At 44.5% G+C, this 221649-nt stretch overlaps 1 protein-coding gene and 1 non-coding gene across 2 annotated transcripts; both read right to left on the reverse strand.

Moving 5' to 3' along the window:
- Positions 1 to 11294: 11294 nt before the first annotated feature.
- On the reverse strand, positions 11295 to 11423 carry LOC132654428 (small nucleolar RNA SNORA17). Its single transcript, XR_009592079.1, has one exon. It is a non-coding gene; the product is annotated as a small nucleolar RNA SNORA17 (small nucleolar RNA).
- Positions 11424 to 86492: 75069 nt separating this feature from the next.
- On the reverse strand, positions 86493 to 189854 carry Shq1 (SHQ1, H/ACA ribonucleoprotein assembly factor). The gene is made up of 11 exons (XM_021639494.2): positions 189618 to 189854; positions 187904 to 187968; positions 183352 to 183474; positions 182505 to 182665; positions 173052 to 173164; positions 163265 to 163392; positions 152264 to 152418; positions 149979 to 150032; positions 148563 to 148686; positions 127460 to 127580; positions 86493 to 88225 (listed from the first exon to the last, which is right to left on the reverse strand). The coding sequence occupies exons 1-11, from the start codon at positions 189758 to 189760 to the stop codon at positions 87385 to 87387; spliced, it is 2028 nt and encodes a 675-aa protein (XP_021495169.1). The 5' UTR covers positions 189761 to 189854; the 3' UTR covers positions 86493 to 87384.
- Between the last annotated feature and the right edge of the window lie 31795 nt (positions 189855 to 221649).

A 221649-nucleotide genomic window follows, 5' to 3' on the forward strand; every position in this document is an offset into this window, starting at 1 on the left:
ACACCTCACAAGGGCAAGTGCTGCTATGCTTGCCCTACAAGCAAGTAAACCGAGGCACACAAGGATTCTGCAACTTAAATACAGGCTACCCAGCTAGTAGCTGACAGATCTGGGATTTGGACCAAGAATTTTACCATCGCCAGATGTAACCCCATCCATGACAGCCTCAAAGACGTCATGTGCTTTGGCTTTGGTGAGGAGTGATGTCCTTCTGGCCTGATGCAGCTGTTGCTCTCTTGAACTGACATTGGCTGTGATCACCCAAGGAGACCTGCATAACACTGGGCCCATTAGCCTTCCATTATGGAGGTGAAGAGGTACTTATGGGGTCCCGAACCTTCACGAGGATTCACAGATAGACAACAGGAACTTGGCCCCCCTTCTAGATATGTTGACAGAATATGGTTGGTTGCTGGGAAAGGGGCTCCCGAGAGAGAGAGAGAGAGAGAGAGAGAGAGAGAGAGAGAGAGAGAGAGGGGAGAAAGGAGAGATTGTGTTTTCAGTGATGTAGTTGATTTTAAGTTGTCTATACTGCTATATGTAACTAAACTGGCCCCTGAGACAGCCCCTTCTGAAGCTTGCTGACCTCCAACAAGTACCAGTGATTACTCCCTTGGGGAGTCAGTCCCTAGAGTGCTCAGAGTGACCAGGCTACTTGGCTGACCATTCTCTACTCAAGGCAGTAAGCAGCAGGGAAGAGTCTAACACCACTGTTACAGAATCAACTCAACTCAGCAGCTGCTACTTCTGCAGCCTCCTCCTCCTCCTCCTCCTCCTCCTCCTCCTCCTCCTCCTCCTCCTCCTCCTCCTCCTCTCTTTTTCCCTTTTCCGTAGCCCAGGCTGACCTTAAACTCACAAAGACCCACCTGCCTCTGCCTTCCAACTGCTGGAATTAAATGAATGTCCTAGCATACATTTATGCTTCTCAAGGCAGCCTCTAACATCCCAACTTAAAAAAGAAAACAAAAACTAAAACGAAAACAAAACAGCAGTAAAAGAGTTATAATAAAGGCCTGTCAGTAATATCATCAGTGCCGTTGCAGTACTAAAGAGTGCTTAAAAGCATTCTACAATGTTTGATGATGTTCAACCCCTCCTCCAATGTCCCAGGCAGAGCTGAACAACTCTTGTCTGCTTCACTCCTACCACCCGACAAAAATCTTCCCCACTCTCCAAACTAAGTTCCATGGGTCCATAAGGTCCATGATTGATTGGTTGGGTCTGCTGCTAGACTGGAACTCAGGGCCTTGCACACAATAAGCAAGTGCTCTCCCATGCTGTTGCATCTCTAAGCCTTCATGAAGGCTTTTTAGAAACTCCCAGGTCAGCTAGGCAGAATACTCTGCTTCTCTCCAGAGGCTATTCAGCTACTTTCCGTTATAAAAGTGACTTCTTCTGTTACCGGGAACCCACCAAAGATGACCACTCACACACAATTTATAGCCAACTGAAAGTCTTTATTCCAGCTCACTGGGACTACACTCAGGTATTTGGGACCCAAGTCTAGTGCTATTGGCAGCTGCAGGTTTTGAGCAAGCAATCAGTCTAACAGAAGCTAAGATAAACCAGCAGGGACTTATTGACCTTAGGTCCCTAGAACAGAGATGGGTAATTTTCCATGGGATCCTCCATGAAGGAGATCAAATTCTAGTTAAACCTGAAATGGCCTCAGCAAGAATACAAGATGGAGAAACCTCTGCACTGTCTTGTCCTGCCACACTTTGATTGGGGCCCAGATAAATGAAACACACCTCAGTTTCATTGCCTGCTGGGACGCTATCCTTTCACAAACCACAGAGTCCTAATCTGCAGAAATGGGGAGGATAAGACAATCCCATGCAAGTAGACATGTGGGTTTGTGTTAGCTTCTGTGATCTGGTTCTGGGGCACCTGCTGGAGTGCCTTTACCTGATTCTCCCAGGAAATGCAAGAGTCACTGATTGGATTAGGCCTTTTGCTGAGTGTATGGAAGAGAGAGTTGGGGATGCAAGGCTCAGAGGGAAGAAGAGCAAGCTATGGTGACTGAGAGCTTGCTATGTGGAGGACAGGAACTCATACTATCCTCTGTCACTGGAGGAAAAAACTGAGGCCCAGGAAGGATGAAGGGCTCAGTCAAAGCCCTTCCCTAGAAGACTTTGCACTAAATCGCAATCTAGTGGACTAGATTGTGCTCTGCTTTATTCGGAGGCAGGAGCTTGCTATTTAGCCCAAGCTGGCCCATGAGCCTCTTGCTTCAGTTCCTGAGTTCTGAGGTCACTAATATACTACCACATTTTACTTGATTGTACTGTATTGGTCTGAGTTCTCCAAGGAGCCGATTCCAAGAAAACACACATGAGAGAAGCACTGAAAACAATGCCTGGGAGGGAGAGGGGAGGTGGACAGGACAGGTGGGTCCTGTCAAATTACGAACTATGAAGTGGCTCTGCTGCTGTGGAAGACATGAAGTGGAAGACAGACATGCCAGAGTCCATGGTACAGCCACAAGAAAGGTCTGCCAGCCCAGTGAGACATCCCTAGTCCAGTTGCCCAAACAGGAGGCCCACATGTCCCCAGAATAGTCCGGCACTGTGCTTTGCTGCAGGTGATAACAACCCAGAAAATCTTCCCAGGTGTCACCTCAGTTTGGCACACCTTGAGGCTCCTTAGAAAACATGAAAAATGAAAAAAACAAAAACAAATGCTGCATAGGTGTGGACCCCATTGCTGGGCACATGGCATGACAGAAGCACCAACTGCAGCCCAAGGCAAGGAGGTCCATTCAGAAGCCAGCACAGCCATACAATACAGTGAGGGTACAGGAACGCTTCTGCGGAAGATCAGGTCCAAGAGGCATTCCCTAAGCCACTCTTAGAGAGCGAAACAAAGGTGCCTGCCACCAAGCCTAATGACCTGTGTTTGATGCCCAGTATCCACACAGTTAAAGGAGAATCAATTCTTATATGACCTTTGTACTACTGCTGTAATACACACACACACACACACACACACACACACACACACACACACACACACTGGGGGGCCAGAGAGAAGGGGAGAGAAAGAGAATAAAGAAATGCTAAAAAGATGTTTTAAAAGAGTAAAACTAGGCGCTAGAGAGATGACTCAGTGGTGGAAAGTACTCACTGCTCTTCTGAAAGTCCTAAGTCCAATTCCCAGTACCCACATGGGAGCTCACAACTGCCTGACGCCCTCTTCTGGAGTGCATGCATACATGCAGATAAAGTACATACACAAAAAATACATAAATGAATAAGTCTTTTAAAAAAGAGTAAAATGAAATAAGTTGGCATGCATCCACTAAGATCTTCAGTTCCCATCACTATATAAACCAGGAGCAATGGGAGCTGGAATGATGGGGCTGCAGAGATGGCTCAGTAGGCGAAGTACTTGGTGTGTAAGCATGAGAACCTGAGCTCGGATCTCCCAGCATATATGTAAAAGCTGGATTCTGTGGCTATATTTGTAACCCCAGCACTAGGGGAGAGAGAAAATTGAGTTTGGGAAGTTAACTGGACAGCCAGTCTAGCTTGGGCAGTATACTCCGAGTATAATGAGAGGTCTTGCCTGAAAAACCAAGGTGGATAATGATAGAGAAAGACATCTGACAGCAGCTTCTAACCTCCACACAGGCATGCACAGACAAGTACACCCTCACATACATGTAGACACAGGACCACACACATGCACGCATAAATCATACATATGCACAAAACATACAAACCAAGCATGGTGATGCATGCCTATAGTCCCAGCACTCAGGAGGCAAAAGCAGTAGAAGTAGAAGTTCAAGGTCAACCTTGGCCACATAAGGAACTCAAAGCCAGCCAGCCTGGACTGCAGAAAACACAAAGCTGACTTCAGAGAAATAGTGTCTAGAGATATGAAAGCCAGTCCAGAGTGGGTAGGACTGCTAACAGAGAGCAATGGTTTTGAAGAGAATTACAAGTGACTCCTGCATGCTGACCCTCAGCAGCCCTGGTGTCCTGGGAATTGCATCTTTCCTGGAGCCCGGAGGCTGCTCTTTGCCCAGCTGGCAGTTCATTTGCTGTGTCTGACATCAGGAATGATATTTTTCAAAAGGAGAAAAGGAATGTCACACTTTTGTGAGGCAGGTGATAAATGCTGTGTCTCGGAGGACCAGGTACCAATTAGGGCCAATTAAAACCAAATTCACCCATCATTTGGCAGCAGTAGATAATGGAACTTCCGTGTCCCATGAAACTGAGCATGTCACTCATGAGTTCATCTGCTTAGATAATGAACTCCATAAGAAAATACTTGTATTGGTCACTCCTGAAGTTTAAAAAGGAGGAGGAGGAGGAGGAAAGAAAGAAAAGCTAAGGTGCCAAGATGGCTCAGTAGATAAAGTTAGTAGGTGCCAATCCTAATGATCTGAATGTAATACTCAGGCCCTACTACGGGGAAGGAGAGAGCCAAATCCTGCAAGCTGTCCTCACACTTCCACACACGAGAGAGACAGAGACAGAGAGACACGAGACAGAGAGAGAGATTTCATAATAAAACTTTTCCAAACGAGTCTTACATTTTCCAGCACTTTCTATTATCAGCACATAATTAACTTCCAGCCATTTCATTCTGAGCTTAGAATGCTGTGTTTCTGGATCACGACTTATAAATGTGGGCATTGAAAAGCAGCCTGTCCTCAAGACCCAAGAAGGAAGAATTCTAGAGACTGTCACACTTGGCTAATTTTCCGGACGGCTTTTCCCCACCTTTGAATTGTCCTATCTCCTCAGCCTGTGGTAAAAGGGGGTAAGGAGGCACCTGATAATTTGCAGCAGCATAATTGAGTCACTCAAGTCAAGAGCTTCAGGAAATTCTCTCAGGTGTCTTAGCATTCTCTGGCCTGAGCCCTGCCTAAGCCCCCAGATCAATTTGAATCAAGCTGACAAGTTCATGTTACAGGGAACGATTAGTTTCAAATCAGTTAAGCCCCTTATGACGTTGTGACTAAGAACCCAAGGTTATAAAATGTTAATATCAAAATCACAAGTCATATCTGAAAAGTAAAATCCCCACCCAAGGTTTAGTAAGATCACCAGAATCATTACTTAAGCGCATCATTGAACTTGAAAACACGAGCTAGGAATGATTTGGAGGTAAACTGAGCAAGGTGGCTTCAGCAGGCTCAACAGAGATGTACCAAGCAGACATCTACTTTTTGGCTTAAATGAAGTCTCACTATGTAGTCTCGGTTGGCCTAAAAGTCACTATGTCACCCTGGCTGGCTTTCAACTCATAGCCATTCTCCTGTCTCAGCCTCTCAGGGACAAACTCTTCATTAAAGAGTCTCTGGCAATATGGGAGCCTGAAGTAATATCAGCAGCAATATATTGTGAAAAATGCGTTGGGGTCTAGATCTTGACTTATCTTCCCTCCACCACCCCTGGAATAAAATAAGGATGTGAAACCTTTGTAAGCATGGCAGGGAAATTCAAGTGCAACCTTCTGATGTAATTTCCTCTCTTGGTTTTAAAAGTAGGGGGGAGAAAAGGCAAGAGTGAATCAGAGTTTGCATTAAAATAGTGTAATTAATGAAAATAACGAGGGCTTACTCATCGCCCTTTGATAAGTTAGATCCTAATCACTATCACTGGTCTTTACAACTCCCCCATTAGGCGCTCTTGAGTCTCATTGAAGTACAGATGATTAAAGAGACTTCGGATGGATCACAGAGTGAGTAAGGAACAGAAGCAGACTGGAGTGATGGTTTACCTCGTAGGTGGAGTGGCCCAGTGAGAAACCCATCTGAAGCATGAGCCTCACTCAGCACCATGCTGTGTGGATTTATTTGCCAGTCCTTTTTATCGGAGTGAAAGTCTGGGCAGGAACCTAGCTCGTGTTTGTTTTGTTACCTTGTTTCCTTAGATCCTAGATCTCGGGGGACACAGAAGGCGGTGGCCCCCAGCACATGTCCTGCAAAGAAACATTTGAAGGTGAGAGTAACTAGGTGCCTCTCCATTGGCCGATTACCTCTGAAGAAATGGCACGTGAGCTGAGGTCTGAAAGACAAGGTGTCAGAAACACTGAGACCAGCAAGGAGGATAGTCAGTGCAGAGGAGTAGCAGGTACAGAGGCCCCGTGAAAGGAAATGAGCCTCTGTGTATGAAGAAGAAAAAGACAAGTGTCTAGATCAACATGGCCCAAATCCTGCCTGGTGGGTGATGCAGGGGTTAGGGTACTTGACATGTAAGCATGAAGACCTGAGCTAGGTCCTAGGACCCATCCAGAAAGCCAGGCATGGAGGCACATTTTCATCACTGCAAGGGTTGGGTGGAAAAAAGGGGATCCCTGGGGCTTTCTGGCTAGCTAGCATAGCCTAACAGATGAGCCCCAGGTCTCAGCGTTCCACTCCTGAGGAATGACAACCAATGCAGGCCTCTAGCTTCCATGCATACATGCACACAGATGAACATGCAGTCACATACAGGTGCACCTGCAGACACATGAACACACACAAGTTGCCCCATATTCCTTGGATCAGGGTATGGCTTTCGGCTTGCTCTGACCCACAGAATTCAGGTGACATGGCAGTGTTTTGCAAGAGATCTATCACTGGAGTTCTGGGCCAACAGGCACAGGGTTCAGACTGTTCTACTGAAGAGACCAAAGAGCAAGAGATGCCCAGTGACATCTGGGAGAGGACACTCAAGTGCAAGGGAAGTCCCAGCCCAACACAACCACACAGCCAAAGGAACCCCAGCTGGAATCACAGTGCACAATGCCCATTGTTAAGCTGCCTCCTCATCACTGTGAACAAATATCCAACCAGCAGCAACTTAAAAGAGGAAGGGATGCTGTCCCTGAAGGCAGGTGGCTCCATGGTGTCAGGACTGTTACATATCAGTGGGTCAGGGAGCTGAGAAAGGGGAATACTTACCTGGCTCTCTCTTGCTAAGCTACTTTAACCAGTGTGGGGCCCTGGCCAGCGGGATGGTGCTAGCTTCATTCAGGGTAGGCGTTCCCTCATCAGTTAATCCACTCTGTAAATACCTGTACAGATATATCCAAAGGTGCTCCTCCCTAAAGCCCTGGGACAGGCAAGGTATTCCTAAATCAATCGAGTTGCTAACCAGTATGAGCCATCATATGGAGAGGAAGAGAAAGGATTTCCCAGCTAAGCCTCGCCTGTCTACAAAACCATGGGGGGTAGTGGGGAGGATGAAGCTTTAATATGTTTGCAGATATTTTAATCAACCACCGTGGCCAGAGTTCTGCATGACGTGTGGAGCTAGACAGACCGGAAGAGGATTAAGCTGGGAGGCCGGCAAGGACTGGGTCAGTGAGGCCTGTGACACAGGGGAAATGGTGGGTTTCATTCCCAGGCTGTTTAGGAACAGGGATGTAATATTGTCTTAGTTAGGGTTTTATCGCTGTGAAGAGACACCATGACCAAGGCAACTCATATAAAGGAAAACATTTAATTGGGGCTGGCTTACAGTTTCAGAGAATTACCATCATGGTGAGAATTTAGCAGCCTTCAGGTAGACATGGCACTGGAGAAGGAGCTGTGAGTTCTACATCTTGAGCCACAGGCAGTAGAAGGGAACTCTGTACCACACCCGGCATAGCTTGAGCATCTGACACTGTGGAGCCTGACACCACAGTGATACACTGTCTCCAACAAGACCACACCTACTCCAACAAGGCCACACCTCCTAAAACTGGTACTCTCTATGGGCCAAGCATTCAAACACATGGATCTATGGGGGTCATTCCTATTCACACTCACACAGACATGACTAGATGACTTCTACATCTTAAAAGGACCTTTGCTGTCATATGGGGAGTAGATTGTGTGATGTGAAGGGACAGAAAAAGAAATTATGGTGAGTCAGGCCTGGGTGGTAGCAGGAGAGGATCATGGTGCTGACTGATGCTATGTTATGGACATAGAACCCAATGGGCCTTATCCACATCCAGTGGGCCCACGGAGGAGACCATGGAAAGTAGAAAAGAAAGGACCTTCACTCTTACAGGATCTGGGAAAGGACCAGTGATACCCAGAAGGGTGCTGGAAAATGGTGTGAGGAGGTAGTTCAGCCAATAGAGTGCTTGCCAGGGAAGCAGGAGGACGAGAGGAGTAGGATGGGATGACACACATCTGTCCCAGCAACAGTGAGGCAGAGACAGGCAGGACCTTGGAGATTGCTGGCCGGCTAGGAACTTTACTTAGTGGTAAAGTTCCAAGTTGATGAGAGACCCTGTTTTCTGAGAACACCTGAGGTCATCTTCTGACCACCTGGCATGGGCAAACATGCACAGGCATGTTACCCACAACCACATATGTGGTACTCACAGAAACACACACTTTTTTTTCCCCCTGAAAAATAAGGAACACATGGGAATCCCACCGAGCCACTCAGACAAGATAGAAAATGGCAACCCTGCCAATCCAGGACAGCACACTCTCCACATCCGCAGCACGAGTTGGACTGGGTGGGTTATTAAAAAAGAAGGGGGGAGGGGTGTTGAGGTGGGAGTGGACCCGGAAGGGGCCGTGAGGAAGAACTGAGTAAAAATGATCCAAACACATCGTGTAAAATTCTCAAATGACTTACGAAATAATACATCTTAAAGTAAAAAAGTAATAAATAGAAAAACGGGCGACAGAGATCAAAGTTACAGCTTTTGGTAAAGTCACTGGTTAGGTGACAGAGTCTGCCTGAATGGCCACCAATCCTGTGCCAGTGACCTAGGATGATGGTGATTATGAGAGCCAATAAGCCGCTACTGTTTATCCCGCAGGTGAACTGACACTGTTGGATGGGCAGGGCAGACCACTTTACCGTCACCTGTTCCTGGTGCTGCACTGGGCAGTTAGTACAGGCGGCTTCACCTCACCCCTGTGCCATCTGTTAGGCAGGCACTCAACCCTGATTAGAAATGAAGGCACCCACCAGTGCCACATAGGAACAGAATGGCCGAGGTAGAAATCCAGACTTTGCCCAGGACTCAGTTCTTCCGGAAGCCGCAGAAGCCACACCCCCATGCTCCTCCGAAAGCGAACACCTGCACTGTTTATGATGACTAAGACAAGTCCTGGGACCCTGGGATGGCGGGAACAAAATTGCTTTTCTCTAGGTGTTTCCCTGACCATCCTCACAGGCTGGATTAAAATTCTGGGTACCTGAGCCCAGGAGTGAAAGAAATCACAGTCCTCTTGATGCTTGGAGTGTTTGCTGCACTTGAAGTTACTTATATCAAAGAAAGACAAACACCCTTTATCATTTTGGAGTCTCATGTAGCCCAGGCTTGCCTTGAAGTTAGGATGTAGTCACGGATGAATTGGGACTTCTGAACCTCCTGCCTCCACCTTCCCAGTGCTGGGATCACAGGTGTGCACCTCTGTGCCAAGTTTTATTCCACAGATCCTTTCTTACTGGGATTGAGAACATTCAACCTCTCCCACACCTGGATTTTGTTATGCCTTGTTCCTCCACAGAGTACCAGCAACCTGACTGACTAGACAGATCAGGGAGTTCCGGACTGGGGTGTGGTTAAGCTCGCAGAAGTCTACCCTCCACAGACATGGGGGGGGGTTCTTGTTTGAGGCCCTAGTTGCTGAGCTGCAGGAGTGCCCCTCCCATGAATCCCACACCTAAACCTGCATCATCTCTACTTACAGGTCAGAACTTCCTGGCTTCGCTTACCCTAAAGCCACATTCATTCATAGAATCACCATGCCTTTTCTTTAAACTTCTTACTGGTTCTTTGTGAAATTCATATCATGTACCCCAATCCCACTCTTTCCCCCTTTCCTCATACCTATATTCCACTTTTTGCAACCACCTCTCCCAACAGAGAAAAAAAAAATCTTGTAGAAGCTACAGTGTATCACAGTGTGTCCCACAGTATACCTTTTTGTCCACACTTCTTTGCTTGCAAATGTTTGTTGCAAGGACTCACTGGTCTGGTAGGAGGCCTCTGGCTTCTGCCACTCTATTGATACTGCAACCTCACTAGAACTCCTCTCAGATATCCCATTGTTACCCTGTGTCATGGAGCTCTTGTAGTTTTGGGTCTGTAAGACTGGTCCCTTCATGTACTCCAGAAGCTCATCAATGGAGTGGGCCAATTCAAAGCCCTGTATCTGGTCCTGAGTGGTATCTAGGCTGGTCAGCCTGCTAGATCTTCCATTCTCATGCTCTTGGGGCTGGCTCACCAGCAAACCCTGCAACTAGGGCCAGCTCTACTCTGCTGCCCAGGTAAGATGCAGGGCCTGCTCTCCCAAGGGCTGCAGCTGGTGAGGGGCAGGGACAGCTCTCCTGCTCTACGACCTCAGGGCCAGATCTTCTGCCTGCCCATAGGTGTCAAGGAGTGGGTGGGAGCATCTTTCTTTTCCTTCGCCCATGTCACTGTAGGGCAGACAAGCGGTAGGGTCAGCTCTTCCACACACACTCTTGGGGCAGCTCACCCAGGCCGCTGTCACGAGGGTCAGCTCTACTCTGTTGCTCAGGCAAGGTGCAGGGCTGGCTTCCTGAGTGCTGCAGCTGGTAAGGGGTAGGGTCAGCTTTCCTTCTTTCATGGCCCCAGGACCAGGTCTCCTGGCTGCCACAAGCAGTGAAGGGGTAGGGGAAGAAGACTATCTCTTTGTCTTCCATGTACCACATAAGATGAATAGCAGGACCATCTCTCCCACACTCATATTTTTAGGGCTGTTTCACCTGCAGTTCCCACAATATGTGGGGTCCCTGCTCCCCAGAGTACTGAAGCTGGCTAAGGGCAGGGTCAGCTCTCCTGCTTTCATGTTTCCAGGGCCAGCTCTCCCAGAGGCCCAGGTGAGGGGTGGTGCCAGTTCTGCACAGCCCTCAGACATCATCGTGGTCTCTAGGCAGTAACCCAGACATCTGCCTGGTCTCTGGTAGCCACAGACCCAGCTGCTACAGGGCCACAGACCCAGATGTGGCCCCCATTGGCAGCACATCAAGACCCCACCCAGGTGGCATCTCTGGCTGCTCTCATCAGGTTGTACCTCACTCCCCTCCAGTTCTACCTCTCTTCATTGTGTCCACATCCTTCTTTTTCTTTTTCTCTCCTATCTCTCCATCCCTTACTTGTTCCTCTTAGCGGTACCCAGGGCCTCTGAGCATCTGGGGTCGTCTCAGGAGTGGTCTCGGGAGTGCTTTGCCTGGCAGGGGTCATGTCAAGCATGGTGTGCCCCCACCCCCAGACCTGGGTGGCACCTGACTGATGGTCACTTAGGTTAGCTCTCTCTCTGGCTCCCTCGTGCTGGACTGGTGGTCACCTCAGGCTTGCTTTAGTCAGGGAATGTTAGGCGACTCTTTCAGATGTTCATAGGTCGGAAAACTGAGCATAGACATAGCCTCTCTCCTCGATGTCACCTACTGACACCCGTGTGACACAGCAGCCACACCCGCAATGCCTCTTGGGGCAGGACTTTTTTTTTTTTTTTTTTTTAACAACAGTATTTCAGTCTGATGGGAAACTTTTCAAAATTACAAAACCCAACTGAGCAGGACTATGGCTACTCACGTAGCAGCCAGCGGGTGGTCCAGCTTCCTGAGCATCCCTCTCCACGAATTCCTGTGTGCACCTCAGAGAGCATCTGCAGCACTGTTGACAAAACACAAACCTTTATCCTAACTTTCAGCAAACCTGGGTCTTTCCATAAAACCGTCCCTGGCTGAAAGCCACAGCAATTCCCATTTTCCTCAGCATGCATTCTGAAAAGTCAGGGTTGGTGCTCCCCAAACCACTAGGGTGGGATGCCCCTCCCAAATTGTTTTAGGAAACAGCCCCAGGCTCCGGGGAAAGAGTAATTCCTTCCCTCCGGTTTCCTTCACAGTCTGGAATGTAAAAACCAAACCCAACAGCCACGGGTTTGCCAAGAACTCCAAAAAGACGACCACGTGTCCAATTACCATGGAGACGCGGTGACAAAGGGAACTTATTCCTGCTGTTTAGACAGAGCAATCCTGCAGCCGCCGTGAGGAAAGGGAAGCAGGCGGCCTGGGCCGCGCACACCTGACGGCCGCCCACGCAGGGCTCTTGGTTGTCAGCGCCCGGGATTAGCAGGCGGGCTCGTGCCGGGAGCTGGGCTGGCCGCAGCGCCAAGACAAGCCGAGAGCCAGGCTTTCCTTCCTAGTTGTCTGCATTGGCTCAGCAGACAGCTTTAGGATGACTTCAACAGAGAACGCATCTGAAGCGTGCTTTGTTAGCTCTAGCGCTATTTCGCCCGGCTGCAACCCTGGTCGTTTACATGATGAGCCCTGCTATTTGACAAACCCCAGGGCCGATCCTGAGCCTGCTCCCCTGATGTGAACGCAGTATTGAATTTGTGGTCTAAAAAGGTAGGCTCTTCCATTAGACACCCTAAGAAATCAAGGCACCGGAGACTCAAGAATGGAGGGGTCCCACGTTTAAAAAGAACTGGGTCTGAGTCAACAAGATGGCTCAGCACAGATGCTTTCCGGCAGGCCAGACAACCCTGAGTTCGGATCCCCGGGAAGATGACGGCGGGAGGAAGAGAACTCAGTCCTGCAAGTTGCCCTCTGGTGTCCACATGTACATTTGTGCCCAAACAGACTCACTTGCCCAGTCTAAAAATAGCAAAATCGGCCAGGCGTAATGGCACGTGCCTTCAACCCCAGCGCTAAGGAGGTAAAGGCAGATGGATCTCTGTGTTCAAATGCCAGCCTGGTCTACAGAGCGAGTTCCAGGACAGCGGGGGCTACAGACAAAATTAGTGTCTCAAAAATATTTAATAATAATAATAATGGTAAGATAATGAAAAATATATAGAGTTCAGAGGTGCAGGCCTTTGACTCCCAGCTTCATGGAGAGCCGAGACAGGAAGAACACCAGGGGTTGAAGGCCAACCTAGGTTACATTCCAATCCAGCCCAAACCAAAAACAAACAAAATTTTAAAGGCCTGGGATTCAGATGAAGTGCAAGGCTAGCTTAGGTAACAATGAAACCTGTCCTAAAATAAAAAGGAGGGCAGGGATATGGGCCAGTACAACGGCCTGGTCTAGCATAAAATACCAATTTTTATCTAATTCCCAGTGACAACCTTCACCTCAAATAAAACATATGCATGCATTACACACACACACACACACACACACAAATCCTCATAGGAAATGCTGCTGGTGCTCTGACCTATCCACATGACCTTTTTGGTCCTGTGTCCATGCCCATAGCAGCTCTCAACCAGGCAGGGGCCACCTTAGAAAGTGCTCCTTGGCCACAGGCCTGACCTAGGACCTCTGAGTGTGTTACAGTTATGTAGCTTGGTCTTCTTGTGGGGCTCCTAACAGTGGGAGCAGGGGCTGTCTCTGACTCTGTTGCTTGTCTTTGGGACCCTTTTCCTGCTCCTGGGTTGCTTTGTCTAGCCTTAATAGAAGAGATGGTTCCTAGTCTTAACTGCGACTTGATATGCCTTTGGTTGGTTGATATCCATCAAGGCTGGCCCTTTCCTGAAGAGAAACAGAGGAGGAGTGAGTGAGGTCAGGGTGAGAGGAGCAGGGAGGTGGGGGCGAGGAGGGACAGAGAGGAAAAAAGGTAGAAAAAATTGTGGTCTGGGTGTAAATTAAATTAAAAGAGGAGGAAAAAAAAAAGAAAGAAAAGTGCTCCTTGGGTGGGGCATCCTAGAGTGCCCCCTAGAGGTCATAAGTGGGACCGAATTGAAGCAGCAACAGTACCCTCCTTTTTTTCTCCTTTCCTCCCTCTCTCCTCTGTCTCCCCCTCCTTTTTCTCTCCTCTTCTTCTCTCTCTCCCCCCTCTTTCCTTTTCCCAAATCCCTTTTCTCTTTATTTTAATGTGTGACCAGTGTATTCTGGAATACCTCCAGCCACAGGCTGGCTTAAAAAACTCTTGGCCATCTCATCTCCCACCCAAAGCCCAGTGTCACAGCACAGCACGGTTTTCTGGGAAAACCCAGCCAGGGCCAGAACGGTCGCAGAGAAGAGTCTGGACAGACGGTAGGAACTGTTTGGTTAGTAACTGACTGGTTAGGGAATTGAGCCCTCTCCTCTGACTGGGCTCTGTTAGTATTTGAGGTGAGAGGGAGGAGTTTTCCATTAACCTGTATGGAATTAAACAAAAACAAAGAATATATGCCATTCACCTTTTTTTTTTTTTAATACACACAGTAAAACGTGGGCTTAAAAAAAAAACAGAAAGTATTTCTTTCAGAATGTCACATCACCAAGTGTCATTCCAACTAAGACTTGTTTAAAAATGAAAGACACTAGGTTTAAAAGTTTTTAAATGACAGTTTAGGATGGTGTGGTTTTTGGTGTGTCAGCCTCAGATTCCACCTTGCTAGAAGGCCAGGTGACCCAGTTATCTCCAGACAGCTCCGGAAGAGGAGCTGCTGTGAGGGAAGCAGAGCTCGGAGACCTGGCACCCCATCTACCTAGCTTCCTCTCCAGCCTCTTCTTTTATGTCTTTACCACCGAGGACGTTCAGAAGGACCCAGCTCTTTCTAGGCTGCCGGGCAAAGGACTGAGCCCTGCTGTGTTCTGCTGAACTCTATATGTTGTTGATCATGTTAACCCAGCCTTTGGTAAGCTCTTTCCTACAGGTGCCCTTTGACCTTGGAGGTCTTTCTGTGAATAAACAAAGCCATTGGGAATGGGCCATTTGACAGACTCTTCCCCTTTATGCCTGGCAACCTGGAGCAAGGAACTACCCAGACACAGCTGCACTCCAGCTGGGAGGGCCACTGTCACCATGGCTACTGGAGAGAGACACGACCTAGCTTCACAAGACCTCATTCTAGTTCACAGCTTGTACCAGGAAGCCTCCATCCCAGGCAGGCAAGCCCTGGTGAGCATGAGAAGACCCCAGTGACTTCCTCACTACTCCAGAGCCCACCTCTTATGCTCTGGAAGCTTGCAGAAGCTGTCCTCAATCAGGTCCTGAAGAGGAAGCCCGCTCTCCTAATGACTCTGTTTGTGATTATCAGGTGGGAAAATTGTACCCACACCGGCTGTGATTGGTCCTTATAAAACAGGATGTTGTGCTGCAATACGTGAGCATTAACATCATCTTTGTATGCCCCCTTGCCTAAGGCTATTCAGCTATGCTGTTCAATTCGCTCTTGGAGTTACTGGGGAGACACTCACCTATGCTGACCTCTGCGAAGCAACGTTAGGGCCCATAAAAGGCTTTTCTGAGTAGTGGCCTTTTATCTACTTGTCCCTGGTAATCTGAGGAGGCAGCGACTGACGAGATCCAGAAGGCACATAAGGAAGGACTTGGGAAGTGGATAGCAAAGGCTGAGAACTAATGGGGCAGAGACAGGTCATACAGAGCCAAAGGTAAGGAGCCGTATGATACAAGAGTCACTATTAAGGTCAGAGAGCTCCAGAGAGCTGTCACACTGGCCATTACCTGTCGCCACCACTGTGTGAGCTGCTGCTATGAGTCATGAATTTCTAGTTACTGAGTGCAGGGCAAATGCCAGCCAGGGTCCAGAGTAACACAGCTCTCACCTGAAGCTGCCAGTCTCTGGCATGGAGAGTTTGGCGCCATCGCTGGGGCTGTCAGTCCACGAGGCCTGGACACCCAGGGGCCTGGAACTGGGAACACTGAGGAAACCATGCTTTGCATTGAGTGACTTCTATTCAGACAGAACAAAAGAACCCCAGCCAGCTGACTGGTAATAAAACCGTCAGGCATCCCAAGAGAGTATTTCATCCAACACTGTGGAACTCTTCATGTAGAGAAATATTTAATAACATGGAAACATTAACCCTTTCCTTTTCTTTCTTTCTTTGGAGACAGGGTCTGATGCAGCCCAGGCTGGGCCTCAACTTGCTGCAGCGGGCAAGGATGACCTGAACTTTTCTCCCTGCCTCCAATCTCAGATAACTGGATTACAGGCGTGAACTGCCGTGTTCATCTTTTTAAACTTTCTACTCATTATTTTAACTTTAAACTCATTAGGAAATGAAAAGAACAGCTCCCAGAGCCTGGAGCAGGCAGCAGCGACATCTGGTCTACCCGTTCATTTTTCTGAGACTGTGGAGGTACGGGGCTAGAACGTGAAATGACCTCTGCTGGCCCGTGTATGCGAACATTTGGTCCCCGGCTAGTGATGCTGTTTGGGAGGTTGGGGACCCTTTGGATGTGGGGGCCTCACCAATAAAATAGGTCACTAGTGGTGACCCATTAGAGGGCTAGTTGTACTTGCTTCCTGGCTGTCAGGGGATGTGAGGAGCTGGGCCTCACATTCCCAAATGCTGTGAACTCTCCTCTGTCGTCTCCACCATGATGGACTGAAAATTCTGAAGCTGTGAGAGGAAATAAACCTTTATTCCCATAAGCATCTTCTGTCAAGGTATTTTGTCATATCAGTTAGGCAAGCAACTGAAGCTTGGGCATTTCTTGGGGTGAGAGGAGTCAGCCGTGGGAGACTTGGGAACTCAAGGAATGGGCTCTCAGCTCACTGCTCTAGCCCCGGCCTATCATCAGTTCAGTGCTCAGCCAAGTCACTGTTGTTTCTGATCACAAGGTGGGAGACTTGTCTGGAACAGCAGCAAGACATGGGTCACCCTTCCTCCTCACTGTGGTGAAATGGCTCAAGGGTCGAGAAGCCAGTGCCCCCCACATAGGTGGGTGCTGTTGGCTGAGATGCAGAATCGGGGTGAGGGCCAGATGCATCAAGCCTGAGGCTGTACAGAGCCCTACAAGCAGAGGTTCCTTGGCTTGCTGAGAGTCAGACCAAATGGTGAGCTTAGTGAGGATGCGCTCCTGGTACTACCCACTGTCCTACAAGAGGCCTGAGCTGGGAGCTAGGAGGTGTGTTCTTAAACCCTCGAGGGTTCTCATGTATCTCCTTGCAAGCTCACGGTCATGGCTAGGTTGTGCTCTAGGAAACTTACACGGCTTGTTGGCTGCTCCAGCAGAGTCTCTGATGATCTGCATGAAATCCTTGAGGTAACTAGGATGAACTGAAGGTTCAGTCTGGGTGGAGCATTTTGGGTAAGCATCTTCAAGCCTGTTTGCTTGAGTCATAACTTACAGGAAAGTATCCTTAGACCGATTTTGTAAATGATGGAGCTGTCTTAGAGAAGTGAAGAAATTCAATCAAGGTCACTTAGCAGTGAAGAAAAAGGAGCAACATTCAAATCCTGGTCTAAGTTTCTAACTCACTCCAGCTCGTCGTACTCAGCCACGCTACTTCTAGAAAGATCCATGGCTTCGGGTTTCTCTCACTGGGAGAAAATGAAAATGAAATCTAAATTCTCTACCTGGAACCAGGGAGATTGCTCATTGGGTAAGAGTGCTCACTGCAAAAGAATGATGGCTTGAGCTTGATTGTAAGAACGCCATAAGAAGCCAAATACAGTGGCACTCATTTGTAATCCAGGACTCCCGTGGGAGATGGGAGGCGGAGACAGGAAAATTAGCTGGAACCTTGCCCACCAGCAAGCCTGCAGTACACAGCACTGCAAAGAGACCGAAGAGACCCTGCCTCAACCAGGTGGAAGGAGAAAACGTTCTCCTGAAAGTTGTTCTCAGACTTCTATACAAGCACTGTGACGCATGCAAACATGCACACACACACCTGCACACACACATGCATGCATGCACATACACACCTTCTAAATATGCCTTCCGGTGGCTTTTTTACCTAGCAGTGGTAAGAAGCCTGTGAAGGTGAGAGGTTTCCTCTCCTTACCACTTTATTTGATGGCACGGCGCTAAGATGGCCTCTCTCAGAGCAATCTCCAACACAGTGGGATGAGTGTGTGCACAGGCCCATCAACTGGACCGCCACCTCAGCTCACTCACTCTTTTTGAGACAGGGTCTCACATAGACCAAACTGGCCTAGAACTCTCCATGTGGGGGAGGACGTCCCTGACTTCTGATTCTCCAGGAAATCACCACCATGCCAAGTTTCTGAAGGGCTTGGGATCAAACCCACAGCCTCGAGCATGCGAGGCAAATACTCCACAAGGCTGCATCTCCCAGCCCTTCACTCACTTTTCTTCCACATATTTTGACAGCCCCTTCCACTGGAGGTAGATGGGACAACATTGTTCCTATTGAGCTAAGCTGGTGATCAAAGTGAGCTAAGCTAGGTGATCAAATGGGCTTGTGTCTAGACTCAAGACTGGTTGGACTCCCAGGTCTGTGCCTTTGGATGAGAAGTGACTGGCCTGACTTGCTTGCTTGCTTGCAGTGTTCAGACAAGGCAACCTTCGAAACACTTCTAACCAGCTACCTTTCTTAAACGCCATTTTTTTTTCATCAATGAAAAACCATTTTAGAAATCCATTATGCTAATTAACACGCCGGTGGGTGCTGAGCCAAGGCAGATAATTGGAGCACTTAGGCAACTTCCTCTGGAGTGTGGGGCTGCGATCTTTCAAACGTTAACTGCTCCTGCAATGAAGATGAATGTGAGTGTGTTGTGCTCGCACACACGGACACACACACACACACACACACACACACACACACGAAACATATGTTTCCATCTGAGAAGTAAATTACAGACAACATATCTATCATAATAGCCAGCATTTACTGAGATCTCCTGGTGTATCTGATACTGTGCTGAGTGACCAAAATAGCAAAGTTACCTCACTTAATCCTCGGGGAAGAAGCCAAGGCCCTGGAAAAGCCTTTGAGGAAGTTGTGAGTCGGCTCTGAAGTTGCGGTTGCCTGGAGAACTATCCATTTTAACCGCTCCAGCGGCTGGTTGCCTACAAGTCCTTGGAGACCTCCTGGGAATTCCTCAGTCATCAGCATCGACCATTTCTCACTCTTGGCTCAAAACTTTGAACGATAAATAAAATCCTGTTCTTCAGGAAGGATTTCGCAGCATGACTTCTGAGCATAATTGATTCTGAAGCAGCCTTGGGAGCGCCTCTGTGAGACAACTGGGTTCTATCTGGCTCTGAGAGTCTGCCAGGCCCATGAGAGACCCACTGTAAAGTGGCCCTTCCTTTCCTCTGTGGCCTCCCAATGGAAACTCTTCCTCTCGCTTCTGACCTGTATGTGTGTTTAAAGCTAAGTAGGTCAGCAGTGCCTCCCCTTACCCCCAGTGCCCACAGGACTCTCTCCTCATGCCTGGGAGCTACCAGGACTAAAGCATCACTACAGTGGACCACACAGCTGTCAGAGCAAAGAGAAGAAAGGATGGGTCCACCACAGGAGAGGAAGCTGTTAAGGACTCGGCTGTCTAATGAATGTAGAGTTGAAAGAATTTGCTGGTAGATTCAGGAAGTATCTACAAGAAGAGGAGCCTCAAGGCTGACTTTGACATATTTGGCCTGAGGCAAGAAGAACCATTGCTGCCTTGACCCTGCGGAGTAGACTGGGAGGGTCATGTTGGGGAGAAAGTGGACCTGTTACCAGCTATTCAAAGCCTGTTCAGTTTCTGTTCCTGCTGATCACATCACACTTCAGCATAAAGCAGTGTGCTGTTTCACCCCTGCTGGGATCTCAGAAGGCTGAATTCACATTGCTAGCTGGGCTGGAAGTGTGTGTGCGTAGCGTCTGAGACAGACTTTGCTCGGAAGATTGTCCTCCTTGTTGGCACACTTTCATCCTTAGGCCCTCTGGAATCACCTCCCTTGCTTAGGGTCCCCTGTGACAGACAACATCTATGATATCTACAGTCCTGGGAATGGTGTGTGTGTGTGTGTGTGTGTGTGTGTGTGTGTGTGTGTGTGTTGCTGGGGTAGGCAGGAGGGCAGACATCAGGAGGAGTCTCAGAAAATTGCCTGCCACACACAGAGCAACACAGAGGAAACAGTCTCCTTGAGAAACTTCCAGGCTGAAGGATGGGAGGAGGCAGGAGCAGGAGGGCTCCATCTGGATCTTTTTAGCCCTTGGAACCTGAAGCATAAAGAGAGAAGGCCTGGCCCTTTGAAGCTGCTCCCTGAGAGCTGCCACAGGCCCCTCGATGGGCCAGCCCTGCCAGGCCGCCTGCTCAGGCCTGAGGCATCTTGGCAGGGGCTGGGCTAAGTCTGGCAGGTGAGTCAACATTTGGCTTCTGTCCTGGGCTTTCTTAGGAAGGGCCATGTTCCAGATTGGCAACTGTGCTCATGGAGGAGGAGAGAGAAAAGCCAAGTTCCGGGGGGGCCTTCCTGCCAGGTGGGCCACCTGAGCCTTCTCTCCTCCAGGCGCTGAGGGTGGCATGTGGGGGTGGGGGGAAGGGGAGATGCATGGAAGCCAGAGTCCTGGGAAAGCAGAGTGGTCCAAATCTCTTGCTGTCGGGTCAGGTGCATGACCTAGCCTCTCTACTTCCCTATCTGTGAAATGGGGAGAGTCGCATGGAGACTATATCAGTGACAGGGTCACACAGCATGCTTCACATGAAGTACTCAGCATAAAGGCTGGCATCCAGAGGCACCGTGAAGCCCCCACACAGGGATGCTATTAACCCACAGCAAGGTGCTTGGCAGGAAGATGGCCAAGCCAGACAGCATTAAGGAGGAGCAGGGGATTAGGTGAAGAGGTCAGGGAGACAGCCAACCCCTTTTATGAGAACTCTCATGATACTGGAATGCAAGCTGGTTGTTTATATGAACGGCCTTGGAATGAACCAAGCACAATTTATTCCTTAATACCTGGCTATGACACATCTTCATAGGACTCTATAGTAAATCTGGATATGATATATTGCTATCCAAGACTCTCAGGTAGCCAGATAGGGTTTCTCCTTCCTGGTGAAACTTGAGAGGGAAAGGAGGCCCGAGAGGGGAAGCCTATTGGCTTGCTGTACACAGTTTGGTTGCAAAGCAGGAAAACGTGTCCAAGCTCCTGTGGTGAGGTCATGGCAGGCTTTATGCAAGGCTCACTCTGCCCTCCTGCCCTCGCCAAATTTCTCAGTCATATCTTGAGGATCTCTCTCTCAGGCACCCTCACCTCCAAACGTACTCAGTGATAATTTGGCCAGTTGCTCTCCAGGGAAACAAATGTCTGACCTCAAGGGCAGCGCAGGTAGAAAACAAGATGGCATCCCCATCCCCAGGGACCCAGCATCACTCGAACCAGCACCAAAGCAGGTATGTTGCCCAGCAAGGATCACCACTGTTTAGTCTGCTGGAATATGTTCCCATAGATAACACCTTTACCTTGTCCAATGGCCGAGACTAAAAGGGCTCTCTGAGACCACAGTACCCAGTGTGAGCGGCCAACAACCCAGGGCTCAGATCTCATTCCTGTCAGAGGTGGAGAGAGGGGAACAGGCTAGAAGCTGCAGCCGAGGAGATCTCGGGCGTACTCATTCCAAGAACACCCAACACTGGGAAATGAAGGGCACCAGGTCCCACCACTGTCTTCACTGTACGGTCCTTGCCCTGGTCCTTTTGCAAACTGGAAGGTATAGTCTCTGCCTTCTTAAGAATACACACAACACTGAGGTTGGAGCCTGGTGTGACATTTTCTTTCAGTTCCACTGCCAAGCACTAGCCAAGTCTTATTTCTCTTGTTTGAAAGATGGAAGCTCAGCTGGGAAGGTGGCTCCTGCCTGTAAATCTCAGCTACTCTGGAGGCTGAGGCAGGAGGACCAAAAGCCCCAGACAGCCTGGGATACAGAGAATAGATTCAAGGATAGCTTGGACGACTTAGACCTTACCTCAAAATGAAAAAGCTCACTAGCAGAGTGCTTGCCCGGCCTGTGTGAGGCCCTATGTGCAGTCCTCGGCGACGGGAGGAGGCGTCTGTGTAGCTCAGGGACTGGTGAACAGGAATGTGAGGTCAAACAGCCCAAGCACGGCAGCTTACTTAGATTGGCATCTTGCAGCAGTGTCTGTGCTCTGGGATAAGCTGGGATAAGGGTTTGCCCATCTGTTCCAAAACATTCCTAAGTGGACGAGGAGGGAACTTGCACACCCCAGCTTTCTTCTACAATGAAAACTTCACTGTTATTTCGCAACTTACTGCAATTCTGTTTTGCAAAACAAAGTCTCTTGTGGTTAATTAAATAATTATCCCTCATTTGTCTTTTCAACAGGTCCCTGTTTCCATAGAGTGGATTTGTTTAATGTGGGATACACCCAGAAGGGAGAACAGTGTGCCATGGGATGGAACAGTCCAGTTAACCACAGGAGAGCTAATGACCCTGTCCAGGTTAGTAGTGAGCATGTGCCACCGACTGAGTCCCCTCCTCTGGTCTCAGCCGTGACTTTCCATCAGAGCTAAGAGCTCCGATGCCTTAGCCCACCAGACAGGCAAGCGGCGGCAGAGGCTGTGCATGCTGTCAGGGCGTGAAGAATAGCAACAATAAGGCATTCATATTAGGAAAGGAGGTTCATTCATCACGGTTTGTTTACCCTCTCAACAACCCAGTAGATTTGCTGTCGCTGTCCCCAGGGAAGCGGTGGGTGTACAGAAATCAGATTGTGGTGAAAAGAATGTGAGCTTTGCAGTCATGTAGGCCCCCCTTCAAATCCCAGCCCGGCTTCTTGACTTCTCCCATGTGTCGAACCTGTACGGCAGCTCTGATGCATGAGGTCCCAGGCTATCCCCCTAATTAAGAGCCTGGAGCTGCCAGGCATTCACGTGTGGTCTTCAGAGGCTGACAGGCTGAGGCAGGGGGATTACTCAAACCCAGAAGTTCAAAGCTAGTGCGTGCGGGTAACACGTGAGCTCTTCTCTCAAAAAATGGGGATCAGGGTGCGAGGGAGATAAGCTAGTAACTACACCAGCACCAGGGTGTCTCTTCCGTTTGAACCTCAGAAGCTACACAGAAAGCCAGGTGTGCTGGTGCAAACTCGTGATCCCAGTGGTGAGGAGGTAAGACAGGCAGATTACTGGCGCTTTCTGACCAGCCGGGATGAGAAAACCAACATAAAAAAAGGGGGGAGGTTATGAAAAGTACCAAAGACATACCCAAGGTTGTTCTGTGGCCTCCACATGCACAGACTCCTGCACATGAGTCCTGGCACACATGTCCTGCACACACATACATACCAAATCCACTGTCTAGTCTGAACTACTGACCTTCATTTTTTTTTTCCTTCTAAAAACTGGGAATTAGTAAATCCGTCCTCATTATACAACATAGAGAGCGCCCGAGAAGAGATGTGGAAAGTATCTTGCGCCCAGTAGGGGTTCACTGTGTTTATTTCTGTACCCTTGGCACCAGAGCGTCGTGATGAACCAAGTCAACAAAGAGAACCCCCGAGCAAAGCCAAGTTTTCTTCGCTCCAAGAAACAAATCTCTCTCGGGCAGGGTGAGCTGGCCATCATCTTCCTTTTCAGCCCTTCTGCTAGGAAGCTTCTGCTTCTAACAGTGTTGACCCATCCCTTCACTAACGGTGCACAACGACTGCCAGGTGTGAATTTCGGAGAAGGACACGTGAGTCTTTTCCAGCATGTCTTTCAGCTAGGTATGACCCCGTGACTAAGTTCTCACCAAGGGATGTGAACTGAGCTTTTCCCTTGCTGACTAGAATGTAGGCAGTGAACTCAGAAGCCGGTTTTGACCCAGCAGTTGAGACAGCACTGAGCAACAAGGCAGAGGGATGCCAGATCCCTAAAGGACTCTGCATGGAGTTACCCCAGACTTTGCACTCACCACCTTTAGACAACCGCAGGGGAATGAAGCTCTTTCTCTCTGGTTACCAAAACTCTGTTTGGGGCTTTCATGAACTCATCAACACATAAATTCAGCCCACTTCTCACTACTTCATTCACTTTCCCCTTATCAGAATTCCTCTCCGGAGTTTGCCTTTAGCAAGAACCTTCAGGAACCAAGATCAGTCAGCTTTTCAGCATAGATCGGTTTTCAGAACGTGGCCACTCATAAACTAGGTGTAGCTTTGGTCATCTCAGATGGCGATGTGGGGGGGAGGGTTTGTCAACTTAGGAGTTTTTCTAGTTTTCCTTCAGTTGCTGTGGCAAACACTGGGACTCGAAGCAGCTTGTGAAAGGCAAGGGTTTAGCTGGCTTACCTTTCCCACAACCCATCTCTGAGGGATGTCAGGACAGGAACTCAAGAAGGAGCAGAGGCAGAAGCCATGCAGGAGCGCTGTTTATTGGCTTGTTCTCCATGGCTTGCTCAGCCTGCTTTCTTACACAGCCCAGGACCCCTTACCCAGGGGTGGTACCACCCATGGTGGGATGGGCCCTCTCACATCAATCATTAATCAAGAAAATGCCCCCACAGACTTGCCCACAGGCCAATGGAGAGACAGTTCCCCCGGTCGATGTTCATACCTTCCAGATAACTCTAGTTTGTATCAAGTTGACAAAAAAGGAATAAAGAAAAAAAAAAAAACCTAACAATTTTCAAAATTTGCAAACAAAGAAAGTCCACAGCAAAGTGGGAACGCCTAGCTTCTCCTGAGAGGTCCAAAGAGCTGGCCACCGGGCCTACATTCTTGTTTGGCAAAAATCAGCAGTTGCCGCATTGTCCCTTTGGAAGTGGCAAATATGTTTAATATAAATAATACCTTAGCTGAGGTTAAGGCTGGTGTGTTGAAGAGCCTTGGCATTTCAAACCCTAGTAGCTGAACTTCCAAGCCCCCAAGGCATGTAGTCCTGTGTCTGAGGACCCTGGAGACTCCTTGGGTAAAATCATGCCAGTGCTGAGAGCAAAAGAACAAAAATAGCATCACAGCATCTCAAAAACTCCAGCAGTAACCAATGGAAGATGACATTAAGTGTCTCGGGTTTACTATCTTCCCACAAATGGCTGAAGGGCAGTTTGGGCACAGGCTCCCAGAATTTGAGTGCAGTTGTCCCACAGATGGTTTAATCCATCCCTAACATGCCCTTTGTGAACTGGCTACCATCTTCCCAAATTACCTCCCAAATGAACCATTTAGAGGCTGGGGATGTAGCTCAGCTGGTAGAGTTTTGCCTAGTATGTCTAAGGCCCAGGAATGAATAAAAGCCCCAGCACTGAATAAAAGCAGACATAGGAGGACACACCTATAATCCCAGCACTTGGGAGGCAGAGAGAAGCAGGAGGGTGAGTAGTTCAAGGTCTTCATCAGCCACATAGAAAGTTCAAAACCAGCCTAGGATATACAAGAGCCTATCTTAAAACCAATGAAACACTTAGGCTCAGGGGCCAAAGCTCCCAGGCTTATTGGTTCCAGGTGATTCTTAGCAATTATCATCATGCTCAGCTGTGGTTTTTCTCCTTCGAGAGTCAAATTTATCTGTATTTAATATTTATTGGAAGTGAATTTACAAAAAAAAAAAAAAGGAAGACATGCCCAAGGCAATGTGTTTCAGAGCAGGGCACAGCAGAGTCTAAGTCCACCTGGGAGTATGGAATGCTCGTCTAGGGTTGCTGTGCAAATTCTGTTCTGTTGAGTTCCTTGATGTTGTAAGACTCTCAGCTATTTGCATGGCGCCCTAGTTTACTGCACTGAAAGCTCAAGTTAAAATTTAGGAGTCCTTAGCCCTTGACTTTGAATGAGCTTCTAAGATTAGGTAGGTGGCCATCTTGGACTAAACCCAGGGCTTTGCACATGCTCAGCGCGCAGTCAGCCAGATGAACTGTGTCCCCAGCACTTCCTTAGTCTCCTAGTAAACCCCAAAAGCTAACTGACAACTCAGCCCACAGATGCCTGATATATGCTTGTCTGAAATTGAAGTGGGCACCGTACTGTCTGTCAGGATGGCCCTGTAAGAAGGAGGTACTACGGCTTAGTGCTCATATCTCAATGGAGATACTGAAAAGATGCTCCCTTACCCCTTTCTGACAATTTTGAGACAGTCTCCATCTTAGTCAGTGCTCTCTCTATTGCTGTGAAGAGATACCATGACCAAGGCAACTCTTATAAAGGAAAGCATTTAATTGGGGCTGGCTTACAGTGCAGAGGTTTAGTCCATTACTGTCATGGCAGGAAATATGGCAGACTTAGTGCTGGGTAGGTAGCTGAGAATTCTACATCCGAATCCATAGTCAGCAGGAAGAGAGTGAGACACTGGGCCTGGCTTTGGTATTTGAAACCCTGAAACCCATTCCTAGTGGCATACTTCCTCCCACAAAGACACACGCACTCCAACAAGGCCACACCTTCTAATCCCTGTCAAGTATCGCCACTCACTAATGACCAAGCATTCAAATATGTGAGCCCATAGGGGCCATTCCTATTCAAACCACCACATTCTACCTCCTGGCCCCCATAGGCTTGTAGCCGTATCATAATGCAAAACTGCATTCAGTCCAACCTGAAAAGCCCCCATCCCTAATCTATCGAAGTCTCAACACTGTTTAAAAGCCAAAGGTCAAAGCCTCTTTAGAGACTCACTCATGGAAATCTCTTAACGGTAACCCCTACAAAATAAAAATCAAAAGCAGCTCACATACTTCCAACATACAGAGGCACCATTCTCTAATGGAGGAAAGGGAGCAGAGTGAGGACCTAAAACCATCTGGGCAAACTCTAAACTCTGCATCTCCATGTCTGGTCAAAGCGCTCTTCAGATCTCCAACTCCTTTTAGCTTTGTTGACTATGCAGCACACTTCTTCTTGAGATGGCTCCACTTCCTGTTAGCAGCTCTCCTTGGCAGGTATCCCACAGCTCTGGCATCTCCAACACCGTGGGGCCTCCAAGGCATTCAGGCTGCACCTCCACAGCTTCACACAATAGACTCTCTGAGCCTCCATGCGGTAACACCGCACACACACACACACACACACACACACACACACACACACACACACACGCCTGGCCTCAGCAGTTTCTCTGAGTCACAGTGGGGAGTCCTTTCTTGTATCCTTGACTCAAAAGCTAGAACCACGTGGCTGAAGCTGCCAAGTTCTTCTGCTTGCTGGGGCTGGAACACAGCTTTCTGGTTTTGATGGTTTCCTTCACTGCTTGAGTGTTCTGGAACTCTATGGACCAGCTTGGTCTGGAGCTCACAGATCTGCCTGCCTCTACGTCCTGAGTTCTGGGATTAAAGGTGTGCCACTGTACCCAGGCCCTAAACTTTTCTTTAATTCCTTTCTACAAGTTAGAAGTTTAGCTTGCCCTGAGGCTACCACTCTTTTTATTCCACTTAGGATCAGGCCTTTAAAAACAAAAACAAACAAACAAAAAAAAAAAACTTTTTTCTCTCCTCAGTTTAGTTCTATTATACTTCCTGGTGCTCCTTTTCTTATCAAACTGTACATTTTGTGTTTTTCCTTTCTTAGCCTGCTCCTTTTAATTATAGGTCTGTTTGTTTGTTTGTTTTTGGGGGGGTTGTTTTGTTTTGTTTTGTTTCTTTTTGGATTTTTTTTTTTTTGAGACAGGGTTTCTCTGTGTAGCCTTGGCTGTCCTGGACTCACTTTGTAGACCAGGCTGGCCTAGAACTCACAGAGATCCACTTGCCTCTGCCTCCCTGAGTGCTGGGATTAAAGGCATGTGCCACTAGGTCTATATAAACGTGACCACTGGTAACCAAGCAACACAGTCAATACTGAGTGTCTTGAAATCTCCTCTGCTAATGCTACTGATCCAAAATTTTAGCCTCAGGCATATATATATATGACAAGTGCAGAAAGCAGCCACATTCTGTAGCATAATATCATGAGAATGGTCTCCAGGTCACAAACTAACTTTCTTTTCCTCTGAAACTTCTTGAGACAAGCTGTCATAATATACATTGCTCTCAGCGCCACAGTCTTCTCCGCTACTACCAGTATGACCCCTTTAAGCCCTAGGTAAAGAGATCAACTGCTTTCCTAATCCAGAGTCCTAAGGTCCACATTCTTCCAACAAGCAGCATGGGCAGGCCTGTCACAGCAACAACCCACTCCTGGAATCAATTTTCAACTGTGTCTCCCTGGCTGGCCCAGATCATATTATGTAGACCAGGTTAGCTTCAACCTCAGAGAGCTCCAACTGCCTCAGCCTCTACCTCTCTGCCTCTGCCTCCGCCGCCTTCCAAGTGCTGGAATTAAAGGCAGTGCCTGAACAAAAACAACAACAACAACAACAACAAAACCCAACCTGTCAGCTGCAGACTGCCAGGTTGAGGTTGCTCTGGCTAGGTTGACTCTGTTTAGGAGCCACAAGTTGCCAGAAGAATATGGGCTCTAGAGTCAGTTTGCTCCACTTCAACTCTCCCATTTACTAGCTGTGTGACCTGGGACAATTCACTTAACCTTTCTGTGCACCCCTACAGATCAGGAATTTAGTGAGCCAGTGAATGCAAGCTGTTTTGCACTGTATCAACATAAAGAAAATGCCGAAATGCGGTAGATATTTTAGCTTTGGTTGGAAACTATAGGCAAGTAAAAAAGAAATCAAGATGAGAAAATCCAGAAAGATGTACACCAATATATCGACAGCTTGGTACCTCTTTTATCTTTTCAGTTGCTTTGTCATATCTGCTATTTTTAAACAATGAAGTTATGCTACTTTCCGATGCCCTGGCTGTCTTGGAACTCACTCTGTAGATCAGGCTGGCTTCGAACTCAGACCTCCACCTGCCTCAAGTGCTGGGATTGAAGATATGCTCCACCATTGCCCAGCTTGCTACTTCTAACTTTACAGCTAGAAGAAGAAAAAGAAAGCCGGTTGTATCAGACCAAAAAGAATTTGGAGGGGCTGGAAAGATGGCTCAGTGGCTAAGAGCACTGGCTGCTCTTCTGGAAGATCCGGGTCCAGCCTCCCAGCATCTACACAGCAGCTCATACCTGTCTCTACCATCAGTTCCAAGGGAATCTAGTGCTCTCCTCTAACCCTCTTGGATACTGCATGCAGATGAGAAACACCCATACACAACACACAAACAAATGATCATCAACCCAAAAGGGTTGTCAGAGTTCCTTCTGAGAGGATCCCATATATCCCCAAACTCTCAAGCAAACATCTCTATGTTCTTGTCTGTCTATAGGGCTCCAGGTTCCAACCTTGAGGTCTCTAGTCATCCTACCCAAGGTTAGCTGGTCTGCTCTTCCCCACTCTTCCTTGGAGACAGCTCATCGCTACCTGCAGGCCCTGTTGACTGTTTCTAGAAGCTCACAATTTGGAAAGGAAGTTTTACTGCTAACAAGGAAAGATTTGTGAACATTCATTCATTCATTCACTCACTCACTCACTCACTCACTCACTCAACTCACTCACTCACTCAAAACAGGTTGGGGCTGAGGGGCCCATCCCAGGTTCCCTGTCTGCCTCACACTGAACCTGTCCCTAAACCAAGGGTCACTGAGTTTTTCACAGCAGCCTTCTCTACATCTGTCATTCACTCTGCTGCTGTCCTACCTAGCTGGGACAGAAGGCTGCGCTGTCCCTTCTACTCCACGCCCCCACCTGAGCTCCTTCATATAGATGCTGTCAGGGATGTGTGTATCCTGTTGGAGCGTGGCCTGGCAGATTCTGTTAGGTACCTCACGCCACAGATGAGGATGTTCTGGTTCAAATAGGCATGGTGACAAAAGGAGGCTGGGAAGGGGAGCCAGCAAGTGTGGGAACTAGAAAGGCAGTTCGGGTGTGAGAATCAAGTGGCTCAAGCACCCCCCCCCCCCCCCCCCGTGTTCTTGCTCAGGAGCTGCTCTGCTGTGAGAAGCTGGAGGACTTAGCAGGGGGGCTGGAGAGGTGCTAGCCCTCCAGGGACTCGGCTCTTGTAGCTCTTCCCAAACGAGCCAAACCATCTCTGGGCCTGCCCTGATTGCCAGCACAGGGATCTTGTGTCTGCCTGAGTCACCTGATCCTAGGGCACATTACCCAGATCTTCTGGGATCTCAGGTGGCTGGGGGCGAACACACACTCATCTCCCCTGTGTGTTCTGCTCTCCCTGTCCTCTCAAGGTCTGCTTCACCCAGAGCCTACAAAGCATCCAGAAGAGCAGCGATATCCTAAACAGTGGTGAAATCCATACACACAGGTGTAGAGCTGACCTCTCCAGCTTCTGCAAGTCAGGATATTTAGACTGAGGAATTGAGTCAGCAAGGATTGTCCCAGGGGAAAACAGCATTAACTCCCTCTGCTCGTGGCTAAAAGGAAGCTAAAGATGGCATTTCATTTAGTCCTAGCAGTGTGGTCAAAGCTCTGGTGCCAGGAATTAGGCATGAAGCAGGGCTTCTGACTGGGTCTGCCACGTGGCTGCTTGGCATTGGCGAAGCGGGGAAGTCTTCCGTAGCATCCTGGGAAGAGGTTGATGTCTGTGTTTTGACCAGAAAGGAATGTCCGCCGATTTTCTGTTCGACATCACTGGATATTTTTAAAGCATCTTTCCACCATGGTTATAGACCACAGTCACACTACAAGGGTGCAGAGAGATGGCTCATTGGGTAAAAGTGCTTGCCGCCAAACCTGACTACCTGAGTTTGCTCTCTGGGACTCACTCGGTGAAAGGAGCAAACTGACTCTTGCTAGCTGTCCTCTGACTTACACATGTGGCACATAAGCACTCCCCCCCCCCCCCGCCTCCATACACACAATGGAAACATATTTGTAGAAAGGTCCAGGGGCTGGGAAGACAGCTCATTTGGTGAAGTGGTTGCTACACAGCATGAAGACCCAAGTTTGATTCCCAGAGCCCATGTGAGGAAGCCCAATATGGTGTATTATCATAGCACTGGACAGGAGGAGACAGACTCTCTGGTGCTCGCTAGCCACACAGGCTAACCTAATTTGCATTCAGGTCAATGAGAGGCCCTGTCTCAAAAAACACAAAGTGCAGAGAATAACAAGTGGGGTTGGTCTCTTATGGTTGCACACCTAAATCCTTGTGTGCACATACAAAGAAATAACAAGCGGGGCATGGAGCACACACTTTAAATCCCAGCACTTCAGGATGTAGAGACAGGTGGATCTCTATGGGTTCAAGGCCAGCCTGATCTACAGAGTGAGTTCTAGAACAAACAGGACTACAGAGACCCTGCTTAAAAATAAAAAAAAAATAAATAAAAAATAAAACAACAAAGAAGTGTCAGCAGCCACAAAAAATGGTCCAGATGGGCCGGGCTAACCTCACATTCCACTATAGTTTGGATTAGAAATGTTCTCAATGCCCCCTGTTGATTATCTGGCTTCCAGCACTGTCGGGAGACAGCAGAATCGTCAAGACGTAGAGGTTGTAGTGCATCAGACATGTACCCTAGAAGAAGATTGTATGGTCTTGGTGACAGCTCCGTTCATTGTGTCCTCTCTACCATGGTGTCCTCTCTGCCTCCAGCCCCACAATGTGCCCTTCAGAACCGTCTCCGGTATGGCTGGGTGAGAGCAGGCACATGCTACGTAGAGGCGGCCCAAACAGCCAAGGCCGGCAGCAGAGTGAAGAGGGAACTCCTTTCATGCCTCTTCTCAGGGCCCTTGTCCTTGCCCCAGTTCAGGGCTGCTGTCTCTCTAGGGACCGCTGCTGCTCATCTTGTCTCCTGGAAGAAGCTTGTCCCCAGGGTGGAATCTGGAGGGAATGGCGCTGTCTGCTCTATTACATGGGAAGAAAGAAAGGAGGAAGATAAAGAAGAGGTGGCGGAGGAGGAGGAGGAGGAGGAGGGGGAAGAGGACGAGGAAGAAAAACAGGAGAAACAGGAGGAGGAGAAGGGAGGCAGACCCAGCTCCTGCTCAGGTCTTACCACCAGGGCAAGGCTCTGAGATCCATCGAGAATTTTTCAGCAAGGATGAGACACACCCAGTCCCCAAGGATACAACAGAGGAGAGAACAGAAGGTTGCAAAGGTGGTCTACTCCTGCTATCTGCCCTGCCCAGCTTCCTAAACGTACTGTTTATGGGATGCTCATCCTGTAGGAAGTCCCTCTTGGAGAGTCACTGGCAGACTCTGAGATGAGCAGAGGGAGAAGGCGAAATGATGATGGGCTTTCCCTATTCAAAGTGCATAGGTACTTCTAGGACCCACCCAGGATGCTAGGAAGGGCCAACAGGCACAGAGTGACGGAGAAAAGGAAAACAATACAACCCTTGTTTACTTCTTGTCGGTTACCGGTACAAATGGTGTTAGCAATGCCTTTAGGACCCCGTCTGAAAGAGATCACCGGGCAAGAAAACTGTGGGGAAACTCATCCCTTTGCACATGGGGTGCCAGCTCCCTTCCTCTCTCTGAGTTGATTGCCAGAGACAGAAGCCTGGCTGGGCATCTCTTTCTTTCTGGGGGCCTGGCAGACATGGAATGCCTCCCGGCTGGAGGTTACCCCCAAATCCATCATAGCCAGAGGCACTGTGAATACAAAGGGATGGCAGTCTCTACCTGACATAGCCACATCTGTGTGCCAGGCCATTTTGGACATCTGTACACAGCATGTCACCTGTCTGTGGACATCTGACTTCAGTGAATCTGATGGAGAGCTCTGTAGAAGGTTCCAGAGTCCAGAACCAAGCCCTTACAGAGGTTCTCTCCAAAGCCAGCAAAGGCTACTTGGTCATACGGATTCCACCAGAAGTGGTTCAGGGTCTACCAGGAGATGGCATCCCTGGCGGAATGCCCCAGTCCCCATGCCAGGGGCAATGTATAGGCTATATCCTCCATGTGTGGCACCCAGTAGGGAGTGGTACAAAGTCTAGATTCTCTCTTCTCCTTCCCTCCTTGTTACCTCTGCTTCCAGGATTGCTTACCAAATAGATGATTACTCCAAGCCGTGGTCTTGGGGCCAGTTGGGGCAAGAAGTGTGTTAGTACTTGGTCCTCCACGTAGCTGTTATCATGGCCCTGGGATCCCAAGCATCTTCCAAAGGCCTAGTGGCTTTTACAGGGAAGTTGTAGAGAGGAATGAGGAAGAGTGATGGCCCGAGAGGAAGATCACTCAGAAATTATAAAGTGCAGTGGGTTTAAGAAGAACAGAAACCTGGTTGGGAAATATGTGAAGAACACACATTGAAAAATGTGCCCACGACAGCTGAGAATCTGTCAAGTGACAAGAGAGGGCTTTGTGAAGAAAATGAACCAGAACGCAGGGTGTCAGGCGGACAGATTGGCCCAATTAAGGCCAGGGGAGCTGGGGGGAAAGTGAGTTATGGCTTTGTGGCTGGGCCTGTGGGGGGTCTACAGAGTTGTTCTCAGCAGAGAAGAGACACCCAGTCCCAGGAGAAAGAACAAGGCAAAGGCTGTGTATATCTGCTGCCTGCCTGTCTGTACTTGCTGCCTGTCCTGTATATTGCTTTCCTAAATGTGCTATCTGTGGAACAGGATCTCACTGAGCACCGAGTCTTCTAGTCATTTGTACTAGGCACCAGGGTGACTAGCCATGGACAGGACAGAGGACATTCTTACCTTTCAGGAACCCTGAAATCTTAGGCTGGGTGTGGTGGACAGCTGTTATCCTAGCATCTAAGAAGCTGAGTCAGAGCACCTTGGGTTCTACACTAACCTGGGCCACGTGGTAAGACCTCCCTCTTCTAATCCTAAGAAGAGGGAGGGAAGGAAGAAGAACAAGAAGTATGGAGAACAGAGGAAAAGGGGGATGGGAGGGAGAAGAAGACAGAACAGGGAGAAGGGAAGACAAAAGAGGATCAGGGAAGGGAAAGGAAGGGAGAGAAAGGAAGGGAGAAGAAAGGCAGAAAGAGAGGAACAGGGAGAAGGTAGAGGGGAGAGGAAGGAACAGAGAGAGGGAGGGACAGAGGGAGAGGCCAGACACAGAGAGAGGGAGTGAGGGAGGTAGAAGGGAGGGAGGTAGGGAGAAAGAGAGAGAGAGACAGAGACAGAGAGAGAGGAAGGAGAGAAGAAGATACCCTAGCAGTAGACCATTGCCACTGCACAGAGGGCCATAGTCTTCATCCTCACTATGCAGGATGAAGATACAGAGCCAGGGCCCTTGGAGTGCTTATGTGGGCTGAAAGGATACGCTAGCAGTGAGTGAGCCATGGCCCAAACCCAGACAGTTCCACTCTCAAGTGCTTCCTGACCCATTCTTCTACCTTTTCCACTAAAGGATCTGACAAGTGCTGCAGGATGGATGAACTACATGCTTCATGGGATGAATGGGAATGATTGAGAATGTTGGGCCCCAGATGGAGGTGAGGAAGCTGTTAGTACCTCTCCATGGTCACCCATTCATGGCAGACATGGTCCCCAGGGTCCTTGCCAGGGGCAAAAAGCCAATCTGCCCCCTGTGGACACTTTGTCATGGCCAACATCATCCCCACAGCTCTGACTAGGAATGAGGAAACCAGGTGTACCTTCCCAGGGACGACCTACCATGACCGACATCATCTGCAGGGGTTCTAAATTTGTTGTGATCCAGGTCAGAGTTACCTGCCAATCCTTCATGGCCCCATCAACCCTACTTCTGAATAAGCACCACCTTGCCTAATCCTGAGATGCCCTTAAGGGGTATTGGTTGCAGGCCCCTCTTCACCAGAACACGGCTCCAGCAGGAGGCTAAGAATGGCCACACACAGGGCCTTCTGCTGAAGACACACACTAGTTCTGTCCTGGGTTCCATGAGTGACCTATTCCCAGGGTGGGGTTGGCTAACAGGGTCTGTGGGGCCAAGAGGAGGAAATCATGGAGCTGAAAACTTGTTCCAAGGAGACAGTGCATGCAAATTGAGACTCTAAGCCCACAACACAGGCTCCACTGTCCCAGCCAACTTGAGTTGCAAAGCACAGCTTGAAGGTCACACAGGGAATTTCGCTCATAACAGCATGAAAGGCCAAGGGTGAGAATTTAGGGCAGCTGCATTGGTATATGCCTAAGAGGCTGGCTCAGTCTGCAGAGCAGGAAGCAAGAAAAGGCTGACCTGAGGCACACAGCTCTGCATACCACATGCACTGTTGCATGAAACCTGTCATGGAGTAGTTAGACATGTATGCCCCAGAGTCCCATGATCTAGCCTTTAGAAAATGTCACATCATCTCATCCAAACATGGTGATGGCCTTGCCAGTTGGGAAAAATCTGTTTATCATCTTTCAAGCGAGAGAAACTAAGGCCCAGAGAACAAAGAGGTTCCCGAAAAACACTCTAGTGGCTGAAGCAAAGACATAGCAAAACAAGGCTTCCTGTAGGCCATCTTCCCCACCCCTTAGGATGCTGTCACTCTTGCTGTGCTCAGCTCCTAGGAGGGCTGTGATGCTGGCGAGTCGCCAAACTGAAGCCAGTATTTATTAGGAAATCCCTAGGCACGCCAGAAGCTGCAGACCAGCAAATTAGTTTAGTCAGTTCACTAGTTTATTTAAGGAGCTCTCGGTGAGCTTGGAAACAGCCCCTGCGAATGCGCACTGCAGGAAGGGGTGCCTTCCTGATGCCTCGGGGGTGCCAAGCCATCCCGTGTATCCAAAGGCCTCACCCCTACTCTAGGAAGAAAACACTTGCCTACCTAATACTAATAACACCAGCAGTCCCCTTGGGAAGAGGCCACCCTTTGCTGTGTCGCTTGGCTGTGTCTGTTTCCTCAGGGTTGGACATGACCCATGTGTCTTGAATCAGAGCAGATGTAAGCAGCCGAGGAACCCTCACCTCTTAACAGGCTCTAGTGGATGAAGGCAGAGATCAACAGGGCTCAGGAGTCTTCCTAGCATCCTCCCCAAAGCCTCTGCTCTCTGAGGTTCTATCAGAGGTGGGAGGCCAGCAGAAGGTTGGACCCCTGTGAGTAGTGTAGCTGGCCAGAAGTTGTTCAGGGGACTTTCCAGTGGTTTTGTGGTCATAAGTTACTAGGTGACTACTCAAAGACAGTGCAGCTGTCTTTGAGTATTGCTCATGATCCTGCAAGCAACCCCATGAGCTCATTGGTTCACAAAGATGGATTTAATAGAATCCTCTCTGGTCTGTTGGTGCTTTCCCTATCTGTGCAAATAGTCATTTCTTTGTAGACACAAAGAAATATAGTCATTTCCTTGTAGTCTGCCCAGAAGTCATGAAACAACTCTCTATTCTGTGACATAGTGCCACCCCTCCCATTCATAGGGACCATGTGTTACTCAGAAGAACCCTTCAGGAAGGACACAGTGTGACCTTGGAGGCTGACTCATCAAAAGCATGGCCCCAACTACCCTCCCTGCTCTTAAATCACAGAGGCAGTTGCAATGTAAGAATTCTCAGCAGCTCCTGGACAGGTCCCCATGGCCAGGATCCCAAGTCTTCTCCCACCACCTCCATCTTGGCAGTGAGTATCCCAGGCTCTGCCTACAAAGTGACAAATCCTGGTTGATGCCTCTCACCTCGAGAGAAGCCTTGATCCAAAACCACTCAGCAAAGCTGTTTCTGAATCAAAGAAACTTTGCGCCACACACACACACACAAGCTTGGGTACTGAGTCTCAAGCTAGTGTCCATCTCAGATAAACTGCAAGGAATGGTTTAGAGAGCCTGTACAGGAACATCCAGGAAAATGATGGAAAAGACAAGCGAGAAGAGAATTCCAGCAGCAGACACGTGAGATGTCTGGAGAAGCGTCTGACAGGTGATGGAGATTCTGCCCCCTCTCCATCCTCTGCCCTCATGCCTTGATGCTTGGTTATACCTAGGACCACTCACTCAGGGTCAGAACGCCACAGTCCTTCCTCTATTTTAGTTATTCTCTCTCTCTTCCTCTGTGTGCTTGTGTACGTGTGTGCATGTGTGCTTCTGCATGCCACAGCAAGGGTGCAGAGGTCATAAGACAACTTGCAGGAGGTCGATTCTGTTTTCACCATGTGGGTCCTAGAGATTGAGCTCATGTCCTCGGGCTCCATGCAAGTGCCTTTATCTACTGAGCCTTTTTTTTTTTTTAACCAGTCCTCCACAGATATTTCTGACAGACAAAATGAGGAAATATTGGCTTTCGTCCAGGAAGCAAGTGGCTTCAAGGAAAGCTGAGTCCAGTCCCCCAAGGATTGTCCCCAGACTGCTGTAGCTAATCTCTTGGATATGCCTTCCTCTGTGTTGGCAAGATGTCTCCACTCTTGATGGGACAGTTGCGGGACTGGGGAGGTGGTAACCATGGATGCCCTAAAGCATGCTTTTTCCCCCCAACAGTTTCCCACACTCTTAGGACTGAAACTTACTGGCCAGGTTTGGAACATGTGTCAACCCTGAGACCCACCCAGATGTGGGTGCTTGCAGCCAAATGATGACAAATGGTTTGCAAACTGACAAAACAAGAGAGCTGTAACCACTAAAGCTATATTCATAGCCACGGTGTGAGGACACCCCTCCCCCAATCCTTTCAACACAACTATGGTTGCTAAGGAGACACTGAAGTCAGTCCACAAAGCCGGGTGGAAAAGACCCTTCCTGGATTTTCTTCTCTGGGGGTTTTATTGATGTCTAGCATTGCAAGAATTATCATACTCAGGAAGAGGTAGGTCAAGACTTTGCTAGAATGCTATCTGGCCATCTGGCCATCTAGCTATCAATCCACCCATCCACCCAACTGGCCAGACACACACACATACACAATCAGCCATCTGGCTATCTGACTATCTAGCCATCCTTCCATTCACCCATCCATCCATATAGCCATACATACACACATACATACGTACATTTAGTCAGCCATCTTGTTATCTGACCACCTACACATCCTTCCATCTACCCATCCATCCATATAGTCACACATACATGCATATATACATACATACTAGTCAGCCATCTGGCTATCTGACCATCTCCATCCCTCTATCTGACTATACATACATACAGTCAGCCAGCAAACTGGCTATCTGTCCATCCATCTATCCACCATCCATCTATTTATCCATCCATTCATCCATCCATCCATCCATCCATCCATCAACCAACCCACCCCTCCATTGCCCACCTCCTTTTCATTTCTTAGCTCTCTGACGTCTGGCCTCTCCTGTGTGTGCCAGCTCTTGTGGGAGCTGTCAGTGCTTCCACTGTAGCTAGGGGGTCACTCTGCTCCTGTCCTCCTCAGTCTCTCAGACAATGCTCTGAAGGCCTGCTACCTCCATGGCTCTCTCACCATTCTACACAGCTGCATAAAACCCCTCTTTCAGGTTTCAGTCTCTCTAGCTGAATTCTAGTCTACAGATCTAACTACTCACTAGAGTCTCCTAATCAGAGGATTTGGAACACTCGAGTGAGAAAATGACCACATAGTCTCTGCTCCCCCCAGCCTCTCCTCCAGGATTGCTAGCTCAGTGCCTGACCCCTACTTACTGAAGCGGAGACTGAGAGGGGGCTAGCCAGTCCCCCACATACACATAGTCATAAAGCCCATGCCAGCCCCACTGTACACCTTTGTTTCTTGGGCTACATCACCTGTCACCAGGATTTCTACCAACAGTATCCCATGATGCCCCACTGTGTCCTACCATGTCCCACTCTGCAACCCTCAGATCTTTTCCACACTCACACGACCACATCACTTCCTGAGTATCATCCCAGCACACTCAGGGATAGGCTAACCTCTTTAAGGTGACATTCAGACCCAGCTCTCAGTAGGTCCTACTTGACCCTGAAGCTTTGCATTAGCTTGTGGTACTTGTCTCTCAGACATGCACCTGCCATACTGAACTGCAATTTCCTGTCTTTGCACAGGACTGGTTCCTCCACCTGGGAGTTCTGTCCCCAGCCTTCACCTTGCCAGCTTCCCTGAACACCCCATGTCTCCTCTTACACATAAATCCATACAGGATGCCTTCCTTGGCTATCCCACAATTAAGTGAAGTAGCACTCCCACTGGACAGTAAATGAATAAATGAATGAATGAACCAATTAACCTACTCTAGGGAAGCAAATTCTTAGAGAACAGAAAATTCACAAAGGAGAAAGAGATGATTTTTTTTTAAACCAATAAAGACTCTCTTTTTGATACTGACTAGCCAAGTTAAAGTCCCTAATTTCTATCTGATTCAGCCTCAGCAGTTCTGGCCATATAGATGAGATCTGTGCTGAGCCCTTGAGGAAATTATACTAGCAGGCAAGATGGATACCAAATAACCACATCAGCTAAATTTGTCTGGGACCAAACCCTGTCTCTTGGGATAAGCTGCATCCAGTTGGTGATGCTGTCTGGGATGATTATTGAACCTTCAGGAGGTGGGAGCTTGCTGGAGGAAATATGGCCCCTGGAGGCTGGCTTCTCCCCACCCCACCTCCCTTCTGGTACATGTTCTCTATTTGTGTTGTGGTTGAAGATGTAATCGCTCAGCTTTCTGCTGCCATGCTTCCTCCACCCTGCTGGACTCTCCCTATAAAACTATAAGCCCAAATAAACTCTCTTTTCCTCAAGTGGCCTTTGGTCATGGTATTTATCACAGCAACAGAAAGAAACGAATACAGGCAGGGACCAAGGGACTTTGGAGTCCACAGATGTCTCCTTTGATCTTGCTTTCCCTCTCTAGCTCTTGTTTCCTCAGACTCAGTTCTTTGGAAGCCAGCTGCCATGTTGTGAGAGAGCCCCATCCATACAGAGAGGATAAGTACAGATGGTCTAGGTCTCAGGCATGGGAGCGTCCATTCACACGAACAAACAAGTCTTCAGCAGAATTCTGTGGAATTTTGGGGTACACGGGGGCAGAAAGAAGCCACTTCTGGTGCATTATATCAAACTCTCAACGCTAATGATTCAGGAGTGCCAACCTCCAGTGGTTGTTTGACTACACTAGACTTTGGAGCCAGTTGTTGGACTACCTTGCCAAAAAGAACCCTGTACTTGAAATGAAGGGAAGGAAAGGTATTCACAAGTGAGTAAATACATTTACACACACATGTAGCACAGGTTGGCCTGGAACTTGGGATTCCCTTGCTTCAGCCACCAGAAAAGCTTTTGTGCCCAGTTTTCTATTCCCTTCTCAGTCAGGCCTTAATAGTGGCTGGGCCCTTAGCAGTTGTGTGAACTGGGGCATGTTTTTGCTGGTCTCCAGGTTCTTCGTGTGTGTGCATGTTTGTGGAGGCCAGAGGACAACTTTAGGAAGTCAACTGGCGATCGAACTCAAGTCTTTAGGCTTCAGACCAAGTGACTTCATCCACTGAGCCATCTCTCCCCAGCGCTGGCAGGATACTTTCTAAGACCTGGAGAGGCTTGTAGGTTCTGCCAATGTGCTCTATGGAATGAATCGCCCAATTAAGAACGTGTCAATTGAAATGGCAAGAGGTGAAGTTCTTAACTGAAATACTTGATTCACGTCCCCTCCCCACTCCAGTCTTTCTAGGAGGAAAACTAAACACAAACCATTAAGAACACAGAAAGCCTCCCCAGATGCATAATTCATGAGTGGAGACTGGGTTTGACCCAGCAGGTCACAGAGAATAAAAATGCCATAAAAATAAAATATGCCATTCTCTCCCCTCTGCTCCCCCACCCCTGTAGCTAATGGATGGGAAAGAGTGAATTAAACTGGAGTCCAGGTCAAAGGTTAGGTTACTTCATTCCAGAATGGTCATTCCTTCCAGCCACTCCAATGTTGGGACACTGGAGATATAAGGGCACTTGTGTCCCCACCCTGGGACTGCATCCTAAGTGATAAAGGTTCCTGCTTCCCTGGGGAGATGACCTCACCTTTTAATGGCCTGCTCAATTGGAAATCGTAGGAGCCCCGCCAGAAGACACCTGTCCTCCCTCCCAAAGCTTTGGGGACTTCCCCAGGGACTGACCTGTTTTACCCAGGCAAAGGGCTAAGAAGGAGGGGCTGTAATTAGCATAATAACTTGTCAGGGTCCACCTGCCCGTGATCCCCCCCCCAGCTTGCTCACCCATTCACACAACAAATATTTATAGAGCAGCTGTGCTGGGCAGGCCCTGGTGCCACAAAGGTCCCCTAAAGGAGCCATTGATTAAGGAAGCACTCCAGGGGTGGCTGGGGATGGGGGGAGAGAGGGGGTCAAGGGGAGAACTCCAAGTAAGCGTGACCTCGAAGTGCAGGCTTCGCCAGATCCTTTAGGGAGTTGGGCAGAATGAAGCCAAACTCACAGTTTGCCTGAGCTTAAGCCACAGAAACTGGGCTTCCGAGCCTCCCCTGTGAGATGGCAAAGGGTAGGGCTGCTCCCTGGGGAAACTGCATTGTATTTTAGGGCTTCTCACTGTCCTAAAAGTTGCCTTTCTCTTTGAAGCAGTTCTCACTCCTGGAATTTGTCCTGAGGTTGTCAAGGGCCATCAAGCTCCTTCTTCCCAGCTCTTGATAATGGGGTGCTATCTTCCTCATTCCCCATCTGCCTCAACACTCAACTCAGTGTCTTGCCTCCAACCCTGCTGTGGAGATGCGTCCGAAAGCAGAGGAACCCAGGATCAGAAGGGCAAGCCCTTCCCCGCAGAGGAAGCCCTGACACGCCCTTGGCCTTCCAAGAGTTTCCCCAGGCCACCCCCACCCCACAAGCTTCCAAGAGTTCCCCAGGCCACCCCCACCCCATCCTGAACAGGGAGTCTCAAACCAGTCTCTCGTTCCCAATTTCCTAACCTGTGCTGCGAGAAAAGTGAACCCCAAGCCTTTTGCCTCAGCAGATGTGGAACATCTGGGTGCTTTCGCTAGTGAATATGCTGATGGCTCTGCCCCAGCCATCCTGGAGCGCAGGCAGGCAGGCACCCACACTCAACAGGGGTCCCTGGGCCCCATTCTGTGTCCCTGAGCAGAGGGACAAGAACTCTGAATCAGCTTCCTTGCTATTCACATTGCCCTCACTGTGGCCTGGTATCTTTGATGACAGCTCTTTTTTTTTTTTAAACATTTTTTTTAAATATTTATTTATTACACATACAAGTGTTCTGCTGCATGTGTGCCTGAACGCCAGAAGAGAGCACCAGATCTCATTATAGATGGTTGTGAGCCACCATGTGGTTGCTGGGAATTGAACTCAGGACCTCTGGAAGAGCAGCCAGTGCTCTTAACCTGTGAGCCATCTCTCCAGCCCTTGATGACAGCTCTTACAGCAGGAACTAAGACAGATCAGGTAGGATAGTTAAAAAAAAAAAAAAAGGGTCATTGTAGTTTGCCCCTCCTCAAGACTGCCTAATCTGCTCCTGTCCCGGCATGATGGGCACTGAAGCACCAGTCACTGCGCGTTTGGATTCAGGAAGGACCTCACCCTATTTCATCCACGAAGAATGAGTGGAAGGAAAAGTAGGTGAAAGGAAGATGACGGGGTGTGTGTGTGTGTGTGCGTGTGTGTGTGTGTGTGTGTGTGTGTGTGTGAAACTTTCTGTCACAGCCAACTGGTCCAGAGAGACCGGCATCCAGGGTTCTGCTCTATAATCTAAACAGCCACCCTCTAAGCCCTGCCTCCCAACATGGCTGCATTGAGGCAGTGAGCTTCAACCTCAGATATTTCAACCCCAGCAGGGCGCCACTTCAGCTTGGCTCCAGACCTGAGGTGCTCTAGAGGGTCCTCGAGCTCTACTGTTCTAGAAGCTACAATTTGCACTTGTAAGATGGCCTATGAACGCAGCAACTCTGCTCGGCTTTGCAGTCGCCAGGCAAGTCAGAGACCTGGGCTTATGGGGATTTGAGCCCACCACAGCTAACTTCCTACCCAATACAGTGTGAGCTGGGGTTACAGACACCGTAGTATCCCTGGGTGCTGGGGACCAGAACTCAGTCCTCACGCTTGGGCAGCTCCTTCTGAGCATCTTCCAGGTCTCCCTGGGAGCAGAAACAGTGTGGGGTCTGATTAGACACAGCATGGATCGTTACTCTCAATTCGGAAAGAGCAGAGAGACACAAAGGGAAGACGGACGCCTACAGACAACTGCAAACCAGAAGAAACAGCTTATAAACATGCATGCACACATCCTTGCATGTAGGTAAAGAGAAGGTTTTTTTTTTTTTTTTTTTTTTTTCCTGTAATCACCTTGTTCTGTTCAAATATATGACAAGAAGGGGTCAGAGAGATTGCATAGGGATTAAGAGCACTGGCTGCTGTTCCGGGGAACCTGGGTTTAATTCCCAGTATCCATGTGGTGGTTCATAATCCTAAGTGACTCTGGTTCCAGGGAACCTGATGCCCTTTTCTGGTCTCCACAGGCACTGCACACATGTTGAGTATAGATATACAAGCAGACAAAATACCCATACAGATAGATAGATAGATAGATAGATAGATACTCTCTCCTGACAAGATTTGAATCCAGGGCCTTAAGCACTCCAAATAATCACCTATAATCACCTGACTGTACCTACAGCTGGCCCTGCGTTGTTACTATGATGCCCTCATTGTTTCAACGTGTGGACATGATATGACTGATTTGGCTCAGTCGTCATACGACTGAACAAGCATTTTGCTTATCTTCTTTCTTGCTGGGCTGATCAGCAACGGTTCTGGGAAAGCCCTGGAGGCTGGAGCTGTGTTTTTTTTTTTTTTTTTTTTTTAATATTCATCACAGGTTATTTAAGAGCTGCGTGTTTTTTGGTGCCCTGCAAGCTTCTTTCAGTAGCAGTAAAAACAAGTAGTTCTCACTCACTGAAAGTATGTGTATGTGTGTGGGGGGGCCAGGCTGCATAATCTGGCACCGAGCCAGCGTGGAGACAGGGGTTAGGAACCCACAGGAGTCCACACCTAGGGAAAGATCCATCGTCCCCACTGCCAGTTCCCTTGGTCACTTGGATAGCTGCCAGCCTGTCTTAGGAGATATCAGTTTCCTCATTTGTAAAATGTGGGTGGTGAGAGGCATGCCACGAGTCCCCTTAAGCCCTGAGGTGTTAGTACATGACAAGTCAAATATTCAGTGAGCCAAAATGTAAGTGGATTTGCAATTTACTCAAAACTCCTTAAGGTCAATGCAGAAGGCCGGAAAGGGTAGTTGTTCAAGATTGTTAAAAGTCATGAAATTCTTGAGACAGGATCTTGCTGCATAGCTCAGGCTGGCTTTGAACTCACAATCCTCCTGCCTTCACCCATGCGAGTTCTGGGATTGAAGCTACCTTACCTCATGTAGCTTTTGAATGATTTAAATCCTATCAAAGCATTGCCCAGAAACTCCATGCTACCCCCACACTAGGCTGCTAGAGGTGAGGTATAGCTCTGTTGGAACATTGCCTAGCATGCACAAAGACCTGGGTTTGATCCCTAGCACCACATAAACCAGACATGGTAACCCCAGCTCTTGGGAGGTGAAGCTAGAAGGATCAGAAGCTCAAAGTCAGTCTCGGCTGCAGAGTTCTGGATCAGCTCCCCCAAAACAAGTTAAAAAACAAAACAAAACTGCCAGCTTTTCCTTTTCTGGTCTTACTGTCCTGGACTTTGGCTGGGGGAAGGGCCTACAGCCAGCAGAGCCACTGCTTGAGGTCACTAAAGTAAGATGGGCCTGAATTGCTTCCCCCTAGACAGGATGTCATCCCTTGGGGACATCTGTATTGGTACTGGGTCTCCCAGCAATCTGAAACCAGGGTCTCTTGGAGTCCTGTCTTCTTTCCCAGCTGTGCCCAGCTGTGCCCAGCTGCGCCTGGTTCACAGCTGCCAATAGCTCCGTGTGGGGTGACACTCTCGCAGTCTCTGTAATGTAATATCCGGAGCATGAAGATTGCAGCCTTGCTCCAAGCCCACATGCCTGGCCTCTTCCTCCAGGGACTACATTCATAGTCAGACCCCAGCAGGGCATGGCCACAGCTCCAACCCTGTCCTGACTTGAGGCAGACTGTATTGCACATATCAGATTCCCTAAGAACTGGGAAACCCATCTTCAGTCACGTTTCCCGACTGTGGAGAAAGGACATTCTCTCCTCATAGCCTGGGCCTCAGAAAACCATCAGGGGAGGAGAGTGGGAGATCACCGAAGAAAAATGAGCGTTTTCAAAGGTGGCATCCATTTTTCGTTTCCCACACTTGAACCCGCAGAAAGGGGCATTTTGTTTCTCATTTGAAAAGTCATGACATTCCCTCCCAAGTTTTTAGCTAAAAATGAATAGAAACTATCTTTTATTCATTTTTTAAGACAGATTCTTGCTACATAGCCAAGGCTGACCTCGAACTTGTGATCCTCTTGCCCCACCCCTTTAAGTCCTGGCTCTTTTTTTTTCTTTCTTTCTTTTTTATTATTTATTATTTTCTATTTCTTTTTTTTATTAAGCATTACAGAAGTCTAAAAACAGTAATTATAAAATATATATATATATTACCAATAGTAATACCAGACATCATTTATGAAGTTTTTAACCTGGGTTGGGTAGATCACAGCAATGTTTACATCAATTTCATTATAAATTACAACATCTGGAAGGCCAAGAAAATACTATTAATACTTCTTACATTAAAAAATGTATTGACCAAGAGCAGTGATGCACGCCTTTAATCCCAGCACTCAGGAAGCAGAAGCAGGCAGATCTCTGTGAGTTCAAGGCTAGTGTGGTCTACAGAATGAGTTCCAACACAGCCTATGCAGAGAGACCTTATCTCAAAAATGAAAACCAAAAAAACAAAAACAAAAACAAAAAACAACATCAGGCTGGAGAGACGGCTCAGTGGTCAAGAGTACTGGCTGCTCTTCCAGAGGACCCGGGTTTGATCACAGCACCCAGAAGGTGGCTTACAAGCACTTGTAACTCCAGTTCCAGGGGCTCCAATACCCTCTTCTGACCTCTGTGGGCAGCTGTGAGCATGAAGTGTACAGACATACACCCAGGCACACACACATGAAATAAAAAATAATTTAAAATATACAGTCTTACTTGGTGGGACAATTTTATTGGATTTAAATTCTCTTCTCCTAACTCTCCATTAAATAATCCCAGGAAATATGTATATGACACGAAAACTGCTGGGCGTGCGAACACAGCACGTAAGCAGAATCTCCATCAGGAAAGCTCACGGGTGACGCGGAGCTCCGCTTCCCACCTCTCCACGGCCCACTAACTCCCAGTACAATATCTCCCACTCTCCTTATCCACCAACCCATGAGCTCGTATTCTCGTCTCAGTCTGTTTTCTATTACTGTAACGAAATGCCCGACCCTGGTGCTACGTAAGGAAAACGGGCTTTAGCGTACAAGTTTGACGGCAGGGCGAACATTCAGCTGTTAGTGGGAAAAGGAAAGCAGGGTGAGCCGTGAGTTGATCTGGGGGCTGCAGACTGGGGGGGAAGCAGATGAGGGCGCAGAGCGGTTAAGGGGGAATACCCCGGCAGCTCTGCCTGTAGCCAGTGCGTTGGCAGCAAATGTTCCTCTGAGAGCAAGTACAGCCGTCCTGTGGGCTAGGAGGAGGTCTTTAATGCCGGGTGGAGACAAAGGAGAATGATCAGGTGAAGAAGGCAGCCGTAACTACACTGCGGTACATGGGCACTGGCAGCGCCCGGGACAGAGAAAGCCGCTTGGACTGCAAGTCGCGGGCGAGGCCTCCTAAGTCACTTCCCAACTATAGGAGTTCAGCAGGGCGACATTTTCAGAGGAAATCAAATAAATTTAAATCCAATTTTAAATGCGCTCAGAACAGGATTAAGTATGATCAAGATGTTTTCTATTCACTGGGACAAAGATTCCCAGGGCTCAGTGCCCTCCATGGACATGGCCTGACAGCCTTCTTCCTTTTATCCTCCCACAACACCCCCCCCCCCCCCATGTCACTGGAGCTGAGGAAAGTGACTGTGGTTACAGTACTCCCGAGCCCTTATTGTATAGCTGGCCTGCCCCAGGCACTGTTCTGGAATTGCCAGTAACATTCTGAAAGGAAGGCAGGAAGGCGATGTTCTTACCAGCAAGCGAGAGGAGAGAGGCTGTCTCAGAAGGCAGAAGGCAGAGGAAGAGGAAGAGCCTGCATGCTGGTGGCCTCTGAGTTTGTCACACATCACCCCCAAACTTAAAACAGTGTTTCCGTGGGCAGGGGGAAGCTTCATGAAGCACCGACGAGGGTCAGCACATGGAGTTCAGCTGGAAGAGGGATTTCCAAGGTGACCTCTCTCTGGACTGGTCCTCTGGCGGGAAGGGCGGCAGCTTGGCTGGGGCTGTTGCTGGCAGGGTCCTTTTCCAGCTCACCCGTGTGGTACAGGCAGTATTACATTTCCTCAAGGAAGTTCAGAGCCTCAGAGAGGTACCAAGTGAGAGTAAAAGAGGTCAAATGGGGCTGCCCCAGGCCTGGACCCACCTCTGGACCACAGCCTAGCCACACTTCAGAGCTGTGGGAGGAGAGGGGCAGGAGACTGGGTCTGCAAAGAGAGGCCCTGCAGAAAGACAAACACCGTCAGCCTTCTTTGTGATGTGAGTCTTGCTGATCCATGAGACCTTAATCTCACCCAGGAGTTCACACGGCCTCACTGACTGTTATGCTAGGAACCTCAAACATCTACACACCCAATTTCATTCATTCCTAAAGGAAGGGGAGGAAGAAGTGGGAGGGGGCAGGGAATGAATAGAGAAGAGAGGATACCTAAAGAAGTTAGGGAAAGAGAAAAGCTTGTGAGTCATACCTTTCTCCCCATTTTCCAGATGAGAAAATTGAGGCCCGGAGAACTGAAGAGCCTGTCCAAGACCAGCTAACTACTAAGGCTCCAAGTGAGGCCTGGGAACCCTTGGACTTCCTTCCCCTGGACCCCTCACCCTCTCCTCTGGCAAGCCTGTTAGTCTATACTTTTCCCAGGTCCCACAACAGTCGTGGTATAGGAAGAGTGCCCCTAGATCATTGCTTAGAGAAATCCCAGTTTCCAGAAGCACCCTCTTCCCACCAAGGTATTTAAGTTTCCCTTTGCTCAGGGCACCTCTGATTTGTTCAAACGGAAGCTCACGGTCACAGGGATCAGCTCACCACAGCAGAGGAGACCCTCCTCCTCCCGGCCACCCTGAAGGTCCAATTTCCTTCAAAACTGCTCTGCTGACATTAAAACTCAGATGTCCTTCCGAGCAGGGACCTGCATGAATCCCGTCCTTGTCAGTGCTGGGGGTGAGGTGGGGGGACGGCTTCAAAGACCAGCACACAGGCCCCAGGAGTGTCTTCAGTCCAGCACACGGCCTTGGGCAGACCCCCATCCTTCACTGGCTGACACAGTGCAGGAGCACTGCCTTCCCAGGCTGTTTATTGCTATAATGTGTCAGCGGGGGTAACAGAACGCAGGCAAGGAAGGCTTAATTATAAAAAGGAATCTTTTCAAGACGTTTTAATTCCCTCATTTTTCCCCTTCCTGACAAGAACTCACACACATGCACAAAAAACGTGAATTCAGTTTAATTTGGGGCTCTTGAAATCACTGCTAACGTGATTATTTAATCCCCTTTGGTTCAGACTTAGAAGTACAATTTTTTTTTTTTCCGGGGTAAGAATTTCGTTTGTTGGCAGCAGTAGAGCAAGGAGGTTGGAAGTGTGGGTTTGGGTGACAACTTGTCCAGTTTAGAGTTTTCTCCAAACTCTCAGTAGCTGGTGGGGTTTCAACTCAAACATAGCCTGGAGGATCAGTAATGAGAAGGCATTAAAAGGAGTCAAGGCTATTGGAATCTAGTTGAAAGAATGTGGTAATGGATTAATTATGCCTGCCACGGACATAGGCATGGGTGGACAGTTGTATAAACCTTATAGATCTGTCCTTTAGGCCATTTCCAGGTTTGGGCTGCCCTTAGGCTAGCCTCGTCTGGATTTAAGCTGTATTTTCCCCTTCTTCTGCTATCCTTTGCTCCCTTTTCTCCCTCTTCCTCTGCTATTTTCTCTTTCTTTTACTCTTTATGTTCTTACTCTCTCTGGAAATCTTGGGAGGCTTGCTGAGGGGACTCACTCTTACATATGCCCTCACAGCCATGATCTCCCTCTCCATCTTTCTCTGCAACGTCATAGTTCATCAGTTTTATCTCTTCTAAACGCTTTTGGTCAACAGTGTTCCCTGGGGTCCTGGGGACCAGCATTTATGACTGACTGACATCTGAAGGGGTGTGCCCCTCAGGAAGTCCCACTGTTTGACCTGAGGACCTGGCTCCTGGGACCTTCCCAGGAAACAAAACACATCACTTATGCTTCCTTATTCATGTTAAAGCATTCTTCACCTACACTCTGCAAGCTTCTAGAACCTGGTAAAGGTCACTTTTAGATTTTACCCCATCCTACCCCAGGTCTATGAGTTGCCCTGAAAAAGCAAGCCACATGGGATAACAAGCTTTGGGAATGTTATTACAGGACAGATTCTGCTGACTGAAGATTAGCCACTGTCACGGATGATGCCCAAGGTCACCTCGGTGACTGTCCTCCTCCTCATCACCATCACTGTTCCTCGTATGGGTAAACTGAGGCTTGAGGAGTGAAAGCAACTTGCCTAAGATTTCTCCTTGGGGGATGGAAAAGCTTCCCCTGGGTCTATGCTACCCCACCTCATGAATTCATCCACGCCAGAGGCTGCTTCATCTAACCACCCCACCCCCAGCCCCAACTCAGAAACATGGAAAATCGAGTGGTTTTCTAGGACCCAGACCACACTGTGACTAGTGGATCAGAGCAGCAAACGGTAAGAATCTCCGAAGACACGTGCTGGTTCCCAGGCTGGTAGCAACAAAAATGTATTTAAGGGGGGAAAGTTGTGTCCATCTGAAGAAGATTTGGCTCACAAAAAGGCCAACCCACACTACCTAGGCCTGGGAGAGGACTCGGGAGTCTACTCTCCCTGGCTGCTATCTCCCTATGAGATTATTAACTCACTAAATTATTGCTTAGGGCAGCTATTGATTGTCAGCCTCGGTGTGGGGTATTGCCTGGCACCCACAGAGCCAATGCTGGTCAGGAAGGAAGATGGAGGCAGATTTACTGTGCATCAGGGCCTGGACTCTGGCCAAGATCCCTCCGCATGGCACGCTTATGTGCTCACAGGCCTTTGGAAATTTAGCAGTGTAAGGTATTTCACTGGCCATCAGTTAAGTCCCCGTCTCCATTTTTATTTCCTCTCTGTATTTAAAAAAAGATTCAATTTTATGCCTACTTAATTTTGTTCCCTCAGAAGCACCCATAGGACAAGTAGATGGTGTGTTTGGGAGGTTCGGGGATACTGGCGGGTGGGGACGAAAAAGGTGGCAAGGGCAGCCAGCTAGCAAAGGCTCCCACTGTTGGTGGCTGCAGCTTAAACCCACGGACCCATGGGGAGACACAGTGTTCTAAAGTATAGATGTTGATCACTGCTAAGGCAACACATCTGGAGACAACCACTCACTGAAAATCTAACTTGATACAGTTCTCAGGAGGAGCAGGTCATACTATGTCACACACTAGTCGTGTGGGAAAGCAAGGCAGGAACCTAAAACACAAAAGCCCTGACCAAGCCTCCCTGGGTCAGGAGTAGGGTTGGCTACTGGAAATTACCCAGAAGATTCTGTGGTATTAGGCTGTCCCTTTGTGTCTGCTGCATGACTCTAAGGTGATCAAAACAGGTGGAGAGTGACCCAAAGTGTTAGAACCCTGAGAAGGAAGTTCTGAGGGACTCTGGCTTGCCTGGTTCCCATCATACACTACTGAGCAAAGGCTTTGATTTCTTAAGGAATTAGCTGGCCCTACAGGTGCCTGGGAGGAACTGTCCATCCAGGGTCCCCAAGGCCAAGATGTGAAACACACACACACACACACACACACAGATACAGGTAAAATGTTCACCTTGGGGCTGAGGGGTTGCAACCTACAGGCTAGGGGAACTGAGGCCCTTTCTGGTGGTGGGCAAGAAGTTGGAGCAGACTGCAGAGCCTGGCAGCTGAAGTGCTGAACCCATGAATGGTTCAGGGATGGTGCCCACCATGTAGTATTTTCCATTCGCAGGTGTAGATGCTGTTTTGTTTTGTTTTGTTTTTGCTTTTAAGATTTATTTATTATGTATACAGTGTTCTGCCTGTATGCCAGAAGAGGGCACAAGATCTCATTATAGATGGTTGTAAGCCACCGTGTGGTTGTTGGGAATTGAACTCAGGACCATTTGGAAGAATAGTCAGTGCTCTTAACCTCTGAGCCATCTCTCCAGCCCCAACAGGTGCTGTTTTTAAACTCTACTTTATTTAAGGTCCCTTAAGTGTCTTCCCTCCTTCCAGCCCCCCAAAGTAGGTATACTTTTAAAAATGCACTGCTGTGGATCATCTGAATCAGTCCCACATCCCACACCTGGGACCAAAACAAAAGCATGTTAAATATCCACAACATCCCAATCTTTGCTAAGAGAGAAAGAAGGTTAGAAGGGAAAGGGGGCATAGGTTTCTTTAGACTTGGTTTCAGCTGGTTAGGGTTGTTGGGTTATTTTGGGACAATACCAATCTCTTAGTCAGGATATTCAGCAGTCCAGCAACAGCAAATACTGCAAGATGAATAAGAAGCCTCCTTCCTCCTCCTCAAAGCCCGCCTCTCTCCTCTTATACTCTCCCAGAGTCCTCAGATTCTGCTAACTCCAGCTGGCAATGACCATGCCCATCTCCAGCTCACAAGGCTGTTACCAGCTGGCAAAGCCCATGCCCCCCTTTAAGCTGCACGAGGCAATTATCAGCTGTGGACAAACTAAGGCAGTCCCATATCCCATACTTGGGATTAAAACAAAAACTTGCTTACATAATATAACTGAGTTTTAAAAGAAAGCAAAACTTCCACTACACATAGCTGCCTTCCTGTTTTATAAGAGAAAAACCTCTGAAGACCTCTGACCTTATGAAACAGATCCATCCAATGGTTAGGTAGTCACTACCCAACTCCTATGGGCCTGTGTGTCCTCCCCAACCTGCTGAAGCCCTCAATTCTTAGAACGTCGGAATGTGACTGTGGTCAGAGAAGGTCATTAATGTGAGATGAGGTCACTGGGGTGAGTCATCATCCCATGTGAGTGTCTTTGTATGAAAACATCAAGTAATGTCCATGGAGGACCAGCTTCATCCTGACACAGGGGAGAGGACTCCGTCCGTCCACGAGCTGAGGAGAGAAGCTACAGAGACCCTAGCCACACTGGCACACGGAGGCCCGACCTCTGGCCTCCACGCTGTGAGAAGTACAGCTTGACTTATCCCAAAGTCCTAGCTGACTGGTTCACATACTGATGACAATCTGCTGGGTTAGTATTCTTACAGTGGTGTCCACAGACTTCTCTGGGCTGCATTCAATTCCCCTGATGATGTTGGGGTCACCAACATCCCTCAGAGCAGGGTGGCATATGGATGGGCCTGTGGCACCCCAGAGGGCTGTGCTCCTTTAAAGTGAGCTGTTGCCCTTAGCTCTGGTGGCTTTTCCACATCCAATATTTTCAAAAGTTGGTAATGAACTCGAACATTTCAAGAGCCCCACCATTCAGGCCAAGCAAAACATCTCTAGGTGGGATTAGATGATCACCCTGGCATGTGGCTCACTGAGTGATGAAGATCTCACCGGCTGGTAGGTTCTCACACTCAGTCACATGGTGTTGACTTAGAAGCCACATCTATCTAGGACACAGCTCCCGACTTACCCTCCCACCAGACATTGGAGCTTAAGCAGGTCACTTTGCCTCCCCTGCCTCAGTTTCCTCATCTGAAAAGTGGCATTTTCAAAGGCCAGATGAAGGGGCCCATGAGGGGCTGAGTGCGTGGTGGGTGTCAGGCAAGTGATAGCCCTTTATGCTACCTCCTTCCTCCACTCTGTATACTGGCTCAGGGCATCCAGTAACTGTGATGTCAAGTCTGTGTTTCTGGCCTGCAGAACCACAAGGTAAATGTCCCCTTGCCATTTACCTTGACACCTTGCCTCTCTGGTGTCTGCAGGCTGAAAGAAATCACAGTTGGTTAGTCGCTGCTCCATAATGCCCATAGTTCAAATCCACCAGCCTCTAGTTCCCAGCCAGCCTGCCTATCAGGATTACAGCAACGGACCTTGGCTTCCTGAGCCTCAGTCATGAGGGTAAGGGGCTCTGAAGGCGACTCTGGTTCCACCCTCAGACTGCCTGTATTGCACAACCTTGTGAAGCCCTGGAAGACACTGTTAGATATATATCTGTGGAAAAGAGCAAATTCTGGCCACTTGAGCTCCTCCAGGGTGGAGGATCACCTGTCATGTGGAGCTGGGGGTGTGTCCATCCAGTGTCCTAGGTATGACTGTCTTTCCTCTGGAACAGAAATGGTGCAGCAAGGTTTGGGTTTGAATCCTGCCTTGCTCTGTGAGAACTTTAAGCAATCCCTATGTACCTCATGGATCCTTGATTTTTTTTTTCCCCATCTGCAAAACAGGCAAAGAGTAATGGCTACCTCATTCTGAAGCTGGAAGGACTCAAAAACAGGCTGAAAATGCTGGCACAGGTCCTCATTCAGTTATGAAACCACCTTGACCCACACTAAGTTCGTCCCACAGACTGACCAATTTCCTTCTGCCAGCTTCCTTCCACTGCTGTGAAAATGCAGGCCCAGAGAGGCCACCTCGGACATACAGCAAAGCCAGGGGCCACACACTGGGTCCTCAGCACATGGTCATAAAGTGAGGTATTGAGTTTATAAAGTATTAAAGTTGCTAGAGTAAGCATCAAGCACCTTCAACACTCTCGTAGTCTCAGCACTGGGGAGACGGAAGCAGGACAATGAGAAGTTCGAGGTCTTTTTCAGCCACAGAGCTAGTTGGAGATCAGCGCAGGTTACATGGATCCCTGTCTTAAGGAATTATCATAAACTGATTTGCTTAGCAAACATTAAAATAAAAAATCGATTAAAAGTTAGAGGGATATGTTCCGAAAGTCGAGTACCAGCTATTGAGGGCAGGCCTAGGAGGTGGGAAAGAACTCTCTCTCTCTCTCTCTCTCTCTCTCTCTCTCTCTCTCTCTCTCTCTCGGCAAGCAACTGCCAACATAAGATGGGAAGTTCTCAACTTTTCACACTTGTTGAGTGTCCCAGTGTCCCCTAGAAGAAGGTTAAGGCCAGGTTGCGAGGCCCCAGCCACAGGATCTGAGGTTTGATGAAGGGTGGTGGGGGTCTGCCTGCAGCACCGTCCTGGCAGCATCCAGGTGCTGATGTCAGGGGCTGATGCTGAGTTGAGGAACAAGCCCTTGCAGGGGCAAGGGGGAGCGAGGCTCCAGGAGCAATCACAAGCCCGTGGCTACCACCTACAGGCACCCCAGCTCCCAAAGCCAACAACAGCAAACCTGATGAAACAGGCTGAGAGAGATGAACCAGTTCAGCACAGGACTCCAACTGGTAGCAGCAGGAGGTAAAGGCAGACTGGGGCTCACAGGAGCCCCAATCTTAATGGCCAGTAGAGGGACCACCGAGGGCAGATGCCAGAGGCAGCCACCAGGAGCTCTGGGTCCAGCACTCCTATCTCGGTCTCCCCCATTGTCCACAGGTGCTGCTAAGGAGGATTGCAGCACATGGGTACAGTGTCCCTGGACCTCCTAGAGCTACAGGCTACTGTGTGGGATAGGCATGACATGGTTATTGCCATCTAGAACCCTCAACAGCTGTGAGTAATCCCAGGGTACCTACGTAAGAGTGGGTCATTAATCATTAACTTTCCACCATGGAGGGGCGATGAGTAGAAAGCTAGCTAGATAGATGATGGATGAATAAATAGATGGCAGATAGATGAGAAATGATAGATGGATAGATACATAGATACTAGATAGATACTAGATAGATGGTATAGCTAGAAAGGAAAGAAAAGAAAGAAGGAAAGGAAGGAAGGAAGGAAGGAAGGAAGGAAGGAAGGAAGGAAGGAAGGAAGGAAGGAAGGAAGATAGATATGGTGTTTCATGACACCCCACCACTCCCTGAGGATTTACAGGCACCTAATGGTTATGGGGAGAGAGACTTTTTCTTCATTAGTGTAACTGTGTGTAAGTTGACCAGGCTCCTGCATGTAAGCCCATGGAGATATAAGTAACTACAATGAAATGCACCAGCTCACCACACCGGGTGGAAGCGACTCCAATGGGTCACTGGTTCCCTATCTGGAGTAGATACACATCTGTCCTTCTCCACAGGAAAAGGCTCCCACAGCGGAGCTTCTCACATGCTTTGGAAGTCCCTGGGCTGTGGCCCAGGGTGGAGCCCAGCTCACAGGGCCATCGGTGGACAGGACAGCTGGCCCACTGTAGCCCTCCTGTCCTCTGGCTCTCACTCCTATAGAAGCCCAAGGACCAACAGTCCCACTCTGTCCCCCGGAGATAGGGCTACCCCCTGCAGGTGGGGAAGAGAGACATGCCGACTCCAGCTGGCTTCAAGTGGCTTTTCTCCTAGCTGACGAGCCCCCAGGATGGATGCCAAACATCCAGGCTTTTAAAAAGGACTTACTTTCATTGTTTCTAATTATGTATTCAAGTGTGTGTATGTGTGTGTGAGTGTGTTTGTAGTTGCCTGAAGAATCCAGAAGGTTTTGGATCCCTGGAATAACAGGGAGTCATGAGCCACCTGACATGGGTGCTGGGTCCTCTTGAAGGGCAGTAAGTAAGCTGTCTCTTTTCTCTAGACCAGTGGGGTAAGTTTCCACATTTCTGCAGAGCAGGCCAGCACTTGAAGGCAGGGTAAGGTGTGGACAGTCTTGCTCTCTGATCCCGCCTGCATTTGAGTGTAAGTGTCCCTGGAGGAGCCTGGTGTTACTAAAATCATTACAGCAAGCGAAAAAAATAAAAATAAAAATACAGAGGCGAAACTAAACAAGACAAAGTATTTGTAGTGAGATCAGACAGGCATGGGTGGCCGAGGGAGTTCCCCACACTCTGTGTCAATATTTTCAGTCAATAAAATAGTTACTGTTTTGGACTCCTTCCTAGATGCCACGCTCAGGATTTTTCTTTCTTATCTTGATTAATCTCCCCAGCACCCGGTGGTGTGGATGCCTCCATTTTATGTGTGAAGAAAGACAGATGTAGGTCACAGACCTGGCTCCTGGGGGAGGGCCAGGTCGCAGACCTCCAGATCCGGAGTGGCCACCCTTGCTGTAGCTTCCCAAAACTTCAGAGTCTTACCTTTGTATGCACTGCGGTCCTTGCTTCCTCTCTAGAGATAAGCCCTCAGAGCACCAGGATTAAGTAGATGGACAGTCGAGTTAGTAAAGCGCCTGTCACGTAAGCATGGAGACCAGGGTTTCATCTCCAGCACCTCTGTGAAAGGCCAGGCCTGGGAGCCAGTGAGATGGCTCAGTGGGTAGGGGGGCCATGCAAGCCTGCATACCTGACTCTAATCACTGGAGGCCACACAAAGGTGGAAGGAAAGAATGGACTCCACAAAGGTGTTCTCTGACCTCCACATGTACGCTGTGGGGGACACACACACACACACACACACACACACACACACACACAGTGGTTACAATAGAATCAGCCTCGGTTTGAATAGTGCCATTGGATACATGCTTTGTGTGAATCTCGCATTCTTCCTTACACTCCCAGTCAAGGATGAGACCCGGTCTTGGTGGTTCATGTAACTGGATGTCCTTGAACAGAAGCCACAGGACAAAGCAAGCCGAGGGCTCCGATCTGTTTTTTTCCTTCTCTGCTTGATGATTCTAGAATGCCGGATTCCTCCTCGAAGTGTTTTCTCCTTTAGCATTCCCCTCAAAACCTGGGTTTCAGTGGCTCTGATGGGGACACTGTCTAATCCCTGAAGTGGTCCTTAGGGTCGAAGGATCACCGTGAAACTGATTACCTGACCAGGTCTCAAGCTTTATCCCTGAGCTGGAGCTTGAACAAACATTAGCACATTTTCGAAAGCGTGTATGGGGGGGAGGGGTGTAGTTTTTCTGGGCTTGTATTAGTTAGTTTTCTCATCTCTGGGGCAAAAAAGCTGATAAGTGACAGAAAAGAACAAGGTCAGGCATGGCAGGACAGAAAAAACATTTATTCCCAAGGGCACACCCCCAGCAAGCTACTTCTTCCAATGAGGCCCTGCCTCAACTTCCCAAATAGTACCACCAGCTGAGGATTGAGCCCCAAGCCCAAGAGCCCTCGGGGTACAATTCCAGCTGTAACAGGGTAGGTTTGAATGCATTACAGGTACATTTGGCAAACGGTTACTACCTAAGTCCTCGGTTTCTGCTTCTGTGAAATGGGTCTCCATAATGGTTTAGTCCTCTCTGGAGCTGCGACAAAATGCTATGGTCTGAGTTACTCAAACAACAGCTGTCAGTTTCCTTACGGTTCTGGGGGTTGGAAGTCTGGGATCAGGCCCTGGATATGGAGAACTCTCTTCCTCGCTTGCAAGCCTTTGTATCCCCACATGGCCTGCATAAACAGTCTTTTGTACCGGTTTCTCCTCTGTGGGACACTAACCCTATCATAAGGGCCCCCCCTCATGACCTCATGTAATGCTAGTATCTCCCGGAGACCCGTGGCATCCGAGAAAAAAAGGACTACCATGTTTGATTTTACAGGGACGCAATTCCCTCCGTAGCAGATGACGCCTACCTCACTCAGTCAGTGTGAGTGCCGAGAGGTAATGCTGTGTGTGGAGTCTCAGCAGCCTTTGTCCCACGGTGAGCGCCAGCTAACTAACAGTAGCATAGCAACTGCAGGCTCTACTCTTTGCTGTTCTCCTTCATCGATCGAATGGCGACACAGTTGCCTGTTTCTCTGAAGAATGTGACGGCTGTGAGTGTGTAATTGGTGTGTTCTACATTCCACTCAAGATACACAGCATCCTCTTGCCATGGGTTCCTCAGGCATGTCTGCAGAGGAGCCCCTCTCCAGCCCCGGCGGCCCCTTATTCTTTCCCTGCGGTTTTGCCTTCTGTAGAGCGCCTCACAGGTGGAATCCTTTTCCATCTTGTGCTTGAGTTCCTGCGTCTTCATAATGCCTCTACAGCTTGCCTGCTGGTCCTTTACTTTGCTGCACACTATTTCACTGTGTGGACCGGCTCCTCACAGTTGATGGTGCCGGGAGGGGGTCTGACTTGGTGCTGCTGGGGGCAGCCACAGGCATCACCCTGCAGATCCAGGAGCCAAATACAGGGCCTTGTGCAAGGCTATTGTCCTACATTCCTAGCCCTTGCTTTTTAAAGCCAGGGTCTCTTCCTATGGCCCAGGCTGATCTTCAGTCTGTGATCTTTATCTCCCGGCCTCCCAAGCGCTGGGATTTCAGACATTTGCCAGAATGACTGGCCCGGACTCTACTTGTTGTGTTACTGTTGTCCTGTGTATTGACACAGAATCTCACTACCCCTGACTCACCTGTGTAGTCCAGGCTGACTCTGACTTTGCCATGCCCCTCCCATCCCAGCCTCTTGTGTGCTAGAGGGCAGGCACAGGCAGCCACACCCAGCTTAGGCTTCCACCTTTCCTCAATATCTTCTGTTCCTGGTTTACCTTGTGGTTTTAATCAAGTGTTCGAGGAGCCACCTACACACACACACACAACTAAGAACCACTGACAGTGTGATTCCACTTACCCAAAATGGCCAGAGGAGCAGGCTAACCCACACAGGCAGAGCCCAGCTCCGGTGGCTCAGCTGGCAGTGGGGAGGGAAAGGAGAGTGTGCTGTGAGTGGGATTCTGTCCAGGTACCGGAGCATCCAACATCCATGATGACTGGTGAGGGCCCCAGGGCTCCGAGAGTCCACTAAAAACCACTGCGTCGCAGGCTTTGAATGGGTGGGTTTTTATCCAAGAAATGACACGTGAATTATATTTTAATAAAGCTTTAAAATGATTTATTGCAATAATTAATGGTAACATAACTGGGTGATCCTATGAGTGAGCACACATTCCTGTTTAATCATACTGATAACCCTTGGTACTTATTTGTAGCTCAATTTAATTCAACACGTTTGTTGGCTACCTATTTAGTTCTGTGTACTGTGCTCAGGACACAGACAAAAGACAAGACATCCATCCTCTCAGGAATCATTCTTCCAGGAAGGAAGCAGGCTGCAGTTGGAGTTATGATAGCTATCACATGCATCATAATTGCTAGCCACGGTAAGAATCATCTCCATTTTAGTCACAGATGTGCATCTGTGTATACACATGTGCTGATTTTAATGAGACTGTCCCTATGGTCTCTGCTTTTGAACAGTTGGCCCACAGTTAGTAGCACTGTTTGGGGAGATACAGGAGGAAGTGTGTCACTTAGGGAGGGCTTTGAGATGAAAAGCCTCTCCTACTTCCAGTTCAAGCTATGAGTTCTCAGCATCATGGCCCTGCTACCATGCCTGCTACCTGCTGCTTGCTGCCTGCAGCCACGCTCTCTACACCAACCCTCTGGAACTATTAGCCAGAATAAACTCTTCTAACACCACCTTGGTGGTGGTGTTTGTGACAGCAATGGAAAAGTAACTAATACCACGAACGAATAAAAAGGTATTTTGACTTAATCTTCACACCAACCTTTAAGGGAAACACTGACATGATTTTTATTCTTTAGATAGGAACACTAATGCATAGCGAAGGTCAATAACTCACCTGAGGTCACAAAGTGAGTAAGTAAATGGTTTTCTGGGACTTGGGGCTCAAAAAGTCCAGTTCCAGGGCCTCCAGCTTTGTGCTCTACTGATACCTCATGTTCCAGTGGCATGGGGCCCCAGCTACCATCAGGGGCGGGGGGATTGAAGGATGTCCCCACTACAGTTTGAGCCCTCAGCTTCCATTTCCTCCCCTTCTCTCTCACCTCTCTTCATCTGACCAGCCTCTGGCTTTGGCCACATTTCAGATGCCCCAGGAGAGGACTGCAGCTTTGTCTCTAAAAGCCAAGCAGAAATGCCATCACTCATCACGGACTAAAGGGTATCACTTTAAACACATGCCCCAAAGCCCTCTCTGACTGTGCCCAGATTGAGAGCCAGGTCCTACACAGGTGTGATTATGAAGTCGTGAGCGTGGGGGCTTGATTGCGTAGCACACATGTCCTTTTTGAAGGACACGGGGGGGGGGACGACTTGTGCACTGAGAGGCCATCACATGAGGATGCAGTATCAGGAGCCACTGCTGGGGACGCAGCCAAGGAAAGAGTGCTTGCCCAGTAGTGAGGCCTCTGTGCTCTAAGAGATAGCTCAGCAGTAAGGGTTCTTGCTGCATAAGCGTGAGGGCCCAAGTTCGGATCCAGCACCATGTAAAACGCCACACGTGGCCTTGTGTGTGTCTGTCCAGTGCCTGGGGTAGGAGACGGGAGGGTCAGCAGCCCAGCTCCACAGAGACCTTGTCTCAAAGGAAGAAGGTGGAGAGTGACACAGCAGGCCCCCTGACCATCCTCTTCTGGCTGCTGCGTGTGTGCACACACACTCACAGAGAAGTATTTCTAAAGAAGAAAGAAGGAAGGGAGGGAAGGAAAGAGGGAAGTGGACAGTGTCAGGATAGACCACCCCAACTGAGAGATACATTTCTGTTATGTAAGCCAAAGCTGCTGGAACTGTGGGTCATGACCCCACGTGAGGCCATGCAAAAAATGCGGGGATAGGGAAAACATGGCGACAGTAAATGTTCCTGAAAGCTCAATGCAAAGAACCCCAGACTGAGCACACAGTAACTCTGAGTTGTCTGGGCAGTGAGTGCCCACACTGCATCAATTGACCTTTCAGCAGCTGTGGTTCTGGACCCACCCCGCACTGTGCTGCACACTGTCACGTGCCGTCTTGCCAGGTAAGGCCAAAGCTGCCTAGAAACACCTGAGCTTTGATCCTCAACCACTGAAGGCTCTGAGCTGCAGGGCTCTCGCTGCTCCTAGCTGTCTGCTGTTTTAGAGAGATAACAGGTTATTACGACGACAACTTCCTACCACTGTTCTTTGACATTCGAGTACCAACTGGTACAGCTTTGGATTACATTGTCAGACAAACAACCTGTCCCTTTGGCATGCAAATCTGCTTTCTCTTTATTAAACGATGCAATTCTATGCACACTCAAGAACTGTTGCAAAATACATTTCTTCATGATTTGTGATCAGTGCTTGCGTTGGATATCTCTTTCGTAGACCAGTGTATTCCAGTTTGTGTAAAGGTCTCTCGGGCCCAAGGGGAAGCCATGCGGTTTGTAGCAGGCACTATGCTACAAGGGGGCTGGGGACTGAGTAGTTAGGAGCAATTATAGCTCCTACAGAGACACGAGTTCACCGCAACTGCCTCCAACTCCAGCTCCAAGGGGATCCATTGCCCTCTCCTGGACTCCCTGGGCAACTGCATGAAATGTACACACACACACACACACACACACACACACACACACACACACACACACACCACACAAGCAGACACACATACATGTACATACACACACAATGAAATCATATAAATACACATCTTTTTAAAAGTTTTTGAGACGCATTCTCTTGCTGAAACCCACCTCAGTGGGCAGCAGGCAGCATGAAGGTCCTCTCCAGGCCACTGCTGTGCCTGGTACACACCTTCCTGAAGCTGCATGTAATATAGTCAGGAAGCTGGTTATGAAATACAGCTGTTGGCATAAACAAATCAGAAGCATTCCCTAAGCACAGCACACTTGTCTCCCAAGTGTTCCTCTACATCTGCCCATCTTTTGAGGTTCACCGTACCCGCAGAGAATGGTTCACAACTGCCATCTCTCCCCAAATCCTACTCACTGACTCGAAGCGGACAGCCTTCTGCAGGTCATGTAGGGGTGTCTACACCACTGAGATCAGTACACACCACAACTGGAGCTTGATCAGGCTTTAACTGTCCAGTCTTAAGAAAAAAAGAGAAAATGCTACTATCGAGCTTACTGTGTCTGTCTCAGTTACAGGGCACAAGTCACTGGCTACGTGTGAAGCTGTGCCACTATGCCCGCATGGTCTCTCTCGCCTTACCCTCTGGTATAAACTAAGTTAGCCGCCAGCATTCACGGAGGGTTGCCCTCGCGTCAGCTGTAGCTATTGGCTGGGCAGAGCCGATGAAAACATTCTGCAAAAAAACAGTTGGGTCTGTGGCACAGATAATAAGGAGTATCATGTGATTATTTTCAAACAGTTTACATCGCTTATGTCGGCACGATGAATAATAAGTGCATGTGAGAATACACACTTGTGCACATTTAGGAGTGCGTCCTTTAGCGTGGACGCAGTCACTAAATTATCATTCACTGCCCAGCTTGCATTAAACAGGACCGCAGACCTGGCTGTCCCAAGTCACAGGCTAAGGGCTCCAGATGTCCCCAGCCCCTCCAGTCCCAGACACTGCTACTGTCATCTTTTCCCATTTCCCCTGAGGCAGAGGGGCAGCCGGGGAAGACAGGAAGCACCTCTGGGCTTGCATTCCTTGAATTTGTTCCCCAAGTCCTCTAGGCACGATGCAAGTAGCTGAGCCGCAGTCCTGAGAGACGCCCAGTTTCTCACGACGCTGACCCTGGGAGAGCCTGGGACCCAGCGGTTCCACTCTTAGGTATTTACCCAGGACCAGTGGTGACACGGATCCACACAGAACTGCTCAACATTCACAGGAGGGTTTTCCCTAATAGCCCTGGTTCATAACTTTCCCCACGGCGGTGACAAAACTACGGATGGCAGGAAGAGCTTCTTTTAGCTCCTATTTCCAGGGTGGGCCAGCACATTTTCAGGAAGATGTGGTGGCAGGACCATGAGGCAGCCGGCCATACTGAACCCAGGGTAGGGAAGCACAGAGAATGCCAGTGCTTGGCTCCCCCCCCTTCCCCTCCCCTAATGAAAACAATAAAAAAAACAAAAGGAGGGCATGACTGCTCCTGAGTATGGCGGAGGAGAAGGTTTGTTGTAGGGAGGAGGCAGAGGCAGAGGCAGAGACATCCGGAAGGGTCCAGCCTGAGCATGACTGGATGACTGAGCTGGGCCATGTGAAAAGGGGAGAGCAGAGAAGAGAGAACAAGACGGGGGAACCAGGAGCAGCCGCTAAGAGCACAAGAGGCCAAAGGGGTAAAAAGATCAGCTTAGCCAAAATGGCCGGGCTATGTCAGGAAGGGCCACTTGGGAAAAGGTGCCCTGCCCGGGCAGTTAGGGTAGGGGGTAGGGTATGCCAGCCAGGAGGATTCTATACCAGGCAGGGACTGAGGGATTCTGGGAGAACCTGGTGGCCAGCTTGGATATATTAATAGACACTTCAGTGAGCTGTTTGTCCTGGGTTTGAGACCTAACATTTGCCCCCTCCTCCTCTTCTTCTTCCTCCTCCAGTCAGTTTCAGTATGTAACAAGGCAATATCATACACATCATGAGGCTGGAGTAATAACTTTTTTTTTCTTTACTTCCACATTCGTTTATTTTGTGAAGGTGAACGTATGTGCATATATGGAGGTGTTACACATGTGTCACAGTTTACATGTGCATATATGGGGGTGGGTAGAAGAGGCATGTGATTTGGTTCTTTTGCTCTCCTACCATGTGGAGCCCAAGGACTGAAGTCCGGCCATGAGGCTGGGCAAACACCTTAACTTTCTGTACCATCTCAGTAGCTTGAGGGAGGTTGCGGAGTTTTCTAAAGCTTTCTGGAACCACCACTTCTTCCTTTCCAAGTATCCAAAGCTATACCAAAGGCTGAGGGAGAGAAGCCGGGGCCTGTGGTGTCTGGGGGAAATCTCCAAAATCCTATCCTTCTCTACAAGGGCTCAGTTTAAGTCCCTGTTAGGAAAAGACTCCAACGGCTCTGGTCACAGCTTCTCTGATGTCAGCATCCACTGGTGATTACACCCTCACATAGCTGCTTCTTCATCTTCCACAGGGCCAGGAAGCAGGCACCCATCAGTTCAGGACACAGGGACTTGATGGGAATGGTCCCTGTGGGGATGGTACTGGCCCAGTTGCAGGATCACAGTTCTTTGGTTCCTGATGGGAGCCGGTGTGGGTTCATGGCCACTGGCTGCTTGATTCTGCAGAAGCTTCTGGAGTGCAGAAGCCAGCAGGGATCTGTCTCGGTTTCCTCCCACCATCACATGCTGGTGAACTTACAGATGACTGGATCTATAGATGCAGTCTTCTCCATTGCTGGGAGGCACTCAAGAGCTGGCTTTGCTTGGGCTCCCACTGGTGATTTCTTCTCTCTAGCATGTCCTACCACAGGCTTGTGATAATATTCTTTGTTGGGGGAGGGAGGGTGGAAAGTGGGGCGGGGGGGCAGCAGTCATCACTGAATTTAGGAGCACAGCGTCTCCCCTTCACTTGGGTTAGTCCTGGAAGCCTCCAGAAAACGCACTTTACTCCCAGGGCCAACTTTTCCTTTGTATTTACTCCAGTACCTGAACCCATGGGATGGGCCTGGCCACATTTAGAGTAGGTCTTCCTTGTTCAGTTAACCCTTCTGAAAACTCCCTCACAGGCACACCCAAAAGTTGTTTGTTTGTTTGTTTGTTTTCTTCATCATGCTGATTCTAAATCCTGCCAAACTGGCAATGGAGGTTAATTATCAGAAGCCCCAAATTGGAACATCTCTGATATATGTGATATACCAGGAAACAAAAGATGCAGAGACAACAGCTCTTCTAGGTGGCTTCATGCTCCTTGGGCAAGATAAACAACACAGCTAATACAGTAGCTGGTGTAGTATGTTGGACGGTGTGCTGATTAGTTTATGTCAACTTGATACAAGCTAGGGTCATTCGGGAAGAGGGAAGCCTCGACGGAGAAAATGTTCCATCTAGATTTGCCTGTGGGACATGTTCTTATTTAATGATCCAGCTCACTGTGGGTGGTACAAGCCCCGGGCCTCTAAGAAAGCAGGCTGAACGAGTCAGAAGGAGCAAGGCGCTAAGCAGCATTCCTCCACAGCCTCTGCCCCAATTCCTGCCTCCAGGTTCCTGCCTTGAGTTCCTGCCCTGATTTCTCTGATTGACGGACTACAAGCTGTAGGATGAAACAAGCCCTCCCCTCTCCGATGATTTTGCTCTTGGTGCTTTATCTCAGTGATAGAAACCCTAACTAAAGAGAGATGGACAGGGTTTAGAAGCACTCACTATTTTCCTCAGTGCTGTGACTTTCCTGACAAGGAACAACCTAAGGGAAGAAGAGCTTGTTCTGGCTCACAGTTTGAAAGGATACAGTCACCATGGTGAAGAAAGCAAGGCAGCAGGACTGTGTAGCTGGGACACCTTACCTCTTCAGTCTCAGCAGAACAGGGTAGGAAGTAAAGTAGGACACAGTGAGGAAGTAAACAGACTAGAGACCCTCAGGGCCTCCTTCAGTGACTTGTGACTCTACTTCCTCCTGTGAAATTCCACCTCTTAAAGCAGCTACAACTGTCCATGACAGGACCTTCAGGTGGAAATCAACTGTTCAAACACAAGGGCTATCGGGGCATTTTCCATTCAGACCACAATGTGGAGATGAAGAAGAATAAAGCAGGGGAACAGAAAGGGGCTTTGGGCTGTATAAAGTAACAGCATTTTAGCAAGAACCTGAGGAAGTTTACCCAACAAAGGAGAGAGGGAAGGCAGCTGGGGAGACTGGTAACAGAGTTTCTCAGAGGCCAAATAAACCCTGCAAGAAAGGGGGCGGGGAGAATACCCACCCTTTCCACAGCTATTTCGTTAGAGCAGAAACATGGAGAAGACAAGTGAAGAAAGCCTGGAAGGCAAAGGAAGCCATACTGAATCTCCAAATCCCTGCATTCGGAAGTCACCTTGGCCTTATTAGCTGTGTGACCTCAAGGAAATCACTCTACCTCTCAGAGCCTCAGTTCCTTACCCGAGACAAGATGACGATGGCTCCTTTAGAACAGGGCAGAGGCTTAAGGAAAGAGCATGGTAGCATTCTAGCACAATCCCAACTGTCGCCTCTCTAATCCAGGACTCTCTTAAGATTTGTAAGGTGTGTGCACGTGTTAGTTAGCACTCTGTTGCTGTGACAGAACCTGAGACAAACCAACCTGCAGAGAGAAAGGCTTATTTGAGCTGTTGTTTCTAGAGGCTTCCCTCTGTGGTACGTTGGCTCTGTTGGTTTTGGACCTGTGGTGAACAGTGCATGTCAGGATGTCTGTGATAGAGTAAAACCACTCCGTGGCTTGAACTCAAAACACAGAAAGAGGAAGCAGCACACCCCACCAACTAAAAACCTCCTGCTAGGCCCTGCACTTTAAAGGTGTTACCTCTAGCTCCCAGTTGCAGAAATCTGGGGACTCAGCCTTTAACAAACCTGTGGTGTGTGTGTGTATGCGCGCGCGCGTGCGTGCGTGCACGGGAGGGAGCAGCCTTATCCAAACTACAGCAGCATGTCACTGTCATTGTCACGATGGAAAACTAGGGAACAATTAGAGGGCTCCTCTCTGTCACCCTAACCCTGTTTTTTCCCACTCTCCAATTAGCATGTGCCATTTCTACACTTCCCCAAACTGACGATTTTTAAATTGATCGTCACGAATTTATAGGCACAAATGCTGGCTCCCCACCCGCTCTTTAAAGCGCTTTAAAGAGCGTCCCTGACACTTGACACAGTTGAGGGGCCATCCTCCCCCCAACTCCACACACAGAGGCAGAGCCATTCCACTTTTATCAGAGCTGGGCCTCCCGGGGAGACCCGGGAGAAAAAGCAAGCTTTCTAAAACATTTTAATTGTAAGTGGAGTTCATTAGTTTAGATACCATTACAATAAATTGCTGGTCCGTGGCCACACATCTTAGCAAAATGGACAGCGCGGTGACTGGAGTCCCCACATTTAGAGGAGGGCCCTATAATAAAGGCACACTGGATAACAGGGGCAGATTGGTCCTTCACCAAACCAGTTATTTTCCCCAAGAGGTAGAGCCTCAGTCTGGAGGTAAAAATAGGAGCCCGGGTCTCTCGGAAGAATATTAACATTGACATCCACGGGCAAATTCAATTATGGCAGCTGCCTGCTGAAACCCCTCTGCACTTTTTCATCACATTTAGGAGAGAGCTCTGTCAGCTAACACCGAGAAGAGAAAAAAATGACTCCTAAACTAATAGAGGATAAACATGTGTCAAGCGTTTATTTAACTGGCTAATGAGAGAAGCAGCCATGTGCTGGAGACGGTTCACGGAGCCTCTCATGATGGGTTTCTACGCCCCTCAGCAAGAGTTACCGAGGGACTTATGATTTATTTGTTGGTTTTTAAAATTAAAAACAAAAGGGGTTGTAGGATGGCTCAGTTGGCAAGGTGCTTGCCTTGTAAACAAAAGGCTCTGAGTTTGCTCCCCAGACCTCCATAAGAAAAGCTGGTTTGGGGAGCAGTGAGATGGGCCCTCGGGTTAAGTGCTTGCTGTATGCGCCTGGGGACCCAAGTTTGACCCCCCGGAGCCCAAATAAAGGTTGAAGAAGAGAACCAACTGCCCAGAGTCATCCTCTGACCTCCACAAGTGTGTTAGGGTGCACGGACCAACAACCACATTCATTCACATAAAATGTTTTTGCTCTCTTTTTAAAAACTTTTTATTGCTTCTTTGTGAGTCTCACATCCTGCACCCCAATTCCACTCACCTTTGCATTCCTTCCTATCTACCCGCTACCCTTGCAATCTCCCCCCCCAAAAGAAAATAGAAAACAAAATAAATGAATAAAATAAACAAGACGTAGAAAACATCTCATCGTGGAAGCTGTGGTCTGTCACAGTGTGTCCTTCTGTCCACACACCTTAACTTGCAATGAGTCATTGGTCTGTTTCGAGGCCTCTGCAACACCATCAGCACGGGATTCTGACCAGGACTCCTCCTCCTCCTCGTTATCCTGTGTTGCCCTCTGTCATGGAGATCTTGCAGCTTTGGATCTGCAGGACTGGCCCTTTCACACACTCCAGCAGTTCATAAATGAGATTTGGGGGTGAGCCAAGTCAAAGCCCTGGACGCAGGCCTGAGTGGCAGCTGAACTGGTCAGTCTGCTAGCTCTCCTGCGCCCGCACCTGAGCCACCAGGGCAAACTCTGCAGCACTGCCCCGGCTAGCTTACCCAAAGCTTCGGCTGGTGAGAAGCAGGGACAGCCCTCCAACTCTCACACCATGAAGGCTGATTTACCTGTGCCTTTGTCATCAGGGCCAGCTCTATCGGGTGCTGCAGCTAGTAAGAGGCAGGGACAGCTCTTCTGCTTTCCTGATTCCAGGCCCGCTCTCCCGACTGCCATAGGTGGAGAGGGGTGAGGTGGCGGAGGGCATCATGGTGCCTATGCCAGACCCAGACACGGCCCTTAGCGGCAGCATGGGCTGAGACATCCCTGTGGCCTCAGGTGGTGGGTCAGGTTACTCACAACAAGCTCTTGTCTCTGCCCTTTCAGTTCCACCCTTCTTCCTCACGCTCAAACTGTTCCACTTCTCTTCCTCTCCCATTGTCCACCACATGCTCGCATGTTGTGGTGTCACCCACTGCTGGCAGGCATCTCAGCAAGTAGGCCTCGGGGTGTCCTCTGCCCTCCCTTGCTGTATGGCATGACTGTGGGTGGGCCTCTGTGTGTCTATGGGGGCTCACCAGCGCTGTGTGGTGGTGGCCTGGCCTCTGGGTGTCCTCTGCTCACCCATGCTACTGAGCGGCATAAAGGCAGGTGGGTCTCTGGATGTCTTCCTCCTCCTTCACTGGATTGTGTAGCAGCAGGCAGGCTTTTTTTTTTTTTTTTAAGGGGAATAGTGAAATAGCCCTTAATCCCAGGACTGGGGAGGTGGAGTTAGGTGAATTCCTGGGGCTCACTGAAATAAGAGATGTAAAGTGAGGGCCTGACCTGAGAGGCAACACCTGAATCTGCCACTACAGTTACATGTGCATGTGTGTTTACACACACACACACACACACACACACACACACACACACACACAGAGAGAGACAGAGAGAGGGAGACAGAAGAGACAGATGGACAGAGAGAAATAGAGGCATCTATGTTTGCATGCCCAAAATATACATGTGTGCCCACAAAATGAAAGATAAAATTGATTGGTGTCCTTGAATAATAAAGCCGTGAGCTCTGAACATCTCCCCTGATGTCCAGGACCCTGCCACCTCCCCCAGGACGGTGGCCTTGTAGCTTCCATCACACTCCGTAACGGACAGGTCCAGCTAATAAACAGTGACACCAGACAGGGTGCGATTCCACACAGAATGAAGGAATCTGGGGTGCCTGGAAACTGCTGCAACTCAGAGCTAACGAGCCTGGGGCCTGCTTCCAGACTATTTCTAGATTTCAAGCAGTCTTTCTGAACAGTGTGGAATTTTTTGATATGGCTGACAAGCCCAGCCAGGGGCCTTCCTCTGCTCCCAGTGTCATCTTGGTAACTCTGGCGACATTGCAACTAGTGAAAATGTGGCAAATTCCCTCCCAACTCTGGGCCACAGCAGCTTCTCTCTTTTTGGAATCACGGCCCTCGCCAGGCCTGATTGATACCTTAAGTGCTCAGCTGAGGTCATTTTTCAAATCCCCTGAGCCAGGTATATCCTTGGTGGAAACTCCCAGCTGGCAGTGGGAGTTTCCTCAGTGTGCCTAGCTGTTCCAGCCTGCCTGGTATAGACTCTCCCTGGGGAAAATGGCTCGTGTCCTGGGCCAGACACAAAGCATGAAAAACAAAGCCTGGAAGCCAGAAGGAAGGCCATGGTGTTCTTGGCTTTAGTGCTGGACGGCTCTGTGAGACAGGGTCGTGGCACCGTGGGCTCTCTCTGCTCCCAAAGCCAACCTAGCACCTGGTTGAGCCCCTCTGAGTTGTTCAGGAGGCTGTGATGCCAAGCCAGGAGCCACTCACCCAGGGTAGGAAAGGACTATGCTCTCTCTTCTGTGAGTTTTGAGAAAGATTGTGAATAGTCTTAAATTAATGGTCACCACTCAAGGTTTTGTTTGGTTAGTCCTTTGTTTTGAGGCCAGGTCACACTGCGTAGTACAGTTCTGACTCACAGTGATCCACATACCTCTGCTCTCTCCACCCCCCAAGTGTGGGGCTCAGAGGCCTGTACCACCACGCCTGGCAAGCCCTCAGGGTTTACCACCCCAAGACTCCAGTTTCTCATGGATATCCTTTAGGCCAAGAGGCAACACTCAAGGGGTGCTGTACTGAGGGACGCCCTGCTCTCTAGATTTGCATCCTGTCCTTCCCCCCACCCCTGGCGCTCATCACCTTTCTCCTGCAGGTGGGATCAGAAGGAACCAAAGTGGAGCCTGGCTTTGGTTCCCCTGACAGTTGCCATCTCATAGGATAGTTCCCACCTTAGGAAACCTCAGTTCTCCAGAAATCTAAATAACACCGTTGCAGGATGGATTATCTATGGCATCTCCCAGTTCCGGTTCCACAGAGGAGCTCTCCAGAATGTCCTCTTAGCTGTGATCTGTCTCATCTTGCTCTGTTAGCCAATGGCGGCTCTGACAGCCATGTTTCTTTTTGTGTTGTCTACTGGGAAACTGAGCTAAATGCTGAACTCTCATTTCTTTTTTCCTCCCTCCCCTTGAGACTTTTCCGTGTGGGTTCAAGCACCTGTGTGTGCGAAGGCCAGAAGAGGACACTGTGTCCCACTCTGTCACTTTCACTCCTCTGAGAGAAGCTCTCTTTAGGAACCTGGGGTGAGGCTGGCAGCCAGCAAACCCCAGTGACCTTCCTATGTCTGACCCCTGCCTGGTAGGACTGTTTACAGATATGCCATGCTTAACTTTTCACACGTGTGTTGGGATTCAAACTCAGATTCTTACACGTGAATAGGAAGTACTGTTACTCACTAAACCATCCCCTTACACCACTCTTCCCTTCTTATTTCACTGAGACAGAATTTCATTATGTTGCCTAAGCTGACTGGGAACTTGCCATCCTTCTTCCTCAGCTTCATAATTGATGGATCACAGGTGAGTACCACAAGCATAGGTACATTCTTTAGTCCCTGGTTTCCTGGCGACAGGACTCCCACCTCATTGCCTTTATCTCATTGAGAGTTACACCTTCCTTACCCGATAGCAACTGGATGTCTGGTGTGACCCGGCCCCACTCTATATGTAGCTAATTCATCCCAGAATGAGCTCCTGGCTCAAGGCTCCTTAGAGGGATTCATGGAAGACTCAACACCTTAAGATGCTGGACCACAGAAAATGTGAAACTCAGGTGTGGCTGCCATGCTCCTCCTTGAGGCCCAGGATGCAGAGAGCATAGAAATCCTGGCTTCCATCATGGCCCTAAATGAGGCCTCCCAGACACACGCACTGCTGTCTTCTGGCAACATCCTTTAACCCTTGTGTGGGTTTCAGGTTATTCAGTTTCTAATGGAGAGCGGCCATGCTATTTGCCTTCTCAGATTCCCAGGCTCCAGGGCTTCTTCCTGCTCTCCCCTCCCCCCATTTGGTTACATCTAGAGTATCATCTCACCTCTCTTCCAAATCTCCAAGTCCCCGTGTGCCCCAGGGTCTTGGCTCTCACTGCTTCCTCTGCAGCAATTTCTCTTTCCTTTCCTGATCACCCTACAGGAACTCCCCACCCCCCTTCCTCCCTTTCCTGTTGGTTCTCTTCCCCACATTTGTGGCTCTGGAGTTACTTGTGAATATACTCAAATGCAAGTGGTACTAGGTATATTCCTATAAGCACAGGATTGTGCAGCCTGGTATACATAGATAATGGTTGAATGACTAAATGTTCCCTGCAACTCAGAAAGCCCTAACCTTACCTTCAGGGGCAGAAGCCCTTTGTTTTCTTTACCCCCTCTTGAGTTCCTCCTTTGGTTTTATTGGCCTTCGGCTATCCTTGCTGGCAGACACGTACCCCAAGGCCATTCTAGAGTGAGCAGAAAGCAAATGCTATGCCTTGTGTCTGTGACCGGAAAGACAGAGAGTGTGTGTGTCTCAGTTTCATGGGAGCTTTGCAGAATCAGGACAGCACAGACACCCTAGCAAAATGGAGGATGAAGTTGAGTGCTGGAGACCAGGACAGATCATGTGAGACTCTGGGAGGTACAGGGTTTGGCATTCCTCAGCAAACGGGAGTGTGTCTGCAGTGTGTCCATGTCTCATTACGTCCCCTGTGTGAGCTGCAGCTCCAGGGTTCTGCTGTGTCCTCCTTACAGAGATCCTTGTGTTACAGACAGAAAAATGGGAGAGGGAGAGCAAGAGCATTTAATCAGAAGTACCCTAGGAGCAGTAGCAGGACAGCTTCCAGGAAGGAGAAGCTCCAAAAGGAATAACTCAACTTTGTAGGTTATGACTGGAGCCAAAACTACCCTCAGGTTCCAGTGCAGACTTTGGAACTCAGTGAGGAAATTGGTTTCAATCCACAGCAGTGAAGGCAGAGACACAGGTGTTTCCAGGAGGGCAGCAGATGTGGGTTCCATTTTGAGGTTTGCAAGCTGATCCAGAGTTGGCAATTAGGCTTCATTAGGGCAGAAGCGGAGGGTGGATTTCAGTTCCGGTAGTTTCTACTGGCTAGCCCCCTCCCCTGCCATGCTTCCCCCACCCCCGTTTAGTAAGTGTCAAGAAAAGCCTTCAAAACAAGGCTTGCGGCCTAGAGTTCTAGAGCCTGTCCCTCTCAGCTCAGCCACCTCTGCTCTGTCCAACAATGAAGGAAATGGCTCTGAGAGGCCTCTAAGATAAAAACAGGAAGGTAGGGAGCAAGGAAACAGGCTTTCTTTATGGGCTTCCCAAGTTGAAGGAGAGGTGGGGAAAAAGGCAGAAGATAGGCCAGGCCAAAGACTGTGGTCACAGGGAAGGGTGTGTGGGTCACCCTTCCCACAGGGAGACCTGCTGTCCCCGAAAACAGCAGTGGGAGGATGTGATCTCCAAAGTGATCTAGGGCCAGGCATGGGTGGAGGCATTGTCAGGCAGGTGTTCAGCTCTTTTCCCCTCAGCCAGGGCTTGGAAAGGACCACACTGGACTGCCTTGAGCTCATGAGGAGCAGGACAGTGCTGTCATGGTGTCAGGTGGCTCCAAGGACCTCTGCTGAGAGCCCCCGGCATATGCCTTTGAGCCAGGCAGCCCATGGGACAGATATGATCCCATAGGAGGGTATTTTTGTGGCTCCAGGAGCCTGGGAGGCAGCTGTCACCCATGGCTGGAGGGGTGATTAGGGAACTATACCCACTGTTCCCTAGAGGCACTGCCAAGGCGTTGTAAGGGAGCCTGACATCGTCCCTGAGTTTCTCTTGTTTCCTATCCTTCCCGAGAGCTCTTACTCTTGGACCTGCTCCTACCATGATGCAATCGGAGGGCCTTCAGCAGCGCCAAGCAGATTAGCACTGTGCACTCTGAACTTCAAATGTGTCACCACTTCTGGCAAAGTACTCAGCCTCAGATATGGCAGCAGAAAACAGACGGCACAGTCCTATTGGTGGTAGGCCATCTTTCCCTTGTCTGACAGAAGCTAACACCTGGCCACCAGCTGGCTTGTGACACAAGGCTGGACTTAAACCTCCACCCCCACACTTCTTCTTCATAGCATCTATGTCCTAGACAGAGATCCTGGGACAGTCAGACACACACTCACTTCTCCCTTAAGTGGAAGGAAGAGAGACTCTAGAATGAGGAAGGAGTCTATTTTTGAGGCTTGGCAGAAGATGACAGTGACATCCTCTAGAGTCTGACCCTTCCTCGGTGTAGAAGGGCACAGGGCAGGGATTGGGGTGTACCTGCTGAGTTAAAAACCCCTGACTGGTTCTTCATGGACTCTGGGCAGATGGCTTTAGTTTTCTGGAGTGTTGTCAGCTGGGAAGGGGACATGGTGGCTGAAGAGAAGACACAGTGCAGGTGCCTGCTGGGGTCACGGCAGGGTCAGGGCCTCCTGAGGCTGACTCCCTGACGCTGGCAACAGGCACACTGCTGCTGGCTGCTCACTACTGCTGAGAGCCAGTGTATAAAATGATAATGCAAAAGGAAGCCAGCCAGCCACTGTGACAAAGCTCACATCCCATCTGTTCCTCCCTCCCTCTGCTTCAGGCTGGGCACCAGAACCACTCCCTGGCTACTTCTGGCTGAGTAAACTGATGCCTGAATGCACAAACACACCCCCAGAGGCTGCGACGCTGCAGGAAGTAGCCATCCCGGTCTGTTTGCATTGAATTCCAGAGGGGAAGCTGTCCTGCTTGGCACTGACTGGAGCTGACCACACTGGGCTCTCAGCCACATTACATTCTCCTCACCTAAGGAGCTGGTTTACACTTGAGTCACAGGCCTCCTACACACAATCCCTGCCAGGCTCGTGACTTCAACCAGGGGAAAAGTATGACAGAAAGAAATGTGTCTCTCTGTGCTCTGAGCCACTGTTGTGCTGGCTCCAGGCTTCCACTGCCCAGCCTGGGAAAGGTGTTTATCTCTCAGCAGCATGCACACACACCTAAACACACACATACACACATACCATAAACACACACACATATGTATGCACACTCAATAACATTTTCTAGGCTCACTAATGCACTACAGCTCAAGAGAGACATAAAATGCTAAAAGGATGCTAAGATAACCGAAACGAATACTTCACTAGATGTCCACAGGACATGCCATCATTGTTATTATGGCAGGCTTGGGGGAACACACCTGGCACCCCAGCACTCTGGATGCTGAGGCAGGAGAATCTAGAGTTCCAGGCCAGCCTGGGCTAGCTGCATAAATCTATCCAGGCAAACCTCGGCAACATAGTGAGACTCTACCCCCAAGAAGTTACAGCTAAAAATAACCTGTGGGTCGGCTGCTTTATTTGGCAGGAAGTCCTGGATGTGAGTGGAAACTGCTGAGAAAGTGGTGCCCATCCACCACTTGCGTAGGCACATACGTTCAAAAGCAAATTCTTAAAAGTTCTTTAAGAATGCATGTGCACTCACACATATGATGAGGCAGTGTGATGCCCAATACAGATGCCAGAGGAGGCTTCCGGAAGCGGAGGAGAAGGTCCCCCTGCTGTACACCAATGGTCACAATTGCTCTCGGTGCCAGGGAGCTTCATATTGAGGCGCTCGCCTCCACATCAAAGTCCTGATCCTTTCCTCATCGTATAGGCAGTTGCCAATACACAGTATCAGTCAACGGAGGAGAATGGCCACTCTGCTCCTTAGAACGAGACATCCTGTCCTGTCCTGCATCAAAGTCTCCTTTAGCCTCTTTGTCCTACAGATCTGCTGACATACCAGTCTCGTCAGGATTTCAGAAGGCTGGCTTCACAGGCTACCTCTTTTTCTTTTGCATGCATGAACATGTATGTAGGTGTGTGTATGTGTGTGTGTGTGTGTGTGTGTGTGTGTGTGTGTGTGTGTGCATGTGGAGGCCAGAAGTCAACCTTGGATATCCATCAGGTACTATCCACCTTTTTTTTTTTTTTTGAGAGATGACCTCACTGGCTTAGAAATAACTGAGTAGCCTGGACTGATTGGCCAGCATGTCCAAGGGACCCAGCTGTCCCTACCTCCCAGTTCTGGGGTTACAAGTGTGAGCTCCTATACTTGGTTTGCTTCACGTGGGTTCAGTGGATTGAGCACAGAGCCTCATGCTTGCAAGATGAGCCATCTCCCCTGCTCCCTAACCTCCTTTTCAAGCCTCTGGCTTCTTTACAGGAGGATGGAAGCTCAGGGGCCTTCCCCAAATAGCCACCATGTGTGCGTCAGCACAGTGCATTTGTGTCATCACACGCGACGCCGTCTTCCAACCTGCTTCTCAAGCACCACAGGCCAAAGCTTTGAAGGACCTTCCCCAAAGCCACTTCCTGCCTACAGTCCAGCTTGCAGCTTCTTCAGAGTGAGGGGTGGAAGGAGGCCATTCGACCTGCTTAACACACTTCAAGGAGCAAACTGATTCCAATCGTGGTGTTCCAACTCACCATGACCTCTCCAGTTGAGATGAGTGGCCGGAGGCAGCCATGTCTTCACATTGAAGAAGCTAGGCCAGGGCTGAAGGCACCCGGGGCAGCTTCAATGGCTGCGAAGAAGCCAAACAATACCAAAGAGTGGCCGATGGGTTTGGGGGCTGCTAATGGGTGATCTATACCTTAGGCAGCCTTGTGGATCTTTTTGAGATGTGCCACTGTGGGAACTGGGGTGACAGGAGGGAGATAAAGGTGGGCGTCACAGGACACGCACCTGCCATCCCTCGCTAGTCCTTAGTTGCTGTCCCTCACTGGGCCATGATCACCAAGGCAAGCTACATGGTTTGGATCCTGACCTGACGGTGGTGGAGATGAGGGTGGCTGTCTGACCTCTTCTTTGCAAAGATTGGTTTATGGGATCCTTTTTTTAAAAAAAAATTTTGTTTTTTTCAGACAGGGTTTCCTTTGTGTAGCCCTTGGCTATCCTGGACTGGCTTTGTAGACCAGGCTGGCCACAAACTCACAGATGTCCACCTGCCTCTGTCTCCCTGAGTGCTGGGATTACAGGCGTGTGCCACTGTGCCTGACTCCTGGGATTGTTCTTTTTCTCTTAGGAAGCCACTAGAAGTCACATGTCACAGAGTTAACAACTCACAGAAACCCAGGACTCAGGTCTAGAAAGACCTCAGTCTGTGATGTGCCTGGTGGTTCTGGTTCAGGGGAAAACAGCATAAAGCAAATAACTAGACACCTGGTGTGCCAGAGCACATGTTCTGTTGGACTGCGTCCCTAGAAACAAACACAATATGGACAAATGGCAAAGCTTTGGCTTCCAGCATAGGCCAGACTGTGGTGAGACTGCTATATTTTGATTCAGTCCTGTCCCATCCACCTGGAGAGGTGAGACTATTGTCCTATGGTAGATATCTTTAAACTGAAAGCTCAGAGAAGTTTAGTAAGTCCAGGGCTGGCAAGATGGCTCTGAACAAGCATTGAGGACCAAGAGTTTGGCTCTTCAGAACTCCAGTTCAAGCCATCTGGGCAGAGAGTGGCCTGCTGTGATCTCAGCTGGAGGGTGAAGACAGATTCCTTGGAGCAAGCAAACTAGTTAGTGAGGCATTAGCCAGGTTTTAGTGGGAGATTCCACCTCAACAACTAAGGTAAAGAGTGATCAAAGAAGACACACACCCATGCACTCACACACATGCAAACATGTACCCATACATATGAGCAAAAAGATCAGAAAAGAAGTCTGTGGTCCAAGGTCCAAGGACACAGAGCCAGCAGGCAGAAAATTCCAGCCCATTTTCAAGGTGTGTCCTTCATGAAGCCTTCCCATTTCCCCCACATCATTACTTTCTTTCAAAACAGAAATAACTGGACCACCTGTGAAGGCTCCGTGGGTAAGGGTACTTGCTACCAAGCCCGAGGACCTGGGTTTGATCCTTCTGTCCAACATACGGCAAAACGAGAACAGACTCTTGTAAGTTATTCTTTTACTTTCACATGTGTGCATGTGCACGCTTAAACTCGTATGTGTGACTCTAAGTAAATGCAACTAAACAAACAAACAACAACAACAACAAAAAGAATTTAAAATATGGCTGGAGAGATATCTCAGCAGTTAAGGGTACAGTTTGCTCTTCAGGGGGTTTGTTCCCAGCACCCAAATGGCAGCTCACAGTCATCTGTAACTCTAGTCTTAGGGGATCCAATGCCCTATTAATGTATTAAACACCCATACATATATAAGTTTTTTAAATTAACATAGAGACAACCTCATCTGCCCACGCAAACATCTAATACCGTGATGAACTTAGGCAAAGGATTCGGTTTTCTTATACGCAGAAAGGGATCAAGACATCCCACCTCCTCATTTGTAGCAGCGACTGGAGGTCTCTGAGCCCTTAGCACTGGTGTTGTTCACCATGTGATTTGCCGTCAGTGTCAGTGCCTTTAACGATTAACAGAGCAACTACATATAAGGAGAAAACGGTCAGTCACATCTAGTAAATGTTAAGGCCCTGAGATGCCAAGAGTAAGAAACAAAAGAAGGCTTTTTATGTGCATGTATGCCCCCTCTTCACACAAGCACAGGCCAGCATACACACACACACACACACACTGAGAGAGAGAGAGAGAGAGAGAGAGAGAGAGAGAGAGAGAGAGAGAGAGAGAGACAACCTGTGGGAGTCAGTTCTCTACTTCCACCACGTGGGTCCCAGGTTGGGGCTGGAGAGTTGTGACTCGGGCCATGAGGCTTGATGGCAAGCTGTTTCCCCCCAGACAGCAAGATTTGAAAATGCTCGCTAGGCCTTAATAATGAAGTATATCTTAAGCCGTAAGTAACATGTCCACATTACTTTTCCATTTCCATAGAGCCCGAATTGATGGAGCTTCTCTTTCTCTCCCTGTAATTCGATAATGTCTGGCTCCAAACGAATGTGACTTTCTATGGGCTGTCCCCAACCCATTAGCTTTGCTTGCACCCCATTCCACTTTGAGCAATCCGGTTCTCTCTTCGTCACCCACCAGCCCAACAGCCGCCAGCTCCCTCCACGCTTGCCATGCCTTTCCATGTTCACCTTCTCTTTGGGAGGCCATCCACAGCTCCCACCGTGAGCCACACAGTGCCACACACCGACTCTGATCATCGGCAACTCCCTGTGCCCACCCCAGCAGGGCCAAGCTTGCGCATCAGAACTAGGCTTGCCCAGCATCCAGGAGGCCCTGAGCAAAATGCCCAGGATGCTGGGTATCAGTATACTGTAAAGGGCCAGGGTGTAGGAGCTGCAACTGACATTTGACTCCAAGGCGAGCCTGTTTTTGATAGTCTGGATTCCTGTCCAGGGTGGCTGTAATGGAAATAACGTTCCGGAATAGGAGGTGTTGTCAGTAGACCTAGAATCAATCTAGCCCAAAGGACGCTTTAATCTGCCTAAGGAGGAGGTGCGCGGGCCCGGTGATTAGGGAAAGACCTCTTCCTAGTTTCCTAGCAGTCTCCTGCCCGCTGCGTACGCCAGCTCGGCTCAGAGCTTCATGAGTTGCTCCACCCGTCACTCAGGAGTGAAACAGCCCCTGCGGTCGACTGTAATTAAGCATCCACTCAGCCGGGGCGAGCTTGGCACCTGCACCTGCCGCCCGGCTTCCCGCTCCCGAGGCACCTGCGCTCCCCACGGCCGTCCCGCCCGCGCAGCCTGCGCGCACGCGCACTCCCCCGCCCCCTCCAGCGGTGCCTCGGTAACAGATGGAGCAATCATTCTCGTCTTTCCGCCAGAAGGCCCCCGCTGCTCCGGGGACCGCGCGGTGGTTGTAAGACACATAATTAGATACGTCAGCGGACAATGCGGCGGATTAGCCGGGGAGGACTGGCGACCCCAGCTTTCCCCGCTAGCGCGTGAGCGCGCGCGGCGGTCACCAGCAAGGCCTCCCTCTCCCCCCCCCACCCCCCCGAGCTCCGATGATTGACAGAGCCCTTCGCGGCGACAGGTCCCCCGCGGAGATTCCGCGTTCAGTACAGAACCAAAGGCGATGGTCTTAGCCTTGAGACCCCTAGTCCCACATGGAAGTGACCCAGGACACCCACCGGAACGGGGTCTCCCCTGGTCTGTTTGAGTGACTTCGGTCACCTCCCCTGGTGCGGCAGAACGCTCGCGCTGTGGGGAGCTGCACATCCTGGCGGAAAGTGCAGGGTGATCTCGGGCCAGGCCCTAGACTTGCCGGCCCCTCTACTGTGACAAGGATGCTTTCTGCGTGCGTCACAGAGGCGTGAGAGGCCAGCGCTGCAGCCAGCCTAGTCCGAAAAGCCCGCAGCCTCGATTCCGGGTATCTGGGAACCCCGAGCCATTTAGTTTGTCCCTGTGCCGAGCAGGGACCAAGGCGGATTAGAGGTGAGAGGAGAAGCTTGAGCGCCAGGGTGCAGCAGCTAGAAAGGAAGGAGCTAGAAAGGTAAGGGACTCAGATCCGGTCAGGGATAGCCATGCGCTGCTGTGCTGTCTGGGAAGAGCCTGGAGGGTGGGGTTGGCAGGACGGGGCATCCAGAGCCCTCCTGCCTGGCAGAGGCGACACCCGGCTCTAGCGCCGCCCAGTGGCCGCCTCAGAATGCTCAGGAGGAAAGCCATCGAGTGACAGCAGGGTTTTCTCTTTGCTCCCACCCTCCCCCCAGTTCTGGGATGGAAACCTGGGGATTCGAACGTGCCAGAAATGGGCTCTACCACTAAAGGCCACAGGACTATCTACAACAGCGGTTCTCAACATGTGGGTCGAGACCCCTTTGGGGTCAACTGACTTTTTCATAGGGGTTGCATATCAGATATCCTGCACTTCAAAATATTTACTTTCCGATTCAAAACGGAAGTAAAATTACAGTTATGAAGTAGCAACGAAAATAATTTTTTTTGGCGGGCTCGGTGGTGCATGCCTGTGATACTAGCGGAGGCAGAGGTAAGCCTCTGTGAGTTTGAGGCCAGCCTGGTCTACAATGCAAGTCCCAGACAGCCAAGGGTACACAGAGAAATCCTGTCTTGAAAAACCAAAATAAGAAGTTGGGGTCATCACACCTGGGGAACTGTATTAAAGAATCACAGCAACGGGAAGGTTGAGAGTCACTGCTCTACGTGGTGGAACTGAAAGGGATGGGTTTGATATTTATAAGTTACCCCCCCCATACGAAGTTCCTGACTCTGCCCCAATGGCATCTCAATGGCCAACCATGAAGGAACCTGTTCACCTGAGCTGGTTCAGTCGATGTCAGCTGAGGAGTTTGTAGGGCACTGGACAAATCAGCTCTTCTGCCAATCAGGGAGGAGGGAGCTTCCTGGGGGGGCTGCTGATGGCCATGACGGCCAAGGCATCTAAATGGAGTTGTATCTACACTGAGGGTAAGTGGAGAGCACACGACCCAGGAGCTTTGTCACATTAGAGTAGCTTGGGCAGGCTGCTCCTGAGACCCACTCTACTGCTGAACTTCTCAGACTGGTCATCTCTTGAAGTCGCCGTGTTAAGAGTTTCTGTCATAGCATTCTCTTCCCCGCAGACCCATGCCTGAAACCACACACAGGACTGTAAATGTTCTCCCTACCCCCCACACACCTATGATTAAATTATTTTATAAATCAAGCACAGGAAGAGGAACAACAATGACAGAGGCCAGCTGTAACAGTACTCTATTGCAGGTTCTGTGTTTCTCCTGCTCTCTTGTCCTGTCATGCCACAGGTCTCAGAAACTTCACCACTGTTTGCTTTCTTCTGAGTTCTCTTTCTGTAAGGGAAGCGTACTGCAGCTTCTCAGTGGTACGTCTGCAAGGCCAGCATCATTACTCTCATGTTTTGGGGCCATTATTAAATGAAATAAGGGTCACTTGAGACTCATCAAGGCAAGACAATAGCAGATGTGATAGCTGCAGAGTGATGGACAGCAGGTAGCATACACAGCGGGACAAAGCAGACCCAGGGTTAGATTCTATCACAGACACAAGATTCTATCACAGATGCAGCAGCTTGCAACTTAGAACTCAGGGATTCTCTGTTTAATGTCTTCAGACCCTGGTTGGCTACAGGGAAACAAATCCTGGGGCAACTCGGGATAAAGGACTAGTTTACTTACGAGAAAGGCCTTTGATTAGATCACAGATGAAGGAGGCAGACGTCGTGTGAATGCCCAACAGGCTCTGGGTTCACGGTGATGGAGACGCATACTGCTCTTCCTGATTAGAGTGTTGGCAGCAACATACACTAAACACAGAACCAAGACTTCTGGAACGGACATGAACAGATGGCTCTGGCATGTGCAGAAATAACAGCCAGCCAGGGTTTGAGGCTAGAGCTCACAGAAGCCACCCAGGCTTCTAGATTTTTGGTTTCTCTTTCAACAAGTGTCATGAAAATATCCTATGGACAGGCACTGTGGAATTGCAGTGAGGGACCCAGAGTGGAGAGACTCAGAAGTTTCTGTGTTATGGAATGAGCTGCATACAGCTCTCTGCTTTGAGACCCAGCCAAGAGTGCAAGTACAACAGAAACTGTTGTTCAGGGTCAAGGAGGGAAATTACTTCTAGCCTAGAGAAACAAGTAGCTAAGATTCTGTGGGAAGCGGTGTCTGAAGAAGTCTTGAAGCTGGGGTGAAACGGCAATATATAAACGTCCAGGAATTGAGAGGGGAAAGCACTCGGGGAAACGAGAGGTGAGACACAGAGCAGAAACAGAGCAACTGTTTAAGCATGATAAGCCAGTCTCCTAGGAGGCACCAGGCAGCAGGGGACTTGTTTTCAGAGGCCTTCTAAGGCTAGGAGCATCAGTACTTCAGGTCCCTGCCCTGGTTGGGAGGACCATAAGGATTATCATTTAGTGGTTCCTGTGGATACTGCCCCCTTCCCCCACCTCTCCGAAGGAGCACACCAAGAGCAGTGGGGAGTATTCCCCAGGACCTGGCTTCAAAGACACAGTGTGACAGAGATCCTTTCACAGTGTTTCCGGAGACAGCAATTCCCAGTGCCTGGCACAGCATGATTTTCCTAGGGAGGCGAACCCTTTCCCTTTCTTCTGCAGTTTTTGAAGGAAGTTTGTGGGCATCTAATTCCACAGCCTCCTTTCCCTGGCTTATCTTTTTATGACTGGAGAGCAGTCTTCCTTATCTCAGAAACAAATGGTTTCCCCAGGAGCTGAAAGCAGCAATCATTTATCTGTCTGACACGTGTTTCCCTGTTTGTTTTCCAGCCTTGAGACAGGAGTTGTGTCAACGGTAGATGGCTGTGCCCCAGTCACTTGAGAGACATGAATCAATTTCCCAGCTGCATTTATCACTCACTGCTTTAAATCAAGTCTAATCAATGCTTCCTTCACTTGCCATGGGCTGAAGAACTATGGCGCATGCTCAGAAGACAGGCGGGACCGGATAGGATCGCATGCTTTCACCTGGGAGTGAGCTGTTAAATCCTGACCAAACACTCAGAGATGTGTTTGTGAAACTCAACATGAATATACCTACCTGATAGGCAATGACATTACATGACAGGACATGTTATTTAGACAGAGCTCTACATCATAAAGTCTTTTGCAATTAACATTTCTGTGAAAATATGATGTATTTTTAGTTTTACTCCTATTTCTTTTAGTAGTGTCTGTTCTCATCATTATATAAGTTGATTTCCAGCTACTTCTTACACAACTTAACAATATAAAGGGGTCCGTGTTTTAAAACAATTTAATAAATGTTTATAACTAGTAACTCCATCAGGTACGCAGAAACAGAATCTGTTTCCCACAAAGAAAGTGTATTTTCCACTGGCAGGTGTGAAAACCGCCCAGCAGCTGCCAACCAATTCAGCATGTGGTAGGGAGCAGCCCTGTCTTACTGGTAAATTAATCTTGTGCTAGTGAAAGATGATACTATCCTGGTTCCAGCAGCAGCGCCCACCATGCCCACAGGAAGACCATGCATTACTCTTCAAGGATAATGGGACAGGCAGAACATGAGAAAGCCAGTCAGTGATGATGCAAAGCCAGAGGACGAGGTATCACTGTGACGCAGCGATATAATTAATATTCTATGTTACTTGCTGAACTTGCAGACTTTGATCACCAGCCTGTTTCTGAATGATGATCAGAGCTGGGTCATTTCACAGTGCTGACTCCCCTAGCAGCCTGTTGTTAGGTATTGAAATAGAGCCTTGTTTAGCTTGGGGAAGTCAAGCAACAAGGATGAATCCTCATGCTGGTTAAACACTTCAACTTTATCATGTGTTTTGAACATAAAGTCTCACTATATAAAGATAAGCAATACAAATACAGACAAATTCTGTATGTTTTGTCAAAAACACTGTCTTAGGGTTTCCATTGCCGTGAAGAGACCTCATGACCAGAGCAACTCTTATAAAACATTTAACTGGGGTTGGCTCACAGTTTGAGGTTTAGTCCACTATCATCATGGTGGGAAACATGGCAGCCTGCAGGCAGACAAGGGGCTGGAGAAGGAACTGAAAGTTCTAAATCTTGATCCACAGACAGCAGAAGGAGAGACTGTGCCACACTGGACAAGGCTTGAACATAGGAAACTTCAAAGCCCCTCCACGGTGACATACTCCTTCCAACAAGACCACACCTCCTAATAGTGCCACTTTCTATGGATCAAGCACTCAAACACATGAGTCTATGGAGGCCACACCTATTCAAACTACCACACACACACATTGCATTTATGAAGGTGGCAGCCTAAGATTCTATCACCAGGCTGGGCCTGGTGGCACAAGCCTGGAATTCCTGCACTTGGGAGGCTGGCACAGGGAGATGCTAAGTTCCGGGCTAGCCTAGGCTTTACATTGACAGTAAGACGTTGTTGCAAAACCCCAAAACCAAACCCGAAAGAATCTACTTGATGACATCATAGTCACCATAGTTTCGGTAAGAAGACTCCATGATGTCCACACTGAGTGACACAATAATTCAACAGCGTGCTTCTCAAAACACATTCCCCTTGATCCCTATAACTTCAGTCCTATTTCTAGGATGAAAGGAAAAGTTTGGAGTTATGACATCTCTCCCCCAGGGCAGGTCACCCCTGAGCCAAGGCTCTGGAACTCAAGTCCATGTCTTGTCAACTTCAACGAGTCAAGTGTCACTGTAACTAGGCCACCACTGTGGTCTCCTCTCTGTTCTTTCCCTAGTGTGCCTTTTCTCCCATCATCAAGCATTCTTGGGAAACTCCTGTGGTTCTAGGAGACCCCTAAAGTTGTCTGGTGAGATATTCAGCATAAAATCCCCGAAGGCAGTCCTTTGAGGGGAATGCTGGGTCGCAGGTGTGATGGACTAGTGTTCTTAGCCCTCTTAAACAAAGGCCAGGTGTCATGATTCATGAGCCTTAAACCCCGTGGACAAATGGAGGGTAAAGGGAATGGCACAGACTGAATTCCGGGTCTGAAGCTGCGGCACTCACACGTGTCATCTCTAATACTCATGAGGGAGCTCACAGGGCCCCGTGGCTTTAACACTGGCAGAAGGATCATGTTTGCATATCTTTAGGGAAGGCAGTTTCTCCAGGACAATTCTCATGGAAGTAAATCCTGTCCAGACTCCTACGGACAGGAACTGATAAAAGGAAGAAACTGTCCACGGCTTTAAACATTTAGACAAGGGAGGATTTGCGCACTTGCAGTTAAACGGATCCAAAGCCTTTTCAAAGTGGCCTCAGGTAATGTACTGCTGAGGAGAACTGGATTTGCAATGGTCACAGAAATTCTGAAGCTTTCCAGGGAGCCTGAGAAAAGGCTCCAACACATCCAGACCAAGCTGTTAAGAGTGTTTAGGCATTAACACGCATGTCAAATGGCACAGTCACCCCAACTAACATGTTAATACAACTGGAATTTATATTAGCAATACAAATTCTTGCAGTCTTTCTAATCCAAAGAAAAGGGGACCATACAGTCTTGGAATAAAAAGTGCTGAGATGAACACATATCAGGTTTCGTTTCATTTCCACCCAAAGCAAATAGATTTATTTTACTTGTTCATTCACTCGCCATGTGTCTCCGGAGCACTGAGAATACAGCAGTGGTGTTCATGAGTAACAAGACCTGATCCAGACCCACTGCCCTAGCAACTGACCTGCAAGCTGGGAAATGCACATAATACACTAACTATGATACCATTTCCATTCAAGATGGAGGCACAGGGAGGAGCATTAGCAAAGAGAAAAATGGAAACATGTATGAAGCCATAATTTTTCAAGATAATGAACATCAGGTGATGGAAGACAGGAAGCAGAGCAGGTGAGCTCTATGAGTGTCCCACTGTGCAAGACGGAAAACTCAGGGTGAGCCCAGTAAAGTGTGGAGCTCAGGAGACAGGCCAAGGGCTTTCTGACCAAAGCAGCTGCTGTCTCCTATGGTGAGAAAACCAAAGAGCAGGAAAGCATGGTGATTTGAACCAAAGGTTTCTAGTCTCATGCTCTGAACATTTCCTTCCCAGTTTGTGGCAGTGTTTTGACATCTGTGGAGCCTTTGCAGTGGGTCTGGCTGGAGAAAGCATGTCCCTAGGGACAGGTCTTTGCTTTTGGTGCTGATCTGTTTTTTCTGCTTGCCACCACGTGAACAAGCCAATCTTCATAGATGGAACCATTCCTACCCCATGCCTCTCCCACCAGAAAGGACTGAAATCTCTTTGAAATTATGAGTAAAAAAATGAATGGCTCAGCAGTTAAGAGCACACTAGGTGCTCTTCTAGGGAACCTGGGTTCAATTCCAAGCACCCACATGGCAGTTCACAACTGTCTGTAACTTCAGTTAAAGGGGATCCAATACCCTTACACAGACATACACGCAGTCAAAACACCAATACACATAAAATAAAAATAAAAAAATGTTTTAAAAAAAATGGAGCTTTCTTTCCTAACTTGTTTCTGCCAGTTGCAAAGCTGATTACAGCTATGCAAAAAGTAAGGGAGTGGGGTAGAAAGGCAGGGAGACACACATGGACAAGCATATGCAGACGGAGAAACTACATCAGGAATACAAACACTGGGCAATAATGGATCCGAGAATGAACTGCCCTAGATGAACAAACACAGAAGACAGATCCAAACCAGCACAAGCCACTTAGTTGAATCCCTAAAGAAAGATAAAAAATATTTGTAGAAACGCAAACCCAACACCAAGCAAGATAAAATGCAGAGTGTGGCAGATGATCAAAGGGGATAAGGCATGAAACAAGAGCGGGAGAACGTGACGCATAATGAGAACTCGTATCCAAACCTTATAAAGAACTCTCAAGCCAAAAAGCAAGAAAAATAAAGTACCCTTTAAAAATGCCAAAAGATTTGGGCACTTCAGAAAAATGGGAGTAACAAGCATGTGAAAAGAAGCTCAGCAGAATAAATCTTAAGTCTGTGAACATGAATGAGAATCAGGCTTCAACTCCATACCTGTTGAGATGATAAACACTAAGAGGGGTGACAAGATGGCCCAAGCGGTAAGAGTGCTTGACAGTATGTCTGATGATCCAGTTCAGTCTCTGGAATCTACACTCCCTGGAAGGCAAGGACTGACCCCTGAAAGTTGTCCTCTGAACCCCCCCCCCCCATGTGTGCACATACAGTAACTAAATAAGCAAATGTAAAAAAGATGAAAATACCAAGTAGCGTTGAGCAATGAAGAGAATGGGAACACTGACACACTGCTGGTGTAAACTGGTCCTTCTAACCTATGAGGGAAAACAATTGCACAACCTGGTAAAATGTTAAACATCTCCCCAACACACATTCAAGACATGTCACACTGACACCTAGAAAAGAGGAAACCATGCGTGCACGCAGAGACTTGTACCCAAAGGCTCACAATAATTTTATTAACAGTCAAACAATGGCAGCAACTTCAAATGTCCATCACTGGGTGAATGCACAAATCTATTCCAAGAAATGGTCTCCACACTCTGAAGACAACACAAAAGACTCGGCACACATTAGTGTTCCCATCAATCTCACAATAGTTATGTGCAGTGGAATGAGCCTGATCAAAAGGGCACACTTCGTGCTTTAGTTTGTGTGCAATACAAGCCACTGGCTTAAGACATAGAAGATTAGTGGTTGCTTAGGGGACACAGGTGGGTGGCATCTGGCTCAGAGAAAGGGGTGTCAAATGGTCCAAGGACAGCTGGAGATGATAGGGAAATTCATCACCCTGACTGCAGTGAGCATTTCACCTGGTGTCTTCCCTTGTTAGCATTTCTCACAGTGTACACTCCAAATGTACTACCTGTTGGCTGTCCACAGTAGTGGTTTTCAACCTGTGGGTCAGGGCCCCTTTGGGGTTGCACATCAGAGATCTTGCATATCAGATATTTATGATTCATAACAGTAACAAAATTACAGTTGTAACATAGCAACAAAATAATTTTATGGTTGGGGGAGTCACCACAAGGAACTGTATTAAAGGGTGACAGCATTAGGAAGGTTGAGAACCACTGCTCCAGAGCTCTACACAATCCCTAATAGAATTATGGTCTTCATTTTTAAATATTACTTACACCTTGGAAAGAATACTTCAGGACTTTATTTTTTCAAGTTGCAAAATAAAAAATTCAAAAATGTTAGCTCACTGAAAAGCAATATCCTATATCCACACAGAAAAAGTACACAACGAAAAGCAGAAATTCTACTTCTATATGAAAGTCTTCCTGACCTAGTTCCTCATAATGAGCCAACCAATTGAGTCAATCACACGGCACCTGTCCCCTCTCCTCTCCACCCTGCCTACTGCTGTGGCTTCCAGCACTTACACCATGGGGTGTGGAAACCCAAAGCACGGTCTTCAGCTTGTCTCCAACATTGTCTATCAGAGGGGCCTGGGAAGTGGCCATGTGTGTGTGGAGTCCACCATCTCCGATCTCCTCTATCAGAGGAGCCCGGGAAGAGGCCAGTGGCTGCTCTTGACTGTCTTCACACCCCTGGGTGGCCATGTTTGTGCAGAGGCCACCATCTCCAACCTCCTCCAGCAGAGGAGCCTGGGAAGTGGCCATGTTTCTGCAGAGCCCATCATCTCTAATCTCCTCTATCAGAGGAGCCCGGGAAGAGGCCAGTGGCTGCTCTTGACTGTCTTCACACCCCTGGGTGGCCATGTTTGTGCAGAGTCCACCATCTCCAATCTCTATCAGAGGAGCCCGGGAAGAGGCCAGTGGCCGCCCGTGACTGACTTCACACCCCTGGGTGGCCATGTTTCTGCAGAGCCCACTATTCCTGATGAGCAGGGCACTGTCCTCTTCCAAAAGGGGAGCTTGCAGAGAAGTGAGCATTGAGGGCTGAGTCCCAACAAGCTCCTCTTCCTCTGAAGCTGAGTCTTCTGTGCCAGATGATGAGGTACTGTCCGAGTCACTGGGCTCAGGACTAGGACCTGGAGCCTGCTGTGTGAGGCTGCACTGGGGTGCTTCTCCGGCAGTTTCTTCCTCCTGCACCAGGAGTGCGGCGGCTTCCAGTTCCAGTAGTTCTAACCCCAGCTGGTCCTTACTGAGAGAGACTCCTTTCAAGGCTTCTGCCAGGGCAGCCAACTTTTTGGACCTTGAAAATTATATTAAGAAGAAAAATTAGGTCTGCTCATTAATCAGAGTGGTGACAAAAGGGTATAAAACATCACAAACCTGGCACTTCACATGGTGCCGGGGCAAGCCCAAGCAGGTCACAGATGTAAGTGTGAGAACGTGAGAAGGCATGCAGCAGTGGAGGAAGTGTGGGCTCTCTCTATGACTTTAGAATGCGGAAAGCCTTTTTATCACTCACGGGATAGGAGCTATGGGAGGAAAGTTTGATACAACTAAGGGAAACCCCACAACCCTCAAAACCAGATCAAAGCGCTAATGCTAAGTTGAGATTTTTCATCTTACTTCGAAGACTAGAGCCTAATCCAGAGGAAGTTTTGGAAACCAGAATTCTAAGACAGGAGAGTCCAACCAAAAAATGGGCAAATGACAGGGCAGATGGTGGAGCTTTAGTGTTGCTTACTGTTTTAATTTTTAAATCTACTAGGAATGCAATGTCTGCTCCTTAGAAGTGTTCAAATTTTGGGACTGGTGAGATGGCTCCGTGGGTAAAGGCACCTGTTACCGAGAATTGCATTGTCTAGACACACATGGCAGAGAACTGACTCCGGCAAGATGCCCTCTGACCTCTATGTGTGCTCACAATAAGCAAACATGGCTTTGTTTTAAAGGAGCTAGTGTGAACAAGACGGCACTTCCCATTGAGGAACTTGCCTGTGTCTCAGCCCCTTCCTCACAACAGTCAGTGTTCCTATGAGTTTCTACACTGACATGGTGGAGCAGTGTCGAAAGATGAGCAGAGTGAGGAGAAGGGGACAAGGACAGTGGCATGACTGGCTGAAGAAAAGCCCCAGGCTTCAGGGGCACCTCCAGAGAGCTAGCTAAAGGAAAATGTCTGCCAAAGTAAAGATGACTCCAGACAGACCAGGGGAGTGAGCTAAGGACTCAGCAAGGGACAGCCTGCAGTTGGACTTTCACCACTATGAGGCTTCCCACAAAGAGCAGTTGTACATGAGCCATGCAATCCAAATGGCATCTGTGCCTACAACTACCCATGGGAATCTTTATTTTTCCAGAAAAAAAAATTACTTAAAAAATCATATGTTGATTTACTTTTGACCCGTCACTAGGTGGCTTTTTTTTTTTTTTTTAAGGGAGAGAGGGAGAATTTCCTGGAAATTAAACCCATGGCTTTATGCATGCTAGATAAACACTTCACCAATGAGCTACAACTGCTGCCTTTGTTTTTTTGGGACTTGACAAGTGGATCATTAAGTCACACCCCAAACTAGATTTTCTTAGAAGTTGCTACAAATGTAACTCTACCATGTAACTGTACGTTCTTTGTACAGTTGTAAGATGGTAACATCCCATCTGGAGGATTTTTAACAAAATTATAGATTGCTGACAAATTCTAGTAAATTTAACTACAGTGAAAGTGTAAAAGTAACAGCTATAAGTACACACCCCTGACATGGCTAAACTGATATCATTCCTCCAACTACTTCACATTTGATGACCAAGTTTTGGGTTAGGAAGTGTTAAAAAGAACCCACAGCCCATGAAATAGTCAAAGTGCAAAAAGAGCCTCAAATGTATTAGGGGGTGGGACTCAGGCATAAATGAAAACATACATCCTGATTCTTGCTGTAGAACTGTGTCTTAAGTGATCAATCAACTTTTCACCACTTCCTGCCATGGCAGGTCTACTGTAAATCTCATAGTAAACCACTAGCTTTCATTTCCTCTGCACAAACCCAGGCCTGATGGGCAGGATGCTGCTCTGAGACTGCAGCCAGCACCTGTGAATGCAGGCCAGGATTCCAGTGAGGCAATCTGAGCCAGTTCATACTGGGTGACAGAGTCTACTGGCTAACTGTGCCAGGACACCTCACCTTCTATAGGATTCTGCCCCTTAGCCCCACTCAAAGTCTCAGGCTTAGTCTGGAGCCAAGCAACACTTTTACAGGACACTAATGACAGCGCACATTAGAATTCCTTTCTAATAAAAATTAATAAACCGTTCTAAACTTCTGGGCCAGCTGTGCCCCACCCCTTACATACATACACACATTTTATTTTTAAAAATTAGATTTGCTTACTTAGTGTATGTGGTGGAGGTGCCTTGATGTGGGTACGGAGTTTAGAGGACAATTCAAGCTGGCTCTATCATTTCAGAGACAGAAAACAGGTGTCAGTATTGGGGCTAAGTGCCTATGCCTGCTGAGCCATCTCACTGGCCCCTGCCCCAAACCTATTTCTATAGCCTAATCTACCAGGCTATAGGTAGAAGTTACCAGAAAAAGTAGAAATGCCATAAAAGACAAATACCCATTGAGCTATGAACAGCCTTCAGAGTGGAAGCCATTTGCAGGCCCACCACAAATGCTGATGTCTACCCTGTGAATAAAAAGCTGCTTCTTTAACCCAGAGGGGGAATTAAGTACGAGCCGTTTAAGTCATGTCACCTTGAGCAAAGGAGTGACTTCCAGTTCAGTTTCCAACTAGATTTTAAGGCACTCTGACATGACTGTAATTCAAGGGGCTCTCAGGCTCTGTCCACTGCATCTTATAACTAACGCGCCAGGTGGAGGAACATATACCCAACTCTCCCTCGTATCCCCCACTTTACAAGCCTGCCAGCTACTTTTCCGTGTTCCTCTGTAGGGCCTGATGCTGTCATGCCATTTTGTAAGCTGTTTTTTTTAAGGTGTCCCAAAAAGAACTGTAGGGGCTAATGCTGAGAGTCAGAATACTCTCAAAATAATGCTGACTAATGGAAGTCACTCACAAATGGCAGTTTCATTATTCATTACCTCAGTTACAGACAGTGCAAAACCAGGCAAATTCTAGTGAGAAGCAACAATGGAGGTACAAGGCAGGGACTGCTGGGTATTTTTGAGTCATTTCTTAGGATTGGGATAGTGGCTATATGTTTCACCCTGTAAAAAAGCTTTTTCTGTTTACCAAGAGCTTGCACAGACTTCAATAAAAACTAACTTAAGATGCCCCCATGAACATCTTCCTATTGTAAGTCCTGAAAAGGAAGCCTCAGCTTCTGGAGTAAAGGGCTGGAGCCAGAGTCCTAGACACAGCCCACAGGCACAGGCAAATAACAAACAACAGACCTCTATGAACATGTTCCGTATCCCAGGCTTCTCTTGAAAAGACAAGGCATGTGCTCACAAACCCAACATGAACCTTCAAACTCTGCCACCTGTGCAGAGTAGCAGATGGCTCCTTTCTCTGTACAAGTACACGGCTTGTGCATACCCAGCGTATCCCGAGTGTCAGTTACAGCACTGTCATGGGCCACTGTCCTTGTGTCTGAAGGCATCTGCCTCACAACTTCTGACCTATAAAGCCACGTTAATATTTTTTGAACTAAAACGTTTTTTTTTAAACTTTAATACTATTTCAAATTCTCAAACTATCCTCTTAGCCAACAAAAATCAACACTGGGTCATTAGAAATCATTATTTCCCATGTACAAATATTTAACAAAAGTGAACAGTATCATTAGATTTGTGCACGAGAGGAAGAAAGCTTACTTTCCTAACACAGTGGCTGTGGCTGCATATGCACACGTGTGTTCATATTTATGTGCAGAGATCAGAAAACCCTGGTTGGCATTCCTCAGCTGTATGCATCTTGTTTTACTTAAAAAACTTTTAAAGACTGACTTTATGTGCATGAGTGTTTTGTCTGTGCGTATGTCTGTGCACCACATGAACATCGGTGTTCAGAAGTCAGATGAGTGTCAGATCCTCTGGTACTGGAGTTTGAATGGTTGTGCGCCACCATGTGGGTGCTGGGAACTGAATCCAGGTTTTCTACAAGAGCAACAGTCTCTTAGCTGCTGAGCCAGATTTCCAGCTCCTTGTGTTTTCTTTTTTGAGACAGAAGCTTTCATTGGCCTGGAACTTACCAAGTAGTCTAAGCTGGTTAGCTAACAAGCCCCAAGACTCCAGCCGTCTCTGCTGCCTCAGCATGGAATTACAAGCACATGCCACGGCACCCAGCTTTGATTATAAAGGTACCAGGGATCCAACTCAGGTCCTCATGCTTGCAAGGCAAGCATTTTACCTACAGGGCTATCTCCCCAGTTCAGACAGCCCCCCAAGGGTATAAATGTAAGTTATTTCAAAAAGCACCACCCCCCAAAAACAAACAAACAAACAAAGACTACTCTATCAATTCCCCATGTTTTTGTACCACTGTTGTAAGGAGCAGGAGAAGACAAAAATCTATCTGGTCGACCTCAGCTCTGGGCTGCTCTTTTCCATTCAGCACATCTATGATGTTGCCCAGACAAGGGCCTGGTGTACTACACAAGTCTTTGAGAAACAATAATTGCTATAGCCATTCAAGTTATATTTGTTTCCTTTTCAAATAAATTCTGAAATTCAAGGGATTACTTTGTCTAATACTATCTACAAGGGTACCTGCTGATGTACTCCTATCTAGATATACAGACTCAAGCATATTTTTAAAGCATTTATAATGAAGCACTTAATCAGACTGTTTGCTTGTTTTTTAAAAACGATGTTTGATTTTAATTTTATGCTTGTAAGTCTCTTGCCATTTGTAGGCCTGATGCCCACAGAGGCCAGAAGCTCTAACCCCTGAGCCTCCTCGGCAGCCCCTCTCCTCTGCATTCTTCCACTCTCAGCAGTCCCTCTGGAGCTACACCAGAGTATATCACTGATTCTGTTCACACCAGCCAATGAGGCCTGTACCTTCCGAAACATCACCTCCTCAAGATAAAAATCCAACAGTAAGTCCCTAAATTTGACTACAAGTTGTCTACACATTATGCGAAAGCAGACATTGTGAGTTTCCAGATTCCAAGACTAGATAAAACTATTTTAGGGCACTGGAATGTCTCATTCCACAACTAACTTATCTAAGAAATAAATATCTGAGCATAGAAAACACCAAAGGAAGTCTTTATTCTCAGTCACCAAGATTCCTGGAGTCAAGAGTTCAGCATGTGCACAAGCAAAGCACTGGCAGAGGTCTGTGAGGGCCTCCAAGGCCAACTCCTTAAAAACTGATGCTACTGTTAAATGTGCACACACCCAGACCCTGTCAACAGAACATGCAAAAGATCTAGAACAGTTCTGAGATTTGGAGGAATCTCATGCTTTCTTATAATGATCATGTGACTATCTAAGATTAAGACTGCACTAGTTGGCTGAACACTTCATCAGAACCCCATGTTCACTTACTCTTCAAGACTTACAAAGGACTCTTCTATAATTTGAACTGGAGAGTTGTCAACATGTTCTTGTCAGACTCAAATTGGTATCTACAAAAATCACTGACTGCTAAAATAAGAATGAGAGAGTGGCTGATCTTTCACCAAGCCAGGAATTCACAGTACAACATAGTACAGCAGTGAGATGCTTATAGCCAAACCCAGTGGTGGCTTAGTAGTGTATGTTTCTACATACGCTAAAGCTGGTTATGGTTTGACTCAAATGACCGTGTCAAAATGCTTGCAGCTCAGAAGGAGGAGGGTCTGAGTGTTGCTACCTTTTTATATCTTGTCTTAGAGTCCAGGTAGGTTTTCTCTTGGTGCCATCTCACTCCACAGAGAAAGCTAGGCCCACACAGAGCAGTTTACAAAAGAGCAGGGAATGTGGTCGGTTGGCAGGGAGTGCAGAGCTCGGCTTTGATCACAGCTGCAGGGCCCCACCTGCTTCAAAAGGCAGCAACCACATAGCTCTTCCATTCCCTTGCTCAAAACCACAAGAAATCAGCTGCGATAAGCTGACAGGGAAAACATTATACAAACTGCTGACCCTGCTGCAGGCAGAGAAGAGCTGCCTCTACTTGGCTTTGATTTTCCTAAGCCTGAGCCTGAGGGAGAGGCAGTAGGACTTTCTTCTTGCCTAGTGCTCCCAATGGCAAGGTACATTCAGACAGTGCCTGGAGGAATACCAAGTGCAGAAGAAAGGGAAATAAATAAATAAACAAAATAAGAACACAGGCTAAATGCAGAGGCAAGCTGTCATCAGCAGCCAGGAAGAAATCATAGCACTACTCAAAGGCAACTAGGTTTAATGGGCTTTTGCTAAAACACACAGGGCTGGGAGCCCCGACAATGATCTTTGTCATGTTGTTGTCCTGCTGTGTGAGGCAACTATGTATTATAAGCCTTGCTTGTGCCTTGTTGTTATTGTTGTTCTATTGTTTAGTGTGCATTCAGAGAATCATACAGCAACAGAGCCTCTCCATGTTTGGCCTGGAAGCTGGACACTGAGCAATGGCAAACAGCAGTTGTTTTCTATGCACACACACACACACACACACACACACACACACACACACATTCAGGTTGTTCCCTGAGCTGTATGCAGCCTAGCTGAGACTAATGGACAGCCACACTGCACCTTTACAGCACAGCACAAAATGAACCACCAGCCTGGATGGTGTAACCTTGGTTTGGTTCCCCTAAGCCCGCTGTGGCTTCCAGACCCATTCCACTCTAATGTGGTCACTGCTGCCAACCAGGTGCCACATGACTAAGTGCCTGGAATGTGCTAGGCCCTGATAATCCAGAAGTGCCAGAGGCTTGCCCAATCATAGGAAGCTGTGTCCAGTATCAGAGCTCTGACCCACTAGGCCAACGCCACAAACTATGGCTCACAGAAACCAGACAGATGGAGTCTCGTGGGCAGGTGGGGTCTGGACAGCATGGAAAGCACTTGTACCACATAATAAAGACAGCTGGCTCCAGATCCAGCCAACTGCTACCATGTGAAGATGGGCCAGCAGCTGCCAGAACTCCTGACACAAGAGTTATAAATCCAGACTTTTACATAAAATCTTCCAATTTTTAAGTGTTAAAATCAATTTAAAGTTTCTAATAGCATAGGAAGAGCCACCAAATGTGACCCAAGGCAATTAGCTCACAATGTGTACATTTACTTAGCTCCATCTTTTCAATTCCCTGCTGTTTTCTATGTGCCATGGCAGGAAAGGCACTTCAAAAAGGTTTTCACACCTTATAGGACTGTCTTAACTTTCACAACATGCTGCAAGTGCTGGCCCTGCACAGCCCATCTCCCCCTTCCTTGCAGGGCTAGTTCACACCCCATCTATCTTCAGTTCTCTCTTCAAGGCCTTCTTCCACTAAGCCTGGTGGACTAGGCTGAGTGCCTGTGTTCACTATTTCCTATACTGGGCAATGAGCCCAGGTCACCCACAAGCTCTCTAGTTCTGCCCTCTGTTTATCTTGTCCCTCCAACTAGAACGCATGCTCTGTAGCAGACACTGCTTTATATACTCCACCAACAGAATGCAGAATGCACAGCTAGGTAGATAAGACCTCAGGCCCTAACATCAAACAAGCCTGGGTTGCTTGATCTCTCCAAGCCTCAATTTCTATACTTGCAACCTAGGGCTATAATAAAATGGGACATAACCCAAATGCCTATGCATCCCATGAGAGGAAGCAAGAGAATGTATATAAAGCACTGAGCCCAATACTTGGCATGCAGTAGGTACCTGATATATGCTGGTTGTTATCATTATGGACTGATTCCACTGTTAAGCCAGCATGGCATCAGTACAGCATGGTTGTTAGCATGCATTTATTGACCACTTACACTGTATGCCTAACTCCCCTATTTTAGGGAGGGCTGAAGAGCAGAGTGTAAGTGGTTTGTCTATGGAAACCACAGAGGTCTGAGGACTGACAAGCTGGCTCAGAGCTCATCCTCTCATCCATGATGCTCATGGCTTTGCTATCAGTATCCACTGAGGCAGGGGTAACTCTGTGACCTCAGTCTTCCAAAACTGAAAGCAGGACTGGCTGTGTGGACCATGGCTTACATCAAAGGCTGCCGCAGGTTTGACTGTAGCTCAGAAGTCAGGAGGGAGGAGTCTGACTTGGGTTCTTGGTTTCATACCCAGAACAATAAGATTACAGTTATATGGGGGCAAAAGCTGTGATATACATTAACTGACAACAGAGATGTCTTGCAGATTACATGAAACAACTGGAAAGGAATCTGAATGATATGCATCCCCAGTATCCACAAAAAGGACAGCAAAGAGCTGTGCCTTGTTTGGCTTTCAGAGAGGCAAAGAAAAGATGAGACAAGAAACAGTGATCCCCAGGAGCTGCTGAAAGTCACAGAGGAAAGGGCACCTGTTGGGCTAGGGCTAGCCTAAATCCAGGAACTCTGCATAGGACAATCTCCTATGGCCTCTTGATGAGCAAGACTGGAACATGGGGTGTGTAATCATGAAGTTGAGTAGACTCACATTTAACCTGGAGAGATTGAATTTAGTTTGGCAGAAGATAGCCCAGTTCCGATCTCAGTGTTCCTCATTCAACATTCCTTTCACATCTTAGGTAAAACAGAATGCTCATTCTAACTCCTTCAAATAAGAAACTCTTAATTCTTCAGTCTTCCACTGCCTGACCTTACATTTGGCATTCTTTAGTGCTCTACAAATGATTACTGGTAGATTTCTAGAGTCACATTTACAACAGGACTCACTTGGACAACAGAGTCCATTTCCAAAAAGACTAAATGGGTGGATATGCCAACCCAGATCCAACAAGGGAAACTTAACAGGGATGGAGGCAAAGCTCTCCAACAGCCAGGACAGCAGAAGTATTGTGTTTAAGAGCAGTATCTCACTTAGAGGGATATTAGAAGTTTCACGAACAGCAAAGAAAGGACAAACAGAATGTTAGAGTTCCCAATGTAAACAGATGGACTCCTGGACTATACTAATAAAGTGATGTTCACCATAATATTAGAGCTACTGCCTCTCTCTTCTCAGAGAAAGCTAAGACAAAGTGCAACCTTTCTGGAAGAGGAAATAGAAGATGCAAAGGCAACGAATGGCAGAAACTGTGGCCAGTCTGAGGGATGCTGACTACATTTCCATAGCAGGAAAGAGGGTGCCCAGCAGAACTAACGGTTCTGCTTAGAGTCTAAGCTTTGATATTGCAACATGATGCTATCATCTACAAAGTTCATAAAATCAAGTTATATCAACAAACATTTTTTTTAAAAAAGTAGCTTCATGAGTTTTTTGTTGTGCCACGTTCATAGATATCCTTAACCTCATACTGGTACAGGCAGTGGGATCAACACATGTAGCTTAGATAATGGGGTGGTAGACGTGGAAAAGTAACTCACTTAAGTTTTTACCCTATGAACAAGAGAAATTGCAGATACCTAAAAAGAAAGACAGCTATGGTAAAAATGTCATTTCAAATGACCAGGTTGGCATTTCTATGTGAAAGACACAGGGAAAGACACTATGGAAGGGAAAAAAAAAAAAAAAAAAAAAAAACAAAACAGAAAGGACACTATGGCAGAAATGCAGGCCTGGATTAAAGGAGAGGCACTGAGACTTAAAGGAGGGATTTACATGAAAGAGAGGATAGGAAGAATGGTAAGGGCCTAGTGATTGATTTAATATGGAGATGGGAATCAAAGACAGGCACACATGACTGAGAGGAGCCAAACGCTACAACCTATGTACAAGGACCAAAGCCCAGAACACAAAAATATCCCAAGTTATTAATGGATTTCAGCTTTACGTCATATGCTCAAAGCATAATTTTCACATATAGAAAAGATTTTATAATGATATTTGAATTTACTACAAATCAGTTGTCTAAAGTTTACTGAAACAATGTTTATAAAAAGAAAAAGAAAAAAGATCAGACAAATAGTCATTGAAAGAACTGCAATGGGACATGATGTACATGCCTGGAATCCCAGCACCAGAGAGACAAAGGCAGGAGTATCACAAGTTCAAAGCCAGCTTGGGCTACATAGCAAGATTCAGCCTCAAAAATAAGAAGGAAAAAAATTATTGGAGTCAGCCACACTACCAGCAGACAAAACAAACAGTAAGACAAAAGCTGCTAGTGATAGAAAGCTCACCCACCACGTGATGAACTTATGTTCATCAGAGAGATGCAACAATTATAAACTATTATCACCAATAACATGTCTCTCCATAAAGTAAAGTTTGATGAGTAGAATGAAAACACCGACGAGACAGCCAACACAGTAGGGGGGTTTCACATACCTTTTCCAGTTCCAACCTGACAGATAAAACAGCCAAATTGGTGAAGATAAAAGAAATCAAATCCTGCAACTGACAAGCTAGCTCGTTTCTGTGGTAGACACAGAGAGTATGGCAGCTAACAAGCAGAAAATAAACACTGTTTTGAATAAAGCTGAAAACTCACAAACACTGACTATATGCTAGATATAACATTAATCTCAATTTCCAAAGAATAGCCTAATTCTTTGACAGGAACAGAACCATTCAAAGTCAACAGCAAACACAGTATTCTAAAAATCAGTATGTTTGGAAAGGGGAAATCCCACACACTGTGAGTAAAATCAGAAAATATTTAAAATTGAATAATAATGAACATTTAGTGATTTCAAAACCTATGAGGTAACTAGAAAGCAGAGTTGGAAGGTAATATACAGCCTTAAATAAAGCAAGGCTCCCTGGGAAATGGTTAATAAGTGTTAATATTAGAAGCTAAGGAGAAAAAGAGAGCAAACGCTCAGAATGACATGGATAAAAGCTGAAACCAATCACATGAAAGGCAAACAAAAATAGATAGATCAACAGAAAAAGCACTAATAAATAAGGCAAACAACGCCCATCCCTTCTTCTTGAAGCTTATCTTACAAACAAGCAGAACAAAATGTGAGCAAGTACAGGCATCCTGAATGTAAAACCGGGTAATTTCAGACATGGAGAAAAGACATATAATGGGTACAATAATCTTATGCCAGAAAACTTGAAAATCAGGGGAAACAGAGAAATTTCTAGAGAAACAGAATCCATCAAGACTGAATGCATGATTATAAAGGGACTTCTGGTAAGATGGAAGGGCAAAGGCTGCCTCTGTGAGGGCAAGTGGAGAAGTCACAAATGGGAAGAAACTAACCCTATCCCAAAGAAAGAACAAAAGCTCAGAGCACCAAGGAGAGCCAGGCAGAGAACTCGGACGATGCTTCCAGAGGTCAGACATGAAACCCAGGCAGTGTGACCTCAGGACAAGGCCACAGCTTCCCTGAGTGTCCTAGTTAGGGTTTCTATTGCTATGATGAAATACCATGACCAAAATCAAGATGGGAGAAAAGAGTTAATTTGGTTTATATTTCTACATCATAGTCCATCATTGAAGGAAGTCAGGACAGAAACTCAAAGAGGGCAGGAACCTGAAGGCAGAAGCTGAAGCAGAGGCTATGGAGGAGTGCTGCTTACTGCCTTGCCCCTCATGGTTTGCTCAGTCTGCCCTTTTTATAGAAGCCAGAACCACCCAGAGATGGCACCACCCACAAGAACCCTCCCTCATCAATCATTAAGAAAATGCCCTATATCTAGATCTTATGGAGGCTTTTTTTTTTTCAATCGAGGTTCCCTCTTTTCAGATAATTCCAGCTTGTGTCAAGCTGACATAAAACTAGCCAGCACATAAGTTTTGATGATAGCAATTCTTCAGTGGAGCAACAGGGAGAATCCCATTCTTTCATGTTATATGCCTCTAAGGGCAGCAGCCAGGAACCACTATGAAAAAGAATGTGTTGTTAAAACTTGATCAGAGAACATTCACAGTTTCAGTCTGTCCCAGGAAAGCAGCTGTGAAGAACAGGCCAACCAGACTCTTCCAGCTGAAAGATGCAGGCAACATATTCAAGCTGAGGAATCAAAAAGAATGGTAATTCTGCCCCTGGTGGCTGGGAACAGATCTCATCAACTGAAAATTACACTGGAGCCTGGTGGTTCTGAGCCTGAGGCCAGTGGGAGATCACATTTAGGATACTGCACTTCACTGCAATGTGCAAGAACTCTAAAGTTCCAAACCTGATACCCACAGTGTCATTTCGCCACTGCCAGTGACCTCTGCCTTTAGTGATCTCAGTGCCATAGTTGCTTCTCGTGTTTTCAAAGCACTTGGTTTGGGAGACACTCCTTAGCTGAAATATCAGGATATATGACCTGGGGAGTCTTGGAGGATGAGAGAATCTTCCCAGCCCACATAAAGCAAAGCTAAGACCAGCAGAGGCCCCAAAACACAAACAAGGTATATTAGTTACTTTTCTATTGCTGTTTCTATTATTGGTTTTTACACTGTGATCAAGCCGACTTACAAAAGTTTATTTTTGGCTTTTGATCCCAGAGGGATGGGGCCAGCATGGCAAGAGACAGGACAGGTGAAGTTGGGAGCTGAGGCCTCACATCTCCAAATGTAAGCAGAAAGCAGAGGGATTGAACTGGGAATGGAACATGGCTTTAATATCCCAAAGCCCATGCCCAGTGACATACTTTTTCCAGGCTACACCTCCTGTATCTACCTAAACAGCACCACCAAATGGGGACGGAGTGTTCAAAATCCTGAGCACATAAGGGCCATTCTTATTCAAACTGGCGCATAAGGGAAATTTCAAGTGTGAAGACAACTGTGGTAGACAGAAGACACTGGTCCCATACAAACTCGGCAACAGCTAAACCAAAGGAAAGGTGAGACCCCCATAGGTTCAGCTGACCCCACCTACTTTGTGCACACATCCAGTAGGTTCCAAGTTTTTTTTTTTAACACTTTAAAAAAATACATTATAATTTATTACAATTTATTCAATCTGCATCCTGGCTGTTGCCCCCTTCTCCATCTCCTCCCTCTCCACCCTCTCTCCCTCTTCTCCGCCTATGCCCCTCCCCCAGTCCACTGACAGTGGAGGTCCCCCTCCCCTTCCATCTAACCCTAGCCTATCAGGGCTGGCTGCATTGTCTTCCTCTGTGGCCTGGCAAGGCTGCACTCTGCAGGGGGAGGTGATCATACGAAAGAGAGCCCTTGATCCCCTCACTAGGAACCCCACTTGGAGACTGAGTCCATGGGCTACATCCTACCACAGAAGGCCTCTGAAAGACTCTACTAATCAAGGTATTGAAGTAGAGGCTGAGACTCAGAGCCAAACTTTGGGCAGAATGCATGGAATCTTATGAAAGAAGGGGGAGATAGAAAGACCTGGAGGGGATAGGAGCTCTAAAAGGAGACCAACAGAGCCAAAAAAAAAAAAACTGAGCCCTGGAATCCTGAGAGAATGATGCCCCAACCAAGGACAATGCATGGAGAGGACCTAGAACCCCGGTTCAGATGTAGGCTCCAAGTTTTGAGGGGACAGAAAGAAGCTGTACCACAGCACTTCCACTCTGATTTCCTTAATTTCTAATGTTCAGCAGGGTTTTTGCTATACTGTATTCTAAAAGGTCCCGTGTGTTATTCCTCTTCATGCACTCATCTAATCTTTTTTCCATTTAAGCAAATACTTTTCCTTTCTGCAGGTTTCTTTCCTACCCTCTTCCCTTTCTCTTTATACTTAGTAATATCTTCATCTTATCAGCTTTACAAAATTACTTCCTCGAAAAGTCTTTTTATCCCACTTCTTATATTTTCCTAATTTTGTTTCTGAACTTTTTCACTATGAAATCTTTTTTTTTGTTACCACTCCACCCCAATCTTTTCCTCTCTATATCATCCTTCTTTATTCCCCTCTTTTCTTCTTTGACCTAGTTAACTTTAAATCTCCTTTTTCTCTTCCCTTTCCTACTCTTCCTTCCCAAAGACACGGTCTCAATATATAGCCCTGGTGGGCTTGGAACTTGCTATGTAGACCAGGCGGGCATCAAGTTCATAGAGATCTTCTTGTGTCTATTTCCCCAGTGCTGGAATTAAAGGTGTGTGCCACCACACTTAGCCTTCCTGGTCTACTTTCTCTATCTCATTCACTTATTATTTCCATACTTAAGTAGTCCTTTATTTCACAGCACACTCTATAACAGGTTTTGCCATTTTCAGTTTTATGGTCATTGGTGATGTATTTCAGGATTATAATTTATTTGAGCACATTTATCTTAGGTGGTTTTATGTTGCTGCTGCTACAGCAGCTTTTTTTCCTGTGCTGAGTGGTATTGGAGATTGAGCTTTCAAGAGCAGGCTGCTCAATAAGAATATCCTCTCCAAAAGTCTAGAAGAGAGACTGAAACCAAGAGATGTGCCAGTCATACACAACACAGCAATGCAAGAAACAGAAAAGCAAGGCAACATGATTCCTCTCAAAGAGAGCTATGCTCCCACCCCCAACTACCAACATCAAAGACACCAAGCAGACAAAAGACTAGATGAAGATTTCAGAAGCTAAAGAGGATACAAACAACAGATGAATTGATCCAGGTCGCAGAGAGAAAAGCCAGTAACACAGAGGAAAAGTCAGCATAAAAGATTAGAAAATGAGCAATTCAGATAAAAATGTCAGCAACAGGGTAGGAAACAGACTTTTAAAAAAAAAAGTGTTAGGGATGAATTAAATAAAATGAACCAAAAACATACAGTATCTGAAAAGATCATCAACAGACTGGATCAAACAGGAAAAATAATGTTGGGGGTGGAAGACACAGGTGAGGAAATACTGCATTTTAACACTGATAAGAAGTAAGAAACAAGCATAACAATATCCAGGGACTCAGGGATGCAATCAAAGTTGAAACTTAAGACTCTACAGAATAGAAGGAGCTGAGCTAAAGACTAAAAGGCAGAGACTATGGTCAATAATTATAGCAGAAAAATTCCACAAATCTAGAAATAAACATTTGAACAGGAGGCATTAAGAACCACATATGTTTGGCCAGAGAGGACCTCTTCCACAATATAGCCAGTTTGCCAAGAAATAAAAAGCACAAAACAATATTCAAAGCGCTAAGGGGAAAACGCCAACTCACCAACAAAGACAGGAACAGCAGATATCTGGTCAGCAACTCTTGAAGCCAGGACAGCAAGGAATGATATATTTTAAGAACTGAAAGGAAATAACCATTGGCCAAGAGTACTATATCCAGAAAAGCTATTTTTTTTTTTAATTAAAGAAAAAATAAGGGCATTTCAAGGCAAGCACAACCTAAGGCAGTTCATGACTACCAAGTCAGCACTGACAAGAAAAAAAACAAACAAACAAATAAAAAACCTTACAGGAATACTATACACAGAAGAGGAAGAAAAATGGTCTCAATCATAAGACCAAAGGGAATAATAAATTTCCAGAAAGAAATGGCTGAACAAAGGAAAGGTAGGAAGGAATCTATTATATCCAGCATAGCTGGCCAACAAACACCTGGTATTAATAGGGGTGAAAGCACAGAGGAAACAATAATCCAACAAGAAAACCAAGAAATAAAGTTATAGGAATCATTAACATCTTTTAATAATAACCTTAAATGTAGATGACCTCAACTCACCAATAGAAAGAGACTTTCTAAATAGGTAAAAAAACTGGGCACACCCTTCTATTGCCTTCTAGAAACAATCTCACAGGTATAGACATATACAAAGTGAGTGTCAAAGAACAAAAATCAACCTGTCAGGTGAGTGGAAATAATGTAGGAAGTTGGCATGGCTATTCTGATATCAAGCAGAATAGACTTTAGACCAAAATTATTCAGAAGTCCTAATGAAGGCCTCTATACATTAACAAGAGGAGCTATTCATAGAGAAAATATTGTGATATTAATGCATATGCACTGAATTTTGGGGCTCCCAATTTCATAGAACAAACAGTAATGGACACAAAAGGTCAGATAGGTCCTAACAGAATAATAGCGGGTGATTCAATACCCAACTCTAATCTCTGAATAGGTCATTCAATTGAAAAAAATCAATAAAGAAGCCTCAGAGTTCAACTGCAGCATAGGTCAAAGGAGCTTAACAGATATCTACAAAACATTGCAGCCACAGGAAGCAGAAAACCCATTCTTCTCAGAAGCCCATGAGCTTTCTAACAACAGACCACATTCTAGGCAACAAATCAAGTCTTAAGAAATACAAAAGAATCAGGACAACTTCTTTTATCTTATCAGATCACAGTGCAGTAAAACAACAAACCAAATAGCAAAAAAATTCTCAGAAACTACACAAATACATGGAGCCTGAACAATACAGTTCTGAATGACCAGTGGGTCACTGAAGAAATCAGGAAGGACATCAAAAAAGTTCTAGAATCAAATGAATATGAAAACATAGCTTTCCAGAATGTTCAGTACACAAGCAGAATCAACCAACCTTCCTTCCTTCCTTCCTTCTTCTCTTACATTTCTTTTCTCTCTATCTCTCTTTAGTTTTTAGAGACAGGGTTTCGCTGTGAAGACCTAGTGATAGACCTTATTGAAGCAGCGAATAGAAGCTAATGCAAGAAAGTTAAAGTATATACATGCAGTTGTATTGGAAGCAGCTCTTGGCTGCCTTGCAAAGGGAGAGAAACACAGAAAGAAGGAAGCTAGAATGAGGGAGAGAAGAGACAGCTGAAGGGGAATCTAAGTGCCTGGATTATATGGTGAAGGGGAGAGGAAGCCCCTGCCCCTGGGCTGGAAAGTTCAGAGTAGAAGATAGATATGCCCTGCAGCAGGTAGGGACTGAGGGATACTGGGAAAGCCTGGAGGTCAGGTCCACCTGGGTTGGAAAGCACCCCAGCTGCTCATCAGGCTATGAAGCCTGTTGTCTGGCTGTCCTGGAACTCACTCTGCAGACCTTGAACTCAAAAATTGGCCTGCCTCGACCTTCCAAGTGCTGGGATTAAAGGTGTGCCCCACCAGACCTGGCCAGGCAGGACATTTTTAAAAAGAGAGTTTCTAGCTATGAAAGCTTATGTTCAAAAAAACAAAAACAACAAACCCAGAAAGACCTCAAGCAGTCTAATGATTCACCTCACCTCAAGGTCACAGAAAACAAGCTCAATTTAAATCCCAAAGCAGTAAATAGCAAGAAACAACAGAAATGAACAAAATGAAAAGTAAATAGATACACAGAATCATACAAAGAATTGGTTCTTTGGGAAAAACATAAATAAAACAAGTAAGTTTGATAACTCTCTAGCCAAATAATTGCCAAAAAAGAAAAGACTTGATAAAACTAGAAATGAAAAGAGGTGGTTACTACAGAGTCTAGTAAATCATAGAAAATCACTAGAAAGTATTTTGAAAACATATGGCCCCAAAACTGGGAAGTTTAGAAAAAAATAGGTTATTTCCTAGATATATGATCTACTAAAATGAAAAAGATACAAATGAACACATCCATAACACTCAACAAAACTGAAGCAGTAATAAAAAGCAGCTAAGTCCAGGACCGGGGGATTCACTGGTAATGTTCATTCCGAACCTTTAAAAAAGAGCAATATCAAGTTCTCTAAACTGTTTCCTAAAATGGAAAAGGAAAGAATATTATTAAAACCAATCTGCAAAGCCAGGTTAACACCAAAACTAGATGAGGACAAAAATAGAAAACAATAGACCAACTTACCTGATGAACGCAGATGCAAACATTCTCAGTAAAATCCATGCAAATTGAATTCAAGAACACATTAAAAAGATCACACCCCATGACCAGTTAGTTTCATTCCTGGGATGCAAAGCTGACTCAATATACACAGTTCAACAGAAAAACAGATTTAAGGAAAAACAAACAAACAAACCTATATAATCATCTCAGCCAATGTACAAAAGACCTTCAACAAAATTCAACATCCCTTCATGATATAAAATCCCTGAACAAACTAGAAATAGACGAAACATAGTGTAACAAAATAAAGGCTACAGACAACACACCTACAACCAATGTTATGCTAAGTGGGAAAAAAACACCAGAGCATTTTCTCCTAAATCTGGAATAAAATAGGGTGCCTACACTTTCAACTCATACCCAATAGAGTGTTTGGAGTCTTAGCTACCACAGTAAGGTAAGAGAAAGAAAAAAGGGGCATACAAATAAGGAAGGAAGGAGTTTATCTCTAAAGATACATGAGCATATAATTAAAAGAATCTATAGATTTCATAAAAAAACTCTTAAACCTTATAAACACTTTTATCAAAGTAGTAGGACACAAAATTGATAAAGAAATCAGTAGCTTTTCTTTATAGTGACACTGAACTGACCAAGAAATAAATTGGGGAGAGGGAGTAAAATCTCATTCACAATAGTTTGAAAAACAAAACAAAACAAAACCCAAAACACTAAAGGCCTGTAAAAAAGCCACATGGAAATCTACAACTATAGAAGCTTCTTAAAATATGTAATTACACATATGTAAAATGAGTTTAAGTGAAATTACCCTAAAATTGGGGAGTGGAGGAGCACAATACCCCTTTTAGATATCATAGGCTACCAAAAAAACAAAACAAAACAAAACAAAACAGGAATGATATATGCTTGTTGGTTTTTGCCAACTTGAAACAAAACTACACATATTTGGAAGGACTCTCAATTGAGAAAAATGCATCCATTCAAATCACCTGTAGGCAATAGGTCTGTAGGGTATTTTTCTTGACTAATAATTGATGTAGAAGGGTCCATACCATGGGGAGAAGGAGGGGTGCTACCCCTGGACAGGTGGTCCTGACTTACATAAGAAATCAGGCTGAGCAAGCCATGAGAGCAAGCCAGTAAGCAGCATTCCCCAGGAGCCTCTGCTTCAATTCCTGCCTCCTGGTTCCTGCCTGTAGTTTTTGCTTTGACTTCCCTCATTAATGGAGTATAATCTGAGAATCATTAAGATAAAATAAATCCTTCCCTCCCCAAGTTGCTATTGGTCATGGTGTTTTGTCACATCATTATCGCCTCCCAACATTACAAGCTACAATGTTGTCATAACTCTTGGTTACTGTACACAACTTGATGGTAAGATCCTATTGCTGAACATACCACATATCTGAGTCATAGAACATGAAGAAATCAAGTTGGAACCAACCTGGAAGTTTCATCCCTACTGGCTAGCTTCCATAGTGCTGGAAGGTACTTTGTATATTAGCAGGAGAGAGAAACAGCCATCAGCCTTACCAAGCTGTAAACCCTATAAATTTTAGTGACAAATGGTTTGGCAAGATATGTTCACTGGTGCAATAGTGGCAGGAATGCTATGGGAGTAACCAGTCACTCTGGATGGATTTAAAGCTAGTTGCACAAGATGGAACTCATACTCTGCACCTTTACCAGGTCCAAGAACCCATGGCTATGTAGATCATAGCCCCTATGGAAGAACCTACTATTATTGTTCTGTTAAACCAAATTCTAAACACTATCATTATACCCACAAATTAGTGCTTCTCAACCCTCATTAGAGAAGTTTCTTTTTGTAGCAGATGGTAAGTTACATAGACCCACAACTAGTCAACACACACAGAATAAGAGACTGTACAGTGTTCAGCCTTAAACAAGACATCTCTTCTCATAAGCCCCACACCCCAAGGCTTAGGTGTCTTCATGGAAGAGGGGGTAGAAAGACTATAAAATACAGAAGTGGTGGAGGACTCCAGTAAAACAAATATTTTCTGGACACAGCAAGGCAACTGCATATATCAACTCATAGGAGCTGTGACAGTATGCATAAGACCTGTATAATATAAAGCCATATAAAATGCCAGTACAATGGGGAGGGGTGCATGTGGTGGGAATTAGATATGGGACAGGATGTAGTCATGAAGTTGTACCCCTAGCTGAGTAGTTGTTGGCTGCTGGGGAAGGAGAGTTAATTTTGTTTAGGGAGGTGACCCCAAGGGGCTAGCCACGCTCCAGCAGATGGCCCTATGCTCATGGACACTATAGCAGCACTAAGTAGACTAAGTAGCTTAAAAACCATCACACAAGCATACAAACAACACATGAAATTTGAAGGGAATTGGGGAGGAAATAGAAAAAAAAATGAAGAGTGGAATTGATAAAAACACATTATATGCAAGTATGACATTCTCAGATAATACAAGAATAGGAAAAAAAAAAAACTATGATATACCTAGCCACAAAGGTTGGGGAAAACTACACTGAAAATGGAAAACATTGAAAAAGAAACTGAAGGAGACACTAGAGAATGGAAGGCCTTCTCTCATTCATAGATTATGCACATACACAAGTGAAAGAAAGAACCCAGGAAGAAGTCCATAGTTACAGCCACTGAACTTTTGACAAAAGTGTCAGAGACATATACTGAAGAAAAGAGACAGCCTCTTTAGCAAACAGTACTGGAAAAACTGAATTTCTACACAAAGAAAAGCGAAATTGGATCAAACCTCTCACTCTCACCAATCAATTAAAATATAACTGAATATCTGAATGTAAGATCTGGAACCTGAAACTACAAAAGAAAAACAGGAAAGTCACTTCAAGATGGAGGCCTAGGAAAGGTTTTCTAAACAGGACTCAAGTAGCATAGGAAAAATGCTTCAAGAATTGACAAACATGACTTCATGAAATTAACATGGGTCTGCCCCACAATGGGAACAATCACCAGAGTTAAGAGATGGCCTACAGAATGGGAGAAAATGCTTACCATTTTTATACACTAGACAGAGGATTAATATCCAGGATATACAAAGAACTACAAAAGTTAAACAGCAAAAATCCCAAATCCAAAAGCCAAATCATCCAACCAATAAATGGATATGTGAAGTGAATAAACAGTTCCTCAAACGAGAAATATGGCCAATGAATGTTAGAAAATGTGCTCAATATCCTTGGCCATGGGGGAAATTGGAAATTAACACTCTTCTGAGGTTTCATCTCACTCCAACCAGAATTACTATAATCAAAGGAACAAACGGTAACAAATGCTGTGAGAATGTGAGGAAAAGGGAACTCCTATTCAATGCTAGTAGCAATGTTAATTTTTGCAGCCTACGGCAATATACTATACACTATGGCAATTAGTATGGATGCTCCTCAAAAAACTGCGACTAGAACTACCTTCCGGCCTGAACATCTCTCAGGAATATACCAGAAGAACTCTAAGTCAGTACACCACAGACATTTTGCACATTCATGCATATGCTCTACTATGCACTATAGGAAATGTAACCAATCTCATGTTTACAAACACATGAATGGGTATAGAAAATGTGGTAATACATACAGAACGGAATTTTATGCAGCTATAAATAAAACTGACACAGGAACTGGATGGATGCAAATGGAAATCATATTAAGCAAAATAAGGCAGAAGCACATGTATCTATATGAAACTTAAAATTACATGAGTGTATATATGTATACATGTCTGCCATGAAATTAGAAAGAGGAGCAGAAGAGGGAAGGAAGAGATCTTCAAGGTAGTGGGAGACAGGGTAAAAAAGTACATGTAACAGAAAAGCAGGAAGAGAAGGAAGAAGCTGAGGGGAGGAAAGAAACAAAGGGGAGGACAGTGGGATAGGAAATGAGTGAGAACAAGGTATGGCACCTATGCATGATGATGCCAGGATGAAATCTATAACTTTCTATGCTAACCTAAAAGATTTTAATTTAAATAAACTGACTCCAAGAGAAATAAAGAACCGGAATGGTCCACACCACTTAGAAAAATTTAACAGTTAAAAATCTCTCCACAAAGAAAATTCTATTTAAGGTTCAAACAACAGTTAATATCCACCCTGTTAGATATGGTATACCTCAAACTAGAAAAATCAATGCTCCCATTTTTTTTTAAATGTTTTTAACAGGCTGGACTTACCTCAGTGACAGTGCTGAGACTGTGAAAGAAAAAGAAAAGCACAGGCCAGTCCCTCCTCTTCCTCACTCACCCTCGAGTACAAGAGCACACTGACAGCAAGTTAAGTCCACATCACAGTTAATTATAAACCACAGTTAAGACAAGAATGCAAGGCCTAATTTAAGCTAGGAGTTTTACATATGGCCACTCATTACAGTAACATATTAAAGGAGAAAACATTAACATCACTGAAAAAATGAGGAAACTATGTAATAAGATTGAACAACCACTTAGAATCAAAACTCTGCAGAGTAAGAACAGGAGCCCTTCCAGCTGACAAAGGCAGTCTATGAAAGCCTGCTGTGAAAGAGAAATATATTATCACCAAATCTACTTAGGACTATACAAGAAGACTAGAGCAATAAGGTGAGAAGAATTCAAAAGGCAGAAAGAATGAAGGACAGAGAGTGTAGAAAAGAAAGCAGCCAACTGTACTTCAGTGTAGCACCACTGTCTACAAGAAAACTACAGATCAAGTGCATGCTTAAAGCACACTTAGAAGGCAAGGGTTGGACATACGTCCACGTGCTTGAAGTAGGCAGCTTGAAGGTAACTGTTTAAGAAGGATCCTATTTATAACAATAACCTTAAAACGAAGCAATAAACCCAAAGAACATGTGTAAGCCTTTTATTGAAAAAATTATACAATTTTATTGAAGGACAATAAGGAAAACTTAGAGTCATACTGAAGAGCCTAAAGGTTTTAGTCTCCCTAAACTGATTAATAGAACCAAAGTAATCCCATCACAGTGTTTTTCATGGAACTCTGACAAGTTGAGTCTAAGATACAAAGCTACAGTAATTAAGAAAGTATGTAATCAGCACATGATAGACATGTAAATCCGTGGATTTGAACAGACAACCCAGAAGCAGATCCATACATATATGTAAACTTGACTTATGACAGAGGACAACGAAAGGCTAGACTATTTAACAAAGGAAGCTAGGTTAAGGTAATCCATATGGGAAAACAATGAAATGGGATCCCGATTTCACAACATATAAAAATCAACTCCAGATGGACTAAGAACCTACAATGCTAATCACAAAAGAATAAAAAGTTAGATGAGTGTCTTTATGACATTCAAATCATAAAGACTTTGTTAAATAAGAAACAAAAATAAGAGCCAAAATGGAGCATACCAGCAAACTCTATACTAAAATAAAAATCTGTTTATAAATACTCAACAACAAGACTGAAAGATATACAAGCTGGGAGAAACACACAGCATATTTAACTAATAAAGGCAAAGCAACCAGCAGACCGGAGGAATCCGGCAAGTCAAAATGAAAGATGACCTTCTTGGGAAAATGAGGAATTATGAGACATGGGCATTGCACAGAACAAACAACACTAATGATTAGCTAAAGAAGATATAGAAAGGTGCTTCGTTTTATTGATAACTGAGAAAATATAAACAAAAATAACAAAAGAAATAACATCACACTCCTTCAGACTGTCAAATCTTATTTATAGCCAGACCATCCTGAAAGCGCCTGATCTCATTTGTCAGATTCTAAGACCTTAAGTTTAATATAAGTATTAGCATGACATTAGAACCAGGGGAATTCCACACTGTTAGAATGGGATCTAAGTTGCCACAACCAGTTTGCCTAACAATTTGATTTACCCAGGGAAGTCTTTGCAACAATTACTCCTCATATTCCAGCAATACCACTACTAAGGAGAGGGCTTCCCCAGACATGGTGTGCTGGGGATACAGATCAGCGGTGGAGGGCTTGCTAGGTGGGCTGTATACTCAGCACCACTAAACAAAGCACAGGTTCACCAGAAACGTGCAGTGATAATTAAGGCTGCTTTTCCAACAGCTCTCACAGCCCTGGAAATAGTGAGAAATTAAGAGCACTCAGACATGCAGGAAAACAAAGATGTGACCATAGCTCTGTGGGTATCATCTAATACCACTATTTAGGGAAGAAGTGGGGTAAGAGAAGGGTGCATACAAGATGATTCTATGCATGCAAGATTTAAAACAAGTACATCTACACAGTTTTATATGGTAAAACCACAAAGAAAAGTAATGATCAACAAGGGGGTGGAGACCCTATAATTAGATGAGGGCTGGCCTCAATAGACAGCCTCTGAGAAACTGATAACATTCTGTCTCTTAGGGCTGGTGATAGCCACCTATGCTGAGTGGTACCGTTCTTTAGCTGCATGCACACACTATGTAACTGTATTTTCTTATTTTAGTTCCTAAGAAACAACCATACACTACAAATACACCCACAAAAAGGTACACAAATGCCAAATCCTAAATAAATGGTTCTGCATAACGTTATTTAACTTATTTTTTAAGATACCATTTATTTATTTGGTTGGGTAGGGGTGCTGTGCATGAGGTCAGAGGACAACTTTTGAGAGTCGGTTCTTTCTTTCTGGCCATGTAGGTTCAGGGGATGGAACTCAAGTCCTCAGGTTTGGCAGCAAGCACCTTTACCCCCTAAGCCACTGTGCCAGCCTTAATAGTTGTTTTAAATAAGGAAGGAAACAATAACAGAGGCAAAGGAGAAAAGTAGTTACTCTCTAGGATTAGGAATTCTAAGGAGGCTAAGTCCATAATCAGCACAATTTCCCTAATAAAAGGCGATATCCCAAGCCTAGAAATGTCATCACTGGTCCAGCTGCAATAAACCACAAACCTGGGCACCATCTTCTGATCTTCCCAGAATTCATTTTAGTTCCTAAATCTTCCCTTCCTATAAAGGGACACTCATCCCTGAGGATACTGCCAGTTGCCCTCCCACCTAAAAGGCACACAAAGTCCTTCATTACCATCAAATCCTTCACCCTGGAAGGTGCTGCAGTCTGACTCAGCCTGGCTCTCGGCTTCATCATGACCCTTTGCTCACATGCTCCTTTCCTCTACTACCCCTACCTCATGAAGTCTTTCATGTACTTGAGTATTTAAATGACACATTTCCTCTGAGTGCTCTCCTAATACATTTCCTCTTCTTCCAATGCCCTTCAGTAGAGTAAGACTCTGTGTGTGTGTACTTTCTAAAGTTTTCACTTTCTCTGCACAAAGTTTTTACTTTGTGTGACTCCTGATGACTACCTCTCTTGTGATGACACTGTAAGCTCCAGGAGCACAGAGGCCATGATGCATTTTGTTTCCTACCACAGACTCAGGACCTTAGCAGAGAACCTTTCCCATGGTAGCAACTCTTAGCTCTTGGTTGAATGAATAGGTGGATGAATACATACTCACAACAAATACAATAGCAATTTCAAAAGCACGACTACCACTACTTAACATAATAGGACTTCAAAAGATGTGAAACTAAGTATTTGGGAGAACTTACTAGCCATGCTTAAGAGCACTGGCAGAAGTCTTGTGGAAACATGTTACACTGACATGAACACACAACGGGATGCTCTGGGTGTTTTTTCTTAAAAGACTAGAGCAAAGCTCTTCTTGAACCACCTGGAGCAAGGCTGACCTTCCTGACAGAAAACTGAGATGAGTCTAGGTCTTACCAACAGAGTTGACAGAGGCTACGTGGGAAATCTGACTGAAGGGAAGCATCTACAACGTGAGGGCACACAGGTGGTACGCTCAGAAGGCTGCCTTGAAACCTGTGCTCTGGAACGCTGGGTTCCAGGAGTCCAGTGGAGAGGCCCTGCCAGCAGTTTGCTTCACATTACTTTAGCTTACACAGCATAATCGAAGTCCTTTTAAACTGCCATGGCTATCAAGACAAGTAGCAGGACATATGCTGACAACCAGAATTTTACACATCATGTTGAGAGGGAAGTCAATTTCTTCCAGTAAGAACTAAATGCCATTTATCTGAAGCACTGGGATATACTAAGGACAAAAATAAAATCTAAATTGGTTGGCACGCTTCCTTGAGTGGCACACAGGTACAAAAAACTACATTTGAGAAGCTGCTGCAATTCCTCGCTCAGAGGTATGTCTTTGGGTGCTAAAAGAAAGAAAAAGAAATGGTATATGCCCCGGACTTACAGTACAAGATGGAGTTAGAAGGATGAAGACTAGAAGGGGCATCACTTTTCCCGTGCCTCTGTGTCAGGTAAAGCACACTATATATAAAATATATAATATATGTGTGTATATGTGTATGTGTGTAGCCTGTGACAGAGATACCTCATCCATCCAGTTTGTACTCAAAGTAGGCAACACAACAGACATCACAGGGGACATTCTATCACCTGGTAACATTGGCACAAAATTCACAACTGAACATGTCAGATGGTGTGGCCTCCTTCTCTACTATTTAATTTTGTTTAAATCATAAAACTGGTGCATCAAAATAATGAGAGAAACTTCGTGCACTGCCAAAGGACCAGTGGCTTCAGCATTTCCTTTGTAGCCAGGAAAACCCAGACAAGCCCTGAGGAACTGTCTCATCGCTGTATCTAGTGTACTTCCTTTTCATTCTTTTGTTCATTTTGGGCTTATGTACACAGCACCACACTTTCTACCTTTACTTCTGTGCTACTCTGCAGTGTTGTACCACCCATTTAAGTTCTTAAAATGCTTATTTAAGAAAATATAAAGGCACAGCAAGGGAGGATATATATAAAACATACCAAAATCCACGCATGAAATAGTGAATTGTCCCATGAGAATACAAACTAGAGACACTTTTTATTGTTATCAACATGCATCTTTGTAGGATCCTAGTCTATGAATGTTCTCTACTATGGCTCAGTGAATTCGGAATGTACAGCTTTACGTATGCTGCTTTCTCCGTATATTTTCCAGTCATGATTTTCATGACAGTATAATTTCACTGCTTCCTAAACACCAACTTCCCTCTACGTGTCCTGGAGAGTGGGTGTTGTGATGCAGAAACCATGACTCTCATACTCTATCCAGCATGAAGTGTGACTGCAGTAGCAGGTGCTCAGTACCTTTTGGGTTCAATTATAACCCAATTCATTTCAACAAATGAGGCCTAAGAACAGAAACATTCACAGGTTAAATATTTCAGACAAAGTGGGTGAGTTTGATTTAGGAAACTGTCGCTCACAGGACAAAACAATAGGTACACATAATGCCTTTCAGTTACGTGCAAATCACTGTCTTCTATTGAGGCACATCGTTTGGAGAGGATAAAGAAGTAGAGGACATTCTAGAATTGAAGCGGGGAGCACCCCTTTCCTCTGCAAATGTCTTCTATTCTGTCTTTGACAAGGTAAGAACACATGGCTCCAGGCCCTGAGGTGACAAATTACTGAGTTTGATTCCTTTGGGAAGCTGCTTGGCCAGCCTCAATGTAACATGCAGAGCTGATACTGCTGGAAAGAACAGGGAACATGATCCACACAACCCTAGCCCATTTTCACTTTCACACACGCAGGCAGTGCTTCAAATTACTCTTTTTTTATGGGGGGGGGGAGCAATTACCTAAACAAATCACAGCTATTATCTATCTATCTATCTATCTATCTATCTATCTATCTATCTATCTATCTATCTACCTACCTACCTACCTACCTACCTATCCATCCCTACATTTCTCCACAGGCTAAAGTAAACCTTTTCCTGCTTGTCCTAGGCTGATAGTTAGATCCTGAATCACTGTTAACTTGTTTGTAAATCTTTAAGAAAAAGAAAAAGGGGGAGAAAGTAAGCAAAAACCATTCACGCACACATGTCAAGGAAAAAAGTAGATGAAGAGATTTAACTTCAATGAATTCTCCCAAGATTACATATGACGAAGATGTCAATTTTGCTAACGTCTCCTCTGCAGAAACTACAGCAAGTTTAGGCTGCTGGTTCCATAGTATCAGCCCATACTCACACATAGACAAACAATCAGACATATACACCTATACATATTCATGCATACATTCAATGGATGGTATAAAAGGAACTCTTTACATATAGACAGACAACTGACATTCATTCATGTAACATATCAACAGAAAAACAGACAAATGTACATATTTTCATGTAAACACATACCTGTATACATATTTACAGCTCATGGATGAAGCAAATTCTAGCCAGCTTTCATTCAATGAACTTCCACCACTGGGCTTCTGTCACTGGTGTGTGTGTGTTGCCACAGTTTACTGTATAGCCTTTATACCTCTGGGAGAAAGCTCCCAGAAAAGGAATTACCTCATAGTCAAAAACGCAATTAATCACAAAACAGATGAATTCTAAAATATAACAAGTTACATGTTTTAAAACTAAACATTTCTTATCTATGTATCTACTGCATAAGTTCACAGTGAGTTCAGAGTGACAAAGCTTGACAGGGTCTAAAGGTTAACAGGGTCTAAAAGTTACAAGAATATATGTCTTTTCAATCAGGACTGACTTGGCTACACATTTTTCAGCTATCTTTTGGGCGATAATCTTATCTGTCTTTCATTCTAAGAAACAAAGTAAATTTAAAATGACAGTACATAATGCCATAAGGTGACAAGATATAAGGATTTACAACAGAACAGTTTGTACATAATGACATTAAGGTTTGTACTTAATTAGACATTGCTTGGTAGTCCCATTATGGTTTAGGTTCATGGGAAGTTTAAACCAACTTGCTTATATTTATGGTTTATACCAGGATTAACAATGAAGGCTTATCTTGAAGACACAAATCTGTCTCAAGCCTGTCTCCTAGTGAGGCATCTAAAGGCCCACAAAGGTATTTATACAGCCATAAACTTTCTAACATTGTTTTAGAAGTTCTAAAACAATTTAACTTTTAAAATTGTTTGAATCAAATCAGGAATTCATAATCGGGAATTAATTTATCTGAACAGCAGTACATCTTCATTAAGATCCCATAGGAAGTTTGTTTATTCAGAGTGTGTAAATACCCAGAAATATACCAGAGTATAGAGAGACACAGTAGTGTACAAAGAATGAGTGTCAGACACTAGAAGTAATTCTGGCGTGTATCATGGTACATACCTTGCAAAATACTAGATCCCCTTCCAGAAGGGCCACCTGCCTGATGAGAGCTCCTTTAATAGAATGGCTTCTGATATGGCTGTCCTGGACTTGCTTTGGAGACCAGGCTGGCCTCGAACTCACAGAGATCTCGTGCCTCTGCCTCCCAAGTACTGGGATTACAGGCAAGTGCCACCATACCCAGCTGTTTTTTAATACAGCATCTCTCAATGAACCTGGAGTTTGCCTGTCTTAGTTACTTTTCTTTTGCTGTGATAAAATACTTTTTTTTTAATTTAAAAAATTTTTATTATTAATTACACTTTATTCACTTTGTATCCCCCATAAGCTCCTCCCTCCTCCCCTCCCAGTCCCACTCTTCCTCCCCCTTCTTCATGCATGCCCTTCCCCAAGTCCACTGATAGGGGAGGTCCTCCTCTCCTTCCTTCTGATCTTAGTCTATCAGATCTCATCAGGAGTGGCTGCACTGTCATCTTCTGTGGCCTGGTAAGGCTGTTCCCCCCTCAGGGGGAGGTGATCAAAGAGTGGGCCAATCAGATTATGTCAGAGGCAGTCCCTCTTCCCATTACTATGTAACCCACTTGGACACTAAACTGCCCAGGGCTACATCTGTGTAGGGGTTCTAGGTTATCTCCATGCATGGTACTTGGTTGGAGTATGAGTCTCTCGGAAGACCCCTGTGTTCAAATTTTCTGGTTCTGTTGCTCTCCTTGTGGAGTTCCTGTCCTCTCCAGATCTTACTATTTCCTAACTCTTACATAAGATTCCATGCACACTGCCCAACAGTTGGCCATAAGTCTCAGCATCTGCTTTGATAGTCTGCAGGGCTGAGCCTTTCAGAGGCCCTCTGTGGCGATAGAATACTTTCTATAAGCAACTTATAGAAAGAAGGGTTTTAGGAGGGCTTACACTTCCAAAGATGTAGAAGCCCCTTACCATCATGATCAGGAGCATGGCATCCGGCAGGTAGGCATGGAGCTGGAGCAGCCACTAAGAGTTCACATCAGCACTTATAAACAGAAATCAAAGAGCACCCTGAGAAGGGAGGAGGAGGCTTTTGAAACCATAAAGCCTTCCTCCACCCCCACCAGAGATATACCTCCAACAAGGCCACATCTCCTGATCCTTCCCTAATAGCTAGCAACTGGGGACCAAGTATTCAAATACCAGAGATTTATAGGGACCATTTTATTCAAACTGCTACTTTGCTATTTGGGTGGACTGGCTAGCCAGGGAGTCTCAGGGTTACAGACATACAGCACCATGCATGGCTTTTTTTTACACGGGTTCTGATGTCAAACTCAGTATTCTTGAAATAAAAATTATCTCTGCAAAAAGTCTTAAAATGAAAACAGTAAAAGAACAATCAATGATAGAATAATCTAAAATAAACATCACATAAACTTAAAATCTGGACACAGACTTAAAAATCTAGAAGCCGGCCTCAAAACGGTCCTTTCCCAATACCCATGGCCAGCGACATGCTTGGGAGCTCTTGTTCTCATTTTCTCAGCTTCTATTTATTCAAGAAGTAGTCAGAGCAGGAAATGGGACAAGTCAAACGACCACAATCAATCTCATCACCTTCACAACATGCTGTGAATGTAATTAATCCTCTATTTATTTAGGGGACTTCACACCCCTTACAATAAGGCAGCAACTCCCTGCTGGCTTCAGTTAAGATAATTATGTTATAACAAGGATTGGGTTTCAATCATAATAGGCAGAAGAAAAGGAAATTGTACTTGAGGTTGTCAGTTTTTTACAAAGCTTTTTTGTGACTTCATTCAGAGACTGCTCTTGACAAAGCTCTCCTTAAACAGAGCACTTTCTGAGCATGATAACTGCACACATGCCACATTAATCAATGTAAGCTTCTTTCCCTGAGTAAGCTATCAAGACATTCAGGCACAGGGGAAACTCTCCACGAGGTACAGTATGTGGTATACAAAACTCACTTGATCCATCACCACTCTCACTCACCTGACCTAGAGTTTTAAGAAAATATAAAACAACAAGAGGTGAAATGAAGCACCATGTGTTCCCTCTGCAAATCACAGCTCCAGAAGTCTGAGGAGGGCAGAGTCACCCACAAGTGAGGAGCACAAGAAGAATCAGGGGCAAATGGAGCCCAGCTGAAGCTACAAGATGGGCTGGGAGCACACGCTACTCCTTAGATTCAGGCCAGGCACCCACATGCCCGCGCTGCTGAGAGCTGTTGTCGTTCTCCAAGGTTCCTATCCACACCTTCTCCAATAACCTCCAGCATCTGAAGAAAACTGGAGGGCACACAGTCTTACCTAAGTCACTGTCACAGTGCTTTATTTTATCACTGCATCTACACACGGATGCCCACACTCTATGTGTACATGCAGGTGATATGAGAGTTACACTTTGAAGTCTCTGAAAATCCTCAACCACTCCTCTACAAAGCTCGGACCTGTGGTGATTCAGACCTCAGGTAAGTGGTATCACCACAGTATTTCAATACCTTTCAAAGGCATAAGTCACTGGATAATCAAATGCCCAAGGAATTGACTTGGGCTCTACTTCAGACTAAACAGCAACAACAAAAAAGGTAGACATTAAGTTGAAACTTAAAACAAAAAGACAAACAAACAAACAAACAAAAACCACTTCAGTCAATAATATTGTGTCAATGCTGTCTCGTTAACTGACACCACACCACTTAATTCATGATTAAAGAGAAGTGTCGGGGGTATCTGGGAACTTTGTCCTATCTTTGCAAGTCTTCCATAAGTCTAATCTATATTAAAATAGAGCATCCACCTGGGAGCCGAGACAGCCCAGGTGGTAAAGCGCCTGCTGCACAAACATGCAGACCTGAGTTCAGATGGCCAACACCCACTTGAAAGGTCAGGCCCAGCAGGCCCGCATTTGGGACCTGGTGGGAATGTATGGAGACAGTCAGGTCCCCAGCTTGCTCAACTGATGAGCAGCTAATTCCAGCCCAGTTTTCCACCTTACGATGATTTTGAGACAAGTTACCGTCATCTCCCCCGACCCTCGCCCCACATAATCTGCCTACAGCGCCAAGGACTTCTGGTTAAATTAAGGCCTGCAGAGGGACAGGCAGGTCCTCTGGGTGGTTAACTTGATGTGGGAAGTTACTTCCCTGATAAACAGTGAAATGTTGAGTGTTACACTGTCTTCTAATGACACACGTGTAGAAAGTTCAAAAAAAAAAAAAAAGAAAACAACTGTGTATTAATTCAAGCATGTTAAACCTTGAACTGAAATCATTTCTGGTAAGATGCTTATTCTGGCATGCCAGGTTGCACTCTAGTTTTACTGTTTATTTTTAATTAAATCCACAAACTCATCCTGGATGGAAGTGGGATTTACCTCGACAAGAAAAGATTACTACACTGCCAATATCCACTCCCTTGTGTCCATCCAGTGCGAGTCACAGAGAAGGGATCTACTCAACAGGCCTTTCCTTTATCACCAGTAGTTCAGCAGTGAGCACTGGGAACTGCTGCTCTTCCTTAGACCTCTCTTACAAGCAAAGTGCCAATAAATCATAAGATTAGAGATGCTCCTATGATCCAGAACTACTGCAACCCTTTGCAAAGAGACCAGTGCCCCTGGAACTGTGTACCCAGAAAAATTATGCACCAGAATGTTAAGGGTTCAGGAGAGGGCTTCAGTTCTCTCATTCAATGCTTCCCAGCTGCAGCCCTCCACCCCGTTCAGAAAAGAGCACGCCTCCCAGGAGAAAGTTTTTTGTTGTTCTTTTTTCATTTGTACTTTTATCCTATTTCAAATAATCCTGTTTGTGCATGTATGTGTGCATACGTGTTTACCTGCAGGGTTTTTTGCATGTGGGTATATATGCATACGAAGTCCTGAGGTCAGGTCTGGTATATTTGCCACCTTATTTCATTTTATTTATTCTGACATGAGGTCTCTCTGTGTAACCCCGGCTGGCTGGAACCTGCTATGTAGCCTAAGCCTCAAATTCACAGAAACCTGGTTGCCTCTGCCTCCAAAGTACAGCCCTTAATTTAGCCAGAAGCCCTAGGCACTGTAGGCTCACTATAAACATCAGTGCACGGAGACCCCATCTCTCCCCACATACTGCTCTGTCCTCATGAGGCAGTACATGTCTTTGGTACACTCTGGGCCATGGTAGTATAAATCATTCCATGAGTACCTTTTCTTTATTTTATTTTATTAATAATTTATTAATTTGTATCTTACATACATTGGTGTTTTGCATGTATGTCTGTGGGAGGTTATCAGATTCCCTGGACCAGGCATTACAGACAGTTGTGAGCTGCTATGTGGGTACTGGGATTTGAATTCAGGTCTTGTGAAAGGGCAGTCAGCATGCTTAACCACTGAGCCATCTCTCCAGCCCCTTTATTTTATTTTTTAATTTTTAAAAATATATTTATTTTTAATTACAGTTTACTCACTTTGTATCCCAGCTGTAGTCCCCTCCCTCATCCCTTCCCAATCCCACCCTCCCTTTCCTCTTCTCCACCCATGCCCCTCCCCCAGTCCACTGATAGGGGAGGTCTTCCTCTCCTTCCTTCTGATCCTAGTCTATCAGGTCTCATCAAGACTGGCTGAATTGTCTTCCTCTGTGGCCTGGTAAGACCACTCCCCCTCAGAGATTGGTGATCAAAGAGCAGGCCAGTGAGTTCATGTCAGAGATAGTCCCTGTTCCCCTTCCTAGGGTACTGCCATGGGCTATATCTGTGCAGGGGTTCTAGGTTATCTCCATGAATGGTCCTTGGTTGGAGTATCAGTCTCAGAAAAGACCCCCTGGGCCCAGATTTTTTTGTCCTGTTGCTCTCCTTGTGGAGCTCCTGGACCCCATGATCAACCTGCCATGATCAAGGTTTCTAGACAGAAAAGAGCCACTGGGGCCAATCCCATTCTTCATCTCCTGGAATTACAAACCAATGGCTCTACACTATTTCTGCTAAAGGAGAGGGCATGTGAAGTCAGGGTTGTGGAGTTTCTGGTTACTCTGCTTCTGGAACAGCCAGTGTAAATATGGAAAGCAGCAGCCTCGGGGGGCATGCTTACAGCACGCCACTGCCTGACTTCTGCACAGCTCGAGTCCCCCAGGCCCTGCTACTTTTCAGCACGTGGGCTCAAGAGGGCAATCCACCATCTACTAAGAAACTGGTTTTCACTGCCAAAGTCCAAGTGAGTTTTTCCTCTACAATCTGACTCAAGCAAAGAGAACTAGCAACTTCAGGACATACCAGAGGGCTGAGAGTTTCTCATATGATCAAAACTAAAACCAAGGCTGGTGGCTCAAGGACTCTCATACTGCAGTAAAGGTGCAGTACAGGATAAACTGACCCAAAGAGAAGCAGCGTCAGTCCATTCTTGCTCTTCCACTAGCCACAGCTACAAGCAGGCTATGTGCGCACCATGAGGCTCTCGTGTTTTCCTTGTCTCCCTGCATAGTTATTTTTTTCAGCCAGGAACGACTGTTATTACATTCACATGAGTACCACAGTCCCAGGCAAGCAGACAACATTCTTACATTGCTGTTTAATTCATAACCCTTTTCCGTCCAAGTTCTTCTCTAGACATCTTGCCCAGCTGTGGTCCAAATGTTCTTGGCATGTTTTTCTGCATGTTCCTTAGAGGCTGAGGCAGCATCTCCAAGGCTGCCCTCTTTCTCTCTCCCAACCTAATCTCTCCAGTATTATTCAGTCTTGTCAAAGACACCTTCAGTGGTTAGGTTCACTGGCCAAGTCACTACCTGGCTCTCAGCTTCACTCCTCTCCCTCTCGCTGAGCCTGTCCAAGTAGTTACCGCACTTGCCTCAGCACCTCTTGACTGAACATGGGCCTGCCTCCCTTCTCACTGCCACCATTCAAGCTCCAGTCAGTGTTAGTTAGCCTTGATCAAGCTAGCCTTTCAGCTTTGAACAACCCCTCCCTCAGTAAGTTCCTACAATGTGATCTGATGGTGTCACTCATACTGGTACCACTTAGCTTCAGGCTCCTCAGCTGTGCCCCACTTCCAGGATGAAGTGGTCACAGCTTCCATGGGGCCTCCAGCCTCATCTCTCTCCTACCTATGCCCACACTGTGATCTATCCGTAAGTTTGGGAGACCTTAGGTATACTGGGTACTTTTTCCTGTGTCTGATACTTTGCTTTCTTCCTTACCCCGATCTGTTTTTCTGACACAGGGTCTCACCACATAGCATAGGCTGGCCTCAAGCTCTCCACCCTTCTGCCTTGGCCCCCCAAGTGCTAGTATTATAGGCCAATCCACTATTTCTAACTTTGTGTGTGTGTGTGTTGCTATAAATTAAACACACAGGACACAGGAGCTCTACCATTGCATTACATCCCCAGTCCTTTGATTAACTGTCATCAATCCTTAACTAAATTTCTTTGTGTCTTAATCCATTTTCTATTGCTTAATACAGCATACCCCAGACTAAGTTGAGGTTTATTTTGGCTCCCAGTTCAAGAAGTCTAAAAGCACAGCACTACAGCTTCTTACCTTTTAGAGAGAACCACACATTGGCCTGTGAATGATGGCACACCAGAAGAAAATGGGCCTGGGTAGAGGAGTGGGAAGGCCCCCTAACTTCTCAGTACTGCCACACAACATGTCTTATTTGTTCACCAGCACATTTTCAACAGCTCTCTTAGCATCTGTCCTATCAATCCTAAAAATGTTGAAGCCTACACTATTCTTTAAGATATTCTGTACTGATGCTGCACCTCCAGGAGTCAACCTCATACCCTCTTGCTGCAGACATGCCAGGATTAAGAGTGGCAAAACAAAGGAAGCCTCAGCCTCCACAGCAGCAGGGACACACCTCTCCCTGCTAAGCACATAGGCCAAGAAGCAGCAGAGCAGGTATCTTCGGGGGAAAAGTATGCTAAAATGAAGTAGGAATTTAAATGTACCAAGAGTATTATCAGCTCAATGTAAATTGGTCCAGCATCTTAAGCACACATTTTAAAATCTTTTTCTGCACAACTATCTACCTTGAAAACAAAATGTTACACTAGGTGAACTAGAGAGTTAGCTGACAGACAGAAGGCTTGCTTCACACATGAAAGACAAAGGTTTGATTCTCTAGAACACCCTCCCAAAAACAAAACAAAACAAAACAAAAAAACCAACAAAATCCCACCATATGAGAGAGAGGACACAACTCAATCAGTTACATGCTCAGATATTTATACTGAAGACAGTCAGGATTTTATTTAGATTTTAAAATACCAAAAATTTTAGATACTGAAGAACAACATCAATACCTTATCTGTTACCTTGTCATTTTAAAATGAACTATGAACTAAAGCCTCATAGTTTTAAGCCAGGTGTGCGGAGTATGCCTTCAATCTCTGCTCTAGGGAAGTTGAAGAAAAGGATCCTAGGGTTATATAAGATCTAGTTTCAAACCAGCAAAACCCAAGCAAAGCAAACCCCATTCAGTTTACGGTCAATTCTCTTCCTTAGGCACACATACATCCTTTTACAGTGAGAAGTTTCATATACTTAATAGAAACTACATTGTAAAAAAGAAAAGACTTACTGAATACTATTGTGTAAAACAGGTTACAAATGGGTATGTACAATGTATTTTCACTGGTTTAAGAATGAATAGAGAGGGCTGGAGAGATGGCTCAGAGGTCAAGAGCACTTCCAGAGTTCCTGAGTTCACTTCCCAGCAACCACATGGTGGCTCACGACCATCTATAATGAAATCTGTTGCCCCCTTCTGGTGTGCAGGTGTACATGCAAAACACAACATTGTATACATAATAAATAAATAAATCTTAAAAAAAAAAAAGAATGAATAGAGAGACTTAGGAAGCAGAGGCAGGTGGATCTCTGAGTTACAGGCCAGGCTGGTTTAGACTGAGGTATAGGACAGCCAGGGGAAGGCTTAAGATGTGTGTAGTGATCTCTCAACCCAGTGTATGCAAGCATTTACCAACAAAACAAATGGTTCATTAAGTCCCTTTCATCCAGGAAAAGTTCCCAAAGGGAGCAGCACTTTTTCTTTGAGTTCCCTTCTACAGCCCATGAGGGAAGACAACTAGTTGTGGCACGTAACATATCTGGGGAAGTAGCTCAACCCACAGGGCAGGAAACTGTGACAGAGCTGTCGGTAATCATCATCACTGCAAGAAAAACCTCAGCAATCCTCACACCGCCACTCATGGAATGCTTGTTGAAGTAGGCACCATACTGGAAATTCCAGTGCCATATACACTGAAGGAAACAAGAGATGCTTTTTTTGTTTTCCCCAGATAAATTAATTTGCAGACTTGTAACTCATAAGAATCCAAGGCTCCATGTTCTACAAGAAGCTGATAGCACAGAAAAGCAAAGCACTCTCATGAGGCAAATCTTAAAATTGTTGCCACAGCTTCATTGATTCAATATAAGAATGACAACATTTCAATAAATTTTTGCCAAAGTAAATGTCTGACTGGAAAAATGGAATGCTGTTTTTGAGCGGGGCAGAATTTCATACTTGTCTAGTACTTCCAATAAAATGTTATACACCTTCTATTATTACAATAAAAATATCAAGCATAGACTAAAGAAAATATAAACTATTGTGAAGCATTAAACTGTGGTAGTTTAACTATATAAAATAAGACAGCAAAAGATGAAGACAATAGTTAAGAGGCTGCCATATAGTTAATTTAGAAGTGAAAAGGTTCATAGGTAAAACACCAGAAAGCCCATCTAAGCTGTACTTACAAAACCAAGAATGAAATTAGAAAGTTTAATGGAAAATCAGATGCATAAAGAAGTGTGTTATTTCATAGGAGGAGAAAAAAAAATAGCCAGGCTGTCAATAAGTTTATCATAGGAAGATAACATAGGCTATTTAGAGAAAGAAAAGTTATGCTCAAATTGGTGAAGTTGAAGCAAAATAGTTTTCAAAACAGTTGAATCTTTTCAAGCCCACTCTTCTTTCCTACTCTGATAGTTTCAATTTAATTTGACTACAAAAACAAAAGTAACAACAGGAAGTGGCAGCAGGGTATCTGATAAGCTCAATTAACAGAAGGACCCAATAAAGGGATGACCTGCCATTATGATCTTAGGGGTTACGGATTCAGTTTTCCACCTGGCAAAATGGAGATTTCCAACACAGATGCAGATTCCACATGCTGTAAAGTCAGGTGTTATCTAGCAATCCCTAGCACCCTGCAGACAACAGGTAGTCAGGAGGCCTTCACACTGCACTCCAATGTAATTGCTTCCTTGTGAACAAAAATGAGAAATAAACTCCGTGTCATGGCTCATTCAGAGAGGTATTAAAAGGCAATCACAGCAGTAACAGAAGCCTCGTGCTTCTTTCCCTTCTAGATCGGCACTGACACTGCGCCACATCATCCTAAAGCACCAAGGAGTTGTTCCAATCAAGAGCTCTGTAAGTCCCAACAAACGACCCCTTGCTACTGAAGTGGATCACTAGCTGAGCCTGCTGAGAAGCAGATCTACTCAAGTCTTTCCTGACATACAAATGCACTGCCTTTTTAAGTTAACAGTCAACCAACTACGCTTCCTTGATTGAGGCAACGGGAAACGCTTTTACAAATCAAGGAAATTTCACTCAGAAAGTGCTGAAGCCTACTTGTGAGTGTTCAGACTTCTCTACCTATGCTGCAAGACTGTAAAGTTTGCATCTTCTTCTACTTTGAAACATGAACTTAGTAAGTCAGAGGTCAGTCAATAAAGGCATAGCTCTTGTTTGCATTAGATTTAAATCTTGTGACTTTTACACATATAAATATCAGTGCGCATGCATGCGCACACAGCCCCACCATAGGTGCAAGTCTAGCTCTTGAGGTTTCCTATCAGACACTTAGGAGTTTAGCAACTCTGGTTTAGATCCAGAAGGCTCCACAGCCTCATCTGTGAGCCCTTGTCATGATTAAGAGACTACCTGGGAACTGTGGAGCCTTTGCAAATGAGCTTTTAGACACACGCCACTAAGAGCAGTCCTTTGAGGAGTACAGCCTGGCCCCACTTTCTCATGTGATAAGACACGAAGAGGGCACACTGCAGGTTCACACCACACTGGCTCCAGCCACCATGCCTTCCCTGCCACTTACCTTCTAAACCAGTGGCTCTGAACCTTCCTAATGTTGTGACCCTTTAGTACAAGTGATCCCAACAGTAAAATTTTCATTGCTACTTCGTAACTGTAATTTTGCTACTGTTATGTACCGTAATGTAAATATCTGTGTTTTCCGATGGTCTTTGGCAAGCCCTATGAAAGCAAAGAGGTTGTGACTCACAAGTTGAGAACCACTGCTCTCAACTGTGACACAATGAATCACTTCTCCCTTTAGTTGTTTCTGTCAGATATTCTGCTATAGCAACATACACACAAAATCATACTTTATATATATATATCAATTTCTTCTAATCAAAATTTATCACCCACACCTATCTCCCCAAGCAATTCATCAAGCTGCCTGTCTTAATGAAACTTGCCTTCCCCTCTCTCCCTCTCCCCATGTGTATGTGTTCCCCATTCCCTCTCCTTCTTCCCCCCGACCCCAGAGAGTCTTTCTATGAGGATCAGATGAGTATCAAATAATGATGGCCCCTGCTTAGAATCTAGCCATCTCTGAAGGGTTTAATAGCTAGGGGTTTCTCTCACAATAAGACTTACTCTCCAGGCATTTCATTTTCTTCCTACCAGGTGAGTGGTATTCACAAACACAAGCATGTAGAAATTACTTAGGGACATAAAACTTACTTGGCCTTCTGAATCCATACACAGTAGTCTGAGATGTAGAGATCATTCAAAATGTATGCTGGGTCATTTTCCCGAAAGATTTTGTGAACATCCAGGAGACACTTTAAAACTGCACTCTTACCTAAAGAAAAATTTGAAAACATTCAGTTTGATTTCTTAGCTAAGAAATTAAGATCTTGAGAGGTAATACATTTAAAACAGCTCAGAGTTTTAATGGTTTCTTAAGAACATTTTTAATTAATAAACCATCTCTCTAGCCTCTTACTTTTTACTTTTGAAACAGTCTTCCTAAGTTATCCAGGCTGTCTTTCCACTTATGATCCACTGCTCCCTGCTGAGCAGCTGGGACCTGCACAATGATCACTCAGCTTCTTTCCTTGCAACCCCCTACTCCTCTGCCCCAGCCAAATCTCCATTCTTTTCCCTTGAAAATGCATCTTATTCCTACCCTCTCTCCATTGCTGACAAGAGTCCACATCCTTTCACACACCCATAATTTCATGTATAGAGTCAAGAATTCTTTCCCATCTCTGGTTCTAGACTCTCCAATTGATGGTGTGTTGTCTACCTTCCTCCCTGTACAAGACTCTTTATAGAGTTCTCTCCAGGCCTTTGCTCCACAGATTCCTTTTCTCTTTTTTCACTTGATATAGCCTGTTGTCAAAGTCTAGCAAGTCTCACATCTCTTTACTAAACTCTGCAAAGTAAATAGGAAAAACAACAACAACAAAAGGCCAGGTGATCCTCCTATAACTTCCCTTGCTCAATTCACAGGAGAACCCCAGGCTCCAGGATGTAAGATACTGGGCAATAGAGTAGAGGGACTAGGACCTAAGTTCCAACCTCAATGATGCCACAGACCAACCATTGTGCCACTCTTAGGTCATTTAGTCATATCACATTTTATTATTCAAGAGCTAAGTCCCTGAAAACACAGGTCAGGCCTTTTCAAAAAGTGTTCACTATGCAGCTTCCTCATATGCAGACAGAAAGAACAGGAATGAAAGCTCCATCGCATGCCTACTAAGTGAGAGAAATGTATAACACTTGGCAAGATGAGAACTACAAGGTGTAAGTTCATCTAATTAAGTCAAGGGCAGGACTTCGAGTGTATGCAAGTGGCCAGGTTAATTGTGTCAGGTGATTGGGATGAACAGCTCCACTACCTGCCTACTGTAAATTAACAATAGGTAATATGGAAGGCAGAGTTTCAAGAAAAGTGTCACCTCAAAAAAACCAAAGGTGAACTGAATCTGGAAGAACTGTTGGAACAGTTCCAACTGCCAAAAGGACAAAGTATCATACTAGGCACAACTGACTCCTTCTCAATTTCTCTTATTGGCGAAAAGGATGCAGCAGGAAGGTGTTAAGATTTTTGATACTGATTGTACTAGCTTGTTTTTTATTGCTGTGATAAAGACCATGAGGGGCAGGGAGTGGGGAGGATCTCTTTGGCTTACACTTTTACAATATAGACCATCATCAAAGTAAGCCAAGGCAGGGGCTCTAGGCAGGAACCTGGAGGCAGGTACTGAAACAGGCATTTAAGGATTTACTGGCATCTGCTGATTTACTGGCTTGCCAGTCTGCATTCTTATATTTCTTATATAACCCAGGACTAACTGCCCAGTGATGGCAGCACCCACAGTGGACCATGACTTCTCATTCATCATCAATCAAGAAAATATTCCCACAGACTTACCTATAGGCCAATCTAAAAGAGACAATTCCTCAACTGCCCTTCCCATTTCCCAGATTACTCCAGCATGTGTCAAATTGTTTATTTTTTTTTTAAGCCCTAACCAGCACCCTGGCTGACTAACAGACTATGAGTGACTATAAAGAGCTTCAAATAGTAATCACAGGTCTTTGTCAGAAAAACTATTCACTTGTAACTTAACTCTATTTTTCTACAGTGTGACAGCCCCAGAACACGCCCTCTCAAGGTCTTGTACTTCCTAGTATAACCAAATAAACAGAAAATGCAGGACTTGGGGTGGGAGGGAGAGTACTGGCCCATTCACTGAATCAGTAGGGTGAGCCCATTATGTGCTTAGGACTGGTCTACATGGAGCACAGTTATTCATTCTTTACACCTGTTTTTCAAACTGTCCCCCAGAACATGTAATCTGTTTAGCAAAAGCCTAGACACATGCTATTACAGAGCCCTTAAATGCTGACAGAATAATGTTAAAAATTTTGATTCATATGTATTTTGAGCAACTAAGAAGTGATATTCAGATGAGGTTTTTAAATAAGCATGCCTTTCACATGTAAGGCAGAAAAGGGTATTGTAAGCTCTCTTCAAAAAGCTGTGTTTCCACAAGCCTTACCAAAACTATTTTCACGGAATTCTATGTCATAGCATGGTAGAAGATAACCAGATAATATAAAAGAAGCACAGTGAAATCACCCTCCCTCCAACCCTCTATTGTCTTCTGATGCCATGTTTGGTCTCTCAAGCTAGCAGCCAGCTTCCCCATGGTGAGCAGAGCATCACAGCTAGGGCATTTGCATGCAGGTGGATAGTTTTTGTTGTCGTTGTTGTTTCAATTTCTCTTTTGTACCAAATGTCCTTCTGTCCTGTCCTAGGCTACTTATTTAGCAGCTATCCACAAATGAAAAGATGAGACCTCTTCTAGCCTGTCACATGAGCAGTGACCAGAAGCTTACAGGGACTCCAGTCCCTGCCTCCTGTGGGGCTTTGCCCAGTTGTGGTCTTGTTCATCCTATGAACATAAAAAAGCTGTTCAGGCCTAAAGCTAAGACAATTATTTTGCCTCAAAGGCACTGCAGGAAAGTGACCATTTTTCAAGCAGTTCAGTACCCGTTCTGGAGTATAAAAAAACAAAGGTACTTTGCACAGTAACCACGGTAACTATTTGCGCTGCAGGAAGGAGCTAGCAGCTGTCCCCAGGATGCCAAATTGCCCCAACTTCAGAAATTCTCTAGGTCTGACTAGCTAGATAAGCTACCCCTATCCACGAAACAATGTTCTCCCTGAATCTAGGATCTCCTACTCACCCATGAAGGCACTCGAAACTAGTGTCCTGGGATTGTAAATGGCAAGAGCCATGAATGTTTTCCTTCACAGGAATGATTGTCTAATGATGGCAAACAGAAACAGAATGACAACTTAAAAAAAATAATTAGCATGTGGCCAGTAAACATGATTTAACATATTCTCTGGCTTTCTTTCCTATTTGCAGGCCAGGTTGGATAATAATCTCTCACTGACAGACCAGTTTGTTGCTGAAGGCACTTAAGAAATTGTCCCCAACTCTAGAAAGATCAGAGTGGGAGAAGCTTTTGCTGGCTAAATGCCAGAATAGGAAAAATGATGTAAGCTGCTACCTATACCCAAGAAAATCTCAATGTCTTTACAGCAGTAGCTCTCTGAATACCTAGTTCTCATCTCTGCACATGCAGGGAGAGGTCAACCTCAGTTACTGTTCTCTGGAAGCCATCTTCCTTGGTCTTTGAAACAGTATCTCTCTCTGGACTAGAGTTCAATGAGTAGCTAAGGCTGGCCAGGAGTGGAGGGCCAGGACACTGCTCTGACACTTTCTGTTATTCTCTTGAGACAGGCTCTGTCACTGAACCTGGCAGCTAAACCCCTGCTTTTTACATGTGTGCTGAACATTTAAACACAGGACCTCATACTTGGCTCAGCAAGGGCCTTTCCAACTAAGCCACCTTTTTAATGTTTTAAGTTACATAAGACAAGAAGCCAAAAAAAGGAAAAAAGACTTAAAAGTCTTGATGGAAAGGGTGCTTTGTTGTTATTTATAAATTATCAGAATAAAAGTCAATAACTTATCATCTTTAATCATAAGTTAGCAGATACCTAGGTAAATTTCTTAGTGTTTTTGATAAGGCAATATTATCAAACGGGATATCTTAGCAACTTTTTAACATTAATTTTCATAGCTCATTTGAGACTAAAAACGGAGACGACAGGAACACTGTGTCAAGTCAATCATAACTAAGAGAACCAAATAGGGTGATTTGCTTTATTATCAAGCCTGTTTAAGATGCAGAATGAAGTCAAATCCCTAACAAAATGCTTTGTAGTCTGGGTAAGTCTTTCACATCCTTAAATTCTACATAAGGTATTTGTTAAAAAACAAAACAAAAGGTATCCCAGCAGAGGCTCTGTTACACAGAGAAACCTTGCCTCAAAAATACCAAAACAGGGGCTGGAGAGATGGCTCAGTGTTTTAAGAGCACTGTTTGCTCTTCCAAAGGTCATGAGTTCAATTCCCAGCAACCACATGGTGGCTCACAACCATCTATAATGTGAACTGATTCCCTCTTCTGGCAGGTGTAAATGCAGACAGAACACTCATATATATAAAATAAATAAATCTAAAAAAAAATACTGAAACAAACAAACAAAACAAAAACCTCAAAACTATCCTTTACTAATACAGTTATACACTCTGTCTATACATTCACAAACAGAATTAACAGGAGGCAAGAGTACACTTTATAAGTGTTACTGCCTGATAATCGGCATCTAATTTACCATCCACGTATCAATTCAGGCATTCCTTTTTCTGGGAACAGAGTCTTATCTCTCCCCCAGGCCCCTTTCGGGTACCCTCATAATGCCTGGCAAACTCTCTATTATGCAAATTAGAGCCAGCACCCATATCGCATCACTAACCCTGAAAGTTACACACTTCCTTTTTTGTTTCACAAGTAGGAAATGAATGATTTAGGGGCTAGAGATATGGCACAGTGGTTAAGAGCACTGGCTGCTCTTCCAGAGGTCCTAAGTTCAATTCCCAGCAACCATATAGTGGCTCACAACCATCTACAATGGGATCTGATGCCCTCTTCTACCATGTAGGCATACATGCAAATAGAGTGCTCATATACATAAATAAATATAATTTAAAAATAAATGATTTGACCTGGGCTCAGCTAGGATTTGAAAATAAGTACAACTGACTCTTAGCCACTAAATATAACATCTGAATTCATCGCCTTGAGTGGTCAACTTCTAGACAGCAGAGGATGAGTTTTCATCTTTCATTCTCTGGACAGGGGCAATGCCTAGAAAATTCTATGTCCCTGTTCAATAAAGGCTACACTGTGGAGCAGACAGAAGCTAACATTTACGTCCCTGCAGACTACTTGGTTAACATGTTTCTAGTGGCAACACCTCTGGTAGTGTAGACTTAATGCAAGCCTACAGGCATGGTCCTCACAGCTGTAAGTCTACTACAGGAGCCTTACCACCAGTTTAAGTTGAGCCTGTGTAACAGTGAGCCAATCTAGGATACAGAAGGAAATCTTGTCTCAAAACAACAAAAACCAACAAACAACAGCAAACATCTGGTCATGACAATCATGGAACATCCCCTCTAGGAGGGAAGGAGAAGGCCTGTAGGACTCAGAAAGCTCCTGAGTTACAACATTTACAAGTCTTCTAAGGTTGTAAAAGGCAATAAGCAATTGCTAGGGAGAGAGGACTTAAGGACCAGTCAAGCTGCCTGCAAGCTGTTTGGGAAGCTGTAGGATGCAGCTTTGTGAGTCATTACAAGCTTCTTGGAGGTGGAGCTGCCTTTTGAGGGATGGTATTCCTGTCAGTAAAGCCTCACCTGTACTCCTGTAAATAACTCCCATAAACTCACTGGTTTACTAAGCTAGAAATGGAGGAAACTATTCCTTTGGTCTGTCATCAGTGCTCTATCTAGGGTGAAGAGAAGTTGTTCATGTCTTCCTAGGAAGAATCCTAAAATTGCAACTGACAGGCAAACAGGACCAACAGAACTGAAGATGAGTGTGGGAGCAGGGGCTGCTGATTCCCTGCAACAGGTACGGAGATATGCAACTGAGGCTGATTTGTGTGGAGGCGGGGTGCTTCTCTGTCAGCAATCTCCATTGCTACGGGATGATGTGCCTCCTTGCTTTTTGGTGCCTACACGCTACAGAAGACAGATGACAGGACGTGCAACCAGGGTCAAGCCATCAAAAAGAAGCATGCCTGGGGATGAGATCCAGGTGGTCCTCTTCCACTTGAGGTCAGCAGCACGCTTCCTTTACGGATGGGATCTATCCTGGGAAATGGTAATGTCCCAAAACAGATGATAAAAGAACTTGGGAGGAATTCCTACAAGAAAAAGGCATGGAGATGCTACCCACTGAATGAGCCTTTGATTTGGCAGAAAAGTAAAAAAAGGAAAAGGTGAGATGGAGGTGCTGGCTTGCCATTTCTCACAGCTGGAAAGATGTAATGGAAAGAGCATACTTTAGATCTGTGCTGAAAAGCCCTCTCTTGGTTCCAAAAACTTAGAACTCTTGGGAAGAGTCAGTAAGGTAGGATAGATCAAGGTAGAAATGTAGAAGATACTTTTCAAGGCCCACCTTTAATACAAAGGAAGGGAAAATCCATGATTGAGCATGCAGATGAGGACCTAAACAATGGTTCTCAGTACAGGAGCCTGCATTTGAACTGATTAAATTGGGGAAAACTTTTAATTGAAGAATGAAGACCTGACTGATAGCCTGGCTTTGTGAGGCTGTGAACAAAGAGGGCAAGTGGGACCAGTCTGAGTACCATGGAGAGAGAGAAACTAAGAGTGGTGGTTTGAATAAATATGGCTCCCATAAGCCATTTGACTATTTGGTCCTCAGTTGACAGAACTTTTGCAGTGGGTGGTAATATGTAGAGCCTTATAACTGGTGACTCTGCCAAGAATAAGTGACTGTTACTATCGCATAGTGACCCAGTTCTCACCTATTAAAAAAAAAGAAAAACTAAAAAGAAAATAAGTAGACCATCTATGTTACCTCCTCCAGAGAACATAAAGCAAGAAGAAGAAAAAAAAGTAAAAGCTGGAGGAAAAAGTGGAAGATGTATAGCTAATTCCTCTAAAGTTTTCATTGCAACTTGGAAGGAAGATGGAGGCCCACAAGGCCTTTCCCTAGGGTTATAAATAACTGATAGAGAGAAGGGACCCTAGGACCAGCCTAGCTGCTGGAAAGTTATGCAGGGAGCTCCAACAGCTTATGCTGGGTTGGTTCTTGATGAGTGCACTGTCTTTATTCACCCATACTCCTGTAAGTAGCCCCTCCCCAGGGATCCTCTAAGCACCTCCACTAAGTTCATTGCGACACAACTAAAACTGTTTCTTTGGTCTGTTGTCTCCCTGGGAAAAGCCATCCAACAACATACAACTTGTTTTCAGCTTCTTCTCTTCTACTCTCTGGAACTCAGCTGTTCTTTCCTCTCTGCACTATTACAAAACTAAGGCTGCCTTTAGCCTTTTCAGTCTTGCAACTCTTAATCAGAGTCCGTCAATGTGTTTCAATCTCTAGGTACACATCATCAGACGCCATCAAAATTACTTGTTGGTTGTATAACTGATTCTCATTAACTCAGACAGTTAAGAGTGAGACATTCAAATCCCAGGTAGAACTCTTTTTTTGTTAAACCCACTTACATAGAAAGTAAAATATGGACAAGTTAAGAAGCTGAAGACACACAGCTTCTTGAAATAACTGCTATCTAAACCCACATGTAAAACGATATACTAAAAACTTCAAATATATTTTAACACAATTTTGATTCAACAATTTCATTCTAAGAATATGCCACACATTTCCATGTTCAGCTAAAACTTGGCTGTTTGAATTATATTATTAGGCTTCACCTTTCCATCAGATACTGCTTAATAAGTAAAGTTCTGACACCTCTTTAGGAACTGTTTTAGTTTCAAATTGGGAAAGCAACTAGATGAAGCCAGAGAGAAGAAATAGAGTGTACAGGAGAAAAAAGCTACTTCAAGTAGCCCCTAAAACAAAACCAACTGAGCTCTATCACCTATGCATCTTTTGACTTAAAAATATTGTGCCAAAGTGATTTCCTTAAATGTCAACAGTTGATATTATTACTTTCTGCTTCTTTTAGAGTCCTGCAGAGCAGCAAGTTTACATACAACACAGTGACAGCAGGCACAGCAGGCAACAAATGGGCCATGTGTCTGCCCAATTCACCTAGGCCCCATCACTGTTCTCATACACCCTGCCTTATTTGTTCACTGCTTGTGCAACTGGGCATTTCAGTTTGCTTTTGTTAGCATGGGGGCTCTTACACTACTGTGAATCAAATAGGTCAGGTCCATCTTGTTCTACAGGGAGGGAGAGCAAGGAAAGTGATCTACTTCAGCATGTTGCTGTTGGGGATGGGAGGCAGCCCAAGACCTCAGCTCACAGGAGAGGACGGTGTCCAACCCTTCATGATAAACTTGAGGCAAGGGTGGTAAATCTATTTTGTGAAGAGCTAGAAACTTGATATATTAGCTTTGTAGGCTGTATAATCTCCGCTGCAACTATTCAACCATGCTGTTAAATTATAAAAGCAGCCACAGAAAATACGTAAGTGACTAGACATGACGGTATTCTGATAAAATTTTATTTACAGGCACTAAAATATGAAGTGAATATAATTTTCATGTCACACTATTTTGTCTTTCTTTTGCAACAGTCTTCACATGGCCAGTCTTCCTGCATGGTCTCCTACGTGCCAAGATTAAGGGTATGTACCACCATGCTTGAATCAAAGTACTACTTTTCTTTTCTTTCTTTTTTTTTTTTCCTTCACATTTTAGCATTTAAAAGTGTAAAAAGAGAGCCAGCCATAGTGTCATATGACTAAAATCCGGGTACTAAGAAAGCTAGAAGCAGAACAATAAACAGTCTAAGACCAGTGACATCCACATGAAGAGCTTAAGATCAGCCTGGGTTACATGACATAAGACCCTTTCTCAATAGCCCTCCTATATAAATAAATGAGATTAAAAAATTTTTTTTATTAATTACACTTTATTCACTTTGTATCCCCCCATAAGCCCCTCCCTTCTCCCCTCCCAGTCCCACCCTCCCTTCCACTTCTTCACACATACCCCTCCCCAAGTCCAGTGATAAGGGAGGTTCTCCTCTCCTTCCTTCTGATCTTAGTCTATCAGATCTCATCAGGAGTGGCTGCATTGTCATCTTCTGTGGCCTGGTAAGGCTGCTCCCCCCTCTGGGGAAGGTGATCAAAGAGCAGGCCAATCAGATTATGTCAGAGGCAGTCCCTCTTCCCATTACTATGTAACCCACTTGGGCACTGAAGTGCCATGTGCTACTTCTGTGCAGGGTTCTAAGTTATCTTCATGAATAGTCCTTGTTTGGAGTATGAGTCTCTGGGAAGTTCCCTGTATTCAAGTTTTCTGGTTCTGTTGCTCTCCTTGTGGGGTTCCCGTCCTCTTCAGCGCCTACTATTTCCTACATCTTACATAAGATTCCATGCACTCTGCCCAACAGTTGGCCGTAAGTCTCATCTGCTTTGATAGTCTGCATGGCAGAGCCTTTCAGAGGTCCTCTGTGGCCGGTTCCTAGGTTGTTTCCTGTTTTCTTCTTCTTCTGATGTCCATCCTCTTTGCCTTTCAGGATGGGGATTGAGTGTTTTAGTCAGGGTCCTCTCTCTTGATTAGTTTCTTTAGATGTACAGATTTTACTAGGTTTATCCTATGTTATATGTCTATATGAGTGAGTATATACCGTGTGTGTCTTTCTGCTTCTGGGACAGCTCACTCAGGATGATCCTTTCCAGGTCCCACCATTTACCTGCAAATTTCATGATTTCCTTATTTTTCATTGCTGAGTAATACTCCATTGTGTAGATGTACCACAATTTCTGCATCCATTCTTCAGTTGAGGGGGATCTGGGCTGTTTCCAGCTTCTGGCTATTACAGATAAAGCTGCTACAAACATGGTTGAGCAAATCTCCTTATTGTGTACTTGAGCCTCTTTTGGATATATGCCTAGCAGTGGTATGGCTGGATCTTGAGGAAGCGCTATTCCTAGTTGTCTGAGAAAGCGCCAGATTGATTTCCAGAGTAGTTGTACAAGTTTACATTCCCACCAGCAGTGGAGGAGGGTTCCCCTTTCTCCACAACCTCTCCAGCATGTGTTGTCACTTGAGTTTTTCATCTTGGCCATTCTGATGTAAGGTGAAATCTCAGGGTCGTTTTGATTTGCATTTCCCTAATGGCTAATGACGTTGAGCATTTCTTTAAGTGTTTCTCTACCATTCGATATTCCTCTACAGAGAGTTCTCTGTTTAGCTCTGTTCCCCATTTTTTAATTGGATTACTTGGTTTGCTGCGTTTCAGCTTTTTTAGTTCTTTATATATATATACTAGATATTAGCCCTCTGTCAGAAAAAGGGTTGGTGAAGATTCTTTCCCAATCTGTAGGCAGTCGTTTTGTTTTGACGACGGTGTCCTTTGCTTTACAGAAGCTTTTCAGTTTCATGAGGTCCCATTTATTGACTGTTGCTCTTAAAGCCTGTGCTGTTGGTGTTCTATTTAGGAAGTTGTCTCCTGTACTAATGAGTTCTAGGGTATTCCCCACTTTTTCTTCTAACAGATTTAATGTGTCTGGTTTTATGTTGAGGTCTTTGATCCACTTGGACTTTAGTTTTGTGCAGGGTGATAAGTATGGATCTATTTGCATTTTTCTACATGTAAACATCCAGTTAGACCAACACCATTTGTTGAAGATGCTATCTTTTTTCCATTGTATGGTTTTGGCATCTTTGTCAAAGATCAGGTGTCCATAAGTGTGTGGGTTTATTTGTGGGTCTTCTGTTCGGTTCCATTGATCCACCATTCTGTTTCTATGCCAGTACCATGCAGTTGATTAAAATTTTTTTAAGTTAAAATATGAAAGCATTTTTACTTAACTCAAGATCCAAACAGGATACATTAGGTCTATTGGGAACAGTTAAGGTAATTTCTTTAAAAACCTTCTCATTTTTACCTTATACATACTTTTTAATCTAATATAAACATACTTTTTTGGTTCATATGTGTACATGGTATACATGTATGCATATATGTTCCACGTGTGCGTACATACAGAGGACAGAGGTATCTTCCTTGACTGCTCTCCACCTCATACACTGAGACAAGGTCTTTTATTTGAACCCCAGAGCATGCCAAGTCAGCTAGGCTAGCTAGCTAGCTTGCTCTGGGTATCCTATCCCCACTTGTCAAGAGCTGGGATTAAAACCAGGCTGCCACACACACCTGGCATTTATGTGGGTACTAGAGACTCAAACTCAGCCTTTGAACCTGTAGGACAAACACCTTACCAACTGAGCCATTTGTCATCTATCACCAGGCTCCTTTATCTTAAAATATGTATATTTTATGTCGTTTGTTTCTTCATTCCTATCACACAATAAACTCTTCATGGACTAAAAATAAGTAATGTATAACTTTATATTCTTCATTAACTCTGTTGTAACACCCTGCACAGAAAGCAGACTTGATTCAGTCTGTGAACACATGCATGCCTGTCACTTCCTAGTATTCAAAGATCAGCCTTTTATTTAAAGAAAGTTACATAAATAGAATTCTTGCATGTTCTCTAAGGGGGCATATAAAAATGACTCAACTGAATTCATCTAGGTTTCAATATTAATGTGCAACACGACCTCAAATCAAATAAAGCTTTCCTCTATCTCCACCCCAACTTCATTTTAAATTTCCCACCTTTATCTTCTTACAGAACACGAAATAAAAGCTACCCCCATTTTCAAAAAAGGCTTAAAACTGACCAGATACTTAAAGAGAAATAATACTGAAAAATTTTAAATCATACATTCAAAAATATAACTAACTTCACCCATTTTCAGTATTGCTCAGCTAAAAAACTGCAGAAATTAGCCAAATCTAGCTTAACTAAGTAGTACCTGAACTATAACATAGAGAATTCTCTCAAAGTATTGAAGGGGTCAGCTCATTTTGAGCCATCAGCACCAGGAAGCACCACTACGTAACTCAAGCTTCAAGGAACAGATCATTTAAAAACTTTTTAAGTAATTTGTTGGTACCAGGATTAACCTTAATCTATTAATCATTCAGAGTTACTAAAAGGCAATTTATAACACATAAACCATGTAGGAAATGCCGTCCCCTGAATAGTATTTTAAGTGAAGAAAAACTTTCTTAAAATTGTAATAACAAATTACCATGAGAATAATCTATACATTTTTAACAGCTAACAATGCTTAGTGAGTACTAGAAATACCGGAGAGGCTGAGATTCTGTGAAACATGGTTTTCTTACTTTTGAAGGTCATTTGTACATTAACATCCTTTTAGATTGGATTATGTGGAAGCCTACAAATGCTGAGGCTAATGTGCATGGGAAAATAGAATCACTGAACAGATAGGAACATAAACTGGCACTCTAAAAAACAAATAAGAATTCAAGTTTCTATGCTTGAGCGGACAGAAATTAGAGAGTAGTTCAGGCTGGCTCAATCACAGTCCCTACACTTTCCAACATTCTTGGTTTCTACTCCAAACCTTGCTCCTATACAACTTTAATTAGTGCTTAAGTGAACTGTATCTAAAACTAGATGATGGAAAGTCAGTATACCATAACCTTATAGCCCCCATGAGGACTTGTCTGGCTTCAAGTGAATCATCCCTTCTCCCTTTGTTGAACTCAATGTTTCTTTTAAGAAGGTACCTGCTTAAGTGCTGTGTACCTGCTAGTACTGAGTACTTACTTCAGTACTTAGTGGCATAAACAGTAAGGCCTGTGTTCCCTCTTACTTTAGTTTTATTCATAATCATAAATTTAACTCTGCAATCCAGCTAGTCCCAAAGAGGAATAAGGAAAATATATAACCCAAATGTCTTAGTTATGGTTTCTATTGTATAAATCACCATGACCAAAAGCAATTTGGGGGGGTAAAGGGTTCACTTCTAACTTTTACAGCTTATAATCTACCATGCTGGGAAATCAGGGTAGAAACTCAAGGCCAGAGCCTGGAGGCAGGAACTGAAGCAAAGACCAAGAAGAAAAGCTGCTTACTGGCTTGCTTTCCTTGGCTCACTTAATTTACATTCTTCTTGCTTGTTTGTTTTTGAGATAAGGCTTCTCTGTGTATCCCTAGCTGTCCTGAAACTCACTCTGTAGACCAGGTTGTCCTAGAACTCAGAGACTGGCCTGCCTGACTCTCAAGTGCTGGGATTAAAGGCCAATGCTGCCACTACTCTTATGCACCTCAGGACCACCTGTGCAGGAAAGACAGGCCCCCATAGTGGGCTACATTCTTCTACATCAATCGTCAATCAAGACAACACCCTACAGATTTGCCTATAGGAAATTTGACAGAGATGTTTTCTCAACTGAGTTTACCCTTCCCAGAAAACTCTTTAAACAAGGCAAACTGACAAAAACAAACAAAACAAACAACAACAAAAACCCAAACAAACAAATAAACAAACATAAGGAGGACACCAATGAACCACAGGGAGAGCACTAAGATTCTAGGATATGCAGATGAGTGGGATGCGTTGGTCTGTTGGTTAATATATGTACACACATCAAAAGCATTATAACTGCCCTCAGTTGGCAATAGCAATCTCTCCCCTGCTTCCCTGATGCTCACCCTTTCTTTTACCTTTGTGAAGACCACATGATAGCCACCTATCCACTCAGTGCACATAGAAACCTGGGAAGCATTTGTGCTTGGACCGACATTTGCCATGAATATATCAACAGGACCATGAAATTCTCACCTTAAAATTTCTTCCCACAGGTGAACTTGCCACCAGTGCCATTACGAAGTGTAAAGTTACCACCCCAGCACATGACTCCTGGAACAACTCTGTAAAAGGAGAAACCCTTCTAACAACACCCCCTTTCCCCTAAAGCTGAGAGTATGAAACTTTTCTGCTGTCTCTGGAACTTTTTGTACAAACAAGTGAAAGAGATACAGCCCATGGACTCACCATCATCAATCACTATGTCAAAGAACACTTGTGGTGCTGACTACAGGGGCCAGCAATGTCTGCAAAGCTTCTAATTCCTATTTCTATTGCTTTTAATTTTTACTGGGTCCTTTGCACAGAAGAGCTTTGAGTAGGTACTCATTTAAAATGTCTGTTGAATAAATCAATTAATAAATAAACTCGTCAACCAATTAACAGATACTTGATAGTGGTGGGAGCTGAGACATGAAAGTCAGGGACTTCGATACACTCAGTAGGGCAGGGACTCCCCTTTGCAGGAGGTAACATGCCTTAAGTGACTTAAGTCAGTTTCCCTGGTTTTACATTTCACTCCCTACATTTATCTTCTGAGCTTCTCATTATACATACAATTCAAAAAAATAAACAAAAAAAACAAACAAAACAAACAAACAAACAAAAAAAAAAAAAAAAAAAACCCAAACCAAACAAAAACAGAAAAAGAAAAAACAAAAACAAAAAATAACCCTTGGGAGCAGCACAGCATAATTTCCTAGCTCTAGGTTCAATCCTCAGCAATGGAAAATAAAATTTCTAAACATCCTTTGGAATATGTAATGTTGTAATCCCCTAACCAAACTACTGCATTTTCAGGAACCTGACATAGCAGGCACTCAACAAACACTTGCTGAACTGACTGCAGAATAGTTGCTCAGAATTTATTTAAACAACAAAAATTAAAAGGTCTATGGAGACATGTTAATATTCATCAATCTAAATTAATTCATGTAGTATTATTCTAATTTGGGGGTGTACTGTATACACTGAACTTTTGAAAGCATTTTCTAGAGCTGGGGACATGGCTCAATGGATAAAGCACTCTTTGCACACATGTGGGGACTGGAGCTTTGATCTTCATGTAAAAAAGCCAGGGGTCCTGGAGGCCACCTGCAATCCCAACAACCTGAAGGCAAAGATAAAGTATCCTAGAGAAAGCTGGCTACCTAGACTAGCCAGAGTCAGTGAGCCATGGGTTCAAGTGAGAGCCTTGGGTTCAACTGACTTAATAAAATTGTGTCCAAAAAGACAACCTAAATCAACTTCAGGCCTCCATATATACACATATAGGCACATGCATGTGTCCAACACATGAAAACATGCATCTGCATGCATGACACACAAATAAACACACACATCACAGACACACGCACATATACTCTGGAATAAATAGAACTTAAATATTAAGAAATTCACTTGTAAAGTTTCATCACAATTCAGAGTTCATATGCCTCAATATGTAATCATCTACTTTTCTTAAAAAGGAAAATAATGTCAGCCCTAAGGCCTATGCACGGTGCCCTGGCAACTGTTTTTTCTCCAAAGATCACATTATTGTACAAAAGAGGATTGTAAAGCAGCAATTTCTGAAAAGCCTGTTATTATTGAGTCAGTTAGTAACTGGTATATATATAAGGGCTACAACTCATCTCAAGCATATCTGGCCGTTAGCCTATGGAGAAGGTTTCTTGGGCTGCATACTGCCTGACATTCATGTGTTTACAGGATAGGTTTCTATTGGCCTTAAAAAAACAGACAGAACAAGCCATGTGTGGTGGCACAGGACTTTAATCCCAGCACTCAGGAAGGCAGAGGCCAGTCTGCTCTTCAAAGTAAGTCCAGGACAGCCAAGGATACACAGAGAAACCCTGAATTGAAAACCAAAACCAAAACCAAAAAAAAAAAAAAGAAAGAAAGAAAAAAAAAAGAGAATAAATTTCCCTTACCTCTTTTCTGGGTGCACTAGTGCACTATACAAATACTAGCCCCCCCCACTACTGAGTTACACCCCAGCTCCTCTAAACCCTAACTTTATATGTGCCAACAGCCAAAAAACTCCTTTCATACAATTGCCCAAACAAAATGGTGATGGAATTTAAATAGAAAACATAGTATAGTATTTAAAAATCCAGATTTAACACACAAAGGAGGGCCACATCATGAACCCCACACATTCACTGCCCAATCAGCAATTACCAGCTCACTGCCAATGTGTTTCAGTAGCACCCCAATCCATAGCCTCTTACTGCAACAACACTGGGTTTCTCATAATCAATGCAGGTTATTCTGAAACCAATGCCATATCCCATTTATAACAATTTCATTAGGCACAAGGGCCCAGAGTTTGAGCTGGACAGACCTACAGTCAAGTTAGAGCTGTGCTATCTACACTGACTGTTCACTTAACTTTTTAAAGACTACCTTTCCTCTATAAACATGGGGGCAGTGTTTCCTGCGTTTCTGGATGGCACTAGAAGCCAACTGAAGTAAGAATGCATCAAAAGAAAAGAGCCTAGAGTGCAACATTAGAATGTAACAATGACTACATGAATGCATGATGGCTAAGGTGTGATTACCATTTCCACTGAAGCTAACAGAGAATAAAATGGACCAAAGCCTACTTCAGAGACGGCCTCAGAGAGTTCAACATCTTATTTCTGAGAACTGTAACTGGTATCTGAATCTATCAGAAAGCAGGAAAGATCAACTTGTGTTTGTTGAGCAGCAAGGGCTCTTCTGGAAGCAACTGGTACTTCCTATGACAGCAAAGTCAGGTAACTTAGTCATTAGAGATGTGATCTGCCCATTAAACTAATGAAGCGGCTCCTTCCTACAACAGCCATCGCACTCACTGTTGGCTCCATAACATGGGGCAGGCACAAGCCAGACAAGCCAAGGCTTCCTCTTTACAAGTGCAGAGTAAAAATTTTAAGTACTCTTGAAATTAGACACCTCTTGCAGCTAGGACTAGGAAGAAATCATGTATAGACTATAAAGTATCAGAAAAACCTATAGGGTATATTATGGGAAGCTTTTGTGCTTCTACCCAAGGCAGTGGGGATACAGAATAAGCTCAATAGTGAAACTGGGTTGCTGTCCTCCGACCCAGTCATGCTCAGCCTTCTAGCAGAGGTAGAGTGAGAAAAACCTTATAATGTTTATAAGCTATAGATATAATGTATTATCAATGTATAATCAAGTGTTGGATGATTCGTCTTATAGCTTCCAGTAGAATAAAACTAAGCTGCACTGGAAACTGTGTTCTTTCAACTTCTCTCATTACCATCTGACTGAAAACAGCTAAAGGATGGCTCCAGGAAGAGTTCTAGTCACTCTTTAAAGAAAAAAAAAAAAATCTAAAGAGCAGCAAGAAGCAGTAACAGTTGCTCAGGAGTCAGTAAAAGAGAATACAAGTGGGGAGTTTTCTCCCCCAAAAAGGACTGAAGAGGGGAGAACAACCCTATGGGCAAGGTCCTTTCTTAAACACTGAAACAGTACTTACCAGGGTGAGGCCAGGCTTCCCACCCCAAGGAAGTTTGGATTTAATATATAACAAAAAGAGATAAATAAGCACAGCCTTCTACAAGATGAAAGGAGGGAAGGAAGCAAGAAACTTAAAGATGCTCAAGGCCCAGAAAAGCATCCTTATAAAGGCTGCTGTGAAATCAGATAATGCAAATTCATGGCTCTTTGAACACTCCCATCTTAGTCAAATAGTGATCATGAAGTACTCTCTGTAGTTTCTGAAGCATTCCCATGGTTCTGGAAACTTGCCAGGAGCCATTCTGTTAAAGGAGCTCATTTGGCAGGTGGGCTTTCTGGAAGGGATCCAGTATTTTGCAAGGTCGGTACCATGATACACCCCAGAACTGCTTCCAGTCTCTGACACTCATTTTTTGTGCACTGCCTTATCTCTCTATAATCTGATATGGTGTGAATCGTCACTTTCTGGGTATTTACACACTCTGATTAAACAAACTTCCTATGGAACTTTATTGAAGATGTACTGCTGTTCAGATGAATTAATTCCTGATTATGAATTCCTGATTTGATTCAAGCAATTTTAAAGTTAAATTGTTTTAGAACTTCTTAAACATCTTTAGAAAGTTTATGGCTGTATAAATACCTTTGTGGGCCTCCAGATGTCTCACAAGGAGACAGGCTTGAGACAGATTTGTAGCCTTCACTCACAAATCCTGGTATACACTATAAATACAGGCAAGTTGGTTTGAACTTCCCATGAACCCAGACTATAATGGAACTCCTAAGCAATGTCTAATTAAGCACAAACCTTGATGTCATTATATACAAACTATTCTGTTGTAATTCCTTATACCTTGTCACCTTATGACATTATATACTGTCATTTTAAGTTAACTTTGTTTCTTAGAATGAGATAGCTGAAAAATGTGTAGCCAAGTCAGTCCTGATTGAAAAGACATATATTCTTGTAACTTTTAGACCCTGTTAACCTTTAGGCCTCATCATGCTTTGTCACTCTGAGCTCACTGTGAACTTATGTAATGGATACACAGATAAAAAATGTTTAGTTTTAAAACATGTAACCTGTTGTATTTTAGAATTCATCTGTTTTGTGATTGCCTTTTTGACTATGAGGTAATTCCTTTTCTGGGAGCTTCCTCCCAGAGGTATAAAGGCTATACAGTAAACTGTGGCAACACACACATACCATTGGCAGAAGCCCAGTGGTGGAAGTTCATTGAATGAAAGCTGGCTAGAATTTGCTTCATCCATGAGCTGTAAATATGTATACAGATATGTGTTTACATGAAAATATGTACATCTGTCTGGTTTTTGTTCATATGTTACATGACTGTAAATCAATTGTCTGTATGAATGTAAGGAGCCCCTTTTTATACCGTCCATTGAATGTATGCATGAATTTGTATGGGTCTATATGTCTGATTGTTTGTGTATGTGTGAGTATGTGCTGATATTATGGAATCAGCAAGCTAAACTTGCTGCAGTTTCTGCAGAGGAGGTGCTAGCAAAATCAACATCATTGTCATATGTAAGCTTGTGAGAACTCTTTGAAGTTAAAGTTTTCAGCATCATCTGCCTTTTTCTTGAGCATGTGTGCGAGAATGGTCTTTGCTTACTTTTCCCCTTTTCTTTTTCTTACCAATTTACAAACAAGTTAACAGTGATTCAGGATCTAACTATCAGCCTAGGACAAGCAGAAAAAAGTTAACTTTTAGCCTGTGGAGGCCTCCGCAGCCTGCCCCTGCACAGGAGCTAATTTCATATCAGAGGGCCCCTTTTTACAACACCTTGGAATTTTGGCCAAAAGCCCTTTTATAGTCCTGGCTACAGCAAAAAAGCGATAACCAGTTAAAGTTTTTCTTCTTAGTAGCAGTGTAGCCAGTCCCTCGACCTACAGAAGGAATCCTGGGCTCCCTTCCCTATTTCTTTCTCTTTCAAACATCTTTTGTGATCAGTTGTTGATCAGTTGCCTGAGCCATCAGCTCAGTGACCCAAGAGATAAAGTGAACAAGGGAACTCTGCATCCTGTTCCTGATTCTACCCTGGACCCTGGAATCTTGCCAAAGCAGAGAGAGACTTTGGCAATCAGACCCTAGAAGACCTTAACAGAAAGTCATCCATTTCAGATCAGGATTTCTTTGGTGGAAAGAGTCATTCATTACTTTCTACTATGAAAGCACTATCTGACCTTTACAACAGAAATGTGACTGCTGGGGCTGTGTTCTGAATTTTAAGTAGATACAAATTCATTCTTGGGAAACACCAAATGCCAAGCTGGTACCATTTCCACTTAACTTATGGAATGTCCAAACAAATGAGATTCCTTTTTGATAATAATGGCATTCCTGTGCCATCCACCTATGCAGACACAGGTCACAACCTTCATTCACAGCTTGTCACCCTCACATCCAATGGCTCAAGTTCAGGACAGTCCAGCACTGTGCTCCCACACTGAGCACACCCTATGCCATTTACAGAATCCAGCGCCGTGGCTTGGCCATCTCACATTCATTTTCAACAGAGGCTCTAGGGTGTTATTTCAAGTTTCCTGCTGTTAACAAAATACAGCTGATAAGACTATTTCTTGTAAGTGATAACGATGAAAAGTTAAGTCTCAATTTCAGCTCTAACCTACTAAAACTGTTTGAATAATTGATCAGATTGTACATCAAGGCAACCAAATTTATTTTGGGTTATGCAATCACAGAACTGATTACTTTTCAAATAAAAATACAGAGCACCAGATTAATCCCCAAAATAAAAAGTAACAAGTAATAGTTCATATGAATGAAAGCCAGAATGGATATATGTGGAAACATGCATGGAAGAGCTTGCTACAGTTTTGCTGGCTTCCCCCTGGAATCCACAGAGTCCCAAGCTTAAATCTATGAACAACACTCACAAAATCCTGCAATACTTCAAAAAGCAGGTAATTGTGATATGCAGCTCCAGCTCGGAATCATTCATTTAGAGTAGATTGATTTTTCAAGGTAATTTTAGACCTTCAAGAAGTAACACGGATGGAAAGCAAGGAAGGAAAAAAAAAAAAAAAAAGGCAGTTTGTTTCCCATAGTTAAAGGAGATAGATTTCTCAATGATATTCACTCATTTATCCTAAACAATTCTTCAAAGTAAAATACTGCTAGTCTAAACCTATCAGGTGAATGAAAAGGCATCTTTCAGTTAACTATGATTCATTTTCACAATTACAATCTACTTCAAGCATGCCTACCCAAAGCAAGAAGAATACAAGTCACACTGAAGACAAAAAGCCAGATGCCCCTTGGGACAAAACATTAGAAATGTGATTTTCCCTAACAATCCAATCAAGTCACCTGGACATGAGGGATGAATTTCCCTTTGTGTGTGTGTGCATGTGTGTGGATGAGCTTTCCTTCTTATGAATATAGACAATAAGCTTCTCTTATGCTGAAGCCTACTGTTCTATTCTAATTGTTTAAATGATGTTTTTATGAGTACTTTGGAATTTGTTTTGAAGCCTGGAATTTTCCATATTCTTATAGCCAGAAAGTACTTGGCCTTTCATGCTAAACTTAGCAGGAGTCAAGAATCTTCAGAGTAGTGATGAAAGTCCTTCCTGTTTTCCCAAGTCTAACTGACAAGTTCCCTCCTAAACAGTCAGTACACCCCTCGGGCTGAGTACCCGTGGCTCTGTATTGGAACTGCTGGTTTATTTATCACGTCTCTCTGACAAAGCTGTAAACCTCATTAGAGGACAGGATTTTCTATCCTCATTACTGGGCCCACAGTCTGACCCTAGTGCCTAGAAAGTTACAGGAATCTGGGATGTCGGTATACCCCTTTACTCTCCCTTTCTCAGAAAGGTAAGTATGACTGAGCATCTTTGCAGAGGAACCATTACTGTTATATCCTGGGAAGTGGGGGGTGGAGCTGAGCAAAAAATCATGATTACATCTTCACATACTAAAAATGTACAATTTCTCATGCACAGATTTGCAAGCCTATCTTACCTAGTTGCAGTATCTTTATAGTATCTCTGTAGGCTTTCATCACCAGCTTGAAATGACGATAAAGTGGATAGCACAAGACTCTCCTTCCAAAAGACACCAGGATTTCATGAACATCTGTCCAAGTCTATAAAGAGTCATCTCAGTAAGAAATTTCCACACAACAAAAGCACACAATGAAACAACCCCAATTAAACCCTGTAAACCAGGCTCACTGACACAAGCAAGATTCTTCTTGTACACCTTACTTTATCACAGACTTTTAATTCTTCATGTCACATCAACAAACCATAAATGTGGGTTAAGAACCACATACAAAGAAGGAACATTTTAGAGTCTTAATGAAGACAGGCATTCGGACCAAAGGCTCAGGTTTGGATTTTATGGCAGAGGGAGAATGGGAACAGGCTTCCTGACTTTATAAGCAGCTCCCAGCTGCGGTGGCTGACAAGGCTGCTGGCCCATCTTAATCTTGGAAGAGTATGAGTCTCCCATTGTGCCTGTCTCAGTGCTGGTCTGAATCTTACCTCCTCACAGAAGGAAGTAATGCATGAAGCAATCTCCACTTTACAATTCAAAGTATGCTTTATCTGAACTGACGGTACAATTTTGGTGTTGAACAATTTATTCTGAACTCAAAAGCTTCAAAGATACTATTCTTTAACAAATTTTATGAGAACTGCATAAAAAGGCTTAGATAAAAAATCAATTGTCACTACACTAAAGATAGTTGGCAGGACCAGTGGAATGGCTCCATGGGTAAATGTGCTGGACCTAATGATGTAAACCTGAGTTTAATCACGGGAACCTACATAAAGGTGAAAGGCAAGAACTGATTCCACAAAACTGTGTTCTGACCTTCACATGTATACTATAAGTATCCTGCAAAATAATTATGACAAATAAAATTTAATTTTTTTTTTAAAAAAAGAGGTTGACAGTTCTAACCATTAAATGATAGGATGAAGGATATTTTAGTTACGTTGTCTGACCCAAGTTTCTTCAACTGAATTCAGCAACACTCACCTTATTGAGTAACTTACTGAGGAACAAGATGAATAAAAGATATAAGATACTCCGCATGACTCTGATGGTTCATTATCATCTAGCTTTGTTTTCGATTTTTGAACTCTGAACCCCAATTTATTAACATACCTGCAGCTCCACCTACATGTTCCCAAACATACCAGAGTCCTTAGTGTTCCTCCATGCAGTATTTCCCTCCACAATTTTTAAGATGCTTACTTGGCTTGACTATCCCACCAAGTTTATTTTTAAAAAAGTATAATAAAGCCCCCAATTTAAAGACATTAAAAAGTTTTTAAACAACAACAAAAAAAAACTAACAAAAATGATGAACAACAGAAAAACAACTTTCTGATCAACATAAGCCTAAACAATTTCAAATAGAAATCGTACCTCAAACCAGCAGAGTGTTGGGCTCAGCTTTCTGATAGTCCATGCAGACTCAACCTTTGTTTGGGAGAAAGGAGTGTCACCTTCAGAAGTCATTTGAAAATGAAACAATGAAAGCGATGTGTTTATGAATGTCAAAAATTCATCGTACTGATGGAGAGATTAATAGAATGATGCCTTTTTTGTTTGCTTTATTTAGAATTTTACTAAAGTAAAGACTTCACTGATGAGAGTATCAGAATTAACAAATAAATAAGTAGGGGCATTCAAACAAAACCGAAGCAAAATGTTTGCTGTTTCTTTCTCTACTAAGGCACTAGCTGTTGAACTGCAGTCCTAACACCTGAACACCCTTTCAGAGAATGCATGTGAGATCAGCAGGAGTCCAGAGACTTTTGAGGTTGCAAGGCTTCATGATCTTAAACATGCAAATGGAAGGAAAATTGGTAAATCTGATCAAGTATAACCCGTTCACTCATCAAGATTTAGTATGTGAGAGTACAGAGATGGCTCAGTGGTCAGGAATAACGCTAGTTGCCCTTGTCCAGGGCATAGCTCTCATAGCCATTCATGACTCCAGTTTCTGGAGACCCGATGCTCTCTCCAGACCTCTCCAGGAATAAACATGGTGCACATACATACACGCAGGCAAAACCTCACATACGTGAAATTTAAAATATACATTTTTTTAAGTTAAAAGACGTAATAGCAGGCTGGAGACATGGCTCAGCGGTTAAGAGCACTGTCTGCTCTTCCAGAGGTCCTGAGTTCAATTCCCGGCAACCACACGTGGCTCACAACCATCTGTAGTGTGATCTAAAGACCTTCTGTAGTGTGCAGGTGTACATGCAGATAGAGCATTCATATATCTAAAAATAAATATTAAAAAAAAAAAGACCTAATAGTATGAAATGAAGAGCTGTTTTTTTTTCTGTCCAAATAAACATTCTATCCATTTAGAATGTCTTTAAAAAATGACTTGAGGGACTGGAGAGATGGCTCAGTGGTTAAGAGCACTGTCTACTCTTCCAAAAGACCCGGGTTCGAGTCCCAGCACCCACAAGGCAGCTCACAACTGTCTGTAACCCCAATTCCAAGGGCTGTGACACTAATGCACATAAAATAAAATTGAAAGAAAGACTTGAAAACAAAGTATATTCTGATATCTTACATTCTTGATAACCCAAGATTATTCACTTAGATCATATGCAACAGTCACTTCAAATATTTTCACAATCATGACAACCAAAAATTGGCATCTTAAACTCTACTATTGAACTAGTACTATGATGTTACATGAGATAAGTGGATTAAATCATAGTGCTTAATGCTGTAACCCAGAAAAAATACACATACACGTACACACACATGCACATGTGCACACACACTCACAGTGAAAACAAAAACACACAGAGACAAAATCCCGGTGTTCTAAATCATTTTGTATAACCAGAAAGAAAAACAAAAGCATGGACAAGGCTGACTCCAAGCACAGGCAATTACCAACAGCAGGCCCTGATCCCGCGGTCTCCACCAGATCATGAGAGACTGGAGGAGCTAGGCTTGGTGGCACACGCCTGTACTCCCAGTACTGGAGGAAGCAGAGGCAGGCAAATTTCTGTGAGTTTGAGGCCAGCCTGGTCTACAAAGCCAGTCCAGGACAGCCAAGGTTATACAGAGAAACCTTCTCTCCAAAAACAAACAAAAAGTTAAAGGAAAAACTGGAAGGATTGTGGCCTTGGTGATGGCACCCAGTCTTTAAAAACACATGACCCAACACATTTGTATGGCTTCTATAGCATACAAATGAAGAAAAGGTGAAAGTAGGGTCTCCACTTACAGCTCAGGCTGGCTTTCACCTCTCAATCCTATCTCAATCTGGAATGATTCTTTTGAGTAACAAAAAGAAATATAATTCAAGTTTTGAAAAAAATTGGGACTTATATACAAGGCTGTATAAGTATACATTCTGTATGTTTACATTCTTTTCTTCAAAAGGCTTTACTCTGTATGTGATAATGAAATCTCAGATAAAAAAACACGAGGAAGTGTGGTAGTGGGCTCCTTGGCCACTCCCTACTGTCCACCCTTCCACCTCCCTGCTCTGCTACCTATTTTATAGACCCACTGCTAAGAGAGAAGAGACAAGGCAACCTATTAGCACTATGCTTCAGGATGCTCCCCGCTACCAACCCCACCACAGGCACTTCAGGCTCTGCGCTAACAAGCGAGCGAGGGCGGAGCTCCCATTAGCTAACAGTGATCTTCACTGGCACACAAGGACTTACGTTGTACTCTCCTTCAGTGACTCGGACTTCATAGCAATAGGCCAGAAGAATGTCAACTAAACTGTAGTACACTTGACGGTGAGCTGTCCTGTCCAGCAGGTAAGACTTATTCACAAATTTCCGAAGCTGGTATTTTTCCTCTTCTGAAAAAGACACTAGAAGAAAACACAGTTCTGAAAATTAAACATGCCAATTCAGGTTCCTCAAACTACCAGTGCAGAAGATTTGCTAAAATTAGAATTCTGAATATAGAAGGCAAAATCAAAGTTATTTATCCTTAACTCTGCATATAAGGCAATTTCTTAAAGGAGGCTTCTCAACCTTTATTAAGAATCTGTTCAAACCTTCCAGACCTTTCCCTCCTATCATAGCAGTATGCTATACTTAGGACATTTCAACAGGAGTTTCTGATTTCACCAATCTTTTTCCTAAGGCTTATTCTATTATAAATTATGCATACATATATATGTTTGTATGTGTGTGCATGTGTGTATGTAAGTGCAAGAAGCCAGAGGTGTCTTAATCCTAGGGACAGGCATTAAATAGTTATGAGCCTTCTGACACAGGTGCTGACCAATCTGGTGGGGCCTTTTTGTCAAATGATGTTCCCTCTTCCAAAATGACTCTAACTTGTGTCAAGCTGACATTAAATTACTGGTGTACCTTCATACACATACTTCCTATTCTGCCTGGAATAAACTTAGCAGTGCTTTTCCCATTCCTTTTCAGTTTAATGGATTTAAGTGACCGTGGTGAGAAGAATTCTGAGATGACTTTCCAAATAGTGGCATCACTTCCTTTGTGGGGTAGATCCTGTCACTCGATTCTGTTCAACAGAATATAACAAAGACACAGGACAGTTACAGTCATGCTTACGTTCTGTTACTGTCAGAGCAAAGCCAGGGTGCCCTAACTGGTATTGTCCTGTGGTGAGGCAGCCATGAAAAGGCCATGTGGCTGGTACTCCCGGGACCTCTACAGTCTGAAGATTGACCCATGTAAGAGCAGCCAAAAAAAAAGGGTGGGAGCACCGTCTTGCAGCTCAAGGGAAAATAATTCTGTCAACAGTGATATAAGCCTGCGGAAAAGAACGTAGCAACCAACACCCACTTTTTAAAAGAGGTGGGCATATTTGGCTAGTAAGCATGTCCAAACTCTTAGCATTGCAAATTGTTGCTGTCGTGTCATTATCACCACACCCAAGGAACAAAACAATCTAGCTACAAAAAGATCATAAAAAGGTCTCATGATGTTTTATGTAAATTTAGGATGTTGTGTTTGGCTGTATTTATAGCTCTCATCCCACAGACCACAGGCTGATCACATCTGAGCCACTACGGTCTTCCAATGCTCTGAGCCCATCAGAGCCTGACCTGACCTGTAATGGGGACTGTGAGAACACAAGCCTGGGGATAAGCTGTTGTACAGCAAGAAACTCTTAAAACTGTGTGAGACTCACCACCGGGGACTTCAGTCACTGCCACTCTGCCTAACAGAGATCATTATTTCCTAGCTGTGTTGGCAAACTAGGTTTGCTCTTTCAACTGTCCATTGGATTGTGTTTGGTCCAATTTTTCCTATTAAGCAGTTTTGCTTGTCAAATTTTTTTGAACCTTTTGTATATTATAAATATAAATCCTTGGGCCAGCACCCAGCTTAGCAGGTGAAAACATTTGTCAATCATGGCCAAGGACAACTAAGTTTGATCCTAAGAACTCAATAAAGGGGAAGGAGAAAACCAACTCCACAAAGTTGTTCTCTGACCCCGACCCGAGCATGGAACATATACAACCACACATATTACACACACAAGTAATAAACTAAATATAAATCCCAAGCAAATTCTGAATCTGCTGACTTTGTTTTAAATACCTTTTGCTACAAACGCTCTTTTCAATTTAATTCCAAATAACCCTTTTTAAAAAACAAAACAAAAGCAACAAACAAGCAAACAAACAGATTCTGGATTTGCAGCCTTTTGGTTAATGTCTCCCCAACTCCTAAGTCTTAGAGGAAGTCTCTTTAAGATTGTTTCACTTGGGGCTGGAAAGATGGCTCAGTGGCTAAAAGCACTAGCTGCTGTTCCACAGGACTGGTTTGAGTTCCAGCATGTACATGATAGTTCAAAATCATCTGTAACTCCTGTTGTAGGGGATCTGACCCCCTCTTCTGACCTCTGCCTGCTAGCATCAGGCACAAAGGTGATACAGATATGTGTGTAGGCAAAACACGAATACACATTAAAAAAAAAAAATAACAGTAAAAACAAGCAACTGACCAACCAACCAAACAAACAAACAAAAAACCCCAACTATCTGGAAGCCAGCTTTTAACCACCTGAGACTCCACTATATTCCAGATGAACAGTGAATCCTCAATATACTGAACTACCACTTTGTCAGACAGATTTGCTACTTTTGTTACTAAAATTACTTCAAAGTATTTTTGCTTTTTGTCAACTGTTGCAAATACAGTATTTCCCCACTTCCATCATTACATACTTCATGATAAAAGAGAAAAATATTTCTTTTCATATATCAGCCACTCTACCAAATATTGACTACATATTCCAAAACAACACACTGAAATGCTTAAATGTTAATGATACAACAAAATGCTTTGTTTACGTGAAGACAAGCAGTAGGAGACTTCAGTTTCAAGTTTCCTTTAATGCCTACAATTTAGGCAATCTGCCATGCATCTCTCCTTTTTTTCTTTTTTAACTTTTTATTGATTCTTTTTGAGTTTCATATCATGTACCCGAATCCCACTCATCTTCCCATCCCTTCATAGCCTCCCTCCATCCTTGAAACTTACCCGGCAAAAGAAAATAAGATAGAATAAACATACACACACACACACAAAACAAAACAAACATGTCATGGGAGTTGTAGTATGTAACAGTATATTCTTTACTTGAAAATGTTCATTCACTGCAATGAGTCACTGGTCTGGTTTGAGGTGTCTGGCTTCTGCTACACTATCAGTACTGGATCCTCATGTAGACTCCTTTAGGATATCCTGTCACTGTCCTGTGTCATGAGAGCCTACAGCTTTGGATCTACAGGACTAGCCTTTTCATTCGCTCCAGCAGCTCATAGGTGTGGTAGATGTTGGGCTGGGCCAACTCAAAGCCCTGGATCTGGGCCTGAGAGGTAGCTGAGTTGATCAGCCTGCCAGCTCTCCCACACACACATGCACCACCAGGGTGAGTTCTCTGGCACTGTTCCAGCTCACCCAATGCTGTAGTTGGCAAGGGGCAGGGTCAGCTCTCCTGCTCTCATACCATTCACCTCTTAATACTGTCTTAAAAAAAAGAAAAAAGAAAAACAACTGTTTATTTTATGATGTAAAAATACATGTTTTATGTGTGGGTGTATCTGTGTGTGTGTGTGCATGTGGAGGCCTGCAGTTGGCATCAGGTATTTTTCTCCATGCTTTCCACCTTATATATTTCTTAGTGAGCCTGGAGCTCACCAATTCAGCTAGTCTAGCTAGCCAGCTTGCTCTAGGATGTTCTGTCTCTTGTTTCTAGAATTGCAGGTGGGTTATCACACTCAGCCAGCACTGTGTGTGGGTGTGTGTGTGTGTGTGTGTGTGTGTGTGTGTGGTGGGGGATCCAAATTCAGTGCCTTCCACTTATATGGCAAGCACTTTACCTACTGAGCTAGCTCTCCAGGCCCATCATGAAAGCATTTTGTAGTTACAGAAAGATCATGTAACATGCTTTTCAATTCAGTCTCATACTAATATTATTAGTTCTCAACACCATACAAAGTAAAAGACCCCATCTACAGAACAATCAGAAGGGGTAATTTAAAAACACAAACCGTTCAGTTTCTAGGTATTATATGCAAAACATGCCTGGATTAGTTACTTTTCTGTTGCTATTATACAACACCATGACCAAAAGTAACTTAGAGAAGGAAGAGTATATTTGGCTCATGGTTCTAAAGGGTAAGAGTCGATCATGGCAGGTGGCTGGAATGTATGGCAGCAAGCAGGGGCAAGCATGGCAACAGAACAAAAAGCTGAGCTCTCACATTTCAACTACAAGCAGCAAGCAAAGAAAGACAACTAGAAGTGGGTGAGTTTATAAAACTCCAAAAGCCTACCCCTAGGTTCTCCTAAATCTCCCCAGTTAATTCTACCAACTCAGAAACAAGTGTCCACACACCCCAGCCTACACAGGATATTTCTCATTCAAATCACCAGCACATACTCATGGCCATAAAAAATACATTTAGCCCAACTTCAAAAGCCCTCAAAGTCTTTCACAACATTGTTCAAAGATCCAAAGTTCAAGGGCTCTTCTGAGACAAGGCAATCTCTTAACTGTAACCCCTGTAAAATCAAAAAGCAAATGACATACTTCCAACATAAAATGGCACAGATCATGCATTACTATCCCAAAAGGGAGGAATGTGGCCATGAGGAAATACCAAACCAAAGCAAGGCTGGAACCCAGCAAGATAGCCTTCAAATCCTGTAGCTCCATGTCTAGTGTCAAAGCTCTGTTCCTCCAGCCTGGGGTGTGTCTTAGTTACTTTTCTATTGCTATGATAAAACACCATGACCAAGACAACTTCTGAAAGAAAGCATTTAATTGGGTGTACTGTTTCAGAGGATTAGAATCAAAGATGGCAAAGGCATGGCAGCAGGAACAGCTGGGCACTCACAACTTGATCACTAAGCAGGAAGCAGAGAGGGCTAACTGGGAATGAAATGAGTCTTTCAAAACCCCAAAGCCCATTCCTAATGACACACAGCCTCTACCAAGGCCACATCTCCTAACCCTTTCCAAACGACTGTACCAACTGGGAACCAAGTATTCAAACATATAAGCCTACATGGGTCATTCTCATTCAAAACAACGCAAACTGGTTTCCCTCCCAGTATGCAGCTCTTCATGGCAGATATCCCAGGCTGGTACTCTTAACATCTTGAGGTCTCTAACACAACCCAGGCTTCAATTTCACAGCTTCACACAATGTCCTCTGACAGCCTTGCAGGGACTCCCTTGCCACATATTGCCTGGCCTCAATGGCTCTCTAAAACCACAGAAGAAGAATCCATGATCCCCTTACCCTTCCATCCTTCATGCTGCCAAAATCAGCATGACATGGATGCCACTGCCAATTTGGCTATCTCTAAAGTGCACCTGATCTCTCATCTTACAAACTAGTAATTTTTTCTATCTCTTATCAGTCACTTTTAAATTAACATAAAAAGCTTTTCATTCTACTAGAAGAGTAGCCCTGCTTCCAATTCTGGTGCTTCATATAAAAATAATGTCAGAATGACTTGCAATACACAAGTAAAGACAGGATAAGCTGCTACAATGAAAAGCCCCTGAGAGCAGAAGAATAAGAGCTTAGGAAAAAACCAAGTTCCCCTTACTCTACTACCCGAGAAAAAGGATGGGGGCCTAGTGGACACTGGCTCCCTGCATATAATGTCTTTCTACACACATCCAAGATAGCTGCTCTAGGTTTATATCATCTTCTAAAGCAGAAAGTAGGAGGAAGATGGCAAGCACCTTCTTTCTAAAGAAGGGATCCAAAAAGTACACTTATCATTATGTCCCATCAGCCAGCACTCAAGCACACAGTCACACCCAGCTGCAAGGAAAGAAAGGGATCCCAGTCACTAGCAGATGCGATTTGCTCAGCTATAAGTCAAGGAGGCTTCCTACTAAAAGAAGAGTCATAAAAAAATATATGGCTCTATGCAACCTTGTCCAGAGACTAAAAATTATCAGGCTGCCTTTTAATATTCCCAAACCATTCTCCTGACAGACATACAGCCGCCCAGTCTCTTTGTGTCTTAGCTCAACAAGACTGTCCTCCTATTCATCACATTGACAAAATTCAGAAGACTATAATCATATAAAATGATATCAGCTCTTGCATTAATTTGAGTAAGTGTTCCCCATAAGCCTATGATGTAAATAAAGGCTCTGTTATCCAGTCTGTGGTTGGACTGTGATATAGTGGAATCTGTAAGGTGAAGCCAAATGGGAGGACACAGATCACTGGGGGTGACCTTGAAGAGTATAGTAAGAACCCAGACCTTTCTAATCTCTTTCACATCCTGGCTATAGATGAATGGCTTCCGTGAGCTTCTGCTATGATCTTTCTGACTCACCACAGGCCCAGAAACATAGGAATCATGGAATAAAGTCATGAAGGAAAGCAAACCTTTCCTCCTTTATGGTTGACTTTCTCAGATAATCTGTTACAGTAATAGAAGGCTGACTGCCATAGCCCTTTTTATACGTAAATTTCCAAACTCACTTCTGCCCTCATGCATGAACTCAAGTTTAACATGACTGTTTCACTTGTTTAAAATTTTTCCAGCCTATCCTTCTGCGGGTGGGGGACAAAACCTTAAACACACTGAAATTAGCAGAACAAGCACTCCTTTTACTCATTAAAATGCACTCATTGCCAAAAAAAAAAGTTCTGAAATATATTTAGATAATTTTCAACCATGTTAGCCAATCTATACAAAAAGGGAAGAAATGTACTTATATAGGCATGACTTCCACAAATGACAAATAATTTTGATAACTCATTTAATTTGTTGACCATGATGGTTAAGGAATATGTATTTTTAAAAATAAAACATAGGTATGTATCACATAAAGCATTCTTTAGAAAACAATAATTAAAAATAAAGTAAGACAGATAACTGAGCATTGTTTGCCTCATTAGATGACTTCTCTAAAGATGCCTTTAAATAAAATAGTGAATGATTCAACTTAAAGAAGCAGCTATGTGAAGAAACAAACTCGATACATGAGGAAAGTACACCTGACAAAGTATTTAAGACCTTGCATTTAGCAAGAAGATTTGAGCCAGGATTCCCTAAAGCGCAGTTTTCCAGACAGTCATTAATTTAGCTAATGGGAAAGTACAGGTGTTCACAGTGATATTATCACTAGAGAAAAGCCTTTATGCCCTGGTTGACTAATAAAGACCTCCGCATCCACATAACTCTTGAATCAGAGTAAGCATGCCCAGAACTGTTTTTAAACCTGACTCCTATACATGGTCATGTCTCCCTTCTTAAGTAATGATACCCATTTCACATACTGAAAAAAGTACTCTCAGTATTGTAAGCTCCAAAGTTACAATCCACACATGCAATGGAAGAATATCTTCACATTATAGACCGCTTTCAGTGGTACAGCAGAGGAAAGCCTACCTGACTTTCCTCTTGAATTTACAGATGCTAGTCACCAGTAGTCTTTTCTTAAAATACCATTTTTTTTTTCCTGAGCATTTCTAGGTTCCATCTTTGGCTTTCGTAGCATAAATACATTTTATATTTGATCCGGTCAAAAGAATCAGAGGATACACAACAAATGAGGACATCACTAGAGAAAGCAAAAGTCTCAGCTCCCTAAAGCCCAATTAATCTAGGCTGTGAATCCCATCCTGAAGGGGAACTTGGGAGAATCTGCACACAATCAGGTTTAACCCAGCAGCAGCACAGGAAATACCTACAGATGCAGCGCTAGCAACACCTGCATGACTTAGCTCAGAGTTCACAACATTTTAGATAATTATACTCCTAAAAATAATCTTTAGTGAAACAAAAGCCAGCTCAAAAGGGTTGAAGGAGACACTAGTGCCCGAACATTAAAACAAATGGCCAAGGGCCATTAGCACCTCACAGCTATGTTTGAGATCTGTAAATGAGTCCCAGGAAGATGGAAAAATGTTGGTGCGATGCTTGCTTCCTTCTGATTTTGTTACTTTTAAACCTTCTTTTCCTCTTTAAATCCCCCTCCCAAACATCCCTGTCTTGTCCAGATCAGTGATTCAGTCATCCATAATCTGGCTGCTCTGAGTAACACATCTCTGTCTATTATGTCGTGCGTGCACTGGAAACAGATCAAGAAGCTGTGTTGCATTCAAGCCTTTAGCTAAGTGGGCAGCCCTGCCATGCTACCACTTTCAAAGCTGACACTACCAGTTATCTCCTCAAACACTCAAGGGCTCACTGGTGCCAAACAGGATGGCCCTGCAAGGAAGTTCATAGACTGTAAATGTTATGTGGTGACATAACAAGCAATTATGTGCCAAGACTCTTGGGCTGATGTTAACCACGAAAAGACAACTTGGGAAATGTGGTGAGTCCATCCTCGTGAAACCGGAGCTCCGAGGGAGCACAGCATTTAGCACTGCCATTCATAAGTCTTTGGGGAGGAAAATCTGGATCTTCATAAAGCTGAAGATGTTAACAACAGTTTCCCTGCTATAATTCTGGGTTCCAATAAATAGGACCAGAGTCACTACCCAAGGAAAGACAGCAGAAAAGTTTACCTCCTATAGCATATCTAGCACTCAAAACAATCAAAGCAGGCTACCATAGAATGATGAAGGATGTCTCCAAGATGCACCTCTTCCAACTGCATCACCCTATCTAAATGGCAGCATCTCACTGTGTAACACAAAGCAGGAAGGCCAGGCAGCAGAAAAGGGCAGAGATGCTTCTGGAGGACGCAAGAAACATGGCAGCAGCATGTTTACCAAGGTAAACAGAACTGTAAAGCCAGTTCTTGCTTTATTTCTTTTCTCCCTATTTTATCGTAATTCAACACACTTCAGTTCCTTCCTCCAGTTCTGAGTGTCTCACATATTTAAATAAGAATAAAATGAAAGAAAAAGCTCATTAACAAGGAACTTTCCATTAAAGATTTGTAAAATACACCAAAATGGCAATTTGACAGAGAAGTCATTCCATTCCTGGCTCTCCCGCCATTCAGTTCAGTCACTAACAATAATCTCTAACACTCACAATGTAAGCTTTCCCCAATTCTGCTCATTCAATCCTGATGGCAGCTCTGAGGGAAGCAGAGGATTTCCACAGCAACCCAAGGCTGCGCAGTCACTCGACTGGCAGAGAACAGAGAAGTTAAATGCAAGCCTCACGGTCAGCCATGTCCCGCCTGTACTTAACCTTACACCTGACATAATGGAAGAGGTCCTTTCTGCTAACACAGCTCAAGTTCTTCCACCTCACATCACATACCCTTCATGTTTTAAAAGGTGACTTTTAGAATGAATCACCATAATGGCTAAGCAGACTGACTGCCTGAACCACCAGCTTGGCTACAAGCCACGGGTCAGATAAAGGGTAAGAAGGCAGTGGTTAGAAGGACAGAGCGCTGGCTCAATCTGCTAAATCACAGAAGACCTAACTCAAAGGACCGCTGACATGGAGAACTGCTCTCAGAACACACTGCCATTTATTAAAGAAGAGCAAGCTACAACTGAGATCAAAGGGAAGGCCTTCTTCTGATTTTTTGGGCAACTAGCTCACTCTGGTGGCGAGAAAACTCAACTACGGAGCCACCAGCTTACCTTGTTAAAACACTGCTGAAATGGAAAAGCAGCTGACCTTTGTGAGCAAACTTCTTGAGGCCTACTTAACATATCATCATTAACTGCCCAAATGGAGTTAGCAATGCTACATCTGAAAGTCTATTAGCTGGGGAGGGTGTCTAAAGGCTTCTTAAGCACATATCAACTACGACCACAGAATGCACTGAAAACAATGACACGTGTCCATGCTCATAACCAATAGTCTAGATTCTAGTTACAATGGCAATTTTCACTCTGGTAAAAATTAACTAAACTCTACAAAGCTTAACCATAAAAACACTAAATATTACTTAATAGCTATTATATAATAATCACTATAGCCCATGCTAAAAAGGTGGACAGCAGGTGACTGGACCACTCAAAGACGATTTTTAGGAGTTGATGCAGAAGAGACGGTAGCTACTTCAGTCAGACTAAGTGTAAAAAAGGCTGCTGTACTACCAGTGAGAGCAGTAAACCAAACCCCAAATGACTTCCATCAGTAGAGCCCAAATGTTCTCCAATCATGAAGAAATACTGCCAAGGACAGCAGCCAGTGATTTCCATGCACAAGAAAAGTTGAGTGATCTGTGAATGCTCACATGGAAGATTTCCAACTTACAGTATAATCCAAAGCAAAAGATGGCAAGAACACAGACACAACACCTTTTCTGTACAGCATCTTAAAATATTTAGATGTGGTGTCTGTACTTTAAACACATCCAGGCTAGAAATACAGCTCATGGGTAAAGTGGGGTTTGATGGTCAACACAAAAATAAATTAATTTAAAATTAATTTATAGTTAATTTCATAATTAAGGAAGGAAAATGTACGTTCCAATTAATATTCTTCAGAATGTATCTTCTTACTACATATTTCTTTCATTAAATGCTGAAATTTAATTTTAGTATGTAAAAAAAAGCCAAATCACCCTATCCGATAACGTGGAACTCCTGCTCTGATCTAACTGAGACCATCATGACTCTCCTATACAGACTTAGAACAACCAGCTTGGGTTAAAGCCAATGACGAGAGCATATGCACCCAAGAAAGGACTCTGGGTAATGCTTTTGTTCACAGTCATCTCTTACGGCTTGAAAGATCCTCACCTTAGCGTTCTCTAGTACAAACTGTTTTACCATGCTCTGGAAGCTACAATGGGAAGACAGCCATGCTGGCTTCCCCATAGCACAACCTGGGAATAAACTGAGGCGGCCACATCCAACGTGCAGTAGAGTGACAGAATGAGCCTGGGTCTCCCTTCCTCAGACCCATGTGTCCTCAGCAGAGAGGCTCACTTATACCTCTCAAGTAACTATAGATGTTGAATGTGTCAATATCCTAGATTTACTAAAAATAAATAATTAAGAACTTAAAAGGTTTTCACTAGTCTAAGATAAGAATTACTTCGTAAGAATTTCCCATACAAGCTAAATAACTTAGTGTGGGATTCTATGGTGCCTTACAGTTCAAATTTCCCAGCAGAGAAGAGTAAACATGAGGCAGAAGTGGCTCCAAAAATCCCATTTTCACAACGAAAGACAATGAAAATCACATGAAAGGCAGCGGTCTGGCACAATGACAAGAGTTTTAACATCACAAATGATGTAATTCTGAGTTTCTTACCTAATGCAGCATCTGCTCCTTGCTCTTGGCTCTTTCCCAAAGAGGCCATCATTTCTGCGTGTACATCATTCCACCATGGATTGTACTTCAAAATCTGCTCGACCGCCTCATCTTCAAAGAAGTCAGCTCTGCTCAAAAACAAATGGGCTTGTTACATCAGATTACACTGGTTCTCATTCTTTCTTTCTCTTTCTTTCTTATAATCTTCATTTATCACATTTGCACAGAAATAGATTACATCAATTTAATATAATCTGAGAGAAGATTCAGTATTGTGCTGACTCTCTTTATGGTTACTAATCCCATAAGGCAAAAGGCAACCACATCACTAAAGGAACATTAGTCATTTCTGATCTTTTACACAGAAGGGTTCTCCTACACTGAGGTCTCATCCCATCTCAGTGAATCCGAACACTGACTGCACTGCAATCTTGAACTGATGCTGGGTTTGTGAGTTGCACAGATTTGAGTAATGTTATGGTAAAGGAAAGATCTTTCAGACCCAGTAGCAAAAAAGCAAACAGATGAGCAGGTAAGTCAGGACATTACATTTCCATGCAGGACACAAAAAGGCTAAGGACACATACATACATTCATACTTATACACTCTCACACTGAAACACACAGTTCGGCATGAATTCTTTCTACTAAAATGCTAGTTAGTTTATTTGACTATGCTAACCTTAACTATTTCTTGATTTAAAATTATTGTAAAAGATGAAAACAACCTTTGTAGAAACCAGAAAACTCCATTCTTTGGGGGTTTTCTGTACTTTCTCAGTTTTAACAAGAAGGATAAAAGGTACATTCAAAATACACCTCTGACTCTTTCTAGTGGACACATTCAGAACTAATGTGATCTTGGCTTCGAATTTGAAGATTAGTATTCTTGGGGACGGTACACCAAAAGTCTCACTTCTTCTGAGGTTTCCATGTGTTTTTCAGTTGATAGAAACTCAAGGAATCAGTTGCTTTAATAAACACTAATGGTTTAATGACCTCCCACACTTTATTTTTCATCTAAGAAACTGTGATCTTTTTAAAACTGGAAAGACTGTAGATGCCCGCAGAGCTGCTGGTATGCTGCAGGAACCACATCAAGGATTCTGCATTCATGATTCCCTCCACTCCTCCCCTCATCAGCACCTAAGAAAGATCCTACTAAAACTCTCACTTAACATGGGTGGAAGCTGAGGCCCAGAAGTGATATATCTTGGCCAACATTTAAAAAAACAAAACAGTAAGAAGGCTGGTCAGATGGCTCAGCAGCTATATATGTCTGCCCCCAAACCTAAGTATCTGGGTTTAACTGCAGTACCCATATGGCAGAAGAAAAGAACTGACTCCCATAAGTTGTCCTGACTTCCAGATGCATGCTGTGACATGTACAAACCCTACACACCCACATACAGACAAAAGTAAGTAAATAAAATTTAATTTAAAAATTGCAGAGCCAGTCATAACAGTGCACACCATCCAAGCACTTGGGAGCCTGAGGCAGACGAGTTCAAGGCTGGCCTGGTCTACACAGTGAGTTACTGGACAGCAAAAGCTATGTAGAGAGACCCTGTTTAAAAAAACTAATAAGTAAATATTTAAGAAACAAACAAAGAAAAGCCGTAAAGTCAGCTAGATGTGGAACCTTACAAGTCCTACTCCAGAATCAAAGTCCTTACCGAGCACAAGCATTTGAGCTGCAGAATTGGCTCAGTGGTTAAAACATACTCACTGCTTTTGCAGAGTCAAGGCCTGATTGCCAGCCCAAATGGTGGCTCGCAAGCACGTATAAATCTATGAGTTCCAACACCTTCTTCTGACCTCTGTACACACCAGAAATGTATGCGGTATACATACATAAATGCATGTGACCAAAATAGTCATAAAGATAAAGTTAAATAAAACTTTAAAATTAAAAGTAAAACACAGTTTTTATATACTAAGAAATAAAATACATATTGGACAAAACTGAGTAGCTATATTCTTGAAGCAAAAATTGTTAATACCCATTTCTGTCAGGTGCATAGGCATACAGGGCTAGGACAAAGCAACAGTTCAATGAATTAGCCCTGCAGACCTGTTTTCTTATGAAGCGCCCTCTCCTCCTTAGGGAACAGAGGTACTTGTTCTGAACGAAGGCTCTGCTATGGATTCAACCACCTATCAGAATGAGCTTATTCTAAGAAATGAGTTTCAAAAAAGTAAGCTGTAAGAGTAAATGTGTTATCCCACTGAATAACTGACTCATTAGAAAAAGTTATGGGGTTCACAAGCCCTCCTTGCCAGGTATGTATAGCCCTTGCCTCCCCTCAAAGAAGCCTTTTTTTGTAGCAGATGGGAGAGCATCACAGAAAATCACATCTGGCCAAGATACAGAGAACAATCAATGGTGAGGTGCCTATCCCAAGGATATAATTATACCTAATAGTCAGGAACATGCTAAAGAGAAAGTAGAATGATTAAGAGCCATAAATCCAGAGTCTGTTGCAATTTGTGTCTCATAGAAATGGCAGGAAGCTACATTCATGACAATATAACAATATGGCTGCCTAAACAAGACCTAGACAATGACAACACTAAGAAACACACTAACGTGAAAAAGGCAAATCTCAAGGGGTCCCACCCCTAGACAAGGAACTATAGGCAACAAATGACTTCTGGGAAAGGGAAAATTAGTCTTCCCCAGGGATGAGTTCCCTAATTGGCGATCCAATATAAAATGATCAGCCCTAAAATCACATACATAAAAGCAACACTAAACAAACTCAACAGGCTATGAGCGTGTATATGTGCGCACGAGCATGTGTTTATGTACGCAACAATAATAATCAAAGAAGCATGTGTTTATGTACGCAACAATAATAATCAAAGAAAAAGAGGCCATAAATTGAGAGAGTAAGAGTAGGGGTATAGATGTTAAGAGAGAAAAGGCAAGGGAAGGGGTGGAGGAAGAAAAGGAAAGGAGGTAATGATATAATTATGTTTTAGTTAAATTTTTTAAAATTACCAAGAAAAAAATGTAATGACTTTGTGTCATAGTCTAACTTCCATGTTAGGCACTAGGCTTCCTCTGGTCACTAGATACAGACTGCCCCTGGCCCTCGTGCAATATAGTTCCACCAGAGACTCAAGTATGACAGAAGGCTGTGACACAGCAGCATAAAATCCTACGGCAACACAAAACTGACGTGACATTCAAGGACCTTGAAGGAAATACTATTCAACCAGCAGCTGAAAGACAATTAAGAATTCACATGAAGAGGGTTGAGAGGAGCTGGGAAGATGGCTCCACAGTTAACAACAGGCATTGCCTGTACAGAGGACCTGACTTTGGTTCAACCAGCTGGATGGAACTCCCACTCTCAGGATATGACTCCCTCTTCTGGCCTCCGCAGGTACTGCATTCCTCTGCATATTCCACACATCACATAGATGCATAATTTAAGCTGGAAAATAAAATCTTAAAAATAAGAGGCTTAGGAGAAAGTAGCCTGAGTTCAAAGAACAGAAAATCTAGAAAACAAGACCCACATTGAAGAAACAATTGCGAAAATAAATTAAAAATAAAATACTGGTAACAGCAGCCTGCTAGGCACATCTGACCCATGGCCTACAGGCTATTTACACCCCAGACTAGCAATCAATCCAACCAAAAACAATGTAATGTAAATGTACTTTATATACATATACATATAAATACACACACATGTGCGTGCACACACACATATACACACGCCCCTCAATTGCCTGATTCTTGACTATGAACTTTGTAGATGACAAGATCAAGATAAAAGACTGGACACACCTGAAAGCCATACTAGAATTACCCTGAGGTCACTGAACACAGGGCCACGCATCTTAGAGGATCGCTCCTAAACTGTGTCAGAATAGGACAGTGGCAGAGAAGAAGGAGCAAAGTAGGTTGATCTGACCTATAGTTAGAAGACAGGATCCTTAAGAAGTAGCAGCTGAGGAACTGTGAGCATTAAAGCAATGGCCAGGACTATGGCTCAACAACACAGGGACATCGGTGCCCTCCACAGAGACAATGCTATAGGAGATGAAAAGACATGAGGAGAGGGAAAATAGTTTCTGCATAAGACAGGTTAAGTTTGGTGTATCCAGTGACACAGCTATCCAAAGAGCAACTGGACACACAAATCTGATACTCAAGAGGCAAAGTCATAAGCGACCACGGAAGAGGGGAAAATCATGCAGGAAGAACTGGCCCTGTGAGAGACTAGCGCAGGAAAGCACAGAGGACAGAGGCATAGGGCAAGAAACAACATGGAGAGGGGACTCATAAGAGAAAAAGCAAAATAGCTTGGTAGAATGGCACCCCATCCATTTCCACTCCATCCTTCTGCTCAAAATAAAACTCTCCAAAATGATGAACTAATTTTTTGAATATGAATTCTCAGATAACATTCCAATAATCTAACCTGTGACTGGGTTATTCTTTGTCTTCCATTTTTGTAGTGTACTGGAGATTCAATCTCACGTTTCACACATGCTGGGCAAGTGCCCTACCACTAAGCTACATCCCCAGCCTGCTTTTTATTTTCTTTCTGAGACAACCTAAGTTGCCTATGCTGGCTTTGAACTCATGCAATAGCTTAGGCTGGCCTTGAACTTGTGATCTTCTCTAAACCTTAAACTTGCGTCTTCATTGCCCTCACTAGCCTCCAGCATACCTAGGACTGTAGGCCTGCACTACAGTCCCAGCTAATTGCTCATTCTTTACACTGTCTATGAATTAAGAGTTACAGGAACATGATTTGTGACTAGCCACCTGCTTTCCACAACCAATTATTTTCATATTTTTAAAAGCTACTGTATTCACTGAATATTCTCCACACACATAGCAACAGGCCCACCAACCTGCCATGAGGGCTCCACAATTTAATCAGAACCATGGACACACTACAGAGGTTTAGAACACCACATGATAGAGGGAGAGAGAGAAATGCTACAAAGTGAAGCGCTAAAGAGGGCATCCCTACCCAGCCAAAGGTGGAAGGTCTATGGAAGTAATGTCTGAGCACAGCCTCAAAGGTCAGCTATTCTTGAAATGAGGCAGAGGAGAAAAAGCTAGATAGCGCCAGCACGTGTGACAGAGCACACGAGAAGCAGAGGAAATGCAAGTGTCTGCTGCTGCCGCAGAATAGGGCATGGGCAAGGAGGGGCAAAAGTGAACTAACAGAGACAACACAGAACACGTGATGTCTCCAAGCATGGGTGGAGGCAGCTTTCACTTGAGAGCATCAGCCATCATGCTGCTGGCCTCACAGCTGACGGACCTGATGAAGTCCACACTGAAGGCTGTGAGGCTGCTTACATGGCTCCAAGAAGCCGTGTAAGAAGTGGGCCAGAGACACGTGAAATCACAAAGGTAGGTGGCACAGCTTTAGGAATGACTCACTGTGAGACAAAGAAGCCAAGGACAAACCGTAGCTTGCTTGCTTTCTCTCTTTCTCTTTCTTTCTTTTCTTTTTCTTTCTTTCTTTCTTTTCTTTCCTTCCTTCTTTTTTTTTTAATTTTTTTTCGAGACAGGGTCTCACTATGTAGTTTGGCTGTCCTGGAACTCACTAGATAGACCAGGTTGGCCTTAAACTCAAAGAGATTCACCTGCCTCTGCCTCCCAAGTGCTAGGATTAAAGACATGTGCTAACCCATTCTAACCCAAGTGACAGTAGAAAAAACGAGGGCACTGGGCCATCTGAACATATCGAAGCAGAGAAGTAAGTAGGATGCCCAGCCCACTCTGTAAACCCTGAAATTGCTTCTTCATAGTCCTCCACCAGATATGCCACCTGCTTCCCTTGCTAGAATGAAAGTGACATGAGTGTGGATCTGTCACATTCTCGCGCTGGACTTAAAATCTGCAGGATGGCAAATAGGAAACTCATACAAACAAAAGAACAAGACTGATGTTTTATCAAATACTTCTTCCTATGCTTGGAGTTTTAAACAGAAAGCCATCCCTTCCAACCTCCCAAATCCTAGCTACAATCTAATTACAAAAAAAAGAGAGAGATCCATGTATCAACCTCTTTAACAAACTCCTAATAATGAAAATCTACCACAACTTAAAATAGAATTCCAAAAAAGGTTTGATCATTTTTGTTTTTTTCACTATCTCACAGATGTTTATAATGTTGATTAAATCCTCCTGTTCTCACTAAAGAAATTTTATAAATTGGTTGTGATATATTTTCCCCCAAGAATAAAAAACAAATGTAGGAAGAAAGAAAAACGATTATCCTTAGGAAAAGAAATAAAACAACTTAGACATACATAAAGGTGAAAGATTACTATGGAATATTTCAAGATGCTGTCTACAGATTTTAGTGTAAAAATAACATAAAAACCAGCAAATGACTCACAGGTAAAAGCACTAGGAGAGAGGACCATAACCTGAAAAGTCATCTTATTTCCACACATGATGACATGGTACACAGCTACACTCACACACACACGTGATAATATAGAAACAATATTTTAAATTTCTAAAATGATATCCAAAAGAAACGAATGGTTTAAAAAAGAAGAATAAGGACCAATGAGATTTACAGATCAGCATGCACAGTACTTCCTCAGGCTGCAAGACATACTAAAAGAATCAAACCACATCAGATCCCAAATTTACAACAGATTTCAAAACGGTCATAAAGCCAAAGCAACTAGATTTTACTTTGAAATGCATCAATTCCCCTTTATTGGCAGTTGGTTTTGCTCTGTCCTTTTAGGATAAAATCACGTTTGTTTTCTTCAAGTCCTTTCAAAAGGACATCACCACTCCTCTGAGAACCATTCCTTAAGAAATGGCATGAACATTCCATGCAGACTCTTAAAGGACAGTGGGCAGAGACACTTGCCAAGCCTGACAACTTCAGTCCAATCCCTGGAGCCCACATGGAGGGATATTCAAGCCCTGGAAGTCGCTCTCTGATCTCCACATGAGTTATGACACCTGTAGATGCTCTCTCCCTCCCTCCCTCTCCACCTCTCAACTAATTTTAAAATTTAAAATTTAACTTTAGTTTAAAATTTTTAAATAAAATAAGAAGTACACGGAGACGGAGGGAAACAGGGGCTACTTAGACTATCACGCTGCCAACTACAAATTTCAATATCCTCATCCTCTCAGGTCTGTGAGGCCAGAAAGCTGTGCAACCGGGGAAGCAGTCCCGAACAAGAGCAAAGTTGAGATGCGTGCAAACCCTGAAAATTCCAACCTGAGACCAACAGGAATAGGACTGCCTCCTCCACGTTTTGGGCCTGCACATCCTGGTACAAAGTGGAGCAAATAAGCCTTTATGACCCCCGCCTCTGCTACCCTTGAGGTAGTCATGTTGCCTGGTGGCCAGGTTTCAGGTTAAACTTCCTCTCTCTGTATAGGAACAAATCCAGCTAGTACCTGGAATTCTTCTTCACGAAAATGAAGCATCTCCAGCACCTTGGCCTCAGCCAATGTACATTCAGTCCTAAAACCCCTACCCACTCCCCAAGGTTTATATAGGCCTTATTCACGCCCAATAGGAGAGCTGTTTCACTGAAAACTGTCTACAGAGGTTTTCTCCTACACTCATGCCTACTGAGATCATGACTAACCCACCCGCCCCAGCTACGCTCCACTCCCTCCAGTCCAGTGTCCGGTGTCTGGAAACCCCAAGGGGAAAAGCAGAGCCAGGCAGCACAGGTCATAAACGTATTCTTCTGGACAGTTCTTCTAATTAAGCTCCCTCCCACTTGAAATTTCAGCCTTGGAAAGCTCATTCTGTTTTCATACTGGCTGAGAAATTTGCTGACAATGAAATTTCTACTTTAAATATTCAGCATGATTCTAAATGGGTTTCTTCAAATTACTCTTCAGTGGACCTTTAAAACCACCATTGAAGAGATAAAAGTAATTAGAAATGGCAGTCTAAATGGAGCTGAATCTCTCAGATGTCCTCCGCAGTACAACACAGCCCACTCTTCCCTGGCTTCCCTTAGGATGCTCAACAGTTCAGCCATTCATCCCCACACATCACTCATTCCATTTGCACATCACAAGACTCACTTCTGCTATTCCAATTAGTATCCCACTGGGTCACAGGAGAGAGAATGTTAATCACAAGAGCAATGGCAGTTAAAGTGGAATAGTGTACATAAAAAGGAAATGCAGAGTGGCAAGTGGAGCCTCTTTTCAAGTCCTACCCAACCCATTTAGCAGTGGTATAACCTTGAACAAGTCCCTTCACCTCTTTCCCTCCTTGGAAATGAGCCTACGGGGGGGGGGGGGGGGGGGGACCTGATAAGCTGAAAACACTGTACAAAAATACTGGAAAGTGTGATTATGGCTATATTGGTAACACCTTGAGATCACTGGCCCAGAGCCTGGGGAAAAAAAATAATAAATGAGGGCTACATCAACATATGAACTATACCCATTCTCCACATACCCTCAAAGAGCCAGGTATTCAGAGGCCCAGCGAAAATGCAAAAAAAACGTGCTGCTGTCTTGGCCAGTAAGAGACAGCACATCTCTGCTTTATTAAGTTGCTTACCCAAATATAGTTCTGATTACAGCAAAGGATACAACAGATGCAGGTGGGGAATACAGAACAACTGTGATTAGGTTCTACTGATACTCTACCACAAAGGATAACTATCTGCTCGCTGCAACTGGTGACAGATAAAAGTTCTAGCAAGAAATACAGCATGTGTAGATCTAGATTCTTATGGAAATCAGGATATATTCACTTATATACACATATAACCACAACAAAAGTTCTACTTGAAAGAAGTACAAACAAATACTCTTCTGAGTTTGATGTTTTAAGCCTGGTGAGGAAGACACTAAAGCAGTGGTTCTCAACTTTCCTAATGCTGAGACCATTTAATACAGTTCCTCATGTTATGGTATCCCTCAACCATAAAATTATTTTCGTTGCTACTTTATAACTGTAATTTTGTTACTGTTATGTATTGTAATAAAAGTATCTGATATGTAGCATACCTGATATACAACCCCCAAAGGGATTGTGACCCACAGGGTTTATTAAGAGTTACCCATTGCTGAGCTGGGCGTAGTATCGCATACCTATAATCCCAACACTCAGGGAGGCAGAGGCAGGTGGTTTGATGCCAGCCTGGTCAGCAAAGGGAGTCCAGGACAGCCAAGGCTACACAGAGAAACCCTGTCTCGAAAAAACAAAACAAAACAAAGAGTTCTCCATTGCTAGTATAAACTAAGTCATGCATTTACAAAGGCCACACAAGTAAATCCATTACAGGCTAGGTGAAATGTCAATTAGGTTTAGTGCCTTCACTAATTCCAAGATCTAAAACATATGTCTAGTACATTGAGGGGCCTGGGAGATGGCTCACTCAGTAGACTGCCTGCCATGCAAACACGAGGACTTGAGTTCAGATCCCCAGCAACTACACAGAAAGCCAGGCATGGCAGTTATGTCTGTAGCCCAGGGCAGGGAAAATGGAGATAGGCAAAGTCTTCAGGCTCACTGGCAGCCTGGGCATCTGGCAGCTGGGCAGCCAGCCTAGCCCAGTGGGTGGGCTCTGGATTTAGTGAAAGACCCTTTCTAGGGAAATAAAGCAAGGAGTGATTGCACAAGTCACCCATTGTGGAGGACTGGCCTCTACATGTACATGCAAACTTAACTATATAAACAAATACACATATACATATACCTATACTCAAAGATTCTGAAAAAATTTAGTATAAAGTAACTTATTTAATTATTAACTTATTAATTATTTAACTGTCACAAAAGTTCATACTCACAGATAATGATCTGGATCAAATTTAGCCAGCTCAGCAGCAAGGCGTTTCTGCCTTCGTTCAGTTGCAGGAGTGAAATCTGGATCCTTAATATCAATAACCTCATTCAGCTCATCCTGAAAACACCAGAACAAGAATGAATACTAGCTCCAAGTTTTAACATTTAAAAAACAGAAGGAAAGGAGGCGGACCAGCAGAGAGGGAAGAATATACCTGATCACTAACGTGAGACCACTTGTAATGCATAAACTCAGATCTAACAAACATTTAAAATAGGTGAGGTGGAGCATGCCTTTGCTCCTAGTACTTGGGAAGCAGAGGTTGGTAGATATCTCTGAGTTCAAGGCCTATCTGTTCTACACAGCAAGTTCTAAGGCAGCCAGAGTTACACAGTGAGACCTTGTCTCAAAATAAAGCAAGCAAACAAAAAACACAATCAAGCAAACAAATAAAAAAACCACAAATGTTTCAATCTACTCTTCAGTAGACTCTGCTAGAAATTTCCACATAAATCATTTCATTTAACCCATAAAATAAACTGACTGGCATATATTAAAGCTATTAACGATTAACCCAAAGGGTCATGGGTGCTTGCCACCAAGACTGGCTGTGTTCAATCTCTGGAACCTCTACAGTAAAGGTAGAAACAACTCCCAGAAGTCATCATGATTCCACATACATGCTGTTTCAGAAACAGGTACACAGGTACACACACATACACATATATTTATCTTAAAAAAAGTTTTTTTTGGGGGATGCAACCTTGCCAGGCCACAGAGGAAGACAATGCAGCCAGTCCTGATGAGACCTGATAGGCTAGGGTCAGAGAGAAGGGGAAGAGGCCCTCCCCTATCAGTGGACTAGGGGAAGGAGCATAGGGGAGAAGAGGGAGGAAGGGTGGGATTGAGAGGGGCTGCGGGAGGGGGTTACTGCTGGGATACAAAGTGAATAAATTGTAATAAATGATAATAAAAAGAAAAAACTTTTGACACACACACACAAAAGAATTGAATAAACCTGAAAAGCATGGAGGAACATTTAATTTTCCATTCATTTCCCTGTTTAGCCCTAGAGATCTGAAAGTTCCTGAAGATAGGAGGGTCTGGGGCTGGAGAGACAGCTTAGAGGTTAAGAGCACTGTCTGCTCTTCCAGAGGTCCTGAGTTCAATTCCCAGCAACCACATGGTGGCTTATAACCACCTATAATGAGATCTGGTGTCCTCTTCTGGCCTGAAGGCAAAACATTGCATACATAATAAATAAATCTTAAAAAGAAAGAAAAGATAGGAAGATGTGAATATCAGACATCTACAGAGAGACTTGCCTTTCTTCCTACTGTCTAGCTCCGCTGGTCTCAAAGAAAAATCACAACAGACTATGCAAATGAAGCTCTCTACTTTGTAAATGTGCTTGTCATGCAGGCTTAATGACCTGAGTTTAATTCCTGGAAGCCACATACATAGATGAATAAAACAATTCCACGAAGCTGTTTCACACAGGCACACATTAATTAAAAAAAAAAAAATTAAAGAGTAATTCTGATGGCTATGACTTTCCATTTGATATTTTAAAAATCCTATCCTAAGAATCACCCTCACTGTTACTGTCTTAACCAAGATGTGCACACATAAACATGAAGCATGTTTCCCAAGCAGAATTCTACAGAACAGACATTCACAGTGAAGTGATGGAACCTCATACAGTCCAAAATATTCCCAAAACTGTGGCTTTCTTTTCTGTCTACTCCACATGTACTATCCACTCCAGGTCTGAGCCCAGAACTGGATTAAACACAAAGATCTAAGCGGGAAGAAACTAAGCAGTAACTTGAGAGTGTTGTACATTCAAACTGTTAAGAAAGATTTGTAAATGGAATGGACAGCAGTAAACTGAAACAAACACATGAAAAAAACAAGAGTGGCAAAGAAGAGTTGTTTTTGAAGTTAGTAGTCATAGGACCTTCAGCGAGCTCCTCCACTTCTTTCCTTGTGTCACAGAAAGAAAGAAGGAAAATTCATATGGGAGCACTTTAAAGCTGACAGATGCAAGACTATGAAAACTACAGTAAGTATGGGAATCATAAGGGAACAGCCTCCCTACGTAACCAAAATTTCCTAGGGAAAAAAAAAAACGGTCTTGGGCCAGAGAAATGGCTCAGTGGGTACACTGAGTTCAAGTCCCACAACCCACATGGTGGAGGGAGAGAACTGACACCCAGCAGCTGACCTCTGACCTTCACCCATACACCAAGGCATGCATGCACACAGGCACACGCTCACACAAAATAAATGAATATATGCAATTTTAAATTGAAATAAATTCTTTCTTTCTTACCACAAAGCATGTACATCTTAACCTAAGTACATTTAAATATAACAAAGGAATCCACTGACCTTTTTGGAAGCCACTAGATCAACTAAAATACTAATACTTTTAAACACAAACATCTGAGGCAACAGCCAGACTAACGGCTGTCCACAAACATAAAATTTACATTCCAAAGTTCCTTTGCAATTTATTTTTTGGAGACTTAGAATGCATTTTCCTACAGAAATCCCATTATAAATAGTAGTTAAGAGTCTCAGGGCAGCCCTCAAGTTTATGCAACTCATAACAAATTGGAACAGAACATTCATGATGCAAAAAGCTTAACAAGCATGCAGCAATGTTTCCATGGGAAACGCTTGCTGTCTCTGGTATTGAATCCACCAGAACATCTCCTCTCGAGCAGTGAGGCATCAGTCCTCCCGCTCTCTGTCTCCTCACTGACATTACTAACTCCAGCCACGGGCTAGGGCACAAATGGGCAATGGCCTCACGAGGGGACGCAATCCAATGAATTCCAGGGCTTGCCTTGGTGGAATACTATCATAGAGCCACTTCCTTTCCTTGGACTGCAAATCCACAGAATGCCATCCCTCCCTCAGCTCCTCTCACCACATGGCCTTTTCTCCTCCCTGTGTGATTAGAGTGGGCCCACGTACAAAACCCGTATCGATACCATCTTTAATCACAGTTGCCAAGTACTTCTCCACGTGTGATGTAAAATCTTCACAGAACAGGCAGCCCCATAGATGCCTTTGTTTTCCTTTGGGAAAGGGGAAGCATTGGTGCCACAAGCTATTATAAGTATTAAGTGATATAATACAGGGCTAAATATACTTACTAATGTCAGATTTCTTTTCCCCTCTGTCTCTGTTTCATTGCTGTTCCCTGTTATTGACTTCCTACTGAGAAGACAAATCCTCCTTCCACTCAGCTTCCCTATATGCTAACAGCAATTAAAGTGTGAGTGTGTATTGGGGGTAAAGGGTGAGGAGTAAGCCAAACAATTAATTACTGCATGAGGACAGACTTAAGGTCATGAACGGGCTATACTCGGTGAGGGCTGACAGAAAACTCTGGATTTCAGACAGTAAGTGGACTCTGCATCGTGAAGCCAGGCTTGCCTTTCAAACTGATGTCAGCCTTTCCCAGTGACCCAAGTCCACTAGAGCCACATACTAGATTCCTTTCCATTTATGGAACATACCCCTCAGTTTCCACTCTGAGCCTCCGCATCTACAGCATCCTTCTCAGCATAACCCGATGTGTGTCACATCCTATAAGAGGCCACCTCTGGGCACCCTAGTCTGAACAGTCCCCAGTCTCATATACCACCATCTTCTTGCACCTGTTATTAATGCCATTAGCTTATTTATTTGCAGTCTACTTGATGACTGTCTGTCTGCCCACAGAATGTTTCATGAGGTGGGGGTCTGGACTACCTTCTTTTTCACTGCACTCTCAGCATGTGTGCTGGTTAATTCTACCTCAACACAAACTATAGCCATCAGAGGAGGGAACCTCAATAGAGAAAATACCTCCACAAAACTGGGCTTAGGCAAGCCTAGAGGGCATTTTCATAATTAGTGACTGAATGGAAGAGGACCTGGCCCTTTGTGGGCAGTGCTATCCCTGGGCTGTGGTCCTGAGTTCTCTTTAAAAAGGAGGCTGAGAAGCCATGAGGAACAAGCCAGTAACACATCTCCATGGCCTCGGCTCCTGACTCCAGGTCCCTACCTGGTTTGAGTTCCTGTCCTGACTTCCTTCAACGATGAACTAAGATGTGGAAGTATAAGACAAATAAATAAACCATTTCCTCCCCAGCTTGCTTTTGGTCACGGTGTTTCATCACAGTAATAGTAACCCTAACTAGGGCAGTGAGCCTGGCAGTCAGAAGGAAATCATTACTGAGTGCGTAGTGCACAGAGGCCGGGGACTGGTCTGGTTGCTGGAATAGAGACCCAGTATTGAGCACACAGACAGTTCCCAATCTCATAGGATGAACTGGAAAAGAAGAAAGCAACTCTTTTCAGCACCGTTGATGCTCCCCTCTAGTCTCCTAAATCAAGGCCACCACAGCAATGCAGCAGATAGGGCACACCACAGGACTATTCCCAGTTGGGCAAACTCCATCTGTATTTTTCTGTACACATACATACACTGCTAAAACTGGACCCTAGTTAAAAAAAAAAAAAAAAAAAACCTACAGCAACCTAAAAATCAAAGGGCCTTCATGAGCTTTTTGCGCATTTACTTGTTCCCCATCTAGCAGCACGCTCTGGGGAGGTTCCAACCTTTAGGTGAGGCTTTGCTGCAGAAGTAGGTCACTGGGAGCAGGTCTTCTGGGCTTCCTCTCCCTGTCTACTTCCTGTCTTACACAGCCTCCTGGCCCTCTTCGACGTGAGCAGCCTCTGCCACAGGTGCTCATCGCCATGAATGAGTTGCTGTGGCATGCCTTCCCTATCACGATGGACAGAAGACATGAAGCAAAGTCTTTCCTCATGGAAATTACTTCTGTAAGGTTCTGTAATAGGAGCAATGGAAAGCTAATGCACAAAGTTAGACGGGACTCTAATGTAAGACATGGATGGAGGCACTGCTCAGTGGTAGAATACCTTCTTAGCATGCACTTGGTCCTACATTCGATCCTCAGCACCACAAAAGAAGAAAAAGTGCGAAGCATCAATCAACCAAAGGAAAGGAGGAAAAGAAAGTTCGGCAGGAAGAAAAGCATTCCTTTCTGTTTTAGAATAGCTGTGGTCACTAGTCCCCTCAGCAATCTGAAGATGAACACTGACAGGAAAAGGTCGTGGAGGATTTGAGCCAAGCTCGGGTACATTTACATCACAGATCAAACAGGACCCAATCCGGAAAGAGAATGAACTGTGTTCACATCTGGACAATGTGTCTCCCAGAGACAAAGGCCTCTGGTCCCTGAAGCAGCCAAAGGAAAGCAAGGGCCAGAAGGCTTGGCATCCTGTAACTGAGGCTGTCCCAGGAGCTGGTGGGGGTGGCGCCCAGAGACTCCAGGATTGTGGCTGCTGGCAGCCACTAGTGCCAACAGCTTGTTGTGCAGCCCTGACTCTGAGCTGCCAGGGCAGTTTTCCAAAGGCACCCTGGTGGCTGGCAGAGATTTCAAAAAAAAAAAGGAGAGAAAGCAGGCGTATATGTGTCCATGGAAAGTGAGGGTGGGGAGAGGGGGAGTGGAGTAGGAGGTAGAGGAATCAGGGTTAGTGAAAGAGAATTTGCTTCAGCAAAATATTTTCATTATCAGATAAAATACAGAAGTTTGCAAACAAATCTGTTTAAAGGGGAACAGGATTATGTTTTTATAAAGAGTTAAATTATTCATTGAAGACATTATCTGGGTGTGGGGAACATTATTTTTTTTATTTTTCTTTGTATTACTTTTTTTTATGAGTACACTGCTTTTATTATCAGAGAAAATAATACTATTTTTATTTAAAAAGAGTGGAGAAATACCAGCAAAACTAGTGAATAAATGTTTTGGATGTGTCTTGATGCAAAGGCAGAAACTTGAGAAACTAAAATTGTGAGAAAGCACAATACTAGAAAAGCCATTTAAAAAAAAAATTTATATGAGACAACTGTTCTGAATCCTCCTACTTGTAATAATAACCTCTTCTAGGAGCGTCTATAGCTTCTTCACTAGAAGAAAAAGGGTAACACTGCTAATGTTACATGTCACTTTATAGCCACTTGATGTGACTGTCGCAAACAGAAAAGCTGTCAACACAGAGCACTGCAAGTATTAAATTCTGAGACAACATACTGACCTTACTATGTTCTAAAAGTCTGACTAAGCCTAAATGTTATGGAGAACACCATAACCCTCAAGTTTAATTCATGTAAGAATACTCCATTTCTTTAAAGCTTTTTACTGGGTTTGTCTCCTGGTAAAAAGTGCTCAGCCGATGGTGAAGAGGTCACGAGGAAGCAGTATTGTCGGGCTGGCTCACACAGTGCTCAGAACAGCTCCATGGTAGTTCCCTGGCTTGGGGGCTTCAGGCTCTGGACTGAAGGTATGCGAGAACACGCACTGTTGGACTCACACTGTGTGTTGGAAGGCTGGGGCCGCACGCTAGCCAAGCACGGTACTATTTCTACAGTAATAATTCAGACACACACACTAGGAATGTACTTTAAAATAGCTTGAAAAACGTGCTGGGGGCTGCAGAGATGGCTCAGTTGTTAAAGCGCTTGCCATGTGTGCTAGTTTGAAGGGCAAATGTCCCTCTGGGCTTACATATGAACTCCTGGTCAACAGCTGGTAGCGCTGTCTGGTTAGGTTCTGCACCTTAGAATGTGGAGGTAACTTTGAGTATTTAGCTTCTTCCCACTCCTAGTTCCCTCTCTCTGCTTCCTGTTGGTGAATAAAAATGTAAAGGCGGCCTCCTGTTCTTGCCACCAGGCCATGCCTTCCCCATCAGAGACCCTCACTCTAGCACCATGAGTCCAAATAAATGCATTCTTTCCTAAGTTGCCTTTGGTCGTGGTATTTTATCACAGCAACAGAAGCCATGGCAGGCTGAAAACCCGAGTCTGATCCCTGGAACCCATGGTGTAAGGAGAAAAATCAATCCAGAAAGTTCTCTCCTATCCTCTGCATACATGCTGTAGCACAAACACACTTACAGCTCACAAGCATGAGTCATACACATGTACATAAACACAATGATAATACATTTTAAAATTAAATAATTTAAAACATACTGGGAGAGCCAGCCAGGTATACTGACTCTTTCCTGCCATCTAATCACTAGGAATACTGAGACAGAAGGATCACCAAAAGTTCAAGCCAGCCTGATATACATACTGAGTTCCAGGCCAGCCTGGGCTATAAATAAGAACCTGTTTCCAAAGAATGAGAGAAAAACCAGAACAAAGACCTATGTTGTTTCAGATAAGGTTCTGGTGCCAAATTAAAGGCAGTTGTAAACTGGGTGTGCGCAGAGCACCTGGGACACCAGTGCTCTGTGCACAGGGCAGCAAGCCTCTACTGCTCACAGGACACAACTGACACGATAAAACCCTTGGAATCCACTCACTTATGTGGTCTCTTCTTTCTAAATTGAGGGAATGGGGGCTCAATTTTTTTTTTTTTTTTAGAAAAGCAATATTCATTCTATTAAAGTTTGAAAAAGGGTTTAGCAAGTTTAGACAGTTGGGCTAAATAAACTAAGCATTTCTGACTGGGAAGAAGATGTAATCATAAAGGGACAGACAGGGCATCCTAACTACGGTGGCATCTCATTTTCTAGGCTGAGTGATTGGTACTTAGGTACCTGATGCCTTAGCCACACTATTCAGAAAGACACCGAGTGCTACCTACATGCATGCTCTGAAATACCCTGCTACTGCAAGAGTCTACGTAACTTTTATGTTTCAAAGTACCACTATAACTTTACAATAAAAGTTAGGTGTAGCGTTATATATCTGTGCTTCTGAGACTTGAGAAGAGGAGACAAGGGAATGAGGAGTTCAAGGCCAGCCGAAGCTACATAGTGAGTTCCAGTGCAGCCGGGAATAAATTAAGATCCTGTATCAAAAATCAAAAAGAGTATTTCATGACAATGTTGTCCTAAAAAGCAACATAAATTACTTATATAAGATTTTTCAATAAATACAAAACTTCTGACATAAAAGGACCTGGCCTTACCTGACCTATAGACTTCCGACATCCTCTAAACTAGGAGAAGCCCTTCAAAGTGGCCACACTTAGCACATGTGGGAAGTGGAGGCAAGAAGACACTGAGTTCAAGGCCAGCTACGTGGTAAGATTCTGTCTCCAGACTCCAAAGCAAGGAAGCAAGGCCTCAAAGGAACCCTTCCTAACAGCAATCTGGACAGGATGTTGTGGACATCTGGACACTTTTACCCTGAATGGAGATTCTGGACTTAGCTGGTATGACATTAACTACCCTCCATTCATAGCTCTGGACAGGCCAGCCCTAAATAAAGTGACCACCAACTAGTTCTTGGCCAAATAACAGAGGCCCAGTCGCTGCAGTGTCTGCCACAGCGGCCACTGTCCTAAGCACCCCAGAGATGACCAGGAAAGCAAGGGACAGGAGCAGAAGGAACACAGGCAGACCATGTTCTGCAGAAAAGTGCCTGAGCTCTTACATGGACATGTTCCACCACGTTATTTGCTGCTGAGTAAATGCCAATTTTGTACTTTTACAGGAATCTTGGGAGTAATTTCAGTGTTTCATCGGCAGGAATCTTTATAATGTCCTACACATTTCAGAATTTTCTCTTAGGTTTGTAGTATCTCATGTTATTTTTCATAATAAATTTACAAAGTAGGTAAGCAAAAATCATTCCCACTTTACCAGGAGAGAGCTAGTTACATGTGGCCGGCAGTCATCACAGCATCAAAACATAAGTAGAGGCACAAGTATGCACAGAAGGTCAACCTGACTTTTTCTTGAGAAACTCAAGGTACATCTTACTATCTAAGCATTGCTCAGGGAAAATCTAAGATCCAAAACACTACAAAATAGGAAGCACTCAAATCAGATTAATTTTACCTCCACCAAGAATAAGCAGCATACAGTACAGTATCTAATATGTACTAAGGACTGAATAATTTTATCAAAACACAGTTTAGGGGAGGCACATACCTATAATCCCAGGAGAAGCTGAAGCAGGGCAATCACAAATTCAAAGACAGCCTGAGATGGGTGTGTGTATGTGTATGCCCAAGTCCAAATATCCCCAAGTCTAAAATAAGAACAAGCAAAACCAAACAAAAAGCTCATAGGCTCATCCTCATCAGAAAATTCTGCCATGTCCAAGTGAAACAGACGCTGTACTCCACGCTAGTACTAAATCTTCACTCCTCTGGAGCATCATACTTCCTTAAGGATGTCCAGAAGCAACAGGAGAGGGATTCTGTTTGTATTCAGCTAGTGCCAATCCAGATGGATCTTTCCCTAAGAACAGCATCAGGCTAGACAGGGAAGGAACAGACAACTGTGTGACCCTTATGTACAAGCAGCTTGCTATAGGCTCTATGTCACCTTCTATAATCATCATTTAAAATGCCCCGGGTAAGCAGAAATGAAGTTGGAACATGCCGTGTGCCAGTCTTCCAAGACAGCATACCTGTAACCGCTGAACCACACCTGCTCGCAGGTTTCCAAATCCATAGTGACACTGTGATTGCAGGGTACTTTCTGAGATCTCTTCATAGGGAGTCTGCTCAATTTCCCAGTCAAAGTCTTCGTCCTCCTCTTCAGCTCCTTCCTCAGAAACCCCAGAAGCACCTATATGTGTTAAAGAGTAATTTTTGCTTAAAGTTCTGAGGTGTCTAGGTACGAGAGGAATAGGCTGCTACAGGAAAAATGCCTACATTTGTGCACCAAAGGCCCAGACAAGAATATTCAGCTTCATTGCTTGTGATGGCTAAAAAGTGGAACCAGCCAAATTATTCACCAACAGCAGGAGGTATATATAAGCCCACGAAATCGTCTACCATACAGTGATGAAAGTATATGGACTTCTGTTTTAACACAGACACACCTCATAAGGACACTGCGCATAAGAAGCCAGATGGAAAGGAATAATTATGTGTGCCACTGGTGATCTAGGAAAGAACAGGGTTCACCTGAGAAGGGCATGGGCGGGGTTCCCAGGGCACTGGAAACAAGTAAACAATACAGTTCATGACCTAGCAAATGTTCATATTATGTAACTTTTCAACTACTCATTTGGACAAGACAATGTTTTAACTGTTAAAGAAAAAATGTGACCAGTCTACTGGTCCACTATTGGTTATGCCTTTTAGCTATGACACCAGATAAGCTATTTTCACAGGACACTTTTCCTTTTTATTTTCTGCACTTGAACGTTTTTCCTGTTATTTTCTATCCCACGTCTCTTCCCCTACAAACACAAAACAATACAAACATTCCTACTTATCTTCATTTCTTCCCAACTACAGCAAACATACCTATTTCTTCCACAAGCGGTTCGGCCGACCTGGATTTTCTTGGTGCCAGAAGAGCAGTTAACATGTTCAGCCCCTCAAAATGCTGGCCAGGAGTTTCCTTGAGCAATCGAATGGTAAAAATTCCTTTAAAAGAGATGGTTTTATAGTTAGATTAAAATATTCAAAGGCTTCCTAATTACATGGAGAAATGCAAGTAAAGGAAATATGTAATTCTATGAAGAAGCGCCTTTGCTCACTATGTAAGCATTGCCGTTCTAAGGGGAGAGGCTTCCCAAGGCAAGCATTATGGCTCTGAAGGAAAAGGCATCTTGGCAGTTGGGAGCCAAGGAACACCATAAAGTCACAGGCACAACAAAGCTCACATAGGAGATTTATTGGAAGAAAACCCAGGAGGGTGGCAACAGAGAACTGAGCAGAAGACAGGATTTATATAGCGTTTCTTAGAGGCTGGGAACAGATTGGAGGACCATGATCTTGGGGCAAACTCAGGAATTAGTGGTATTTTTTATTTGTTTGTTTGTTTGTTGGGGGGGGCTTTTTCCCCTGTAGGGCAAAGCCTGGCCACTCTACCTCACCACCAGGGGCTGAGAGAGCCACTAACAGCCATTAGGGCAGTCTGAGAGGATAGGGAGGAACTGACCTTGGGGTTCCTCAGGCAGGGGGCTTGGTTGCTCCTCTACCCTAAGGGGTCAGGCCCAGCAGCCAGGGCAGTCAAATAGGTTTCCAGAAGTGGGGCTTCTACTACCCACATCAGGGAAGGCCGTCCTGCAGCTTGAATTGGCGTGAACAGCCAACAAACTATACATCTGAAGAGAATGGATACCCAGAGCATGGAAAGAACTCAAAACACAAAACGCTCAGGCTGGGCTGGGACAAGGCTCAGTTGGTGGTGGTTCTCACACAACCATATGGATATAAGCTTGAATCTCTATATTCTACATATACAATAAGCTGAATACAATGTCAAATATCTATAATCCCAGTGCTGAAGAAGCGGAACAGGAGAACCCCTGGGGTTTGCTGGCCAAGCAGAAGCAGCAAGCTCCAGGTTCAGTCAAAGACCTTGACTTAAAAATTAGGTAGACTATAATAGAGGAAGACACCCAAAAAGTCAACCCTCTGGTTTATATCCACATGCATGTACACACGCAAATACATACTAGGTACAAACCGCATGTACATATACATACACACAAAAGACAACCAACCCAACCAAATGTCAAACCCATGAAAAAAAATGTTCAGCGTCCTTAGCCAAAAAGGAAATGCAAAATAAAACTACACTGAGATTCCACCTCAGCTCAGTCAGAGGGTCTCTTACAAAGAAAACACAACAGCAAATGCTGGTAAGGATGCAGAGAAAAGTGAGCCCTTGTAACACTGCTAGTGGGAATATAAACTCATCACCTCGGAGGTCAGTAAGGACGCGCCCCGGAATACTAAAAGCACAAATACCGTATGATCCAGCTGCCACTCCTAAGTGCATATCTAAGGAGTCCAACTTGTCATACCACAGAGACACCTGCACATCTATATTTCCTGCAGCACAGTCACAACAGCCAAGTTTATGGACTCAGTCTAGGTGTCTATCAACAGATAAAGAAAGCATGCACCTACACGATGGACTTTTACTCAGTCATAAAAAGAATGATGTCATTTGCAAGAAAATGGATGTAACCGGAGATCATATTAAGCAACATAAGCCAGACTCAGAAGGACAAATACGCTTTGTCTCATTTGTGAAGCGGAGTCTTTTTATAGGCGCATAGACACAGAGATAGACAGATACACAGATAGATGATATTCACACATATCTCTGTGTGTATGTGTGTGTGTATGAATATGCCCTTGTGTATGAGACATGGAAGCATAGGAAAAAAGGGAGAAAAGAAAGAGTTCAGAGTAGTGAATATATGATAAAAATTTTTCATGAAACCCAACACCACCTGATGAAAACACCAACAGAACATTTTTAACTATTAAAAAAAAAACATAATTCCTCATGGGGTTCCAAGATTTTGCCCTTATAATAGATTTAGTGACAGTAAATCAAGGCAGAAAAAGTTTTAAAAGGGGCTTTCCCAAGTTGTCACTTCTATCAGAAAGAAATGTGTCCAAACCACAGAATGCTTGAGTATTTCCTAATACCATCTTACCTAGTCAAAATATCAAAACTCAGACAATTTTTAAAATCCAGCAGCCTGAGGAGGCATCAGCACTGACCAACAGTTATTTACAAATATATTTCTGGACCATGGAAGAAATCAGCATAGCTACCAAAGAATAGATTTGAAACTACACTAAAGCAATTACAGTTTAATAATTTCCTTAAGAACTCAAGAGAGCTTTCTTTCTTTCTTTCTTTCTTTCTTTCTTTCTTTCTTTCTTTCTTTCTTCTTTTTTTGAGACAGCTTTGCTATGTAGCCCTGGCTGGCCTCAAACTCTCATGAAATCAAGTCACTGTCTTAAGCTCCACCAGGAATACTAGGATGTCCTCCCATTTCCAGCCCATTTAAACATTTTACCTCTTTCATCACACTGTCATGCAACCCCATATATCAAAAACAACTCAACCCAGTTATCCCCACATATACATCTCCTCAACTCTAAGTACTTTACAGTTTTATTTTTTTAAGGTTTATTTTTTGCCAAGTGATGATGGCACACGCCTTTATCCCAGCACTCGAGAGGCAGAGGCACACAGATCTCTGAGTTTGAGGCCAGCCTGGTCTACAGAGTGAGTTCCAGGATAGCCAGGGCTAGACAGAGAAACTTTGTCTTGAAAACAAACAAATAAAAAAAGGTTTATTTTTTTAAATTATGTGCACACGAGTACAAGTGCCTGTGGAAGCCACAAGAGGGTGTCAGATTCCCTAGAACCTCTGTGTACTGCAAACAAAAACTTTGGTCCTCTGAAAAAGCAGTACAGGCTCCTAACAGCTGCGCTCTCTCTCCAGCCATAAAGTGATTGAGAACTTAATGATGTTCCTTTAGTCTCATTCTTCCTCCTTTACCCTACTTCACTGGTCAATAGTTACTGAATAAATTACATAGGAGAACGCAAGCTACTCTTTTTATATTAAAAAAATTACTACTATGCAAGCATGGGCTGAGAGTGTTTGTGCTAAGGCTCATGCGTGGCATTCAGAACATGCTCTGTTGAGTCAGTTTTCTCCTTTACCTTCAAATGGGTTCTGGAAACCAAACTCAGGTTGCCAGGTTTGCTAGAGAAGCACCTTTGCCCACTGAGCTACCTTGCTGACCCCCACAGCTACTCTTATTCCAAACGAAATGACAGAGAAAAGACAGTAGCTTATAGAAGAGTGAAATACATGGGTTTTGTGGCTAGCTAAAACCGGAGCTTGTCAATCATGAAAAGAAAAATCCAGTTACTCGTTAAATTTTTCCCATGGATAACTTCTCATCTACCTGTTATTAAAATTCAAGTTTAAAAACCGTATAAGAAAAATCCATTCAAAAGCTTATAAATCATCCTACATTTTAAAAAGCAATCATTTCATGTTGATGTTTACTTTTAAACATGTGCTAAAGGTAGAAACAATTCCAGAAAGTGGAACTAGAACATTTGATTCAAATTTACTTTAAAGATTATTGCAAAATACTTTAAAAGACTAAGAAAACTGCTCCCTGCCAAAAACCCATAGATAACTGGCACTAACTATTAAAGAAAGAGTTATACACCATATGGCAATTGCTAGACATCTGAAAGTCCCTATGGTATCTTTATAGACTGCTACTACGTGGGTACCATAACATAAGGAATCCATAAAACCCCATCCAAGACTAGGCCTATGGCTCAGCCAGTAAAGCTTTTGTCTCACAGGCAGAAGGGCCTGAGTTTGACTCCTAGAACCCAGATAAAAACATAAAGTGTCATGGTGCATTTTTGTAATCCAAGAGCTGGGGAGGCAGAGACAAGAGTATTGCTAGGGCTCACTGCCCAGCCAGTCTAGCCACAAGTGAGACACCCTGTCTCAAAAGCATTCCTCAAGATTGTCCTCTGGCCTCCATTTGCACAGGCACACACACATGAACCCCCCCCACACACACACACACATACCACTCAACACAACTACGTATGCAGTTGTACAACACTGTCCTTGGACTCAAGCTACCACCATCTTCAGCTCTACAGGGCCTGCTCACAAAAGGTCATCACAGAAAGAGCAGGCAGGGTCTTGGGACCCTCATCTTATTATCCATCCACCACCACCCCAATGACTGTGTAACACAATTCTGCCCTATGTGGTCTTAGAGGTAAAGGATGGCTACGTACCGGCTAGGCTGAAGAGAGGGAGTTCAGTCTATGCAGCCCTGGGGAAGCTGTGCACTGTGGCTACTTTAAGATCTCCTTTGCTCCTGCCCAGAATCCTTATGCACTACTCTGTGAACTAAATAAACTGTGGGAGAATCACATCTAGTTTGTCAATGGGACCTAGGAGAGGTAGAATGTCCCTCCTAGGGAAAGAATTTTAGCAGCATCTGCATGCATACATACACACACACACACATTCAAAATCCCAAACCATACCTTTATCTGCATCATAGGATCCCTGCTCAGTTCCAGTTTCTACAATCCTTCCAGGAAGTGTTAGTCTGCAGATTTAATACAAGATAAGTTGATCAGCAATCACAGTGTATTTTTAGCCATCAAAATGATCAACCATTCAAATGGCAATTTTTCAGTACTTCTTTCACATTTTACAAATAACCGAAATTCCTCTTCTACTAAGAAAGTATAAATCAATGATGACTGATCTTTCCACTTGAATGCTTTATCTACCAATAAAATAGACTGGAAAAGCAAAACTCACAATAAACCTTAGTTATCAAATGCCATTATGTTTGTTCTGTTTTATTTTTTTAACTTTACAAATTAAATTTCATCTTAGATCTATAGGTATAGGAAAAATAGTTTATAGAGAGTACATTACTATCCATGATGAGATAGTAATCAGATGAGATATCAGAAATCCACTGAGAAATCTTGGAAATAGCTCCCATAAGTAGGGGTGACCTACTGAATTTTTGAGGTGGCATGCTAATTAAGGTCTTATGTGGTTCCCCCAGGAGCAATGAAGAAACCAGATTGACTGCAGGGAAGGGCTCAGTTGAAAATGGGAGAGCAACTGGTAAACAAATTTGGAAAAGGGCTCTCACTGTCCAGCGCACAAGGAGCTAATAGTTCTGCCTAACTCCAAGTATGGCTATCAAAATTAAGATGACACACAAGTGGTAGTGTAAGACCTGGGGTCTCACAGCTCAGGAGTTCAAGATCGCACCCTTCCCAGAAACTCCCCCAGACCACGGCTCGTTGCAAAAGCAAGAGGTTTATTAACCATTGCACAATGGGGTCACCCCTGTTGGTCAGCAAAGAGTGGCACCGGGAGACAAAGGCCTTTAGGTTTTTAAAAGAAAACTTGCGGGAAATTTGAAGTTGCAGTTTTGGCAATTTAGGATTGGATGAGGAAGCTATAAAGTCAGATAATTGGTTAGTCTTAGGTGCTCAAGCTTGGCCAGTCCTGCCAAGTGTGGATGCAGCTGCAATTGAAGGTGGGGGTGGTTAGCTCATCCTTTAAGATTAGGGGCTGCGGACTTTTGGCTGGAGGTCAAAAGCTACTCAGAAGAAGTCTGAGACAAGGGTCTGGTCCTTCTTTTTGCTGAGTGAAGGTTATTGCTTGCTTGCTTTTTACATCTGTCCTCACAGATAGGGTCACATTCCTCCATTCTCTGGAAAGGTACTAAGACTAAGAGGCTTTAGCTTAACCTGGACCTAAAACTCAAAACTATAGGCTTTAGAAGAAATATAGGTTACAAAGTTAGCCTAACCCTTTCAGTAGCAGCTTGCCTACCACACTGAAGGTGGCCAGTGTCAGCTGCCACTAGTGTTTTGGTTCAACACGGAGAAAAATCTAGACGGGTAAGTGCTCACAGCCAGGCAGAACTGGCGACCTGAGAACCACAGGAAGCAGAAGGCATGCAGGCGAGAATCACAGAACGGAGCCACGGGAGCCACGCAGGGAAGTCGCCACGTAAGGATGGCAGGTGCGAGCATGCTGCGAAAGAACAGTAACAAGTCAGGAGGGATCGAGAGCGAGGGTGACAGACACTGGGTGGGTGGCCCCATGCTCGGTGACGGGATCCACGGGCGCGGCAGGAGGCGATTCCGCCCAGGCAGCAGCGAGAGAGCGGTGTGCCCGCGAGGCGCGGATGAAATCGCGAGGGCGCAGGCAGCGGGAACTCGCCTCAGAAAGTACGGCTTGGCGTAGAACTTGAAGTCCACCCCTTCGAAGTAAACGTCAAACTCGGAGATGCGCGCGTGGGGCACGCGGATGGCAATCGTGAGGAACTCGGGGTCCTGGCTCAGCTCGAACGCCGGAGTCAGCATCGTCCCTGCGCGCACCTGAGGCCACCACAGGCCCGCTACGTACACGCCAGGTCCCAACGCGCCAGACCCACGCCGTCTGCTTCAGCGCTTCCGGGACTAGGCGGAAATGGGTGCGGGTGGGACCGGAAGTCCCGCCCCGCACCAGTCTCCTTGGAGACAGGACGCTTTGGCTGGCTAGATGGAAGTTTTCAAACTTACCGGGAAAAAATGCTATGGAGCCAGCCAGGCTTGTTAGGAAATTTCAACTGAGGAAAATTTTTCGAAGAACTGGAATTCTATCCTGGAAATTTTCGGACTAACCGGAACACTAATTCACTTTAGACTCGTTAAGCATCTATGGAGAGGCTTAGAAATTATTTTAATTGCCTTATTTTTTTTAAAGTCAACAAAGTGTGTTTGAGTCTCGGTGCGAGTATTTTCCATACAAAGCTCCTCTATACTTTAGACATCTCTACTGTTATAGAAGGGTAATATTAGTCGTGCTTTCTCAGATGCTATGATGATAGCATGGTATTTTCCATTAGGACTGCTGTTCCCTTCAAATTGTCAGCTCTCAGCAAATAGAAGCAGGTTCTGAAGTAGCCATAGCAAAGTCCCTTCAAGGTTTCCTTCAGTTCTCACCAGTAATGCCAAAACAACAAAAAAAAAAAAAAACAACAAACACAAACAAACTGCCCCTAGTCTCCTCTCCTTCCCCCTCCCTCAGCTTCCTCTCCCCTTCTTAATTCCTTCTTTGAATAGTTTTGCCATTAGCAGAGCACATATTCTCTAATCTAACCCACACCACGAATTCCAAGGAAAAGTGGGCTGAAAGAGGTTAAACAGGATCAGAATCCAGATACCTCATCAGCGACCACTGTGAAAAACTGTGCTTCCTTTTTATCTCGTTTCATTTTTCCCTTTCTAATTTCTTACTTTTATCTCCTTTTTCTTTACTCGTCTCCTTTTTATCCTTTTTAGTTCCTCTGTGATCCTCACTCTCCCAATGCCTTTCCCCCTAGTTTCCCTCTTTCCCTGCATATTCTTTTAAACCCTCCCCCCGCCCCGTTTCTTTTTACTTCCAGGAACTAGCACAGTCCAAGTCTAGTATTGCACTGGCTAGTTTTATGTTAACTTGATGTAGGCTAAAGTAATTTGAGAGGAGGAAAGCTCATTAAGAAAATGTCTCCATAAGACTGGGCTCTAGGCAGGCCTGTGGGCCTATTCTTATTTAGTGGTTGATAGGGGAGAACTTAGTCCTTTGTGGGTAGCACCATCTCTGGCCCGGTGGGCCTGGGTTCTAGTAAAAAACAGGCTGAGCAAGCCAGTGAGCAGCACTTCTCCACAGCCTCTGCATCAGCGCCTGCCTCCAGGTTCCTGCCCTATTTGAGTTTCTGTCCTGATTTTCTTCGATGATGAACAGTGATATGGAAGTGTAAGCCAAATAAACCCTCTCCTTCACAAATTCCTTTAGTCATGGTGTGTCATTGAAAGGGTTAAACTAACTTTGTAGCTTGTATGTCTTCTAAAGCCTATAGTTTTGAGTTTTAGGTTCAGGTTAAGCTAAAGCCTCTTAGTACCTTTCCAGAGAATGGAGGAATGTGGCCCTATCTGTGAGGACAGATAGAAAAAAAGCGAGTACGCAATGACCTTCACTCAGCAAAAAGAACGACCAGACCCTTGTCTTCGAGATAGTGTTTCTTTGCAACCAACACAGACTTCTTCTGAGTAGCTTCTGACCTCCAGCCAAGAGCTCACAGCCCTAAGTGTCAAGGATGAGCTAACCACCCCCACCTTCAATTGCAGCTGCATCCACACTTGGCAGGACTGGCCAAGCTTGAGCACCTAAGACTAACCAATTATCTGACTTTATAGCTTCCTCATCCAACCCTAATTTGCCAAAACTGCAACTTCAAATTTCCCACAATTTTTCTTTTAAAAACCTAAGGTCTTTGTCTCCCGGTGCCACTCTTTGCTGACTGGCAGGGGTGACCCCATTGTGCAATGGTTAATAAACCTCTTGCTTTTGCAACGAGTCGTGGTCTGTGGGGATTTCTGGGAAGGGCGCGATCTTGAACTCCTGAGCTGTGAGACCCCAGGTCTTACATCATCATAGCAGTAGTAACCCTGACTAAGACAAGGATGAGTTCCCTGTCAGTGGACTAGCTGGGCTCAATGGCTTACACCTGTCATCTCAGCACACACAAGAGGCAGAGGCAGGAGGAATGTGCACATTTTAGACTGGCCTCATCTATGCAATGAGTTCCAGGCCAATCTAGATGTGGTAGTTTGCTTTCTATTGTAATAAAGACCATGACCAGAAGTTCCATGGGAAGGAATGGTCTTATTTAGCTTACACTTCCAGGTCACAGTGCATCATCCAAGGAAGCCAAGGTAGAAGCTTGAGGTGGGAAATGAAGCAGGGACCGTGGAGAAACGCTGCTTTCTTGCTTGTTCACCTTGCTCTTTCATGCCCAGAAGTGGCACTACCCAAGTATGCTGGACCTTCCCTCCTGAATCAGTAATCAAGAAAAAGCCCCCCATACAAGCCAATCTGATAGACATTTTCTTAATTGAGGTCCCCTCTTGCCATATGTCCCCCAACTTGTGCCAAGTTAGTAAAAGAAACAACCAGCACTCTGGGCTACATAGTGAATCCCTGTCTCAAGAGAACACTAATGAGAACGAAAACAAACAGTAAATATTAGTAGGAAGAGCTTAAAGCCATTTCCTGACAGTAAAGATCCCCAGACAGCTACAAATGCCTTCTTGACATTCATGGTTCTAAGGAAACAATCTTGACATTTAACTGGGACTCAGAAAAAACAAAAAGGGTTAGCAATCCCCCCACAACACACACACATTAGTCGGTTTCCAGACTATGTAGCAGAACTGCAGTGACCTTGTTCTGATTCTGCCTTTTCCTTCCTGGCAGCTTTATGAAGAAGCCATTTATATTCAGTTTACTTGCACAGGGTCACACAATTTGTCAGTGGCTCAGTGGGAATTGGAACCAAGGTTATTCTCATTTCTAGGTCCAGGCTCCAAACCACTGAAGAGCTACAGCCTCGAATATTACCTGCTACATCTTGGTTTCACAGCCAAAGGCCTGCCTGCTTTAGACCAAACGAAGCCTTAAAGGTAATAGATAGTCAATTCTGACAATGAATTGATGCCAATCTGGGATTAGTAAAGCCCTTAAAAGATTCCCCTGAGATGGCCTCTGGCCAATTACTCCAAACTCACTTCACTAGAAAGAATCTTTATATCTACCATGGGACCTCATTCCTGTAGGTCACAAGCATTAATATTTTTAATTATTAATGCCAGGGAATTAAATGAAACAAGCTATGCTATCCGCAATGAAATTCTAACTTTAAACACCTGGCAGTTTGAGTTGTACTTTTCCTAGGTACTTGATTATATATACTTGGCAAATAGACACACACACACACACACCTCAGAGAGAGAGAGAGAGAGAACCGGAACACACACAGAAAAACAGGCTGTATGGTTCATTGCTGCTGTTCCTCAATAGGGATTTGCACTATATCTGCTGTCTCTCAAAAATGCTTATAGTTACAATTATATAATGGAGTTTGTCATGTGGGAAAGAAGAGGAGTTAGATTTTTTTCCTTTCTAAATAGTTGGCTTTATTTTTAATTTTAATTTTATCTTATGTATCTAGATGCTTTACCCGAATATCTCTCTGCCCCACCTGCATGCCTGCTGCCTGTGGAAGCCAAAGGAGGGCACCAGGATCCTCTGGAGCTGGATCTACAGACAGTTGTAAGTCAGCATGTGGGTGTTGGGAATTGAACCCAGTTCCTCTGGAAGAGCAGTGGGTGCTCTTAACTGCTGAGTTGTCTTTCCAGTTTCCAGTTCACTTTATTTTTGCGTTTATTATTAGTGCTAAGTTACACAAATTATACATCTATTTCCCTTTTTAAAGTGTAAAGTTCTGTTTTAGCTGACGTACAGCTTTTACTCTCTCTCCTTCTCCAAAGGCGGTTCTTCTACCTACCTTTGCAGGCTCTTCCATATCTATTCAGACTTTTCCCTGCATGCCATGAACTTGTGTTCAGATCTATTTCATAAGTTTCCCTTACTGAGGACAAGTTTCCCTATACTAAGGTATACAGCCTGTCCTCTTTGATTACATGAAAATTTTCCCTCTTGTAGAAAAAAAAAATGATTGTGACTCATGAGTTTCAAAATTAAACATTAAATTTAAAAGACAATTTTTCTCCCAAAAATGTTATTTATTTATCTCATTAATAGATAGTTTTCTCACATAATATGTCCTGATTACAGTTGTTTTCCCTTCCCACTCCTCCCAGTTCCTCCCCTTCTTTCCTCCTGCCTGAATTCACTCCCTTTCTGTCTCTCATTAGAAAAGAACAGGCTTCTAAGAGACAGGAATAAAATATAGCAAAATAAAATAGAACAAGGTAGGGCAAAAACTATCACATTGGAGTTGGACAAGACAAGCCAACAGAAGGGAAAGAGGAGAAAATAATCTGAGACCCTCTGGTTCGCACACTCAGGAATCCCATTAAAACACTAAACTGGAAGCCATAGTGTATTCGAAGAGGGCCTGGCACAGATCACACATCTTTCATGTATGCTGCTTCAGTCTCTGAATTCATATGAGCTTTGCTCCTCTTGATTTAGAGAGCCTGGGTTGTGTTTTGTTTTGTTTTGTTTTGTTTTGTTTTGGTGTCCTCCTTCCCGTCTGGCTCTTACACTCTTTCTGCCTCCTCTTTCACGGGTTTCCTGAGCTTTGAGGGGAGGTATTTTTATGGAGACCTCCCATTTAGGGCTGAGTACTCCAAAAAGACAAGTTTTTAAATACGCAATTCTGGCTGTGCTGCCTCTTAATGATGAAGTACCGCTTGTCTCCAGAAGGTGGCAATCACCGAGGCTATTAAAACAACGCTAACTCAGAGCATGTTGCTTTGAGTGAAAAGCAGACGAGGCTCTGGTCCTGTTCCCAGTCTTCTCCTGCTTCTGACCTCTGAAAGACTCTACTGATCGAGGTATCCAAGCAGAGCCAAACTTTGGGCAGAGTGCAGGGAATGTTATGTAAGAAGGGGGAGATAGAAAGATCTGGAGGAGACAGGAGCTCCAAAAGGAGATCAACAGAGCCAAAAACAAAACAAAACAAAACAAAACACAAAAACCTGGGCCCTGAAGAGAATGATACCGCAACCAAGTACAATGCATGGAGAGGACCTAAAACCCCAGCTCAGATGTAGCCCATAGACTCAGTCTCCAAGTGAGACCCCTAATAAGGGGAGCAGGAGCTTTCTCTAGAGTAAACTCAGTGGCAGGCTCTCTGATCACTGCCCCCGCCCCCCGGGGTGTGGGGGAGCCTTGCCAGGCCACAGAGGAAGACAAATGCAACGAGCCCTGATGAGACCTGATAGGCTAGGGTCAGGTAGAAGGGGAGAAGGTTCTCCCCTATCAGTGGACTGGGGGAAGGGTAAGAAGAGGGAGGGAGGGAGGGAGGGAGGGTAGGATTGGGAGGAGACGAGGACAAAAACTGAATAAATTGTAATAAATGATGATAAGAAGAAGAAGAAAAAAAGCAGGTAAGGCTTCTTTATACCTCTAGATCATTCTCTGAGTTATTTGGGGGAGGTAGCGGCCTCCTGCAATTTAAAGCTTAGTCACTGTCACTATGTTTCATTTATTTATTATTTAAAAATTGTTACTGCTTTTCCTTAAAGACAACATCTCAAGCCATAGGCCGGGCTCCCCTTAAAACTCATGTTGAAGCCCAAGCTGACTTCAAACTCACAGCAATCCTCCTGCTTCACCCTTGAGTTCTGGGATTGCAAGGGTGAGCCACCACACCCAGCAGGCCTTGTTAATTTTTTAATAGAAACCTCTTAAGCTTTTACTCTATCAAAGCAGTATAGAAATACTTCAAAAACAAAAATGGTAGCATATTCTATACCCTTCTCTTTCACTTAGCAAATAATTACAGTATCACCATTTTATTATATTTTTGCTAGGAATATATTTGTTTATTTTTTGTTTATTGTTTTGTTTTGTTTTGTTTTGTTGTTTTTGAGATAGGGTTTCTGTGTGTACCTTTGGCTGTCCTGGAACTCTCTCAGACCAGACTGGCTTTGAACTCACAGAGATCCACCTGCCTCTGCCTCCTAAATGCTGGTATTAAAAGCGTTCACTGCCACAACCAGCTCTAGAAATATTTTAATACCTAATTGTACCCTTCTTAGTTGTTAGCATTAGTGCTGGTGCTAAAAATGAAAAAAAAAAAACTGAATAAGGTAATGATTCATTTTGAAAGAAGGAAAAATGAATCTAATTCTAGAATCACAACAATAGATTCTAAAACTAGATTAAGAAGAAAATAGCTAAAATGCCAACTAAGTTATTCTTTTCCTTGGGGTGCCATTTTTGTTTTTGTTTGAGACCAGGGCTCACTTTCTAGCTCAAGCTGTTCTCAGACTCACAGCACACCTCTTGCCCTAGCCTCTGAGACAGTGGAACTACAGGGCATGAACCACAGCACCCAACCTAGATTACTTCAAGTTTGGGTAAATACACAGGTAACCAACAGATAAATTCAGTCTAGTTAAAGATGCTTAAGAACAGCAACAAAGGTGTTGTGGTTTGAATGAGAATGGCTCCTGTTAGGACTGTGCAGCAATGTTACATGGCGGGTTCCACTGGGAGGTTTATTAAGGGAAGGGGGAAGGGGTCACAGAGACTCTCTCTGGGTAGGGCAAGAGTGGGGTTACAATTCTCTTATAAAGTGACCCAGAGCTTGCTCACATGGTTCCAGGTGGTGCATAGGTGGCCTCACAGGTGCCTGATGTCCCGTTTGCCAGGTCCCTTGGAGCTGGCCATAGAAATGCCTGCTTACGGATCCCAACAGCCCCCATAGGCTCATATATTTGAATGTTTCAGTCACCAGTTGGTGGACCTGCTTAGAAAGGGTTAGGGGGTGTGGCCTTGTTAGAAGAGCTGTATCATTGTAAGGTTCTAAAATCCCAGGTTAGGCCCAGTCTCTCTCTCTCTCTCTCTCTCTCTCTCTCTCTCTCTCTCTCTCTCTCTGTGTGTGTGTGTTTCTCTCCTTCTACCTTTCACTTGTGGATGAGATGAAAGCTCTCACCTACTGCTCCAGCACTATGCTTGCCTGCCTGTCACCCCACTCCCCACCATAATGGTCATGGATGAACACTCTAAAATTATAAATAAGACCCCAATTAAATGCTTTTATATATAAGTTGCCTTAGTCATGGAGTCTCTTCACAGCAATAGAATAGTAACTAAGACAAACAGACAGTCATGCCCTGAGTGTGGCACTGCTCATGTCTGAAAAGGTTTTCAAAGCACCATTTAATCTAGGTATAGCAACGCTGACCCAGTCCTTCAGCCCATCACAGTCACGGTGGTGAGCCCTGAGCTTGTTCAGGGGTACCAAGTTACTAGTGGATATTTCAGATGTGATGTACTTCAACTCTGATTTTGTAAAAGGTCAGTGAACCTCCGAGAAAGATCCACAATGGCTACACCTGACAGGAGACTATTTGACCTTAGTTCTTGATATACACACATCAAGAAGCGACCCTGCTCTGTCAGGAGGACAGAATCCTCTAGGACTGCCAGAAGGATAGCCTCAAGAACCTCTGTTGTCGCTTAGCAGCATGTTTCTAAAAGACATCTGTAGAAGGCACCAGTGGAAGACCTTGTCTAGTACACCTAATGAACCTGGAGCCAGATGTTGTAAGTGATTTGTCCCCAGTTCCTTTTCCAAGAAATTACCCAAGATCCCGGGTTTTTCCACCTCGGTCTTGAGGCATTCTATTAGTTATTTCCCTGCACACACTAATGAAATACCTGACAAGATCCATTAAAGGAAGAAAGGTTTTATTTGGGCCTACAGTTCAAGGCTCCAGTCCATCACAACAGGGCTGTAAGAACAGCAGTTGGACATAGTGTCTATAGTGAGGAAGCAAAGAGAGAAGAATGGTGATGTCCTACTCACTTTCTCCTTCGTGTGCAGTCCAATACCCCAGGCCACTGAATAGTGCCATATTTACGGTAGATTTTCCCACCTCAACTAGCATTGTCTAGAAAATACCTCACAGACATGAACAGAGGTATTGCAGTGATTCTTATTAAGTCAACACTCAGATTAGCCAGCACAGTCCCTGTGTGGTGGCTTCAGTGAGGAATGTCCCCCATGGGCTCATATATTGAAGGCTTGGTCCCCAGTTGCTGGTGCTGTTATGGGAAGTTATGGAACCTTTAGGAGTGCAACCGTTCTTGAAAAAGATGTTATTGGAGCAGGCTTCAGGAGCATGAAGCCTCACCTTATTTCCTGCCCCCGGCCTCCTTCCTAAGTATGGATGAAAATGTGATCAGCCAGCCTCCTGCCCCTGCCAACAAGCCGTGCCTCCCGCACCATTGCCAACACTCCCCTTGGAACCACAGACTAAAACAAACTCTTTCCTTTAAGCTGCTTTTGGTCACGGTGATTTATCAGAGCAACAGAAAAGTAACTAATCCAGTTCCTTGGGGGAGGGGAATTGCTCCTGTTTGAGAACAACTCCCGGAGATTGATGTGAGCCCCCGGAAGTAACTCTCCCCCCAACCCCCGACTCACAGCTGCCATGACTGTATTGGGTACAGAGAAGCCCTGCAGAGGAGGAGCTTCAGTGATGTGCTGTTACATCCAGTTCCTCATGGGATCAGGTTGGAGGTGAACTTTCCCTCTGTCCACACATTGTGGCCTTTCTTCCTTTTTCCTTACCCTCCTTCACTTTCCCTCTTACGTTTTTTTTTTTTTTTTCCCAGAGAAACCTTCCCTTGGTAAATTACGTCAACTTCCCTACCTCAAGTTCTGCTTCTAGGAAATCTAGCCTATGACCAAGTCTCGGAAGGCCACTTAACATTCACAACATTCACACGAAACTACTAGGAAAAAATATCTCCGGTGTTCAAAGGGAATACCTGATTCAAATGATTCTTAAAGCAATTTATTCTTAATTTAATTGATCTTCTTCCTGATTCAGAGTGAACACAACTCCATGCAAAGATTATCTAAATGTGCCACTTCAAGAATTATAGAGAAATTGAAAATTAACACAAATGCTTGAAAAAACATTTGGCCACATCTAGTCAACCTATATATTCACCTTAGCACCCTGTAGTTCTCTCTGATGAATAATAGAAATCAGTGGTGTAATGGTTAGCATTAGCTGTTGACTTGACAGAATCTAGAATTGCCTGGGAGATGGGCCTCAGGGCATCAGGGAGTGGGAGATTATCTTAATGACGTTAATTGAGTTCCACAGAAAGACCCAGGCATTCCTGGTTGGCATTTTCCCCTGGCTGAGACCATGGGCTGAGACAAGCAAGCTGAATACAACATCCACCCGTTTCCTGATTGTGGCTCAGATGTAACCAGCTGCTTCAAGCTCCTACTGCCTTGACTTCCCCAGCCATGATGGTCCATACCCGTAAACTGTGAGTTACAGTAAACCCTTTCTCCCTTGGGTTGCTATGGTCAGTATTTCATCCCGGCAACAGGGGGAGGGGGAGCAAGTGGTAGTTGTTCATCATGTGAAAGGATGCTTACTGAGTCATGAGTCATGATTCATAATGGCTCAGTTGGAAAACAATTTTAATGAGTGTCAAGAATAATATACAACTAAGAAGATAGCCCGGTTGGTAAAAACACCAGGTTCTTAAGCATAATGACCTGAATTTGGATCCCAGCACCCGTGTGTGGGAAAAAAAAAAAAAAAACAAAAACAGCTAGATGTGGTAGCAGGTGCTTCACCCAGAACCGCAGTGGGAAGGAGAGAAGGCAGGAAGAAGAGATGAATGCATCTCCAGAGCGTGCTGCCCAGCCAGTCTAGACAACTGGTGAGATCCAGGTTTAGTGAGAGATAACTAAAAATGTTTTCCCACACTTGGTTATGGGAACAACACTAGTTCTGTGTATAAATGTAGGTAGGCTTTGTGTCCTGGTATCAAAAACACTATAAGCCATCTAGTCAACATTTCCAGCTACGAGACATAATGGTTTAAGCCAAGTTCTCTAATTATTTTGAAAAGATTATCTGTTTACTTACTTATCTAGAGACAGGGTCTCATTATGTATCCCTGGCTAGCATGAAGTTTGATACATAGACCAAACTGGCCTCAAACGCACAGATACCCACTTGCCTCTGCCTCCTGAATGCTGGGATTAACGGTGTATACCACCAAACCTGGCTTAAAGATTTGTTTTTATTTTTATTAATAAGTAGTTGTGTGTGTTATTTGGGGGGGGGGGGTCTTGAAAGGCAGAAGAGGATGCCAAATCCCCTAGAGTTGGATTTACAGGCTGTTGTGAGGTACCTGACATGGATGCCAGGAACTGAACTCGGAGCCTCTGAAAGAGCAGCAACTGCTTTTAATCAGGAAGCTACCTAGAGTCTTGAAACACTGGGAAGAGGAATAGCAAAAGACCCCTGACATTTATCTCTAGCCTTTACACACACACACACACTACAGGCTACTCATTAGGCTGAGGCAACAGGACATTTAAGTTCAAGGCCTGCCTAGGCTACATAGTGAGACACTGTCTCAAAATTAAAAATTAAAAAAAAAGAAAATATAACAATGGTAGAGTGATTGCCTAGTATGTATGAAGCTGTAGGTTCAATCCATAGTGCCAAGAAATAGATGATAAAGTGTTTGGTTTTTTTTTAAGCGACAGACTGTGTCCATGTTACATGCTCAGAAACCTTCGTTTTATTGTTACTCTCTAGATAATGCAATATGGCAGCTAGTTACATAGTGTTAGGTAAAGTAGGGACTCTAGACATGATTATTTATTATCTTAGTTTAAGTCAGGGTCTCACAGTGTAAACAGGCTGCCCTTGAACTATTGATCTTTAGATCTCTTCTTCCCAGTACTGGGATTACAGCTGTGCACTAGCCTACCTAACCCAAGAAATTACTTGAAATCAAATAAGAGAATATAAATGTTATATACAAATACCATGCCATTTTATATAAGAGACTTGAATAACTCGCATTTTGGCCTTTGTTTTTGAGGATGAGGAATGGGGCAGCTGGAACCAATCCTGCGATTCTTCTCCTCAGCGACATGCAGGAACCACACAGGTAAATTAAATCAAAAGGGCCAAACTGAAGATAGCACATGCTAGATGTTCTCACTCATTTGACATGGAAGACGTGTTAAAGTAGTAATATCCTTCGTAGGAATGGTTGTTGACTGGGAGAGTACCCAGCCTGTTGGGATGCTGATGTAGGTGAACTGTTTACAAGCGTAAACATTCACAGAGCCCCGTGAAGTTTGAGGTTTGTGCAGTTTCCTGTGTGGAATATCTTAGTGAAAACGCAGTATGTAGGCTGCTCCTTCCTTGCCACTGTGTTCAGTACAGCCTTGCTCTTAGAGAACTGTCTTATCCAATGTCACCCTGTCCCAGGCGTTTAATGGTACAAGAGCCTGACCTCTGACTTCCACTGAGACCGTTCTAGAAGGCTGAATCCTAAAAAAGAAAAGCCGCCCCAGGATCTCCCCACACCTAAAGCCTTGGTTGGAACTGCATTATTCAGCCTTATCAGTTCCATAAAGATTTCCCTTGTGAGCATCGGCCCCCACGGTCGAAACCATCCATACTCAATCCATCCGGCCCAAACCTCCTTAAGAGTCCATTGCCCTGAGTCCTAGCTGAAGCACCACTGGGAGGCTATGTTCAGCGCGCTTGAGACGCCAGGTTCAAAGCTCAGCACCAAAGAAACCAACACAAAGAAACAAAGGAAGAAAGGGCTGTTACCGTCCATTTCAAATGGAGCCAAATGCTGAGTCTCTTCATAGTGCAATTTCCCAAATTAACATTACGCCAGTCTCTACCTCCATTGTTTCACTGCGGCATCATTTCATGGCGCTCCTTCACTGAGAGGGCACCTTAAAGCCATGAGTTTGCATGTATTTCTGGGGCATGTTGCTAGGGCTCACCGTTTCCTCCTAAATGCATTTTGGTTAGTGCAGTTAGTGAGAGAGAAAACCAATCTTGTGGAAAACAACAGCCGCAAAACTCCCAGCTGTAAGTAGAAGAAAAATAGTCCCTCCTGCAATCTGGAGCTATTTCTGTTGATTACATGGATTGTAGACTAATTTCAGGCACTTCTCTATAAAGTTAAAATAGTGTAATGGGCTTGTTTTATATTGTTTTCCCAGAAGAGTTCACATGAGTCACTTATTTTCAAAAAAGAAAAGAATCCTTTCAGTAAGAGGCCCTGGTGAAGAAAATGCAGGTAGCAATCATGCTGTTGCCAATTGCACATCATCCAAACACAGGTCTTGAGCCTTCTTCCCATCTCGTTTGCTCTTTGCTCTCTTCTCCACTCCGATTTTCTCACATTACTCTGCAAATGCTCATGCATGTACACTTGTGAGTGGAAGCCAAAAGATAACTTTGGATGTCATTCCTTAAGTACCATCTGCACTTTTTTTTCCCAGACAAGGTTTCTCTGTGTACCCCTGGCTGTTCTGGAACCCACTGTGTAAACTAGAGGCTGGCCTTGAACAACCTGTCTCTGCCTCTCAAGTGCTGGGATGAAAGGTCTGTGTACCACCACCTACCAGCCCATCTGCATTTTTAAAGACAGGGTCTCTCACTGGCCTGGAACCTCCCAAGTAAGCTTGGCTGGCTGATTATCAAGTTCCAGGGATGCTCCTGTCTCTGCCTCACCAGAGACGGGATTACAACTTCACGCAACCACACTGGACATTTTTCTGTGGGTTCTGGGCATTGGGCTCACATCCTCAAGCCGAAGACAAACGCTTTCCCAATAGGTCCATCTCCTGGCTCTACTTATGGCTGTTTTCTAAGGTCATTTTTTGCATTAAATAGCTTTTTAGCTATTTTAAGAAATTTAATTCGTAGTTATTTTAGTATATTATTTCTTTAGAAAGAAAGAAAACTGGAATGTATGTCGTCCTGGTGTAAGAGTCTCCCTACAATAGAACAATACCCAAATAGATGCCGTAGAACCAGCTGGCTGCTCTGCCACAGTTCAGAGCATGGGTATGTTTCTACTGCAGGAAGCAATGTCTGGACATTTCCCTCTTCTTCCTGTAGCAAGCACTGCAGCCAACAGAAAAATACTCGTAGTATAAATTAAGTCAGTACTAGTGGCTGGTGTTCGTAGGCTGCTTATTCACGTGAGTGTAGTGTCTCTAACAGATTCGCAAGCAATGTCTTTGTTTCAACACACGCACCAGCTCTAGGTGAAAATCACACTTTTGTCACCCCACTCGCCCCCGCCACGGGAAGAAGCAGAAACTGGGAAACAGAAGGGGGAGATACTGCTCCAAGTCACAGCATGTCACACGCAAGTGACACAACCAGGATGGGAACCCCCGAGCTTATTTTACGCAGTAGTTGATGGTCATTTGTTAACTCGGCTAGATTTAGAATAACCTCGAATATCATCTTTTTTTGTTCAGCTGTGGAGCCCAGCCCCTGGGGTGGAAGGTGACCCCCACTCGGGGTAGATCTTCTCTTCCCAGTTCAACCTCTCTGGAAACACCCAGAAGTGTGATTCCCGCTAACGAAGACTGATCATCCACTGCTTGAACCAGAACGCTCAGTAAGGACTTATGTTGACTGCATGTAGCCAGCTAGGGTGCAAAAGGAATATTCATGACTTCTGAAACCCAATAATAAAAGCCTTATGCTTCCAGCCTGTATTCCTGCACCACGTACTGGAAAGAGAGCAGCCACTGTGTAAGAAATCCAGCTGCCCCAAAAGCCAGCCAAGTCCATAGAGTGCTTTCCTGCCCCTCCGAAACTCAGCCGCTTTAGCCCAGAAGATGGAGGAAGCTACTTTAGACACTCAAGTCCCAGCAGATGCCCTGTGGAAAATCACAAGGGATTATCATGATTGACAGATGACAGAAACAAGTCTCCAAAATAAAGCCCATCCCAGGTACCTCCAGTCATCTGAGCTGCCCAGCCAAAAATCTCAGTTATATTACAGAAAAGCCATGGTGCCTGCCCTCACTTCTTTTTTTCTAACTTATTTATGTATTACAATTTATGTATTTATTACGATTTATTCACTTTGTATCCTGGCTGTAGCCCCTCCTTCATCTCCTCCCAGTCCCATCCTCCCTCTCTCTTCTTACCCTATGCCCCTTTTCTAGTCCTCTGATAGGGGAGGCCCTCCTCCCCTTCTACCTGACCCTAACCTAGCAGGTCTCATCAGGACTGGCAGCATTGTCTTCCTCTATGGCCTGGAAAGGCTGCACGCCCCAAGGGGAGGTGACCAAAGAGCCAGCCACTAAGTTCATGCCAGAGACAGCCCCTGATCCCCTTACTAGGAACCCACTTGGAAACTGAGCAGCCTATAGGCTCCCTCTGAGTAGGGTTCTAGGTCCTCTCCATGCACGGTCCTTGGTTGGCATATAGATCACTGCAGGTTCCCCTGAACCCAGGTTTTTTTGGCTCTATTGGTCTCCTTGTGGAATTCCTGTCCTCTCCAGGTCTCTCTATCTCCCTCTTCTTCCAAAAGGTTTCTTGCACTCTGTCCAAAGTTTGGCTACGAGTCTCAACATCTCCTTCAATACCCTGATAGATAGTCTTTCAGAGGCCCCTTGTGGAAAGCTCCTGTCCTGTTCCCTGTCTTCTCCTACTTCCAATGTCTATCCTGTTTGCCCTTTTGAGTAAGGTTTCAGCCTCTTCCCTATGGTCCTCCTTGTTGTTTAGCTTCTTTAGGACTATAGATTTTAATATGTTTATCCTATATTATATGGCTAATATCCACTTTAAGTGAGTACATATCGTATGTGTCTTTCTGCTTCTGGGTTACCTCACTCGGGATGATCTTTTCTAGTTCCCACCATTTGCCTACAAATTTCATGACTTCCTTTTTTTAATTGCTGAGTAGTATTCCATTGTGTAAATGTACCACAATTTCTGTACCCATTCTTCAGTTGAGGGACATCTAGCTTGTTTCCAGCTTCTGGCTATTATGAATAAAGCTGCTATGAATGTAGTTGAGCAAATGTCCTTGTTGTATGGTTTAGCATCTTTCGGATATATGTCCAGAAATGGTATTGCTGGACCTGCCCTCATTTCTAACCTGCAAAACCATGAGTATAACAAAATGTTTTTAGTCAGTAAATTTGGGAGAGTACAAAGCCAACACAGAATGCAAAAATTAATGTGGAAGGGATCCAGAGATGGAGAAATGGTTAGGCATTGGAACAATTAGAAAAATCTTATTTTTGATAAGAAAGTCTGGGGGCTGAACAAAGGATAGGAAAAGTCATAGATAATGAGGTGGATTCGCGTCAGCTTATCTGACGTGAAGACCACAGGAACTGAGGTCACTAGATTGGAATCTGGTACAAACAGTTGATGGTGGTGAATGCCAAAGAAAAGAAACCTGCAGCTGAACAGGACTATAAAACCTTCCAGCATTACCCGCTTGTCTCCTACCAGTCAAGGAAAACAAAGGCTAGCGAATTTCCATGCCTGGGCGGGGTTACAAAGCTGTGTGGTGAATCCCTGAATCCTCAAGTCTAACCCCACTAGCATCTCCCTTCTGGGAACCCACAGTTGGTTACAGAAACAAGGCCAGTACCCTGTGTGTAAATGTAGGTAGGCTTCCTGTCCTGGCACCAGAAACACTATGGACCATCTAGCTGACAATTCTATCTTTGCCGACACAACAGTGCTTCAAGCCAAGTTCTCTAATTTCGTGTTGTAAATCTCTTGCCAGCCTTTCCTCATCCACCCTCTTCATAATAAAAGGAGAGCCAAAAGAAAATTAAAAGGCAAAACCTTAAGACCTTTTAGTCTCTGAACTTTCACCAAACTCTCCATTAAGTTTTAAAAAACAACTTTATTGTGGTACAACTTATGTTTTGTAGCATTCACTCTAAGTAGACTAGTCAGTGATTTTTAGTTTCAAGTTAAGCAACTGTCAACATGATCCAGAATAATCCAGAACCCTGCACTACCTCGATAAAATCTCTCTTCCCACTTGGATGGAAGCTTTGCCCCAAGCTGAAGCCAGTTGATCTACTTTAAATTTGCCTTTTCTAGACATTCCACACCAAGTCACTCATACAGCATGCGGTGTTCTGTGGCTGGTTTCTTTCACATAGATCAGTGTTTGAGGTTCATCCATGACACACGTGACTTCCCTTTTATTCGTGAGCAGTTCTTTACTACCTGAATAATCTAGACTGCATCTAGATTATTAGGTCACCAACTAAAACACATTTGCCTCATTTCCAGCTTTTGACTCTTGAAAACAAGACAGTTTCCATTAAGTTTCTAAAACACTACGAATGGCTAAGGAAAGTCACAGGAACATTAAGTTTTCTTAGAGGGTGGCTTATTAAAACAGGAAAATATGGAAAGCACAAAGGAAATTAATTTCCCATCAAGAGATAAACACAACACTAACATTCTCCACTTCTTTTTCAAACATCTATGCTTATGATAAGACCAAACCACACACACTGAATGCTAAAGTATTTCAAATAATGTATGAAAACCTCGTGTTTAATAGTAACATTTTATTGAACTGATGTACCATTTCCAAATTAGTAGACATTCATCTGTGCTGTTTATAAACAACATCAAAATTTTCTGTGCCACAAAAGCCACCTCCAAACTAAAATCATAAAATGATTTATTTCTACTATCTTTTTAACATGAGTTTTGTTAATATTCAACTTTAAAATATTTTCCTCTGTGTATGTGTGTGTTTTGCCTGTGTGTGTGTGTGTGAGAGAGAGAGAGAGAGAGAGAGAGAGAGAGAGAGAGAAACATGTGCATGCAGTGCCTGAGGAGGCCATTGGATCCCAAGAAACTGTAGTTATATACGGTTATGATCAATCATGTGTTTAGTGAGGATTTTGGTTTCTTTAAAAACCCAGTTATGTTATGTAAATATGCTTTTGTTTTAATCCCAGGTGTGGGATATGAGACTGTTTCAGATTGTCCACAGCCACTAACTATAATTTGTCTCGTGCTTCTAGGAGGGGCATGATTTTTGCCAGCTACAGATAGTTTACGTTTGGAATTCTGGAGGCTCTTGTGAGGGTGTAAATGCAGGAGCCCCAAGAAAGCCTGTGACAGCTGTTGCTTTCCCCTGTTGCCCTTGCTGCTGGTAGTTCCTGCTGCTGCATTTGCTGTGGCTGTTTTCTGGATTGCTGGTTGCTAGTTGGAAATATTCTGAAGATGAAGATTGGACTTGCCCCCATGAAACTCAATGTCCCTAATCAACAGAAAGTAGTCTAAAAAGGTGTGTGCCTCCTTTCTCCTCTAACCTTCTTTCTTGTCTACCTAGTGTTAGAAGGTTGGAAGGGATTGGGGTGGAAAAGGGTGGTATGTAAAGGAACTCAAACAAAGTAGCAAAAAGGCCCGGCTATCCATGTGGGTGTTGGAATTGAGCCCAGGTTCTCTGAAAAAGCAGTGCTCTTAATTTCTCAATCATCTTGCCAGCTCTCTAAATATTCAACTTGCAAAATTTATCTGCACGTGTGTATGTATGCACCTATGTGTATGTGTGTGCACATGTCTATGTCTCTTCTATTACTCTCATCTAGTCCTTTAGGACAGGGACTCCTTGAACAAAGAGCTTGTATTTTTCTGGGCCAGGCTAGCAGCCAACAATCTCCAGAAATCCTTTTGTCTCTGCCTCCTCATGCAGGAGCTACAGGAATGCACAGGACTCTTGGATTTGTTATGTGTGTGTTAGGATCTGAACGCTGAGCCTCATGATTATATGACAAGTGGTGTTGACTGATGAGTCATTTATCTAGCCCCAATATAAAACTTCTTACTCCATCATGCAAGAATTTGGTTTGGTTGGGAAGCTCAAGTCCAGGGCCTTGAACCTCGTAGGGAAGTACTCTATCACTGAGCTACAACCCCAGGCCAATGCTGAACATACTTCGGCATGCTGTATGCTGGCATCCACAGCGCTCTCCTACCACACTAGCTTGAAAAGCGTTCTTTCTTCACAGCACAGATTAATGCTGAGCAAGATATTTCCCTGGTTTTTTTGGTTTTTTTTTTAATGTTTTGTTTCACCCATCTACTCTCATGTGCTAATACCATCCCGTTTTAATTATTGTAGCCAAAGAGTGTGTTAACTAGTACACATCAGCAATCCTCCTTTGGCATCATCACTTCAGACAGTCCAGCCCCTAGAACGCTCCAAGATGTTTAATTCCAGTCATATGTGTGTTCTGGAAATTGTGGGCAGAATCCATGCATTTTAATAGAAGAGTCACATCCTGAGTTTACCCACAGAACTTGGCTAGAGCAACCCTCTGGTGGCCTATTTGTCACACACATGATAAAAGTCCCCTCTCCTCCCTCTTTTCCCATTGCCTTCTAGTCCCTTATCTGACTGCTGCATTCATGTCAGACAAGCCCACTGATCTTCTATATGGTCTGGTGAACAGCGTGCTCTGAAAGTCAGACAGATCTTAAAACTGTAGTGTACTTTAACGGTACCATTAAAATGCGTAGTAGATTTTGCTGTAAGGTAGATCTTAAAAGTCCCCCCAAAGCACATATATGAAAGACTTGCTCCTACACCTGTGTGGCTACAAGTAGATACTGGGACTTTAAATGGTATGGGCATAGTGGGAGGAAATTTAGCCAGTGGGAGCATTCACCCCAAAATGACTGTAAGACCCTAGTCCCTTCGTCTTTGATTCTCAGTCACCATAAGGCTACCACCACCAGGAACTCCCACCATGCCTGTCTCACAATAAGCCCAAAAGCGAGTGGGTGACTGAACGAGACTTCAGCTTCTTCCACGGTCACTGGCTTAAAGCAGCTCAGATGTGTTCTCTTACACTGAGCTCAGAAGTCTAAAATGAGTTTCAGTGGACTAAAGCTAAAGCATTAACATGGCTGAGTTCTTCTAGAGGCTCTAGGAGAGACTATGTCCTTGCCATTTCCTTCCCTTTTTTCCTCCCTCCCTTTGCCATTTCCTTCTATCCTCTCTCCCTCTCTCCCTCCCTCTTCTCTCTCCTCTCTTCTTCCCTCCTTTCTCTCTTCCTTTTTTTAAATCTTTCTTTCACTGTTTTTGTTGTTTGAGATAATGTCTTACCATGTATCCTTGCCTGCTCTGGACCTTGATGCATAGACCAAGCTGGCTTCAAACTCACAGAAATCCACTGCCTCTATATCCCAAGTGCTGGGATGAAAGGCATGCGCTACAATGCCCAGCTTTCTTTTACTCTTATTCCTTGACTTGAACCATTCCAACCTCTTGCTCCAGCCCTCTTGTCTCCATCTTCCTTTGACCCTCTTGCCTCCCCTTGCTGATCAAGCTGATTACATTCTCTTGACATTCCAGATGGGTGCACTCTTCCTAACCGGCTCCAGCCGTGTTTTTAACATCCACACCCCAGCAATACATATGGGGAAGTTAGGCTTCTTTTTATGATGTGTCTCAAAAATCCTCTTAGCATCAGTCTTAGAACCCGCATCACATGTTTGGGTATTTGTTGCCTTTGTAGCCTCCCAGCTGCTGGTAACTTGTCTACACAAGGGGAGCGGTTAGAAGGAAAGTAACGCTTTCCACATGCTCAAGATGTGACTACTCCTCTGTGTCCCGTCTACAGCAGCAGTTCTCAACCTACTGGTTGCCACCCCTTTAGTAGTCAAACGACCCTTTCAGAGGGGTTTGCATATCAGATATCCTGCATATCAAATGTTTCCATTACGATTCATAACAGTATCAAAACTATAGTTAGGAAGCAGCAACAAAAATGCTATTATGGTTGGGAGTGACCAAAACATGAGAAACTGTGTTAAAGGGTCACAGCAGTAGGAAGGTTGACAGCCACTGCTGTACTCTCTGGCTAGTAAGAAATCTGATTTCAGTTCACGTACAAGTAGCAGGCTTCTCTGTGTTTGAATTTAAAATATCTCTGTGTGTGTGAGAGAGAGAGAGTTTGTGTGTGTGTGCCCACACACACATGTGTGTGCTTTTGTGAGTAGAAGCCAGACATCAACCTTAAGCGTCATTTCTCTGGAGTCATCCACCTTGTTTATTGAGACAAGGTCTCTGAGTAGGACTCATGGCTGACTGTTATACCAGACTGGAGAGCCAGCAAACTTTAAGGATTCACACACCACCACCACCACCACCAGCGCTGATTGGGCATGACTGGTTCTTTGCATAGTGTTGGGAATAGAACTCAGGTCCTCATATATGTGTGGTATGCACTTTAAAATTAAGCTGCCTCCCCTGCTACCTTTATGATCTGCATTTTTTTGTAGAAATATGTCTAGATACACATTTCTTCTTATGAATTATACTTTTTAAATCAATGACTTGTATCTTTCTCAGTTCCATAGAACACATAGCAAGTTTCATGCCTAACTCTCCCTCTCTGAGTGCCTAATCTTTCCCTCTGAAACACTAATTGGAGAAAGAGATGGATAGATATATACATATGCAAATCATATGCATAATAAATGTATTAGATCTTGTAGTGGTTTTTTTTTTTTTTCCTTGAACTCTTTGTGATGATTAAGTTTGATGGCCAACTTGGTTGAATTTAGAATCACCTGAGATTTAAAAAAAAAATCTTTAAAAATTAAAAAAATAGAATCACCTGAGAGATGCAGCTCCATGCATGTTTCTGGGATTCCAGAGAGAATTAACTGAAGACGGTGTTGACAGTGCTGTCTCAGGCGTACAAAGGAGAAAGCAGGCTGGGCACCAGCATTCACATCTGCCTGCTTCCTGACTGCAGGTGCCATGTGACTGCCTCAGCCACGTGCCACCACGCCTCGCCCTCCGTGTTGGACTGCACCTAACTCTGAGCTCAAACAAGTCCTTCCTCCCTTAGGTGGCTGCCTGTCAGGTGTTTGATCTAAGCAACAAGGAAAGCAAGACTGTGTCTTAGGATTCTCCTTTGTTTATGGTACTGGGGATCAAACTCAGGGCCTTGCATGTGTGTAGCAACCATTCTACCATGGTGGTTTACTCCTGGCCTCTTAATTGCTTTTTCGAATTTGTGTGTAGGGGCTTCGTGTGCTGGCGCATATGTGTGTTCTCATGTGTGTAGGCATGCATGTTTGCTGCTGCACCTGGAAGCCCAAAGTTAACGTCAGGCTTCTTCCTCAGTTGTTCCCCACTTTACTGAGGCAGGGACTGTTTGTTTGTTTGTTTGTTTAATTAATTTCTTTTCATTGTGTGTGTGTGTGTGTGTGTGTGTGTGTGTATGCCCCTGTGTGTATGTGTGTGTTACTGCATGCATGTGCACCATGTGTGTGCCTGGTACCCACTGAGGTTAGTAGGGGGTGTTGAGTCACTAGTCTCAGATGTTTGTGAGCAACCCTTGGGTGCTGGGAATCAGACCTTGTTCTTTGCAAGAGCAACAAGGGCCCTTACCTTACTGCTGAGCCATCTCCGCAGCTCCCTGAGGCAAGGGTCTCTTGCTGAGCCTGGAGCTTGCCAGTTCCAGTTCTTGCTAGTCTAACTAGCAAGCATGCCCCAGGGGTTTCTTGTCTCTTCCTCCTGAGTGCAAAGATTATAGTTGGGTTGCCCTGCCTGCTCTTATGTGGAGGCTGGGGACCAAAACTCTAGTCCTCAGGCTGCACAGCATCTGTTTTTTTCCTGTGAGACATCTTGCCCACCCTTTCTAATTTATGACCTTAAAAAATAAACCCTATTAAGAATACATTTTGAGATGCTGCCTTGTATCTATTACCTAGTTTATCTCATTTCTGCCTCAGATCAATTTCACATGCTATTTAGTCCATCGAGTTTCTACTTATTATATATTTTAAATTCCTAGATGTTATGACTCCTCCCCAACTTCCTGGCTCCCTTTGATAATCTCTATGTCAGTATCAGTTTCCATAACCTTTCCTATTTCTCTATTATTATTTTAATTATGTTTACATTGTATATGTGTGTATATGTTCATATGCGTGTATCTGTAGTTAGACATATGTGTGTGCATGAGGAGAGCAGAGGTCAACTTTGTGTGTTTTGTGTCTTTTTCCTATTGTTCTCCACGTTAGTTTTTGAGACATGGCCAAGTCTTGCTGATCAGTGAGTAACACAGATCCTCCTGTCTCTGCCTCTCCATTGCACCCACCACATCCAGCATTTTACATGGGTGCTGGGGAGCTGAACTCAGGTCCTTGTACTTACATGGCAAGCCCTTTACTGGCTATGCCACCGCCCAAGACTTTTTAGAGCTATTGTATACAGTTATCTTAGATCCCCAATAGCCTTTGCTATTGCCGGCACAATGCTGGCTACACATTCTCTGCAGCTTGTCCGTTGTGCTGATTTTTGCTTATCATGCCTTACTTCCTCCTGTGTATTCTGGTTTGGGGTTATAAAATCAAGTTCTTTGAATTTTATCTGTGTGAATTCTTAGAAAGCTGGTGTGTTCGTTTGCTAGGGCATTCACAGCAAATTACATCTGAGTAACTTCAGCAATGGAAATTTATTCTCTCTTGAGTTTGGGAAGGCAAAATGTTAAAGTCATAATGCCAACAGGGACATGCTTGCCCTGCAGGCCTTTTGTGAAAATTTCTCCTTACTTCCTCCAGTTTCTGGTTGCCATGGAATCATTAAGATTGTGACAGCGAGAGTCAAATCTGTTTCCATCTTCATGTCTTTCTTTCATGTATGTGTGCCTCTCAGCACTCTCTCATCTCCTTCTATATACTTTTTGATGTTCCTGAGGATGAAACACAGAATCTTGCACATCTTTTGCATACTACGTAAGTGCCAACCACTGAGCTAAACTTCTCAGTTCTCTCCCCTTCTTATATGGGTAAGACACCAGTCACTGGCTTTAGGGCTTACTCTACATTCAGAAAGACTTCACCTCAGCATCCCTAATTAGCAATATCTATGTATTATATTTGAAAAATAAGATGAATTATTTTCAACTCAGGTGTGTATTCAAGCTTTTAAGTAGACATGAATTTTAAACAGATACCATTCAACTCCTTTTACCTAGAATTAAATTGTGTTTGTCAACAAAAATTAGTTTTGCTTTTGGAAACTGGAGGAACTGCCTATTTGGGATTGCTTTGATCTGAAATCTTTACCTGAAACTTTTTTTCCCCCTACGGAAGATCCACCCACATGCAGGCTATTGGGAATTCCCAACTCCCAGCTGCTTCCTCCCTCTCTGAGAAGCATAGTTGGCAGCTCCTGTGAGGTGAACTCTTTGCTGTGTTCCTACCCAAAATGCTCTTCTTTGCAGGGGCTGTGCCTTAATTAAGTGTCCTAACGTGTACCTCGTGACTTAGGACCTCGGCTGTGTAATCTTCACAGACATGTTAGACTTTGGCACTGATGAAGCCTTCTGATTGTTAACCTCCTGGGTCTGGGACATTAGTGACTCTCCTCATTCCCACCAGCTCAGTCATGCATATCAAAAGGAGTTTATGCACCATTGAGAGACACCAAATGCAATTTGAACAAACAGGAGACGCGTCATTGTCTTGGGTAGCTCATCATAACGAAAATGTTAACTCCTCATAACTTCATTTTAGAAGTAGCCTCAATGCCAATGCATCTTTTGGAAATTTGCAATGAGGCAGAGTAGTTCTAAGTTTACATGGAAAAATAAGTAGAACGCTCTCAGCGTGATCAGACTCAATGTGCCAGATGTGTAAACACAATGTAGATGTTAGAAAAATATTTTTTCTTTCATACACAGGAGACACTTAAACAGAATGGGATGGAAACTCTGGAAATATTCTAAAATATACACAGGAGTATTATGCTATGACAAGGTGACATCTCAAACCCAAGTGGGAAAGGCAGATTGGATGGCATTTGTGTGGGAACAATTGAATGATTTGCCATCGTTACGGTGAGATGCCTGAGGTAATTATCTTATAAAGCGAAAAGGTTGACAGGCATGGTGTCTCAGGCCTACAATCCCAGTACTCAGAAAAGAAGGAAAAAGGAGGGTTTTAAGTTCCAGGCCAGCCTCTGTTACATACCAAGATGCTGTCTCAAAAAACAAAGGTAACATTCAAATGTCTATTCAGTTTAATTTCCGGCTCAAATTCTTGGGCCAGTAGCAATAAAGGGCTCCCAGGATGCTTAGATGTACTGCCTTACTACCTCCGAGTGTGTGTGTGTGTGTGTGTGTGTGTGTATTCCAATGGGTGTATGTGTATGTACATGCATGCACAGGCACAGCTCAACCTATCATTTGTTAGGAGTTATCCTCCTTGTTTTTTGAGACAGGGTTTCTGTAGGTCTGGGACTCAGCAAGTAGACTAGACTGGCTGGAGAGTGAGCCCAGGGATCTACCTTTCCCCACCTCTCCAATGCTAGGGTCGCAAGATCATCCCATTACTCCTTGCCAAGCCATCATCGCCCACACTCCATGCTTTCCATCAGTGTCTACTGATTCTGCTATATATCCTATGAGTTTGGACACTGGCATGCAGACATGTATCTACTATGACGCGGTGGCTCCAATTTGCACCATTACTAGTGACATGCAGCTGATTCCAACAACCTAAGAATCCCCAGCTGACCACTTAACCACAGCTCTCCATTCTTATGCTGTCTACATGGATTTACCTTTTCAACCATGTGTCATACAAGAGAAAACCTTTCTTCAGACTCAGTATGAATGCAAGGCTCCCAAACAGGCTTTATTTGTGAATTAATCGTTCATTAATTCATTCTTTGTCTTCTTTGTCAATAATACCACACTGTCTTTACATTCACTTGTTTGTTTGTTGGGCTTTTTTTTTTTTTTTTTTTTTTGAGACAGGGTTTCTCTGTGTAGCCTTGGTTGTCCTGGATTAGCTTTGTTGACTAGGCTGGCCTCAGACTCACAGAGATCCTCCTGCCTCTGCCTCCTCCTGTGCTGGATTATAGGCGTGCATGTCCACACCTGGCTTTATTATTTCTTTAATCTACCTATTGAAGAAAGTATTGGTTACTTCCATTTGGGAGGAAAAATGGATGAAGTTTCCATATGCGTCCATGTGTACAGTTTTGTTACTTACTCGGGTAAATATTTGGGGCGTTGTCTTAGTTACTGTTCTGTTGTTGTGAAGAGGCACCATGACCAAGGCAGCTTAGAAAGGGAGGCGTTTAATTGGAAGCCTGCTTACCGTTTCAGAGGATTAGTTCATGATCATGACGGCAGAGGCACCGTGGCAGGCAGGCACGGGGCTGGAGCAGTGGCTGAGAGCTCACATCAGATCTGAATGTTGGAGGCAGAGAGAGGATGAGGATGGGGTGAGGCCTGGCACGGGGGTTTTGAAACCTTAAGGCCCACCACCAGCGATACATCTCCTCCAACAATATAACACCTCCTAATCCTTCCCAAACAGTCCACCAGCCGGGACCAGAACATTCAATTATGAGCCTAGGGGGTCCTTTCTTATTCAAACCACCACGGGTGTTGTTTTGGTTAATTGTCATTAGCCTGTATTTCTATTCTAAGAAATGGTGAAGCTGACTTTTGAAGTAGCCTGTGGAGAGTGCGTGTTGCTCCATAGCCTCAGCATCTGGTGGTGTCAATTGTAGTCCCTAGGCATTCTCACAGAAGCACAGCACTTTCTTGTTTTAATGTGAAGCTTCCTAACAGTACCTGACAAATGCAGTTTAAAAAAAAAAAGATTGATTTGCCTACATGTATGTCTGTGTGAGAGTTCCAGGTCCCCTGGAACCAGATTATGATTATAAACAGTTGTGAACCACCATCCGGATGCTGGGAATTGAACCAGGGTCTGGTGGAAGAGTGGCCAGCGTTCTCAATCTCTGAGCCATCTCTCCAATCTCACCAAATACCTTTTTTTATATGCCTGTTTGACACCTGTCTGCCTTTGTCTTTGAGGTGTCTGTTCGCATATTTGGCTTACATATTTGAAAGGTTGGCCTTCTCCATTGTTGAATGGTGAGAGCTCTTTGTATAAGATGAGTCCTTTGCAAACATTTTTCTCAAAATCTATGTCTTGTTTACTCATTCCTTTTACATTGCCTTTCACCGACCAGTTTTTATTTTAAGGAAATCCAGGTAATCTGTTATTTTTTTATTTTATTTATGTATTTATTTTTGTGGAATAGCTTTTAGCGTTGTATCTTTAAAAAGAAAGAAAGAAAAATTCATCATAGGATTCAAGGCCACATAGATTTCCTTGGATCAGATATCCTCTAGAAGTTCTATATTAGTAAGTTCTACATTTGAGTCTATGATACAATTTGAGGTGTGTGTGTGTGTGTGTGTGTGTGTGTGTGTGTGTGTAGTGTAACCTATGTAACTATATATATGTAACTATATTTGTTCTTTGTGTGTGGAAATCCAGCTGTTCCAGCACATTTTTTGAGAAGGTATATTTTACTCCATTGCGTTGCCTGGTATTTGTGTGACTTAACATCTAGGCTTTGTATTCTGTTTTTACTGATTTGTGTGTATTTTCCCAATCTCATCCTATAGTGACGTGTAGTATAGTTATGCTATAACTGTCTTCAACCTCAATACTGAGGTAGTTATTTGAAATAGTTTGGCTCTCCATTCAAATTTAAAGGCATTTTGTTCATGTCCACTGAATAAGTATCTTGATATTTGAATGCCACTTGTGTGACTCTATGGATCAATTGGGAAGAACTGCCATATTGAAAATACTGAGTCCTACAACCTATGAAGCTGGATCAACTCTTCTTTGATTTAGTTGAGGTGTTACAATAAAGAATAGTGTGTGTGTGTTTGTGTATGTGTGTGTTGCATGTGTGAAGGTGTCCATAGAAGCCAAAAGAGGGTGTTATATCTTCTAGAACTGGAGTTAAGGGTGGTTATGAGTGGCCCAGTATGTGTGGTAGGAACTTGAACTCAGGTCCTCTGCATTAGCAACGCTCACTCTTAACCATTAAGCTATCTCTCCAGCCCCAGGATCATGGGTTTAATTTCAAATTCTGCTTGTTTATTACTGAAAATAGAAAAGGCGTCAGACTTGGTATATTAACTTTGTACTTTGCAACTTCACTGAACTTGTTTGCTTTATTGGTTTCTCTAGCTGATGGGCATGCTATATGCAAAGACAGCTGTAAAGTTTCTTTCGTAGTCATTATCCCTGTTATTTCCTTCTCTTGTTTTATTGTATCACCTGGAACTCCAAGTCTTAAGTGCTAAAAAGAGACATCTTTGTCTTGTTCCTGATCTTAGCAAGGAAGTTTCTAGTTTCTCACCACTAAGTGTGCTGACAAGTGTTAGTTTCTTTTTATCTGATTGTTGCTAGTTTATCCTTTATTGCTAGTTTTCTGAGAGTTATTGCTATGAATGGGTAGTGGGTGTTGTCAAAAACTCTGTTCAAGTGATTTCATGATTTTTCTCTAGTCTGTTGATACAAGGAATGCCATTAGCTAAGTTTTAAATGTGAACCATTTTTGCCAACTGCAGGAAGTGTCACTGGTCAGAGCATGTGGAATTTTTTATCACTTTGTTGAATTTGATTTCTTAACATTTGCTGAGGTTTTTTGTTTTGTTTTATTTTGTTTTTGTTTTTTTGTTTTCTTTTTCATCTAAGTTTATAAGTTCTTTTCTTGCAATGTTTTGGTGAGCAAGGCAGTGCCAGTCTCATAGAATGAGCTGGCAGATTATCCCTCTGGCTCTGTCTTCTGGAGAATATTGCATAGAACTGATGTAAATTCTTCTTGTATCTTTAGTAGAACTTAGGAGAGGACCTAAGGTTCTCTGGGGTGGGCACTTCTTTCCCTGAGAGGTGGCTACTGATTCAACTTCTTGAATAGATATAAACCTACTGAGATTTTTATTTGTTCTTGAGAACAAATAAGAAACTTGTCAGCAACTGAGAATATAGCTCATTAATAGAGAACTTTACTAGCATGCTGGAAGCCCTAGGTTCGATTCCCAGTACAATAACTAAATAAATAAATGCATTAAAAAAAACTTGTCCATTTCATTTAGGTTATCAAATCTGTAGTCATAGAGTTATAGCATTACCTTACTCTCTTAATGTACATGGACTTGTATGGATATTACAACTTTCATTAAAAATTTTATTAACTATTTCATTTAATATTCATACATGAAAATACTATATTTGGAACCAATGCACCCTATTCCTTTTCCTCTGATTTTGCCCCTATCCATTTTCTTTTTTTCTCCCAACTCATTCTCTCTCTCTGGTTAACATCTCCTGAGCCTCCTTAATACCGCTCCTACGTATATGGTGTGGGACCATCTGCTGGAGCGTGGGTGACCTTTCAGGGCCTGTGACTGAGCATAAGTGTCCCTGTGACTGAGCATAAGTGTCCCTCTCCCAGTGTCCATCCACAACCAACAGCTCCTCAGACAGGGATGGGGCTTCATGAGCTATGGCCCTGAGTTTTGCTAAGATTCTGGCTGCCTTGATCTTGCACATGTTTGAAATCCCAGCACACTGGAGGTGGAGGCAGGAAGGTTCATCCTTGGCTACAGAGTCACCTTAAGGCTATCCTGTACACGAGGAAACAAGACCCTATCTGGGGAAAAAATGGTCAGTGGCTTTTTTTTTTTTTTTTTAATTACTAGCATCTCTTTTTGGTTCGTAGAATTCCCATCTTTTTCTCTTTATCATGCATCTGTTCTTCTGTGTTGTCTTGCTCTTCTCATTAGTATATTAAGGATACTTGTTTGAAGTCCCTAACTGGTAATCCTATCAATGGTATCGAATCAGTGAATCTGAAACCCATCTGGCACAGGCACTGTCCCTTTAATCCGGGTCCTCTGCCTTTTCATATGCCTTTACAATGTTCTCTTGTTGCTGAAATGTCAAGAATTCTATAATGGGATAAAGAACTGAGGTCAGGTGGCTCTGGGGATGTGCTGGAAAGGTAGGAAGGGAAGGAGCATTTGGCAGTCCTGACATCAGGCATCAGTCTTTCCATCTACTGTCCACGGTGCACAGCAGTGAACATCACCAGTGCTCCTGAGCGCCCCACCTCAGTCTTAAGAAGGATGAGCTAACTGGACGGGGCTAACGTTGGGTATTTCTCTTCTCCCAGGGTTGGTAGGGTTCAGTTACACCCCAACGAATTTGGGCTCGGAGGAAGTTTTTCTTGAAGGGTGGCCTTTTTAGGAAGGCCTGATGGGCTTCAAAATGGTTTAATTTCCTGTCCTATGCCAGAAGTGGGAGGAGATTTTTATCCAATACTTGCTGTGAAAAGCTGGATGAGGCTGTGAAATCCCTAAAACTGTCCCCTTGGGGGTTTTCATTCTCAAAATTGTGCCAAAGATCTGCCAGTGGTTTGTTGGTTAAGGGTGGGATTGTCCTACCTGGTACCAGTGTCTGTGGAGGGTTCTACCAGCTACCAGTTAGGTTTGGGAGGGGGAAGCAACAGAAGTAATTGTGGTGCTGAACTGGGGATGGAAGTAGGAAGGCAGTGGCTACACAAGGGTTCCGGGTATCTCCCTCTGGCATTCAGACCCTGTGTAATTCCTTCCCCGGGGTGTGGACAGCATTGAACAAAGAGAAAGGTGGCAAGGCAATGGGATTAGCCACATCTGAGATTAGGATGAAAAAGCCTGTAGAGTTTTTATGTTGCTGGGAGGGTGTGTCTGGCTTGCCTTGTGACTCCATCTTGACAGGAAGGGGAAGACCCCTGGCAAGGTCTTTAGGGAGCGCTCTGGTCACCCGCCAGTCAAGAACAGTGGTCCTTATCCAATGACTCAAAAAAACAAAAACAAAAAGCTGTATCCTCCCCATCCACCATACAAATGATGCTTCCTCAGCTGAATCTTCTGATTGAACTGCATACCTTGGACAACCGACCTCCTTCCCAACTTGCAGAAACTATGAAATCAGATATGCATTGTAGCCAGTACCCAGAGGCTGAGGTGGGGGGGGGGAAATCTCTGTAAATCTGAGGATAGCCTGGCCTACATGGCAAGTTCCAGGCCAACTGGAGTATCATTGTAAGACCCTGTCTCAAAAACAAGCAAGCAAGCAAACACCCAGAGGTGCATTGTTATACCTCACTATATCTTGGAGCTGCTTCTTATAAGGCTATAGATAACTCATCTAGAAAGTGGGGGGAAGAGAATAGCTCTAATTTCTGGAAGGAGCTGCTGGTAGCGAGAGATGTCAATATTCCAGAGGGAGAAATATATTTGGGAGGTTGAGAGAGGAACCAACAAGAATTTGCTCTGCCATCAGGAACTGTAATCCTCTGAAACTGTAAGTCCAATTAAATGTTTTCTCCTATAAGTTTGCCTTGGAGAGACCTGGAGAACACATTTAAAAAAAAAAAAAAAGGAGAGAGCTTTCCCCTTCCTGTAAGAGTGTTTGTATACTCTTTTAATCTTAGCATTGGGAATGGAGACAGGGAGGCCCCTGGGGCTTGCTGCCTAGCCAACGTAGCCTGGGTAGTGAGGCCTCTGAGAGAGATTCTACCTCCCCAAATAGAAGTGGAGGGTTCCTAAGGAACCATATCCCAAGTGTCTTCTGGAATCCACAGGCATACACACATGTATACCTATACATATATGTGTCACTGCAAACACATGCACATATACATAACCATCAGAACATGACTACCAGACCAGATTCTAGGTTTGATTGAGTCTCTCTGTTTCAGGCTCGTCCTTTGTGTTTGAAGCCCAAACCCTGGCAACAGTGGATATTACTTTGACCCAATTGACCTTACTAGGTCTTTGCTGCATGCTCTCTTCTTAAGGAAATGGGAAGGCACCAAGGCAGACTCAGGGGAGTTTTTTCACTGGGCCATATCACAAAATAATGGCATCTCTGAATCTAAAAGCCCAAATGCTAGATCTTGGCCTGAGAATCTATGTTGGCCCTTGGCCCAGGTCAATAGTTTACTCTGCCAACTGTCCTGATCACCATCGCCGGGTCAGCAACAGAAGAACCTGCTAATTACTGTGACCACCCGAAGCATCCTTTCCACAAGTCTAGACACTTCACAGTGGGATTTCTGACACCTCGGCTCCTGGGGAACCTTACGGAGGACCGCTACACTGAGCTATTTCCTTTCTTTCCATGTTTGCCACTTATGTTTCCAGCTGCTTTCTCTTAGATGCTTATTAAGAGTGTCCCGTTTATTAGATAGCCTTACCGTTAGAACTTTAACTTCAGTGGGTCCCCAAAGAATTATAATCAGATGCTAACGGAGTGATTTATAATGTAATAAAATTTTAGATGAGTTATAAGACAACAAGTCTTCTAGAAGTCCAGAAACAACGTGATCCCTCGTGTTTTTTTTTTTGTTTGTTTGTTTTGGTTGTTGTTGTTGTACAGATGTGCCACGGGGAGAATTAATAGAATGCCTCATGCCTCATGAAAAGAGCAGGGCAATTCTGACCTGGATCTGGTGAGTGCCAATGATAACATCTCTGAAGAGTCCATTCTGACATTGGACTGTGAGGCTACTACTCTACCTCAACTCTATGCCGGAAAGAAAACAAAATGCGCACGGGTGTATGTCTGTATGATAAATTGTTTTGTTGTATTCGCTACCACATTTTCCAACACTGTGCAGTTACTTTTGAGCCCCACACTGTGGAGTTCCTTTTGAAAGGATTACTTCATATTCACGTAGGCCTGTGCCTTAGCATTCCCATTTTGCAAGCCTGGAAAAGTTCTGTGCTTATCGTAGGTTCATCAAGCCAGTGACTGTCAGATTTCCAATTTAAACTTGCAATCCATTCTTCAATTGAGATGGAGTACACGGATCTAGAGAGACCGCATCCAGCAGCCAAAAAGTTTTGCCCTGGGTCAAGAGGAACTGGGTTGGTGTCCAAGCCTTCGGGAGAGATGGATGAAACCAATAACAGGAACAAGCATGGAATAAACAAGACTCATGACGGAATTGGCTAGAGTGGTGGATGTAA

Source organism: Meriones unguiculatus, chromosome 5 (genome assembly GCF_030254825.1).
Source record: "Meriones unguiculatus strain TT.TT164.6M chromosome 5, Bangor_MerUng_6.1, whole genome shotgun sequence".
NCBI classification, from domain to species: Eukaryota; Metazoa; Chordata; class Mammalia; order Rodentia; family Muridae; genus Meriones; species Meriones unguiculatus.

Bases quoted from the DNA above. Each gene is read 5' to 3' on its own strand.
- Shq1 (XM_021639494.2), bottom strand. From the start codon at position 189,760: ATGCTGACTCCGGCGTTCGAGCTGAGCCAGGACCCCGAGTTCCTCACG. The intron at 152,419-163,264 runs GTAAGAAACTCA...GTTTTCTTCTAG, and splicing joins AGGAGCAGATGCTGCATTAG to TGTCTTTTTCAGAAGAGGAA. The intron at 148,687-149,978 runs GTACGATTTCTA...GACTCTTTATAG, and splicing joins CAACACTCTGCTGGTTTGAG to ACTTGGACAGATGTTCATGA.